This window comes from Peromyscus leucopus, chromosome 3 (assembly GCF_004664715.2).
Source record: "Peromyscus leucopus breed LL Stock chromosome 3, UCI_PerLeu_2.1, whole genome shotgun sequence".
Taxonomy (NCBI): domain Eukaryota; kingdom Metazoa; phylum Chordata; class Mammalia; order Rodentia; family Cricetidae; genus Peromyscus; species Peromyscus leucopus.
In genome coordinates, this window is record NC_051065.1 from 47961410 (window position 1) to 48209438 (window position 248029).

At 41.3% G+C, this 248029-nt stretch overlaps 3 protein-coding genes and 1 pseudogene across 5 annotated transcripts; 2 read left to right on the forward strand and 2 right to left on the reverse strand.

The window, feature by feature from the left end:
- The first annotated feature begins 70080 nt into the window (after positions 1-70080).
- Braf (B-Raf proto-oncogene, serine/threonine kinase) lies at positions 70081-198542 on the forward strand. The gene is given in 22 exon segments (XM_028889335.2): positions 70081-70313; positions 70316-70447; positions 109584-109685; positions 123627-123890; positions 132666-132769; positions 134649-134751; positions 137974-138122; positions 139280-139396; positions 146848-147007; positions 152672-152707; positions 153030-153066; positions 154531-154650; positions 157444-157580; positions 158912-159029; positions 162907-162991; positions 163659-163835; positions 177918-177964; positions 178907-179025; positions 183083-183214; positions 191573-191707; positions 193832-193985; positions 197184-198542. Coding segments are annotated over 22 exon segments (2793 nt in total). The 5' UTR covers positions 70081-70250; the 3' UTR covers positions 197486-198542.
- Positions 94230-96433, forward strand: LOC114706831 (annotated as a pseudogene).
- A 9067-nt stretch (positions 198543-207609) lies between the features above and the next one.
- On the reverse strand, positions 207610-217155 carry Ndufb2 (NADH:ubiquinone oxidoreductase subunit B2). Of its 3 annotated transcripts, XM_037203627.1 has the most exons (5): positions 217005-217155; positions 213225-213369; positions 210403-210500; positions 209395-209401; positions 207610-207910 (listed from the first exon to the last, which is right to left on the reverse strand). In XM_037203627.1, the coding sequence occupies exons 1-3, from the start codon at positions 217100-217102 to the stop codon at positions 210426-210428; spliced, it is 318 nt and encodes a 105-aa protein (XP_037059522.1). In that variant the 5' UTR covers positions 217103-217155; the 3' UTR covers positions 207610-207910; positions 209395-209401; positions 210403-210425. The 3 variants fall into 3 exon arrangements, with proteins under 3 accessions (XP_037059522.1, XP_028745169.1, XP_028745170.1); XM_028889336.2 differs by lacking the exon at positions 207610-207910 and having other exon boundaries at positions 209318-209401; XM_028889337.2 differs by lacking the exon at positions 207610-207910 and having other exon boundaries at positions 209318-209401; positions 210399-210500.
- A 4625-nt stretch (positions 217156-221780) lies between these two features.
- LOC114706837 (uncharacterized aarF domain-containing protein kinase 2) lies at positions 221781-237724 on the reverse strand. Its single transcript, XM_028889342.2, is given in 10 exon segments — positions 221781-222159; positions 222927-222980; positions 225289-225417; positions 227053-227304; positions 230144-230239; positions 231646-231774; positions 235410-235556; positions 236589-236764; positions 236767-236889; positions 236892-237724. Coding segments are annotated over 10 exon segments (1854 nt in total). The 5' UTR covers positions 237502-237724; the 3' UTR covers positions 221781-222021.
- Positions 237725-248029: the final 10305 nt, after the last annotated feature.

The window sequence follows — 248029 nt, forward strand, 5'->3', positions numbered from 1 at the left end:
CCATGATGATGGATTAAACCTGACACTGCAAGCCAGCCCCCAGTTAAATGCTTTCTTTCCTAAGAGTTGTCTTGGTCATGGTGTCTGTCACAGCAGTAGGACAGTGACTAAGACAGCCCCACAGTAGATCAGTGCACCACTGCCACAAGCTGAAAACCAGACACAAGCTGGGATCTATTTAACATAAACTGCCCGAAAACCAACTGGTGGAGTAAACCCCTTGCAACTCAAGACGCCTACAATGGACTGCTGCAGACCTGTGGAGAGGTAGGATGGGAAGGAAGAATTACGTAGATGCCACAGGAGGCAATGCGATTCCGGGCACCAGTCACCAGAGTCCAGTGAGGATAAATACAACCAGGGAAAAAAACCAACTTTACATTTAGACTAACTACATTGCTATCATTAGACTTCTTGCCAAAACCTAAACTATTGCGTTTTCCTTCTGATGTTTGGTACTTAGTGTGCATAGGGGATTTTACCATGGATTTTGGTGTAGTGTTGTAAGAAGGCTGAGTTTTGCATTCAAAAATTGAGAGGTTATGTAGTTTGCTTACTGTAGCCTTTGGTACAGGTACTGAACCTCTTTGTAAAATCATGGTGATATTGTACTAAATTAGGGGCCTGGAAAGAAGGTTCTCTAGTGAAGAGCACTGGGGGCACTGGCACGGGCCTTGAATCTCAGCACTTGGGAAGCAGAGACAGATCGCTGAGTTTGGGCCAGCCTGGTCTACATAGTGAGTTCTAGGCCTACCAAGGCTATATACAGAGGCCCTGTCTCAAAAACAGCATGCGTGCACGTGTGCGCTCACACGTACATATGTATATTTGTATAAATGTACTTAATGCTTTTACTTATATTGCATCTTTTTTTTTTTTTTTTTTTTTTTTTTTGGTTTTTTTGAGACAGGGTTTCTCTGCGTAGCTTTGCGCCTTTCCTGGAACTCACTTGGTAGCCCAGGCTGGCCTTGAACTCACAGAGATCTGCCTGGCTCTGCCTCCCAAGTGCTGGGATTAAAGGCGTGTGCCACCACCGCCCGGCTATTGCATCTTCTAAGATAAAAAAAAGCAAACTTACAATTCCACTTTTTCCACTTTTCATCTTTCTTCACATATTGTCACTAAAGCTCCTGAAGTTACTAAATTTAAAGCTCAGTCTGAGATGGAGCTAAGAACAAACTTCAGGAACAACAGATAACAAGAAAATGTTTTAGCTGGGTGGTGGTGGTCCTCGCCTTTACTCCCAGCCCTTGGAAGGCAGAGGCAAGCAGAACTCTTGAGTTCAAGGCCAGCAAGGAAGCAAGCAAGCAAGAATAGGAAAGGAGCTTTCCAATCCTGTCTTCCTTTTTTTTTTTTTTTAAGTTAAGAGGTGAGTATAACAGGTCTTTCTTTAATCCTAGCACTCAGGAAGCAGAAACAGTCTGTGAGTTTGAGGCCAGCCTGGTCTACATAGTGAATTCTAGACCAGCTGCATAAGACCCTATTTAAAATAAATAAACAATAAATAAATAAATCTTTTTAAAAATAAAACAGAAAACTACTGACTGGCCCATTGAGAATAAAACCAGGGGGCTGGAGAGAGCTCAGAGGTTAAGAACACAGGCTGTTCTTCTCAAAGACCTGAGTTCAATTCCCAGAACCCAAATAGTGACTCACAACCTTCTGTAACTCCAGTTCCAGGGATCTGACACCCCCTTCTGGCCTCTATAAGCACCAGGCACATACATGGTACACAGACATACATGCTCAGAAAATACATAAAAATAAATAGAATAGAATAAAAACAATTCTAAAGAGAGATTGAAAGTTTTGGAGAGGATACAAAGTAATCTAAAAGGCTCCTAAGTGTCCATGAGGACTGGCCAATGCATTAAGCACCAAACTAATTAAAAATGCAGTAATACAAATATTTAATAAAGGGTTATAGAGACAAAAGAGAATTTTGCTTTGCATAGGAATGAGTTCCTAAGCATTGACAACAATGAATGCAAGTTTGCCAACATTCTTAGAGCAGTCATCACATACAGGACTTTGTATATTGTAGATCCTATACCTCATTAACTCCTTCCTTCGTTCCGTGATAAGTATCCCCATTTTAGAAGAGCCTGAGGCTTAGATCTTATGCCCAAAATCAGACATCTACAAACACCTAGATAATTTTAAATCCTTCGTCACCAGACCCATTTTTCACAAGCATAAAGAAAAGTGTAAAATAAACAGCATGAACAAGATCTAGACGTAACCATAAAACATTAGTAAGTGCTATAAAGGGCGTGGTCTGCCAAACTCAGATTCACAACCTCAATGACTCAATACCTGATGTCAAGTCCCCAGTGTGCATTTGGTTATTCAGCAGTGCTGGGGCTAGTAGCCAGGGTCTTGATACTAGGCCAATGCTCTACTGCCAAGCTACATCTGTAGCCTGTGCTCTTTTATGGCCTGATGATGTAACTCTGCTCTTTGAAGGTCAGAGCAATCATTTGCCAAGCTCTATCATTTGCTAGGTACTCCACAGTTTTCCAGAACTGTGTCACTTAAACTCTACAACAGCCCTATGGCTATTATTGTCCCGTTTTATACAAGAACTTGAGTTTGGAGTTGAGGCTTTGAACCCTGGCTATATGGGATAAGCTGAAAGATCCTGTCTCTGGTACTATTCCAGAGTGTTAGAGTTGAAGCAGGAACGAGGCATTAGCTGAGGCATTGGTGTTTGAAAAATGGCTTGCTTTTACCTTGTGGAATTTGTCTTGTCCCTTGTTTTTTGTGCTTATTTTTCTTTGAAAAGCCAAGGATTGAATCAAAGACCTCACACATGCCAGACAAGCACTGTCCACTGAGCCCTGCACTGTTACTTTAAATAGCTCCTTAAGCAGCTCTGCTGTGCATCAGAGGCTAAGAAATTCCACTGAACCTGGGTGTGTGACTTGTAAATCCCAGCAGTGAGGAAGCCGAGGCTGGAGGATTGCTACCACACTGGGCTGTTGAGGCCAGCCTAGGCTACAAAGACCCTGTCTCAAAAACAAACAAATATTGCAGTCAGTTAGTTAATGTTTCTCGGATCAAGTATTCCTCCGTATCCTACTGAGAACTTGTTAGATACGGATGGAGGGAGGGAAGAGGGAAGGGAGGGATGGATGGTCCCACTGGTGTGCCTTATTCAGGTCTCTAATAAAGCCCAGGAATTTGAATATGTAATGGGCTCCTAGGGCTTGCTGATGCTGCTCATCTGGGAACCTTACTTTTAGAACTTAAAACCATGGTTTAAAGTAACTTGGCCAAACTTCCCCAGCTGATAAATTATTGAATTCTCTAACTCAAGGTACCCTGGGCCTTTTCCTAATCAGAATTTAGCAAACCTTTAGAAACTGACAGAAAATCCAAAACTCCACACACTTAAGAAAGTTTTCATTGATATGCAAAAAGTTTGTGAAACTACTGAACCCTGTAACAGATAAACAAACATCCCCTATACACAAAGGGGAAGGTTAAGCATTATAGTCACCTGGGCCCTGAAACAGGGTGTGCACCCATGTGCTTGCTGCTGTGAGGAAGGGACCAATCAGGACCATGACAGGCCAGTCCTTATCCTCCTCCAAAAACATCTACATGGCCAAAGCTTAAACAGCTTTGATTCAACACATAAAAGGTATTGTAAAATTTAGAAAGAATAATACCATACTCCTGAAACAAATGTAAATATCCTATCTAGCAGCCAGAATGCTAGATGAGCTGTAGAAGGTTTAAGATAGGAGATGGCAGTTGGGATGATGCTCAGTGGGACCACTGTACTCAAGGCACTAGTTTCAATCCCTGCTCTGCACAATAAATAAGTGTCCAAATAGAATAAGGATACAGGACCACATTGACTTTGAGGCCAGTCTAATCTACATAGCAAGCTCCAGGCCAGCCAGAGTTATGTGGTAAGATTCTGCCTCAGGAAAAAAAAAAAAAAAAAAAAAAAAAAAGTCAGGTGTTGGTGACAATCCCAGCACTTGGGAGGCAGAGGCAGGTGGATCAGTCTCTGTGAGTTCAAGTGTAAGATCCAAAGTTACATTTTAAGTTTTAATTACTATGCCTAAGAGATCCATGAAACAAAAACGTCTCTGATCTGCAAGCCTCTTGCCCAAGGACAGATAGTTCCTGAAATGCAGAAGGCTATTATTTATGGGAGATAAATAATGTTTTACACTCCCCTGAACAAGTTTGTTTGACTCAACTGCACTGGATGTGCTTAATCACATGTGGGTGAGAGGTTCACAGGCAGGAAATACATCAGGATATACTCTTGTTCCTGACTGGATGTAGGCTTGGAGGTACGTCAGAATATATGCTTCTCCCAATTGGACCTGATGGAAAATGCAACAAATTATGGGTTTTCCTTAAGCTTCTACAAACCACGACTTGGAGCCATTTCCCAGGAACCTGGCCAGAGCCCATCCACCTGGCCAGTATTTAATTAAAGCTTGCTACAAATTTGGCTTTAAACTGTAGTAGTGGTCTTATTCTTGATTAATGGGATTAACACAAGGCCAGCCTGGTCTACAGAGAGAGTTCCAGGACAGCCAGAGCAACACAGAGAAAACCCTGTCTCAGAAAACTAAAAAGAAAAAAATAAAAAAGTTTTTCTGCTCTGTGAGATAGTGATAAAAGATTAATAGTTATGAGAAACACAATTTGAATTTTATGCCATTTTTGAATCATGTAAAACCTCAAGAACTGGATTGCTCAGCACAGCTGTTTTCTGTGGTGAGAGGGAACGTACTGAAGGGCAGAAGCAGTGGCTCTGAGTCGGCGTCTCCTAAAGGACGCCCGTGACACCAGACACTGAACTCTAGGAGAAGGGGCCAGACCTTGCCAGTGTGTCAGTTCAGGATGGTTTGGAGAAACTAAGATCTAAGACAATGAGGAAAAGAGATCAGTAATTCTGGGATTAAGAAAAAAGAACAAAGGTTAAAATGCTATATTAAGATATAGATGTGCATATATACATATATAAAAACACATTTTTTAAAAGATACAAATATTGCTGGGTGGTGATGTTACACACCTTTAATCCCAGCACTTGAGAGGCAGTGGCAGATGGATCTCTTATGAGTTTGTGGCCAGCTTGATCTACAAATTGAGTTCCAGGACAGCCAGGGCTACTCAGAGAAACCCTGTCTCAACCCCCACCCAAGTGGGGAAAAAAAACAGTATCAATGCAAGAATATATAACTGGGAAAATATATAACTCAGAAATATTCTATAATGTATGAGAATTAATGTATAAGGGGCTAGAGAGGTGGCTCAGTGATTAAGAGTGCTTCCTGCAGCCAGGCCATGGTGGTGCACACCTCTAATCCCAGCACTTGAGAGGCAGAGCCAGGCGGATCTCTGTGAGTTCAAGGTCAGCCTGGTCTACAGAGTGAGATCCAAGACAGGCACCAAAACTACACAGAGAAACCCTGTCTCAAAAAAAGCAAAAAGGAAAAGAAAAGAAGAAAGAGAAAAAGGAAGAGGAGGAGGAGGAGGAGGAGGAGGAGGAGGAGAAGAAGAAGAAGAAGACCTAAGTTTGGTTCCTATCACCCACATCAGGCAGATCACAATTGCCTGTAACGCCAGCTCCAAAGGATCTGATCTCCTCCCCGCATGCTGGCCTCTTTGGGAACCTTCACACATGTGACAGACACATACATAATATAAAATACATAGATTGTATTTTAAAAAAAAGAAAAAAAGAACTAATCTATCAGGAGCCAGCAAAATGGCTCAGCAGGTGAGGGTGCTTGCCACCAAGTCTGATGACCAGGGTCCTATCTCCAGGAGCCATGTGATAGAAAGAGAGCACTAACTCCTGCAGGTTGTCCACTGGCCTACCTGTGTGACGTGGCATGTACTCCCTCACAAACACAAATAAACAAACTGTGATTTTTTTTAATGGTTAACAGATGATGTGTGACGACAATTTGTTGGCAATTAGGTTGTTAGTATAAGAGCTATTTCAGTCATCATCTTATACCATGCATTTACAACATTTTGGAGAAATCAATAGTCAAACATTGAAAATATGGGGCTAGAGAGGCGGCTCAGAAATTAAGAGGTTTGCTGCTCTGCAGAGGACCAAAGCTGGGTCCTCAGCATTCATGCAGGGGCATGGGAGAGAGGGGGTGCTCACAGCACCTATAACTCCAGCTCCTGGAGATCTAATGCCCTCTTCTGGTCTCCTAGGGCACCCGTATACATGTGTGCATGTCCCTATACATACACATAAATAAAATTTTTAAACCTTAAAAAACTATTAAGGGGGGCTAGAGAGATGGCTCAGAGGTTAAGAGTACTCACTCACTGGTTGCTCTTTCAGAGAACCCAGGTTCAATTCCTAGCACCCATATGGCAGCTCAGAACTGTCTATATCTCTAGTTCAAGTGGATCCAACACCCTCACACAGACATACATGCAGGTGAAATACCAATGCATGTATTTATTTAAAAAAAAAAAAAAAAACCTGGGCTGGAGAGATGGCTCAGAGGTTAAGAGCACTGACTGCTCTTCCAGAGGTCCTGAGTTCAATTCCTAGCAACCACATGGAGGCTCACAACCATCTATAACGAGATCTGGTGCCCTCTTCTGACCTGCAGTCATACATGCTGTATACATAACAAATAAATAAATCTTTAAAAAAAAAAAAAACTATTAAGGCTGGATGGTGCCGGGCGGTGGTGGCGCACGCCTTTAATCCCAGCACTCGGGAGGCAGAGCCAGGCGGATCTCTCTGAGTTTGAGGCCAGCCTGTACTACCAAGTGAGTTTCAGGAAAAGGCACAAAGCTACACAGAGAAACACTGTCTCGGGGAAAAAAAAAAAAAAGGCTGGTTGGTGTTAACACAGACCTTTAATCCCAGCATTCAGGCAGAGGCAGATGGATTTCTGTGAGTTCAAGGAGAGCCTGGTCTACAAAGCAGACAGCCAGGGCTATACAGTTTGTTTTTATCTCAAACAAACAAACAGAAATCTATTAAAATAGAAGCTGTAAGTAAATAGAATGAAGTAATTTGAAGAGGGCATGGGGTCTTTGAGCTCACAGACAAGCACTAGGGAAACCAGAAATGTCAAGCAAGAAGGCTTGTCTCTTCAACAGTTAAGTGTGTAAACCTATTTTCTGGCCAGAAGGCTGGGAGCAGGTGTAGTTAATGGCCCAATGATCTGTGCTATCTGTAGGGCCTGGCCACACTTGAATCCCTAGGACTATTGTGTTTATCCGAGGTATTCCTCCTAAGGCCTTGGTCTTGAGCACTGTTTCTCAGTCAACAGAACTCATCCTTAGGGGAGATGTCACATGTTTTTCATAGCCAGGTGACCTCTATGCTATCTCAGTCAGAGACTACACCAGATCCTGGGCCCTTAAGCTGTAGAATCCATCTTCATGGTAGAGGTCACATGTACTTTGCAAAAGAGTTTCAATGTTGTCACACCTTAAGCTTTATTGTGCACATGGGATTGAGATAATTGTTAGGAGAAAACTTTTTTCCAAAACTGTACTGTACTTAAATATGTCTAAAAAAAATTGCCTGGTATCAGACTCTAGGAGTTTGAACCAGCACCACTAAGCTGTGTTGAACTGAGTTTCTTTCTTGCCTCACACAGATCATTCCTCTGCTGGCCTCAGCATCTACAGGGACCCCCACAGTTAAATGGGGATATATAGGTTCTTCTCTAAGTTGAAGTCATTACAGAAGCCCCAAAGAAAAGGCAACAAGATTCAGAATGGGTGTCCAGGGAGAGGATTCTGGGAAGGAGGCAGAGGAAGAAGCATCAGAAACCAGTCTCTGCCTGGCCATCAATGGCCCTGGCTCTGTCTATCAGGTGTAACTGTTTTAGAACACTGGAATGTACCGAAGGTTTACAGCTTCCTATGGAAGGCTTGGGAGATAAACTGCACTTAATTTGGGTCAATTCCAGCTCTTAGTACTGTAGCAGCTAACCATTCCTCAAGTGCAATCCCCTGGTGGGCAGCTGTACATGTTCCTGGAACACCTGCATACACCCTGCAAGAAACACAGTGGGCAAGAATAAACCCTGTCTTCCAACAACTGTGCTCACTACTAACTGTTGCTCTGAACACGGGAGGTGCAGACAGAGACAAGTAGACATTGGTTTTGCATTTCCTTCAAATGTTGTCCTGGCTGATGTGATTTCCAATTTATTTAAAGGGCCAGTACCCTTCTTCCCTCTCCATTTTTTTCTGATTTTTATCTTTTGGGAGCTATACATTAAAGATTGGTGCATTCAAAGCATATCCAGGGAAAATAAGAATGTGACCATACATGCCTAGAGAAGGGCACAGAGACAGAAAGACCTAAAAAGGCCTTAAGTGCATATAATTTATTGATCTGTGTCACAGAGATAGCCTACAATAGAGAAACACAAAACTGAGGGAAAACATTATAAAACAAAGCAAACAGACCTAAAACCGAAAGTCTGAGGGAAGAGAGAATGAAGTTTTCCACTTGCTACATTATTAGATTCCAATGTCATTTTCAACAGTAACGAAAACAAAAATTACAAGGCATGCAGATAAACATTTGGCCCATTCAAAAAAAAAAAAAAAAGGAGAGAGGATGGCTGTGGTGGAGTGTTGATCTAGCATGTGCAAGACCCTGGGTTCAATCCTCAAGGAAAACAAAACAAAATGCAGAGACTGGATAGTCTTTCCTTTCTGCTGGAGTGTCCTGGCTGGTTTTTATTGCAACTTGACACAAGCTAGAGTGATCAGAGAGGAAGGAGCCTCAATTGAGAAAATGTCTCAATTGAAAAAAATCATGAGATCTGACTATAAGACATTTTCTTAATTAGTGATCAATGACTGAGAACCCAGCCCATGGTGTGTGGTGCCAACCCTAGGCTGGTGGTCCTGGGTTCTGTAAGAAAGCAGGCTGAGTCAGGGGTGTGTCAGCAGTGTTAGCACACACCTTTAGTCCCAGCACTTGGGAAATAGAGGCAGGTAGATCTCTGAATTGGAGGCTAGCCTGGTCTACAGAGTGAGATCCAGGACAACCAAGGCTACCGAGAGAAACCTTGTCCCGAAAAACAAAATGAACAAATAATAATAATAATTTTAAAAAAGAAAAAAACCAGGCTGAGCAGGCCAGGGGAAGCAAGCCAGTAAGCAGCACCCCTCCATGGCCTCTGCATCAGCTCCTGTCTCCAGGTTCCTGCCCTGTTTGAGTTCCTGTCCTGACTTCCTTTGATGATGAACAGTGATGTGGAAATATAAGCCAAATAAACCCTGTCCTCTCCAGCTTGATTTTTGGTGATGGTGTTTCCTTGAAGCAATAAAAACCCTAACTAAGACATGGAGCCTATAGCCTCAAAGAAAAACCATAGAAATTTACCCAGAAAAAAAAAACTACATAATTAATCTATCAAATACTTTAAAACAAATTTCTGAAAGAACTACAAGAAGATGTTGTGGTGGTAATCTAATTGTACTGAAATATTATTTTGATTGTATGTTAATAAATAAAGTTGTCCGGGGTCAGAGCTATTAGAGCCATAGCAAGAGTGTGGCGGTGGTGGCACACGCCTTTAATCCCATAGATATCTGTGTGTTCAGGGATATAGCCAGCATTGGAGACATATGCCTTTAAGACCTAGGGGGCTGTACATTCAGACAGTGACGAGGCAGTCATGTGTTTGGGTTTACAACCAATGAGAAGGCAGAACAACATACTATAAAAAAAAATGAACAGACAGGAAGTAGGTCTCTTTCGCGAAGCTGGGACAGCAGGAGGAAGGGTGAGATTTTAGCTCTGAGCTCTGACCTCTCGGCTTTCTCTTTTACATTGTTTCTGTGTTTCTTATTTAATAAGACGGTTGGTTACATCAACAAGATGTGAACAAATTTAAAAAAAAAAAAAAGAAGGGAGGAAGGAAAGAAAAAGTATTAAAACATAGAAACATTCAAAACATTCAATATACAGTCACCCTAAGAGGGTGATGGCTCAGTCAGTCCCACATAAGCATGGGAACCTGAATTTGATCCCTGGTACCCACATCAAAAATTTTTTTAAGTCCAAAAAGTTTTCATTGTAACCCTGGTGTTACAGTATCATTGAAGGCTCATTAATAAAAACTATTACTGACCAACTGTCAAAAGAATGGAATCTGCCTCTTCTGGTTGGACTTGCCAATCACCTGGCCAAGGGACTACCCCTCAGGAAGGCTGATTCACCTTAAGCCAGGCTAAAGAGATGGGAGGAATAATTAGTCCTTTAATGTGATAATGTACTTTTCCTTCCCAGAATTCCTGCTCCTAGTGCAATCCATACAAGCCTCCAGAAAGGTGCGCCTTTTTCTTTTTCTTCTCTCTGTCTTTCACATGCTGGCTAGAGCCTAATTATACTCTTCCCAGTATTGGGGCTTTTTTCTTTATGCTTTCTCTGAAGCTAACCTTCTCACCATACGGCCCACCTGCATGCTTAATGCTGTCAAACAGCATGCCTCTCTCTCCCTCTTAAGTGCCCACCTATGAATCTACAATAAACTTCTCTCTAAAATTCACCCTCTGTGATCTACAAATTTTATTTTTCAAATTAAAGAAACAAAAGCCTGCAAGCCACTGGTTCAAGAGGGCTTTGGTGGACACTGAGTCTTCTGGAACCCCAGCATCCAAGCTGAGAAAGACAGAGCTGAGCAGATCAAAGACACAAAGAGGAAGAGAATGAGGAAAGGTTAACGAAGAGCTATCAGAGCCTACCAGACCCGTGGAACACCATACGCAGACTCGCACAGACACAGAGGAATTCTAAAGGAAAAGGAACAGGGCATCAGACAGAGGACATGAGAAGAAATAATGGCTAAAATTTTCCAAATGTGGTAAAAGTCATAAATACATATGTCCAGGAAACTCAATAAATTCCAAGGAAAGAAAATCAGAGGCCCACACTAAGAAACCTTGTAATCCAATTCTAAAGAACCAAAGACAAAAGCTAAGCTTAAGGGCAGCAAGAGAGATGTGGTTCACAGGCGAGGGCCCCAGAGTATCCACTGCCTCTCACCAAAGGACAGCCAGAAAGGAGCGGCCTGCATGGGCCAAGAGCCAAAAGGAAAAACTGTCGGCTGAGAACCCTGCATCTGGAAAAATTGTCCCTCTAAGTGAGAACGACGTTAAAACCTTTCCAGATCAACAGAAGCTGAAAGATCTTGTCACCACTAAACCTGCCTCATAGAAAACGCTCCACGAAGCCCCGCAGAGTAAAAGAAAAGACATGAAACAGTGACTTAAACCGCATAAACATGTCAGTGAAGGTAAACACCAAAGTTGGTATTATCGGAACAATGGTTTCCAGCCTGCTTCTTGTTTTCTATGTGATTTAGAAAATTAACACTTTTCCCCCCCTCTATTCTATTTTCTTTTGCAGTGCTGGAGATTGAACTCAGAGCTTTGTACCTGCTAAGAAGTGTTCCACCATTGGCCTACCTCCCCATCCGTACAACATCAGCACTTGGGAAAAAACAAACAATTACTAAACAGGATGTGGTGGCTCAGGGAGGCTCACTCACCACAAGCTAACAGACACCCTGGACTACAAGGGAGTCACGGGCCAGGCTGGGCTTCAGACTAAGACCTAATCTTTAAATGGCAACCAAAACTTACTCTAAAAGCTACTATTAATACAACTTCAATTTGTAAGTATTCCATTTACTGTACAATCAAAGAGACCTAGGCATTTCAAAGAACCTTGGCCTATAGTTCGGGCTGTATAATATATAGATACAATTTTATGATATCAATAATCAAAAAAGGACGTAGGCAAGGCTATAAAGCAGAGGTCTATGGATCTCTACATTCAAGGCTAACATGGTCTACATAAAGAGCTCCAGGTCAGCTAAGCTCAGTAAAGATATTGAGACCCTATCTCTAATCCCAGCACTCGGAGGAAAAGGCAGGCAGATCTCTGAGTTCAGGGCCAGCCTGGTCTACAGAGTGAGTTCCAGGGCAGCCAGAGAAACACAGAAAAACCCTGTTTCAAAAAACAAAAACAAAGGGCTGGAGAGATGGCTCAGAGGTTAAAAGCACTGCTTGCTCTTCCAAAGGTCCTGAGTTCAATTCCCAGCAACCACATGGTGGCTCACAACCATCTGTAATGAGATCTGGTGCCCTCTTCTGGCCTGTGGGGATATGTATAGACAGAACAATGTATACATAATAAATAAATAAATAAATAAACAAAAACAAAGAACAAACAAGAAAAAAAAACAGCAATTTTCCTTGTGATTAAAAGTCAGCTTTTAAATGTAAACCCCAAGCCAGCTGCAAACGCTCTGATCTACAATGGGGTACTGTCTGCAAGATGTGCTAGTGCAAGGTGATACAAAGGTTGTGGGAGAATCCAGCCCATAATTGATTTGACTTACGGCCCACTCCACAAGATGGAACTCCTACCCAACACTGCTTGGGTGACCAAGAATCAAAGACTAGATGGCCCAGGGACCGAGGGGGGAAACAAATACTACTGTTCTAAAAAACAAAAAAAAAAAGGAAACCATAGATAGCTAGACAGACACACAGACAGATAGGATAGCTGCTAGTGACATTCTGCTATACTCATAGATCCGTGCCTTGCTCAGCCGTCATCAGAGAAGCCTCCTCCTGCAGCACATGGGAACAAACACTGAGACCCGCAGCCAGACATGACAGAGAGTGAGACACCTTGGAGCAGTCAGCCCTGAATGGGCTGTCTTCATCAAACCCCTCCCCTCAGAGCAGGGAACCCTGTCAAGAGGAAGCGGGAGGAGCATGAGTCAGGAGGGACGGAGGACACCAAGGCAACAAGGCCCTCGAAATCCACATGAGCCAAGCTCCCATGAACTCAGAGACTGAAGCGGCAGGCACAGGTCCCCTCTGTAGACAGTGTGGCTTCCGGTTTCATGTTTTCAGGGACTCCCGAGTGTGCGAACAAGTGGGTCTGAGTCTTGTGCCTGCTCTTAGCCCCTTCTCCCTCTGTTGGTTTGTCTTGTTCAACTCGAGGTGATAGTTTTTCTTTTATCTTCTTGTACTCTATATTGACATTTTTTAAATGAATGAATGAAAAGTAGGGTAAAGGCTAATGACTGAGCTGTCACATCTACCTGCTGGGAGGGAAAATCAGTGTTCTCCAATGAGGTGACACTGGGTAGACCAGCCACTCCAGGCCAGGCCTCATGTTCAGGAGTCGTTGGGTAATATACAATGGAGTCCACAGCTTGTGTGTGTGTGTGTGTGTGTGTGTGTGTGTGCGCGCGCGCGCGCGCGCGACTTTTATTTGGTTACAATTTGATGGGATTTTTTTGTGTTTGAGTATTATTTTACTTTGTTTTCTTGGTTTTGGGGGTTTGCTGCTTTATTGGGTCTCTTTTTGTTTGTTTGTTTTGAGAAAGAACTAAAATTTGGGTGTATAGGGGTGAGGAGAGGATCTGGAAGAACCTGAGGGAGGGGAAGAATATGATCAAGATATATTTAATTTTTAAAATTGTTTTAAAAAATAAAAAATGCAATAAAAAAGAAAAAAGTCAGGTCTTCTAAATAGAGTGTTATAACTTTAGGATGTTAAATGTAATCCTCATGTCAACCACAAAGAAATAATTGTGTAATATGCTCAAAAGGAAATAAGAGAAAGAGTTAAATATTTCACTACCAAAAAAATTCACTAAACACAAATGATGATAGTAGATACACAGGATAGTGGAATGTAGACAATAAGGAGCAGATTAGCCATAAGACATAGAGAAAACAAATAGAAAAATGGCAAAAGTAAATCCTTCTATATCAGTAATTACTTTGATGTAAACTGATCAAATTTTCTAGGTAAAGACAGAGACCAGAAGAATGAATTATATATATATACATATGTATGTATATATATATATATATATATATATAATATATATATATATATGAATATGATCTGGGACCAGCAAGATGGCTCAGTGGGTAAGGGCACTTGTGCAAGCCTGACAACTTGACTTCAGTCCCTGGAATGGACATAAAGGAGGAAGGAAAGGACTGACTCCAGGAAGTAATTATCTAACCTCCACACCATGGTACCTACCCCTGTACACACTCCGATAATACATATATATTATATACAGTAATATATCCATGTGCTATGTACAATTATTTCCAATCCAAAGATGCCAATACATTAAAAGTGAAACTGTGGAAAAAGCTATTCCATTCAAAGAGAAACCAAAAGATGATTGGACTGCCTAGAATCTGACTTCATATCGGCCTCACTAAAGGTCTGCTAAATGAATGGACATGTCCAAACTCACTTGTTTTGAAGAATAAACGAAGTGAGTTGGTTTTCTTTGTTTTGGTTTTAGTAGATTAAACTATGGAGTAAGAATACAAATAAAAGGCAATGCAAGAAATAAAGGAATAGGGGGAAACATGAGTGATAATTCAAACTGGCGCTGGATAATACTGATGGCAAGGTCTTTAGTGTAATCTTATTTAGAAGACCCTGTCAACACATACACTGAGCCATTAATAACATTCATGCGCTTTGGCCTAGGAATACAACTAGACCTAAATCCCACTTTCTAAAAACTAGTCTTCACGAAAGGGATCACGGTTCCTGCACAAACAGAAAACCCCAAGGCTGGCCCAAGCAAGACACAGTTGCCCCAGACGGCAAGTGCCTCCGAAGCATCGCTCTCAAAACCAGATTCCTCTAGACTGCAGAAGGATGGGCAAACCCTGTGAGTGTTCTACACAACTCACTATTTACCGGAAGGAAGTAGTTCACAATTACAGAGGCACCCCGGCAGCTGCCCCTCAATCTGCCATCGGCGAGCAGGGTAGCCGGGGAAGCTGGGGGTTTCATTCAGTTTGGCTGGGAACCAAGCAGTTAGTGAAAAATCTCAGTTTAAGAACAGATGAGAGAGGATGTCCCAACTTGAACGGTCATGCAGAAAGGAGGCAAATTCTTCCTTTCTCTTGCCTTGTATTTTATTCAGGCCTTCAACAAATTAGATGATGCCCACCCACACTGAGGAGGGGAATGATTCTGGTGTTAATATCATCCTGAAAAAACACAGACACACTCGAAATGTCTAGCAAAATATCTAGACATCCTGTAACCAAGTAAAGTTGACAAGACACAGGTGCTAGAAGATGTGGGTTCTGACCTTGAGCTGGAGACATATCAAAGCTGCTGGGAATCCACTTTGCAGGGTGGTATCCTCCTACCTAGGCTCCTTCAGCCTCCGAGCTTATCATTTTTTTCCACAAGCTCACGTGTCTGTCAGGTTTTCTTCCTAGCGAGTCCTCAGTGTTAACTGCATTTATTCTAGTCCAATCTTATTTGCACAGGGGTCTTGATGTGGGACATGTTTGGAGATAAAGCTAATGAGAGCATCCCAATCCCTGATGCTAAATTCCAGCCGTGCCGTCTGCTCTAGATCATCTAATAAGCTGCAGATTTCATTAGACTAAGGAAGGCATGGCCAGAGCTAGAGTTCTCCTGGAAAATCACGGCTTGGTCTACCTCCTTCGTCAGAAGTCTTCCCACCGCATTTCGAAGCCAGCACTCCGCAGCAGGGGAGATGTGAACACTTAGCAACCTCATCTGGAGGTCGCACCACAGGCAGGCCCTCCAGCTCGGCTCTGACCACAAGTTCTGTTTTGCCACACTACCAACCCCTCACTGGTCCTGGCTTCCCTGAAACAGAGAAACCAGAGGAGGACTAGGAAACCAGAACAGGAAGGATTTATTTCAGACTATTTATTCAACTGTGACAACCCCCAAATGTCATTTCTTCTTAACTGATCTACAAAGAGCAAGTATTTTTAGATAAAATAATGGCATGGATTCAAATCAAAGCATCCCGGAATGGTGTGGCTGTTCCCTCCCTACAAACTAAACATCTGAAAAGGTGGAGTCAAAACAGCTGAAAGCGCTGATCTGGTTTGTGTTTCCTAATTAGTATGCTGAAGGAGTCCCAACCAATTAAAAACCTGAGACAATTCCACAGATCCTGCCTTCCTCCCAACCTCCACCACAGGCCCCTCTGGACTCAGACAGGATTTCACGCCTGTGCAGTACTTTAATCAACAGGAACTGGCTGAGCCAGTCTAAACCTTGCCCTCACCTTCCCTGGAGCGCTGCCTTCCATGTCATCTGGGCAAGTGACCTGCAGGCTGGGTCAGTCTCTATTTCGCACCAGGGCTGCTGCGGCTACAACCAGATCCTGTTCCTGCAATGCCATGTTTTCCAAACGAGAGTCTCCAGGTGCTTTTTATTCATTTGCTTGGAGCAAAAGGCAAACGTGCACTCTGCCTTTTGCTCTGAAGTTGTGCCAACTAACAGGAGGAGCCGAAATCCCAGTCTGCAGTGCCTGGAGCCTTTCTACTCTGAGTGTGGTCCACAGAGCCCCTGGAGCTCTTTAGGAATGCAGGCCTCCTCCAGACCTCCAGAATCAGAATCCACACCTTAAGATGCTCTACATACCACGGAAGACCTACTACCCTAGGGTTTAGAGTAACATCCAGTGTCCTCCAAGGTCACAAGAGCACCAGGGGTCCAAATACTTTACTACTAAAGCTTCTTACCCTCCCTTCCTGAAAACATCTTCTTTCCAACTCCTACTCATCCTACTATGCCCATATCACACTGAAGCCTCCTTGACATCCTTCACATGTCACAGTTTTCCTATCACAGAATGTGCTCACGAAAGTTAGTTGTTCAAGGACAAAAGCATGTCTTATTTTTCTACATCCCTAGCAACTAACTCAGAAGAGACTCAACAAATGTTACGAGAAAATTGGCTCCATTCTCCCACTGTTCAGAGTACCATAGGAGGCAAGTCTTATCCATATGAAGACTTTTACATTTTAACCTATCCTTTAAAGCTGTTCTTATACTTTTAACATAACTTTAATTGATTCATAAAAGTTTTACATATTCCAGACCATGTGTTGTTTTGATACACAGTATATATTATATAATGATCAAATTAGGATATGCATACCTATTTAGGATATACCATTATCAGTATTGGAGAGACAGAGACAGAGAAGCTTGCTATCTTGCCCAGACTGCCCTCAAACTCCCCAGCTCCAGTGAGGCTGCTGAGTGCTGGGACTCTTGAGCTTGGCTTCAGGGTAAGTAAGTGTATCTATCCTCCAAAACTTTGGCCGTTTTTTATATGATTAAACCTTTCAAAATCCTTTATTCTTTTAGCTTTTTCCTTTTTTTAAGACAGGGTCTCACCATGTGGCCCTGACTACCATGATTGGTCTCTTCTTCTTTTGAATTGCTGCATTTTTGAAGAACCTGCTCACTGGGCTAAAGGCAGTCCTTAGCTGTTTTTAAAGCACACAATACATTGTTGTTATGTACAATCACCTTACTTGTTCTTATATTTCCCATAGGCGAGTTTTCAGTGATGACTCAAACGCTTCCATTGGCCTGGCAATAATCTCTGAGCCTCCATTTCATTGGGATAACTATTTCTGCCCCTCCCCTTGCGCACACACCCTTCTCCCAGCATAACAACCCACTGCAGATACAAATCCAGCTTATAGGCATGTATTTAAGGAAGGATTATGATATTTATTCACTTACATTAAGCCTTTCTTGGCACTTCCAGTACTTTCCTGCAGATACACAAGTCATGTTCCTAAGTCAGCAGTGAGTAAAAGACAGGAAAAAGGGCAAAAGAAGCAGGAAAAGTAATTCAAGAGTCATAATAATTAGTAGCTGTATTCCTAAAGTAAACACACCAGAAAACATGCAGGTAATTAAGAGCACCTAGCAAGAGCTGCCATAACCCTTCAGGTTAACAATGAACTCTGGAGAGACTGTGGTCATGCACCAACTTGCATGAGAGAACACAGCCAGAGATGTTCTCTGGTAAGACCCAAGGGCAGCATCACTGTGCTTGTGAGCAAAGCACAGCGGTGAGCGGGTCCTGGGCCATAAGGAGCACTCAAATGGAGCACAGATGAACTCGATGCGTTGTTCACACTTCTTCTGAATGTATAGTTATGACACCGGTCACTAAGAGAAGCCATTCCAGTTGAGTCTTGCTATCTAAAATGGCCCTTGAAATATTTAGCAGTGAGTTAAAGATGGATGCCTTTGACTCAGAGATTTCATACCTAAACTAACTATATAAATAATTAAAAACACAAAAAATGTCAAACAAGGTGTTTTTTTTCCGATAGAAAAAGGAAACAATCTTCATGTTGATGAATAGGAAGCTTATTAAATAAGTTATATTACATTCAGACCCTAGATATTAGGGGGAAAGCTTTAAAAAAATAAGGAGGCATGTGTGCTGCACACACATGCATATGAGAAAATATCAGTTATAATATTCTGGAGTCTGAGGCAGAGGAGTCACAGATTTGAGGTCATCTATATAGCAAGATGTTCTTTAAAATAAGAAAAGTCAATGACAACACTTAAAAAGTCAAGTAGCTGGGACTGGTCAGATGACTCAGATAAAGTACTTCCCCATCCTGATGATCTGAGTTGGTTCCCTGAACCCCACAAGAGGAGAGAGCTAACTCCACCAAGTTGTCATGTGACCTCCACATGTGCACCCTGGCATGTATATGTCCCTCGACACAAAAAGGAAAACAGATGTAATAAAATTTCACATAAAGTAGCATGTATAGTCTATTGTAGGGTAGCATCAACCCACTACTAAAATTTCTGTCTAGAGCTAGGCATGGAGGGACAAGCTTTTAATCCCAGCACTCTGAGGCAGAGGCAGGCAGATCTCTGAGTTCAAGGCCAGCCTGATCTATAGAGCTAGTTCCAAGACAGCCAGGGTTACACAGAGAAACCTTGTCTCAAAAAAATAAAATAAAAAAATAAAGTCTGTGTATAAACATATATTTAGATACAAATATATATATATTTGCATTTGCATAGAAAAAATTAGAAGGCTACTTACTAAAATGTTCAATCTGATATGTCTAAGGACAGCAGTTAAGGAAGATTTGTAATTAATTTTTTTCATATAATATCTCTCTTTTTTTTTCAGTTTTCCGAGACAGGGTTTTTCTGCACTGGGAGTAAAGGCGTGTGCCTCCACCACCCAGGTCAATATCAAGTTTCTCCCCGTCTTTCTGCTCGCCCCAGATCCAGGGACTGATTCCGTGGCCTAGATTGGTCGGTCCTGCGTTCCTAAGAGATGTCTTGCTCCAGCTTCCTCCCCAAGTGCGGGATCACCACCAGACCAGCTTAAAAGAGACTCAAGTCTCTTTCGTTCCTTTTACTGGACAATTACTTGGATGTTATTAAATGTTGTTTAACAAACTTTTAGATATGCACCGCTATTTGGAAAAATGCTACAAAAATGTCTTTATAATCTTCACCCAGATATCCCAAAAGTAAAAAAGTTAAGTCCTGCTCTCACTTACCTCTTCTCTCTGTCTGTCTGTCTGTCTGTCTGTCTGTCTCTCTCTCTCTCTCTCTCTCTCTCTCTCTCTCTCTGTGATGATCAAATTATTGATATTGATTAAATCCTGTTAGTTAATCTTAAAGTCATATCTAAGCTTTTTCAATTGCCCCAATAATAATTTGTTGTTTTGGTAATTCTGAGCCTGGCTATATAGCCCAAACCAGCTTGCAATTCACAATCCTCCAGCCTCAGACTGCCTCCCCGCTCCATTCCTGGGATTACAGGTTTGCATCACCATGCCCAGCCAATAATGAGTTTTACAGAAAGGAAAGCCCAAATGATGAACCGAACTCAGTTGTCCTACCTCTTTGGTCTCCTTAACTTTGAATCCGCTCCTCAGGCTTTCCTTGTTTTTCCTGAGCTCTGTCTCTGCCTTCGCCGAGGGCTGAGACTGAGGCGTGCACCACCACACCTGGCTATACCATCCTTTAGGAGAAAGATATCCTTTCTGACCAGTGCAGTCCGGTTCTTCTGCAGCAGGCTTCTCTCTCAGGCTTGTCTGGTGTTCCTCGTGACTCTTGTCCAGTTACCTAGGGTGCAGCCAAATCACGGGAATAAAGCTTGTTCCTCTCCAAGCTTCCCGCCCAGAAGTGTGTGATGTCCCATTCCAGCTGATGATCAGGTCATGCTTTCCAGGCTTCCCTACCGTTCACTTACTACTTCTCCTTTTAAGTGGTAACTTCTACCACCCTATTTAGGATTTTATGCCTAAGAATGATTTCCCTTTTCCACGCTTATTCTGTCCATCACTCACTCATCACTACGGACTTGCGGGGTTTTCTTTGCTGCCATTACTCAGTTTGATGCACAAACTTTTTTTTTTTAATGTGTATGAGTGTTCTCGTTTTAACGTGCATGAGCATTAATGTCGGTATATGTTTGTGCCTGGTACCAGTAGAGGCCAGAAGAGGGAGTCAGGTTTCTTGGGACTGGAGTTACAGTTACAGACAGTTGTGAGCTGGCACGTGGGTGCTGGGAATTGAAGCTGGGTCCTCTGCTGGGAAGAGCAGAAAGTGCTCTTAAACGCTGAGCCGTCTACCTAGTCCCTGGAGCAGTTTTTAAAGGTGTAGGTTTTTTTCTTTCCCAAAGATACAGATGAAAAAACTGGTCAGTGTCACAAGACTTCAGATTTAATGACAGCTATTTTTAATTAATAGATGTTAATTGACCCATGTAGGAACTTCCTTATTAAATATAAATTTCAAAGGACTATTTAAAACTAACATTTGTTGTCATTTTTTACTTCACTCAGCTTTTCATCTGTTTTCCTGTAATTAGGGTATGTTCCACCAGGGGGCAGTAGTGCTCTAGCCAGAGTAATTTCTCCAGCAAAGCTTTCACTTACAAAAGGGTGTTCCAGGCATGGGTCCAGTTCACATCACCTGTCATGTGAGAGGTCCTAGTTTTGGTTCCCAGAACTACCAAAAGAAAAAAGATAGTATAGCCAAGCATGGTGGTGGTGCATGCCTTTAATCTCAGCACTCAGGAGGCAGAGGCAGGCTGTTCTCTGTAAGTTCCAGGCCAGTCTCATCTACAAAGCAAGTTCCAGACCTGCCAGGGCTGTATATAGTATGTATGTCTTTCTTTTTTTGAAGTGTATTAATGTGTAAGCAAACTTTAATCTAATTAAATATGGTACGTATTTTTTTTTTTTAAAGAAGCTCTTTCTCGACAGTGTCCAAGGCTCAGTCACCAACATGCTGCTCTTTGTCAGTACCTAGGAGCACCACACCCTTGAGCTAGATGCCAAGATCAAAGCTTAACTGGAGGGCACCCAGAACAACAAGTCTGACTTTTGGCAGGCTTAAGCTGGAAGAATGAGACCACCACGCTAGGCCAGTGTCACCACGGTGGCGGCGGGAGTCGGGGTGGGGGTGGGGGGGAGAGACAGGCTAACCATTCTGCTGGCTGGGAGGTAAAGTCCATGGTTCCTTGGCCCAGGCTCGAAAAGTGAGAGGTCAAACTCTTAAGGAATTGTATTAGAAATCAGAGACGTCCAAGTCCCATGGCCCCTGTCTCTCCAGTCCTCCTAACCATCTAGGAATTTCAGGGCAGCTTTGGCTGTCTGGAGAGGCTATCTTCATCTGGAGGAAGAAAGAAAGAAGTGCTCCACCTGGTAGGTCCCTTGAAACGGCAGCATTTCTAAAATCCAAGTTGTAAAGCGGGAGGAAGCGTAGAGACTTAGCTAAAGCCTCCACGCTGCAGCTGAAGAGCCAGGCAGGGCAGGAGCTAAGGGTCTGCCCTCAGTCCCTCAAAGATGCACAATCAGACCAAGTTATAGAAGACTCTTGACAAACAGGATCAAACAGGCACATGTGTGGACTTGTGAAATCTGTGGTCACTTCATAAGGCCAGGCTCACAAAGCTAGTTCTTAACAAACCAAGTGGTTCCTCTTAGTCACCATGCCTGCGTTACAGCTAGGTTCCAGAACAAAGCTTTGCTGGGAGCCGCAGAACCGGTCATTTAGACTTTTCCAAGAGAGGCTGATGATAAAGACATATGATAAATGCAACTGAAAAACAAATGTGTTTGCTGAATGTATCACTGATACAAATAGTTAAATAATCCAAAAATGGTAAAATAAAAGTAAGCCAGTCTCCTTCACAGCTACCTGACTCACCTCCTGCACCCTGAGGCTGATGGTTTTCCACTTCAGGAGCTGTTTTCTGACAGGAAAGCCCTTCCCAGGCAACACTCCTCTAGAGCTCGGTTCCCTGTCCTCACAACCTCCCACCCCTACCTGTGCGTGTGCGTGTGCGTGTGCACGCACGCTCAGCCTCTCTCCCTGTCTGTGCGGGGAGGAGTTGGGGGTGGGGGCGGGTGGAAGTGCTAGGATCAAAGCCAGAGCCTCTACCACTGACTTACATGCTCCGCTTATACTTTGTCTGCTGGTGTGTCTGCAAAAAAAATGAACCCCAGAACATTCTACACCCCCAAGCTGCCTTACATCATCACTCCTTAAGTCCAGGGATGCCATTCGTTTCTGCTACAAACTCAGAAGAAGAAAGAGAGAGAGAATGGAGAACCTGGGTGTCAAAGTTCATTTCTCCTGAGAGGAAGGCTTCTCCAATGACCTCTCCCCAGGGTCCGTGGTCAGCTGCTCATCCTGTGACAATTGCCCAGGTGTTCCTGTTGGGATTTGCAGTCCGACTGGTTCCTCACACAGACCACAGTTTCACATCGTTACCTTTGCCTTCCTTCACTGGTAAATCTCCAGACCCAGGAAGGGACAGGTCTGCGGGTCTGCGTGCTTTGCATTCAAGACGGTTTATACAGCCAGGTGTCCGTAACTGCAGCATTCCAGAGACTAAGGCAGGAAGACAGCTGAGCACTGGAGTCCAGCCTAGGCTGCACACCTACAGTGTGAGACCCTGTCTATAAAATTTCATTTAAAAAAACAAAGGTGACAGCTGGGCGGCGGTGGCGCACGCCTTTAATCCCAGCACTCAGGAGGCAGCCTAGTCTACAGAGCAAGATCCAGGACAGGCACCAAAACAACACAGAGAACCCCTGTTTCAAAAAAAACTAAAAGAAAACAAGCCGGGCGTTGGTGGCGCACGCCTTTAATCCCAGCACTCGGGAGGCAGAGCCAGGCGGATCTCTGTGAGTTCGAGGCCAGCCTGGGCTACCAAGTGAGTCCCAGGAAAGGCACAAAGCTACACAGAGAAACCCTGTCTCGAAAAACCAAAAAAAAAAAAAAAACTAAAGAAAACAAAGTTTACATATACATAAAAAATGAAAATAGAAGGCTTTATTAAACTTATCAACTGGATCTGAAGTTAAAAATAAATTTTGGGTTGCTTTGGTTTGTTTGTTGTTGTTTAGTTTTTAGAGACAGGGTTTCTCTGTAGCCCTCGCTGTCCTGGACCTATCTCTGTAGACCAGGCTGGCCTTGAACTCACAGACCCATTTGCCTAGGTGTCACCACCACCTTGCTGAAAATGAATTTTGAAAAGGGAGTAGTGGGGGCTGGAGAGATGGGTCAGCAATTAAAAGTACTCGCTGCTCTTGCAGAGGGCCACATACATGGCAGCTCACGAGCATCTGTGACTGAAGCCTGGGAGCCTTTTCTAGCTTCTGTGGGACCAGACACACATAGTGTATAAACATACATGCAGGCAAAACTCTCATACACATAAACTTTTTAAAAAATATAAATCAGGAAGGTGCAGGGGGGCGGGGCTTTATTCCCAGCACTCAGGAGGCAGAGCCAGGAGGATCTCTGTGCACTCAAGGCCAACCTGGTCTACAGAGTGAAATCCAGGACAGTCACCAAAACTACACAGAGAAACCCTGTCTTGAAAAACCAAAATAAATAAATAAATAAATAAATAAATAAATAAATAAATAATATAAAAAGATAGCTGGTCATGGTGGTGCACACCTTTAATCCCAGCACTCAGGGAACAGAGGCAGGTGGATCTCTTGAGTTCCAGGACAGCCAGGGCTACACAGAGAAACCATTTTTTTGGAGGGAGGGAGGAACTATACACAGAGCTGGAGTGTTGGCTTAGCTTGAAAACACTGTCTGTTCTTCTGGTAGACCTGGGTTTGATTCCCAGGACCCACGTGGTGGTTCACAACCATCTATAACTCCAGTTTCAAGGGATCCAAAGCCTTCTTCTGACCTCTGTGGGCACCAGGCATGTATAAAGTGCACACACAAACACCACACAGGTGAAACATTTCTACACATAATAAACAAACAAATAAATAAATAATAGATAATGAATAAATAAATATAAGACATAAAAAGGAACTGGGGTTATAGTTCAGTGGTAAAGCATGTGCTTAGCATGCAGAGGACCCTTAGTTCAATCCACAACACCATTAAAAAAAATAAAAGTTAACTAAAAAATAAATAAATAAAGCCAGGCATGGCAGCATATGCTTGTAAAACAGGAGGATCGTGGGTTCAAAGGAAGATTTGTTGTCTGAGAGAGAGAGAGAGAGAGAGAGACTGAGTATAGAACAGAAGGGTTATGGATGCAATTCAATAGTAGAGTACTTGAGCAGCGTGTGCAAGGCTCTGGGTTAGATCCAAAAAAGAAAAAAAGAAAAGGAAAAAAGACAGGAAGGAAGGAAGGAAGGAAGGAAGGAAGGAAGGAAGGAAGGAAGGAAGGAAGGAGGAAGGAAGGAAGGAAGAAGGGAAGGGAAGAAGGAAGGGAGAGAGAGAGAGAAGAGAGAGGAAGAGAGAATAAGGAAAAGAGGGGAAAGGAACAGAGAAAGGGATGGAGGAAGGGAACTAGGAAGGAAGAGGTTGAACTGCATAAATATTTAGATTTCTATGCACTAAAAAGACACATTTAAGTTTGAAATATACATAATCATTTGAGAGAAACTACAAAAACAAACATTAAGTAAGCTCATCAAAATGAGTCAAGCAATAGACAACTCTAAATTTTCACTAGACAACAGACCAGAATATGAATGTGAATACAATTAAACAATAAACATTTGGTTAACATGAACAAGTTTATTAATAATTATATAGCTAAAAATGAAAACTGCCAATATATTCAACTTTCCCTACTTTCCAAATTAGCAAAAGATGTACGAAAATGTGGCTTTCTCAGCCAGCACAGAGGCTAAAGTGTGTTCTTTCACATCCTGCTGGTGGTGGGAACGAAGCTTGGCAGAGCCTTTATGAACAGCAGTTTTCCAGTGTACTCAGAGAGGCTCCAAAATAGTCTGCTTTCTTACCTGTCACCCCATTTCCGGATATCTGTGCTAAAGTGACCTAACCTATTTACAAATACTTTGGCATTAATGCAGAATATTTTATGTTAGTGAAAAATTACACATTAACTTAACCTTTAATAACAGAGGTCTAGCTAGATAAATTCCTTGAATGAAACATTCACTATCCTTGTAAAATGATAGTTACAGGTGATTCTTAAACACCTTACAATGGTCAGTGCAGAGAGCAGCGCATAAATACATTCTGCATGCATGGAAAGATGTCTGGAAGAGGGTGCAGTTTCCAAAGCTGGTCATAACTGGGAAGCAGAATTCAATGTGTTTATTTCTGAGTTTCATACTTTAATCTACTTTACACCTGGCATGGATTATTTTTTAGTTAAAAAAGAGAAAGGAGAGAGGAATAAAAGAGGGCATAAAGAAAGAAGAAAAGCCAGAAACAAGGTAAGAATTACCCGAAGGCAAAGGAAAGCCTCCCAGTCCAGTGGGGCCACCCTGTCCTTGGCCTGCTGTTTACAGAGGAGTTGGTTTACTGCAATCCTAATATGGGAAATTGAGACATGCCCTAGTTCCTGCTACATGAGTTTATAGAGTGCTGAGCTCTCTGCAATAACATGCATAATAATCTTTTTAGCAATCCCTGCAATTAGGGGTGGCTAAACTGGAATTGTTACTTTGAGACAGGCACACACACACATATACATGCAAACACAATAGCTGAAACACAGAACCAACTACCCCCTTGAAGAAAAACAGCGTAATTAGCTCTCCTTTAGATGGGAAGATATTCGACAATCTAAATATAAACAGACTTGGTGCTTTTCTTTCCTTTAGAGACAGTTCACCGACTTCCACCATGTTTTAGCCACAAGTCAGATGGGTGATACTGTCTGTCCACTGTATTATAATGCTTAGGACCTCGCAACTAACTCAACCCCTGACTGGTAGGACATAGAGACCCCCCTGAGCTCTGGAATAAGCTGCAAAGAGAGTTCTCAGGCTGTACCGTGAGAACGAGTTCTCTCATGCAGAACCTAATTACAAGTGTACAATTATCAAAACATGTATGGAGGATGCTAACCTCACACCCACTGCTAGGTTTCTGTTAAGCCAATACCCTTTAGCCGAAGTGTTTCTATCCACGCTGGTGTGTTTTTTAAAAGGGAGAAGACAGAGGGGGCCGGAGGAGAGCACTACACTTGCTATTCCACTCACTCGACACACAGCAGGAGCAAACCTGGTCCTCGCCCTCAGGAGTTACGTATTCTGTTCACGGTTCTTGACATTCCAAAATGTTCTCTGAAGAAGTTACAGTTTAACAAGATGGATGAATGTCAGTCAGCTCAGTCAGATATATACACTATATAAATAAATTCTTATTTTGCAGCATTGTCCTACTTCAATTCATAGCAGACCTAAGTAGGAATACTTCATATGATTTGCATTCTCTTAGATAAGCTAGATTTTCTAAGACATGCTCACAGACAGCACAGATAGTTGGCTGGAGAATGACTGATAATCTTCCATGAAAATAGCCCAAAAGATCAGCATGATATTCTTCTGCTAGAACAAAGACAGCCACACTGCAAAAATGCATTGAACTGAATTCTGTTGATTTAAATCTGTGAATTTGCTTACTTGGAAGTAGCTACTTTATACTTTGACACTGCATGTAGAGTATTTGTTTCCAGGGAAAATGAGTAACAATGAACCCTTAAATAGCTCCTCAACGTTTAAGTCTCTCATATGTATATGAACCATATATATATATATTGGAGTTGGGGGGTTCTTGAGTATTAGATCCAGGGATTTCCATAGGCTGAGCATGCATCCTACCCCGAACCCCAGCCTTTCATACACATGATTCCAGTTGATAGAGACACTGTACTGCTGTCAGCTTTAGGACCCTGTGAGTTTTTGCCATGTTCAGTAGGATGTTCTGAAGAAAGTGCAGTATGATAAGCTGCATCCTTCTTCAAGTCTGGATGGTGATTGTTCTCAAAAGTCCATGCATTATAGGCTCAGTCCCCAGGGCGGCTCCATTGGAAAGTAGTAGAACTTTGAAGAAGTGGGCTGATTAGGAGTACCACAAGACCCTGGAGTCATGACCTCAGAAGGCACGGTGGACCCTACTTCTTTCCTCCTTTCTCTTTGGCTCCTGGACATAAGGTAAGTGATTTAGCTCTCCACATGGTCCCATCTTGATGCTCTGTCTTGCCATCGGGTCAAAGCAACAGAGCCAACGTAGCCCACTGTAAGCCCAGCACTGGGGAGATGGAGGCATCAGAAGCTCAAGGTTACCCAGGCCTACATGAGACTTTGCCCAAAAACCAAGCAAACAAGGTCTCTTAGAGCATCGGCTAGCTTTGAATTCAATATGCAGCCAAGGTTAGCCTTGATGCTGCTGGTGTTACATGTGTGTACAACCTGGAGTTGCATTAAATATTTCCCGGAGGACCTGTGAAAGAAGGAAGGGACATCAGAAGGCAAGAATCACGTAAAGCAACCCTCTGAATGGCTAGAGCGGCAGCCTGTAGAAAGCACGTCTCTCACAGCACAGGAAACACAGATGAATCCCAAGGGGAAGCCTCTGGAGACCACACCAAGGAGAAGTCCATGGAAGGAATGTCGGTTTTAAACACTTGACAGACCCAGACTTAGAAAGCCCACTTCCAAGACTACTAGTAAATTAAGAAAGTTTATCATGTCATGTGACATTGAGGGTGAGGCCACCAGGAAAAAGGTATGCCAGTGTACACACACACACACACACATCAAAATAGCCTCCCATGGGGCTGGAGAAAGGGCTCAGTGGTCAAGAGCACCTGTGCTCTTGCAGAGGACCTGGTTCGATTCCCAGCATCCATATGATGGCTCACAACTATCCAGAACCCCAGTCCCAGGGGATCCAACAGGTGGGTATCTGGTGTGCATGCACACAGGTAAAACATTCAAACTCGTAAAATAAACCTAAAACTTTTTAAATATCTACTCATACTTTAAACCAAGTAGAAGAGATAATAAAGACTCTCTATTCAAGAAATATAAATACAGATGACATCCTGTGTGACCCAGTCTGTTCACACACCATTGTAAAACATCCTGAATTCACCCATCAAGGGACACCATGCCCAAGGAACCTTGGACTGCCACTGCATGATAGCATGATGTAATAAAATGAAGTGACAGGATTCTTTATTTATATCTTTGCCATGTGTTCATCCTTATTTAGGCCTCCAAAGTATTCCGCCGTTGATCCTGACTCTCGGGACCCTTCAGATTTGGTGACTACAGTGAGTGACTCTCTTCAAGGCCTGCTTCCTTGCTCTGCTTCCCCTCTTCCTCCTCCACCTTCAACATCAAAGAACCAGACACCTCTGTTAGCAAGCTGGAGGAGTGGGGTGAGGAACGGAGGTGAAGAAAGTTGCTGTTTTAGTTTGTTTTTTTCCTACCCGTGATGATCATAGCCATCGCAAAGACAAGTGGGCTATAAAAATAAAGCATTTTTCTGATTCTGTCCCTTATGATTTGCTTGTTCAATACCTGGAAAGGGCTCATCTCTAGTTCCTCTAAGTCAGAAACGTCCATGTTTCCTCCACACGTTCAGTGAATATTTTTGAGCAGTCTCAATATACCAGGAGCCAAATCTTCTGTGAGAGAACAGGTAACCAGGTAAAAGCCATATATATGCGCTCTCTGCAGTAGAGCAAGATGATAGCGAAGAACCCGATGGGAGAGCATCTACCGAGCCAGCGTGCTTAGGAAGAAGAGGACTGAGCTAATCTGGTTAGGACTAGATAGGCTATGTGCGACTGCCCGAGAATGTCTTAGCCAGAGAGAACTGCAGAAGCATGGTGGGGAAAGGGAATTAAAAAAAAAAAGACAGAGAGGCAAAGAGCAGAAGTCTAGATCCCAAGGAGCTGGAGGGAGGAGAAAAAGAGGAGGTATCGATCAAGGGCTACAAAGGTACACTTTTGCAATGGCCAGAACCTCACAGTACAGCAATGCAACTTCTGTACAAAATCCTGCAAACTTGCTGTTCTAGATGTCCTCAGCATACACGCAGGAGAATAGTAACTGTGTGAGGTAAGAGAAGTGTGGCAATCATTTCACAACGTACATGCAGCATCAAAACAAGCTGTAGCTGCTCAGAACGCTGGGGCAGGAACGGCATTTGAGCACATGCTGGGTAAAATGGCAAAACCCATCTCAAATGAAAACAAATTAAAAAAAAAAAAACATAATACGAAACACAAGAAACCAAAAAGTAACAACAACAATAAAAGGCCAAACACAACACAATAATACAACAAAAACTCCATTGAGTTGCACACCTGAAATACACACAACTTTTGTCAGCGAGGCTTTACTAAAAGGGGGTGTGTGTGGAAGCACAGAGAACAGCTGGAGCTTCGCTGGTCTGGTGAACAAATTCAGTGAGGCCCTGTAGTTACATATGATAGGCACAGAAAAGTGCCTAAGAAGAGTTAAGACTGACCACTTCCTGCGCTGTGTCTACTGTTGTTCCGTTGCTGGTCGAGACTCAACTACCAAAGAAAGACATTGGTGTTGGATGCTCTGCACATGAGGCCCAGCTTTTCCCACCTGTGAACGGCAGCAAGTAGAAATGACTGGTTAAAGGGAGCAGCCCTGACAAGGTTCTATTTCAAGAATAATCAATAAGCCTTAAAAAGTCCTGTGCCTTTAAGAACTGTAAGATACACAGGTCTGGCTATCTTAGGAGGATAACCTTAAAGTTCTCTTTGAGCCTTGCATTCCCAGCAGAAGTCACAAGCTCTAAGCCGTGGACCTTAAGTTCTTAGGGTCTAAGCTGCTATTGCCACGGAGCAACTAAGGTAACGAGAGGTTATACCCGGGGGTGAAAAACATAATTAACATGAAGCATTTGATTTGTCTTTCTCCTGTGAACACACTTGAGCCCATATAATAACTAAGTATACTGATGGCAGGGTCCATCATTAAGTGTCTCCCAGAACCTGAAAAACCGGCTGCCACAGGACAGGAGAGGGCCTGCCGAAGGGTGATCACAAACCCAGACGGTATATTCACAGGGGACAGAACGCTTGTCACTATATCCTCACCAGATGTCTCTCACCAAATGCAATGGTCTAGAAGCAAAACTGAGCTCAAGAAAACAAAACAAAACTTTGGTCCAGTCTGGTGGGCCAGCCTCTTGAACGTCACCTTCCATGGAGACAACCACTCTTTCTGAACCCTTATCTGGCTGATGGTCTGGAGGTGAGGAATTCTAAGAGCACGGCATTGGTGTCTACTCTTTCTCTCCATAAAGGCCTCATGCTGCTTCTATTCAGCATAGCAAGTAGAAAGGCGGGCGGGCGTGTGCGAAAGAGGAACTACACTTCAGACCACACAGCTTTCAAGGAAATAGTCCAGTCCTCCTGGAGTGGAGGGTCACGCATCCCTGAGAGACATCAATATTCTCCCCTGCCCCCCAAAAAAATGGATCCCTCAAGATGTTGAGCAGGAAGATCCTGAGCTCAAGACCAGCCTGGACATCATAGTGAGATTCTGTGGGAAAAAGAAGATAATAAAACATCCCTACAACTTGGCAACAACAATGACATTTCCACATTATTTAACAATGGGCAAATATCATGAACAGACAGTTCTCCAGTGAAGGAATAAATGTTTCTTAAGTTGGAAATGAGCATATAACAAGGTGATTATGGAAATGCCACTCAGAACAATCTGCCACCACTCACACTTATCAGGATAACCAATTGCTATCAAAAATACAAATGGTGCCGGACGATGGTGGCGCACGCCTTTAATCCCAGGACTCTGGAGGCAGAGGCAGGCAGATCTCTGTGAGTTCGAGGCCAGTCTGGTCTACAAAGCAAGTTCCAGGACAGGCTCTAAAGCTACACAAAGAAACCCTGTCTCAAAAAAAAAAAAAATACAAATAGTGAGCTAGGCATAGTAGCCCATGCATTTAATTCCAGCATGCAGGAGGCAGAGGCAGGCAAATCACTGCAAGTTTGAGGCCAGCCTGGTCTAGATAGCAAGTTCCAGGCCCACTGATTAAAAAAAAAAAAAAGGCAAAGAAATATAAATAATGAGAAGAATACAGAGAAATTAGTTCCTTTGTGTTCTATTGGCGGAACTACAAAATGGCGTAGCCCATATGACAAGCAGCAAGCTGCTTGCTCAAAAAGTAACTCAGAACCACCACAGAACACAGCAGTTCCACTTTTGAATCTATTCCCTCAAGAATTAAAAGCAAGGATTTGAACAGGAATTTGCACACCCACAATCATAGCAGCAGTATTCGAAAATGCCACAAAAGGCTGATACATGTCTATTGATGATGAACAGATAAACAAAATTTGAAAAACAAAGACAACGGTGTATTTTTTTTTATGATATAGTCTTTGTTTTACTTGTATGTTGAAATGAGGTCTTCATACATTGCTCAATATAGCCTTAAACTTCTTGGTTCAAATCACCCACCCACTACAGTCTCACAAGTAGCTGGGACCACCAAGGTGCAACAACACTCCCAGCAATGAAATATTTTCAACATTAAATAGGAAGGACATATTGACATGCAACATAAAAAAAATGCTTGAAGACATGACAATCAGTGAATAAGCCAGTCACAAACAACAAATGCAACATGGTCCCACTTCTGCAGGGTATTTTAAGTAGCTAAGTTCATAGAGATGAAATAAATATGTAGAGTGGTGGTTCTCAGAAGGTGGTTGGGAGACTTTCGTTTCACACAATGGAAAGAGCTCTGTAGTTTGGTTACACAACAAAACTAAACCATACACTTAGAATATGAAATGCTATAGCATTTCACCACAGTTTAAACAGAACTAAGAAGAACACGACAGGCAACCACGAGCTCTGCTTTTAAATTCACTACACTGATGAAAACAGAATCCAAAGCAGCAGAAGAAAAAGGAAGTACACAGAAATTTTATCAGTTTAAAAGAAGGCAAGGCAAAAGTTCTAAATAAAAAACACAAAGAAACTGAGAGAAATGAGACCAGTCTAAAGATCACTGAAGGCTAGGCGCACATCCTAAAGACAGAAATTTGGGGCTGGCCGATGGTTCATTGGTAAAGGACTTGCCACACAAATTGAAGAAGTGACCCAGAAACCACATAAAAGGCCAGATGTGCAGATGTGCCCTCTACAGTCCCACCTCTGGGAGGCCAAAATAAGAGAATCCCTCAGGCCTGCTGGCCCATCAACCTAAATTCCACGATCAGTGAAAGACCCTGTCTCAAAAGATAAAATAGGGTATGATAGAGGAAGACACAGACTTTAACATGTAGACACCACACACACACACACACACACACACACACACACACATTCACACACAAAGATGGAAATTTTGACAATGGAGTCGAAGTCCAAATCCAGACTTACACTTTCTACAAGAGATAACACCTAAACAAAATAACAAGAAAGGCTGAAGTCACACATAAAGCTATATATTAAATTCATAATACTGGCATTCATAATGGAATTTTTTTAAAAAGCTTTAATGGAGATAAGAAGAGATAATCCACAATAATAAAAATCTCAGTAAGAATACTCAATGAGGCCAAATGGAGGGAGGTGCAGGAGAATCTCTGAGTTTGAAGCCAGCTTGGTCTACAGAGTGAGTTCCAGGATGGTCAGGGCTCACAAATAAAGCTTATCTCAAAAAAAATAATAATAATAATACTCAATGATTACACACTTTGCCTCCACTAAAAAAATTAGTTTCAAAATACAAAAACTGAAAGAATTTTTTAAAAGAATGAAAATCTTAATTGTCAACAATATTGATAGGAAAATTTAACTTCCATGAGATGACTAAATTAATCAGGCAAAATTGAGAACATTGAACAATATCAGAAATGATCCTATGGAGATAATGCCCTCCCCAATACAGAGCAGATAGCAATGACACATTTTTAAAAACTGATCACAAGCCAGGGAGGGGGTTCAGTCAGCAAAGCACTTGCAGCTCAGACCCGGATGCCTTGAGTCAACCCCAGAACCACAGTGGACAGGGAACTGGCTCCTGAAAGCTCTCTCTCTCTCTCTCTCTCTCTCTCTCTCTCTCTCTCTCTCTCTCTCTCTCTCTGTGTGTGGTGATATTGTGTTTCCCAATATATCATGCACCCTAGTAAATGTATCTGGGTCAGAGAACAGAAGAGCCACCAGACAGACATAAAGGTCAGAATATGGTGGCACTCACACCTTTAATCCTAGCATTCCAGAGGCAGAAATCCGCCTGGATCTCTGAGTTCAAAGTCACACTGGAAACAGCCAGGCATGGTGACACACGCCTTTAATCCCAGGAAGTGATGGCAGGAAGCAGAAAGGTATATAGGGGTAAAGACCAGAAACTACAAGCTTTTGGCTGGTTAAGCTTTTAGGCTTTTGAGCAGCAGTTCAGCTGAGATCTATTTGGATGAGGACTGAAAGGCCTCCAGTCTGAGGAAACAGGATCAGCTGAGGAACTGGCAAAGTGAGGAAGCTGTGGCCTGTTCTGCTTCTCTGATCTTCCAGCGTTCACCCCAATATCTGGCTCTTGAGTTTGGTTTTATTAATAAGACTCTTTAAGATTCATGCTACACCTCTCTCTCTCTCTCTCTCTCTCTCTCTCTCTCTCTCTCTCTCTCTCTCTCTCTCTCTCTCTCTCTCTCTCTCTCTCACACACACACACACACACACACACACACCATGGCCAGCAAATCCACCCTCGTACATAAACACACAATAACACTAAATAATTTGTTTTAATTTTCTCTGCACATATGTCTGTGCACCACATGTGTGCCTGACACCTAGACAGCCAAAGGCGGCCTTGATTCCCCTACAACAGGAGTTCAGAACAATTGTGAGCTGCCATGTGGGTACTGGGAACAAAACCCAGGTCCTCTGCAAGAGCAGCCAGTGCTCTTAACAATAGAGCCCCCAAATACAAAGTTGTTTTTTTTTTAAAACAAGGTTGCAGAAAAAAATCTAACAACAATAACAAAAAAGGAAATAAACTCTAAGTCTCACATACCACTCACCTCTTTTTTTTTTTTTTTTTTTTTTGGTGGTACTAAGAATCAAACACAGGACATACTCAACATCAGTACACATTCGCATTAAACTAATCAACCACAGCCAAGTCAGCTTAAACAATTCTTTTCTTCAAATAATGTAAGAGCCTGGAGAGATAGCTCAGCAGTTAAGAGTACTGGCTGCTCTTTGCAGAGGACCTGGTTTGGTTCCCAGCATCCACATGGCAGCTCACAGCCATCTGTACTCCAGTTCCAGGGGACCTGACACCCTCTTTTGGCCTCTTCTGACACCTGGCATATATATGATGCACATACACACATGAAGGCAAACAATCATACAAATAAGATAAAAATAAACCTTCAAAAATGAAAAAAATCACCAAGCAGTGGTGACACATGCCTTTAATCCCAGCACTTGAGAGGCAGAGGCAGGCAGATCTCCAAGTGTGATGCCAGTCTGGTCTACAGAGTGAGATCGAGGACACCCAGGGCTACACGGGGAAAATCCTGTCACACACACACACACACACACACACACACACACAAAATCATGAAAAGAGCAAAAAATATCCTTTCTTTTATGCTCTTTAAAATGTGCTATAGAGGGGTCATGGCACTCGGGAGGCAGAGCTAGGCGGATCTCTCTTGAGTTCAAGGCCAGCCTGGTCTACAGAGTGAGATCCAGGACAGGCACCAAAACTACACAGAGAAACCCTGTCTTGAAAAAAACAAAAATAAATAAATGAATAAAGTGTGGTGTAACTTTTATGAGAAAGAGTTTTCACCATTTTCCATTGAAGTTTCTATTTTGCAAGCTTCTTTTCTGTGCGTATTAAACTTCTCTTCTGTGGTGATGGGGATTGAACTAAGGACCTAGTCCATGCTAGGCAAGCACTCTACCACTGAACTACATCTCCAATCCAATGCACAAAAACTTTTAAATTTTTTCTATCTGTATCTGACTTTATTCTTCATAGTATTTAGTGTCAACATGGGATCTAGCCAGGGATGGTGGTGCATGTCCATAATCCTAGCATTTAAGGTGTACTGGCAAGAGAATAAGGAGGTTTCTGGGAAGCTTGGCTACATATTGAGACTCTATCCTAAAAAAGAAAAATCGGGGGAAGAATCCAAAGACACCTCCTGACAAGTCCGGGCCCTGCCAGCACCAAGGGCCCATGTACTCGTCTCTCAGACCATACAGTGGACTCTAGGGTCTTTCTCAGATCAAGGCACTGGTTCCCGAATTTTGAGCTCCCCAACTTTATTATACTTCTCTGTGTTTGTTCGTTGAAGCTTCCTTGTTAGTCATACTTTCCTATTCAATAAGAAAGATGGGGAATCTCTATTCCCCTGAGCCCCAGAAAAACAGCTCCATCAGCTAGAAGCCCTGTGGCTGACTTGGCATCTGAGGAAAACCAAAGGCGGAGATGAGTTTCACTTGGTCTAACAGGCTAGTGTCTTGTGTCTTTCGGGAAAATGAGCAAGCTTTGCAGCAATCATTTGGAATTGCAGTGGTCACTGTGTGGAAAGAAAGAGGACATCTCAAAACCAATGTGAGGCATTCTTTGATTGGCATACAGTTTTCTCAGAAAAAGGACTGTCTTTTAAAAAGACAAAACAAACATTTCTAGCACATTAACAAACATTTACAGGCCATCTGGGTGTAACTCAGTAATAGAGTGCCCACCATCATGTACAGCATCCTGGACTTTAGGCTGAGACTCCGACTCTGGAGAATGGGGGGGGGGGTAGTGGTGGTAATCAATTGGGGTGAGGAAAATGGTTTACTGTTGTTGTTAAGATTTTTTATGTGTATATGTCTGTGTGAGCATGCCACATATTCAGTTGTCCTTGGAAAACAGAAGAGGACATCAGATCGCCTGAGGTTTTAAACTGTCTGACTTGGGTGCTGGGGAACCGAACTCAGTGCTCTGGAAGAGCACTAAGTGCTCTTAACCACTGAGCCATCTCTCCAGCCCCAGAGTGCATTTTTTATATTTAATTTGTCTTAATAAGGTTGATGCTTTAAAAAGAAGGAAAGAAAGAAAGAGAGAAAGAAAGAAAGAAAGAAAGAAAGAAAGAAAGAAAGAAAAGAAAGAGAGAAAGAAAAAAGAAAGAAAGAAAGAAAGAAAGAAAGAAAGAAAGAAAGAAAGAAAGAAAGAAAGAAAGAAAGAAAGAGAGAAAGAAAAAGGAAAGAGCCAAGTGCTGTGAATTCATCAGTATTCCAAGCACTTTGGTGGTAGAGATAAGAAGACCAGGAATTCGGGGCTGACACAGTGAGTTCTAGGCCCATCTGGGCCATGGGAGATCCTGGCAACAAAAGTAAACAAGACATTTAAAAACTCGGACTTGGGGGGTTGGGGCGATAGCTCAGTTGGTAAGATGTTTGCCACACGAGCAAGAGGACCTGAGTTCAGATCCTCAGCACCCATGCACAAAGCCCAGTGCGGCAATGTGTATATGCAAAGCACTGGGGGACGGAGACGGACAGGAGAGCCCCTGGAGCGTGTGGCCGGCCAGTCTAGCGGTTCAGTGAGAGACCCTGCCTCAAAAAGTTAGGTGGAAAATGATCGACAAAGACACTAGCCCAGACCTCTGGCTTACACACACACACACACACACACACACACACACACACACACACACACACACCATGTGTATGTATACCCCCACACAAATGTACACACACAGCCACCGACAACGACAAAAACCTTCAGATACAGAGCTGGAGAGAAATGGTTCAGTTGACAAAGAGCTAGTCTTGCAAGTAGGAGGAACTGGGTCTGATCTCCAGAATCCATAAAAAAAAAAAAAAAAAAAAAAAAAAAAAAAAAAAAAAAAACTGGGCATGGTGGTGAGTTTGTTACCCCAATTCTAGGGAAGTTAAAAAGGCAGATCCCAGGAGCTTGCTGTACAAGGCCAGCCTACCTTGCTTGGCAAGTTGCAGGCCTGTGGAAGACAAAACAAAACAAACAAACAAACAAATAGGTGGATGGCGCCTGGACAACATTTGAGGTTATCCTCTGGTCTATACACACACACACACACACACACACACACACACACACACACACACACAAATGCTCTCACGTGTGTGTACGGCATATCTGCATGAGCATACACAGCTCAGACTCCTGAACTTCAGGCACACCCCCCTCCAATGGAAATATGAAAACATATAAAAGATGAGTTGGAAATAGACTGAATATCTTATCCACTTGGATGGGTTTGGAGAGCATTCAGACAGCTGTGGACACCACTGCAGTCCCTCAGGTAAAATCTAGCCCTCTGATTCCTTAGGATTACCTGCTAGCTGGGTACTGAGGAAACGGAAGCGGAGGACCAGACAAAAAGTGCTTTTTGAAGGAAACATGAAGCCCTTCTCTTTACCTGAAAGACAGATTTTTGTTCCTGGCTTCTCTAGGACTAGAATGTCATCTCTTTGAAATGCAAACTCCAGGAAGATGACTCATCCTGAGGGCTGGAAAGAGCTTTGCAGACATAAACTAGTCAAAAGAAACAGTTTTAAATCTTTTTCACAAATATTAGTAGAAAAAGCTTTTACTACCTCAGCAAGTAATCTGGACTGACAAAAACAATTTGAAGGCAGCCATTCCTTAATAAAAACATGAGTTGTGTGTCGCTGTGCCTGGTACATGGCTAAGATTTTATAACAAAATCCATAATATCTTTGTCTTCATCTCTCTTATGAATATGTGACATTTTCTACCTTCAGGATCATATTGTTCAAGTTAATTTGTGAACAAGTTTTACTTAATTGGGCTTACAAAATAAGTGCTTTCATAAATTGCGTATTTGTAAAACTTCCTGAAAAACAGAAAGTGATCCAAATGCTTTGCAAGCTCACACGACTTAGGTAAACTTAGATAAAAATGTTGCTGCTGAGCCAGGTGTGGTGGCATAAACATCTCTGATCCCTGAAGAGGCAGAGGCAGAGATTAGGCAGATCTCGGAGTTTGAGGTGAGCCAGGTCTACATGGAGTTCCAGGCCAGGTCAGTGAGGGATCTATGGGTGTGCTATGGCACACATGTACCTACACACACACACACACACACACACACACACACACACACACACTAAAAACTTTAAAAATTTAAAAAGAACTTTATATACATTGTATAGTTTTCATGATTAAAACCACATCTCATTTTCTTTGAATATTTAAATTTTTAAAATTTATTTATTATTTTATTTATTTATTTATTTTGGTTTTTTGAGACAGGGTTTCTCTATGTAGCTTTGTGCCTTTCTTGGAACTCACTCTCTAGCCCAGGTTGGCCTCGAACTCACAGAGATCTGCCTGGCTCTTCCTTCCCAAGTGCTGGGATTAAAGGATTGTACCACCACTGCCCAGCTTGATTTCATTTTTTTGTGTGTAAGTGTTTGCCTGCATGTATGAATGTGGACCACATGGATGCTTGGTGCTTGTAGAGTCCAGAAGGCACCTGATCTCCTGGAACTGGAGTTACAGATGCCTGGGAGCCACCATGTGGGTGCTGGGAACTGAACCCAGGTCCTCTGCAAGAACAAAGGCTCTTAACTGCTGAGCATCTCTCCAGCATCTTCTTAGAATAATTTTGTGTGTAGTTGCTCTTCCTTACACCTGGAGATGATGGTTTTTAACCACTGGCAGCATTTCTTTTACAGAGAATACTGGGAAGTGTAAAGCTGTGGACTTTTACACTAGCATTATTCGTGAGCACACTAGTACATCTTCTAACTCTGTCTTAGAATTCCTCTTCTATGCATTCTCACACTGGCAAGAGGAAGCCAGCAATGGAACCAAGCATCCTTTATTTGTTTGTTTATTATTTATTTATTTATTTTTAAAGCAGGTTTAAATCAAATGAATTTAATATAAGGATTGAAAAATCAGCCTTATTATCAACAGTACGGTGATATAAATAAAACTAGAATTTTGTCTTCTGTTAAAATGACAAAGTTTTTTTGGGGGGGCTACTGGTATGTTCTTTGCACAAGATCATGAAAAGTTTTTTTTTTCCTTCAGCCCCCCCCACCACCACAAACAGAGGAAACAAAAATTGTTTTCTCAAAATAATTTTCTGTGTTTCATTAGACCTTTGGTTACTTTAAAAAATTGTCTTCTCTGTTAAAAGGGCTCTTTTATTTACCTAATTTTTTTACAACTCTGAAAATTTCTGTAGTTGCTTTGGAAATCTTTTGTCACTTTTGATTAAACAGATAACTCACTGTTTCACAACTTGACTGTCACCCTGTCTAAACGTCTTGGCCTTTTGACCTTTTTGACAGTTTGCCCCAATTCCAATTCTAAATGTCTTTTAATCTCAAAGTGGGGTTTTTCCAGAGAGTCCCCAAAAAGTCCCAAAACTTTGTTTTTTCTCCTTACAGAATGAACTATGGGTTAAGTTGATATGTTTGACATGTCAAAATACAAGGAGGACATACCAAGTACAAAGTAATACTAGCGTGTGTGTGTGTGTGTGTGTGTGTGTGTGTGTGTGTGTGTGTGTGCACGCGTGCGCGTGTGGTGTATACATACATACACCCACATGTGTGTACATGCATGTAGAGGCCAAAGGTCAGCATCAAGTGTCTTCCTTTATTGCTTTCCACCTTTGTTTCTATCTTTTTCTTTTCTTTTCTTTTCTTTTCTTTTTTTTTTTTTTTTTCTGAGACAGGGTTTCTCTGTGTTGTTTTGGTTCTTGTCTTGGATCTCGCTCTGTAGCCCAGGCTGGCCTTAAACTCACAGAGATCCGCCTGCCTCTGCCTCCCGAGTGCTGGGATTAAAGGCGTTCACTACCACTGCCCGGCCTATCTTTTTCATTTTTTAAGTTTCATTTAATTGAAATGAATTGAGAATGTCATGCACGCATCTATTATGTTTTGGTCAAATCCACCTCCAATTCTTCTCCTCTCCCCACCATTTTCCAGAGCTTCATGTGCTCTCTTTTTTTTTTTTAAATCCACTAAAATCAACTTAGTGCTGCTCATATGGACTCGGGTGTGGGACCATCCACTGGCGCATGGGTAGCCTTTCAGGGCCTGAATCCCTGAAGAAAACTGACTCCTTCCACTAGCACCCACCAATTGCCAAGAGCACCTCAGTTCTGGGTGGGACATCATGAACCTTTTCCCTGGCCACGCTCGGGTCTTGGTTGGTTTGATCTTGTGCAGGTGTTGTACAGACAGTCACTGCTGCTCAGAGTCCATCCCTGTCATGTTCAGAAATAAGGTTTTGCTGCGGACACCCACCACTTCTGGTTATTAGAATCTTTTTGCTTCCTTTTCCATCCACAGTGATTGCTGAGCCCTCGGTGTGGATTCCCACCGTCTTTAAAACTCCACACAGTGACCAGCTGTGGGGTGCTGTATTGATCACCATCTACAGCCAAAAAAGAAGCTTCTCTTTGAGGGTTGTACTAATCTAAAGGTCTGAAGATAAGAATCTGGGGAGCAGTTTTATATTCTGTCCACTTAGCAGAATTGTAGTATTAGGTCCTTGTCTATGGTGTATGGACTAGCTACTTAGGGGGGCCAGTTAACAGTACCAGCAATGAACTCCATCTGGTGGAGCATGCCTTAAATTCAATCAGAAAAGAGTGGTTATCCCCATGATGTTTGTGCCACTGCTGCATGAGTGGATACATCTTGACAGGACAGGCATTATTGTAGCTCACAGAGTTCACAAATCTGTAAGATTACTGAATACTTTTCTCCCTGGTATCATAAATAGAACCTTACAGCACTATAAAAGCTAGCCACTACAGACGAGGCGTTCAGGTCAGTACCGGCTTGATTTCTCCATGTTCTGTGATTCAAGTATGTAATATCTTCAGCAAAAGAGTCTTACTATCAAATTCTGAAGGGTAACCTAGAGTAATGTCAATCACCTGTAATAACCAAAAACTTGAGAAGTAGTAACCATACCTGGCCTTGGGCTTTTTACTCGGTAGTCTATGGTGTCTGGGAGAGATATTTTTCTCCCCATTATAGGGTAACTCCATTTAAGTTCCATATAGATATGGTGGTCAAACTGGATAGCTACATGTAGAAGAATGACACTTGGTCCTCATCTCTCACTCTGTACAAAACTCAACTCTAAATGGATCAAGAACCTTGACATAAGACATGATACCCTAAATCTGATAAAGTAGAGAATATGCTTCAATTTATAGGCACAGGAAAGAACTTTATGAAGAGGACCCTATTGTCACAGTTATCAAGATCAACATGAAGCTAAAAATCAGTGTGGAGATTCCTTAAAAAGTTAGAAACATCCCAGGACCCACGGCTGTCTCTCCAGCCACCAAAAAAATAAATACAAATAAAAAAGAAAAGAAATGACCAGGCAGTGATGGCTCACACCTTTAATTCCAGTACTTGGGAGGCAGAGGCAGGTGGCTCTCTATGAGTTTCAGGCCAGTCTGGTCTACAGAGCAAGTTCCAGGATAGCCAGGGCTATACAAAGAAGCCCTGTCTTGAAAAACAAACAAGAAGAAGCTAGAAATGAGCTAGGCATGGTAGCACACATCTTTAATCCCAGCACTTTGTAGGTAGAGGCAAGCAGATCTCTGAGTTCAAGGTCAATATATCAAGTTCTAGGCCAGCCAGAGTTAATGGTGAGATCCTATCAAAAATGAATAAACATAAAAGCTAGAAAGAGATCTGCCACATTTTTCAGTTGTACTACTCTTGGACAGATACCTATTGTGAATGACTGCCATCTTGGGGTATTCGGGGGTGCTCCCTTACAGAAGATTGGCCCAGCTGGGCTCGTTGATGGTTTATAACCCCACAAAGAGAGGCGGAGTCATTCTGAGCATGAGATTCTCCCGAGTTTCCAGCTGCTCTCTACCACCTAGCAACTAACTGAGTGTGGCCTGGGGGAGGGGCCAAAGTATATAAAGGCTGGAGAAGACTAGAAAGGGGCTCCATCTATGCAGCTACTGTGAAGCCCTCATCCCTGCTGGGTAAGGTCTAGTCAGTTGGCAGAGGAGTGCCCACATCCCTGTAAGGAACCCCTCACCTGTGCTGGGTAAGGGAGCCCAATAAGCTCAATGGTTCCCCAGAGTGAATTGTGGTGAAATTGTGCTCCTGTTTGTCATTGGGACCTTAGGAAGATAGCAGATATTGTTTACCTCCAGGTAATACCCCTAGGAAGAAATTTTAGTAACAATACACCAAATGACCCAGATCCTACCATAGAAATACATGTTCATCCATGTTCATCACTGCTCTGTTCACAAGAGCTAGAAAGTGGAAAGAGCCTAGATGTCCACCAACTGATGAATGGATAACAAAACTGTGTTAGGCTTACACCACAGAATATTAGTTAGCTGTTAAGAAAACTGAAAGTATAAAATTTGCAGTTAAATGGATGGAACTGTAAATAATTATTCTGAATGAGGTAACTCAGACCCAGAAAGATACATGCCACATGTTTTCTCCTCATATGTGAATGCTAGATTTGAAATTTTGGATATGTGTCTAAACTGGAGTACCCACAAGAAATCAGGAAACTCCTATAGGGCCCTGGTGGAAGCCCATTAATGAGATAGAACACAGGTAATATGAACAGGGAAATGGGAATGATGGAACAGAAAGGGATCAATGGGGTGGGTATGGGAGGGCAGGGAAGAGGAAGGAGCATGGGGTGGAGTAACTCAACCTACAAACCTTTGAAGATTCACCTTATTTTTTGAGAGAGGGTGTCTTCACTGAACCTGGAGCTCATCAATTAGTGTTCCACCATGTCCCACATACATGTCCAGGTACAGCAAGCCCTCTTAAGCTCTCTCTCCAGACCTACACATCCTACTTTGCAGACATGCTTCCTGGGGTGCTCGGGGCTGGGTAACAACAATCTTGCCCTTGACTGGGCTACATTACATCCTCCGATTCTGTGGGACCCACTTTGAGTGAACTAGAGATAAACAGCCTATGAAATATGAGAATACTCCTACCCCAAAGCTCTGGAATTTACCTCCACTTCAGTTACTGTGGTTGAGCATTATCCTGGGTTATGTTCCCGTGTTAGTGTTTGCTGCCCTTCGGCTTCCCAGAAGAACAGCTTCAAGTTGACACTGGCAGTTTTTGCACTTCACAGCAAAGAGTCTGAAATGTAGCTTTTATTCTATTAAGGGTTGGCTAGTGGCGACATTCTTATGTCACCAGTGATAGTTACGTTGTTTTTTAGATGAATTTTCTTCAAGCTACAGTGTTTATCGTGTGAGCTCCTTTATCTCAGTATCTAAGCTCCTCGCTGTGCTTAATGACACACTTATCAAGATGGTAATCATGTGAAAAGACAAGTTGGGTTTTTTGTTTGGTTGGTTTTTGGGTTTTGTTTAAACAGATTCACATAGAAGCTGATACTATCATAACCAAGATGAGTGGCTGGGGTGGTATACTATATTTTATACATTATATACATTTTATACATTAAGCTATTTCTAGAACCTTAGAAAATATAATGTTTAAGAAAGTGATTGTATTGGGGGGGGATGGCGTTCCTATGTTAAGTCAGGGATTGTCACCCGAACTTTAGCGATCTGAAACATCTGGTCTAGCAGTCAGCTAGATTAGGGAAACACAATTGATTTAATTGATCAAATCTTGGCTGTTAGGGACATTGTTTGGGAGGTATTTTTTAAACTCTTGGACTATCTTATTAGTCATATGGATAACTTCCCCATGTAATGCAATCTCTCAAAAGTCTTGCTGACAGCCACCAACTTGACAACGACCTCTGTGAAGAATGAGCAAGAACCACAGAAAGGAGAATCAATGACAAACCAACTAAAATTGTAGTTTGTGACAGATGAAGGTCTACGAAAAAGAAAATACACGGTGGCAGAGGGCAGCACTAAATGACGGTCATTCCATTCGGCCGAAAGACCATCAGATCGGGGAGGGCACTGGGAAAGAAAGACTAAAGCAGAGCCACAGTTCATATTCACCCAAGGCCAATAGCCCACAACCACGTTCACCAAAGCTTGGCATCCTGATTGACTTTTAACACTAGTTCTAGTTATAAACACAGACCATATATTTTATGTCCTTATCAGTATAATTCAATAAATTTAAATCAATTAGCCATAGAGAAATAAGCTTAACCAGTCCTGCTTGCTTTAAAAAGAACATTAATGAATAACAGAAAAACGCTTAAAAGGTCACAATACTGACTGTGCTACGCTTTATAAACTGCTGGAACAGCCATGGATGGAGCGTCTCATCACTTAATCTGAGGACTCCCAGTTTGCAAACTGTTCTATGCACAGAAGTCAAATTTTGGGGTGGAGGGTTGAGACAGGGTTACTCTGTGTAGCCCTGGTTGTCCTGGAACTCACTTTGTAGACCAGGCTGGCCTTGAACTCAAGAGATCTGTCTTCCTTTGTCTCCCTAGCGCTGGGATCAAAGGTGTGCGCCACCACGGCCAGTTTAAAATCCAGTTTTTAAAAACATGATCTGGGGAACAGGAAAGACGACTCAGCTAGTAAAGCGCTTGCCTCAGAAGCATGAAGACCTAAATCCAGTTCCCAGTACCCACATAAGAGGTCATCAATGGCCCATCTGCTTTAATCCCAGGTTGGGCATCTTCAAAAACTTCAGTGTTAAGATGAGCACCGTGGTGCAGTGCTGAGAATTAGGATTAGCACTTGGAGGCTGGAGACAGGTGAGCTACGTGATATGACCATTTAAAACATTTCCCCCAGACTGGGTGGCGGTGGTGCACGCCTTTAATTTTAATCCCAGCATTTGGAAGGCAGAGCCAGGCGGATCTCTGTGAGTTCGAGGCCAGCTTGTGCTACAGAGCGAGATCTAGGACAAGCACCAAAACTACACAGAGAAATCCTGTCTCGGGAAAAAAAAAAAAAAAATCCCCAATGTGGCTACTGCATATAGGATTGTTTGTGTTAAGTCCTAAAATCTTTGGGGTGATAAAAGTAATCCAGATTTGGTAGTGTATTCTTTGTGTACAGGCATTTAAAAAAAATTCTCTCTCTCTCTCTCTCTCTCTCTCTCTCTCTCTCTCTCTCTCTCTCTTATCAGAGAAGTTTTAAAAGCCTGGATCAATTGACCTTAATATCCTACAAAACTTTCTTTCTTTCAACATCTAGTAATAGGAAATATTTTCTATGCTATCTTGCGTCGAATATTGTAATATGTACTTGTGTGTGTGTCCTTTTGTTTTGAGACAGGGTCTCTCTGCCAAGCTGGCCTCAAACTCATGATCCCCCCCCACCTCAGTTTTCTAAGTGCTGGGACTATAGATGTGTACTATCGTATTTAGCTCAAAAATACATTTCAAAATTTAAGTTATTCATGCATTGTGGTTGATATATTGTGCACCCCAATAAACTTACCTGGGAGCCAGAGAACAGAACAGCCATAATTAACCTATATATTAAACATAGAGGTTAGGCAGTGGTAGCACACACCTTTAATCCTAGCATTCCAGAGGCAGAGATCCATCTGGATTTCTGTGAGTTCAAAGCCACACTGAAAACAGCCAGGCATAGTGATACATGCCTTTAATCCCAGGAAGTGATGGCAGGAAGCAGAAAGGTATATAAGGCGTGAGGACCAGGAACTAGAGCTGGTTAAGCTTTTAGGCTTTTGAGCAACCCTTTAGTTGAGATTCATTCTGGATGAGGACTCAGAGGCTTCTAGTCTGAGGAAACAGGATCAGCTGAGAAATTGACAAGGTGAGGTGGCTATGGCTTGTTCTGCTTCTCTGATCTTCCAGCGTTCACCCCAATACCTGACTCCAGGTTTGTTTTTGTTAATAAGATTCTTTAAGATTCATGCTACAATGAATGTTAACTCAAAGATGCTATATAATTATTTTATTATTAAACATTGGTCCTAGCAGAGCAGTGGTGGCGCATGCCTTTAATCCCAGTTCTTGAGAGGCAGATGCAGGAGGATCTCCAAGTTCAAGGCCAGCCTGTCTGCATAAGTGAGTTCTAGGACAGCTAGGGCTACACTGAGAAACCCTGTTTCAAAAAAAAAACAATAACAACAACAAAAATTGGTCCTATATGTAAATGTAATTTCCCTTTTTTATTCTAATTATTGTTTGTGTCTTTCCTATTTTTCTTGATTTTTTTTTTTACTTTTGTTAATTCTTTTTTATTGGTATTTTTTGAAGATGCATTCTGTGCAGGGAACCTGCAGTCCTGGGGTTGGAAGACTTTCAATAATGAAAATGTCCACTACTTCTTTCAGATCAGGCCACTGGAAATGTGAGGCAGCAGACCTGGTTAGGCACACAGAATGCCAGGAATTCTTTGCTGTAAACAAGGGATGCTAGTTAACGATGAGATTGGTTGTCTCCTGGCTACTGTTAAAGACGCCTTACTATGGCAACACTGGGGACTGCAGAACAGAAGGGGAGCCTAAGAGCCAAAACTAATGCTCAGGCAGTCTGGGGGGGAAATCTTGGCTGGGGTTCTTATATTAGAATTATTTTATTAGAGGTAGATAATCCAAAAATCTACTAAGTGTAGAGAGAATAGTGCGAATTTCTTTTAAAGCCCACAAAACAAGAAAGCAAATCACAAAACGGGATTACAGTCTGTGACTCCTGATGAAATACCTAGAATTCCAGCGTTTGGGAAGAGGAGGCAGGAAGATCAGGAGTCCAGGTCAGCCCGGACTACATGAGACTCTGTCTCAGAAAAATGACAAGGAAAGCTGAGGCCCAGAACAGTGCCACCAGGTAGAGAAATGCAATGGGGGGTAAATGGGCCCAGAGTGAAGCCAGAGAGAAGACAAGGCTGCCAGACTGGCTGATCAGGGAAATTAGCTCTTCACCAGGGCCGTCTTCACTCTTCCTGCCCAGCAGGACCCGTGGTCGCTGGCAGCACTCAAGGATATTTTAATCTTGGTAACCCCTGAAACATTCCCCCCTTTCTCTGATCAAGCCATGTTGCCTTAGTTGTCTGGGGCTTCCCCACCATTATATTATATATCAAGTGTCCTGACCACTTGTAAATTGTCTTTGTGATTGTGGGATGTAGAACTGCAATAAGCCAAGATTATTCTTGAAGAAGAGGATGGCACGTACGCATACCATAGAGGTAAAACTGGATATAATCTGTGGTGACCTTTTGGTTGTCTTCCTACCAAGAGACACAAATCTCCAAAAAGGATATGATTCGGAAAGGGTCTCTTGCTGCTTTACTATAGAACACGTCATCTGTACTAGAAACGAAGCTTTCAACAAAGTAAATTTGAAGCTTGTATAGGCAAAGAGTAATTGATAATCAGGCATGACTCTGAACCAGTAGAGTGTCAGAGTGCGCAGTAAGCTCTCCTAGGCTGACTGCTACAGTACAAAGAAATCACTCGATGGGTTACAGCTAGACCCTTGCCTTCTGTAGGAATGTCCCGTTGGGCTGTCTCTAGTTATCTTACCTAAGCAGCTGGCTGACTGTGATTGGCTGAGGCTCAATGTTAGAGGGTTTTCTTTCTTTTGTTGTTGTTTGTTCTAATCAGGTTACAGGAAATGCCTCCAAGAGTTCTCTTTGCTTCTCTGATGGCTCCAGGTACAGAGACAACCTCAGGCGAATCATCTTCTTTCTCATTGTTCGATGCTAATAGTAACTGGGTGACAAAGACTTCACTGAGGCATACGTAGAAATCAGCTAGGGACTTGAATAAGGTCACTTTGCTTTTTAAAGAGAAACTGAGTCTATGATGCCCAGGCTAGTCCCAAAATCCTGGGTATAAGGGAGCCTCCTGGAACTGAATTGTGGCAGTGCAAGCCTATAATCTTGGCACTTCAGAGGTTGACAGGGAGATCACCAACTTGAGGCCAATTTGGCCTATATCACACAACCCTGTCTCTATAAACCACAGTGACTATTATGACTCTATATGTTCCTGACTAACAATCAGTCCCGTACAAGAAAATAGGGAGATACTCTTTGCTGCTCATCAGCTGGACAGATTAGGACTGTTCACAGCTAGTGTCAGCAAGCAAGTAGAGAAACAAGGGTTTTCAAAGAAAGGCTACTCAAAAATTGGTACCATCTTTGGGGAACAAGGTAAGTAAAGCATGGGCATAAAGGCTCGACTTTGAGACACAAACTCAAGCCTTGGTATTAAGTAGTGGTAGTCTGTGGAACCCAAGATTCTTTATACCGGTACTCAAGGAGACAAACATATTCATTACAAGGCTTGTTGTAAAAGAAGAAACAAGAAAGAAGGAAAACAATGACCATTGGTGGAAGGGTAAATAGCTAAGCGTCATTACGCTCACTAAACATTAAATGTTACATTCCTTTAAAGCGGTCTGTGCACTTATAGACACTTCTGGAACATGCAAAATCATTCTTTATCCTGTTTATGGGTATTTGCATCCACTAATTGTATGCATAAAAGTGCATAGGGAATAATAACCACGGGATTTACCTGGGGAAGAGAAAAGCAGCAGGGACGCTTCAAACGTGTCCTTTGTTTTCTTTTTAGAAATGTAACTTTGAAGCAAATAGGTAAGGTGGCAATGGTTGAGAGGTGTTTGCCTTGGAAATTAGTAGCTGAGTTTTTGTGCTGGAAATATTTCAGTTAAAAAAAAAGAACGAGAAAGAAATGCAAGGCAGATACTAGAACAGGAACAAGCTACCTTCAAAAGAAAAGGAAACACAAAGGCTGTCAGACAGGGAAAAGACATATTGGCCAGAAAAAATGGCCGGCACAGGCATCAGATGCCACGGCTTCAATGCTGTAAGCGCTGTAAGCCACTGTCTGCCTTCCAGTTCATTAAGCCAGTCTCTTTCTGCATTTGATAGATCAGAGAAAAGAATAAAAGCCTTTGATGCTAAACTTTATTCAAGCCCCAGAGTACTTGAAGCATGAACATGCCCAGAGGGAAGTGCTTAGATGCAATTCTTTAGTCAACAAATAACAACGTTTATCTCACACTTACTTCATAGTGAGCATGTGTGGCACTGTGTCAAGAGCTTTGTAAGGATTATTTCAGTCCACCTTCACAACAGTCCCACGAGCTAGACAGCATTATTATTCTTATTTTACCAAGGAGAAAACCAAGGCTGGTGGCAGGCGGGTAAGCAGTGGAGCTGGGATGCTAACTGAGCACTTGACCTACAAAGACGGCGGTCTAAACCACCTTCCAATGTGCCCGGCACAGTTTGGTGCTAAGAGTTCTGGACCCTATCCTGTTGTGAACAAGAAGCTACTGATGTGGGGCTGGAGAGATGGCTCAGTGGTTAAGAATACTGGCTGCTTTTCCAGAGGCTCCAGATTCAATTCCCAGACCCTACACGGAGTCTCACAACCATCTGTAACTCCAGTTTCAAGGTATCTGACACCCTCTTCTGGCCTCTGTGAGCACCAAGCAATCACATGATACAAAGACATACATTTAGGCAAAATACCCACACATTAAATCAACAATTTTTTTTTTAAAAAGGAAACTACTGCTGTGCCAATTCTACTTCACAGAATCCTGTTTATTTGGTAGAATATTTATATAAAGTCTTAAAATTTACCATAATGTTTAACCATGTAAACCGTGTACATATGGTAACAGAGCAAATGGGTGAATTGAAATGGAGCATATTTAAATTAAACATTCCCTTTGCCCTGCACTGGGACATTGGATGACCTGTGCTGACTTTGATTTTCTCCACTTTGTCCTCTCATTTACTCTCTACTCAACTAGGCATGGTCTTTCCAAGTCTGAAGACAGAGGAGGGGGAAGTGCTAAGAGACAGGAAAGACTTAATGTAGTACAGTATCATTTAATCCATCATAGTCTATTCTGGATTAGTAGTAACCTTGTTTCCATCCCTCCCCACTCCTCTATGCTATTACTGTCATAATATGCAGTATATGTGTATTGAGCCTGGTTTTGTTTTGATTTTGAAGCAGGTTCTGGCCATGTAGCTCAGATTTACCTGGAACTCACTATAGGCCGGGCAGCCTTGAAGTCACCACGCTGCTTCAGCCTTTCAATGATAAGATTACAGTCATGCATCACCTACATCTGGATCTAACCAATGCTATTGTAAATGCTGCTTGCCTGCTTTCTTCTTTCTTTCTCTTTTTATTCCTTCCTTCCTTCCTCCCTCCCTCCCTTTCTTAATTTCCTTCTTTCTTTCTTAATTTCCTTCCTTCCTTCTTTCTTTCTTTCTTCTTTCCTTCCTTCCTTCCTTCTTTTCTTCCTTTCTTATTTGGGCTTTTTGTGACAAGGCCTCTCTATGTGGATCTGGCTGTCCTGTAACTTACTATCTAGCCCAGTCTGGCCTCCCCTTCCTCTCTGCCCCCATGTCTGTGGATCACACAGACCTTCCCCTCCTAACTTCCATCCCTCACTCATTGCTTTACCCAGGTCCAACTCTAGCAGACACTCCCTGTGAGCCCGAAAGCCACTCCAGCCAGGGAAGCAGGGAAGCTAACTGCAGATCTTCTCCTCTCCTTCAGATCCGTAAACCAATGCCCAAGTCTTATTCCCAGCCTGTATCATACCACCTGCGGCTCCCTCCCTTTCTGCCCCCCCCCCAGCAGCTCACTCAGATCTTCCCCTCCAAGCTTCTTTCATCCTACTCATTGCTTTACCCCGACCCCCAACTCTTACACACACACTCCCGAGGAACCTGCAGGCCACTCTGGCCAGTGAAGCAGGTAGGTTAACTACAGATCCTTACCTCTCTGCCCATTCCTTCAAGTCCAATCCCCCAGTCTCATCTCCAGCTCTGTAGCAGAACACCTGCTTCTCACCCTCTGCTCCAATTCCCAGGCAATTAAGCAGATCCTGGTAGAACACATGCTCTCCTCAGGCCTGTGAGCCCTATCAGCAACTCTCCCTCCCCCGTCCACCCCTACTCCTAAGTGTCAGCTCCCAATACTGGGAACCACATTTTACAGGAAAACCCAGTGGCCACATCTATCAGGACCCCAGAAGAATTTCCTACCAGGTAACACACAGCCACCACACTCTCCTAAGAACCAGACAGAAAACAGAAACCAAGGGATAAAACACTCAGCCAGCAAAGACAAGACCAGATATCAGCACCTAGGATTACAATCTCCCCAAAGTCAGATGCCTAGACGCCAGCCTGAAAAGACAATCATTAACCGCCAGGACAATGTGTCTCCACTAGAGCCCAGCAACCCTACATCAGTAGGCCCTGAGTATTTTAACATAGCTGAAGCACAAGAAAAAATTTTTTAAAAAATTAAAATTAAAAAAAAACTTAAAATACCCTTTTGGAATATAATAGAGGTTCTTAAAGAAGAAATTAACAAATCCCTTAAAGAAATCTATGAAAATAAAAACAGTTGAAGGAAATTTAAAAAGCTGTTCAAGACTTGAAAGTGTAAATAGATCAATAAAGAAAACCAAACTCAGGGAAATCTGGAAATGAAAAATTAAGGAACTTGAACAGGAACCTCAGAGGCAAGCCTTGCCAACAGGATGGAAGACAGAATCTGTGGTATTGAAGACATGATAAAAGAAATCAATACCCTAGTCAAAGAAAATGTTAAATCTTAAGAAAAAAAGAAACCCTCTAGCACAAAACATCTAGGAAATCTGGACACCATGAAAAAAATTCTAAGAATAATAGGAATAGAGAAAGGAGAAGAAATCTAGGTCAAAGGCACAGAAAAGGCCTGCAATTTAACAAAATCATAGAAGAAAATTTCCCTAACCTAAAGAAACACATGCTTATCAAGGTACAAGAAGCATATAGAACACCAAGTAGACTGGACCAAAAAATGAAGTCCCCTCAACACACAATAATCAAAACACTAAACATACAGAACAAAGAAAGAATATTAAAAGGTGCAAAGGGAAAAGACCAAGTAAAATGTAAAGGCAGACTTACTAGAATAACATCTGACTTCTCAATGGAGATTCTAAAAGCCAGGAGGGCCTGAACAGATGTTCTATAGACTAAAAAAACCCCACAGATGCCAGGCCTGACTACTATACCCAGCAAAACTATCAACTACAATAGATGGAGAAATTAAGACATTTCACGATAAAGCCCAATTTAAGCAATATCTACAAATATAGCACTATAGAAGGCACTAGAAGGAAAATCTCAACCTAATGAGATTAACACACCAAGGAAAACACAAGGAATAAAAAATCCCAGATGAGGAAATCAAAAGAGGGGAAACATACAAACACAACAACAACAAAATAACAGAAATCAATGAACATTTCTCATTGATATCTTTCAACATCAATGGTTCTCAATTCTCTAAAAAAAGGACAAAGATTCAAAGAATGGATTAAAAAACAAGATCCATCCTTCTGCTGCATCTAAGACACACTGTAACATTTAAGATAGATATCACCTCCAGGTAAAAGGATGAAAAAATATATTCCAAGCAACTGGGCCTAAGAAGCAAGCTGATGAAGCCATCTGATGAAAACAGACTTCAAACCAAACTAATCAGAAGAGATATGGAAGGACACTACTCACTCATCAAAGGAAAAACCCACCAAGAGAACACTGCAGATCTTAACATCATGCACCAAACACAAGGGCACCCAAGTTTGTAAAAGAAACACTGCTACAGCTTAAATCACCTTTTGACCCTCACACACTGATAGTGGAAGACTTCAATACCCCACTCTCACGAATGAACAGGTCATCCTGTTCAGAGGTTCTGTCTATTATCGTCATGGTGGGATATGGTGGAGTACAGGCAGACATGATAATGGAGAAGTAGTTGAGAGTCCTACATCTTGCAGGGAACAGGAAGTGGTCTGTGACATTGGGCAGTCTCTTGAGCATATATGAGACCTCAAAGCCCACCTCCACAGTGACACACTTCCTCCAACAAGACCATACCTACTCCAACAAGTCCTCCTAATAGTGTCACTCCCCTTGGGGGTCAACACACACACACACACACACACACACAGAGAGAGAGAGAGAGAGAGAGAGAGAGAGAGAGAGAGAGAGAGAGAGAGAGAGAGAGAGAATATCATCCTGAATGAGTTATTCCAGGCCCAGAGAGACAAAGATGGTGTGAACCCACTTATATATGGATATTAGCTGTTAAGTCAATGATAATCAAGCTACAATCTGTAGAACCATGGAGGTTAGGTACAAAGGACTTGGGGGACAGATCTTGTTAGGAAAGGTAAATTTAATTAATAGTTATGGATTTGATGGGAAATCTGGAACAGGAAGATTAAGTGGGGAGGGGAAAGAGAGACCGGGACAAAGGAGAGAATATGGGGAAAGACAGCTAAAATCAAGGACCATTTAAGTAAAATGAAAACCTAATACAATAAAAGCTTCCTAAAATATATACATATATGAAGATGATATAAATGAAATAGCCAAATAATGAAAATACAGAGCCCCTTTTGATCATCTCTTACCACCAAATAAAAACTTCTAGTACCAGGATTGGTTACATCTAATTGAGCTATTGGCCAAGAGGGTCTGATAGGAACCCCCAAACAACCCAGGCTGTTGCCAAAACTATAAGTTGTTCTCCACAAACTGACAGCAAGACTCCATCGCTGAAGACAAAACCTATACACCTCATTGAACATGAAGAAGTTGACTTGGCGCCTACATAGAGTCTTCACCTCTACATGCTAGCATCTTTGATACAGGAAGGTACTCTGCACATAAACACCAACATAGGCACAAAACCTTTGATCTACAATGCTGTCCTGCCTGTAAGATATATTATGGCAATGATGGCACAAAGCTTATGGGGGTAAGCAACAATACTGAATTTGACTTAAGGACCACTGCACAAGATGGAACTCAAACCCAACACTGCTTAGACTAGATAGCCCAGGGACCTAGGGTAAAACAAAATATTACTGTTCTGAGAAAAAAAAAACAATAAAATGACTCCTAATGGCATTCTGCTATATTCATAGATCAGTGTGCCTTGCTCAGCCCTCATCAGAGAAGCCTCCTCTTGCAGTTAATGGAAACAAATACAGAGACCCACAGTAAGACATTATGCAGAATGAGAGACCTCGGAACATCCAGACCTAAGTGGGATGTCTCCATCAAATCCCTGTTAGGGCTCAGGGAACCCTGCAGAAGAGGAAACAGAAAGAGTATAAGAGCCAGAGAAGATGAGGACACCAAGGAAACCAGGTTCTCTAGATCAACACGAGCAAAGCTCATAGGAACTCACAGAGACTGAGGCAGCATGCACAGGGCCGGCAGCAGGCCCTTTACATATATATTATGGCCTCCAGTTTAGTGTTTTTATGAGATTCCTGAATGTGTGAAAATATAGATCTCTATTTCTTCTTCTGCCTTCTCTTGGGCTCTTTTCCTTCTATTTGTTTGTTTTGTCCAATTCTGATGTGTTAAGTTTTGTCTTATCTATTATATTTTATTTTGTTAAAAAAATAAACAACAAAAACCCCATAGGCTTTGAGACCAGTGTGTGTATGGTGTGTGTGTGTGTGTGTGTGTGTGTGTGTGTGTGTGTGTGTAGGGTCCAAACTGAATATGACTATGGTTGCATTATATATAAGGTGGCTTTGAACAATTGTGTGCAGGGAAAAATCTTGTTATTATTGAATTAGACACCAAGTTTGGACTTTTCCTTCCTGATTTAGCTAGTTTATAAGAATGTCCCTGTGATGGCTAATATGATCAGTTTGACAGAACCTAGAATCGCCTAGGAGACAAGTCGCTATGCATGCCTTTGAGGGATTATCTAGCTTAGGTAACCTTTGAGTATGCCTCTGAGAGATTATCTTGATTAGGTTAAATGAAGTGGGAAGACTCACCTTAACTATAGGTACCACCCTTCCATGAGCTGTGGTCCGGGACTGAATAAAAAGGAGAAAGTGAGCTGAGTGTGAATACTTATCCCTCGCTGCTTCCTGATTGTGGGTACAGTGTGGCCAGCTGCCTCAAGATTGCCACCATGATAGATACCATGATAGGTATAGTTCATGACTGGGGACCTGTCTGCCAGGATGGACTGTGTTCTTGAACTATGAGCCAAAACAAACCTTCTCTGAGTTGTTTTTGTGAAGTGTTTTGTTGTGGCAATGAGACAGGTAACTAATATAGTTCTCAACAGAACTAGAGTTTGACCCAGCCCTCCTTGCAGCTGACTTAGGCCTTATCACTTCATTTGGAATGTAATATTTCAAAAATATTTTAATGGCTGCTGCTGGGCCCAATGGTCTTTACGATTTGGCAAGTCTAACAAGCATTTCTGGACCCATGGACAAGTGTTCTGTCTCTCAAAGCTTAGACTATTTCAGGAAGGGCCTTTCAAGAGAATACAATTCTCTTTATCAGATGTTATGGAGTTATTCCAGAATGATCTATTTTACTTTGTAGTTTTCCCACTGGAGGCCGACATAAGCACCATAGTTAAGACAAAATGTGATCTTCCGGTAGGTTTTCCTCAAAACTCAGAGGTGAAGAGAAACAAAGAGCTACCTGTTTGATGGTAAGATCTGAGACTATCCTGGAAATCACCTCACTCAACACGAGTTTGTGGTCCTTGACCCACCTATCCAGGACCACAGCCTGTGTGGTGTTGGCAAGCACATCCCACCAACTGAGTCTGAAATTACACTTGAATCTGGAACACTTCTTCAGCCCCACCTGGGCCCCTACTCTAAGACAATACAGCAAGCCCTAACAGGAGTGCTTGGAAATGAGGAACCAGGATTCTCAGATGTTATCAGACCACAGGAATAAATTAGGGCATAGTAACCCAAAAGCAGAAATCCTAATAGCTTGAGTTTCTCCCAGTTTGATAGTCTGAACCAACCTCAGCAGCTCATAAAATGCAGCCTGTAATTATGTCTGGGAGTTTCCAAAGCAGATGGTTCCCAAGACCAGGCAGCCACGTTGCCCAATCCCGGGGGGCAGGACTGACACCGTTGGGGATGAATGTCAGTTCCAGAGCACAGCTGAGAGTCACACTGTGTAGAATGTGAAAGGTGACCCCTGCATGGTGTTAACCGTGGCACCAGGATTTGCAGGTATTCAGACCAAACAGTTCCCACATTAGGATCCACTATGTTCTCTCTCTTCTATTTCAATTGGCCCTGGCCGTTGTCTACCTCTACCTGGAGAAATACTGGTGCTAATGCTGTGGGTACTCCACAGCCTTCTTCACTACTTGTACCAAAGATTCTGCTTCCTGATGCTCGAGAGCACATGTTTGCACATTGTGGTGTGGAGAAAATGTTAGTCCCAGTATCCATGACACTCTGCTTCCCAGGTTCTCAGGCCCATTGCTCACAAAGTCTCTCACTAACATCCCTGTCAGCATCTTCTTCTCCCTGTTCACTCTTCCCCTCCTACCAGCATCTCTTAATACTTTTCCTCCACTGTCCAGTCTGCGAAGGTCTTACTATACTGATTCAATACCTAGTACAACATCATCTCCACATGCTGTGCCCAATCTTTCAACTTAACAAAAGACAAATAAGCATGTGTCTAAATTACATAATTTAATATCTGTGGTAATTTTACCAGCAACTTTAGTTTTTGAGGGAGAAAAAGAAATGGGCGTTTGTCTATATCCAGGAACAAAATTTCATAACTTTCGATTTTTATAAATATTTAGGGCTGAAGAGATGTAGGGATGTGCCACCTCTCCACATGCACACACACACACATACTCTATATACACATGACCCCCTGACACACACACACACTCAGTCACTCTTTGGTTTACTAAGTATATTTCATCTTCCAAAAACAATTTCCTAGGACCAATTCTCTCAAAGAGAGTGTCTCAGTTAGGGCTTCTGTCGCTGTGATGAAACACCATGACTAAGACAAGCTGAGGAGGACAGGGTTTACTTGACTTACTCTTCCCACATCACTGTTCATCACTGAAGGAAGTCAGGACAGGAACTCAAACAGGGCAGGAAACTGGAGGCAGGAGCTGGTGCAGAGGCCATGGAGGAGTGTTCTTACTGGCTTTTTGCCACATGGTTTGCTCAGCCTGCTTCTTATAGAACCCAGGACCACCAGCCCAGGGATGGCCCCACTCACCATGGGTTGCTCTCCTCCATCAATCACTAATTAAGAAGATGCCCTACGTACAGGTTTGCCTACAGCCCAGTCTTATGGAGTCTTTTCTCAGTTGAGGCTCCCTCCTCTCCAATGACTTTAGCTTGTGTCAAGTTGACATAAAACTAGCCAGCACAGAGGATGACTGAATAAATCCCATCTAAAGATGTACAACTATCTGATGACAAGTTAGTACACCTTCTCAAAGAGAGGAAAACTAGTGTTAGGCCTCATACATAACTTTATGTATCTAGCATCCTGCAAACATCTCAAGGACAACTATAATGGTTCTGATGTAATATTTCAGCTCCACATCATCAAAGAAGTTTGAATATTGCTCAGTGATCACAATACTGTGCAGCAGGCACACCAATCCAATGAACGGGTGTTGTCATCACTAGTAAAATAAGCTGGTTAAGGAGTGGGATGAGCCTCACCTGGCTATTTCAATTTCTTCACACAAAGGGTTTTATATTGCTTTATAGTCTGCATTTTGCCTTTAACTTTGTTATTTTCAGTTGAAGATCTCTCTAAGAATTCTTCTGCTTAGGGTTAGATAGACATTTCAACTTTGATTTTTATATCCAAATCCTTCTAAAGGTGGAGTAATATCCTGAAGCCGATGTCTGCATCAATATCCTATAAGCCAGTAGAAGAAATACAAATAATCTAAACCAAATATAGTCATAAAATACAAAATTAACATTTGCCTTAGTCATTTAATATTTAGTTATTAATAAAAATGAAGAGAAATAAACATGACAAATGCTGAAACCAGAATTCCAGGTGCAGAAATAAAGGAGACTGGTGAAGAAGTAATGATGTGCGGTAAAAGAAAAACATCTAAGCCAGGCAGTGGTGGTGCACACCTTTAATCCCAGCACTCGGGAAGCAGAGGCAGGTGGATCTCCAGTCTGGTCTACAAAGTGAGTTCCAGGACAGCCAAGACTACACATAGAGACCCTGTTTCAAAAAAACAAAAAAAAAAGAAAAGAAAAGAAAAGATCTAAAGGGACAAACGCATATTTTCCTTCAGCAAGCCTGTGACAATGAAGAGACAGACATGGGCCAGTCCACTGCTGAAGAAATTCTGAAGCAGCTGAACTCAATTACTTAAGACCACAGGGATTTTTGTTATATCAGCAAAGATAACGTGAGATCAATATTATCTTTACATAAGAAAATTAGAAGATCTGTTCCTATGTAGCAGCTGTTAGTAGAATGGTGAAGGAGGACAGGCCCATAGGGTTGAGGAAACTGGCTCAAACCAGTTGCCAAGGCATGCACATAACATACTTCCTTATGAGCCAACCTGAAGTCTGCCTGAGGGCCTAGCAACAGGCCCTGTCAGAGCTCCTGATCATACCCAGCCAATGAGGAGTGACCATGCAATGCCACCAGATTGGGACACAGTTTGGGTGCTGGGAGGAGGGTATACAAGGCCTTTCCCATTATTGAATAATCGAGTCTGCTGTTTGCCTTCAACTGATTCCTGGTGTCTATTGACTGTTGACACCATGCCTTCCCACCCCCTCCCTGGAGGGAGCCATTAGAATCCAGCAACAGAATGGGAATCACTGGACTTAGTTTATAATATTCAGGTGGAAGCATATCCTAGGTAGCTGGATGCAAAGGCTTCGGCCAGTTATCAAAGTCTAGACTGAAATATGTTATACCCAGATCGTGGGGACCCTCAAAAGACCACCACAGAGACCGAATCCCATATGTAATCCCATATGTATTTTTCAAGCTCTGAGCTTAGTCTGTCTGTCTGACAATGCAGCGGTGAGAGCAGAGAGCCCTGAGCTCAGATGGGTAGAGATTTTATCATAGCAAAGGTTGGGGTGAGGGGACTTATAGGATCCAGGACCCTGATTGGCTAACATTTGTCTAGGGGTATCTGTAAAACAAAAATAGATGTGTGCTAGACTCAGGGACATCTGGCCACCATATCTAATGGTTGGAATGTTGGAATGTCAGGTACTTCCCCTTAGATCTAGGCCCTTCCTAGGTGGGGTCAGTTTATGGCTTTTCCTGGTCTAGGTTTTGCCTGCCAGTAAACCTGTCACAGAAGCTGTGTCTGGGCCTCTAAGCCTGTCATGGCAGCTGTGTGGTCAAGCTGTTTTGGGCCCCTCTACAAGACACAGGTTTAGAGATAATCATTTTGAATGAAACCAATGGAACTGATAAAGGGATAGCCATTTTGCTTGTGTTTATATGCTGAAATCATGACTCCTAATATGCAACATTAAGATGTGAGACCTTTGGGGGTTCTAAGTACAGGGTCCTCACATATGGAACTATCGTGGCCTTATCAAAAGGGAACTCTGAGAATGCCTACACTTTCTTTCTGACAGATGAGGAAATGGCAGTCTGTAACCTACACGAGGACCTTCATCAGAAGTTCAGTACATGGGCCTCTGACCTTAGATTTCTAGCCTACAGTCTGGTGAGAAACACGCTTCTTCGGTTTATAAATCAGCCAGCCTATGACACTTTGCTCAAAGGGCCTACGTACACTAAGACAGGTGCTTGAGAAATGAAATAAGGAAAGCTTTGGGTTATAGGAAAATTAGACTGCCAGTGGTGAAAACCGACTCCAAAGAACAATCCAGGAAAGAACTGGCCTTTGAGAGTGTGTACAGTTGTGAGGTCTGAGGGAACAGAGATTTTGAGATGATGGAAACAGCCGACGGTAATGCAAAACAACGCTGAAACCAAGAGCGATGCTTTATGCCATGAGCTAGGAAAGGAGGCATGAACGAACAAAGCGGCATAGTTTGTACTTGGGAGGGCTGGAAGCTTGGCATTCACGCGTTTTGGAGGAGCGGGGTGAGGCTGCTAGTGCTGGCTGTCCAGGAACTTGCTTTGAAGACCAATCTTGCCTTGAACTTGCAAAGATCTACCTGCTCCTGCCTCCTAGTGCAAGGGCTGGGATTAAAGGCATGTGCCACCACGACCAGCAGCCATTTATGTTGTGAAGCCTCCTAGAAATGTATCGATACTTCACATCAAAGACAAAAGCAAAACATACATTTGAAAATTAGCATAAGAAAAGTTAAAGACAGTAAAGGAAGGTCTGTTGCCCGTGAAACAGAGTACTATTAGAGATTTGCTTTCTAACAGTGAGCTGTATATAAGGCTCATCCACAGCAACAGTTAAGCGTTAGAACTAACACAAGCCAAGACTCTCGTTACCATTCAGATTACATAAAAACCTGGCAAATAGTTTTTGCAAAAAGTAGGCATTCCATCAATATTTTTTGATTTAAGAAATGAAGAAATGGAAATAGGATGTATCACAAAATATTCTGAGGAGACAGTAAGAAAGCTTTTAACTGCAAATAGGTATAATAAAAATGTGTGTGGTAATTTAACAAACAAGAAAATTCTGTTTTTTTCTTTTTTTCTTTTTAAAGAAAATTCTTATATGATAAATGGACATACATACAGGGCCTTATTAAAACCTGAGAAAGACCTAGCAAAGAATTTCTCTCATGGATTCTTATTACCCATAAACCATGATGCAAAACAATCTGTACCAAAGTATCAGAAAATACTTTGACTTCCAATCTTGTCCATTCAAAAAAATCAGAAAAATCAATAGGGATGGAGACAGATTGATAAGAAGTAGACCTTAGGCGGATAATTGAAGAAGATAATTTAAGGCAGTAATATTAGTAACACATGCACCAGACATGCCTGGCAGAAGCATTTCTTAGAAGCTCATCACATTTTATCTCTGTAAGTGTGTATTTTTTTGTAAAACTTCTTTTGAGATATTTCAAATGTACAGAAATTGTAAAAAGAACAGCATTATAAAGACTTCATCAAATTCCCTAATGTTAATCTCCCCCACCCCCTCGGTTTGGTTTTATTTTTGAGACAAGGTTTCTCTGTGTTGCCCTGGCTGTCCTGGAACTCACTCTGTAGACCAGGCTGACCTCGAACTCAAAAAGATCCTCCTGCCTCTGCCTCCCGAGTGCTGGGATTAAAGGCGTGTCTTTTAACTAACAAGAGTTGCCTACCCTTGACTTTTCCCCCTGAGGTTGGATTTTTGGGGTATGTTATCTATTCTGCACAATACCCCACGTTCTATATTTGTTTCCTGCGCTTACACTTACACTGATCCACTTTTGGCTCAAATAATAGATGATGCACCACATGAGCATTTACATAATGTAGAGCTTTAGTCCTGTTGGTGATGATAAGGATCTCACATAACACACACACACACACACACACACACACACACACACAGTTAAGTAGGCCTTACCCAATGGAAAAGAATTCTGAGAAACTGTTGCTGCTTAGCCACTTTACTTTGCCACAGTAAAAACCTGCACTCAGAAAACTATATTCAAGTTAGGCCTGTGATCTCAGAAGATGGCAAGTTCAAGGTTAGCCTGGGCAACTTAGCAAGACCCTGCCTCAAAATGAATAGTAACAAAAGGACTAGGGATACAGCATGTGTTTAGTAGTAGAGCACTTGTCTATCATGCCCAAGTCCTAAGTTCAGTCTCCAGTACTACAAATAATAATGAAGCAAAACCCTATATTCAAAAGCTAACTGAATTTAAGACCCTTACACTCAAAAGATATTTGGATTAGTAATTTCCTCTGTACAGTTATCAATTTAGTATACAATTAGGTTCGATTAGGAAGATTTCAGGTCTTCATTTACTTAGAGAACTCTCATTTCCACCCTATACTCTTCACTCTATCCTTTAAAAATTAGTTTTTACTATTCATTGCATGTGTGTAGGATATACGAATGTCAGCACACGAGTGCCACAATGTCCACACGGAGGGCAGAGGGTCTGTTTTGGCATCAGTTTCCTCCTAGCTTACAGGGGTTCTGAGTCTTGAACTTAGGGCAACAGGTTTGCACAGCAAGCCCTTTGTCTACTCAGCCATCCTGCTGGTCCTTCATTCCATTCTGACCCATCCATGCCTTCTAGATGTTGTTATTCTTTCAAGCACATTTGCCGACAAAGTAGTCTCCCCTTATCCGCGAAGAATATGGTTCAAGACTCCTAGTAGAAGCCTGAAACTGAAGCTAGAACCACACTTTGTATTTGTTTTGTTTTGTTTACAATACATATACACCAGTGACAAAATTCCATTAAGCATTTAGGCAAAATAAGAGATGGAAAACAATAACTAAAATAACAGAACAGTTGTAACAATGCCCTGTTGTTAATTTGACAGTCTCATTTGGGGGCTGGTACTAAGTAAAATAAGGGTGAGTTGAACATAAACATTGTAGTACTTTGACAGTTGATCTGGTAACTGAGACAGCTACTGACTAACAGATGGGTAGCATATACTACATGGATAAGCTGTGCAAAGGGAGACTCTCATTCCAGGTAAGACAGAGTAGGATGCTGCAAAATGCTATAACCCTATTCAATGGGGGTGGGGGGGGTGGGGTGGGGGGGTGGGGGGTGGGGGGGGGTGGGGGGGTGGGGGGGGTGGGGGGGTGGGGGTGTTGCATGGTGCAACTTGAATTGGTTTATTTTTTATCTCTGTTCTCTTTTAATTGGGTGAGGGTATGTAACCTTTGAATTTACTGGTTGGGGGCTACAATTATCATTTGGGGGGCTGTCCGGGGACAAGTCCCAGGCTTTGTCCTTGAGCTGCCGTGGGGGCTGGCTGGCTAGCACGTACTGACTGTGGGGGCTGGCTCAGTGGTGCAGGCCTTGACTCATGCGCATAGCTCTAAGTTGGTGAGGGGTCCCAGACAGTGAACATATGGCTGCACTTTGAGTACATGCAGAAAGGGAGCTACCACAAGGACTATGTCTTTTGTTCACGGCCCTCCCAGAAGCTGCTTGCTCAAGTCTCGGGAAACTGAAATTGAGACCTGACCTCTGAGAGAAGACTGACAGCCTGCTATGGCCTCTGCTTGGTCCTTTCAGTACTGATCTTGCAAAAGACCCAGGTTTGGTTTCCAGCAGCTACATCAGGTGGGTCACAACTGCCTGTAACTCCTATTCCGGGGGATCTGATGCCCTCTTCTGGCCTCCTCAGACACTGCATATACACAGTGCACATATAGACAAGCAGGCATACACACACATAAATAAAAATAAAAATTGAGCACAAAAATAAATTCACAAAGAATATTTTTGCTGGGTGGTGGTGGCGCACGCCTTTAATCCCAGCACTCGGGAGGCAGAGCCAGGTGGATCTCTGTGAGTTCGAGGCCAGCCTGGGCTACCGAGTGAGTTCCAGGAAAGGTGCAAAGCTACACAGAGAAACCCTGTCTCGGAAAACTGAAAAAAAAAAAAAAAGAATATTTTCAAGAACTCTGTGTGGTGGCTTGAATATGAATTGTTCCCACAGGTTCATGCATTTGCATGCTTAGTCACCAAGGAGTGGAACTGTTTGAGATGATTAGGAAGATGAGGAGGTGTGGCCTTATTGGAGGAAGTGTGTCACTGGGGGTGGGCTTTGAGACTTTGAAAGCCCATGTCAGGTCCAGTCTTGCTCTCTCTCTCTGACTGCAGATCAGGGTGTAGCTCTCAGCTATCTCTCCAGCACATGCCTGCCATGTCTGCTGCCGTGTTCCCTGCCATGATGATAACAGACTAAGCCTCTGAAAATTTAAGCAAGCCCCTAATTAAATGCTTTTTCTCACAATAGTTGCCATGGTCATGGTGTCACTTCAACAGCAATAGAACACTGATAAGACATTCTGTATCTCATTAACATACCCAAAGGTAGTGTGAGCAAGATGTTGTGATAAAATAATAATATGGCATGAATATCTTTTGTTAACTGTTAAGAACATAGTACCCTAATACATTTCATGAATCTAGAAGCAAGGTTTTCATAGGCAAAAGTTAGTCTGGTAAATGGGAGATTCCAGTTGACGGTCTTATCAAGATCCTCATACTTAGAGGATTTGGGTTGAATCTGGAATTCCACTGAGGGAATTCCACGTACGTACTCCTCTGTAGGAAAGCTGGTCTGAATCCAGTCCTATGACTCTATTTCCATTCACATCTTTTCAGCTTCTAAGAGCTGCTGACCATTAAGTGACAGAGGATGTGTTATCCACAAAAATGACATTATTTCATAAAGAAAACAAACTGTGATAAGCTATGTATCAATGAACCCAGTTGGAAATCCAGAAGCTTAAAGGCTGCTTACTTCTTCTTTTAGAGTTGAACACATTAACGTGGAATCAGATCTGGCTGACCAGTAGGATGATCCAGTGTCCATCAGAATGCAGAATTCGATATTTCCTGATGGAAATACTGGCTAGATGTAAAAAAGGGAGAAGGGGTGAGCCGCAGCAGAGCTCAGCCATTTCAGCCATTATCTGAAGCAGTGGTAGGGTCTACTCTAGCACTTCCTACGACATTTCCCTTCCGGTTTCCTCTGGCTGTGTGAGTGCTCAAGGGGTCCAAGGGGGTTGAGACAAACTTACACGAACTGTTGACTAAAGTGTCTGTAAGAATGTACAGATAGGATTGTTCTGATGTTCACGCAGCACACTACAGCACAAAAGGAGGGTGATCTGTTTCTGCTTAGATCACATTCTGGCTTGGCTCACCATACACTCCAGGACACACTGTTTGGGGGAGGGGCTTGCAGCATGTCCACCCACATGTGGCAGCACTGGGCTGTGGGAGGAGGTGGACAGATAGGCTGTGTCCAGTGACAAAGGACTTGCACCTGCTTTTGCATGTGCTGAGGCCTTAGAAGTTGTCAAGGTAAAGTGAGGGTCTGTTCACCAGACTACTGAGAGACATCTTGGGAATCCCCACAACACAGCAGAGAGAGCTGGGCTTGTATGGAATCTTTTCGGGACTAAGTGGGGCAAGAACACAGTCAGTTCTACAGAGCAGCCGGTTCACTTTCTAAGACAGAGCCATGGCAGTTTTAAAACAAGTCTAAACCAGGCATCGGGTGGTGGCACATGCCTTTAATCTCAGCAGATCTCTAGAGTTTGAGGCTGGCCTGGTCCACATAGTGAGTTCCCGGCCAGCCAATGCTCACAAAGTGAGACCCTCTAAAAAGAAACAAACGAAAATGTTCCATGGTATCCAGAAGAGAAACAACAGAGAGAAAGCATAAACTTTGGTGTCCAAAGTTCGGGATTTTCGTGCCAGCATATCAACATTTTGACTATATAATCTCATAATGGGTAAGTTTAAATTCCTCTTTATTGGGTTTCTTTATATGGCTTATTTGTATTGTTTTTGCTATTACTGTTTTTTAGATAGGTTCTTACTTTGTAACTCAGGTTGAGGGCCTCCAACTGATCATCCTCCTGCCTCAGCTTCCTGAGGTGCCAGGATTACATACCATTATACCTGGCTTTGTCTTGTTTTTCAATCTATAAAATAATAGTAATAATAATAATTAATAGTAGCAGTAGTAATAATAATGGCCAGACAGTGGTGGTGCACGCCTTTAAACCTAGCATTCGGGAGGCAGAGGCAGGCAGATCTCTGTGAGTTTTGAGACCAGCCTGGTCTACAGAGTGAGTTCCAGGACAGGCCCTAAAGCTACACAGAGAAACCCTGTTTCAAAAAACCAATAATAATAATAATTAATAATTAATAATAATAATGCCAATCTAAGATGACCTAACAACAACAATAAAACAATATAAATAAGCTTTTTCAAACAAGCACAACCAAGAAGGATTTAAACCTGTTCATTATATTATAGCACTGTGAGACTCAAAAATTACAGTTTTTGCCTTTTGCAAAGTGTGAAATTACCTCAAAATTCAGACAAAGCAAAACAAAGGTGGCTTATCTCTTTGCTCCAGGTCTGGGCCTTCAGCAGAGTAAGACTCAGTGCCTGGGGGTGTCTTCACAGCTGAGGACTGGAATGCTCCAGAGGCATGTTTACTCACCCGGCTGATAGTTAAACTGGAACTTCAGCTAAGCATCCACACCCAATCATGCTCTTCATGGACTCGGAGCCTCTCTTAGTACGGCTACTGAATTCAGGGTAGTCGGACTTACAAGGCAAGACTCAAATGCCCTCTATTTCAGTAAGCAAGCTGAAAGCTGTTTCATATTTTGTGGTCTGGCTCCCAAAGTCACAGAGCACCACTTCTAGTGGGTGTAGGGGGGGGGGGGGGTTGAGGGGGGAGGGGTACAGGGAAGTCACTGAGTCTTGTTCAAATTTAAAGAGAGGGTATGTGGATCTCACCTTTTGATGAAAGTTGTGTCAAAGAATTTTCAGTTCCCTCCCCTTTTTTTTCCTTTTAGTAGGTTTTTGTTTTTTTCCCCCCTTTTAGTTTTCTGAGACAGGGGTTTCTCTGTGTAGCCCTGGCTGTCCTAGAACTCACCCTAGGCTGGCCTCAAACTCAAAGATCCACCTGTCTCTGCCTCCAAAGAACTGGAATTAAAGGTAAGTGTCATCACGCCAGCTTTTTTTTTTTTTTTTTTTTAACTGTGGGGCTTTTAAATGTCCCAAAGAAATCCCAGCTATCTAGATTAGAAGGCAAAGTGTCCTACTTTGCTTTTCATTGCTGTGACAGATACCATGACCAAAAGCAACTCGGGGAGGAAAGGGTTTATTTCAGTTCCCAGGTTCTAGTCCATTGTCTAGGGAAACTAAGTCAGGAGGCACTCCAGCGGGGTAAACGTGGGGGTAAAACCTGAAGCCGAGGCCGCCGTGAAGAAGTGCTACTTAGTGGTTTGCTCCCCGTGGCTTGCTCGGCTTTTCTTTATTTTCGCAGTTGAAGAACAGCTTTTATTGGTGACAAGGACACAGACATACAGCAGCCACACAGGAAAAAAAGAACCCACACAAAGCTGACGGGGGACTCGGTAAGTTGAAAAACCTAGTGTCTTCTTCAGGCTTGGGGTTCAGTCTCTGAAAGGCCTTCCTTCTCTAATTTAGGGCTGGTGGGTCAGAAGAAAGACTTCCGACTGCTGCTGTGTAAACCTATCCTGCTGTGGCCTTGAGCTCGACCCAGTCCCTTAGCTGAGGCCCACTGGCAGCAGAAAAGCCCACAAGGGCTTTATTTTAAGCTGCTGTGCTTTGGTCTCAGGTCAGGAGGGTGATGAAGAAGCTGGCCATCTTGAAAGTTCAACATCTTTATAACCTAGTCATGGCCCTTCTCCCTCTCTGCTTGCCTACCAGGGAATCTGACTCCTCCCCTCCTCCCCGGAAAGGTCACCCCTAAGGGCTGTTAGGGGCCTGGGGCACAGACTGCTCTTACCTGATTGGAGCTGACAAAAGGGGTGAGAAGTGAGGGGCTACAGCCAGAGTGCCTCAGAAAAAGGTTAATCTAAGGGGTCACGATAAAACTTAACCAACGGCAATGATCCAGTACATAAAACAGTCATTTGGTGAGAGTGTATATTCTTGACGTGTGCTGTGAGGGATGTTGCGTCAGCAAAAGATGCCTCTGTCCGTCTGTACCAGATGCAATGTTCAGTGAAGTGGACAATAACCCGAGTGAAAGAAATCTATTTGCTGAAGTCACAACCAGACAGTAGCATCTTGATGAGTTGGTGGTCTTCCAAAGAAATCCTGGTCTCAAAAAAAAAAAAAAAAAAAAAAAAAAAAAAAAAAAAAAAAAAAAAAAAAAAAAAAACGGTACCATCTAGGGGTCTTGATTGGGTTCACTTTTTTTCTGCCAGTTAAAGCATTAAAAGGCAGGAAAAATCTTGAGCTTGACTGTGATTGGTAGCAGTGGAGAAATCTGGAACACAGCAAACAGGAGCAGACCGAATCAGCAGCTGAAGAAAGGCTTTTATTGAGGGTGAGGAAACACACATACAGCAGGTCCACAGTTAGTGAAAACTAACCAGCACACAGGGCTAACAACAACAACAACAACAAAAACACGGTGAGTGAATGGAAACTAACAAGAATCTATAGTAAACGGATGAGGCCAGCCATCCTGTGAAGAGATCATCATATAAGACATGGTCACTGTATATAGATTGATGCTGATAAGGATATTGTTGAAAATGATTTGGAAGTTTTAATGTTATAAAGAAGTGTTATAATGATGTATCCCTAGGGAATAGTTTTTAAAAGTAAACTAAGACAGTTAGGGACTAAAAACAAACCACCCAAACCCTGACAGTCGTGTTTCCGACAAAATCAAGGGGAGGGGGCCCTGCCTGGCTGTTGCCCCTGTTTTAGTACTCTTAGCATTATGTGTTGATGGTTTTTTAATGGTGCCTTCAACTAGCACAGCTTTGATAACGTCATCCCTATAGTTCTCGTTCTCTCCTTCTCTCTCTCTGTGTCTTTCTCTCTCTCTCTCTTTCTTTTTTTCCTGTTATTCAAGACAGTGTTTCTCTGTGTAGCCCTGGCTGTACTGGAACTTGCTCTGTAGACCAGGCTGGCCTTGAACTCAGAGATCCACCTAAAGGCACGTGCCACTACCGCCAGTCTTTTTTTAAAATTTCTTTTACTCATATATGTCAAACCATCTTCTGATTTAAATGTAGTTCTCAAGGAAACTTCCCTACTTGGAAGAGGATGTACAATGACACAGAATGGTTATTCAATCAGAGTGTTATTTTTTCAATATACAAGAACTTAATGTTTAGATTCAGCAAGCAGCCACACATGCACCTCTTCCCTTGAAAAGAAGCATCAGCTCCCAGGCTGATGGAGACCAGATTAAAAAGTGCAGACATCCTGCTTCAGAAGCTTTCTACCTCTCAAAGCGTCCTAAACACAATAAAGAGGTTAGTGGTGACTGCCCCCCTTTCCACTAACAGAAGTGTGTGTGTGTGTGTGTGTGTGTGTGTGTGTGTGTGTGTGTGTGTGACACATACACACAGTCAACTCAAGTTTCCATGACCCCATGTTGTTACTGTGGCAATTAACTGTACACTATTGGTAACCTGTTTTTCACTCCTGTTTTCTCTCTTTATCACATCCTCTCTCCATTATTCCCTTCTTTTGGTTAAATGTACTTTAAACAATAAATTGGATTTAATTTCGTTCTGTAGCTTGGGCTTCTCAAAGATAATTTAACTCTCTTCTCCCAAATTTTCTTTTCTTTCATATATATATAGTTTGTGGAGAAACCTTGGACCAGAGTCTACAAGATATTTTGAATGGTTTTCTTTGAAATGAAAAATAGTTTTGATGTTTATAATGTCTAGAATGCTATGTGCTTTTCTCAGGCCCTAGTGCATGGAAGGAGCCGTTGATAGTAAATGAATGAAACTAGGCAACAAATGCACCGAACACCAGGTTCTAGGTTTTTATTTATACTCACTTCAACTGATCAAGTCCTTTAAGGACAGTATCCGAGCCCCATACTGAGGACTTAGACAGTATCCAAGCCCCATACTGAGGACTTAGCTGCTCCACGACGTATTTTTATGGAATTTGTCTTGGCTGATGTTTCAACCTTGGGGATTTAAGGGTTTTTTTTGTTTGTTTGTTTGTTTGTTTGTGTCCCGTCCCCCCGACACACACCCCACACACCCCGACACCCAGAGCCTCTTTGTAATGGCAGTAAGTAACAAGTAGTATAGGCTTCCCGGCCAACTTCCTCCCTCAAGGATTTTAACTTCTCTTAGAACACCACCCCTGCTCTTCTAGTAAAATCCCACACGACAAGAACAGGCTGAGGACGGAGGAAAAGTAGGAAACCGGAGCCATGGAAACTGAGCGGGAGGGGGACGGGGACGTGTGAGCGCGAGGGTGGTTGGAGGAGAGGGAACACTCCCCTGACGGCGGCGGCGCGAGGGGGCTCCTCGGATGACGTCACGCACCCCGTGACGTCACGGCCGTGACTCGCGGGTGACGCCGTTGCCGCGGCGACTCCTCGTCGTCGTCTCCGCCCCTCCCCTTCCCCTCCCCCTTCCCCCCCCACCTCCACCCCCCCCCACCCCCAATCCCCTCAGGCTCGGCTGCGCCGGGGGCCGCCGGCGGGTTCCTGAGGTGGCCTCCGCCCCGGCCGCTCCGCCCACGCCCCCCGCGCCTCCGCGCCCGCCTCCGCCCGCCCTGCGCCTCCCTTCCCCCTCCCCGCCCCGCGGCTGCCGCTCGGCCCCGGCTTGCGCTTCGAAGATGGCGGCGCTGAGTGGCGGCGGTGGCAGCAACAGCGGCGGCGGCGGTGGCGGTGGCGGTGGCGGCGGCGCGGCGGCGGCGGTGGCGGCGGCGGCGGCGCCGAGCAGGGCCAGGCTCTCTTCAATGGAGACATGGAGCCCGAGGCCGGCGCTGGCGCCGCGGCCTCTTCGGCTGCGGACCCGGCCATTCCCGAAGAGGTGAGCGGCGGCGGCGGTGGCGGTGGCGGCGGCGGCGCCATCCCCCTGGGCTCTCGCGTCGGGGGCTCGGCTGGCCAGTGTTTATGCGAGGGACCGAGGCGGCGGAGGGAGCTCCGGCCGTGCTGGGCAGCCGGCGGGGATGTGGCTATCGACCGAGTGTCCCCCCCCTCCGTCCTGCGGCTCCTAGCTACGTAAACACACACGGTGGCCCAGGGGGGTTCCCCGGCCCCCACCCAGGTGGGGTTGGGGCAGCGGGGGCAGAGCTGGAGCCTTTCCATAGGGGGCGAAACTCTGGGCTGGTGGAGAAGGTCACGCCTGGCTGAGGTTTCCAGCCCGGCATCCCTGAGATGGTTTTTTTTTTCCCCCCTTTTTGCTAGCCGACAGGGAGGGCGTCGAGGATGGAGCATAGTGGCGGCCGGGGCAGTACCCCTGAATCCCCCAGCCCTAGAAACTGCCGCGCGTGTGATTACTCCCTGGCCGTGGGCATGACGGAGCGCATCTCTCTCCACTCTCCTCCTATCTTCCCTTTGCAGGCCCTTGTCGCTTTCCCACTTTTCTACTTGTTTGGGGGATTTCTCTCGACAGGATTTGCCCAGGGGATGGTTTTGGTGTAGCCTTGACTTTTTTTTTCAGCCCCAGATTCTAATAATAATGTTTGTCAGTGTTCCCATGCTGACCCGTAACCTCCGTCCCATCCTCATCCACCACCCCGCTCATTTCCCAGTTGTACCGCTTGCTTCTAACCTTAGCTTCCACTGAGGAGCATTTTTGCGCTTCTCGTGCCCCTGGTCCTTTGAGGCCCTCTATCCCATTCCACCGCTCCCTCGCATCGTTATCTATTGTTATCTTCACAAATCCTTCTGGACACTTTGGAAGCGACCCACTCCCTGCACCCCAGGGCTGTCAAGATTCCATCAGGTTTCACCTGCTCCCTTGCTCCCTTGCATGGCTGGCCATTTGGGTTAAGTCTTTTGGGGTTGATCCACACCTCTTGATTGACATCTTCGTGTTTTTTGTTTTCAGTGGGTTTAATTGATCCGTGTCGTTCCCATTTTCTTCCCATTTTTTTCTCTTTCATGTTTACTTGTGTTTAGTATTTGCTTCTCTTAACCTGTCCTTGCATCATTCAACTTATTACATTGTCAAATTACTTAATTTATTCTCTTTTTTTTTCTGTATGTAAAACTTACTACATTTACTATTTGAGCATTGTATCACATAAACAATACCATATTTTACAAACACTTGATTAGTGTGACTTAATTTTGTTGGTTTTGCTTAAAGATAAACCTGTTACTTAGGTTTCCCAATTCTCATACTATCTGCTTTCTTATCTCTGCAATATTCTTTTTCCTGCTTCGTTAAATTTACTTGGGAAATTCATCCTCTACTCGTGATATATCATTAGCAGTCTGTTCACAATAATGTTTGTTTTCCGCCCTTTTGTGCTATCTCTGACCAAAATGTGCTCAGCACCATCATTTGAGCTAGGCTATTTCTCACATTTTTTTCTTCTTTCTGTCTCTCAGTTTTTCTTCATTTTTTAATTTTTATTCTTTTTGGCTTTTTGAGACAAGTGTGTCTCTGTGTAGGTAGGCCTGGCTGTCTGGAACTTGCTCTGTAGCCCAGGCTGGCCTCGAACTCGTAGATTTCCATCTGCCCCTGCCTCCCAAGAGCTGGGATTAAAGGCGTGCACTACCACCACCTGGCTTTTTCTTGCTCCTTAATTGGAAATAACTCCAACTTCCAGTTTGAATTTATGTTCAGGTCAGTTTCCACTTAATTTCTGTATTTCCCGTAGCTTCTTAGATTCCGAGGATAGAGCTCTTCCCATCATCCTCTTCCCAGTTCAGTCTGTTTCCCTTACCCCTGTTACCACCCCTTCTGTCTGTTTCCTGGCTTTGGGTACTCACTTGCTGAAGCTTCCTCTTGTCTTCCCCACACCTCCACATTCCTTCTTATTTATAAACAACTTTGTTCCGTTGACATGGAAGTTTATTTTTAGGATATATTGTTTTAATGGAGAAATGCTAGGGGTCACATCTGCTGTCTGTTTTCTCCAGGAATCGGATATGCCTTTGTCTTCTTACTAGGCACAGGTGCCTCTGGGCTTCACTTTACGCTGCAGCGCGTGTATGGTTTTCTTGAATTGTAAAGATGCTTGAAGACTGTGATAGAAAGAAGTATGGGTAAATTAATGGATAGGAGTTATAAAATGATAGTTCTCTGATAGGACACTAATTTGAGAACTTTGTTTCAGAGTTATTCGGACAGTTTACATTTCTGTATGGAAGACTTTGTTATTTTCTTGAGGGAGCTAGATTACTTGGACCTCTTATCTACTCCCCCCCATCCCCCTTTCTTTATGAATAGTGAGTGTTAGGGCTATAACTTTCTGTTTGGCACTTTCTGGGCATTTCCCATGTACCAGTGCTTGCGAAACTCTAGGCTACATGAAGTTAAATTAAATCACCAATAACTCACTGAAAGCATGGTCCTATCTCCTGAAATTGTATTCTTAATTTATTTAGTTAAAAGATGTTTCCTATTGCCCGCCTCCTAGGATTTGTTTGGAGCTGAATAGTTGTCTTGTGTAGAAGATGATAAATATATTTGGTGGGGGAGATAAAAACTGGACCTCTATTGACTAAGATACAAATATTATATGTAACAAAATAGATTCTTCCAGGAAATGGTATCATGTAGCCCAGGCTTTTCAGGAACTCAGCAGTAAGCTGAGGCTGTGGGACTCCTGGTCCTTCTGCCACGACCTCTTACGTACTGGGTATGTGTCCCTACACCCAGCAAGAGATCGCTTTAAAGATGATGTTAATCCAGAGGAAACAAATATCTTGTGGTCTTTTAATTAAACTTTATGTGAACTAAAGGAATATCTTTAATAAGTACCATGGAAAGATGAAAAATTGTGCATGTGTGTAATGACATATTTTATTCTAAATTTTTATGTTACCTGGGTTTAATAAAAGTTTGTCAGAAATTTTAGCCACACCAAATGGACAGGAAAGCCTGTCCATTATTGAAAATTTTTTTAAAAAGTACAAACTTTCCACATAATTGCTATAAATATTTGCATGTATTACAAAGTCTTTTTAATTTAATTCTTATGTAACACATTTTATATATAGATTTGTAGCTTTTAAAATATAATAGTTTGGTCAAACTTTATGTGTCCCTAGGTAAAGTATGATTTAACTTACAATTTTTTTGGACATTAAGTTATTTTTTAGAAAATTTGCTATTGTCATACATCTTCAACATAGAATGTAGACAGTGGTATGCCAAATTATGCTTGAGAATGAACAGATTTGATGGCTTGTATTTGTATTACTTTATAGGTGCTCAAAATAAAATGTTCTGATAAATGACAAGAACTTACTAAATGTTTATTAAGTGTATGTATAATTTTGCTATTAAGCATTTACTTCTGACCATTTATAGTTCCTTGATGATGCTTTCTTCCTGAGACCATATGGTACAACATGGTACATGGTATAATATTACCAGATGGTTAATAATAAATGCATTTATTACTTAAATGTGTGATACCAGGGTGTGATATTTACTACCTGTTCCTTTCATACTGTGTTTCTGGAGAAAGAGAGTTTCTTAAAATGGTAATACAATTAGAATTTTATTATTTTCTGTTTTCAGGATCTCTTAGCCAGTCTTGGCTAAGCTGTGTAATTATAATAATGTATTGGCTAGGGAATATTCTAGGATGGGATCTACTTTATAATGAGGTCCACTGCCAGGTCAGGTTGTGTCATACCTCTGAAAAGTGATATTCTCACTACGGTAGAAAGGTGTGTGTGCAGAAAGTTTTAGCTGTTGTTATTAATACTTGTTTAGATATATGCAAAGATTTTGTTTGAAGGGGGAAGCTATAAATTAGCTGTTTGTCTTCAGTATTTCTCTGTTGCTCCCTTTCTGAACCCTTTCCCTTTTCCTGACTTAACACTTTACTTAAGGCATCCATTCACCCTTTTATTTAAAAAAATTATCTTGTTCTGGGCGTTGGTGGCGCACGCCTTTAGTCCCAGCACTTGGGAGGCAGATCCAGGCGGATCTTTGTGAGTTTAAGGCCAGCCTGATATACAGAGAGAGATCCAGGACAGGCACCAAAAATACACAGAGAAACCCTGTCTCGAAAAAACCAACACACACACACACACACACACACACACACACACACACACACACATCTTGTATCAGTTGCTTATATATGCTGGCAATCTATTGCCAGTTGACCATAAGGGGTGTTGGACTGGGTACGTGAATTATGGAATGTCTTAAACATAATTGCAGATTTGATTTAATTGTGTGTTTGAGGCCAGAAAAAAAGTAGTACAATAGACTAGAGCAGTCAGACTTTTCTTGGTGTTCTCTGCCCCGTTTTACTGATAGGACGAATAGGTCTAACAGCAGCTGGAAGGCCATGTTCTGAGTGACAGGAAGAGAGCCAGTGTTGTCCTCCCTGTGCTTTGGTGCCGAGTCACACAGTGGGGCAGCCGCCGCCGCTGCTGCCGCCGCCGCCGCCGCCGCTGCTTCTTTTCCCCTTTATCTCCAGTCATACCATTGCTTTCTCCTTCAGAGCTGCAGAAGTGCATTTTTGTTTTCATTGACAACTTAATGTTAATTTAAGTGAGTACTTGGTGAACTTCTTGTCACAATCCCTTTCTTTTTAAAAATCTTGTTTGCTCCTATTCCTGGATTCCTCTGCCAAGTTCCTATTAAGATAAGCCTTTTTGTCAGCAGCCCTTACTAGATTTTGTCTTCCTCAGAAGTTAAATTGTTTGCAGCTCTTTATTCTTTCCCCTTGCCTAGTTCACCTATGTTGATTTTTCTGGAAAGCTTCAATTATGAATAAATAACTATAGAATTTTTGGATTCAAAATGAGTGGGCCTGTTTGGGAGCTCTTCTGGTTTTTGAGGTCATGCTGTGCTTTCTTTATCTTAGTGTTAGAGATAACTTCATGTTAGTATAACAAGACATTCGTTCTCATTGGTTCACATGTTCCTGCTTTAAATATTTTGTGGATGCATTGATGTGTTCTGGAGGGCAGTTTTTATTTTTTAGTGTTTACTAACCTAATTTACTACCATACTTAATGAGCCATGATAGTCAGGAGTCTATATCTAACTTTAAGGAGTCTATACCAAACTTTAAGCAGCCATTTCTTTCTTCCCTCTACAGTTATTTTTGCTTTCTATGTTTTCTCTTGATCTTGAAAAAAAAAAAATAAAGACCAAAAATAATACTAATTTTAGTTCTAATATCAAGACTGTTGACTAGTATGAAGAAATTGATGCCCAGTAATTTTAACATTCTTTCCTGAGTCCTGAGAATGCTGTTTTACAGAATATAAAAAATTGTTTTAAACTCAGCTTTATTTCTTCTGGAAGCTCAGTAATATCAAATAAAACTTATTTTCATTCTTACTATGCAGCTGTAGCTATTGACAGCACTTTGGGGGAAGATGTACCATAGGACGATGGTTTTCCACTTACTCCAGAGCTATACTGGCTGAACAGCGAGCCCCTGGGATACTATTGTCTCTGCCTTCCAGCACTGGCAGAGGCTGGAATGGCAAACTAATGCCTTCATGCTTAACAGCAAGAATGTTACCTGTTGAACCATGTCCCCAGCCCCAGGGTTACTTTAAGGAGTTCTTGATAGTATAGCTATTGATGTATAAAGAAACTTTAATATCCATTAAAAAATATCCTATTTTCTATTAATGCGAAATAGTTGTCTTTATAACTTTTTTGGTGTTGTGGATGATGATGATCCCAGCACTGAGGAGGCAGAGGCAGGCAGATCTCTGAGTTCAAGGCCAACCTGGTCTACGAGAGAATTCCGGACAGCCAGGGCTACACAGAGAAACCTTGTCAAGGAGGTGAGAGGGTGGTGGTGGGAGTACTATTTTGCTGCGTGTGATGGTGCATACCTTTACTCTCAACCCTCATGAGGCAGGGGCAGACAGATCTCTGTGAGTTTGAGGCCATCCTGGACTACACAGTAAGTTCCAGGAGCACCAGGGCTATATAGTGACCCTGTCTCAACAAAACAAAACAAAAGTACTATTTTAATTACTTTCAAATAACTTAATGAATTGTTTTTTGGCTTTTGTTTCTTTCTACCGGGGTGGGAGGGGGGTGAGGAGGAGGTGAACCTGGGGCTTTGTGCATGTCAAGTGCACAATTAGCCATGAGTTGTACCCACACCCTCCTTCCTCCATCATACTACTATACTTCCAGAGGCCACCAGATAAGGAACAGATTACAGTTCCGGGAAATTCAGTAGTCCGTACAAGGGTATTCTAAAGCTTTGGAAGTATTCATTTCTCTTAGTTTTTCATGATTGCCTATATTCCATCCATAGATTCTTCCTACTCATGGTTTCTCATATTAGCAGAAAATTATGCAATTGCAAATACATTTATTATATTAATACATAATTCATTCACTGCAAGCTTTTTGCTGGCATCTCTTGATCTTTCCCCCATGCCTCCTTATGCTGTGTACTGAACTTCTGTTAGCCCAAATGTGTTAAATGGCTTAAAGGATGGTAGGAGAATAAAATGAGGTGAGGAATATATAAACACTGTCACAAAATTTTAGTACTATTATTTTTCTGGTGATTTGCAAGATAAAAGGTAAGTATATTTAAGACTTTTTTTTTCAGAAACCTTTGTTGTATATTTGCTTGTTTTAAAAGAAATCCAGTGACAGACTTAACAAAGGTTCTAGTTGTGAAATTTTGACAGTCCTTATGATTGACCTAAAACTGAATGTTGACTAAGTTCTGTTAATGTTATTTTGAAACTACCCTTTGAATCCAAGAAACATGAAGTGGCAACATGCTGACTTTTGGTAAATAAGGAAAAGAGGATTTATGTGATAGTACAAGGACTATCTTGTGGTCTTGTGGGGAAGGTGATAAACATGACTTTGCTTTAGCATTTTTAAAACTGTGGTCACGAGTAGCTTTGCTGGCACCTAACACTACCTAAACATTGCTGGCTTTGCATTGAGTTAGTTCATAGTAGAATAGGTATTCATATATTCAGTCAATACTTGAGTGCCTACAATATGTCAGGTGGTAATTTATGAGTTTAGGAAAATATTTCAAAACAAAAATCTGTACTGTTTTTTGTAGTCCACGTTCTGATAGAAAGGTACATGTTGGAAGTTGTGTGAGAACAAATAAACCATAAAGAGACAAAAAGGAAAGTTGTAGGCTGGCCATGGAAGCACACACCTGTGATCAATCCTGATGCTCAGGAGGTGGAAGCAAGATCAGGAGTACAAGACTATCCTTGGCAACTTTAGGCAGTTTGAGACCAGCTGGTACTATATGAGACCTCATGTCAAAAACAAAATGAAACAAAACAAAACCCCGAGCCAAAAAACAAAAGAAATTATTTCTTAAAAAACTTTTTAGATCTATTTTATGTGTATGAATGTTTTGCCTGCATGTATATTTGTGCACGTTGTATATGCCTGGTGCTAGCAGGGATTTGAAGGGACTAGAATTAGGGATGGTTCTGAGCCATCATGTGGGAACCAAACCTGAGTTTTTGCAAGAGCAACAAAAGCTCTTAATGAATGAGCTAACTCCCCAGGCCCTTATTTAAATTTTTTTTTTAAGATGGAATCTTGCTAGGTAATTAAGGGTATCTTAGAACAAGTGCTTTGTAACCCAAGGTGACCTTGAACTTAAGATCATCCTGCCTCAGCCTCTTGAGTGCAGGGGCTTGTCACACCATCATGCCTGGCTTTAAAAAGGAAATTATAAAGTATGTTTGAAGATAGTAAGTACTGTGGAAATTTTCAAGGAAAGCAGAGTAGGCCTGGGGGAGTTAGGCTGAAATTTAAAACAGGGAGAATAAGGTAGACCTCAGTTTTAGAAGGTGGCTTTTGAACAAAAGCTTCAAGAGGTCAGAAGAATACAGAATGAAAATGTGTTCCTTGTAGAACTAACAAACTTCTGTGAGGAATGTAGCTTGCTTATTTAGGAAGTAGCAAGAGGCCAGAGTTGCTGGAGTAACTCGAAAGAATTGAAAGTCGGTAGGAGATGAAATTCCAGAGGGCTTGGGGCATGGCCAAAGGCCGTTGTAAAGGACTTTAAAGGAAAGGGAAAGCCCTATTCAGGATTTCAGTAGCCAGAGCTGAGTGACCTGATCTCACACAGTTTGTGTGTGGTTACTTGTTCATGTGTGTATGCACATGTTTATGTGTGTGCATATGCTCATGTATGCATGTGGAGGCTAGAGGTTGCTGTCAGCTATCTTCCTTAATTTCTGTCCACCTTATTTATTTGAGACAAGGTCTTTTAGTGAACCTGGAACTTACTCATTTGTCTAGACTGTCTAGCCAGCAAGCTTCAGGGGTCCTCCTGTCCATGTCTCTATTACTAGGAGCATACCATCATGCCCAGCCTTTTACATGGGTGTTGGCAATCTGAACTTAGGTTTTCATGCTTGCATGGCATTTCCCGAGTCCCTCTCACATCTTAATGGAAACACTTTGGTTACACTGTAAAGAATAGACTAAGGGACAAGGGAGAAGCAGGAGAACCTTGGAGGAAGTACTGCACTTATCAGAGTGGTAGCAGGAGAGCAGAAAAGGGGTCAGATTTTTGGATGACTTGAAAATAGATCAAATCTGATGTGTCTCACCCTGCCCCCAACAGCAGTGCTGGTGACTAACCCAAGGCTTTGTACAGTCTAGCAGTACTGTATAGTGAGCCACATCCTAAAACCTTGCGTTTGTCATAGACGGTGAGTGTGAAGTGCTGAAGAAAAAGAGGTACCAAAGAGAAGGGAGAAGACCCAGGTCAGGAATTCATTGTAAGGGATGCTAAGTTAGAGGCAGATAACTAATGCTGTCTAAGATTTTGAATAAGTAATTGGATTCATGACTCTTTAGGTTGAAATGACGCCCGGGACAAACTACTCTTCATGATAGCCATATTTTATTTTCTTTTCATACATAGAAAGGTAACATTTCTTCTTTGTAGTTACGCAGGTGTGTTTGTAGGGTTGAGTTCCAGCTAGTAGAATATGGACACAAATGATTTGTACCAGTTCTAGATCTGGCACATAAAAATATCCTCCATTCTGTTTTGTTTTTATGGCTGACTGCAACTGAAATGATAGCTATGATACTTTCATTCCAAGCAATGTTATAAATGATTGTCCATCAGCCTAAATTCCCGAATGAATGTAGAAATATAGAACACTCTAATAACCTGTTGAACTACCTACTACTACTGGTCAGAAACAAAGAAATAGTCCTTATTGCACTTGAGTCCTTATACCTTTTGGGTATTACAGCAGTTGTGACATAACCAAAGGACCATACCATACTTTGGTACTATGCTGCTTGAACCCTCCATCATTCAGAATTGTCAGTACCCTTTTTTACCTACAAATCACCCAGTCTGGAGTATTTTGTTACAGCACAAAATGACTTAAAAGAGCAAGGAATTAATCTTACAAAGGGGACCAGAGAAGTGGATCATGACAAGTGAGGAAATAGACCTGAGAAATTATATTTTTAATTTTAATTAATTTAATTTTCAAAGTTTTTGAGAGAAGTTATATATAGTTCAAAGTGACCTCAGATTCACAACCTCCTTTTTTATCCTCCTTGGTGTTGGAATTGTAGGCATGTGTTCCCATACCAGCCTCAAGCCAAAAAAAAGCCAGGCGGTGGTAGTGCACGCCTTTAATCCCAGAACTCAGGAGACAGAGCCAGGCGGATCTCTGTGAGTTCCTACAGAGCGACACCAGGACAGGCACCAAAACTACACAGAAGAAACCCTGTTCAAAAAACAAAACAAACAAGCAAAAAATTTGATGAGACTTGTAAGGTCATATGATGCTAGAAAGGAAACATTAGAGCAAAACATCTATGATTTCAGGAAAGATAGGAATTGCTGAAGCAGTGTTTCTAGAGAGGCAAAAGGAAAGCAAGTTTGGTATATAAGTAGGAAGGATGGCTTTTTCAATATGATACTTTTTGATAAAAGAATACTACAGAGCACCTGACAGTAAATGCTGCTGTGCAGTGATATGATAGCTGAAATCTGGCTTTTGTTTTTGTTTTTTTTTTTTTTGTTTTTTGGTTTTTTAAGATAGGGTTTCTCTGTGTAGCTTTGTGCCTTTCCTGGAACTCACTTGGTAGCACAGGATGGACTTGAACTCACAGAGATCCGCCTGGCTCTGCCTCCTGAGTGCTAGGATTAAAGGTGTGTGCCACCACCACCCAGCTGAAATCTGTTTTTTCAGTTTTTTCTCTCTAGTGTAGTAAAGTTTCTTCCCAGACTGGGATTATGATGTTTCAGGGGAGAAGTGAGTGTTCAGCACCATACAGGAGAGAACAGATTGAAGACAACAGTAAAATTGATGGACAGTGTTAACGTGTGAGAAGCTGGGATAGCATTGTGGATTTCCTAACTTTTGGTGTCACATCTGCACAGTTAAATGTAACTTGACAAGGCAGTTTTCAACACTTGGTATGAGTCACTCTCATTTTGATTCAAATAATTATTGGGAACTAGAACATGAATTTATTACTGCATGAAGTATCTGTAACTCTTCTGCCATCAATTTAAGCTAAATTTTGAGAGCTCTAAGTGACTGATTTTTCCTTTTAAGAAAATTCCTTTAACCCCAGCACTCAGGAGGCAGAGGCAAGTGTTCTTTTGTTCTAGATCAGCCTGGTCTGCATGGTGAGTTCCAGAACAGTCGGACTACATAGACTGTGTCTTTAAAACAAACAAACAAACCTGTATTTTATTGGTGTAGAATGGCATCCTTTTCATTGCAGTTTGACTTTTGCGTTTTGCAGTGAAACAGTTCCCACTTGGTACTTTTTAACATTTCAAATTTTACTTGTTTTTGTTTACACTTTTCTTATTGTCTAAAATACAAATCCCCTCACCACCCTTTGCTTTTCAAACCTCCTATGCTTCACTGACCTATCATTTATTGTAGAAAGTATCCTTAATCCCTTTTTTTCTAAGGCCCAATTAGGTGCCTTTGTTTTGTGCTTTGCTAGTATCCTGTATTATTTTACTCACCATATTGCAGGGTTTTCTTGCTGTTATCAGCTTCCTCTAGACTAGCACTTGTCAGTCACAGTCATATTTTATAATGTTGGAAGTGTCCTTTGTTGCCCAGTGGTAGGCTATTGTTCATTCAGTTTGGCTGGAAGCACTGAGATACTAAATCAGATTTTCAGATTTAACTGTCTCATTTAATGAATAACTGTTCAGTCAGTGCTGTGCTAGGCCATTTTATTTCACTTCAGTTTTATTGTTTAGACTTTTAAACTCTGTGTGTGTGTGTGTGTGTGTGTGTGTGTGTGTGTGTGTGTGTGTCTGCCACAGTGTGGCTAATGAGGTTAGATGACAACTTTATGGAGTTGATTCCTTACACCTTTATGTGGGTCCAGGGGTTTAACTCAGGATACTAGCTAGGCTTGTATAACAAATGTTTAACCACCGAGTGATCTCAGTGCTTAATCCAAATAGTTACCTATATCAAGAATTCTAATTTGTCTTAATATAAAAACCCTAGAGCCAGATATCAGAGTAAATGCTGAAAGATCAGAGATTCAAAGGAACAAGCCACAGCCACCTCTTACCTGGCCAACTCCTCATCCTGAAAGTGGCCAAGTTCCTGTCTCCACCCGTCTTATCACTTCCTCTCTCCGCCCAGCCATATCACTGTTTCCTACTCCCAAGTGCTGGGATTAAAGGTATGTGCCACCACTGCTTAGTCTTTATGGTTAACTAGTGACTAGCTCCACACTGTGATCTCCATGCAAGTTTTATTTGTGAGAGCACAAATAAACTATCACCACATTTCCCCTTTTTGTCTAAAATAAAAAGGTTATAACTAATATAAGAAAAACTATATATGGTAAGTACAATAACTATACAGTATATACAGGCAATAAATACATCAACAATGTCTAGTCCATAAACATCTGACAAATTCAGAGAAAAGACTCCATTATGTATCCTATTTTTGGTGAATCCAAAAGGTTGTACCTAATTCATTTTCCTTCTAATTTGCATTAACAAAACTTTTTTTTTTTTTTTGAGACGGATTCTCTGTGTAGTTTTTGGTGCCTGTCCTGGATCTCACTCTGTAGACCAGGCTGGCCTCGAACTCAGAGAGATCTGCCTGGATCTGCCTCCTGAATGCTGGGATTAAAGGCATGTCCCACCACCGCCCAGCCCAAAACTATCTTTTTATGTCTTTTAACCTTATACACTTTACACCTTTTTTGGGAATTTCTTTTCTGGCTCTGGTAACAAGGAAAACTATAACTACAACTATAAAGTCTTAAATTCCATCAGAGACCCAAGAAGGAAATAATATTACCTGAGTAAGCAGGAAGTGCAAGCAAGCGACTTCCAAAAAATGTGAGAAATGACAGAAACAGCTGTCTGTCTGGACAGTCACTCAGGGTTCTTTTGCAACATTGGGGCATCCATCTTTGGCCTACAGGCATAGAATATCTGACAGATTTATCTGTGAAGCAGGATTTTCTGAAGGGCTGTCCTACTTTGTCTTGGCAAAGTTTGGCAGTCCTTTCTTTTGTGTCCCACTTGTCCAATTTGGACAGCATACTGTCAGCAGTTGAGGCAAGGGCATTTTCTTGCCCAGTGACTAACTTTTGCCACAAAGAAAATAAATTCCACATGGAATTTCTTTAATGCTCTTTAATGCTTATCATCTTCACTGAAGTAGATTGGTGCTGCCAGGAGCAGACACGTCTCATTGTCATAGAAAAAGAACCTATGTTATTAAAACATCTTAAATGCCATATTCTGTAGATTTCTGAAGTGTTTGAAGACGACCTATCTAAAATATATCTCTGTTTGACTTTGAAAACATACCTAATATGACTACAAGTTTGATTGTAATAGGTGACTAATTCCTGGCATTTCCTTATTATCCTAAATAGTTGGTAATAATAACTTTCAAGGACTAGAAATTTGCATTACATTGTTAAATGAGTTGTATAGGTACAATACATTGAATAAGAGTAGAAATGTATGAACAGTATGTTCTAACAAAAATAATCGCAACTTTGTATCAGTATACAAAGATCCATATCAATGTAAAATATTTAAAACAAGTAGTTGCTTTTTAAAAGTAGATTCAATAATCTACTCTTTTATCTTATCATTTCTATATCCTCCTTTTTTCTTTTCAAAACAAGCGCTCTGAGTCTAATTTCCTTTGTTTAGCTTTTTTCCTGACCATTACCAATAACAACTTGTAACCAACCACCCTAAACAATGATAAATAGCCATAACCTGCTGAATGACCAAAAACCACTCATCTCACCTCTTGGGAATGTGGGGATTGTGTTCTTAAAATTACTTCCTGTTGTCTGGGGGCGATGGCATCTTTAGGGGATCCTGAAAAGAAAAATTTGGGTTAATTGTCAAGTCCTGGGAGAGGTAGCTGTATCATTTGTTGTCCAGTCTCTGCATAATGGGAAAGTGCAGGGCTTATCTTGAAGTCCTGGCTAGAATAGCCTGTGAGGCTGGATCATCTCAGCCAGCCACCTCAAAATTGTCCAAGCCAATCTTTGGGTGGTGTTTGTCAGCTTGGTTGCATTATCATTGTCTATGTGGAGTCATTGTTGTGGGGCCCCGTCGTCCTTTTGGAGACTTCAAAGGTTGCTGTTAGGTATGGCCATGGTTCATTTCCAAAATCTTAAACCTTTTAAATGTCATATGCAGCAGATCTCAAAGAGATTAAAGGATCAGTATTCGTTATGTACATCCAGAGTACAAACACTTAATTCCTAGTTACCTGATAGAGACTCAAACCCAAAATCATGTACAGGAAGCTAGATGAAGTCTTTTTCTAGAATTAGTACTCTATATGACCATGAATATCATGACAAAAAGTTTAAAATACACACACACACACACACACACACACACACACACACATATATATAATCTTATAAATTTTGAGATATTTATACCTCAAGAAAAGCTTTAAAGAGTCAAAGTAAAACCAAAGGATTATGAAATCAGTGGCAATAAAACAGTCCCTAATTTTTTGTTTTTCTTCTATCCCATATCAAGTGGCTCTTTGACATGAGACAGAGATTTTGGATTTTACTTTAAAAAGCATGCTTTGGGGTGGGGGGGGCATGGAGAGATGGCTCAGCAATTAAGAGCACTGGCTGTTCTTCCAGAGGTCCTGAGTTCAATTCCCAACAACCACATGGTGGCTCACAACCATCTGTACTGAGATCTGGTACCCTCTTCTGACCTGCAGGCAGAACACTGTATACATAATAAATAAGTAAATCTTAAAAAAAAAAAAAAGCATGCCACACTCCAATTCCAAAGCTTTAATTTTTGTTTTTGTTTTTGTTTTGTTTTTCAAGACAGGATTTCTCTGTGTAGTTTTGGTGCCTATCCTGGACCTCGGACCAGGCTGGCCTCGAACTCACAGAGATCCACCTGCCTTCCCAGTACTGGGATTAAAAGCATGCGCCACCACCACCTGTCAAAAAAAATTTAAAAAGAAATAACTATGGACAACCAATTGCCAATTTAGAATTGGCAAATTCTAGAGGCTTAAATAAAAATGTAGTTTATTCAATTTTCAGCCTTTTGAAAAGAAATTATTAAGTAGATAGATAAAGTCTGAGGTGCAAGGTAAAGCGTAAAGAGAGTGGCAAGATAGGAACATGCACTGAAATAAATGTTAATTACATAAAGGACTAGCAACCTCTTAATGGAGATAAATGAAAGCAGTGTTCTAAGACCTTTATTTGGGAGAGGATACGGGGTTATCCAGTCAGAGTTGCACTGTACAGTGGGGGTCTTGTCCTTTTGTAGGACAAGAAAACTGATACATTAAAAACAAAGATAAGCATTGGGAAGGTGGCAAAGCACTTACCTAGCATGGGTGAGGTCCTGGGTTCAGCCCTAGCATCAGAAAAAATGGGGGAGGAAAGAGAAGATTATAGAAGATGAAGAGCCTAGAGGAGAGGAAGACTTGGGAGTTTCTGCCTAATGGAAGATCAGTATTGAAGCTAGTCTCATTTTTTCCCATAGCATCTGTATCAAGTGAAATATCTAATAGTAAGACAGTTTCTTTGTTACGTATCCTTACTATTGATACAAGATACCTCCAAAAGTGAAACACAAATATGCTTTCTTTAATTTATGTCTCTAGTGCTAATATCCTAATTTAGTCTTCTGGAATGTTACAGAACAATCTTTTTTTTTTTTTTTTTTCTTACATTTCTGTCCTCATTATTTAACAAGTAGGCACACACACACACACATCTTTAGATATTCTTTGACACTGGTTACTTGTAGTTTGCTTTTATGTATATGTATCCAGGTCACCCCAAATCCAAACTAAAAATGCCTCTGCTTGACTTTGCTCCTGCCTTTTTTTTTTTTTTTTTTTTTTTTGTTTGTTTGTTTGTTTTAAACCATGAAAATGGAACTGAAGATGTTCCACATGCCAGGCAGGGTCTCTGCTGCTGCTTTTATTTCTGTTTCTGATTATTTACTACTTGCGCTTACTAAGCACTCACCCAAACCTTACTTTTTGACAGTCTCTTCATTTCTAACCACTTTGGTCTTTTAACAAAACATCAGGCTACCTGTGCAGTGTAGTGAGTGTCAGCCTGCATTTTCTGTTATCTTTTGGGCATTGTTATCTGAGTATTTCATTGACAGCACAAAGTAGGCAAGTCAGTCCTAAACTGAATTAGTTAACTTTGCTTTTAAATTGAATCTCCCTTTGTCCTGGCGAACTCTTTGCTTACTAGAATTTATGCTGGATACTACCTTCCATATAGTATGTTTTGTGTTCCATGTTTTCCCTATATAGTAAGCACCCAAATCCTTTTGACTTACCATCTGCCATGACGTTTCAGTTTTATTCCTCTCGATTACTCTAGTGTAAGCCCTGATTATTTCTCTCTGAGACCCCTTTATTTTTGTCCTGCCCTTAGTTTACTTCTATTTTTGATTCATTATGCCTACTTTCTGGTCAGTCTGAAGCTATTAACGCTTAAGATAATTAGTAGCATAGTAACACCCTGTTGTTATAAATTAAATAAAATTTATTCACCTTCACTTCCAAAACCTTCTTGATCTAATAATCACAGTCCTGTCTCTCTTTGTTCTTCCTGTGTTTTATTCTGGGACAAACCTATAATAGCTTTAGGGTTCTGGACACACTGAGCTCTCCTGTGATTTATTTAGTCGATTTTGAGTTTCCTCTTTCTCCTATCTCTGCAGTTTGTTCTTCTCTGTCCATGAAGCTTGCCCAATCCTTTTAAATGTGCTGGTAGAGTAGAAAGAATTGTTTGTGATTTGGGACATAGTTGAATTTATATTTGAGCATCTTAGCATGTAAGGTGTTGAGATTGCCTCTTCAGAGGTTAGTATTCTTACTGATCATTATGAGACTGTGACTGCCTATAGTTAGTAAGGACTGTCAATACATTATTTCTCATACCAAGAATACCATGTAACACTGTTTTTAGACTGTTATAGTGTATCAAAAGAATGGATGACATATACCTAAGCACTTAGCATAGTGTGCTCAAGCACAGTGGGTACTCTCTAAGTGACATTTCTTTTGTACTGTATATAATTATTGGTTACATGTATTCATTCCTTTAAAGTACAGAAATTACATATTAAGATCCTTGTACTGGGTTGTATGCTAGGTTCTGTATTATACCAGTGAATGATAATTTTTATTCTCATTTTAGCAGTAGAAGTATATAAATAAACCAAGAATTAAGAACAAGTATACTCAGATGAAAGTGTACCCCAGATATTGGAGAATTAGAAAATGAATACATAATACAGTTGTGTAAGGGGATGGAAGACAGAAAAGATTTTGTAGGAAAAGACATACTTTTACTTATCTATTTATTACATTTTTAAAGCTTATTTTAAATCATTTTAGACATATAGAAAGCTGTAGAAATAGTGCACAGAGTCCTATGTACCCTTTCTTTACCTCCTATAATAATGACATCTATGTGTTTTATAATATAAACCCAGGGAATTGATACTGTTGTACAGTATAGCTAATTAAACTATAGACCTCTTCAGGTTTCACTGTTTTCTGTGTCCCTTTTGTGTCCCTGTGACAGAAGATCTGACAGAACAAATGAATGGAAGAAAGCTTCACAGTTACAGCCCGTCCTAGAACAGGGAGGCCATAGTAGAGTGACTCAGTCTGGTGGCGGGAGCGTGTAGTGACCACTATCGCACATGGTATTGAACAGGAAGCAGAGAGCACTTGTACAGAGCTGCCTTAACCTTAGCCGTCCACTCTCGCTGACCACTTCTGCCAACCAGGTACTGCCTCCTAAAGGCAAAGGAACGGCTTATGCACATTAGTGTTTGTGCGCATGTTTCTAACCCTTTTTTTTTTTTTTTAACATTTATTTGTTTGGGGCAGGCCACATGGTGTACCACAGAACCTGTGGGGGTGTGGAAAGCCAGAGGACTACTTGAGGGAATTGGTTCTCTCCTTCCACCATGTAGGTCCCAGGAATCAAACTCAAGTTTTCAGGCTTAGCAGCAAATGCCTTTACCCTCTGAGCCATTTTGCTGTATGTGCTATGGTGTTTGATACCTATTGATACCTTGTGTAGGTTGGTTGATTACAATCAAAATACAAACTATCCATCACTAGGAAAAAACTCTTCATGCTTTTCTTTTAGGGCTGCACCTTCTTCCTCCAGCACCTGCTTCTAACAACCACTAATCTAAGGGAGACTCATATAAAGTGAATATTAAGTGTTTAAAGTGTGTTTATATGGTCTTTATAAGGAAGAGTAGTTAAATAATGTTTAGAGACATTAAAAATGAGATATACTACTTACTAAGATGAACTAGAAGCTCAAGTAGAGTAAATATATTAAAAATTTTGATTTGATACACTTATTGAAATCTAAATGCAAAGCTAAAGTTTTCTGTGGAAGTTGACAACCTGGTTTGTCTTAATTAGGGTTACTGATGCTATGATGAAATACCATGACCAAAAGGAGGAAAGGATTTATTTGGCTTACCCTTACACATTGTAGTCCATCATAGAAGGAAACCAGGACAGGAACTCAAACAGGGCAGGAACAGTGGCTTGCTTAGCACCATTTCTTGTAGAACCCAGGACCACCAGCCCAGGGGTGGCACCACCCACCATGGGCTAGGCCCTCCCCCATCAATCACTAATTAGGAAAATGCTCTACAACTGGATCTTCTGGAGACATTTTCTCAATTGAGGTTCCCTCCTTTCAGATAACTTTAGCTTGTGTAAGGTTGACATAAAACTAGCCAACACATGGTTCAATGATTTTATGGAAATATAAAAGGCAAGAACAGCCAGAATATTATTTTTTTTTCTTTTTGTTTGTTTTATTCTAGACAGGATTTTTCTGTGTAGCTTTGGAGCCTGTCCTGGAACTTACTCTAGACCAGGCTGGCCTAGAACTCACAGAGATCCACCTGCCTCTGCCTCCCGAGTGATGGGTTTAAAGGTGTGCGCCACCAACACTGAGCCAGAATATTCTTAAAGAAAATAAGATGGAAAGAATTCTTCAATTCACCTTTTCAGTCAACAAAATTTGAATGTAATGTGCCAGACATTGTTGGGGCTGTAGTTATTACCTGGGTTAATATGAGATTGCTCCTACCAGACTGTCATAAGCAAATCTATTTGTAGCAGTATCCTAGAGTTTTTAATAGACTTCTTGCTAAAATAAGAGGGTTGTGCCAGGACTGCCAACAAACTAACCACTCCAATTTTATTATCTGATTTTTATCTTTTTTTTTTTTTTTTTTTTTTTTTTTTTTTTTTTTTTTTTTTTTTTTTTTGGTTTTTCGAGACAGGGTTTCTCTGTGTAGCTTTGCGCCTTTCCTGGAACTCACTTGGTATCCCAGGTTGGCCTCGAACTCACAGAGATCCGCCTGGCTCTGCCTCCCGAGTGCTGGGATTAAAGGCGTGCGCCACCACCGCCCGGCTGATTTTTATCTTTTGATGTTCCCTGGACTTGAGTGGTTGTCCACCACCACCACCACCACCACATTTCTGTAGTCTTGGCTAATTTTTTTTTAACATAAGGAAGATCAGAAGTAGAGTAATTTTGTGTAAAATCGATCTTTAATAGAGTGTCATTTGGATTCATTACAAAGGAGAGGAGAATCTACTGCTGAAAGCTTCTCAGAGTCACCTGACCTTGGGGAGAGAGGGAGGGTGATCTAAAGGGTCTTCTGGGCATAGATTTGAAAGTGTAGGGCTGGAGAGATGGCTCAGTGGTTAAGAGCTCTGGCTGCTCTTCCAGAGGACCCGGGTTCAATTCCCAGCAACCACATGGCAGCTCTCACAACTGTCTGTAACTCCAGTTCCAAGGAATCTGGCACCCTCACACCAATGCACACAAAATAAACTTAAATAAACTATATAAAAAAAAAAAAGAAAGTGTAGCTAGTATAGTGTCTGAGAGGCTTAGAAAAGGAAGAGGGAAGGTGGATGCAAAATGGCAGATAGTAAGCAGGAAGAGGTTGCGGATGAATTTTATATGCTTGTGAGGAGTAAGTGGGCAGAAAATGCCCCATGGTAAATTAGTTGGGAAAGGATACTGACTTGCTGGGACAGTTGCTTACTAAGGAGATGGCTCAGCAGGTAAGGGCATTTTGGGAGAGGACCAATTTTGGGGAGTTGTCTTCTGACTTCCACACAAAATAAACAAACAAGCAATCTCAGAACCTTCCTACCCCTTTCCTATACTTAAAAACAGCTTCTAGCAGATTAAATAAATAAAAAGGCAAAGCTGAAATAAAACCTTTTACAAAATTAATAGGGTAGGAGGCTGAAGAGATGGCTCAGATTTACTCAGATGTGCCTCTTCATGGCGTGACAGCTGACTTTTCTCAGAAGAGAGTGAAAATGATTGCCTAAAATGAAAGTCACTGACTTTTTATGGCTTAATCTTGGACATGACATCCTATCACTTCTGCTATATTCTGTTAGAAACAGATTAATAACTCTAAGCCTATACTCAAGGGGAGGAAATTGTACAGGAGATTGGGATCATTAGGGGCATTTTGGAAGATTCCACCATAACCTGATGAATGGACTGACATGAAAAACATACAGAAAGAATTCATAAGGTTAAAATAGAATAGCAAATGGGGGGGGGGGTGAAAACAAAAGAAACAAACCCCAGATAGTAATGGAATACATGTGACATGAAAGCAAAGGCAGGGACTGCTTGTGGGGAGGAAGGGAATCAACCGTTGGGGATCAGGGGCATAGGGAAGAGCAATGAGGAAAGCTAGGGAATTGGAACAAAATAAGGACTCAGTTGTGTGAAGATGCCATAGTGAAAAAGACTGGGATCTAATGCTCAGTGGTAGAGTGCTTTCTTAACATGCGTGAGGCCTTGATACCGAGAACAAGAACAAACAAAAAACTTAGGAGTTCAAAGTCATCTTTAGCTACCTGAGGAATTTAGGGCCAGGCACTGGTTCAATGAAAGCAATTACTTTGTATGCTGACTTACTAGAAAAAAAAAATTTAAGTAGTTATGTAATTATGCTTGAGAAATCCTAAACATTTAAGTGTGTGTTTTTTTGTGCTCCTGGGCAGCCTTTATGAAGCTGGGAGAAATACCTTTGAATGAGTTGCAAAAAGACTTGAAAGGAGACTGTTGAACAATTTACTAAGTTCTATCATTTGAGAATGTGTAGACTATAGAGACTATTTTCAAGGAAACATACAGCATGACTGAGGCTTTCCTACATTTTGTTAGCTAGCTTGTCTCTATTAGAGAGTACGTCAACTGCTTAGTGGCCCAAATGCTACTGGATGTCATCAGAGTTGGCAAGGTAATCAAGTGCTCTTAGCATCAAGAAGAAACAAAGGATTTGGAGAGGGCTTAAGGCGTGAGAATTTCTTGTTCAGCCTTTTGTTACTTTGTTTTCCATTTTTGCGACAGGGTCATGCTTTGTAACCCTGGCTGGCCTGGAACTTGTGTAGACTTTTCTGCCTCTACCTCCCAACTAACACATCCAGCTCTTGTTCAGTTTATTTATTTACTTACTTAGTTGATGATGCACACCTGAAGGTCAAAAGAACTACTTGACTACTTGCAATTGTGGTTTCTCTCCTTTCACCATGTGGGTTCCAGGGATTGAACTAAAGTCGTCAAGTTTGGCCAAGTGCCTTTACCTGCTTAGCCTTTTGAAATAACTTTCTTCCTCTTCTGACCATTAGGTGAGGCTTCTTGTGAGATTTGACTTCAGATAGATTCCTGTTGAATGATTTGACACTGGTTTTTAGTCTACTCAGCTGACTGGCTTTTAATTTCTTGTATCTTATGATCAACATTTATTCTTAGTAAAAAACAGATCACCACCAGAACTACACTCTTTGCCTTCTTCTCCCAACCCTCAATCTTTATTTCAGTGTTTCCTAAGGTGGTATTGGTCCCACAGGGAAGCATTTGGAAATGTTTGCATTGTCATGAATGTGGACTGCTATATAGTGTTTAATGCCCATGGGCCAGGGAAGGCCCATGCCCTTCATGGCAAGAGTTACTCTAAAGTGCTACTTAAACATTAAACTAACAATTTTTTTTCCTTTACATTTGTTTATTTATTTTTGAGGCAAAGTTTTACTTTGTAGAATAATCTGGCCTTGAGCTCATGATCTCTGCTTCAGTCTTGAGACTGCTGGGACTGTAGGCCTATGCCACCATACCAGACTTCTGCATTTATTAACTTTAAACTTTTTGTTGTGTGTGTGGCGGGGGTGCGGAGGGGGGGGCACATAATGTACCATGTGTGTGGGCATGCCATGATGTGCATGTGGAAGTCAGAGGACAACTTTGTGGAATCAGTTCTCTCTTTCCACCCTTATGTGGGCTCCAGGGGTTGAACTCTGGTCACCAGAGTTTCAAAGCAAGAGGCTTTACCCTTTGAGCTGTCAGGCCAGCCCCATTAGCTTTGTAGTCATTGTTTAAAGCTTAGTTCTGGGGCCAGTGAGATGGCTCAGTGGGCAAAGTCCCGAAGGAGAGAATGTGGAAGAAGAGAATAGCCTCCAGAAATTTATCCTCTGATTTCTCCACAAAATAAATAAGCAAATGCAAGTAGTAATAATAATAATAATAATAATAATAATAATAATAATAATGTGATAAAAATGTAGTTCTGGTCAGGCATGGTGGCATACTCCTTTAGTCTCAGCACTGCACTCAGATTGCAGAGGTTGCCTGATCTCTGTGAGTTTGAGGCCAGCCAGGTCTACATAGCAAGTTCGAGGCCAGCCAGGGCTATATCCCATCCCACATTCTTCCTATTTGCTTGGCACTATCCTAAAATTTTTTATGTACATCTAGATTATTTGAAATAAGTATTTTGGTGACAGGCATTTTGTATCCTTAGCCCATGGTATATGTTTTCTTTTATAAATGTGTGTCACAAAAATATACCAGTTGTTAAGTATACTTTTAATGTAAGTCAGAAGTGTGTAGTGTGGTTCTTTAAAAGCCATGCTTTCTTAGGCTTCATTAATAATCTTTTGTGAGTGTGGTTGTGGGAAATAATAATAGGCTCACTTTACACTGTATTAGTTACTTTTGTCATTGCTTTTATTAAAATGCCTAGCAGAAGCAACTTCAGGCGGGGGCGTAGTGGGGCATGCCTTTAGTCCCGGCACTCTCTTAACCCTTGAGCCATCTCTCCAGCCCCATAGTCCAGCACTGTCAAGGCAGAGAGAGGAGCGGATCTCTGTGAGTTTGAAGACAGCCTGGTCTACATTGTGAGTTCCAGGACAGCCAGGGCTATGTAGAGTGACGCTATCTCAAAAAAAAAAAAAAAAAAAAAAAAAAAAAAAAAAAAAAAAAAAAAAAAAAAGAAGCAAACCACAAAAGAAAACAACAACAGCAGAAGCAACTTCAGAAAGGACAGGTTTATGTCGGCTCACAGTTTGTGCCACAGTTCCCGGGGCAGATGACCTGGTGGCAGGAGCTTGAGGCAACTGGTCTCATTGCATTATATAGTCAGGAAACAAGGACGGAGGAATGCTGGGACTCAGCTCTCTTTCTCCTTTTATTGAGTTCAAGATCCCAGGTCATCAACTAATCTAGAAAATCCTTCACAGATGTGCCCAGAGACTTGTTTCCATGGTGAGTCTAAGTCCCATCAAGTTGACAATCAAGTTTAACCATGACATACAAGTTTAAGGGATTGAACCTAGGGTCTCATGCATGCTAGGCATCACCAGAACCCCCCTCCACACACACACATACACACACACTCACATACACACACAATTGTTTTCATCAGACAAAACTAAAACCTACTTCATTTCATGCAGGTATGTGTGGCAGTTTTTGTTTTGTTTTGTTTTTTGGTGTTTGTTTTTGTTTTTTGGTTTTTTTTTTTTTTTTTTTTTTTTTTTTTTTTTTGGTTTTTCGAGACAGGGTTTCTCTGTGTAGCTTTGCGCCTTTCCTGGAACTCACTTGGTAGCCCAGGCTGGCCTCGAACTCACAAAGATCCGCCTGCCTCTGCCTCCTGAGTGCTGGGATTAAAGGCGTGCGCCACCACCGCCCGGCCCTTGTTTTGTTTTTGAGACAGGGTTTCCCTGCCTGTCCTGGATCTCACTCTGTAGCCCAGGCTGGCCTCGAACTCACAGAGTTCCGCCTGGCTCTGCCTCCCGAGTGCTGGGATTAAAGGTATGCACCACCACTGCCCGGCTGTATGGCAGATTTTTAGAGTAATGTTTCAGTTTGATTTTGAGTGCACATTGAAAAAACTTAGAGTATAAATGTCTTGGTCTTGTCCCTAGAAGTTCTGACTTTCCAGCATAAGGCCCTGCTATCCACAGTTTTTAAAAAGCAACCAGGTAATTTTTAATCCCTAGCTAAGTGAAAACCTCAATTTGTAAAACACTGAAAAGTGGCACTCCCCGCCAGCCCGCAGCTTGACATGCCTCAGTCTCCCGCGGTAGCCTCCCCAGGCATGGCACAGGGCCTCGCCACACTATGGCAGCAGCGAGGCACAGCATGCTCGACTTCACGCTCGGCGCCAAAGCTGACGGTGAGGCCATTCTGAAAGGCCTTCAGTCCATTTTTCAGGAGCATGGGATGGCAGAGTCAGTGCACGCCTGGCAGGACCATGGCTATTTAGCAACCTACATGAACAAAAATGGCAGCTTTGCCAATTTGAGGATTTATCCCCATGGATTGGTGTTGCTGGACCTTCAGAGTTATGACAGTGACGCGCAAGGCAAACAAGAAACTGACAGCCTTTTGAACAAAATAGAAGAAAAAATGAAAGAACTGAGTCAGGACAGAACTGGGCGGGTGAAGCATTTACCACCCATAGTTCGAGGAGGGGCCATTGACAGATACTGGCCTACTGCTGATGGGCGCCTGGTTGAGTATAACATAGATGAAGTGGTGTATGATGAAGATTCACTATATCAGAACATTAAAATTCTACACTCAAAGCAGTTTGGAAATATTCTCATCCTCAGTGGTGATGTTAATTTGGCAGAGAGTGACTTGGCGTATACCTGAGCCATCATGGGCAGCGGTAAAGAAGATTATTCTGGCAAAGATGTACTGATTCTGGGAGGTGGAGATGGTGGCATATTATGTGAAATTGTCAAACTGAAACCAAAGATGGTCACCATGGTAGAGATTGACCAAATGGTAATTGACGGATGTAAGAAATACATGCGAAGAACATGTGGAGATGTCTTAGACAATCTTAAAGGAGACTGCTATCAGGTTCTCATAGAAGACTGTATTCCAGTACTGAAGAGGTACGCCAAAGAAGGGAGAGAGTTTGATTATGTGATTAATGATTTGACAGCAGTCCCAATCTCTACATCTCCAGAAGAAGATTCTACATGGGAGTTTCTCAGACTGATTCTCGACCTGTCCATGAAAGTTCTGAAACAGGATGGGAAATACTTCACACAGGGGAATTGTGTCAATTTGACTGAAGCCCTGTCGCTCTATGAAGAACAGCTGGGGCGCCTGTATTGTCCTGTGGAATTCTCAAAAGAGATTGTGTGTGTCCCTTCATACTTGGAATTGTGGGTATTTTACACTGTTTGGAAGAAAGCTAAGCCTTAAAGATGAGCATCCCCTGAATGTCGTGTGCTGCAAGCCACCTTCCTGACTTCCATATGTCCTATATACCATCAACTGAGTCAGGCAACTGGTCACGAATTCCTTCAAGTGTTTTTTTAATTATTATTTTTAATTTAAAAAAGCTAATGGGAAAATGTATATTTTAATGAGCTAGGGTGTTAATTTTTGAAAGTCAGCTGAAGGACAATTAGACAGCCCAGCAAAGACTGCGGAATGCACTGACCCCCTAGAATGTGATTTTAGTATCTTTTTTTTTTCTCTGTGTGGGGTTTGGGTTTTAGTAGATTTTAATTTGGACATGTGGAGGAGTGAATATCATTGTTTTATTCTGGAGAGAAGTTCCTGATAGTGTCCCTCCCACCATTCCCAAATTGACTTAGATATTAAAATTTGGTGCTTTAAAAAGACTTAAGTGATTAGCAGTGCTTCAATTAAAATTACAAAAGAGAAAAAAAACAAAAACAAAAAAACACTGAAAAGTAGCATTTTGAAAATTCAGTGAACAGAATGAGAAATTGATAAATTATTAAAGAATAATGGAAGGAGTTGCAATTTTTAGACTTAGAGAAAAGGACAAACTATTTAGAAAAAGACTGTGAATTCCTGAGGTAAGGAACTTGTGAGATTTTTTTCACTATAGTATGTACAATTCTTAGCATAAGCCTGAGCACACCATAGAGATTTGTTAATATATATTGGGTGAATTAAATGCATGTCATCATCGGGTACTTAAAAAATAAAGCTACAGAAATCTTTTAATATACAGAAATGTTTTATAGTGATAATGTGATGACTTCATTTTATTAATCAGATTGATTATTCAGTTTGTATTTTGGCTTATTTATTTTTTGCTAGATACTGAGAATCTCTCAAATCAGTTCTATGAAGTTTGTGTTAGTCATGTAGTAAGGAAGGATATGTCAAAAACTTGAAGGGAGGGGGACAGTGGAAACTGGGTGATATGACAGACTAAGTAACTTTTCCAGGGTCATACAGCTAAGTGGTAAAACTGGAATTACAGTGACTGGAATTTAAAGTCTGTGCACTTATATACCAGATACGAAGTTTTCACAGCAGCCCTGAGAGGCAGATAGTATAAATCCTCTTCTGTTCGTTTTCAAAGGTTGTGCAGCTGGCTTGGGCACACTGCTTACTGAAGTGGCAGACCTGGGATTGGGATGCAGACATTGTGCACTAGAAGCCCTGTTTGCTTGTTCATTTGTCTTTTGAGATAGGATCTCATTGTGTAGCTCGGGCTGGGCTCCCACTCTTACTCTTCCTGCTTCTACTTCCCGACTCATGCCACCATGCCTTACCTGGATAATTATTATAAGTGAGCCAGTTTCGTGTCAGTTATGAGTAGCCCAGAGTTTCTTGGCACTATTCATGTTTTGAAATACATAATTTGTTATTGTGTCCTATATACTGTAGAAATCTGGTGCCAACAATACTATTCTCTCAAAGGGAAACATAGGAATGCTTCTAGACACTTAAGATAGCCTCTGGGGGCAAAACCATCTCTAGTTGAGAACCACTGGATTAGTTCCTTGTGTTTTTCTTTTCTGTTATTGGCTTAATAGCTTGTGCTAAGAGCAGAAAGAGCATTAGCTTTGACCTTTCTGTGGAAGTTATTGTTTTATATTCAACACTGCTTGTTCTATAAGAGTTATTTCAAAAACACTTGCCATTCTATAAGGCTTACTCTAAACTAGATAATATAATCCATACAGTTATCTACCTCATGTATGTGAGTCACGTGTGTCACAATAAGGCCAATGTGCAAGAGGGGAGCACCAGTCAAGTTCTTTACTGTGTGAATCCTGAAGTCTTGAGTGTTCCTTTTGACCATATGTACATGTTTCTCTGATAGTAACCTCAGTGAGATTTAAACTACTTGGAGAAGCTGTGGTTTATTTGTGTAATTAACTATGAAAAGCTGATTCTTCATAATGTTTAATATGAATACAGTACTAAATAATTCAGTCAGCTAACATCTCCACTAAAGAGTGCCTTCAACTGTGTGTCCATTATATAGATCACACTTTAACCATTATATTGTAACCTTCTGCTCATTTTGTGTCATTGCAGCTATAATATTAAAAAAGAAAGTAGTTTTTGTTGTCTGAACTGAAATTGACCTAGTTAGACCATCAGGTTATGCTGGTTGTCCATTTCAAAAAATATTTGCTATTAGATTAAGTGTCATATTTAACAGAAGATCTTTGGCTCTAAGAATTGAGAATGTTCATTTCACAGTTTTAATGTTTAATATGTAAGGTCTGTGTTTGCTTTTTTTTTTTTTTTTTGCCATGACCTGATTTAACTGACCTTTTCAGTTCCTCAGCCACCAGACATAACTGACTAAAGAGCTGCTTTTGCATCCACATCAGTGATGGGCTTGTGGTGATTTATTTTCAGGTTGAGATTACAATTACTCTTAGCATCCTCAGTCATCTAAATTCAGAGTTGAATTACTTCACAAAATGTTTTTACAGTTCCCCTTTTGGAATATTTGTTTATTCTCTTGAACCTTGGCTGCTTCGTTGGTACATTACAGGGTTGTAAAAATACTAAATTTATCAACAGGTCAGACTCTTACTACTTTTTTGCTGCTAGTTGTAGTATACTTTTAATGGAATTGCCTCCCTCTTGGACCTGTCTGACTTAGTGGTTAACCTAAGCATTATTTCCAGAGTAAACATAAAATATAATCCTGACCATATCAAAAGCCACTTTATAACAGTAAAATACTGCATTTAAAATTTTTATTGTATGTGCTTGTGTTTACACATGGTCTCTACAATAAGATTGCTATTAAGACATTACCAAAAATATACATATATACTTATGGATTCCAGATTGTGATAAATTCCAAAAGAAAAACTTTGGAGTGTTGTGAGAGTTTAATGAAGAGTCAGTAGATTCAATATAGATTGAGATGAGAAAAGGCCCTATTAGAAATAAGAGCTAAATTATCTGCTTACTTTGGAAAACTGCTGTGCAAAGAATGTTTCAGAAAAAAGGACTAGCATGTATGAATTGTGGGTATAAGAGATAGAGGGAACAGTACCTGCTGAGGCAGAATGAAAACGAATTTTCTAAAGAAGTATGGATTTGCTTTTTATTGCGCATCCACTAAAGTTTTTGGGTTTTTTGTTTTTTGTTTTTTTTTTTTTTTTTGGTTTTTCGAGACAGGGTTTCTCTGCATAGCTTTGCGCCTTTCCTGGAGCTCACTTGGTAGCCCAGGCTGGCCTCGAACTCACAGAGATCCGCCTGGCTCTGCCTCCCTAGTGCTGGGATTAAAGGCGTGCGCCACCACCGCCCGGCTAAAGTTTTTGTTTTTGTTTTTGTTTTTCAAGATGGGGTTGTGGCGGTATTGTGTTCCCCAAAATATTGTGTACTCTAATAAATTTATCTGGGGTCAGAGAACAGACAGCCACTAGATACAAAGGCTAGAAAATGGTGGCACTCACACCTTTAATCCTAGCATTCCAGAGATAGAAATCCCTCTGGATCTCTGTGAGTTCAAGGCCACATTGGAAATAGCCAAGCATGGTGACACACGCCTTTAATCCCAGAAAGCCAGCCTTTAATCCCAGGGAGTGGTGGTAGAAAGCATAAAGATATATAAGGTGTGAGGACCAGAAACTAGAAGCTTTTGGCTGGTTAAGCATTTGGCTGGTTAAGCATTCAGGCTTTTGAACAGTAGTTCAGCTGAGAGCCATTGGGATGAGGACTCAGAGGCCTCCAGTCTGAGGAGACAAGACCAGCTGAGGATCCGGCAAGGTGAGATAGCTGTGGCTTGTTCTGTCTCTCTGATCTACCAGCATGGATCCCAATAACTCGCCTCAGGTTTGATTTTATTAATAAGAACTTTGAAGATTCCTGCTACATGGGGTTTCTCTTTGTAGCCTTGGCTGTCCTGGAACTCACTATGTAGACCAGTCTGGCCTTAAACCCAGAGATCTGCTTGCCTCTGCCTCCTGAGTGTTGGGATTAAAGGCGGGTGCCACCACTGCCTAGCATCCACTAAACTTTTAAAGCAAGGGAAGTCAAGTGGTCAGGTGTGTTTTAGGGATTTCTTTCTGACTGGAGAATGGATGAATGATAACATGGAATGCAGCTAGGTCTAAAGAAATGGAGGAAATGATACCTTTGTAAATAGTTTAGAAAGAGAAATGATAATAGTTTTGTTTGTTTTTTTTAACTAAGGACATTAAGCAGAGTAACTTAGGAAGTGATTGATTGTCTCAGTTAAAAAAAGAAATCTAGATTTGGAATAAATAGTGCTCAGGAAATGGCTCAGTGGTTAAAAGTACTTACTGCTCTTGCAGTTCAGGTGGCTTATACTGCCTGTACCTCTAGCCCTAGTACTTCTGATCCACTAAGCACTTGTACACGTGTCTACATACATACATACATGAAGACACTCATACACATAAATAAAAATAATAAAGTCTTTAAAAACTTAGTTGCACCGGGCAGTGGTGGCGCATGCCTTTAATCCCAGCACTCGGGAGGCAGAGGCAGGCGGATCTCTGTGAGTTCGAGGCCAGCCTGGACTACCAAGTGAGTTCCAGGAAAGGCGAAAAGCTACACAAGAGAAACCCTGTCTCGGAAAAAAAAACAAACAAAAAAAACTTAGTTGCATGGCTGTTTTACCTGCATGTATGTGTGCACCACTTGCAGACTTGGTGCCCAAAGAGTCCAGAAAAGGAGGTTGGATCCCTAGAATTGGAGTTACAGGTGGTTATTAGCTGTCATGTATATGCTGGACTCAAACCTGCATCCTCTGTAAGAGCAGCTGATGCGCTTAACTACTGAGCCATCTCTCAGAATAATAAAATCTGTTTTAAAAAGAGATTTGGGAGCCAGACATGGTGGCACATGCCTTTCATTCTAGCACTCAGAGGCAGAGACAGGTGGATCCTATGAATTCAAGGTCAGCCTGATCTACAATGCTTATAAAGGAAAACTTTTAGTTGGGGTAGCTCGCTTACAGTTCAGAGGTTTAGTCCATTATCGTCAGATAAGAAGCAAGGCAGCATGCAGGCCAATAGGGTGCTAGAGAAGGAGCTGAGAGTTCTTACATCTTGACTCATAGACAACAAGAAGTGTTCTGAGACACTGGGTGTGATCTGAGCATATGTGAGACCTCAAAGTCTGCCTCTACAGTGACATGCTTCCTCCAGCAAGGACATACCTACTCCAACAAAGCCACACCTAATAGGGCCACTCCCTTTGGGGGCCATTTTCTTTCAAACCAGCATACCCCTCCAGTATAATTTTATAAATTCAATGGCTTAAAGATCATTGTAAGTACTTCTTCGTTTGCTTGCCGATTTCTGTTATTCTGTTCTTTCAACCACATGCTTTTTTGTTTTTAATTCTTGTGGTCTCTCTAGAACAGCAGTTCCCAACCTTTTGGGGATCAAATATCAGATATTTACATTACAATTCATAACAGCAGCAAAATTACAGTTATGAAGTAACAATGAAATATGGCTGGCAGGGGGTGGGGGCTCCACAATGTAAGGAACCATATTAAAGGGTTGCAGCATTAGGAAGGTTGAAAACCAATGCTCTAGAAGTTAGTGAAGGTTACAAATAATCAGTGTTGATGGTTGAGCATGGTTGACTGATGCCTTTAATATTAGTGATTTAGAGACAGGAACATGAAGATCATGAGTTTTAGGCCAGTCTGCGCTACATAATAAGCTCTAGGTCCATTTGGGCTATGTAGAGTAAGATGCTATCTCCTCCTCCAAAAAAAAAATCCGCATTAGAGGTCTAATGTGGGCTTCCTTGGTGTTTAAATGAGGTTATTTCTTGCAGAGGAAGTAGATGTTGATTCTGTGGACTAGAAGTAAGAGATCTAGGCAATCTGCATTCTAGGGAATGTAGGAGACACCTCTGAATCTCTGTATGTATATGATATAGTCCTTTGTGGTGGTAGAATTTACCATCTCTCTTTCAGGCTATACTCTCCAGGCAGAAATATTTGAAATATTACCTTTTCTCTACAGATCTTGAGTAGATACACATACTTTGTGGCAAAAATTAAGAGGTTCTTGAAATTGTGATTTGTATCTTCAACAAATTTATTAAGAAGTTTTTTTGTTTTGTTTTGGGTTTTTTGTTTTGTTTTTTGTTTTGTTTTGTTTTTTTTTTTTTGGAAAGGGCAGTAATTTTGATTTTACAGAGTCACTTGTTAGAAAAAGAAAAAAGGAGACACTTTTTAAAGAAAGTTGAACATGATTAACCTGACAAGGGAATAATTTAGATTCTCTTCATGGGTCTCTTTTTTGCTTTAGCTGTATTCAGGAAAGCAAAAGGCTGACAGGAGCGTACTTGAAAAGTATAGTAGAACTTCTCTCCCTGCTGACCTAAGACAAAAAGGGGGGTTCTCAATTAACAATTTATAGTGTTTTGTGAAAATGGACTTTCTGAATTGTTAATTGTGGTGTTAAATGCAAACACTTCTTTGGGAATCTGATCATAGGTGAATAAAGAATTTTGAAACAAAGATCGTTTGGATTGGGAAAGACTAAGTAAATACAGGGAGTTTTGGTGAAATCAGATTTTATTCATTATGTAAAAAGGAAAAAAAAAACAGTAGAATTCACATGGATTTTGTTAAACACTTGTTGGTGTTTAAAATATACCAAGTTCGTCATTAATCGTTTTCTATGTAACACAGATACTTCTTTTCTTCTGATGAATTCCAATAAATTAAGGGAAAAAAAAAGAAGGGGTTTCTCTAAAGGTGTGCAAATAGAAGTACCTCCGAGAACTTCAGATGACAAAATTGCCCAGAACCTAGGAGCTGTGTGTCACTCTGCAATAAGGCTGTTAGTTACAAAGAGAGGGGCAGTCTAAAATGTTAAGAATGGAACTGAGCTTTTCCTTTGAAGTTTTAAAATATCTTAAAAGTCTGTTTCTACTTTGTCAATATAATTTCAGTGTTTTATTTAACTTAATTTTATCCTCCTTTTAATCTTTTAAGACACGTCTTTTCCCTGGGTTGCTAAAGCCAGCCTTGAATTCCTGGGTTTAAACTATCTTCCCACCTTAACTGGGACTGTAGGCATGAACTACCAAGTCTGTCTTGTTTCTACTTTTAAATTTCTTTTAGAAATAAATCTTTAAAAGCGTGTACATTTTACATCTAAAAATTTACTAGCTTCTGTTTTTTAAAAAACGTTTATTCTCTCTCTCTCTCCTCTCTCTCTCTCTCTCTCTCTCTTTCTGTGTGTGTGTGTGTGTGTGTGTGTGTGTGTGTGTGTGTGTGTGTGTGTGTGTACACGTGTGGAGGTCTAGAGTACCACTATTTGGAACTCAGGTCCTTCTTGCCACAGTGTGGTTTTTTGTTTGTTCGTTTGTTTGATTTTTGTCTTTGTTTTCCGAGACAGGATTTCTCTGTGTAACAGCCTTGGCTGTCCTGGAACTCACTCTGTAGACCAGGCTAGCCCTGCCCCTGCCTCCTGAGTGCTGGGACCTTGTTTTTGACATAAGATCTCTTTTGTTTCTGCCACTGCACTGTAGATATGATTCTAGCTAATTCTCCTATCTTGCCGCTTATCCTACCATAGAAGTGCTAGAGTTAGACAGGAGCCTTTCTTGATATGGATTCTGGGATCAAATTTATCTAGTCAGGTTTGCACAGCAGTATTCCACTAGAACTTGCCCCAAGACATCTCACCAGCCTTAGCTTCATTATTTTTTTAATCTAAAAATGTTACCTAAAAGTTTTAATAGAATTAGACTTTTAACAGATTGCAGGATCATTTAAGTTTTTCTGTCAATGTCCTAACTTTATGGTAGGTTTGTGTAATTCTTGTGAAGGGATGCCTTTCAAATACTCAGCATCTGGGTTTTCTCCTAGGCTTTCCTGACAAGAAAAAGCCTTTGGTTATCTCCTTTTAACCTTTAAGGTTTACCACTGATCTCCATTCTCAGATTTGTGGATTACATGCATGTCTTTTTTTTTTTTTTTTTTTTTTGAGACAGGGTTTCTCTGTGTAGCTTTGCGCCTTTCCTGGGACTCACTTGGTAGTCCAGGCTGGCCTCGAACTCACAGAGATCCATCTGGCTCTGCCTCCCGAGTGCTGGGATTAAAGGCGTGCGCCACCACCGCCTGGCTACATGCATGACTTGTTCCTTTCTTTTTCTCTCACTATTTTTCTCTTCCTTCCTTTTTTTTTTAGGTTTTTTTTTTTTTTTTAGTTTTTTCGAGACAGGGTTTCTCTGTAGCTTTGGAGCCTGTCCTGGACTAGCTCTGTAGACCAGGCTGGCCTCAAACTCACAGAGATCCACCTGCCTCTGCCTCCCGAGTGCTGGGATTACAGGCATGTGCCACCACTGCCCGGCTCTTTCTTCATTTTCTATCACATCTGTTTAAATGACACGAATTGAATATGCCATGTTTCAGAGAGTTGCCATCTACTAAGGCTTTAATTTCTTTTATTTATACTTAATAATTTGATTACCCATACTTAAAATGTATTTCAATGCTGAATCATATTTTACTCTTTCTGGAGGTATTTTAAAGTCACAATTAATCTCTACATTTGTAATGCCATGGTACATGTAACAACTGAATAACAATGGCATGAGTATCCTTTCTTGTTTTGTATGTGTTTATTTGTGGGGGTTTTGGTGTTGTATTTTCAAAGCTGGATCTTGCTACAGAGCTCAGCCTGGCCTTAAACTAGTGATCTTCCTTCCTTGACTTCCTGAGTTCTAGGATTGTAGGCATGTGCCACGAAGGCCAGTTAGCACGGGTGTCTTTAAGCTGTACATGCACACACAATGACTACATTAAGGTATAGGCTAAATTCAACCCTGTTATGTGAAGAACCTCTTAGAAGAATTAAGATTTTATTTTTAAGCTGTTGTGTTTGTATTTTTAAAAAGCCAGAAGTTCCTAAGGAGCTGATCTTTACCAGGTTTTGTTTCCAGTGTTTGATGGCATTAAACAATGGCAATAAACAGGTAGGAGGACCAGTAGTCCCTTAGTGTCTCAGATCTAGTGCAGGCCCTCTAAGTTAAATAAATCTCTTTTGTAGACCTAGGAAAGTTCGAACTTCTTGGCCCTTAAGCTTGGCCAGTGTACAGCTCTTGGTCCACATTGTCTGAGACTCTTTGACACTAAAGATTTGATAGATCTCTGGAACATTTCTAGTGACTGTGGTCTCCAGTTCTCTTCTTTGGCTCCTTCCCGTTGTTTGTCTTCCTTTAGCCTCACCTACGCCTTCCCTTGCCCGTCTTCCTGCCCTAGTCACTCTTAGACTGTTGAGTTTCCCAGGTCCAGCGGCTGGCTGACTGCCGTCCCACTTTCACAGCCTGGCCTATTGCTGCCGCTGCTGTTCTGATGTCGTCTCCACCGTGCTCCTGTCTGGGTGTGTTATCAGCTCAGCCCACACAACTAAAATAGGCAGGAAAGACCAGAGACGCTTTTTGTTGAACCTAATGTTACCTCCCCAGAGCCAGAGCGGCAGCTCAGGGAATGCTTCAGGTTACTGATGGAGCAAGCCTAGGTAGCTTGCTTATGTAGCTTCAGAAAGACAGACTTTCCTTTTACCACCATCAAAGCTATCATGAATTGTTTTAAACTAATAACACCCTTGTATTATAAGACCAACTATAAATCAGCCTCCCCCACTTTTGTTAAGATTGGGTCTCATCTTAGGCTGTCCTTGGACTTGTTATATAGCTGAGGCTGGCCTTAGCCTCCTAATCCTCCTGCCTATATCTCCCAAGGGTTGGGATTACAGGCATGCATAACAATGTCCATTTTGTTTTCACATTTTGACTATTAGGAATATTGCTGTTAGAAGCATTCACATATACTTTTTATGTGTTTTGTTACATATTCCTGTACAATGTGTTTTCTATTAATAAACCATTCTAAGGTGTATTACATAAACAACCATTATTTTCCGTTGTAAAGCATACTATTGTGGACTACACTAATGTTGGCTGAGTTCAAATCATGCATCTTTGACCAGTTGGTGGTTCTAGATATCTATCTATTCTAGAATAGCTTTAAATGGCACAACATAATGCTAGTAGGCTAGCTGAGGCATGTTCTTAGAGCTGAGCAGGTCAGAGGTGAAAGAACAAGCAAAGTTCAGTTGTGCAAGATAGCAAGAAGTAGTTCATATTTGCATTTCAAACCTTTGCTTGGGTCATGTTTGCTAATACCATGTTGCAAGATATCACAAGAACAACCAAGTTACTTGAAGAAGCCCAGGGTCAGAGTAGAAAGAAGACTTGCAAAGTTGCAGACTAAAAGGTGTGCCTATTAGAAAGCCATTAATTGGGGGCATTAATGCAATCAGTCTGTCACACACAAACCATTCTTTTCTCTATCCTAATGCTTTTGCATTTTTCTTCCTCTGTTTTACTGGTTTTCTCTTTCATGTGTGCATTCTGAGATTGCTCCTCTTCCTTCAGATTAATAGCCACCCATCTGTGTCCTGGTCCCAGCTCACCTTTTGTTTTGTTTTTTAATCACGGTCTGAGATATGCTATATTTGTTTAATGCTTGACTTTATGCAGCTAGATTGTGTATTCATGAGGTCAAGGACTAAAACCAAGATAATTATTGAATTGTTGGGAGGCATGAGCTAATAGAGACAAGTATATAAACAGTGCTAGGTATAAGATAAGCTGTGTATAAAGTTAATATACTATGTATGGTACAATATTCTTAGTACCTACTTGTTATTAGAGTGAGTATACAGAGCAAATTGAATGGATAACTGGAGAGATTTTTTTTTTTTTTTAATTTTTTGAGACAGGGTTTCTCTGTGTAGCTTTGCACCTTTCCTGGAACTCACTCTGTAGCCCAGGTTGACTTCCAACTCACAGAGGTCCACCTGCCTCTGCCTGCAAAGTGCTGCGATTAAAGGCATGTGCCACCACCGCCCGGCGAGATTTTTAATAATAGAATTACAAAATCTAAAAACAAATTTTTGGAAGATGAAAAGCCATATATAGTAAATGAGCCAGATACTGCTTTCTTTAAATTTCATTTATTTTATGTATATGAGTAATTTGCCTGCATGAATATATGTGCACTATATATGTGCCTATGGATGGTTATGAACCACCATGTGGGTGCTGGGAACTGAATCTAGGACCTCTGCAAGAACAGCAAGTGCTCTTAATCACTGAGTCATCTTTCCGGCCCAAGGTACTATTTTTCAGTTGAATATAATAACATCATATCTGTAAAATATTCATATACCATGAAATGATCCCTCTAAAATATTATTTCACAATTTATCAAAAATGCATTAAATCCCTAAGCATACATTTTTACTCTTCATCTCTTAAGCCTCTTCTTCTCATCCCCCATTTGTTGGAGATTGTTGAATCTTAAAGTTACCATTCCGTGTTCTGTTATTTTGTTTGTTCGTTGTGAATTTTTTTGATTTGTTGGTTTTCGGTTTCTTTTGAGCATTGCTTTTAGAACTTGTGAGTAAAAGACTAAGTTGATTATAGTAGAACTCTTTGCAGTTCTGTAAATCTGGCCTCTTTTCTAAATGGAAATCTTACTGTGGACTCTGCAAGTGAGTGCTAAGTATTCATTGACTAGCATTCTTCTAGGGTGCAAGGGTTATAGCAGGTCATGACTAGAGTCACCCCAGTTACAAATGTAAGGATGTCCTTAGTATCTTTTTTAACTTTACATTTATTTATTGTGTATGTGATGATGTGGGCAGTGGCACAAGCATGCTATGGTTAGTGTGTGGAGGTCAAAGGACCATTTGCAGGATTTAGTTCTCTCTTTCCACCATAAGAGTACTGGGGATTGAATTCAGGCTTGGTAGAAAGTGTCCTCACCTGTTGTGCCATTTCACAGGCTCTTTTTAAAAAACAATTTGTTTTATTATTTGTGTGTGTAAGTAGTACATGTGTATAAGCACAGGTGCACATGTGCCATGGTGCTTGAGCGTCGAGGTCAGAGGACAACTCTCAGAAGTGGTTTCTCTTCTTGCATTGTATGATCCAGAGAGTGAGGGTTTAGAGGTCCTTGCAGAGGAATAGTTCAAGTGAGGCAAGAAGGAAATCCAGTTCAACACAACTTAGTTAGCCAGTGTTGGGTCAAACTCTTGGAGTCTGACTCCAAACAGTTTATTTTTGACATTTTTAAACATAGTACAACATTGGGAAAAAATTTCTGGTGACAATGATCACAATAAAGTTTAGGGCATGACTACATTGAAACTCTTTTACAAAGTACATGTCTTTTGCAAAGTACCTGTGACCTCTTTCATAAGAATGGCTTCTATTGATTGAGAAACAATGTTCAGGAGTCTGGGGAGAGTCTAGTCTGGGAGATTCAGGTGAGACCTGGCCCTACAGGAGTAAAGATCACCAGGTTTTAACTACATCCATTTCCAGCTTTCCAAGCAGAAACAGGTATAAATCCCTTCTGTTGAAGAGAGAAGCCTGTGTGTTTATTTAACATTCCTGCTTTCTCTCATGCTGTCTGTGAGCACATGTGATGTTACTCACTGAGCTATATCATTGGTCCTGCCTTGGTTTTTGAGACAAGGTCTCTCGCTATGATCTGGGGCTCTTCAATTATCCTGGGCTGATTGACCAGCAAGACTCAAGGATCTGCCTGTCTTAAAATTTCTTGGAACTGTCTATGTCCATCAAACCATTGAAATTTGTAGATTGTTGAAATTAGCAATGTTACAAAAAAATTATGAGTTGGCAGACAATGAGATAGCTCAGTGGGTAAGGCACCTGCCTTCAAGACTGATGACCTGACTTTGACCCCCAAAACCTGCATGTTGGAAGGAGAGAATTGACTTCCCAGTGTCCTATGTATGTGCATGTGTGCACACACAACCCACATGAATCAACGTAATTAAAGATTTTTAGATCATTAATTGAATGTTTATAAAACTATTAAGAGGAAATAAAAATACATGTACTGAATACATGTACATCCTGTACCAAAATAATTTAAGGAAGGATGATTTTCTCTGGCTTACAGTTTTTAAAAGAAAATAAGCTCCATCTTTGGTGTGGTGAAGTGGCTACAGGAAGACAAGGCATCAGGAGCGTGAGGTAGCCAGTCACATTGCATCTGTAGGAAGCAAAGAGATAAATGAATGCTAGTGTTCAGTTTGCTTCCTCCTTTTTATTCAGTCCGGGACCTCAGTTCATGGAATGACAGCCCATATTCAGAGTAGGTTTTTCTTTCTTCGTTAAACTTCTTTGGAAATGTCCCCATAGACTCTCCTAGAGGTGTGTCTCCTAGGTGATTCTGAAATCCCAGTTTCAGTGAGCCCTTGTACTCTGACTTTTCGTTTGTTCTCATCTTAGAACAATTCAACTTGCACATGGCTACCACTGTAAGGCAGCTGATTTCGGCTAAACTTTTCCAGGCATTATTTGATGGTGCACAATATATTCTTTCATAAAGAGAAATAATAAAAATCAGTCAAGTTCACACTAAAGATTAACCATCACACTAACAAACCCTAAAAAGCATTTTCTTTCAGGTAGACAGCCCCAAATTTGGGGGAAGATGAAAATAGATTTTCATGATTTATCCTGTGTATATATGTACATATATATGTATAGAATTTTAAATGTAGGTTCCATAGTATAGAAAATGTGTTATTTGTATTTCTGGGTTTACCTAATATAGTAATTGCCAGTTTTGACTGTTTATTCTGACTCTGCAGGTATATTTGAATCTCTTATAGGTGGGGATTATTACTAGTATAGGAAAAAAGGTTAAGATAGTTATTAATAATCATAAAACTCTAAACTCTAAAACTTAGAATACTGATAGTTACTACATTCTATTTTTCTACATTAAAATATTTCTAATTTGTGTGCTAAGTGATCTTTATTTAAATTCCTTTATTTATTTATTTTTTAGGTGTGGAATATCAAGCAAATGATTAAGTTGACACAAGAACATATAGAGGCCCTATTGGACAAATTTGGTGGGGAGCATAATCCACCATCAATATACTTGGAGGTAAGGTTTTTAGTATCTCTTTATAGTAATTTTGAGGGAAAATTTATAAAAATGTTTTATAGTAGTAGTTTGGTTATTTTAGAGAGTAGAATTAGAAACATACTGGAAGAATTAGCTTTACCTGTTTTTATTTCTTAGTCTTGTTTTTTCACTTGTTACAATCTACATGGGTTAGTTTTATTTGGGAAATGTCAAAACTGAGAGGGATGTCCCCTATAAACTTAAATATTGTCTGAATTTAAAAAAAAGACCTGGGCAGTGGTGGTGCACGTCTTTAATCCCAGCACTTGGGAGGCAGAGGCAGGCGGATCTCTGTGAGTTCGAGGCCAGCCTGGGCTACAGAGTGAGATTCAGGAAAGGTGCAAAGCTACACAGAGGAAGAGAAATCACACTATTTTGGTAGTCAGCAAAATGAGTTACCATACTGGAACGTGGAATGGTTTTGTAAAATATCTTTTCCAAAATAAGTTCCCCATAGTTGGTTTCTGCCTTCTCATAGATACAATTTATAATATTGGGATGGCCCAACATTGTTCAGTCTTAATGCTTAATAACGATGCCTTGGGACTTGTGTCCACCTTCAGTTATAAATCTGTAGTTACTATTGTTGATAGTCATGTGAGACACTAGGTACTATATAATCAAGCCTTGTTCTTAGTTTCCTTCTGAAAGTCAGTCCATTTCCTCAGCAAGCAAGCTGTTGTGGAATCTACAGCCAACACTGCTTAGCACACTTCCCATTGTCTTTCTCCATAAACTCTTGCTCAGTTATAATCACACACAAAGGTGATCCTAAATTATAAAAGACCAGAGCCATGCTGGCACATGCCTTTTAGAAGGCAGAATTTAGAAGGCAGAGGCAGATGGATCTCTGTGAATTTGAGGCTAACCTAGGCTATATAGCGAGTTCCAGGACAGCCAAGGCTACACTGGGAGACTCTGCAACAAAAGATCAGGTTAACATTTAGCTTCAAAACCCAGAGATTTTTAAAGCATAGTTTGAATGACTTCTAACTAAATTTTCTAATTTAGCAACCTAATTATTTTTTAAAGGACAAATTAAGTCTTCATTATTTGGGGAGAAAGTTAAGTTTGTGTTTATAAAACAAATCTTGGAACTTTGGAAACACTAACTAAACTGTTCTCTTTGACTTCTTTATATGACTTACTTCAGATCACACTGTTGCTTGTGGTATCAATGCCAGGACTAGAATTCCTGTCCCCAGATACTGTTAGTGTACTTTCACTTGTATAATATAGTATAGGAGGCCAAGCAAGAAAGTCAGAAGGAGGTATATAACCTTAGTGAAACTGGTTGTTCTGTTTACCAAACTTAAAAGCATAAGTAGCAGTTTGTCTCCTTCTGTTTATTGGGAATTTTCCCACGTTTGAAACAATGAACATGTCTATTTACAGTTGTGATGGATTGCTTTAGCCATACAATACTTCTCAAACATTTGAATACTTGAAAATTGATTAGTAAAAAGCAAAAACATTTATGCTTACTCTTATTTTGTGCCCTGTGCTATGTTAAATCCTTTAAATACTTAATTTCCATTTTATAGGTGAAACCAAGAGGTTAAGTAACTTATCTCAAGTGATACTATTGATAAGGGGAAGCAGGCAGATATCTAACTCATAAGTCTGTGATAATGATCACTGCCTTATACTGCTGTTTTGCTATCCTGTTGTGTCTCTCCTCTTACTTCATCACCAGGCAGCTCTTATTTAAGCTAAACATTTCTAATTTTCTTAACCATTCTTTGTGATATAATTGTTGACCTTTTATTAGATGTATTTGATTGGTTTCCTTTTAGAATTAGGCATACAAACTTGAATTGTATATTCAATATATATGTAACATCAGAGTAAAATTTAATGGGTTATTTTATTAGTATATGACAAAGAAGTAGATTCTTATTCTCATGAACTAGTACTACACAATACAGCTACATTGAGTATTTGTGAAATATTTTAGGAAAAATGAGAATAGTATTACATGTAATAATTTAAAAATTGAGTTTATCATTACAAAATAGCATATTTCCTGACATAAATTAAGTGTTCTACAAATAGGGATATTCAGTAAATACCTGCTAATATTTGTACTGTTTGTGGTGATAAAAAAAAAAAACAAACAAACATGTGTAAGAGGCAAAAATCTGTCTCTTCAAATAGCTTGTGCTTCATTGGGGGGTGGGAAGTGTAGACAGTGACATACAAAGACCTTAGAATATACACTTATTACCACTTGCTACACGTGAAGAAGACTGACAGGAGATTGGTGCTTAGCTGTGGAAACCTGACACTCAGATACTGAGATTTGAAGGCCGTAAGTCAAAAGCCAGTTCTCCTGATGACCCACTGAGGTGCACCCTTCTTCATGTTTTCAGTTTCACTCCCTAGAGTCCTTGTTGTTTTTTGGGTGTGTTGTTTTGTTTCGTTTAGAATAAAACATACATTGAATTTACCACTTTTTTTTCTTGTATTAGTTATAAGCTTTTTTAATTTTAGACAAAAAGAGAGGAAATGTGGTGGTATTGTGTTCCCCAAAATATTGTGTACTCTAATAAATTTATTTTTATTAGAAAATATTTTCTTCATGATGTTAGCAGATTCAGCACAGCCAGGACTGTTACACAGAGAAACTCCATCTCAAAACAAACAAACAAAAGGCTGGAGAGATGGCTCAGAGGTTAAAAGCACTGGTTGCTCTTCCAGAGGTCCTGAGTTCAATTCCCAGCAACCACATGGTGGCTCACAACCATCTGTAATGAGATCTGATGCTCTCTTCTGGCCTGCAGGCATATATGTAGGCAGAACCCTGTATACATAATAAATAAATCTAAAAACAAACAAACAAAACAAAAACAAGTATCTTATTTTGTAACCATCACCATAATCCATCTCCAGCACCTTTCATCACCTATCTTTTTTATTTTACATATTAACTACCAAATCTGCATTTTCTTCTCCCCATAGTCTGTAGTAACAATGATTTTACTCCTGTGTCTGTGAATTTGACTGTTATAATGGAATCATACAGCGTTTGTCCTTTTGTGACTGGCTTATTTTACTTAGCATGTTTTCAAGGATTATACATGTTGTAACATGGATAGTACATGTGTAAAAATTTCCTTCCTTGCCAGGGAAATACTTGTGGTAGAATGCTTGCCTGATTTCTGGATGATTGGATTACTTTCACCTTTACTCATTATGGAAAATGCTGAGATGAGCATGGGGGAAAGATAATTGAGTTCTTGCTTTCAATTCTTAAAACAAATTTTAAGATTATATTTATTTACCGAACACACTGCACACACCACAGTGCATGTCTGGAGGTCAGTAAGCAACTTGGGGGAGTTAATTTTCAGGTCATCAGGCTTAGTGGCTTTAAAATCTCTGTTATTTGAAGCTGATGTTAACCTGATCATTTGTACTGTAGGTTTATTTTGTGTACAACTAACTAATGATTAGAGATGAGCCAGAATTTATAAGAAAGGGCAGAGAAGGTGTGGTGAGCAGTGTGGTTCTTAGGCTTGACTGGCCCTCATGTCTTTGAGTTTATACCCAGAAATAGAATTGCAGGATCATAAAGTGATTCTATTTAATTATTTAAAGGAACTCTCATACTTTTTATTGGTTTGTTTGTTTGTTTGTTTGTTTGTTTGTTTGTTTGTTTTGAGATGGGGTTTCTCTGTCTTAACAGTCCAGGCTGTGCTGGAACTCACTTTATAGACCAGGCTTGTCTTGAACTCACAGAGATCTACCTACCTCTCCCTCCCAAGTACTGGAATTAAATGCATGCGCCACTGGTGCCTGGCTCTCATACTATTTTATATCATGCCTATACCACTTTACTTTCTTACCATCAATAAATGCACAAGGATTGTACTTTCTCAACATCCTCACCAACACTGAATATTTTGTATTTTAGCTTTTATAATAACCATTGTAATGAATATAAAATGTTATTCTCTTGTGGTTTTGCTTTGCATTTCCCTAATGATTATGATGTTAAGATCTTTTTACAGTTTATTGGTTATGTGGATGTCTTCTTTGGAGAAATGTTTTTGTAAACCCATTGTCTAATTTATAATTGGATTGTTTGGGTTTTAGTTTCTGAGTTGCAGTTCTTTTTTAAAAATTAATTAACTTGCTTATTTATTCATTCATTCATGTCTGTGGACCAGAAGACAATTTTCAAGAATTGTTCTCTCCTTCCATCTGTGTTGGTCCTAGGGATCAAACTTAGATTGTTAGGTTTGGTAGCAAGTATCTTTATTCACTGAACCATCTTGCCAGCCCTCTTTTTATATTCTTTTTTTATGCCTAAGAATATCGGTGACATTCTCATTCAGACTACTGCAGGTCAGTCCCTGGCCAAATAGGCTTATGGCCATATCATAATGCAAAATTCATTTAACCCAACTTCAAGTCCAAAGTCTCTTCTGAGACTCTAGGTCATCTCTTAATTGTAACCCCTTATAAAATCAAAAAGCAAATGATATACTTCCAATATATAAGGCACAGAATTTATATTACCATTCCACAAGGGTAGAATGGAAGCGTGGTGAAAAAATATAGGACCAAAGCAAAACCAAACCCCAAGAGTATAAAATTCTGTAGCTCCTATGTCTGATGTCTGGGACTTGAGTTTCAAAGGATTTCAATGGCTCGGCCCCACCAGATTTTCTGCCTGTAACATACATTTCTCTCTCTCTTGGACTGATTCTACTCCCTGTTATGCAACTCTTTTTGGCAAATATCTCACATCTCTGATATCTCTAACATCTTGTGATCTCCAGTGCAACTCAGGTTTCACTTTCATAGCTTCACACAATTTGAAATTTATCTTGCTTGTTGATCTATGGTTCACCTGTCAACCACCATAATCCTAAAGAAAGAAAAAAAATGTGTTTGCCCTTGAAAAATTCTTTCCAGGATTTCTTCTACTTCTCTAATTTTCCTATATATTTTCAATTAATGAATTTGAATATCTTCTCTGTGGAAGAGATAGTGTTAAATGCTTTAAAAATTATTTTACGATTCTTTGTTTTATATGTGTGTATGTGTGTATGTGTGCACACACAAATGTCTGTGCATGAATATGTACCATGTTGTACATGGAGGTCAGAAGACAATTTTCAGGAGTTATTTCTCACTTTCCATCATGTGGGTCCCAAGGATTGAACTCAGGCTTGGTGGCATGTGCTTTTAACTGCTGAGCCATCTAGCTCTAGCTCTAGCTAGCATCTAGCTAGCTCTAGACGCTTTTCTACTTGTTTCTGTACCTGATATATGGAGTCCAGAATTGACAAGATAACTGCTTCATGGCAGCTAGGAAGCGAAGAGAAAAACAAGAAGGAGGTAGAAATTTAGAAGGAGCTCTTCAAAGGCAGACCTAGTCTTAATACTCACTAGACAGAGGCAAGCTGTAAGTTCCACATCAGCCAATACTGAAGTACTACATATTGAAACCCTATCTTAAAAAAGAAATGTTCCTAATAGTCTTATTACCTTATACTAGGTCTTGCCTCTTACAGGTTCTACCACTATAATAAAAAGGGCACTGCCTTTAACATGTGGCCTTTGGGGGTCATTTTAGATCCAAACCAAAACAGTCAATCAACATAGCATTCTTAAAATATGTGGCAATCTTTTTCATCTTGAGATGTCACACTGTAAACACTGAAGACACGTTTCATCAATTTCTACAATGAGAAGAGTACCAGAATATAGGTCGGTTCATTGTATATATCTGTGGACAGTTAAAATTTTCATTAGATAATATGAGATTAAATTCAGTAAGAATAATTTTAATAATGGGCATGGTATTGCACACCTCTAATCCCAGGTACCTGGGAGGCTGAGGCAAGCAAATTCAAAGCTAGTCCAGGTAAGTTAGCAACTCTGTTTCAAAATCAGAAAATTAAGATCAAGGATTGAGAATAGTTAAGTAGTAGACTATTTGCCTAGAATGCATGGCACCCTGGTTTCAATTATCAGTACAGAAAAGGGGGGAGGGGTAAACTTAACGACTTGGATGCAGTAGATCTCTGTAAAGTATTGAAGCCATAACCATAAGCTCTAAAACATTTCCATTATTTCTCAAAAGAAATTCTTTATCCATTAGCATCTGTTCCCTTCAGTCCTTGAAATGACTGATCTTTTTGTCTCTGTAGATTTGCCTATATTGTAGACATTTTGTAAGTGGCCTTTTGTGACTGGATGCTTTTGCTTAACATAATGTTTTCACAGTTTAACCTTGCTGTGGCATGGATTAGTATTTCATTTCCTTTTTTGACCAAATAATTACCATGTGGACTTTTTTTAACTTGTCCAACAACTGATAAATATTCAGCTGTTCAACTTACTGGATGTTAGTTATTCCACCATGGACATTCACACCATAGATTTTCTGTGAGTTGTTTTGTTTTAATTCTCTTGGTTGTATGTCTAGGAATAGAATTACTAGGTCTTGTGATAATTCCTACAATTTGAAGAACTGCCAGATAATTTTCCAAAGCCTCGACACTATTTTACATCCCCATTGGTAATGGTTGTGAGTTCAGTTTCTTTGCATCCTTATCAGCACTTGTTATATCTCATGACCTTTTCATTGTAACCATTCTAGTAGGTGTGGATTAGTATCTCAGTTTGGTTTGGTTTTCAATTCACTAGTCAGAAATGGTTTTGAGCATCTTTTCATGTACTAGGCTATTTGTGTATCTTCTTCTAAGAAATGTCTATTCAGATCCTTTACTCTATTTTGTGGTTTTTGGTTTTTTTGGTTTTTTTGGTTTTTTTTTTTTTTTTTTTTTTTTTTTTTTTTTTTTTTTTTTTTTTTTTTTTTTGAGACAGGATCTCTCTTAGCCCTGGCCGTCCTGGAACTCATTATGTAGACCAGTCTGGCCTGGAACTCAGAGATTCACCTGACTCTGCTTCTTGAGTGCTGGGATTAAAGGTGCCACCACACCTAACAACCACTCCTTTTTTTTTTTTTCTTCATTTTATTTACTTATATTTTATGTATCAGTGCTCTGCATGTATACCTCTGTGCCAGAAGAGGGCATCAGATCCTATTATAGATGGTTGTGAGCCACCATATGGTTACTGATTATTGAACTCAGGACCTCTGGAAGAGCAGCCAGAGATTTTAACCACTGAGCCATCTCTCCAGTCCCTCTTTTTTTTTTTTTTTTACATTTTTTAACATAATTTTTTATTGATTTTTTTTTTTACAGGGGGAATTTTGCATCATGCACCCCACACATTTACCAGTCCCTCCCTATGTGCCCCTCACCCCCGTAGTGTCCCTCCCAAAGAAAAAATTTAAATATTAATTAAAAACAAAACAAAAAAAAAAACCACTTCACTCCTCCATCTTTCCTGCCTCCTCTTCATTTGTCTTGGGGACATTGGGAGCCACAGTGTGTCACGCAGTATACTCCTGTCCACTCAGCTTTACTTGCAAATGTTCATTTCAGTGAGGGGTTGGTCTGGTTCAAGGCCTCTGGCATCTGGTACACCATCAATACTGGATCCACAAAAGAAACTCTTCTTGGATATCCTGCTATTACCCCAAGTCATGGAGATACTACGGCTATGGTTTCATGGGACCAGTCCCTTCAAACACTCCAGCAGGACATAGATGATCTGAGTAGATGTTGATATGCCAACTCAAAGCCCTGGATGTGGGTCTGGGTGGGAGGTAGCTGATTTGGTCAGTCTAGACTGCTGGAACCATTCCCTTCAGTCGAGGGTGGGGCCGGCTGTTCTACTGCAGTGGCCATTGAGGGGCAGGGCTAGCTTTCCCAGGGCCAGCGAAGGACAAGGCCTACTCAGCATGGCCCTTGGATTTCAACACACATGGTTCATATGACCCCCTGTGGTAACATGGTCTACAGAGATCAACACAGACTCCAGCTACAGCAGGACCACAGACCTAGACATGGCCCTTGGCAGCAGCTTGGACCCGGATGTCACCTTGGCCCCAGTGGCAGAACCGGCCACCCAGATCAATATGGCCCTGGTGGCAGCATGGTCCTCAGACAACAACATGGTCTCAGGTGGCTGATTAGACCCAGGTATTCATACAGCCCTTGGTGGTAACAGGAGCCATAGACATCAACTCAGACTCTGCCTGGTGTAGGGCCATGGGCCCAGACATAGCCCTCAGCAGCTGCTCGGGCCACTCAGATCGGCATGGCCATGGGTGGCAGCCCAGGTCTTGGACATTCTTGTGGGCTTCAGTGGCAGCACAAGCCACAGACATCAACACAGACCCCAGTGCAGTAGGACCATGGGACCCAGACATATCCGCAACAGCAGCTTGGACCCAGATGTTACCATGACCTCAGGTGGTGGCTCAAACTCCAGCATGTGCACAGCCTTTGATGGTAACAGGAGCCTTGGACATCAACACAGACCTTGGCTGCAGTAGGGTCATGGACCCAGTCATGGCTCTTGGCTGCAGCTCAGGCTCAGATGTCACCATGGCCCTGGGTGCAGCACAGGTCACTCAGATCAGCCTGGCCCCGGTAGCAACATGGGCTCTTGGACACCAACATGGACTCAGGTGTCTGTTCAGACGCCAGGCATATGTTCAGCCTTCAGTGGTAACTGAAGCCATGGACATCAACACAGACCCTAACTGCTGTAGGGCCATGGACCTAGAAATGGCCTTTGGTAGTAGCTTAGACCCAGATGTTATCATGGCTCCAGGTGACAGCACAGGCCACTTAGCTCAGCATGGTCCCAGAGGCAGCAAGACCCTCAGACACCAATGTTGCCACAGATGGCAGCTGAGATACCAGGCATCCATGTGGCTTTTGGTGTGGCAACATGGGCCATAGACATCAACACAGACCCCAGCTGCAATAGGACCATGGACCCAGACATGGTCCTTAGCAGCAGCCTGGCCCCAGACATCACCATGGCCCCTAGTGGCAGAATAGGCCACCCAGATCAATATGACACAGCTGCAGCATGGCTCTTAGGCACCAACATGGCCTCAAGTGGCGGGCCAGGCCCCCGGCATTTGCACGGCCTTCGGTGGTAACAGGAGCAACAGCCGTAACTCAGACCCTGGCTGCAATAGGGCCATGGACCCAGACATGGCCCTCAGCTGTAGCTCAGGCCAGGATGTCACCATGGCACCAGGTGGCAGAGCAGGCCACTCAGATCACAATGGCCCCTGCAGTAGCACAGCCCTTGGACACTAATATGGCCACAGGTTGTAGCAGGAATTTTAAGAGTTCTTATTAATAAAATCAAACCTGAGGCGAGTTATTGGGGTCCATGCTGGTAGATCAGAGAGACAGAACAAGCCACAGCTATCTCACCTCGCCGGATCCTCAGCTGGTCTTGTCTCCTCAGACTGGAGGCCTCTGAGTCCTCATCCGGAATGAATCTCAGCTGAACTGAACCAGCCAAATGCTTAACCAGCCAAAATGCTTAACCAGCCAAATACTTAACCAGCCAAATGCCTCTAGTTTCTGGTCCTCACGCCTTATATATCTTTATGCTTTCTACCACCACTCCCTGGGATTAAAGGCTGGCTTTCTGGGATTAAAGGCGTGTGTCACCATGCTTGGCTATTTCCAATGTGGCCTTGAACTCACAAAGATCCAGAGGGATTTCTATCTCTGGAATGCTAGGATTAAAGGTGTGAGTGCCACCATTTTCTAGCCTTTGTATTTAGTGGCTGTCTGTTCTCTGACCCCAGATAAATTTATTAGAGTACACAATATTTTGGGGAACACAATACCACCACAACAGGTGGTTGCCCAGACCCCAGGCATCCATATGGCCTTAAGTGACAACAAGGGCCACGGATGTGAACACAGATGCCTGCTGGGATAGGACCACAGATACAGACATGGCCCTTGACAACAGCCTGAGCCCAGATGTCACCATGGCCCAGGGTGGCAAGTAGGCCATCCACATCAGCCTGTTCCTCATTGCCTTAACTTCTTCAGTTCCACCTCTTTCTACAGTACATGAACCAGTTTACTTCTCTTTTTCTCCCATTTCTCCACCATATATTTGCTCTTCATAGTGGTGCCTACCTGCCTGGTGCTGCAAGGATGTCTTCAGCCAGCCCAGGCCATGAGAACCCGGACAGGCCCGTGTCCCTCTTTTGATTTTTGACTTTGAGACAGCATCTCACCTAAGTTGCATAGGCTGGCTCTGAGCTCTTTCTGTAGCCTAGTGCTCATTTGGTAGCTTTGATCTTGAGAATAAATTTGAACATAACATTATTTTCAAAATGAATTAAATGTTAGGAGATTTTAGGATTCAAGGGAAAATAGAAAAAGAATAAATATTATAAAGAGTGTGATTTTTTTTTTAATGTTCAAATGGTAGTTTTAAGAACCAGACAATTTTTAAGGGTCTTTTTTTGTGTGTGTGAATAGGTAATAGAATTAATTGGTGGCCTGGTTTTATTATTTCCTCCAGCAATGGACAGTAGTATGAGCCCCTATTATTATCTTTATTATTATTATTAATTATATTTTATATTATTATTCCTTAGAAGCCAGTTTGTTTTCTTTCTTTTTTTTTTAATTTTAATTTCTATGAAGCTTTATTATCAATCTACCATACAGAGACAAAGCCCAATACCCCTCCCTCAACAAGCAAGCTGAATAACATTTAACAAAATGAGCCACTTTCTTAATAATACTGGGAAAAAAGCAAAAAAAAAAAAAATGAATGTTAAAGGAAAAAAACAAAACCCAAAACCACCAAATCACAACACTTGGAAGCCTGGAAACTGGGAAGTAAAAGCTACAAGTCCCAGGCCAGAGACAAAACATCTACAATATAAAGTAAGAACCCCAAAAATGGCTGTGGTGGAGACAGAGGGATTAATGAGGCTGTCATCCCCAGCCAAACCATGATACACTCTGAAAGATACCCAGAAGAGAGTTTGAGCTTCTCCAGTGCTTTCAAAGTTTCAGGGAGCCCCGGGCTCTCGTACCAAGTTTTGTACTGGCAGAACAGGAGGCTGATGCGAGGCCCAGTCTGTCTTGAGTACAGCATTTTCAGCCTGGGCGCAAGCGCAAATCCCCTCCTTTGAAAAGGGCAGCCGTTGAAATAAAAGCTCCATGGGCACTCTTGGCTCTCTGGTTCTAGCTTGCTGTCACATGACTTGTACACACTGTGCCAGTTTGTTTTCTAATAAGAGATGGGGTAGATCTTGATGGAATGGAAGTTGAGGAACTGGGAGAGGTTGAATAATAAATTTTACAAAAAATGGAATTTAGCAAATTAATCAAAAAAAGAACAAGAATTAGCTAATCAAACATGCAATTGATGGTGGTGTTGGAATAATAATCCATAACACACAGGAAAGAATACAGTAAAGGCCCAAGTCTAGGAATGCGTGAAAGGTATTAATGTTGACCTGAACCTATCATGTGCTAGTAAGGTGTACAGTCAAGGTGGAATAGTGTTCATTCAAGGGTGTGAACATTCCAGATTGTGATCCTGGCATCAATTCAATCTCTGTAAATTATGTAGTATGAGTGTCTCAGGGTCTTGAAGGCAAAACGGAAATAAATGCCTTTAGAGACAAGATACAGATATTTCTAACGAAAGATATTAGAAGAGTAATCAGATTTGACAGTTAGGATTACTGTAACTGTGATGAAATACTATGACCAAAGCAACTTTAAAAGGAAAGGGTTTATTTGCCTTACATATTCCTAGTCACAGTCCATTGAGGGAAGCTGAGGCAGGAACTCAGACAGGAAAGAACCTGGAGGCAGGAGCTGATCCAGAGACCAAAAAGGAGTGCTGCTTAATGGCTTGCTCCTCGTGGCTTGCCCAACCTGCTTCCTTTTTTGAATTTTTTTTTTCCTTTTACTGAAAATAGATTGTTGGTCATATAATATTTCCTGATTATGATTCCCCCACCCTCTGATCCTCCTAGATCTTCCCCACTTCTCCCATCTAGATCCACCCCCTTCCTATTTCTCAAAGGAAACAATCTTCTAAAGGAATAATAATAAGATAAAATAAGCACTAACAAATCGGAATAGGACAAAACAAACAAGATCTTGTCCCTTGCCCATCTCCCCAGTCTTGTTTCCCTGTGTACTTATTATTCATTTAAATTTTACAGATGTGTATCAACCTCTTGCTGTTTCCTACATATGACATAACATTCAGCTATGCTTTTTCCCTCCAATATCTTTTTGTTGTTGTTAGTTTTTGTTGTTGTTTTACTTTTTGAGACAGGTTCTTCTGTGTAGCCCTAGTTGTCCTGAAACTCACTCTGTAGACCAGGCTGGCCTTGAACTTAGAGATCTGCTTGCCTCTGCCTCTCAACTGCTGAGATTAAAGACGTGCTGCTACCACCCAGCTTTCCCCAGTATCTTAAAGATATCTTACCTTCTTACTTGGTTATAAAATTCTTCTGTTCACTCTTGCTATTTCTTCCATCCTTATAAGTGTCTTCCTAAGCCCTGCCTCATTTCACATTCTTACCTTATAGCAGAAATGCTATTTCTTATGAATAATACACAAATAAAAATACATCCATCTGTTTCTTTATAGCACAGTAATCTTTTTAAAATGTTTACTTAGTGTATTGTGTTATGATGTGCTCATGTGGCAAGTCCATGCACATGCATGTGGGGGTTAGAAGAAAACTGTCAGGAGTTGATTCTTTCCTTCCATTGTGGGTTCTAGGGAGCAAACTCAACTCAAGTCTTGAAGCTTACTCAGCTAGCACTTTTACCTGCTGAGCCATCTTCTAGCCTAGTAAACTTGTTGAGAAATGGAAAATGCCATATTAAAATCTTTAATTCTCCCTTGTAGAGTTTCATAAATGTTTGTTGTACTACATCTATTTAAGATGGTAGGGAACAATAGTAGATTATGGGCTAAAGGGATTTCCACTGTCTGAAAGAACTGAACATTTCTATTCCAATTATTTATATCTCTTTACTTTCAGTATCATGCTGTTCTTAGAATTTGGTAATTTATATGGTAGGTCATTTGACTCTTTAGCCCTTGTCAAATGGAATATATATGAGGATATACTGTTAGTGGCCCAGAGTTTCCTATAGTTTCAGGGTATCAAATCAATTTTTACTTGCTACGCAACATTTGATGGGGATGGAAGTAATTAGGAATCTATAATGAGAAGTGGTTCTTTAAAAGAATAAACTATTTTAACTGATAACTATAGCTATTTCAGAAAGGAGATAGTAGCTACAAATCATCCAAGTCCCACCAAGGTTCATTGTTGACACTGAGATCAGTGTGAATTTGCTCTCTGGTACTGTGTAACTCATTCCTGAATTTTAACAAAGCTACAATAACCACTTCCTTTCCATTCTCATTCTCATTCTCTCTCTCTCTCTCCTCTCTCTCTCTCTTTCTCTCTCTCTCTCTGTGCCCATTCTCACATACATGCTCATATGTTACCACTTTACATTCAGAGTCACACAAATGGAATCATCTATTTCAACTAAGTATAGCAATGATTGTTTGTTGCCAAAGTCTGTGAAACTTGATATGCCTGCAACTTTTCTGGAAAATAGAATTATATAAAGGAAGAAACACCTATCCTTGATGCAGTGTAATACTTTATACATATTTTGTCTTATGCTAAACTTGTGGTTTGGAAAAAAAAAATTACTCTTTTACCAGAAAATTGGGAAATACTATTTTTTAAATTAACATTTATGGAGCATGTAGATACATGTAGATCAAGTTTCCCAACATAATAAAGTAATGTCCTATAACATATTTTTCCATTGAATAGTGAGAGTATTGGTAGTATTTTCAGTATTTACTTTGTAATTTGTAGCTTAAACCCTGTTTTACATTATAAAGAAGTTATAATCAAAGACTGAAGTCATATGTCTTTTGTGACTGTCAAAGCAAACTCTAGGTTCTATGTGACTCTCCTTTATTTTATAGGCCTATGAAGAGTACACCAGCAAGCTAGATGCCCTCCAGCAAAGAGAGCAACAGCTGTTGGAGTCCCTGGGGAATGGAACTGAGTTTTCTGTTTCTAGCTCCGCATCAATGGACACGGTTACGTCCTCCTCTTCTTCTAGCCTTTCAGTGCTACCTTCATCTCTTTCAGTTTTTCAAACTCCCACAGATGGATCACGAAACAACCCCAAGTCACCACAGAAACCTATTGTTAGAGTCTTCCTGCCCAACAAACAGAGGACAGTGGTGAGTCGATATTTACTGTAGTCAGTTTGCTGTTTCTTGTGTTGGACATTATTATCACTGAATATTCAGAGCCATGCAAATGGAACCATCCATTTCAAACGAGGAGAGAAAAGACATGATTGTTTTGTGTCAAAGTCTATATAGTTACCAGATTTCTTTCTTTTAAAATTTTATTTACTTATTTGTTTTTGGTTGGTTGGTTGGTTGGTTGGTTTTTTTGTTGTTATTGTCGGCGGTTTTTTGGTTTTTTTTTTTTTTTTTTTTTTTTTTGAGACATGGTTTCACTATGTAGCCTTGGCTGGTCCAGAACACACTACGTAGATGAGGCTGGCCTCCAACTAATAGAGATCTGTCTGCCTCTGCCTCTCAAGTGCTGGGATTAAAGGTGTGTGGCAATCCATCAAACTTCATTGGCACTTAAATGTAAGTGCCAGTTAAGAGTCGGTTAGGAGACTGAAGAGCTGGCTCAGCAGTTAAGAGCACTGGTTGCTCTTACAGAGGACCTGGGTTCAATTATCTGCACTTGTATGTTGAACCATAACTATCTGTAATTCCATTTGTGGGGGATTTAATGCCCTCTTCTGGCCTCCAAGGATACCAGGCACATATATGATGCCCTTTCAGACAAACAGGCAAAACACTTAAAAGCATAAAATAAAAATGAATAAATCTTTTTTTAAAGAGGTGATCAGAATTTTCATGATTTAAGCTTGTATCAGGTAAGATTCTTTCCTCTGAGTAATCTCCATTTTAAGTTGTCAGAAGTTAACTTTCAGTGCGCTTTAATTTTCTGCTCTTGTTTATATAACTTTTTAAAAATTGTTGTTACACATGAACTATGAACCAAAGGCTGAGGGACCCCCAGCTGGATCAGGCCCTCTGAATAGGTGAGACAGTTGATTGGCTTGATCAGTTTGGGAGGCAACTAGGCAGTGGGACCAAGTCCTGTGCTCATTGCATGAGTTGGCTGTTTGAAACCTGGAGCTTATGCAGGGACACTTGGCTCAGTCTGAGAGGAAGGGACTGGACCTGCCTGGACTGAGTCTACCAGGTTGATCGCAGTCCTCGGGGGAGGACTTGCCCTGAAGGAGGTGGGAATGGGGGGTAGGCTGGGGGTAAGGGGAGGGTGGGGAGGGGGAGAATAGGGGAACCCGTGGCTGATATGTAGAACTGAATGGTATTGTAAAATAAAATATATTTAAATAAATAAATAAATAAATAAATAAATAAATAAATTGTTTTCACAAGTATCATTGCCAGGTGGTACACGCCTTTAATCCCAGCACTGGAGAGGCAGAGGAAGGCAGATCTCTGAGTTCGAGGCCAGCCTGGTCTACAGAGAGAGTTCCAGGACAGCCAGGGCTGTTACTCAGAGAAATCCTCCAACCTTATATGGTTGCTTTTAATAAAAAGAGTTACAAATCAGCTGAAATCAAAGTAGTCTTCCTTTGTTTTCCCTGTAAGAGAACAGAAATACAAGGTACAGTTGGTGGTTTTCAGCGTTCCAAAATTCCTTTTGACTTTTAAAATGTGTAGAATATAGACTTCCTGTGTTAATGATCAGATTAGGAACTAACAGTTGCCCACTACCTGCATATGGATTTTGATCTTACTTAGAAAATAGTTTTCAAACCCTGTTAATTATCAAGAGTGCATTTGTACGTACTTTCTCTGCCTTTTCTTCCAGCAAGAGGTGAGTATGATAAAGCAGACTTGGGATTATTTCATTTTTGTACAGAGGAAATTAAATTTTTAAAACAAACTCAGTTCCTTTAACCTTTTTCCTTTTTGTCATACATAGACTAGTTAAAATTGTTGTTCCCATACTTCCTGAGTAATATCTTTGTGTTGACATCACCTTAAAGGGGGAACATGATGTAAAATTATTTGTAAATAGAAATTCTATCTCTGAAATAGCCTGTGTTATAAAAAGTTCATGGACACCTATCCCATCTCCATCTCCATTTTTTAGTTGCCTGTACTTACAAGCAGAATGTGGAAAACCTTGAGGCTGGAGAGATGGCTCCGTAGTTATGAATACTGGCTGCTCTTACATAGACCCCTGGTGCTATTGCCAGCACCCACATGGCAGCTCACAGCCATCTGTACTCAGTTCCAGGGGATCCAGTGCTCTCTCTGGCACTGTATGCATGTGATACACAGACATACATGGAGGCAAAACACCCATACACACAAAATTTTAAAATGTCTTTTAAAAACAATATGAAGAGTTTAGGGTATTGGTTGCACAATGGCATGAATATTAACCTCACTGAGCAGCTAATATTAAAAAATAATTAAGATAGACTTTGTTATGTGTATACTTTAATACATTTTAAAAGGAATAGTATGATAATTATATGCAAAGTAAAAAAAAAACAGCCATTTTACTCTGAAGTTTTTATCTAAGCATGAAAAATAAGGATTTGTAAGTAAATGTTGCTTTGATGTTCTGTTTCTCATACTCCAAATTCTAAATGTCCATCAACAGGTAAACTGTTAAACTGGTCCCTGGTGCATATACCTGTAATCCCAGACTTGGGACACAGAAGCATGTAGATCGATATAACTTCAAGGTTAACCTGATTTATGTGTGGAGTTGTAGGCTAGCTAGAGCTACAGAATGAGACCCTGTCTCAAAAGTAATAAAAGCTAAAAACGGGAATTTTAAAAGAAATTGTGAAATATTGTTACAAAGAACATCATGTTAATAGAAAGAAAAGTTACTGATATTCCCATCATCCAACATAGATGAATCCCTAGAAAAGTGTGCTGTAGAAAAGGAGGCAGGCAAAAATGGATGCATGCTTTGTAATTCCATTTATATAAATTCTAAAATGTACTCTTGACCACATATAGTGGAAAGCATATAATCCCAGTACAAAATTATTAGAATACTAAGTACTGTATTTAAACATACTTGTCAGTCCCTGTCCCATCCCCTCCCCCCACCACCCTTTCAGCTGAGGACTGAACCCAGGGCCTTGCACTTGCTAGACAAGCACTCTACCACTGAGCTAAATCCCCAGTCCCGTTGTTGTTGTTGTTTAACATGGGGTCTCAAAATGATTTTCCTTTATATCCTATGCTGATCTTGAACTTAAGATCTTTCTACCTCTGCTCCTCTCAAGTGCTAGGATTACAGGTATACCCCAGCATGTTTGTTTTTTTGAGATAGGGTTTCCCAGTAACCACCTTGGCGGTCCTGGAACTCCCTTTGTAAACCAGATTGGCCTTGAACTCACAGAGATCTGCCTGACTGCCACCTGAGTGCTAGGATTAAAGCCATGAGCCACCACGCCCAGCATAGATGTCATTCTTAATATAATATACAGGTAGACCATACACATACCAATTAAGGAATATATACTTTTTTCAAGGATAATTAGAGATAGGATCTCTCACTGATCTGGAACTCACCATGTAGGGTAAACTGACTGGCCAGCAAGCCCTAAAGATCCAGTGTTTTTGCCTTCCCCATGCTGGAATTGCATGCACATGCCATCACATCTAGCTTATTTGTTTGTTGGTTGAGACAGGGTCTCTGTATAGCCCTGGCTGTCCTGGAACTCACTATGTAGACCAGACTGGCCTTGAACTCACATATCCTCCTGCTGCTGCTTCCTGAGTGCTGAGATTAAGAGCATGCGCCACCACTTCTGGCTCACATCTGTTTTACATGAGCTTTCAAAATTCAACTCAGGTCATCATGCTTATGTGGTAAACACTTTACTGAACTCTCTCCCCAGCCCTAATTCAGGCCTTTAATTCAGGGCAATCTTTCTGCCTCAACCTCCTGAATGTTAATTAGAGTTATAGGCATGAGCCATCATGCCTGGCATTCGTTATCTTCTTATTGCTATGATAGAGACCATGACCAACTTGAGAAGAAAGTAAGCAAGTTTATGTGGCTTACTCTTCCATATCACAGTTGAAGGAAATTAGGGCAGGAACTCAAGGCAGGGATCTGAGGTAGGGACTGAAGCAGGGGCCATGGAGAAACAGTTTACTGGCTTGCTCCTCATGGCTTCTCAGCCTGCTTTCTTATCTTATCTGGGACCACTTGCCCAATGTAGTGCCACTTCCAGGAAGTTAGGCCCTCCCGTATCAAGCATTAATCAAGAAAATGCCCTCATTTCAAGGCATTTTCCCAATTAAGATCTTCTCTCCCAGATCGGTCTATATCAAATTGTCAAGAAACCAACCAGCACACAGTTGAGTCTCTGTTGTTTTTTAACTGAAAACAAACAATCTTCTTGCTAAAATGACATACTTTGGAGTAGCTTATTCTGATCTGTGTAACCACTTTATAAAAAAAAAAAACTATAAATATCTATTTTACAGGTAAATCCTTCAAAACATTTAAAGAATTAAAAATACCAGTCATAAACTTTATGTCCTGGACCACATGAGGATTTGTCTCAAGAAAAGAAAAACAATAGGTGGTGGGTTTTCCTTTTTAGCTATTTAGAAAGTTTTAAATACTTGCGAAAGTATTAAGAGCCATATATTACATACCTCCTAGTCAGCTACAATGAATAGGTTGTTAATATTTGCTTTATATTCTCCACACACTAATTGCATTCTCTTATCAATCACATTCTCCTGTTGAACATCCTGTTCCCTACTAAAAATAACCCCTATGATAAATGTGGTGCACATTCAGTCACATTTTATTATGTATGTATCCATGTTAGTATTTTGTTTGTTTGTTTTTGTTTTTGGAGACAGGGTTTCTCTGTGTAGTTTTGTGCCTTTCCTGTAACTCACTTTGTAGACCAGGCTGGCCTCGAACTCACAGAGATCCGCCTGCCTCTGCCTCCGAGTGCTGGGATTAAAGGCGTGCGCCACCACTGCCCGGCCAGTATTTTGTTTTTTAATTGATTGAAAAAAAAAAAGTAGGATAGTACCATTATGTATGTAATGTCCAGGATTAAATTCAAAATTTGGATTTCACAGTGTGCATTTATATATTCATTCCATTGAATTGTTATCAGCTATTCCATTTTTGCATATCCTTTCTCAGGTATTATTATTGTCATTATTATTATTACTATTATTACAAATAGTGCTAAATGTAAGTACCTTTATATAGGACTAAGAACAATTCCTGGGGACAGAGAATGCATGCATAGTTCTTTTAAATATTATTTTATTAATTTGTATATATGAGCCTGATGAGATTATTGCACCATGTGTATGCTCTGTAGGTAAAGGTGCTTGCTGCAAGTCTAATTTTTGTATTCTCTTGGTAAAAGGAGAGAAGCAACTCCCTAAAGTACTCCTCTGAATTCCACATGTGTACACAAACACACCCATACCCACCCACAATACACACCCATGCAAAAATAAAAATATAAGAAGAAAATAAATGAATATAATTTAAAAATAAAACCGTGCCCTATTTGAAAGACTTAAATTCTCACCAGTATAAATAAGTAGGCTTAAAGAAATAGGTTGAGAGTAAAAGGATATTATTCAATAGAATAAATGGCACGGCCCCAGGAAATATCCTCCCTCTATATTTTTGGCCACAGTGAAACAAAAAACCAAAGGTGTAGATTTTTTGTAGGCAGGAAGAATAATATTGGTTTCTCAAAAGTTCTAAGCTTTTCTAACAATGAAAGAGCTTCTTTTGTCCTTCGATAAGTTCAACTGATTGACCTATTTTGATTTGATTAGGACCATAATTGAGTAGTAAAAGATACCTTCTTTATAAATCCATTCCATTGGCCCTGGTTCTTTACAAGTTAAATGCAATTAATTCTAAAATTGTCTTTATTCTGTTAACTCTTTTGGGTTATAGAAAGAGATTCTCTTGTTGCTTTAATAAGACCATGTTGTAAGCATAGCATATCACAGTCTTCCTTAAAAACAATGTAATTGGTCTAATAGAGCTGAAAAAGACACAACATCAAAATTAATTATCATAAAATCAGAAAGCTTTGTCTTAGTTAGGGTTATTATTGGTGTGATGAAACACCATGACCAAAAGCAACTTGGAGAGGAAAGAGTTATCTGGCCTAAATTTCCACATCACTGTTCCTCATTGAAGGAAGTCAGGAGAGGAAGTCAGACAGGGCAGGAACCTGGAGACCACTGATGCAGAGGCCATGGAGGAGTGCTGCTTACAAACTTGTTCCTCATGACTTGCTCAGTCAGCTTCCTTATAGAGCCCAGGACCACCAGCCCAGGGTTCTCTAAATTGGGCCCTCCCCAATCAATCACTAATGAAGAAAATGTTCTACAGGCTTACCTGCAATGCTGTATGTATATATTTATTTATTTATTAAGTGGATGAATGTTCTGTTTTGTGCAAGAGCAGCCAGTGTTCTTAACTGCTGAGCCATCTCTCCAGCCCCAACAGTTTATAGAAGCATTTTTTTTTTCAATTGAGATTCCCTTCTGTCAGATGATTATAGCTTGTGTTAGGCTGGCATAAAACTAGCCAGCTATATATTTAAAGTTGTGTTCAAATCTACATATTATTTTGCATATGTATTGTATGCTGGTTTATTTAAGGGCTAACTGTATCATGTTTATATATACCACAAGCTTGCCTTTACCCTACCAAGCTGACCATGACACATTTGTAATCCAAAATACTGGGAAGCAGGAAAGACAGGAATGCAGACTAATTCTTGGGTACATAATGAGTTTGAGGCCAGGCTGGACTACATAAAATCTTGTCTTGAAAAGAAAAAAGGGGGAAAAAATGAATTACACTATCAAGGTACTAGCACAAATAATTCAGTGTATAACATTTTTTATGTCCAACCAAGTTTTAAAGTGACTCCTTAAAGTTTTGTAAATAACTTTGCACTATAGAAGAATTTAAACATGTGTAAAGTAATGAATTCTCATGGATAACCAATAATTATTTCAATTTTTTATGATGAAGTTTGAACATTTTGTTCAGGTGTGAATTTTCCTGTGGCAAATAAATGTTCAGACGAGTACATATATTGTTATTGGCTCAGTAACATGAACTCATGGCTGACATCCCTATGGTTGAGGCCTGAAGTAAGTTTCCTCAACACACACGTAACGAGTCTTTCTCTGTTGTGCCAGCCAGCTCCCAAAAAATGACGGGCAGACTTTTTTTTTTTTTTGGTTTTTTCGAGACAGGGTTTCTCTGTGTAGTTTTGCGCCTTTCCTGGGACTCACTTGGTAGCCCAGGCTGGCCTCGAACTCACAGAGATCCGCCTTCCTCTGCCTCCCGAGTGCTGGGATTAAAGGCGTGCACCACCACGGCCCGGCGAGACTTCTTAATAATTATGAAAGCTTGGCCTATAGTTTAGTACTTCTCCCTATATTTGTTTTATTCTATCACTAGATATTTTCTGTGTTCTAGGAAATATGTAATCAGTCGGCATACTCTTAACTACAGTAAAAACAGGAACATCTCTCAACCAAAGTCCATGTCTCAGTTTAAAGAACCCAGGTATTGTTTAGGAGGTCATAAATTTAGTCCTGAACCTCTTAATATCATAAGGGATTAGCACCTAATTAGCACATGTACACCATCTGTTGCCAGAAAAAAAATATTGATATCCTCAATAGTAATAGGAGATTCTAGAGAAGGGCAAGTATCCAGGTAGAGACACTAGAGAACTAAACATCAATTATCAATCAGATCAGTGTCTGTCTGTCTCTCTGTGTGTGCCTGTCTGCCTTCCTGACAACCCTTGTCTGTCTCTCTCTGGGTGGGTGAGTGATGGTGGTGTATATGCATGTTTGTATGCCTGTGAGTGCATGAGCCTGTAGAGACCAGAGATCAATGGGAGGTGTCTTTATTACTGGTTTTTGGTTTTGGTTTTTTTGTTGTTGGTTGTTTTTTGTTTGTTTGTTTGTTTGTTTGTTTTTTGAGACAGGGTCTCTCTGTGAACATAGAACTTACTTCCCTAGATTGCCTGGCCAGTGACACCCCTTCCCCAGAGTCTACACTGAAGTTAAAGATGTACACTGCCACATTCAGCTTTTTAGTCGGTACTAAAGACCCAAACGCAGGTCTTCATGCTTGAGCAACAAAAACATTACCCACTGAGGTACCTCTCCAGCCTCCGCATATATCCTAACACACATTTTCTTCTGCTTTATTTATAGTAGTAAGGCATCTCTTAATGATCATTAATATAACTGAAGACTTATACAGCTTTCACATTTGGTCAAAATTAATTTTACAGCTAGATATGGTAGCATCCACCTGTGCTCATGCAGTTGAGAGGCTGACATAGGAAGATCTAGAACTTTAGACTAGCCTGGGCTACAACAGTCACTGTCTCAAAAACAACAAAAATTTTTAATTTGAGTGTTGACCTCTAAGTGTTGTCAGTGGTGGGACCATTGTATTGGTGTATATAGTGTAGAAAATACTGTTATATTTTCTGTTCATATATATGAATATGTAATTTTAATAAAATACCAGTCTTTTTTTTCCAGACAGTCTGTGTAGTCCTGATTGCCCTGGAGCTCGCTATGCAGACCAGGCTGGCCTTGAACTCACAGAAATCCTGCTGACTCTGCCTCCCAAGAGCTAGCATTAAAGTCATGCACCACCACACCCAGCCTTAATTTTTCTTTAAGTTGGTCAAATAATAATTACTTGATATAATTTCCTTTGACTAATAAGTAAATTATAGACATGATATTATATTTGACTCAAGGAATCCATGCAATATTTTAAAGATGTTATAAGGTAAATGACTGAGTTTTATGAAATTATTTGAAAGAAAACCTCCTTCCCATTACCTTTTATGCATATTTATGTCATAGGTACCCGCAAGATGTGGTGTTACAGTCCGAGACAGTCTAAAGAAAGCGCTGATGATGAGAGGTCTTATCCCAGAATGCTGTGCTGTTTACAGAATTCAGGATGGGTATGGTTTGTATGTGTTGTGTGATTTTCTCTGAAAAGAAATGAGACATAAAGCTTTGAGTTTGTTTTGTAGTCTTTCTCCAAATCTAGGGAATTGAAAATCAACCTCAGAGACTGCCGAGATGGCTCAGTGAGAGCGCGGCTGCTCTTCCAGAGGACCTGGGTTCAGTTTTTAGCACCCACGTGACAGCTCACAGCCGTCTGTCACTCCGGTTCCAGGGGATCTAAAACCTTGTGGTCTCCTCAGGCATGCAGGCAAAATGCTCGTACACAATAGGAAGGAAGGAAGGGAGAGAGGGAGGGAGGAAGAAAGGAAATATATTTAGAACATCAGCTTAAAAAATTGTGCTAATACTACTTGAAGGCTATTGGTAATTTATGTGGTTATAATGTTTATTCCTGTGGCAAATAAATGCCTTTATTAGAGTTTATAATTTTTGTAATTGGTGAACCATTAGAACAATGGTTCTCAACCTGTGGGTCACAATCCCTTTAGAGATTCTAAATGGCCCTTTTACAGGGTCACCTAAGACCATCAGAAAACATAGATGTTTACATTGCAGTTCATAACAGTAACAAAATTACAGTTATGAAGTAGCATTGAAAATAATTTTATGGTTGGGGGTCACCACCACAAGAGGAACTGTAGTAAAGGGTTGCAACATTAGGAAGGTTGAGAACCACTGCTTGAGAATGTGATTAGTTTAGATAATGTGCCTTTGTATAGTCCTCCTTTTTAAATATAAGCTCATAGTTCCACAAAAAGTCTACCAAAATTAACATTTTATATTGAAGCATTTTTCATAAATAATGTTGTTCCAAGATGTTTATGTTTTGAATCTACATTTTGAGGCATGTTGTTCCTTGAATGCTCTTTTTCTCTGAATTGGTAGATAAGACCATACCTGTGTGTTTTGGGGGTGCTTTTTTGTTTGTTTGTTGTTTTAGTTTTTCAAAACTGGCTTTCTCTGTGTAGCCTTAGCTGTTCTTGGCTGTCCTGGAACTCACTCACTCTGTAGACTAGGCTCAAAGAGATCCACCTGTCTCTGCCTCCCTAGTATTGGGATTAAAGGCGTGCGCCACCACTGCCCAGCTTTGTTTTTTAAACCCCAGATACAATCTGGGTTTGGCTGTTGTATGTTTTTTTCTGGAACTGACTTAAAAATGAATTTATTTACACTGCTCTTTGTCTAAGAGTAGTACACTTACTACTTAAAATTAATACATTGGTGTTTTGCCTGCGTGTATATCTATATGAGGGTGTCAGATCCCCTGGAACTGGAATTAAACTTAAAATTTAAGATTTTTGGGGTTTTTTGTTTTTGGTTTTTTTTTTTTTTTTTTTTTTTTTTTTTTTTTTTTTTTTTTTTTTTTTTTGGTTTTTCAAGACAGAGTTTCTCTGTGTAGCTTATGTGCCTGTCCTGGATCTCACTGTGTAGACCAGAGCTGGCCTTGAACTCATAGAGATCCACCTGGCTCTACCTCCTGAGTGCTGGGATTAAAGGCATGCGCCACTGCCTCCCGGCTAAAAATAAGAAATTTTTAATGATGTAAAACCAGATATTCAAACCTCCTTATTATTAGCTCCTCCATAACCATGTTTATATCATCAGCATGCTGTATATAAATATTTTGGGGTACAGTAACCAAGAAAGGGCTGGACAGATGGCTCAGCAGTTAAGAGCACTGGCTGTTCTTTCTTCCAGAGGTCCTGAGTTCAATTCCCAGCAACTACATGGTGGTACACAACCATCTATAGTGGGATCTGATGCCCTCTTCTGACATAAAGTTGTGCATGCAGATAGAACACTCATATACATAAAATAAATAAATCTTTTTTTAAAAAAAATCAAGAAAGGTTTTGCTTATATTTTTTTCAGAGAGAAGAAACCAATTGGCTGGGACACTGATATTTCCTGGCTTACTGGAGAGGAGTTGCATGTAGAAGTACTGGAGAATGTTCCACTTACAACACACAACTTTGTATGTACATTTCCATATTTGAACTGTCAAAAAATGGTCAGTTTCTTTTGACTGTTTTTAAATTTAGGGAATATGAAATAGAGATAAGTAATTTTGTGATTGATAAGTTACCTAAGTTTTGTTCTTTAAAATCTTGTGTTTAAAGAATTTTATTTTAATATTTATTCTTTCTTTGTAACTTAATAAACATGTAACATGTCTCTTTAAAAGAACAGAAATTAGGGGCTGGAGAGATGTCTCAGTAGTTAAGAGTACTGGCTGCTCTTCCAGAGGACCAGGTTCAACTCCCAGCACCCACGTGTAGCTCACAACTGTCTATAATTCCAGTTCCAGGGGATCTGACACCCTCATACAGATATACACGCAGGCAAAACACCAATGTACATAAAATTAAAATAAAATAAGTAATTAAAAAAGGAACAAAAATTAGTATGATGTAAAAGTCTATCTAGTAAAGTGAAATTTTCCTAGAAGTCAGCATTTGTATAGATGAGTAGGTAATTATATGGTTTTCTGTATACACAAATGCATGGTGGTCAGCCCAAAGTTTGCTTGTTTTTTCTCCATTACTTCCTATTCTCTCTTTCTTAAGGGAAAACTAGACTCATGCTGTGTGATGGTCCTTGTTTTTAATTTTCTCATCAGTAGGACTTGTGAATGTCAATTTTTTTAGTTACACCTAGCTTTATTCTTGTAATGATTGCCTAGTAGCCTATAAAAGTAGAAATTTGGCGCCTTTATTAATAGAAATGTAAATTTTTATAGTTATAAAATACAATGTGCTAGGTTAGACTGCCTATATCTCGACACACACGTTTGTATTGAACTCTCCTTGAGACTTTTCCTTTTGTTTTTGTATTTGGTAAAACTAGCTTAAGCTTGTTACTAGCATGCAGCAGCCTCCTCATCACCACCCCTCATTTACCATCCATCTTTAGATATGCTAAATTCTAGACTGAGCATAAGCAATGTCCCAGAAGAAATAATAGATCTTTTTAGGTTCACCTTTATTCATAAAAGTATCTTTGCAGACATAGGGTTTTCTTAAAATTCATACTCAAATGCATATCCACTTATTTTTACTCCTTCAGAGGTTCTGCTCTCTTCTCTATTCCCTTCCTCCCCCCACCCCAAACATGTGTGTCGATGATTGTGTATATAAAACCAACCACATATACATAGTTTGAATATGTATAAATAGCAGGAAGGACGCACTAGGTGGGCAAATGAAGGATGTTCAGGAGTTCATGATACAACAAACTGTCAGTGAGTAAGAATTTGAGTAGTTGGCTAAAAGGTCAGATTGTGTGTGTGTGTGTCTGCGCCTGTGTCTGTGTTTTCTGAAATAATGGCAGCATCACTAAAGATGCTTACTTTGGCAATTATTCACTATATAAATAAATATCAAAGGAGGTATTTTTCACTTCTGTATAATCACAGGCAAATGGAAAAGAAGGAAAGCTAGAAACAACTTTTACTTTTTAACATGCTTTCTCAGGTGATGGGGAGACTAAAGAAAATAGACCTCACTATATAAAGGTTTTTAAAAGGCCAGAGTGGATTATGTGCCATTCTATAATTTTGAGTAACTGTTCATTAAATAACTATTTTTTGAAAATAGAATTTTGAGCTGGGCATGGTGGCACACACCTTTAATCCTATCACAGGGAGACAGAGACAGGCAGATCACTGGGAATTTAGAGACAGCCTGGTCTACATAGTAAGGCCCTGTCTCAAAAAAGAACGAAAGTTTGAGAGCAGATGTGGTTTTCCATACCTGGAATCCTGGTACATGGGAGGCAGAAGCAAGAGGCTGGTTGAAAGTTCAAGATCATCTTCTATCACGAAAACCATTTAAACAGAGAGAAGGTAATTTGGTGTTAAAATCAAATGTATCATGAATATCATTTATATGTAATAAAGTATATAAAATTTTAAGTTATGTTTCAGGTAACCACTGTTATAGGTTTATGTATATACTGGATCATGATATAAAATAAACTATATTTATTACTTACTGATGATGGTTTTTAAAAAGTGAAAACCTAGACGATTGAAAATACACAACCAAGAATGAAGTCATCCTTACTATCAACATTCTGAAATAGTCATTAAGAACTTTTCTGTTACATAATGTTCTGCCTATTACCTACTAGGGCACATAAGTAGTTTACATAATCTCTCCCTTGGGAAGAGAGATCCCTTAGTATAGTGCTGTGTCTTTGACACCTGTTGTACATTAAAAGTCACTGATAATTTTTTCAAGATTCCTGAACATTTATTTATTTTGTTATATGAAGTTCGTCTGAAAGCATAGGCTGAAAATAAGTCCACATCAGACATTCTTCCAGAGGTGTCTTAAGAATATGTTAAAGTTTAAGGGGAGAGGTTTCCTTTCTTACTGACATTTCAGAGCTAAGCTTTAAAAGTTGCTGAATTCAACAATAATATCTCCTGTGTTACAAACAATTGAGTTCATAATTCTGTGGTCAGATAAAATAATTCCCATTACACCTTAATATAATTACAGTGTTGATTTCATGAAGCCACTGATAATTTTTAATAGTTTCTGTTTTAAGCTCTTGGGTAATTGTTTTTATATTACTAAATATCTTTTAGCCACAGTTTCTTGCTTTATCAACTTTAGACATCATATGCTGGTTGCTGATTTTATTAGGATTAGCTCATTTGCAGCATTATGACCCTCTCCTCTCCTCCATCTTGTTGTTCTGTTTGATAACTATGAAAGTTTAAATAAGTATATCTTTGTTTCTTGTGCTGGTAGCTCTGGCAACTACTTTTCTTACTTTTCCTCTTAATGCATTAATTAAATGATACCTTTGGTTTTTCTTCCTCTTTTTTTTCTACTTTTTAATGTTTTCAAGCTTGAAATCAGTTATTCTTTTTAATTCAGTTTTTAAATTTTTTTTGAGAATTTCATACATGTGTCTCTTTAAATGTTGCTTGCTGACCTCTTGGGATTGGGTCACACATCCAGGGGCTCAGTTCTTGTATTAGTTGTGTCATCTTTTCAATCTGTAAGTTGGATATTAGGATGAAATAGTATTTCAACTCCCCTGGGTTTTAATATTATATTTGGTATGTGACTTTATATACTATAATTATATTTAAAAATTGTTATTTTAAGTAAGAGTGAATGTGTTGGTTTATAAAAGGATTCTTTGAAGTATTTGAAACCTTTTATGATTTTTCACTTTGCAGGTACGGAAAACTTTTTTCACCTTAGCATTTTGTGACTTTTGTCGAAAGCTGCTTTTCCAGGGTTTCCGCTGTCAAACATGTGGTTATAAGTTTCACCAGCGTTGTAGTACAGAGGTTCCACTGATGTGTGTTAATTATGACCAGCTTGAGTAAGTAATCCACAAAGAACCTCTTTGCTACTACTTTATAGTTAAATTTTCATAATGTGACACTAGTATACTTTGAAAGCCAGTGAGGGATGTTCTGCCCGATGCACTTGTTCCAGAATAGTTAAAGTCTCATCAGGAAGTAACACATAGTGCAGGTGGCTCTTCTCTCCGAGATAAAGGAACACTGAGTCCACTGCACATGAAGTTTACATTTCATGCTCTCTTCCTTAGAAAACTACTTTTATATAGTTTGGGGGTGGATATAGAACAAAGTTTGAATTAAGAACAGTGGGTCTGATTCTGTGATCTATTTTGCTAATTATGTTGGTATTCTTTCCTCACGCTTCACCTCACCCATGTCTGTCTGTTTCACCTTTGACCCTTTTCCTTTTATTTAAAGGAATAATTATATACAATTTATTTCTTTCTAAAATTTCTTTTTTCTTTATTCTATAGTATGTCTAATAGACTAGATGTACTCTATTGTAATTTTTTTCTGTAATTCTTTTTGTTGCTCCTGAAATGGAATTTGACTTTTAAGTAAATTATATTGATATATCCAACTTAGCAGCTACTCAGGCAGAAGCCTTTGTAAGTTCAAGGCCAGCTTGGTCTACACAATGAGTCGGGGCTACGCAGTGAATCTGTCAAAGAAAAAAAACAAAAAGGGTAATCTAACCTACCACTAGATATTTTCCTTTTAGTTTTTAAGCTACAAAGCATGATTTTCCCCCTGTAATAAATAGAAATTGATTGAAAAGAACAATTAGTTTTAGATCTCAGCTTGCCCTTGAAAGTACAATGTAATTTGTTGCCGGGAGGTGGTGGCTCATGCCTTTAATCCCAGCACTTGGGAGGCAGAGACAGGTGGATCTCTGAGTTCGAGGCCAGCCTGGGCTACAGAGTGAGTTTCAGGAAAGGGGCAAAGCTACACAGAGAAACCCTGTCTCAAAAAAGCCAAAACAAACAAACAAACAATGTAATTTGTTAAAGAAACTTTTAGACAAAAATATACTTAATTGAATTTTAATAGTTGTTTGCAAAAGTAAAACTTGATTTCTTGTATTTTTCCATTACCTCTGTGTTCTCATGTATTGAAGCTTCTGGGTTTTGCACAAGTTAGGTTTGTTTTGTTTTGTTTTGTTTTTGCCTCACAGTTTGCTGTTTGTCTCCAAGTTCTTTGAGCATCACCCAGTACCACAGGAGGAGGCCTCCTTAGCAGAGACTGCCCTTACATCTGGATCCCCTTCTGCACCCCCCTCAGACTCTATTGGGTATGATTTGATTCCTGCTGTTTAATGACATGCTATTTGAACTGCCTTCCTGTGGATCTTTTGGGTAATTGTAAACCTTTCCAACATTGGAGTTGTTAAAATTATGGATATTTTCCCCCAATAATGTATTTTATCGCAGCATTCAAGCATTTACATGCATTTGTACAGAATGGGATAAAAAGCCTGGTATGGTGGTTACACCTTTAATCTCAGCACTCGTGAGGCAGAAGCAGGCAGATCTCTGTGAGTTGGAGGCTGGCCTGGTCCACACAGTAAGTTATTACCTTGAAAAAATAAAAACACACACAATCAATTAGTCAATCACTGGGATTAAAGCTGGTGTAGACTATATTTTAAGATCAACTGTGAAAAAAAGCAACATAAAATTTTTTGTTTTGTTTTATTTTGTTTTTGGAGCTGAGGATCGAACTAGGCAAGCGCTCTACCACTGAGCTAAATCCCCAACCCCACAACATAAAATTTTTACACTCTTTTATTTACCATTTTATCAAGTAATGTTATGACTTCTACTTAAAAAAATTAACAGACAAGTTGATAACAATTTTTTTAAAAGTACAAATCATAATAGAGTATTATTAAACTTTGTGATAAAATAAATATTTTATATTTATAGAATGCAAGAAAATATAATGTACTCAAGAATGTGTAATGGAGATGAGATTTGAACTTATCTTTAAAAAATTGCTAGAAGCTGAATGAACTTAGGGTATCAAAGCCGGTATTAGGGTCCAGAGAAGAAAGCAGGTTTCAGAGTCAGTCAGAAAGCTTTTATAAATTCAGAAGTAGCATTTGTGAGCCTGATGGGATTCACACTTCTAGAATCCCAGCACTTAGTAGGCTGAAGCAGAAAGTTGTTGAGTTTGAGCCTAACCTTTGCTACATCACAATAAAAAACTGGAAGAGGAAAAATGCCATGTGTGTGACCAAGTAGTAAAGAATCTTGACATTTAGGCTGGTTTTACTTGAGATATGATGACATGGGAGAACAAAGGTTTTCAAACAAGTTACCAATGTGATAAAATTATTTTAAAGGGAAAATTCACTTAGCAGTAAAATACAGATAGACAGGAAAAAAAAATAGGGTGAAGAAGATGACCTAAGCTGAGGGAAAGCAATATGCAGAAAGGAAGGATATTCCTAAAGGACAAAAAAAAGTAGTAAGATGCTATCAGTTTAGGAGGAAAAGCAAGAATTTACTGTAAAAGTATCTCCAAGGCATTATATTCATAGTAAGAAAAGAGACAATATTTTAAGTTGGCTCTTAAATATTTTTTGCATAGGTTTGTTACTCTTTTCCCATTGTAATTGAGGCAAGATTATTAATGCCGTGTCTGGAAGTATATAATTTTTGAAAAGGACATTTCCAGATAGCATTCTGGCTTAGAATGTTTCAGAAGTGTTTAGTTCATAAGTATTTGTTTTAATTTTACCTGCTTCCTCCTATTCTTCACAGTACGTTATTTCTTTGGACCTTAAAAAACTATTTCTGTATTGTGTGAGTGGTGATATGTAGGTGTTTGTGTAAGTGTGAAATGCCATGGTCTTGTGTAGAAGTCAAGGGACAACTTTCTGGAGTCAGTTCTCTCCTTCCACTGTGGAACCAGAGATCAAACTGAGGTACTTAGACTAGGACAGGCATTTACACACACAGCCACCTGTCTGGCCCACACTTCTTTACAGACTTATACCAGAAGGAATGATAACAATAAGTTGATACTTTTAATAGGTCTGCAATTTTTATGAAGCCAGACTTCCTAAGGTCTCATGGGTTACAAAAAAATTAACAAAATAAATTTCTATTTCCAAGAGTAGTGGCTCATTTCTATAATCTCAGTACTTGGGAGGCTGAGACAACAGGATTGCCATGAATTTGAGGTCAGCCTAGCATGAGCAAGACCTAGTCTCAAAAATAAATTGGACGATAAGTATGTAGCTCAGTCAATAGAGTGCTTGCCTAGCATGCACAAAGCCTTGAATTTTATTCTTAGCATCACATATACTAGACATGCTGGTTAATTCTAATCCCAGTACTTGGGGATAGAAAAGGGAGAATCAGAAGTTCAAGATAATTCTCAGGAAGTGTTAGGCAGCCTAAGACACATGAGACCCTATTTTAAAAAGGGAGGGAAAGAGGCAGGCTAGAAAGTTGGCTCAGCAGCTCAGCTGTGCAAGAATGAATAACAGAGTTCAGATCTTAGCACCTTCATAACAGCCCAGGCATGCTTCCATGCACACCTGTGAGACTAGCAGCAAAGGGGTAGAGACAGGAGGATTGCTGGGACTAGCTGGCTTGCAATCTAGTTGAAAGGGTTCAAGTTCCAGGTCAAGGAAGAAACCCTTCTTAAATAAGGCGGAAAGTAATAGAGAAGGCCACCTGATGACCTCCTTTGGGTTCTGGCATGGGTCTATCTTTCCCTGCACCCCTCTCCACCTCCCCCCACACAATTGGGGATGTGTGTGAGATGAGATAGCGCCTCAATAGGTAAAGTGCTTGCCATAAAAGCATGACTATGTAAATTTGACAAAGGCCAAATGTGGTGATAATCCCAGCATTCCTAGAGCAGGATGGGAGATAGAAGCAAGAATATCAGCAGAAGTCTACACAGCACAGCAGTAACGAGACCTTGCCTCAAAAATAGGAAGAGAACTGGCTCCAAAGACATTCTTACCTCCATGTGTGCTCAGTGGGATGTGCACACCTGCAAACACACACACAATAATAATGTTTTAAAAATAAAACAGTTTTATTTTAAATAGTCAATGTATTTTTATATCACTAGGAAATGCAACCACTATGTAGTTTTGTCAGATTGTAACAGTTATCTCTGTTGGCTCTGTTATTAGTTGTATGTTTTTATAAATGATAGAATCAAAATGTTGTTGTGATTTTAATTAATCCTTTGGCTATGGCAATTTCTCCTGATATAGTCTGTAGACCGGTGATGCTTTTCTAATGGTAGGTCCCAGTTCTGTGAGCAGAGTTGTAGAATATAATGAAATGAGCTTGGCCTCTCTGTAGGGTCATTATGGTAACAATACAGTTTGTCTTCCAGTACAGGAATGCTGTTCTAAAACTGAGAAAACATTTGCCTCTGCCACATGTATTTTTTTCTTGACTAGAGTGAAATGGATTCTAGTCTTGAAAAATGTGCAAACTTCTCTACAAGTTAATCTCCTAATGCTTTTATGTCAGTGTGTAAAATTACCTTTGTAAAGATAGAAACCAGTTGTATTTAGTCAGGGTTCTCTAGGGGAACAGAACTTATAAAATGAACTTAGAGTGTGTATGTCTACATATCTGTATCTAGATATAAATATGTTTATAGATTTTGTATATTTTATATGAATTTATTAGAATGGCTTACAGGCTGTGGTCCAACTAGTCCAACAGTGACTGTCCACTATTGGAAGGTCCAACAGTCAGTGGTTGTTCAGTCTGCATGCCTCAATTGGTCTTCACTTTGTGCCAGAGTCCTGAAGTAGTCTCTAATGCCCATGAAGAAATGTACTTGCTAATGAGAGCAAGAGCAGGCAGGCAAAGAGCAAGCAGCAGACTTCCTTCTTCTGTGTCCTTGTATATAGACTGCCCGCAGATGGTGTGGCCCAGATTCTAGGTGGATCTAGCTACGTCAAAAGATCTGGATTAAAGGTGGATCTTCCTACCTCAAAGATCCAGATTAGAAGTGGGTCTTCCCACTTCAAAGGGTGTAATTAAGAAAACAATCCCACACATGTGCCCAGATGCTTGCATTTTAGTTAATTCCAGATGTAGTCAAGTTGTCAGTCAAGAATAGCCATCATGTTGATTATGTTCTGTGTTACAATATTGCATTTGTTACTAGTCCTGACAACAGTTAAAGTGGTCCTGAAACAAGTATGGGTATAACAAGAAATTTTGAAAAATTAATATATTGCCTAGTATAGAATACAAAGTAAGAGATAATTACTTCCTTTTTTGTATATCAGTGAACAGAAACAATCGCTTTGTTTGCTTCAAAAAATTTTAAATAGTTTAACCTTAAACTATTAGTAATTTGCTAGGGATGTCTTTTTGTATGCTATGAATGTGTTGTTCTGATTGGTTGATAAATAAAATGCTGATTGGCCAGTAGCCAGGCAGGAAGTATAGTACAGGCAGGATAAGCAGAGAGGAGAATGCTGGGAACAGGAAGGCTGAGTCAGGAGTCTCCGGCCAGACACAGAAGCACGATGTCAAGGCAGAACTGAGAAAAGGTACCAAGCCACATGGCTAAACATAAATAAGAACTATGGGTTAATTTAGGTGTAAGAGCTAGTCAGTAATAAGATTGAGCTAATGGCCATACAGTTCGTAAATGATATAAGCTTCTGTGTGTTTACTTGGGTCTGAGCGGCTGTGGGACTGGCGGGTAAGAGAGCTTTGACCTGACCACCGGCAGGCTGGGGTACAAGAAATCTAGCTACAGTAACTTTCTAAGGAGTGTTAGAATTAAAGTGCTGTTTATTTTTAATTTTAAAAAGGATTGTGGAAGGGTCAGTAAAAAGATATGCCACTGGGAGAAAGTCATCTAGAGGCTGGCCAAGTCCTCCATAGATGTTATTAATTACCTTGCTCCAAGGAAGATGCCACAGCATGCAGTTTTCTGAAAACGATGAGAGTTGGGAATATACTAGCTTAAATTAAACAAAATCAAAACAGACTAAATGAGAACATACCTGTTACCTAAACCAGACTTGTGGTGGATGGGCCCACGCTCTTTTTGGGAAGATATTCATGAGAAGCCAAATTATTATTAGATTTTTGTTGTTGTTGTTAAGCATTGAATTAAGACTTTGTGTACATATTTGAATACATTGGAGTATGGTAATGAAATATATTCCATAATTATCATATATTTGCCTTCAAGGCTAGACAAAGTTAACTTTGAACCAAGGCACACCTTCACCCTCCAGATGGTATTAATATATCACATTGATTTTATGTAACAAGCCTCATCTTTTACCAGATTAAATGCAGGGTTTTGTTTCTCCTTGTTTCTGGATCACTGTCCTTTGTATACAGAGTTCTGGCTTGTTATTCAGTTCATATTTCTGTCATAGTCTTAACTCAGTAAATTTCAGGAAAGATTTATTGCCTGGCTACCTGTTCTAGGTCACATTTTATATTGATTATACTATTCTATGGAGTTCTGGTTAATTCAGGGTTTTCTGGTTTTTAGTCCTGAGTTAAAGGGTTCTATTGTTCTAAGACTACAAGTAGCTTATCAGTTTGTACTTCACAATACTTTATTAACTAGTAGCATTTAACTGTTCAAAAATTCCTTAGCAAAGGCCATGTTTAGCTTTATAAAGCAAGAATAAGGACAGCTTTTTGACACAAACTGAGAGTTTCTTGATAGCCAGAAAACATAAAGGACACAGAAGAAACATGGTAACTTTCCCAAAATCCCATTCCATTAATCGTAATTGGGTTTATGCTCATTCTTTTAGTGAATAATGTTTTTGCTGTTCATTTCTAAACACTCATGTAGTTAGTATCTCTTAAAGTGTTTTCCTTTATCCTTATGACCATGTGCTCCAGATTCTGATGACATGCTTTATTCAGAAGCTTTTTTCCCCCACTCTTAACCTTTACTCCTCAAATTTTCATTCTATCCTTTCCTATTACTTTTTTTTTTTTTTAAGATTTATATATTTATTAGGTATACAGTTTTCTGTCTGCATGTATGCCTGCAGGCCAGAAGAGGGCATCAGATCTCATTATAGATGGTTGTGAGCAGCTATGTGGTTGCTGGGAATTGAACTCATGACCTCTGGAAGAACAGCCTGTGCTTGTAACCTCTGAGCCATCCCTCCAGCCCTACTTTTTTCTTAAAATTTTTATTATATTTATTTAGTATGTGTGGGTGCACATGCACATGCTCTGAGGCACATGTGTGGAAGTCAGAAGACAGCTTTGGAGAATTAGGTCTCCTTCCACTGTATAGGTCCCAGGGATCAAACCCACATCATTAGGCTTAGGAGCGAGCACCTTTTTATCCACTGAGTGATCTCACTGGCCTCTCCTTTTATATTTTCTCACCATTCTTTTCTAATTACCCTTATTTACTATCTTTTTGTTATCTCAGCATTGTTTTTCTAGTCTAATAACACTTAAATAAAGCCGGTTAGTTTTTATAATATGGGGTAAAATGATGACCCAGTTGAATTTAGTCAGAGCCTCACTGTATCCTCTCCCAAGTAGTAATAACTTCCCTACTCCTGAGGATCTTTTCTGAGGGGTCTAGAGTCTTTATAAATATATATACTCTAGTTTGAAATTTTTAGTGTGCTTCATGCCAGGCTCTTTTAGGCCAGCCATCATGGATTCTATTATCTATGGGGAAAAATATAGGTCACTCTGTAACCTATTAGAGTATTTTAATCAAAATAATTTTAGGACTGGAAGACTGCTCGGTAGCCGAAGTGCTTGCCATGCAAGCTTGAGGACTTGAGTTTGGATCCCCACTGCCCACTTAGAGAGCTTAGCTGCGCTGTCTGAACCCGTGACCCCAGTGCTGGGAAGACAGAGACAAGAAGATTTTTGGAGTTTGCTGGCCAGCCAGTCGAACCAATTGTAAACTCTGGGTTCAATGAAAAGACCTTGCCTCAAAAAATTAGGTGGAAAAGAAGATGCCTGACACCAGTCTCTGACTTCCCTGTGCACTTCCAAACCACACATCCCAAATCTTTTATTTTAATATTTGCTTCAGTGTTTAATATTATATGATCTTTTTTGTCTCTGGTATTAATGATGAGACATGAAAAACATTTTGAATATGAAAGATAATTGGTACCATACCATATTATCTTCTGAAATTTTGAAAATGATCTTTTGATATTGTACAAATTTTAATTAAAACACGGGCATTAAACAGCAGTTATATCTTTGGGGTCAGGAAATATATAGGTATATTCTCAAAACTATTTGTAACTTCCTAAGTACTTCCTTAAATTTTTCATTTGAGTAACTTCAGATTATGAGAAATAGTATATAAGAAACATAGCATATTTTATTCAGCTAGTCTCTACCTGGAGCATTTCTATATATTTCTATATATATTTCTATATATTATTTCTATATATGATTTTAAAGGACAAGAGCTGCTTCTGCTGATTAACCACAGGTAATTTCTAGCTGTTCATAGATTCCTCTGGAGTTTTCTGGATCAGAATCATTGTTCTTATATCACTGATAGTCCCTGGAAGGTCTGCTTTTGAGCAAAGCTTTGGCAGTATTAGTTGTAGTTATGTTTTTTTAAACTAATGCTTGTTTTAAAGCCATTACTATTGGAATTTTGGTTCTTTAGAGATTATCATATTAAATACAAAAATCTAATAACTTTCATTTTAAGTATTATTATCTATACAATTGCTCCAAATCTTATTTTCCGGTGACTTGATTTTTCCAGGCCCCAAATCCTCACCAGTCCATCTCCTTCAAAATCCATTCCAATTCCACAGCCCTTCCGCCCAGCAGATGAAGATCATCGGAATCAGTTTGGGCAGCGAGACCGGTCCTCCTCAGCTCCCAATGTTCATATAAACACAATCGAACCTGTCAATATTGATGTAAGTACTAGCACTGCTAGAACTAAACAACTCAGGTGTGCTTTTTGTTTTTCTATTTTTAATACAGATTGGAAGTAAATGCCACCTTTCATTTGTCATTTAAATGCTAGGTTTATATGAATTACAGATCCAGAAACCCTATCATCTTCTAGGACGATATTAACAAGTTACAGTTATTCTCATTTTTTTCTGATACTATCTCTGAAAAAATTTTAAGTTAAAATGATTTGAATATGAGAATTAATAAAAGCCCTTCAGTGAATTTATGAAGTCCTCTCTAAGATTTTTTGTGTAATTATTACTGTGTTATAAAAATGACATTAAGAATTTATATTTTTCTGTCATGAGTTTGGCATTATAACCAACAAAAGCAATTCTTCATTCATATTTTAGATCATATAGTTAAAACTATAACTTAAATTTTATTAACTGAAAGAAATACTTTATTATAAATTTTAATTTAATTATCAAGATAAATCACAAGTAAAGGATTCTAAAATCAGACTTTCTTCCTACTTTTTATTGTGTTTTTTTCCCCTATATTTTGGGCAGAGTAAATTCATTTAAGTGGCTTTTTCCTAGTGCCATTTTTAACTGAGGCCATCCTGTCTCTATGTAAACCTAAATACACAGGAAGTGAGAAGTAGAAGAGGGAGATAGGGAATAAGGAGCTTGAGAAATAAGGAGTCAAAGTGTATTTGTAGGTTAGGCGTGTTCTCGGTGTGTTCAATAATCTTCATATGTATTTGGAATTTTTTTGTTTTAACGGCTTTTCTTTTTTTTTTTTTTTGTTTGTTTGTTTGTTTGTGATTATCCTCCTGGTTTCTTGGCCTTGTCTATTTGAAGAATTGCTTTATGTCTTCTTCTTTCATCCTTTTCGTAACTGCCATAACAGAACACATTTTCCTCTTTATGTATGTCTCAGACTGTTCTGACTTATGATACCACCATTTGACTGCACCATCCTCCATTTGAAGAGTTACTACATTTGTTCCTACCATTAATTCTTCTTCATTCATTTCCATCCTGGTGCTCTCACCAGAATGGCTTTTAATGACACTTTTGTCATCCGTTTCCTTGTTTAAAAGCTTTCAGTAACTTAAAATTTTTATTTAAGCTCAGTCACTTATTATCTGAGGGAAAAAAAGACTTACCTTTGACTCTGGGCTCAGCAAGTAGGGATTTAGGGTGAATTAACCACCATCTTTGCCCTCTATGATGTCACAGTTTAGTGCATGAATCAGACATGCAAGTAATCACAAAATATATAACCTTAGTTCACAGAAAGCTTTGATGAGCTCTACCTGGTTAGATGTAAGAATATTTAGCTGTGAAGGACGACCTTGAAGCTATACTATAGAAGGTAAATGCTAGGGATTTATTAAGGTCACTATATAGGGAATTATTTTCTTAAAGGTATTTGTTAAGGAAACAGTATATACAAGGTTGTAGAGTTGCCTTTACATGGAAGGAATTAATAGTTGATATCATAGGAGTCCAGGGTTCAGGAAAGGGCTGACAAATGGTGGAGGGTCAGTAGGAAATGTCAACACTGACTGATTTCATACATGACTCTAAAGGAATGGTAGGAGTTCTGAAACACATTGGGAGGGGGACTACAATTCATTCTGTAGCCCAAGTGGTCTTGAACTTGCTTCCTGCCTCATGTCTTGAATATTAGGTTTGGGAGTAGAGACTGGTGGTAGGGTTCTTAGAAGTCATGGAAATGGCTGAGTACTTACGATGTGTCAGTACTAGGCCAAGTGTTTTAAATAAGCCTTCTTGGTCAAGGCTCATGAGAAATAATTATCTTTATTTCATCTTGAAGGATATTCAGTTTATAAGAGTCTAAGAAATCAACCCATGATCACATAGCTAATAAATGACTGAAATGGACTTGAGTCGTTTAAACCTGACTTTCTTTTCTTATACTTATCCACTATATATCAGTAAAGAAAAGAGGCAGAAGACAACAGTTGACTTTCTAGTATATAGATACTTGGCTATAAACCAGGACAGGGTTTATAGAAACCTATAGAAAAATTACAGTTTTGTATTTTACCTAGAGTGACTTTAGGATATCTGTGGGAATATTATGACCTCAAATGGAGATATAACTTGACAGTGTGTCTGTGTTAATCAGAGCCGTAAGTATAAATTACATTACTCAAAGAGTATATAAAATTGGGAAGAGTAGAAAACACAAACCTGAAGATTAAAAAAAGAAAGAAAGAAAGAAAGAAAACATAGCCTGGTGAATCTTAACATTGTAGCAGAGACCATTTCTCAGTTACCTTTGTGAGCTCTTTGCAAGTGTACTACAAAGACCAAGCAAATGCACTTCAAAAATGCTGATGGAAGCAGTTAAGAGCGCTCACTGGCTGCTTCTCCAGGGGTCCTGAGATCAACTCCCAGCAACCACATGGTGGCTCACAACCATCTCTAGTGAGATCTGATACCCTCTTCTGGCATAAAGTGTACACCCATACATAAAATAAATAAATCTTTAAAAAAAAAAACCCTGCTGATAGAGAGGATACCTCTCACTATTAAGATTCAAATAAGATAAGGACTAAAATGAGTTTTGTTTTTAACAGTTAAATACCATGGGTGTAGAGGACTGACAAGATGTTTCAGCTCATAAAAGTACCCGCTACATACAAACTGGGTGGTGATGGCGCATGCCTTTCATCCTAGCACTCAGATGGATTTCTGTGAGTTAAAGGCCAACCTGATCTACAGAGCTAGTTCCAGGACAGCCAAGGCTATACAAAGAAATCCTGTCTTAAAAGAAAAAAAGAAGAAGGAGGAGGAGGAGGAGGAGGAGGAGGAGGAGGAAGAGGAAGAAGAAGAAGAAAGACCTTTTACAAAAGCTTTGACAACAGATACCGAGAACCCATAGTAGAGGGAGAGAACTAACTCCAGAAAGTTGGCTTCTGACTTCCACACAAACTCTGGCGTGCGTGTGCGCGCGCGCACGCGCACACACACACACACACACAAATTTTAAAAATTAATTGGTGCTGTGGCACACAGCTCAATGATAGAGCATTTGCCTAACATGTATGCCTTGGACTCAGTCCCCCAGCACCATTAATTTTTAAGTCCTTGGGCCCAGGTGTCATGGTGCTCACCTTAATCCCAGTACTCAGGAGGCAGAGCAGGCAGATTTTGTGAGTTCATGGCCAGCCTGGTCTACAATAGCAAGATCTAGGCCAGTGAGAGATCATAACTCAAACAAATCAGCAACTAAATAGAAATTTTTGAGTTGTTTTGATTTCAAAGGCAAATAGAATAGAAGGCAGCAGGAGAGGAAATGATTGTCAGTTTTGAGAAACTTGGCTATATAGGAATGACAAAAGAACTTGAGTAACAGTTGTTTTTAAACTAAGATTCCAGCATATCTTATAACTGGAGAGAAAGAAGCTAGTGAAAAGAGGTTGAGGTAGTAAGTAGAGAATATTTGATAAAATTCTTAGAACTTGAAAATGATGTCTTGCAGGAGCTATGATAAGTTAAAGGTAGATGTATCTCTTTACACACTGCATGAAATGGGATAAATTTCTTAACCCTGGGACTGGTATTAATTTGATTTTTTTTCCTTGTTTTGCTTCATTTTGTTTGAGATATATTCTTGGCTAGCCTGGAACTTCTGTGTAAATTAGTCTGGTCTCAAAATCAAAGTTCAGTCTACCTCTGCCTCCTGAGTGCCAGAATTAAAGGCATGCAGCACCATGTTCAGCACTTAAAATGTTGGGGTTTAGAGGGGGAGCAGTTTGTGGTACATGTCTTAGTCAGAGACACATGACCAAAGCAACTCTTACAAAAGAAGGCATTTGGGGGTTGGGAGAGGCTCACTTACAGTTTCAGAGGTTTAGTTCATTATCATCATTTGTGGGGAGCATGGTATTAGCATGCAGGCAGGTTCTGGAGCAGTAGTTGAGAGTTTTACATGTAATCTGCAGGCAGAGAGAAATAGACAGACGGACAGACAGACTGGGTCTGGCATTAGCTTTTGAAACCTCAAGGCCATACCTACTCCAGCCTAATCCTTTCAAACAATTACAATCCCTGGTGACGTAAGCATTCAAACCTATGAGCCTATGGGGACCATTCTTGTTCAAACAACCACAGTACATAAAAAGTATTTAAAAGTCAGTTGTGCATTGTGGTACACACTACTTGGCACTGGGAGGTAAAGGCAAGAGAATCAGGAGTTGGAGGCCAGAGCAGCCTGGGCTGTATCATACCCTAGAGAGGAAAGGGAGAGAGAGATTGATTGACATAGCTGATGCTACTTTGCAGATGTTCACGGATAACAAAGGTACGGCCAGACGTTCTTGGGTGGTTTGTTTCTTCTGGGATGCTGATCAGGAATGTGAGACAAGTGACTAGAAGAAATGAGGAGAACAGTTAAAATAGTAGTTATAGAGTACGAGAATATCCTGGTTAACTTAGATCAAGTAGATGGATCAACAAGGAGCTTTTAAGAAAACATGTGAGATTGAAAAGTATGAGCTTAGGTGGGGAATGGTGGTCGTTTCTAAGAGTGGAGAAAGCCACCTTCTCCATAGCTATAGGGAGTTTCAGGGCTAGTGTAGGTAAACAGGAAAGAGGTAATAACCTTTCACCAGTTGGGTCATTCTGTCTAGAAAGCCCTTTGCTTTTCTACATGCCAGTCTATTCCTCACCGCTCCAACTCAGATTTCTTTGGCTGCTTCACCAAAGCCAATTCCTAGTGTCATTTCTTTTGCCAGTTCTCATGGATCTGGAGACTGTCAAATCATCTTAGTCTCAATATGTCTTTATACAAGTCTTTAGTTTTGTATATCACTAAAAGCCTTGTCAACACCACCATGTAATTGGTAGTAAATTATCAGTTAACTAGTCTACCTCTCCTTGCTTCTTAAGCTGTTATTTATTTTCCATGTGTCTACATCTCACAGTGTGTTTGTAAGCTCTCAAAACCACTAAAAGGTAGTCAAACCACCAAGATTTTTATATATTAGTAGCCAGACAATCTCAACAACTAGGTCATTGTTGGAAATTGTGAGTATTTATTGATTATTCTGTAGACAGTGTTGAAGGTTTTATATAGTACACTGAACATGATAGAAATAGACCAGTAAAGAATTTACTCTTCATTTTACTCAGTAAGCCTATTTGCAACTGGTGCCTATTTGCAACTGACCTTTTTAGAGACATTTGGGGCCATTCAGTCTCTCACACTTAAGTTAAACTTGAGTAAACTAATCCAAGTTCTTAGGACTAGAATCCAAATTTCATTACTTCTGGAATTTCCCCTGCTACCAACATTGTTGTAAGAGCTGTATTTTAAATAATAGAGACCAATTTAAACAAAATCCTTATTTGAGCTGTTTTAACTCTCCCTCCTTTTTAATGTTGTACATACACATTTTTCTGATAGTATTCAGTGTACTTTTGATTTTGTATTTTTTTATTATATGTAAACATGTTTCATGTTTTAAGTTTCATAATTGTTTTTGGTAACTGCGTACTACTCATTAAATTGATACACCATAACCATAATATGTCAAAATGCCTATCATAGGAAAATAATTATTTCTGATTTATGGTGTGATGGATAATGCTGCACTAAACATCTTTGTGCATATCATTTTTTCTTCTGAATTATTTCCTTAGGAAAAATTCCCAGAAGTGGAATTACAGGATCAAAGGGTATGAACATTTTTATGGCTCTTAATATGTGCCAGTAGAATTTTCTTTAAGGATTGATGAAGCCACTGAGTGGCCTGAAAGGGATTTCAGCATTTGATCGGGACTAATAATCCTTTCACGTAGGCTAGGTTGGCAAGTGCTTCAGGCTTGAGTGTTTATCATGTACACTAGCTAACTTCATAGCCTTTGTTTGATGAGATAATTATAAGACAGGTAGTGTTTTGAATTAACCCTTCTGCTAATGCATAGTGGAAAATTCATTTGTTGTTATTACTTTTTTACTGTGTGCTTTGAATAAATGTATTTTACTATTTGTTTGTAGGATTTGATTAGAGACCAAGGGTTTCGTAGTGATGGAGGTAAGTAATGATTTTAGTTTTTTGTGTGTGTGGTTTTTTTTTTAAAGGCAAAAATGCAATTGCTTTGCTGCTTGTCTCCTTTATAGTTGCTTTTTTCATGAAACAGACACAGAGAAAAATGTGTAGAGAAAACCAAATCAGTTTTTGTTTTGTTTTTTTATAGTAGTTATCATTTATTGCTAGCAGAATTTAAAATTAGCCATAACACGTAGAGAAAATGAGAAGACATAAAAGAAAGTCTTAAATGTACCATCCATGATTTTAAAATACACTACCAAGGAGAGATCCTTAATTATTTTATCCACTTTTTAATTTCTCCTGCCTTCAAGTCTGGAGTCCTAAATTTCTTTTGGCTTCCACCAAATACTTAGAGACGCTTAGAATCAGATTAAATCACTCTTTGGGGTTGCCTGCCACATCTCAGTTTGTCAGACTTCATCAAGCATTTCTCATCAACTTTCCAGATCTATTTGAAATGTACATTTATTTCATGGAATGACCCATAATGGAAAAATTCAGTTATTCTCTTATTGGTATAGTAAATAAAGTATACACATGAGAAATTACATTAAGAGATTTCTTATAGAATTTCCATCTAGCCTCCCCTTCAGCAGAGATAAGATTATTTTAAGAAAGTGTTTTTTGAGCCAAGTGTGATAGCATATGCCTGTGATCCTAGCTGAGGCAGGAGAAACATGAGTTTGAGGATAGCCTAAGTCTACATAGCAAGACTCTCAAAAAAAACAAAACAAGAAAACTCTATAATAATGTACCCCATATATTTTCTAAGAGGTGGCATTTGAGACTGTCTTGAAGTTTTCTTGCAAGAGGTCTTCTGTATTAACCTTCTCAGCTGCCTTCTGTCTTACAAGGAAGACCATATTAGCTGCACACCATGCTGGGTTCTTCACTGTGACCTTCTGTATCTTCAAAATAGGTCCAAACCCAGACTCAGTATTTTATACTGAGTGAAGACTGTATACGCCTTGTATTCTTATGGTTCTGGACTTCTGTGAGGGTACCAAATAGCAAGCATGAATATGTACTTAGTATGAACTGTATCACATAGTTATTCGAGAGTTTTTGTTGTTTGTTATTCCATGAGCCTGCCAATGAATGTTGCTGCCAGTTTGACTTTCATGTCTTAATAGCTGTGGCTGCTGATAATTTTACCCAATACATCCAGCATTTAAATGTTCCATCATGTTAGCATCACAGTTAACTTAGTAGTAAACAGCCTGCTTAGTACCTAAAATCAAGTGGCATTTCTTATCTTTGTTATAAGTCACTTTTAAAAAATTCATTGGAGTTTTTATGAAAATATATGCAGATTTTTAAAAACCGTCCAGAATTATTTTGTAAAGCAGGCTTCAGTTCATCTAATTTATTCCCCATGACTTCTTTCATTTCTTCTGTGTGTCTGTCTTCCTGTGTTTGCCTGCCCCTCTCTTTCTCTTCTAACAGCCCCCTTGAACCAGCTGATGCGCTGTCTTCGGAAATACCAATCCCGGACTCCCAGCCCCCTCCTACATTCTGTCCCCAGTGAAATAGTGTTTGATTTTGAGCCTGGCCCAGTGTTCAGAGGTAGTTGGGCTCTTCTTTCTTGTTTTTACCCAAGCGAACTAAATATAAACTACAGATTCTGTTTGTGCCTCACCCTCACAGCGTGTGTTTGTAAGTGTGAGAGTTTTAAGTACTAAATTTCTGCTTGGCCTGGCTGGAATGCTCTGAATGTGCTTTTCACACATCCTCACTACTGCAAGCTTTCTGTATGCTGTCCATTATAAAGTTTTAAAAGCAAGAAAATTCTGAGTTGGGATTTCCATCTTGTTTATTGTTGTCTTATTTCTGTTTAGTCTTGATAACTTCTTAAATTCTGGGGGACTTGGGCAGGATTCCTTTTACTTTAGTTCATTAGATGATGACTTTGATTAAGGTTTTTTTTTGCTGGGCACATTGGCTCATATCTGTAACCTTAGCACTTGAGAAGCAGAGGCAGGAGGAGAGTCACTGAAGGTTTGAGGCCAAAGAGATTTTTATGAGACTTTGGACAGTTTTTTGAGATTTTGTCATAGAAGTAATTTTTTGTTCTTTATTTTTTCCTTTATATGCAATATATGTATATTGATTAATCCATAAACATTAATTCAGAAAAATTGAATCTATATATGTTAAATTACGCCCTCATGTGAGGGAAGTTAGTAATATAATTGTAGTCTCCTATTTTGCCTGTCATATTTATTTATTGTTAAATTAACTTTTAAATTTTAAGATAAAATTTGGGTATCTTAAATATTTTTTACAATTAAATTTACTGTCTTGATATCCTTAGTGACCTATAATTAATATAATGATGGTGCTTTAGAGTTTTCCATCAACTTAGCTGTTCCACAGTGTAGTGGAAGTCATTCAGTACTCAGTGATGTAGTTAAACTAAGTAATACAATAAATAAGAATTGTGCATGAGGCAAGTTGTTACTGCTGTATAATGTTGGAAGTTATCAGTGGTTTGTATAAAATGTATTGTGCTCTAGTTAAAAGAAATTCCAAAGAAATACCATTTTCTTTTAGAAAATTGCATATGCAATCATAGAACTTTCATATGGTGCTATAATATTATATAATGACTATAAAACATCTGTCCAGATTTAGCATTTAAATACTGTCATTGGCATCCTTGCTGTTTAAAAGAACCTGACTCTTTTTACCCTTGAGAGTAGTATATTTTATAATTTTTTGGAGTATGGAAGTTCTACCTGGAAATCTCAGGCCTGTTCACCATACATGTACTCTGTGGAGTCATTGCTCTAAACTCTTCTGTCCCATGTACCATATGTGCTTCTGCTGACTGAGCCTACTTACATAGCTCACTTGCCTTATAAAATATTGCTGTATATTTGAAATACAACTGGGATTCTGTAGCACTTATTTGCTCATTTTAATAATACTAAGTTTTTCAGAAAGTCTTGAAAGCCTATTTAGCAGGGCTGGAGAGATGATGGGTCAGCAGTTAAGAACACTAGCTGCTCTTCAGGAGACCAGGGTTCAGTTCCCAGCACCCACAATGGCAGCTCACCACTGTCTTTAGCTCCAGCTCTAGGAGTTCCAAAATCTTCACGTAGATACACATGCAGGTAAAAGACCATTGCCCATAAAATAAACATAAATAAAAAATAAAAGAAAAAGAAAGAAAACCAGGTCCTGGAGAGATGGTTCAGAGGTCAAGAGCACTGACTGTTCTTCCAGAGGACTCAGGTTCAATTCCCAGCAACCACATAGCAGCTCCAACCAAAAGGGATCTAATGCTGTCTTCTGTCATCCACAAGCACCAAGCAGACAAATGGTACACAGACAGTCAAAGCTCCTATAAACAAACAAAACAAAATAAAACAAACAAACAAAAAAACCAATAAAATACTAATTAAGAAAAAGAAAAGAAAGAAAGCCTGCTTAGCTTTGTTTATATTACTTTGCAATAAAGGTAACGATCTATATTTAATAGAAAAAATTCCAGGGACCACTGACACTGCCACCATCTCTTAAACAATAGAGCTACAGTTTGAGATCATATATAAATTTAGGACTAATATGAAAGAAATATTTTAACAGTAAGGCCATTAAAATGTTTCCGTTTTGATGTTTACTTTTTTTTTTTTAATATTGAGGCTATTGAAATATTACAAAATGGGGGCTGGAGAGATGGCTCAGCCGTTAAAGGCTAGGCTCACAACCAAAAATATAAGAGTTCGGTTCCCAGCACCCACGGCTGTCTCTCCAGCCAATTTAAAAAAAAAAAAAAAAAAAAAAAAAAAAAAAAAAAAGAAAATTACAAAATGGTTTGTTTTTTAGAGTTCTGCAGTGATTCTGTTATTGGAGTTTTGGTTTGGTTTTGTCTTTTGAGATAGGGTCTATGTATTATGTGGCTCTGCCTGTCCTAGATTCACTCTGTAGACCAGGCTGACCTCGAACTCACAGAGATCCACCTCCCCCCTCTGCCTCCCAAGTGCTAGGATTAAAGGTGTGTGGTACAATGCCTGTGCATTGGTTGTGATGTTTTAATTTTTTATCAAAGGAAGTGGAAGTTGGTAGTAAATTTTAGAAAGTGTGCCTTGGTGTAGAGATTGTGTTTTTCTAGATTTGTTTACTAGTATCAATCTTAACAGTCATTAAATTGGCCAGAAAACCAAAAGAAATTCAGTACTAATCGCAAATAATGCCTCTTTTGGCCTACCCTTTGTAAAAGGCCAATATTTAGACATGCACTGCATTTTAAAGTCTAGATCTCCCCACTTTGTGGCCTTGTTAAGTGAACATGCTTGCTCCTCCTTAATGCTTCCTCCTCCTTAATGAGGATAATTTCCCCTTCCTCTAATTTAGGGTCAACTACAGGTTTGTCCGCCACCCCACCTGCCTCATTACCTGGCTCACTCACTAATGTGAAAGCCTTACAAAAATCTCCAGGACCTCAGCGGGAAAGGAAATCATCATCATCCTCAGAAGACAGAAATCGAATGGTAAGGCTATGTGATGTGTTTTTCTTATAATCATAGCCAAATATAATATTTTTCTTTGTTTTTTTGTTCTGTTTTGTTTTTTGAGACAGGGTTAAAGGCATGTACGACCACTGCCTGGCCTGCCAAATATAATTTTACCATTTAGATATAAGAGGACTGTGTGATACAAAGTTCTTGTCAAATACATTTGAGTTGATGTTTTTTTTGTGTAAAGTATATTCACACAAAACTGATTTTTTGCTTCCATTTCTAATCAATTTTTTGTTTTGTGTTTTGAGACAGGGTTTCTCTGTGTAGCTTTGTGCCTTTCCTGGAACTCACTCTGTAGTCCAGGCTGGCCTCGAACTCAGAGATCCGCCTGGCTCTGCCTCCTGAGTGCTGGGATTAAAGGCATGTGCCACTACTGTCTGGCCTAATCAAATTTTTAAGAGGTCATTTTGAAAGGAAAATAATGTTCTGTTTCTAAAATAAGGAGAACGGGTATAAACAAGTATTCAGAAAGCATGAATAAGCATATGTGTTCTAAAAGCTGGTTCAGAATTCAATATCTACCAAATGACATTCTTCCATATTTAAAAATTAATTTTCTGCTACTTTTACCTTACCAAAGCAATTGGTATGTTAATTTTTTTCTTTTTTGATGACCAAATCAGTTAAAATATGTAAGGAAATCTAGTACCAACAGTTACCATAACATATTAAGTTAAATTTTTAGGGATTTGAAGCCAAAACTAGCCACAAATATATAGTTGCTATCTAGCCTCTGTAGTCCTCCAAATAGTTAAAAAGCCATTTTATTTTGATTTTAATAATATCTATTTAATAATAACATTACTACACATAATAAATTATTATTTTAATTTTTTAATTAGTATTTTATTATTTTGTGTATATGGGTGTTTAAATGTATGTATAAGGACAACATGTACATGCCAGTGCTGAAGGAAGCCAGAAGAGTGCAGTGGATCTCTAGGATTAGAGTTATGGATGATTGTGAGCTGCCATGTGGGTGCTAGGACTTGAACCCAGGTCCTCTAGAAGAATAGCTACTGTTCCTAATTTGTGAAATATCTTTCCAGCACAGTTATTTCTGCTTTTAAGTAATTTTCCATTCTAATATTGACTCATCTTAAATTAGTTTTGTATTTTGAGTCACGATTGTAATATTGCTTCCTCAACATGGTGGTGTTCTATTGTTTTCTTTCTTCTTTTCTTAGAAAGACCTTGCTCTCTTCCTAACTTCCTGTCAGGCAGCAATATATTTAGCATGAAATATGGTTTTTCTCTTTTGTTTGACTTGACTTGACTTTTGCACTGTATTTTTTTTTGAGAAAACACTTGGTAGACGAGATTCAAGTGATGATTGGGAGATTCCTGATGGACAGATTACAGTGGGACAAAGAATTGGATCTGGATCATTTGGAACTGTCTACAAGGGAAAGTGGCATGGTATGTATGTAATATGGTTCCATTGGCACAAGTAAGATACGTTTAAAAACTTTGGTTTTAAAAATTCAAGCCAAAGCTGGGTGTGATGGCACAAACCAGCCTGATCTATAGAGCTAGTTCTAGGACAGCCAGGACTACACAGAGAAACCTGTCTGTGGGGTAGAGGGATGACAAGCCAGGCATTATGACACACACCTATATCCTAGCACTTAGGATGTAGAAGCATGAGCATTAGGAGTTCAAGGTCATCCTTAGCTATGGAGAAAGTTCAAGACCAACTTGAGTACTACAAGAGACTGTCTCAAAGACAAATATGAAGTCAAAATATTCACTTGTTTGCATCATTAAACTGTTCGATCAAATGCAGTAGTCCTCCAAAGGTTTCTAACAAAAATAATGGAACATAAAAACTGGCTTCACAGTAGCCAAGGTTGCTGTCAGTACTTTACAGTAGAGACTTGTAAAGATGAAGCTCATTAAGCTATCTAGTCCAAAAGGAAGTTCGTTTTCCTTTTAGAAGTATTCCTTTTGATAATTTTATGGATATTATAAGTCACAAGTAAGCATAAAAAATGTTCAGCCTCGGAGTTGGGAATTTAACTCAATTTTAAGGCTCTGGGTTTGGTCCTGGAGAGGAGGGGTACAAAATGACAAAACATGTTCATCCTCACTAGTTTTCTAAGATTACAAATTCAAAAGATAGAAACCACAACTCTCCTTCCAAATGAACAAAAAAAAAAATTAATTGATTACATGTAGATTGCAATTATAATCCTGCTTATTTCCCTCTTGCTAATGTGGAAATATGAAAATTTGGAAGACTGTACATTGAGCCTAAGCAAGTAATTGGACAGCAATGAACAAGTTGATACCTGGGAATGTATACTTCCCAGAGGTATGATAATAATGGAAAATTAAAGTAGACTTGAACACTCACTAGTAGAAGGTTTGATTAACACATCGATATATCCATATATAGTTATATAAGAGTCAAAATTACATAATAGAGCTACAGTGATATGGAAAGGTATCTAATATGTTAAGTTGTTTGAAGCAGCATATGTAATACCTTCATGTTAAAGATCTATATAAGGGCTGGAGAGTTGGCTCAGAGGTTAAGAGCACTGGCTGTTTTTGCAGAGGTCCTGAGTTTAATTCCCAGCAACTACATGATGGCTTACAACCATCTGTAATGTGTCCAAGTGCCCTCTTCTGGCCTGTAGTAAAGACATACATGCAGGCACAACACTGTATACATAATAAATAAATCTTTTTTTAAGATCTATAAAAAATATTAACAGTATAAAAATGCTATGTAAATTATCTCATAAGGTTAAGTAGCCTGTTCTTCTATGAATAATAAGAGAAACAGTTTCTTGTGAATCTTAACATGCCTTTTAGCTGTCGCAATGATGGATTTTATTTTCCTTAAGTCTAGACACGCCATGTAGAGTCATGTTATTTAAAAGGTGTACTGCACTGCTGTTTACATGGACATTTTGTGTGGGTGCTTTGAAGTGCCTTGCATCAGGGATTAGGATCAATTGAATTATTTTTTCATGGGGTTATGTAAAGCATGTAACTAGATACTGCTTTGGTATATAACTGTTGTAGCTTTACCATAGATTTACTTGAGTAGAGAAATACCTTTAAATTATGACACTCTGGAGAATGGGTGTGAGGATCTTCCGATACAGCCCAGTGCTTTTCATTGAACATGGCAAATGAGTAGTAAATGTTGATGTATCCTGCACATGACAGGATGGGGTTTTCTTCATTATAATATTGAGATTTTAAATTCTTATGAAAGTCTTGATAATTTTTATAATAAACATTAAGAATGGCTATGCTTAAGGAACAGGCTTTTCTGTAGAAAGACTTAATGGTATTCTTCATTGCTTTAAACCTGAGGACCGTTTACTTTATATTATATTTAACTTGTAGAGTAATACATGAGGAAAATCACAAAAACTTGAATATTTTATTTTAAAAAGATCTATATAAAAATATTAACATAAAATGCTATGTGAATTCTCTCATAAGGTTATCATTTCATATGCATTCATTAGGTATTTATACTACATACACAGATAAACTTAGGATATATACATACATATATATACATACATGACAAGGGTTATTTCTGAGTGCATAATTTTTTTTTTAAGATTTATTTATTTATTATATATACAGCATGTATGACCAGAAGAGGGCACCAGACCTTATTACAGATAGTTGTGAGCCACCATGTGGTTGCTGGGAATTGAACTCAGGACCTCTGGAAGAGCAGTCGGTGCTCTTAACCTCTAAGCCATTTCTCCAGCCCTGAGTGCCATAATTATGAGGAATTTTTTATTTATGCTTTTCTGAAACATTTAAGTAGTAAGCAGTATTAAGTGATATAGCTGATAGAATGAGTACTATATTACTTTGATAGTTAAGAAAAAGATAGATAGTGGTTTTATGTATATGTATACCTATATTATTTATAACTGTTCAGATAATTGAAATTCGCCAAGTGAATACATTTGTGATTAATAAGCATAACACTTATAGCCTTCTAGAAGGTTCCCACGTGCGCTCTTCATTCACTCTCCTTGCAAAGATAAATAACATGTTGACTTAAGTAGGATATAATGTGTAATCTTTTTGTGTGTGGCTCCTTTTTTCAATATTGTAAGGTCCATCAATGTTGTCACTCATCTCTGAGTAGTATTCCATTGTGTGACTGTAACGCGATTTCTCCCATCTGCTGTATAATAAGCATTTGGATAGTTTCCAGTTTGGTGCTATTCTGAATGATGCTACAGTGCATATTTTTAGTATATGCCTTTTGAAGAACATATGTATGCTTTTTTTACTGGCTGTATGCCTAGCAGAGAATTATAGAACTACACCATATGCATGCTTACATTTTTATAGCTATCCCATCAATGCTGTCAATTGATTGTACCAGTTTACACATCTACTAACGTTGTGTAAGAGTTCATTTTAAGCCCGGCCATGGTGGGCACGCCTTTAATCCCAGCAGGAGGCAGAGGCAGGTGGATCTCTGTGAGTTTGAGGCCAGCCTGGTCTACAGAGAGAGTTCCAGGACAGGCAAGGCTACATAGACCTGTGTTGAAATAACCCCCCCGAAAAAAAAAAGTTAAAGTATGATTATAATTTTAGTAATTTTCTAGTCAACATTGTAATAAGTCATAAGTTTTGGAGAAAAAATTTGCAAGTTGTTATTGTAAGCTAAGCTCCATTGGACCCGTTGTCCGTAGTTTCAGCATTCATTTAGTAAATAACACCTCATTTAACATAGTCAAATAATTACAAAAATTCCCTGAGTACTTAATAGGCTAAACGAAAGTCCCAGTAGAAAAAAAAGTTGACTATATTTTAGCTTATATTTTGAAATAGTAGTATAAGAATATCACTGTTAGTTGCTTTGTGTGGGGTAGTAGTGGCACATGCCTTTTCAGAGGCAGGCTGATCTTGGTGAGTTCAAGGTCAGCCTGATCTACAGAAGAAGTTCCAGGATGACCAGAGCTGTTAAACAGAGAAACTCTGTCTCAAAAAACCTTTAAAAAGGCCGGGCGGTGGTGGCGCACGCCTTTAATCCCAGCACTCGGGAGGCAGAGCCAGGCGGATCTCTGTGAGTTCGAGGCCAGCCTGGGCTACCAAGTGAGTCCCAGGAAAGGCGCAAAGCTACACAGAGAAACCCTGTCTTGAAAAATCAAAAAAAAAAAACCTTTAAAAAAAAAAACAGGAAGAAGAAGGAAAGTACAGTTTAATAGGTGGTTAAATAAAACTGTGACAATTAGCAAAAACACCCAATAATATTTCATATTTTATAATTTGAAATTTTGGAATAACAATTTTCTTTCAGGCGATGTGGCAGTGAAAATGTTGAATGTGACAGCACCCACACCTCAACAGTTACAGGCCTTCAAAAATGAAGTAGGAGTACTCAGGTGAGCTTGTAGATTACTGCTTCCCAGTGAATTCACTTCAAGTAGAGAAACAATGTGTCTGTGTACAGTTCGGGTTGGTACTGTTTTCCTGATATGCAGTATCATTTAGTACTGTTTATAGAAGACATATTCCTAGACTGAATTAATGGAAAGAGAAAGTGTCTGATCGTGTATAATGATAGTTCCATTTAGGAAAATAATACTCTAAAAATTCTAAATGTGTCAAAACACATTTAAAATTGTATTAGTCCTGGGATAAGACTTATATAGGGAAGATTCTGGAGTTATAATTTTGTGTGAGAGAAATGTTCAACAAAACTAAGATTTCAATGCAGAGAAGGCTATGTATTCAAGAGGGTACATAGGTCCTCTTACATTGCAGAGAGCAGAACAAGGGAGCTAGTTGTTGAGGGTAGAGGAAAATAGTTTTGCTTTCACATAGAAAGACTTCCTAATATGTTTAGAACCACTTAAACAAAAGCAACCTCTACTTCCTCACTCAATGTACTTAAATATTATGTTTCTCAATAGATTTGTAGGTTGGACTAGATAATTATGGGTTAACCTTATTTTGTTTCTAGTACTTTTTACTGAGAGCATAGTATTGGTAGACTGATTTGGCTCTGTTTAAAGAATTGTTACTCATTGTCACATTTCTTTTTTACAGGAAAACACGACATGTGAATATCCTACTTTTCATGGGCTATTCAACAAAGCCACAACTGGCTATTGTTACCCAGTGGTGTGAGGGCTCCAGCCTGTATCACCATCTCCACATCATTGAGACCAAATTTGAGATGATCAAACTTATAGACATTGCTCGGCAGACTGCACAGGGCATGGAGTAAGTTCAGTTCTGTTAAATCTTCATACCTGACTAAAGGCCCTAATAATACCTCTTGTGGGATACATTTTAAGTTTCTGTGCAAGAATACTAACTAATAACTAGTACTAGCTTATTAAAAACATAATATTTCTCTCCAGGCGATGATGGCGCATGCCTTTAATCCAGCACTTGGGAGGCAGAGGCAGGGGAATCTCTATGAGTTTGAGACCAGCCTGGTCTACAGAACGAGATCCAGGACAGGCACCAAAACTACACAGAGAAACCCTGTCTTGAAAAAAAATTAATAATATTTCTCTAGTTCAGTTCTTTAAAGTACACAATGAGTGTAGTATTTGATGAGAACTTTACAGTTGCAAATGATGATTAGCACTCAGTGATTTATGAGAAAAGCAGGACCCCCCTCCAAAAGAAAAAAAAAGCCATTACTAGTTAATGAAAAATATGTGACTATTATCTGTGCTTTCAAATAATTTTCCCTTGCATGCTTGTATTTTCTGCTGCAAAGTAGTCAGTTATTAAAGTTTTAAATGAATATCTATATTCTGATCCTAGTTGAGGACTTGAAGTTGAAACATATATGTCTACTGAATTTTGCTTTATAACTCAAAAGATACATGTTGTAAGATTTATATAGGTTAAAATTAACTGAGGCCAGATATACTGGTGTACTCCTTTAATCCCAGCCCTCAAGAGACAGAGGCAGAGGCAGAGGCAGGCGATCTCTGTGAGTTCAAGGTCAGCCTGGTCTACAGAGTGAGTTTCAGGACAGCCAGGGCTACACAGAGAAACCCTGTCTCGAAGGAAAAAAAAAAAAAGAACTGGCTCAAAAAGAATTTTTGCATAAAACTCTTTAAGTGGAATTAAACAGTTGAAAGGTAAAAGTTAGGGCTGCAGATGTAGTTTAGTAGTAGAGCACTTAAGCACCAACCCTAGGGGAAATCCCTAGCACAAAACAAAAGAAAAAAAGAACATTTTAAAAGTAATTAGCTGAGGCCAGGCTTGGTGATACATGCCTTTAATCCCAGCATTGGAGAGGCAGAGGCAGAAGGATCTCTTTGAGTTCCAGAACTAACTAGAGAGACTCTGTCTCAAAAAAAGCACTTAGCTGAAAACAATAAAATATAAACTTGAAAGCTCTATGAATAGATGAATAGTTTAAAAGTATGTCTTAACTAGTATGCAAATTGATTCTGCGTGCATGTATTATTATGTCATTTAATCTTTAAAATATTATAAAGTAGATACTTTAATTTTCCTTTTACAGCTTTTTGTTGGAGGGGTGGGGTTCTAGATAGGGTTTCTCTGTGTAACATCCCTAGCTGTCTTGGAACTCGCTCTATAGACCAGGCTGGCCTCAAACTCACAGAGATCTGCCTGCCCCTGCCTCCAGAGTGTTGGGATTAAAGATGTGATCCACCACTGCCAGCAGAAACAGGCTTTTAAATAATTTCTATAAGTAACCTGTTAGGTCTCATATTTAGCAAAGTAATTTTAACTTAAGATTTCAGGAAAAAAAAAGGTTTCAGACTTTCAGACTAGTTTTCCCATAACCACTTATGCAACCCTTACATTATAAAATTGGAACAAAAGAGTAAAAGTGAATATGTCTTAACACCTACAACTCTTCCCTCAAGATCAGTTACAGGAAATAAGTATGAAGACAGATCTCCAAACCATATCTGATTCCTCAACTTTTTCACTTTCCCTCATTCAAAACTAGGCAGTAACTTACAACAAGCCCGTGTCTAACCGAAATGCTTTATTACTCATAGTGTCTTAGTCACTGTTCTTCTGCTGTGAAGAGACAACTCTTATAAAAGAAAGCATTTAACTAGGGCATTCTTACAGTTCGCAAGACTTGGTCTGATATTCAATAACATCCTTAACTTCTCTACTAGCAAAACAAGCTCAGTCCTTCAACAAAGCAAGAAGTTTAATCTATTCAAATCTAAAAGAGTGTATTTAGGGCCGGGTGGTGGTGGCGCACGCCTTTAATCCCAGCACTCGGGAGGCAGAGTCAGGAGGATCTCTGTGAGTTCGAGGCCAGCCTGGGCTACCAAGTGAGTCCCAGGAAAGGCGCAAAGCTACACAGAGAAACCCTGTCTCAAAAACCAAAAAAAAAAAAAAGAAGAAGAAGAGTGTATTTTAAAAAAAGAATTTTTTTTTTCTGGTTTTTTGAGACAGGGTTTCTCTGTGTAGCTTTGGAGCCTGTCCTGGGACTCACTTTGTAGACCAGGCTGGCCTCGAACTCACACAGATCCACCTCCCTCTGCCTCTGCCTCCTTAGTGCTGGGATTAAAGGTGTATGTCACCACCACTTGGCCAGAGTGTACTTTTTATTACCAGTTTGAAATTAATGAAAAAAAAAAAAAAACAGTACCTTTTTCCATTTCTTTTTTTTCCTTCCAATTGAGATGGTAATTTGCATCTGCTCAAATGTACCAATATATTCTAGTTTCTAAAGTCTTTGACAGATTAAAAAACTCTTAGTAAAATTACTAGTTAGGTTTTAGGTTAAAGTGACAGATTTTTTTTTTCTGTCTCTTCAATCCCATTAAAACTACAGTAAGCAGAGCCAGGAGGATCTCTGTGAGTTCGAGGCCAGCCTGGGCTACCAAGTGAGTCCCAGGAAAGGCGCAAAGCTACACAGAGAAACCCTGTCTCGAAAAACCAAAAAAAAAAGAAAAAAAAAAAAAAACAAAAAAAAAAACTACAGTAAGGTAGCCAGGCAGTAGTGGCACACGCCTTTAATCCCAGCACTCAGGAGGCACAGCCAGGCCTGGTCTCCAAAGCGAGTTCCAGGAAAGGCACAAAGCTATACAGAGAAACCCTGTCTCGAAAAACAAAAAACAAAACAAAAAAAAAAAAAAAAAAAAAAAAAACTACAGTAAGGAAATATTTTCATAAATCTAAACTAAAAAGGCAGACAGAGAAAGAAGACAGTAGTCACATTTTTGAAAGTTGGAAAGCAAGTGGAGAACTGATGATGGGCTTTAGAAGAAAGCAAAAAGACTAAATCATTAATTGCCAATGAAAAGCATCATGTTTACATCACAGAACGTTCAAAAGTATACAGAAATTGGTTTCAGAAATTGTCGGTTCCTGCACTGGGGAAGCTATTTTGTGAATCCCTCTCCTGGCCAGTGCCACTGAGCAACTGGCAGAAAGACTCGGAAACGCCCATCTCTGGCTGGGGAATTCTGCTGTGTCTAGGACTTGGACATCTTTCCAAAACAGTGGGACTGGGTGGCTGGGTACTTACCAGATGATGGTCAACTGTGCTGCCCAGTGCACACAGTTTTGTGGGGGAGGAGGGCAGTGTTAGGAATTAGACCTAGGGCTAATCCCTAGAACAAGTGTTCTGCCTGTTCTCTCTTTGATTCCCAGATATTAGTAGCCAAACCTGACTCTTCCTACAAGTCCTAAAAGCCTTCTCTAGGAAATCTCACCAGACCAGGAGGAAAGAGTGTCACTGTACAATTGACAAACAATAAATCAGACAATTTACTAGTCTCCCATTTAGTCTGAATAAGACAAATTGTCTCTCAGTCACCAGACATTAGAGAAGAAGTCTGATAGAAATGAAAGGTCAAAACATACCAGGGTGGGGTGCACTGGGAAAACCAGATCCATGAAAGGCGAGGTTACCACTCTCACCAAGAGAAAAGTGTATTCGTTTCCTAGGGGAGATTAAGAAACAAAAAGACTATTTCATTAAAAAGATGCTTTCTGCTGGGCGGTGGTGAGGTTTACCTTTAATCTCAGCACTCAGGAGGCAGAGTCAGGTTAATCTCTGTGAGTTCAAGGCCAGCCTCGTCTACAGAGTGAGTTCCACGAAAGGCTCCAAAAGCTACACAGAGAAACCTTGTCTCAAAAAGCAAAACAAAACAAAAACAAGATGCTTTCTAAAAAAAATTTGTAGCCAGGCATGGTGGCATGTGTCTATGACCCCAACACTTGGGAGACAGGCAGGAGGATTGTCTAGTCTACACAGCATGTTCCAGGCCAGTCAAAGCAATGTTCTGCCTAAAAATCATTACCATTGAATATCAAAATGTTTAAGTGTTGCTAATGTAGTACATTGGAAATTGTATCCTTTTCATTTATTTTAACCTTTTTAAATGTTAATTTAAAATTCACAAGGAGTTATATAATTTGTTAGAATTCATTTGAGTTGTCTTCAGCAAAAGAAGTTTAAACCTACCGGGCAGTGGTGGCACATGCCTTTAATCCAGCACTTGGGAGGCAAAGACAGGCAGATCTCTGTGAGTTCAAGGCCAGCCTGGTCTACAGAGTAAGTGCCAGGACTATGCAGTGAAACCTTGTCTCAAAAAACAAAACAAAAAAAAAATTTTAAACTATTATACAATTTTGCTGATTGTAATGGCATACATAGCCTGTAACCCCTGGCACTTGGGAGCTGGAGGCAGGAAGTTCAGAGTCCAAACCAGCTGTAATATGTGAGAACTTGCCCAAAACAGCAACAACAGGCTATCTGGTTCAATATTAGTTTGTCTGTTGTTATATTGCATAGTTCAGAAAAGGAGATGCTAAGATAATTTTTTAACAAACTGAGTTGCATAAATTTATATAAGTAGTTCAAACAATACCAGTTTGTATAAGTAACTATTCCCCCTATTCTGTCATCAACCCACTAAAGTATCTATCATATTGGGTATTTGGAGTTTTGTTTTTGCTTTTTTGAAATAGGGTTTTACTATGTAGCCCTGGCTGGCTTGGAATTCACTGTGTAGACCAGATAGGCTCAAACTTACAAATTCCTCCTGCCTCTCTGCTTCACTAGAATGGGGATTAAAGGCATGCAATACAACATACACGGCCCATATTTTGATTTGTTTAAGTGTTGTATATATATATTCAGTTTTACAGTGTGAAAAAAAATCAATTTAAGATCAGTTCTGTACCCCTCCAGCTATTTCTTTTCATTTGTACTTAAGACTCTTTTTTTTTTTTTTTTTTTTTTTTTTTTTTGGTTTTTCGAGACAGGGTTTCTCTGCATAGCTTTGCGCCTTTCCTGGAGCTCACTTGGTAGCCCAGGCTGGCCTCGAACTCACAGAGATCCGCCTGGCTCTGCCTCCCGAGTGCTGGGATTAAAGGCGTGCGCCACCACCGCCCAGCTGTACTTAAGACTCTTATATCAACTGTCTGCTCAACATGTCCGCTTGATTGTCTAATGAGATCTCGAGTTTATATATCTAAAACTCAGCTGCTGATCTCTCTAACCTGTCTTCAGCACTGTGCTTGCAGCTGCTTATCTCAGACATTATACAGTATTCCTTGAGTCCTCTCTTTTTTTTCCCACCACAAACCAATCTGTTACCAACATTGTATCTGGGTTTTGATACTGTGTTATGAGACAGGGTTTCTCTGTATGGTCCTGGCTGTCCTGGGACTCACTCTGTAGACCAGGGTGTGCACCACCACACCCAGCACTCAGTGGGTCTATTTTTAAAGAATACCCAGAGCCTTATAACTTCTTGTCACTTATTTAGGTCATCTTCCTATTCAAGCTCCCATCAGCATACCTGAATTATCTATCTCCCAGCTTCCACACTTGAGTACCTCAATTTAGTTTCAACACAGCAGCATATTTGGCCCTGTTAAAACAGATAGGGTTGGGGCTAGGGAGATGGCTCAGTTGTTAAGAGCACTGGTTGCTTTTCCAGAGGTCCTGAGTCCAATTCCCAGCAACTACATGGTGGCTCACAACCATCTGTAATGAGATCTGGTGCTCTCTTCTGGCTTGCAGGCATACATGCAAACAGAATAGTGTATACATAATAAATAAATAAATCTTTAAAAAAAAAAAAAAAAAGCTAGATTGTGCCGGGCGGTGGTAGTGCACCTTTAATCCCAGAACTGGGAGGCAGAGGCAGGTAGAACTCTGTGTGTTCGAGGCCAGCCTGGGCTACAGAGTGAGTTCCAGGAAAGGCGCAAAGCTACACAGAGAAACCCTGTCTCAGGGAAAGAAAAAAAAAAAAAAAGCTAGAGTGTAGCTGCATGATAGTGGTTCATGCCTTTAATGCCAGCACTTGGGAGGCAGAGCCAGGCCTGGTCTACAAAGTGAGTTCCAGGACAGCCATGGCTACACAGTGAAACCCTATCTTGAAAAACCAAAAAAAAAAAAAAAAAGGAAAGAAAGAAAGAAAAAAAAAGAGAAAGTTAAGTTAGATTATAAAATGTTCCTAGGGTAATTAACACAAATGGAGTTTAAACCCAAATCTGAGTGCTCAGAACCTCTCCTTCTCCCGTGTCCCTTCAGTCATTTCACTTCTACTCTTTAGTTTTCTTCTCTGCATGGATAGAATTGCTGTCCCTTCGCCTGCCTCACAAAGAAGCATAAAGTCTGGTTATACAACCAGACTATATAAAAAAATATTCTGAGAATGTCAAGATATCTCACGTGTATAAAAGGTAGTAATAATCCTCCGTTTTCTTGTAAAAATGTGTCGTTTTTACTTGTACATTTAGGTCCTTGGTCCACTTGAGATGACTGTGTCTGAAGTAGCAGTTGAGGCTCTTTTCTTTTCCCTATGTGCATTCCCTCCCAGTTGTCCAGCAGTCCTTGTTGAACAGACCATCCTTTCCTCCATTTAGTTACTTTGTTTTTGTAAGTAAGTGTTATGCCTCTGCTTTTAGGTTTCAGCTTGTAGGTGTTTGATACGGGTTATGAAAATGAAACAATAGTATGCTTTTTGCTTTCCCACCAATACTATGAAATTCTTTGTTTATTTACATATCCATTCTGTTCAGGCCAGTCTTCTACTTAGTAGAAGTGATTCAAGTATTTTCTAAAGGAAATACATACTTACTACCTTCTCTACTGCATGTCCCAACTAGGAAATGAAAGAAATCCAAAAGTATCATATTGGCGTATTACAAGACCCAGTATCACTAAGTTCTTAATTCTTCCCAAGGTGATCTCTCGCTGCAACACGATGCATGCTAGGCACAATAGGAGCAGACATGAGTTTAGAAATTGGCAGACTGATCTGGCCATTTATATGGAATTGCAGTGGCTAAATATTTATAGTCCAGATACTTAAAGGCAGTTGTGGTGTAGTACACACTTAGAATCACAGACCTGGGCAGTGTGGTGCCCACCTTTAATACCAGCACTCGGGAGGCAGAGGCAGGTGGATCTCTGTGAGTTCAAGGCCAGCCTGGACTACAGATTGAGTTCCAGGAAAGGCGTAAAGCTACACAGAGAAACCCTGTCTCGAAAAACCAAAAATAATAATAATAATAATAATAATAATAATCACAGACCTTCAGAAGTGAAATTGGGGTCAGTAGGTCAAGGTCTTCTGTGGTTATATAATGAGTTCAAAGCCAGCCTGAGCTACCTGATTCTCTATTTCAGGAAGGAATTTTAAAAGATAGAAATGAGAAAACAAATGATTTGGGGGGAAGAAGAAATAGACAATTTGTGGGGAAAATAACAAAATTGGACTTTAGTGGGAGATTTCAAATATTACTATAAGACTATAGTAATCAAGACAGTGTGGTATTTGTATATATATATATATATATATATATATATATATATATATATATATATAATTGTGGAATAGGAAGCTTAGATATAGATCCAATATACATATTTTCATTTGATTTTTTTTTTTTTAACCAAGGTGTTGATGCAATTCATGAAGACAGTTCTTCAACAAATGTTCCTATAACCGGGAGACATTCATATAGAAAAACTAAACCATTATCTGTTAGATGGCACAAAACAAACATTTATTTGAAGTAGGTCAAAGACAAAATCTAATATTTCAAGTAACAACAGAGAAAACCCTTGTAGTATAAAGATAAGCAGTGATTTCTTACAACACAAAGGTAAAGGAAAGAAAGAAATGGCTTGAAATACATCAAAACTTAAAATTAGTTTTCCTCCAGAGACAGTATTATGAAAATGAAAATATGTCTGGACATATATCACTCATTAGTAGGGCACTACCTAGCCTGTGTGAGACCCTCTGTTCAGTATGGCAGAAGAAGATAGATGAACAAAAGAAAATGAAGACAAATTACAGTCTTGGAGAAAATGTTTGAAAATATATCTGATAAAAAGTCTTCAAAGCAGCTGGAGAGATGGCTCAGAGGTTAAGAGCACTGACAGCTCTTCCATAGGTTCTGAGTTCAATTCCCAGCAACCACATGGTGGCTCACAACTATCTATAATGAGATCTGGTGCCCTCTTCTGTCGTTCAGGAATATATGCAGACTGTATATGTAATAAGTGAATCTTAAAAATAAATAAAATAAATCTTTTTTTTAAAAGTCTTCAAGGTGCATAAAGAACTGTTAAATTCAATAATGAAGCATAGGGACTGGAGAGATGGCCCAACACTTAAGAGCCCTGGCTGTTCTTCCAGAGGACTCAGGTTTAGTTCTAAGCACCAATATCCAGCTGTTAACTCTAGTCCAGGGTATCGGAATCCCTCTTCTGGCTTCCGCAGACACCAGGCATGCATGTGGTGTGCAGACATCCTTGCAGGCAAAACACCTATACACAAGACTACCCTGACATGATGTCACCACTGTCACATCTGTCGGTTGAGACAGCTGCCAATCTCCAGAGAGCTAGGATGTCAGAGGAGAGAGTCTCCTTTCCTGCTTGAAGTCTGAGGATCATTTGTGGAATTATGCACAGTTCAGGAAAGACCGCTTTAAAATCACCTATCTTATTTGCCAGGTCTGAAGTTTTAGTAATAATTAAAAAATACAAGAAACTAACAAACTTAGATGAGCCACTAAGACCTTTCCCAAATAGACTAATTGATTAAACTGGTTTGTCAACCAGGTGATTTTTAGTATTTTAATTTCTGGAAAGCATTTGATTGGTGTCTTTCATGGTATTCTTGAAGAAATGAAACACAAGCAGCTAAATTTAATTGGTGTTAAAACTAGACGGATGATTGTGTACCTGAGGATCGCAAGCTAGAAGATTTCTGACTTCATTCCTTTGAAAATGATGAGCCTTTTGACATCTTATCTTTATTATTTGTAGTGTGTATAGGTACTTTGTCTTCATGTATATATGTAAGTGTAATGCATGTGTACAGTGCCCACAGGGGCCGGAGAGGGTGTTGGATCCTCTGGAACTAGAGCCACAGATGCTTATGAGCCTCCAGATGGGTGCTGGGAATCAAATCCAAGTCCTCTGAAAGATAAGCCAGTGCTTTTAACCACTGAACCCTCTCTTCAGCCCCTAGGATGAGCCTTCCTAAAAGTAACTGAGGGCTGGAGAGATGGCTCAGAGGTTAAGAGCACTGGCTGCTCTTCCAGAGGTCCTGAGTTCAATTCCCAGCAACCACATGGTGACTCACAACCATCAATAGTGAGATCTGGTGCCCTCTTCTGATACACAGGCACGCCGTATACAAAATAAATAAATTAATTTAAAAAAAAAAAACTTCAAAAGTAACTGAGAGCCAAGTCTGGCAACTCATTCCTGTATTCTCAGCACTAAGAATATTGAGACAGAATCACCACGGGTTTGAGATCAACCTGAACTACATACTAAGTTCCTGGCCAGCCTGGGCTAATGGGTGAGACCCATTAAAAAAATAAAAATAAAAAAGGAGCTAACATAGAAGTTACTAGAATTCTGATCTTTAAAGCTTTACTTTTAACACCTAGCATGATAGTGCACATCTGTAATCTCAGCACTCCAGAGATGAGGCAGGAGAATTGTTTTAAAAGTTCAAGGCCAGCTTAGGAAGCAAAATCATGACTCAGAATATAAGTAAAAACCGTCAGGTGAAATTTGTTTGGTTTGGGAATCGGATTTGTTTTGGATTAAGATTTGTTTTGGATGTTTTTGTTGTTGCTGCTGTGTGTTTTGAAACTGTTTTCATACTGTACCACAGACTGAACCATATGTATGTATGTATATATGTATGTATGTATATATGTATGTATGTATGTACATATGTATGTATATATACGTATACACACATACACATACACACACACACACACACACACACACACACACACACACACAAGAGCGCCTGCCTAGGTTGGCCGTGAAGTTAGAGTGATCTTACTTCCTCAGCCTTTCAAGTGCTGGGATTACAGAGACATGAACCACCATGTTAACTGAAAATGAAATCTAGTAAGCTAAAAATTTAAACCATATCTAAAAACAAAATCCTTCTAACTACGAAGAAGAGAATATACACATATGGGATCAAGGAAGTATTTTTATAAAAGTAATTCAAGAAAAATTATCGTAGGGTTGTAATTAATATAGTCTTATAGGATTCCTAGAATTAGTAGGCTCTTGATTATAAATTCTATGCCCACCACAAGGGAGATAAAGATGAGAATCTCAACCTAATTTGTGTTGGTCAGATCAAGTCTGAAGCATATTAATTTGGTGCATCATCTTATGCTCTTCAAAGAATGTTGGAAAGGTCAGTCTTGTGTAAGATTTTGAAAGATGTAGAACAAAGACAGAATGTATCAAGTGCTTTTGTAGCTGTATGAGTAGATTCTGTCAACACACACTTTTAGCCAAGCAAAGAAACTGGCAAAAGAATCCTGCCAAGAGAGTATGGTACTTAAATGATAGCATGTTTGTTCCTTCCTGGTGCTGCAAACAACACACACACACACACACACACACACACACACACACAATTGTAATGCTCTCCTAACATATTAAAAAAGTAGAAAGTTTTCACCAAGATTGTTCAGTGGGTAAAGGCATGTGCTGCCAAGCCTGACCTGAGTTCAATGCTCAGTACCAACATAGTGGAAGAAGAGAACTGACGCCCATAAGCTGACCTCTGACCTCCATACATACAATGGTGGGCACACATACACAAACACTAAATTAAATAAATGTTTTAGAAGGTAGGAAGGAAATCCATTGTAATTATCCTAAATAATTGATACACTTCTGTATCGTGTCAGATTATAGCTTATTTAGTATGGTTCCCTTTCTTACTCCCAGCCAACTATGTACTTATTGATATCTTCCATTATAATTAGTTCAAGCTTAGTAAACTATGTTTTAGAGGTAATTTGTGTAGAATTATTTAGTGCAGTAATTACATTGAAATATTGTATGGTGTAGATTTTGAGTGTGATACTCACCCCATTTTTCTAGCTGGGCAAATAGAGTTTCTTTTCCTTCCAGCCTTCCATTATACAGAGGTGTTCTACTCTTTTGCAACTTTGTTTACAGAAAGAAAATACTAGGTTAAAATTAGGAAAGCAGTTTGTACTATAAAGAATTACGCAATCAACCTGAAGAAGCTGTTATAACTTTGGGCTCTGCTAGGTTTACCCTAGCTAGCTAGCTTTTAGTAACCAGGATGTCACTAGTTAGCAATCTTGACCAATATCTACTGAGTTCCTGGCCCTAAATTTCTTCTCTTCAACCCTTCAGTTAAATTTTATATACTTTACTCTTGCTGTGATTCCTTCAATCAGATTTCTGGAACTGATCAATGCTATCCATCAGGGACACCTTTTCCTTTCCTTCTCTTCATCATGTCTCCATATTTTTGTATGAAACTCCCATTATCATTGGGGTTGTTGGGACCTATGACCCCTCAACCCCTCCATGACAGGATGCTGGGATGGATCAAGTCCCATGCAGATGATGTACAGATAATCAGCCAGGCCGCGCCCTGAGGTCAGTGTCCACACCAGTCTCTAGACTGTCCATTCTTTTTGCCCTTTCTTGGTGGAGAGGCCAGCGATGTCTGTCCTGTTCATGGTTGAACACCAGCAGTCATTCTCAGCACTTCGACCAGTTGAGTCTCAGTTAGTCACCACTGGTCACTACATGGTGATCAAAGCAGACAGTGACAGTCCTCTTTGGCCATAAGCAATTATTCAGAAAACAATTGAATGAGTACATCATGTCCATTTAGACATTTAACAACAGCAATAGCTTCTTGATTAGAAGGCCGATGCTTTTGCTAGGCATAGTGGCTTGAGTCTGTAATTCCAGCCCTTGGAAAGTGGAGGCAAAATTGCTGTGAGTTCAAGGCCAACTTGAAGTGAAGAGTAAAACCCTGCCTCAAAAGGGGGGAATGTATTGGCTTCCATATTTTTTTAAGTCGTTCACTCCATACCAGCACTCTCATTACCCTACCTCCCTTTTTTTCCTCATTTATTCAAAATCTTGCCATTCTAAATAGCTCTTTCCTGGGATGAGTTTATCTTCACCTGTTCTTATCTTTCTCTGCCATTGCAAAAGTTATAAAATAGGGCTAGCAAGATGGCAATTAAGAGTACTTTGCTGCTCCTCCAGAGAACCCTGGTTCAGTTCCCAAAACCCACATTGGGCAGCTCATAACTGCCTGTAAGTATAGTGCCAGGGAATCCAGCACCCTCTTTTGGCCCTCACAGGCACCTGCACAGGTGTGGCTGGCAGACAGAAATACATACATACATATAAATAAGAAAATAAACCTTTAAGTGTTTAAAGCAGATGAAATCTATAACTGACCTCTTCATTTCTTTTGCTATAAGAGTAGTGATAATGATGTAGCAGAAGCCTAGAGCCAGAGTCATGACAAGATCATTTTAGTTTGTAATAGTGTTGTGAAGAAGATAGCATGAAGTGAAAGAGGAATGGAGGAAAAGGGGTTACTTTGGATAAAGTAATTTAAAATGAAATTTTTGTTCAAAAAATAGTTCCAAATCTTGATGTCTGTCTGGGAAAATGAGGACATTTAATAAACATAAGAAGGTACAAACAGCGGGCGGTGGTGGCGCACGCCTTTAATCCCAGCACTCAGGAGGCAGAGGCAGGGGGATCTCTGTGAGTTCGAAGCCAGCCTGGGCTACAGAGTGAGTTCCAGGAAAGGAGCAAAGCTACACAGAGAAATCCTGTCGGCAAGGGGGCGGGGGTGGTGTTGGTGTGTGTGTGTGTGTGTGTGTGTGTGTGTGTGTGTGTGTGTGTGTGCAAACAGTCTGAACTATTTATAAATCTGTTTTTAATAGTGCTCATGGTACGACTTTGATTTTATATTCTGATTTTAAGTCAGAACTTACTTAATGTGGTCACTGTTAGGTTTCAGAAGTCCTTTATATCTGTTTTCTCCGGTAATAAGACAGATAACTTGCATCTATTGTGGTTGATTTGACAGGCATGTATTCAATGCTTCCCACCTGCCAGTTCCTGTTCTATGCATTGGAAATAAATAGAAATCTAAAACTAAAGTAGTTTTTAAGGATAATTTAGGATAACTAAGGATAAGTGACCTATCATTGACTTTAAAATAATATGTTGGTGGGCATCGTGGCGCAAGCCTTTAGTCTCAGCACTTGGGAGGCAGAGGCAGCAGATCTCTGTGAGTTCAAGGCCAGACTGGTCTATGTAGTGAGTTCCAGGACTACATAGTGAGACCCTGTCTCTAAAAGGCAATAGTAATAATAATAGCAACAACAACAATATGATGTGGTTATTATGAAAAAATTTCCTCCTTACTGGCATTAATGTTTTACAAATATATCATGCCTCCTTTAAAATTAATTGTCTTTACCAAACTTTCCTAGTCTAGTGGAATTTGCATTCTAAATGGAAAGCAAGCATAGGCACATGAAAAACAAAGCAAAACAAAGATCAAGCTGTTGGATTACTTACTACCTAAGTGAACAGTGAAAGATCACTTTCCATTGGGTTCTTTGTTAGAAAATAAGAATGTTCATCTTAGAGTATGAAGAGGTGGAAAAATAGAATGGTGCTAAGTTGGGGACAAGTACAGAAGGGAAACATTGAAAGAGATGGGATTAAATATCAAGGACATGGATAAGTAGGCTTGACTGAGTGAAAGGTTTGTATTTGTAACTAGTGAAAGATAAAGCAGTCCTCATATGCACCAGGATTTGGGCTGTATATAATAATGGTATGTTTTTATAATCCTCAATTTACCATCAATTATTATGTAAAGAGGTTATCACAATATAGCAATTTCAGTTGTATCATTATTCTAAGTCTTTACATCCCTAAATATGTTCTGTAGATTTTGAGGCCAGAGTCCTACTCAGAGTCTTACTCAGGTTAAATGATGTTTTGTTTTTCAGTTACTTACACGCCAAGTCAATCATCCACAGAGACCTCAAGAGTAATAGTATCCTTCCTGAAACTGGTCTGCGAAGTCTGAAAGCATCCTGACTTTTTCTTCTGCATTTTGTCTTCATGTTATGTAAAAACAGTTCCATGCTAAGTGTAATATGCTGTAAAGAAAATGAGTCAGTTTGCATGAGAGTATAGTAGAGCAGAATTCAACCTGATCACATTTCTGTATGACTGGGCCCTGTAGGAAAAGTCTTTATTACAGTAGAGCTTTTTATCTTGCTTGCTTTCATTTTATGTGCCCTAGAAAGTAAATATTTTATGGCTACTGCTTTAATTCATCTAATATTGCTGAGCAGTAACTGAGATATGAAACTGAAGGTTCAAAATTATGTGACAGTGACATGAGGAAAAACAATTTTTCTTTTTTTTCTCTGAGTCCAGACAGATCCTTTCTGATATCATTCTTATTCTAATAAAGAACCTGTGTAGGTTTCCCAGATGTGTTAAAGGATATCTGGACCAACTCAAATTAGAAAGTTTCCACATATCCCATAGGCTTAGAAAAATACCTTAGCTGGGCGGTGGTGGCGCACGCCTTTAATCCCAGCACTCGGGAGGCAGAGCCAGGCGGATCTCTGTGAGTTCGAGGCCAGCCTGGTCTACAGAGTGAGTTCCAGGAAAGGGGCAAAGCTACACAGAGAAACCCTGTCTCGAAAAACCAAGCCAAACAAACAAAAAATAAACACCTTAACCTTATGCTCACATATTTCTAGCCCAAGAAATCTTAAAAGCAGGTCATAAAAGCCGAAGAGAATTAATTCTTGTTTAAAGAATGTTTGTTGACTTTAGGGGGAAATATGAATTACTATATTTTAAAAAGAAAATCTTACTACAGAGTTAAAGAAACTAGCACCTTTACCTGAAATCATCAAAACACTTTCTCTAGTATGAAAATGAGATCTATTTTTTTTTTCCTTTACTTACTACACCTCAGATATATTTCTTCATGAAGACCTCACGGTAAAAATAGGTGATTTTGGTCTAGCCACAGTGAAATCTCGATGGAGTGGGTCCCATCAGTTTGAACAGTTGTCTGGATCTATCTTGTGGATGGTAAGAATTGAGGCTATTTCTCAATTGATCACATTCTTTAATCCTAAACTAGTGACTAGTTAGCAGAAAGTCACTGAAGGTCTTCACTACAGTATTTTTACAGTTCCCACTACTCACAAGAATCAGTATAGAAGCCAGGCATAGTGGCGCACGCCTTTAATCCTAGCCCTCGGAAGGCAGAGGCAGTTGGTATCTGTGAGTTTGAGGCCAGTCTGGTGTACACAGTTCCAGGATAGCCAAAACTACCTAGTGAAACTTTGTCTCAAAAAACAAAAACAAACAAAAGAATCAATATTCTTATTTTTTATGTAGTCTTTAACTTTTTTCTTGTCTTTAAAAAAATTACTGCAAAATTAGTGTCAGTATATTTCAGACATAATACATATATGTTATAAAATGTTTAAATGTTATTGAAAATACTTGGTAGGATTTGGTGGTGCATGCCTTTAGTCCAGTGCTCAGGAGGTAGAGGCAGGTGGATCTCTGTGAGTTCCAGGCTAGCCAGAGTTAGGTGAGACCCTGTCTAAAAATAAAAATTTTTTAAAAAGAAAGAAAACAACAACTTTATGTTCAAATGGTCTGTATACCCTGCTCTTTTTTTTTTTTTTTTTTTTTTTTTTTTTTTTTTTTTAAGGTTTGCAGTTGAAGACATGTCTTAAGAGACGTATTCTTTCTTAACAGAAAGGCTGTTTCACACTTGTATTTGAGCCTATATTGGAAATAGACCTTCTTCACACTAGAAAGAACTTTATAATTATGGGGCAGTTGGAAGAGGAAAGACAAAAGAAAAAGACAGGGATATTTTTAGTGAGCTTTGTGCTGTCTGCTAAAGTCTGTCTCTCCTTGTTTCTGCTTTGTAGAAAGAGGTTCTAACAGTTGGGGTCCCAGTTAGTGCAGCAGGCTGTTGAAGAGTCATTTCAAGGAACACTGCTGTGAACCCACAGTGGTTCCTGTGACCTTTCCAAAGGTCTTTCCTTTGTGAAACCACTTTTTCCTCCTTTCCAGCAATCCAAATGACACACTGCAGCTGACTGAATGTAGGAGCACATAGGCGATTCCAGCTGACTGCTGTTACGCCAGACCCATGAGAGAGCGTTGTCGCTCTCCTGTCACTCAACTTTGTTTTTGAAAATAGAGTTAGTTTTCATTGAAAGCAGGTATTCTCTGCTAATATCTCCCAATTGATTTAATATTTAAGTGAATTAGTAAATAATTTAATAGTCAGTTGAGTTTTAATATCTTAAATATTCCCAGAGGTGGTCCACACAGACAAACATTCTATAGGATCTTTGATAATATTTGAATAAAAGCAATCCTGAGTCCAAAGAATTTTGAAATATAAGCTCTAAGTGGAATACAGGTGTTCTAAACATTTTTGTGTAGTTTTAATCTTTAAGCAAATTAATCTGCTCTAATATTTTTGGGTCAACTTATTAGAAACAGAAAAATCAGGAGAGCTTTCAAAGCCGTATTTGCCTAAATTCCCAGAACACTATGTAGCAGTCTCCTCCAAAGCCGTGGCCTGAGTTTGTCTAGTCGGCCCAGGGTTCAGTTGAGTGTGCTTTCTTGGGTGAGTGATGAAGACAGCGCAAGTGGCCGAGTGGAAGAGGCAGGAGAGCTGTGCTCTGGCCACTAACTTCCTTGAGTCTTTTCATTGGAAATGTGAGGTCAGAGTAGTCATGACAAGATCCTTTCTTAGATTCCGTATTACAGTTAGCTAAGTTTCTTTTTAAAATTCCTTGATATATATTTAACTTTTAATTTATTAGAAGAGACTATTTGATGGTTGTATTCTGGCTTTCAGGCACCTTTAAGGCACATACTTCTAACAAAGATGGCAGTGTGTCCCAAGAGGATGGAGAAGGGGCTTTTTGCTTCTGAAATTATAGAAGCAAAAATTTAAAACAGATCACTCACATACTTCAACAGTGTATTTATTTTAACAATACAAGAGTTGGTCTAGGTCCAGTCTCTAGGTTTGTTCGTTTTCAAAAGCCCTAGTTTATATAGTTAGTAGAATATTATAAAGTTGTTTATATTTGTGATTACTTTTTTGTTGATAACCCTGGATCAGTGAGTTCATCTTTTATTCTACCTTGCTGAATTTTAAAAGACCAAGATTAGTCAGCAGTGCACTTCATTGTTGAATAAATCTTTCCAATTGGTATCTGCCTTCAGAAAAAAATGTGACAAGCTGGAGAGATTGCTCAGTCATTAAGAGCTCTTTCTGGCTGTTCTTTCAGATGACTTCAGTTTAATTCCCAGCACCCACATGGCAACTCACACCTGTCTGTAAACTCCAGTTCAAGGGCATCTGATGCCTTCTTCTGACCTCCACAGTGCACAGACAGACATATACAGGCAGAACACTCATGCACATGACAATTAAATAGGCTGGGTGTGGTGGCATGCACCTGTAATCCCAGAGGCAGAGGGATCTCTGTGAGTTCCACATCTAGAGCTACATAGTGAAACCCTGTCTCAAAATAAATAAATAAGTAAATAATTTTGGGGTGTGTAGAATATCCACAGCCTGAAATAATAATTTGGTCATAAACCAGGTTATGTGGTCCTCTGAATTATTTACAGTAGTCTTTTATTTATATCTTAGAAGAGAGAAATTTATATAAAAATTTTTGTAAATTAAAAAATTGAAGATTATCACACATTTCTTCTAAATAGATGACATTCAACTTTTCATCAAGTCATCTACCAGCAGTGAAAGAAAACTAGATTTTAAAAGACAGTTCTCAATTGATCTCAACTCTGCCCCGCCAAAAAGACTATTTTGTTTGTTTTATCTCACTTGTGTGGGGTTGGTTTGAAACCATGTCACTAAAACAGCCGCTGTCAACAGAGTGTGTGGCAAAACAAATAAGAGAACCCTCCTCCACCACTGTCCTTTGACTCTTTGGGTTTCTCACGGGTCTGCCGCCAGTGTTCCTTCACGTGTGCCGACAGCAGACGCGTGTGCAACTTTGAAGCATAGTAAAGCATGGCTCCTACTTGTAGGTTCTGATGGTCTCTGTTGGGCTGAGGGTAGGCAGCACTGAGCAGGCTCTCGAGACAGTTCTGACTTGCTGCTATGGTAGAGTACTGTTATTCCTCAGCAGATACTTACTTGCCATGACCAAGAACTTTGTCCTTCAGCTCTTTTTGCAAAGTTTCATTAATACCATTTGCCACTTCTTCAGTTCCTTTCTAACAAAACAGTATAAGAGATGGAAGGTGAAGGGAGAAACCCACTAGTTCTTCATCTATCATTAATGTAAATGAATTATTTTATTAATATTAATAATTAATATAAGTAAGAAACTGAGTTGTACAGCACAGTGACTAAATTATGTTAAAATCTGGTGAATATGATTTGGTCTTTGTTTGCCCTAGAAGCAACAACTAGAGTTTTCTAATAAGTCAACCTGTTGTGTGTTACTCTTGTTAGTAAAGTTTTTGTTTTATTTTGTTTTGTTTTTCAAGACAGGGTTTCTCTCTGTGTAATGTAACAGCTTTGGCTGTCCTGAAACTCACTCTGTAGATCAGGCTGGCCTCCAACTCACAGAGATCCACCTGCCTCTGCCTCCCAAGTGCTGGGATTAAAGGCGTGTGCCACCACTGCCCAACCAGTAAAGCATTTTTTATACCACACATTTATGATGTAACTTGGAAAGATATTAATTGCTTGTGCCTACTCCCAAGTTTTCTGTAAGTGCAAATCTAGTATTTCTTTGTGAATCAAGAAGAGGAAGTGGAGACTAACTCTGATAGGATAGTGTTGAGAAATGGTGTTTGTTCAGAAAGAGGATTGCTGATAAAATTATATAAAACCATAGTAATGCATAATGGAAATTTGGCTCAAACCACCTTTCAGAATTTATAAAGCAGGTTTTCCCCCCTTTTTCTTAGTTGGTTTTATTTCTTTGACCATTAATAGGGGAATTACGTAGTAGAAGACTTCTTTAAATAAGGTGTTGCTCTAGGAATTATCATAGTTTGTATTTCAGTCTTTATTCAACTGAACTGAAGGATAAAACTAGAATTTTTCTTCCTTATCTAACAGGCACCAGAAGTAATCAGAATGCAAGATAAAAACCCATATAGCTTTCAGTCAGATGTATATGCATTTGGGATTGTTCTGTATGAACTAATGACTGGCCAGCTACCTTACTCGAACATCAACAACAGGGATCAGGTAAATATTTATCATCTCTGGGGGTTATTTTAGTATTTCGCTTAAAGCTTCAGTTCTTTGTAGGAGGAAGTCTGGAGATGGAGGTAAACATGAATGATAGAGCTTTTGATCTTTGTAATAAACTTTAGAAAATGTTTGTGTGCATTTGACAATTGTAAGGCTTTTGCTTGAAATGTTGGTCATAAATGTTACAACGGAGTAGAATCCCCAATTGTGTGACTAGAAATTAGAAGTATAACAATTGAGGTACACCTGTTTCTTGGTCAATGCAGAGCTAAAAGAATGAACTCTGGAGCCTGGTATGATGGTGTATGCTTTTAATCCCAGCACTCAGGTGGCAGAGGTGAACAGATCTCTCTGTGAGTTTGAGGTCAGGCTAGTCTAGAGTTCCAGGCCAGCCCTGTCTTTTAAAAAAAGAAAAAATGAACTTTGCTGTGATCGCAGGTATACTTTTATCCTTTGATTGTATCACAAGTTGTACTGTCAGAGCAAGCGTTCAGATGAACATATTTGTGTCCAATTCTTCCAGGATTATTAAGATGTTGTTTCAAACACAAAAACAAAGTGCAAGTGGAGGAAAACATCCTGATACCCACTTCTGGCTTTAGCATTTATCCAGGCCAGCACACTCACATGCATACACACATGCACGGAGCGCACAAACACACACACACACACACACACACACACACACACACACACACACCTACAACAAAAAGGGGGGTATGAAATGGCTGTTACATCATGTTGTATCTTTTCTCTAATGAAAATTCTAGCAGAAAGATAAATTTTTATTTTTATTTTGGTTTTTCAAGACAGGGTTTCTCTGTGTAGTTTTAGTGCCTGTCCTGGGTCTTACTCTGTAGACCAGGCTGGTCCTAAACTCACAGAGATCTGCCTGGTTCTGCCCCCAAGTGCTGGGGTTAAAGGCGTGCGCCACCACTGCCCAGCCAGAAGGGTAAATTTTTACTTCTTCCTTTCCTAAGTTCTCTTTCTCATTCTGTTTCTTCCTTCCAAAAGATGCCAGCCAGTATCAGCTCACAAAGCTTTGTTCCTCTGTGTTTTCACAATAAATTCCCTTAGGCTTTTCTTTCTTTATTTCCATTCCTTCCCCCACTCTCTCTTCATCTTTCAACAGAATAGTATTCTGTAATCCTGGCAGAACTTGAGATGTTGATCTTCCTGCCTTCATCGCCAGAATATTGGGAATTACAGTTTGTAACACTGATTCCAGTTTACTAATGCTAGAAAGTGAATAAGTTGTCTTTACTTAAATTACCTTGGATGCCTCAACATTTTAAAAAAGTGTGTGTAGATATATGTGTGAAGAAGACAGTAATGGCAATTAAATTGTCATTAGAAGAAGATAGTTACCCATGTAAGCAATGATTAAGAGTATTCCTGCTATATGCTGTGGTTTGCATAGTAATCACATAAAAGACTGCTTTAAAATGGATATTCTAAGGGCTGAAGAGATGGATCTCTAGTTAAGAGTGTACTGCTCTTGCAAAGAACCTGAGTTCAGTTCCCAGAACCCACATTGGGTGGCTCACAACCCACTCGAGGGATTGTGACACCCTCTTCTGGCCTTCATGGGCAACTGCACACATATATATGCTCATACCCCACACAGATACACATCCATACATTTAATTTAAAATAAAAATTTTTATATTTTAAATAGAGATTCTAGGGCAGATTTTGATTCGATGGGATAGAGTCCAAGCACATGTCCTTTTTTTGCTTCTGGAATAATTCTGATGCATACAAACGTTGAGAATTATCATTTTGTTCTTATGTAGATGGATGACGTATAGAGTGCACATAGCAACATCAGAGGACAACTTGGTGGCATTGGTTCTCCCCTTCCACCTTTCTGTAGGCTCTAGAGATCAAACTAGGTTGCCAGGTTTGTGTGCCACGAGCTTCACTCTCTGAGCTATGCCTCTGACCCATGTATCAGGAGCGCTAAACTCTCAGTCTTTTTGTTAATAATCTGACTTTTAGATTTCAACTATGACATGGTATGAAAGAAGTGTGTTCTCATGATAAAAGGATACTTAACCTTTTGAGAACCACCTTTTGGTTTTCCAAAAAAAACTGTACTGCTTTGTATTCCTGGACCCCATCAGTCAGCACTTATTATTTTTTTTATAGACATAGTAGTTGTGGCTTTAGTTTTCATTTCCACAGAGACTAAGAAAGTAGAATGGCCTTTTATGTTTTGTTGTTACTTGTATATAAATCAGATTGTTTTTGTTTGTTTGTTTTTCAAGGGAGGGTTTCTCTGTGTAGCTTTTGGAACCTATCCTGGAACTCGCTCTGTAGACCTGCCTGGCCTTGAACTCACAGAGATCCACCTGCCTCTGCCTCCTGAGTGCTAGGATTAAAGGTGTGCACCACCACCACCCAGTATCACAGTATATTTTTATATAATAAAATATCTACTCAAATACTTGCTGATTTTAAAAAATTGTTTTTCAAATGCAGAGTTCAGCTATCATTTATGTATTCTTGAATCAAGAGACATGATTTACAAATTTTTTTTAAAAAGGTGTGTTCTAAGTGATCTTGTACTTTATGTAATGATTTGTTAAGGGCTCACAGGTTCAGAGATTTCAGTCTGCTGTTCATGACTTTACTGATCCTGGACCCATAGTAAAGCAGAACATTATGACACCAAGAGCATGTTGAGGAGGAAACTGTTCCCCTCAGCAGACAAGAATACTAAATCTCTGTATGACCTTTGCCCAACAAGGATCTTGATTGAGAGGGAGGGAGGGAGGTATGAGGGTAGGTAGGTAGATTGGATTGTTTTGTTTTCACATTTATTTATGTTGTTGGAGATGGGTGTTACATAGCGTACATATAAAGATCAGAGGACATTTTTCAGAAATCGGGTTCTTCTGCCACCACGTGAGTCCCTAGGATCAAATTGGTGTTATCAGGTTTGGTGACAGGTGCCTTTGCCCACCTAGATATATTGCCAGTCTGAGGTCCTGGTTCATTATAAATCGTTTTTTGTGCAGGGTGAGAGATCTGAAGCATTCCAGAGTTCTGGACTCATCTACCTCTTGGCATTTGAGGTGCTCTGTCTCCCATGAGAGGATAATAAATGAAAGGAAAGCAAAGGCTTGTTCTCTCTGAGAGGAGAGAGTGACCAGAAGGTTAGGCCTTCATCACTTAATTTTTTCTACAGTGTAGTTGAAGCTCCTACAGTTTGCCAGTCTAAAGCCAAACTACATGTTTGGTAAAGAAGTAGAAGGAAAAAAGTTACAAATCCTCCACCTGCTCTTACTCCACTTCATTGCCCTGTGTACCCCACTGTCTTCAAACTGGTCCTTCAGTGGAATACTCTATTTTGAAAGGGTGACTTTGGTCATCCTCAGTGAGGTAGCACCATCTATCCTTTTGAGTTCTGTCTCATTTTCCCTATACCTCGATCTCCCAGGCTCTCAGGGTAGACTTCCGTTTAAGAATCTTGTACTGTGCAGTGTAGATACTGTTCGCCTGTACTTTCACCCTCTGTAGTCTGGGGTTCGTGTTTTGCATGTAAACTCAAAGCAAGGCTCCGCTAGGGCAGTACTAATACAGTGGCAGGCCTTGGGCTCAAGACCTGAATCATCTTACTCCAAGGGTTTTTGGTTTTTGGTTTTTTGGTTTTGTTTTGTTTTGAAGTCAATTATGAATATAGGGGGTTGGGTCGAAGAAATTCTGTTCTAAAGATCATAGGGGCTAGGAAGACAGCTTTGTCAGTAAAGTATTTGCGGAGCAAGCATAAGGACCTGAACTCAGATCCCCAGCACTCATGCAAAAATCTTTGCCTAGTGACAGATGCTGTAATCCTAGCTCTGGGAGACAGAGACAGAAGGATCCCTGGGGTTTGTTGGCCAGCCAGGCTAGCACAATCATGAGCTCCAGGTTCAATGAGAGACTCTATCTCAAACATTAAGGTGGAAATCAATTGAAGGAGCCACCCAAAATAAATCTCTCACCAGCATGCATATGTGCACACACCACACATAAACATACAGATTCAAAAACAAATAAAAATCAAATTATGTATTAAAATCGGTCTCTTGACTCTCCAAATGATAACTCTCTGTGTTACTCTGTAGAAGAGTATGGGGGTAGTGTGTGTGTGGGGGGTGTATTTCATTGGTTTTTCTTAGTGTGAAAGTCTGAGAAAAATGACTTCTTAGGGCTATACAGAGAAACCCTGTCTCAAAGAAAAATAAATAAATTTAAGCCAGGCAGTTGTGGCTCACACCTTTAATTCTAGCTTTCAGGAAGCAGAGGCAGGCGGACCTCTGTGAGTTCAAGGCCAGCCTGGTCTATGGAGTGAGTTCCAGTATATCCAGGGCTACACTGAGAAACTACTCCAAAAATCAAAAAAAGGAAAAAAAATGTTTTTTAATTTTATATTGTGTATGAGTATTTTGACTACATCTGTACTTGCACCATGTGCATGCCTGGTATCCATGAAGGTCAGAAAAAGGCATCAGATACCTAGAAACTAGAGTTATGTGTGGATGGTTGTGAGCCACCATAGATGCTGGGAACCAGACCCAGGTCGTCTGTGAGAACAATAAGTGCTTTTAACCTCAGAGCCATCTCTCCAGCCCCATTTATCAGTCTTATTGTTTCCTTCCTCTTACTGTGGTTTCTCTACCAAGTTAAGATTAATACTGGTACTTATTCAGGCTGGATGTATAGACTGTGTATAACCTCATGGCTTTCTTTTTCTTGAAGCAGAAATTCTACACTTTAAGTATATTGTAGTTACTTTGGATGCATAATAAATCACCCCAAATGTAGTAATTTAAAACAAATTACAGGTCTGGAGAAATGGCTTAGGAGTTAAGAACATTTGATGCTCTTCTAGGGACCTGAATTCATTTCCTAGTACCCACATTGGGTCGTTCACAGCTACTTGTAACTTCAGCTCCAGGGCATCTGAAGCTCTCTTTAGCCTCTGTGGATACCCTCGTTAACTGGCATACATACACACAGATACATAAGTTTTAAAAAACCAAGTAAGGCAAGGCCTTTAGTCCTAGCACTGGGGGAGGCAGAAGCAGATAAATCTCTGTGCATGCACGGGCAGACTGATCTTCATAGTGAGTCTTGGGTCAGCCAAGATTACACACTGAGACCCTTTCTAAAAGCAAACAAAGATTGCTGTAGAGATGCTTTAGTATTTAAGATCACTGGCTGCTCTTCCAGATGACCCTGGTTCAATTCCCAGCACTCATGTGGCCACTCACAACCATCTGTAACACCACTCCCAGGGAACCCCTTTCTGGATTCTAAGGGCACTGCACACACATGATGCACAGATATCCATGTAGGCAAAAGACCATACACATAAAAGTAAAGATTAAAATTTTTTAATTAAAAAAAGTAAAGATCTATAATTTGAGATGATCTCAGGAGGATTTACATCTGTTTCGTATGGTATCGGCTAGAATAGCTTAAGTTAAGTATTAAAAATGTTTGCTTACCAAGTAACTCACTCATATACCTACCAAGTTGATGCTGTCAGCTAGAAGCTCACTCGGGGCCAAGGGTTAAGTCCTTGAGTGTTTCTCCACATGGACCTTTCTGTGAGACTTCAGGCTGCATGGTCTCTCGGATGGCATGGTGCCTGGTTCTGTGAAGGAAATCTGAAGAAACAAATATAACAAATATCTTGTCTTACCATTAGGCTTTTTTTTTAAACAGCATCTTATGTAGCCTAGACTGACGTTGAACTTCTAGCCCTCCTGCCTCCACCCCTAGAGTACTGGGATTACCTGTGTGCTCCCACACTCATTTTTTACATGGTTTTTAATGTTATTAATATCTGCTATATGCAAAGTACTGTGGAATATAAAAAGATTCAGAAATAGAGAAGAGGCAGTAGAGAGGAAGATGCTGAAAACAGGCAGCATGCATGTCCTCTGGTAGTCCTGAGACAGGACCAAAGAGGAAGAGATGCCAAGAGTTCTGAGTTTAGGCTGAAATTGTCTCAAAATTTGAAAACAAGGTACTAATTTTGTCATCCTTATGCCCTGTGACTTTTCTACCCACAAATTATATCCAGGAACTTCCCTTTCTCGTTCTTGCTGTATTTGCATCATTCAGCTCCCCACCCAGTAGCAAATTAACACCTCCTTTATGCTTTGCACTAGCTAAATTTTGTGGGTCATATAAAAATGTGAATTGTCTTCAATTTTTCCCCTCCCATCCCTTCTGAAAGAATATTTTGAACAACTATACCTCTGTGCATGTTTTCTTTCTTCCTTCCTTTCTTTCTTTCTTTTCTTTTTTTTTTTCCTGAGACAGGGTTTCTCTGTGTAGCTTTGCACCCTTCCTGGAACTCTCTCTGTAGACCAGGCTGGCCTCAAACTCACAGAGATCCACCTGCCTCTCCCTCTGGAGTCCTGGGATTAAAGGCGTGCGCCACCACCGCCCGGCTTATGCACATTTTCAAGTTGTCATCTAAAATGTTTTCTTATGTGTTAAGTAATTGCAAAGAATGTCAATTTCAGTATAACTTGGCTAAAATTTGAAGATACTTAGCTGGGTGGTGGTGCCTTTAATCCCAGCACTCAGGAGGCAGAGGCAGGTGGATCTCTGAGTTCAAGGCTGGCCTGGTGTACAGAGTGAGTTCCAGGACAGCCAGGACTACACAGAGAAACCCTGAAATGTATCCAGTAAAATCTAAAGACTAGCCCCTGTTTAAATATAGAAAAGCTCTACAGTGACATGGTTCCTATTTTTCTCTTCAAGCTATTTGTAGTATACTCTAACCCCTCATGGAATTCTGTCCTAATGTAGCATACTGTTGTGCTTTTAAGGCTTTTTTATTATGCATTATATATCTTCAAGAAAAAATATGAATGTAAGGTTCTAAATTTTTTTTCTTATGACTTTAAGCTCTGGTGAGTTATTTTTAAATGCTGGGTTCTGCCATTGTTATAGTTTTTAATGTATAACTGATAAATTTTATCACATGAAAGGTAAAAATTGGCTGGGCAGTGGTGGCACACCCCTTTAATCCCAGCACTCGGGAAGCAGAGGCAGGCAGATCTCTGTGAGTTCGAGGCCAGCCTGGTCTCCAAAGCGAGTTCTGGGAAAGGCACAAAGCTACACAGAGAAACCCTGTCTCGAAAAACCAAAAAAGAAAAAGGTAAAAATTGAAAGTACATAGTTTTGGCTTGTTATTTGTTCCATTTTAGACATGGAGTCTGGCTATGTAGCCCAGCCTGGTCTTGCACTCCTGAATTTCTTGCCTCTGCTCTCCAGTACTGGGATTATAAGCATGCCTCACCTGCTTAACAGAAATGAGGGCGCAGGGGTGGCATGTGGAGGCCAAAGGCAGTCTTGGGTATCATTCCTCAGATGCTGTTCACTTTGAGTGTTGAGAGAGGCTCTCTTGTTGGGCTGGGGCCAGCTGATTAAGCTAGGCTGGCTGGCCACTGCGTCCCAGGGATCCACCTGTCTCTGCCTCCACATCACAGGAATTAAAAGTGCATGCCACCGTGCCCAGCCTTTTTAATGTGGCTACTCAAGCACTTTACCTACCAACTGAGCTATCTCCTCAGCTCCAAAAGTATGTGTGTTAATGAACACCATGGTGTTTTTCATTTTCTCTTCAGTTTATGTATATGTGGGTGAATATAACTTTTTTCAAGATTCATTTATTTATTATGTACACAGTGTCCTGTCTGCATGTGTGTCTGCAGGACAAAAGAGAGTACCAAATCTCGTTATAGATGGTCGTGAGCCACCACATTTTGTAGCCTGGAATGATACATACTAGAGTCCATATTGGTAAATGTAAAGGCCTTTCATAAAATAGAGGTTAGGTGCAACAAAACATACACCTGAGTGGTTCTCTGGCAAATAAGTTTTAAGCTTTACTTTATTACTGTATATGCACATACATGTGAGTTCCCTGGAGCTACCGGCTGCTTGGGTCTGAACTTAATTACATCCTCTGCAAGAGCAGCAAGTATTCTCAAGTATTCTGAGCCATTTCTCCAGCCTCTAAGATTAAAAAAAAAAAAAAAAAAAAAAAAAGGTCCATTTGTGATAGACATAGCCCCTGTTTCCAAGGACCACAGGAGAAATTCGAAGGACTTTGCCACAGGCTTGGGGTCATGAAACAAGCTTGCATCCTGTTGGTATGGGTGCCCAACAGTCTGTGATGGGTTAGGAGACCAGATACTAGCTTTGTTTTTTATTTTGGCTTATACAAAGTTAATGTACATATAGGAAAGTGCAAATTCCATAAGTATACAGTTTGTTAAATTTTCATTGCTGATATATTTGTTTATTAATAAGAGTGTATGATTTCCTATTTCTCTTCAGATAATTTTTATGGTGGGACGAGGCTATCTATCTCCAGATCTCAGTAAGGTACGGAGTAACTGTCCAAAAGCCATGAAGAGATTAATGGCAGAATGCCTCAAAAAGAAAAGAGACGAGAGACCACTCTTTCCCCAAGTAAGAATCCCTTCATGATACCCCAGGGTACCAACTAACTAACCTTCATAAGGCGATTTTTAAGGTGATGTGGGCAGGAGCTCACGTGAAGGTACAGTTTGGATTCTGATTGATCTTCCGTGCACAGCCAGATGAGCAAACAGGGCAATGACTTTACAAAGGCTGAGCAGAATTCTGTTTGGGGTCCTAATACAAGCCCCGTAGGGGACTTTGCATTTGTCCGGCCATTCTCAAACTCTTAGGAGGCATTCTGTTCTGTCTTCATTTATTTTGTGTATGGGTATTGCTGACATGGATATGTGTGCACCACTTGTGTGCCTGGTGCCCACTGGGGCTTGAACAAAGTCAGAGCCCCTGCAATCTGTAATAGCTGTGAGCTATCATGTGGGTTCTGACAAACGAACCATCTCTCCAGTCCTCGCTCTCAACATTTTGATCTTGGAATCCTTTCACATATTTTAAAATAGTTAAAAGCCTGTAAAAATGCCAGGCGGTGGTGGCGCACGCCTTTAATCCCAGCACTCGGGAGGCAGAGACAGGCGGATCTCTGTGAGTTCGAGGCCAGCCTGGGCTACCACGTGAGTTCCAGGAAAGGCGCAAAGCTACACAGAGAAACCCTGTCTCGAAAAACAAAAAACAAACAAACAAAAAAAACCTTTAAAAGGCTTCTGTTTGTGAAAATAACCATTATGAGTTTATAAACAATGAAAAAGAACAAAACGGTGGTACTGATTTCTTTTTTTTCCCCGAACTGTTTTTGTACAGTTAACACACTTGGATTCTTTGTTTTATACTCAGTGTGCTTCAGTATCTTATACTATGTTGCCTCTGACAATTTACTTATAAAAATTCTACTGACAGTTTTGACCTGGGGTTATTCTTGCTGGTAAAATAGATTCTAAATTTTCTGTTCATGCTAGAATTTTCTTATTTTTTAATTTTTATTATTTTAGGCTTTATATTATATATCTATATATTTTATTATATATTAATTTTTTTATTTTTGGTTTTTTTTTTTTTGATTTTTTTTTTTTTTTTGATTTTTCGAGACAGGGTTTCTCTTTGTAGCTTTGCTCCTTTCCTGGGACTCACTTGGTAGCCCAGGCTGGCCTCGAACTCACAGAGATCCGCCTGGCTCTGCCTCCCGAGTGCTGGGATTAAAGGCGTGTGCCACCACCGCCGGCTTATTTTTGGTTTTTTGAGACAGGTTTATCTATGTAGTTTTGGTGCCTGTCCTGGACCTTGCTCTGTAGACCAGGCTGGCCTCGAACTCACAGAGATCCGCCTGGCTATGCCTCTGGAGTCCTGGGATTAAAGGAGTATGCCACCACCGCCTGGTTTACATTATATTCTTACTATAACTACATACTATAATGGGTTCTTACTTCATGATATCCCAGGGTATCATGACCTGGCACTCAAAATGTAGCCTGGGGTGGCCCCTGCTTCGAGTGCTGGGATTAAAGGTATATACCACCACACCTAACTTAGATCTTTTTTTTTCCTAAAATGTGTGTGTGTGTGTGTGTGTGTGTGTGTGTGTGTGTGTGTGTGTGTGTGTGTGTGACGTTTGTGAGAGTGTCCAAGGAGGACAGAAGAAGGTATTGGATCCCCTAGAGCCAGAGTTTCAGGTTTGTAATTGATTTTAAATTTTTACTTACCATTTCAGGGATGGCAAATGATCTAAAATACAAACTGTGAGTGACTTATTCAGCTATGTGTGCATATAAAACTTGTGTTACTGTGCTAGCTTTTGACTCTTGTGTTTATGGGAAAATACCAGTTTCTCTTTGTTCATTGATTATACTGAAAACAATGGAAAGTCTCAGGTAAAAGCTGGGTGGTAGTGGTGTACGCCTTTAATCCCAACAGAGGCAGGTGGATCTCTGTGAGTTTGAGGCCAGCCTGGGCTACAGAGTGAGTTCCAGAACAGGCTCCAAAACTACACAGAGAAACCCTGTCTCAAAACAAACAAACAAACAAAAAAAAGTCTCAGGTAAAAATCTCATTATAAGTATGATGAGCTCTTAAAGATTTATACTACCCCAAATTCTTATTCTGCTTTTTGTTTCTTGTTCTCTCTGTCCCTCTTTGTTCCCGCCCTGCCTGCCTTCTTCCTTACAGATCCTCGCCTCCATCGAGCTGCTGGCCCGCTCATTGCCAAAAATTCACCGCAGTGCATCAGAGCCCTCCTTGAATCGGGCTGGTTTCCAAACGGAAGATTTTAGTCTGTATGCTTGTGCGTCTCCTAAAACACCCATCCAAGCAGGGGGCTATGGTGCGTTTCCAGTCCATTGAAACAAACTAAATGAGTGAGACATTAAAGTAAGGTAGCAACCAAAACAAATGAATAATTTCCCTTATACTTAAATTAACTAGGAACTCTGCTATACACAGGGGAGCCAAAGAGTGTTTGTGTTGAAAAACTTAGGAATTGCTTTCCAAGTCTTAAAATCATACTTAACATTGAATTTCAACATCAAGGGGTTAAAATACACAAATGCTGCTAAACATTTTCAGTGCCTCTTCCAGGGGCTTTACTTCCTGTTCTGACTTGATTTGTTCACTTGGTTATCCCTGTTGTTAAACTCTAGGTTTCTCTCTCAGTTTGCTCGTGCAGCTTTTGTTATTACCTGTCACTTGTAGGACATCTGGAGAAAGGGAGGCTCCCTCTCCATGTTCACAGGTGGGGAGTCCCCAGGAGGCTGGCCTCTGTCAGCTATGCGAACTCGATAAATAATCCTGGGGTTTGTTCTTCCCATTTCCTATAGCTGTATCTTTTTACTGCAGTTTAGGAAGTATAGAAGTCCTTTATTTCCTTGAAGCGGTAGATAATTTCTTTTAATAAATTTTGGGTGTGAGTGAGCAGAAATATCAGTCAGTCAGTGGCACATTTGACATAGGTAACATGACTTGACTTTGGATTTTTACCGGGGAGTACAAATTAAGGTTCTTCTTAGATGTCTTACATGTGCAAAAAAGTCAAAGGGCTTTGCAAATGCCTTACCCTTTAGTCTCACCCCCTTCCCCAAAAGAAACTGCAAAATTCTGAGAATCTTTAGGGTGTCTGTTTGCTTTTAGATAATTGGTTGCCACACACCAAGTAATTTTTTAAGTTATTACATTAGATTATGCCTACTTTTTTATGTATGTTACAGCAGTCACTTAGCATTGTGTCTCATAACTTTCTTCCTGATACCCTTTGTACAAGATCCCACCCATAAAGAATGCCTGATACTCTCTTCTTGCATTTCAGTGTGAAGTACTTCTAATGTTTACAGTTTTTATGGATAGAAAATGAGTATAATGTAACCATGATGGAATAGAATTTTCTAGTGATTTGGAGAGAATCTAAAAGCAAAAAAGTAGAATCATGTGGTCTTCTAAAATATCCTGCTATCTCTACTTCATTCATAGTCACATAGCAACCAAAACCTACTGATAATCAGTTACTCATTTTAGACTTGTAATAATGCTTAAATACAACCCAAAGCAAAAATAATTATTCAACAGACAGATCATGTTTGCATGATCCTCCTTTGAAAACAATAAGCAGATAATTGGGAAAACTTTAATGATAATTGAGTTTGTAAGTACCACAGATACTCTTCTGAAATACTTTCCTTATTTACATTTTTATATTTCATATAAGGAAATTGCTTATTATTATGACTTGTCTTTTGTTCCTCACTTGGATACGTTGAGAATGCCATCATAATTTTATATACTGATTCATTATTCTAAATATAAAAAGCCAGTGCATTGGAATCAGGAGGATCACAACTTGAAGGCAAGCCTGGGTTACATAAAGGCCCTGTCTCAGAAACCCTAGGACCGTGGATATAGCTCAGTGGTAGCTGACTTTATAGAATGTGCAAGTGCTTCTATAGTGTTTGATCACCACATGGGAAAAAGAAATGAGAAAAAAAGATCAAACAATGTAATGTATTAGAAACCATCAAAATCATGATTTCTAAATCTTCCATTAACATAAAGATGAGTTTATTGTTAGATATCGTTGCATGTAGCAACGATATAAAATTTTACAAAATTTACTTGGCTCATAGAATACTCAGACATTTTGAGCATAAGAAACCTAGTATATGGAAGGATTTTTTTTTTTTTTTTTTTTTTTTTTTTTTTTTTTTTTTTACTGGAGCTCTTTCTGTAATCCCCCTCACACCTGCTTTACTAGCGCGTTCTTCTCCTCGTTCACTGTCTTCCCGGCACTGCCGTGCCCAGAACTCGACCATCTTCATTTGACTCACTCACACTCCAGCCTTGCCTCGCTCCCGTCTTCCTCTTCTTTTCTCCTTTCTCAGCAGCATTGGCATTCCTAATCTCTCAAGCTGCTCAGAAACTCATGTGCAACCAGACACCCAAGCATTCCCCCATAGATTGCATAATATTTGATTTCCCCTTCCACATTTGGCCACAGGATGGCCAAAAAGGAAGAATATTAAAATACGATAGGTAAGGTGTGTAGATCATGTAGATCTAGAAAAATAGGAAGCACTAGAATTAAATCAGCTTCTCTATGGTTTTTTTTGGGGGGGGGGCTTTAGCGGTGCTATTTTGTTTGTTTTGTCATGAGTTCTAGCTTTCTCATAAAGGATTATACCCAAATGTTCTGTTCTAGACCTTTTTTAATTTTTTTTTTTTCTAAGTTGTGTGATTTTGGGCAAGTTTCCTAACCATTCTGAACCCCAGGTTGCTCATCTGTAAAACAAATTCCTTGTGCAGCCCAGGCTGGCCTGGGACTTTGGATTTTCTTACCACTGCCTGCCAAATACTAGGATTGCAAGCATGAACCACTATGCTTAGCTTCCTTCTTTGGTCTTTCAACTCAACGGTGCCTTGGTTAGTTACTCATTAAGAAGACTCTTTGATGGAAAGAGTGTCTACAGTCCAATTAGCTGTATTCAGAGTAGGAAAGCAAACCTTAATTATTAAAACTTGTTTAGAGAGCTGAGAAAAAATGGTAGACCTGTAATCCCAGCAAGCAGAAGAGGAGGCCCCAGGATGGCATGGTCAAGACCACCTTGCTGACCTTCTCAACATGTAATCTTGAGATTCAGTCTACCAGTCATTAGCAATAATTATTTAGGACCAGGCAAGGTAGCACAGAATCTGTAATCACAGTACTGAGGAGGCAAGGTAGGAAGACCTTGTGTGTTGAGGGGCCCACCTGCCTGCACTATGAATTTGAGGCTTGACCAGCAGCATGACACCCAGCTGTGAAACTCCCTGCAGCTGTTATTTTCTTGATACAGTTGAGCTGATCTTTACATGGCATGCACATACACTTGTGTTCTTTTGTGGATTCCAAAGAATTGAGGTTTCAACTAGTGGCTGTGTTACAAGGTTTGTAATATCTTTAACTAGTCACCTTTCAGTGAAATTAAAGTGAGCCTTTTCTATCTTGAAGTTCTTTTGAGATAACTTTTTAAAATCAGCTCTTGTCCTCCCTCCACAGGAGAATTGCAGCCTTCAAGTAACCACTCCATCATGGCAGCATCTGCTCTTTATTTCTTAAGTCTTGTGTTTATACAGTTTGTTAACATCAAAACACAGTTCTGTTCCTCACATCTTTTTCTAAAAGATACAAAATTTTCAATGCCTAAGCTCGTGTGGAACAGAGTGGAATTTCTTATTCAACAAAAGAGGGAAGAATGTTTTAGGAACCAGAATTCTCTGCTGCCCGTGTTTCTTCTTCAACACAAATGTCACGTGCACACAAGTCTGCCCATTCCCAGGAAGAAAGAGGAGAGACCCTGAATTCTGCCCTTTTGGTGGTCAGGCATGATGGAAAGAATTTGCTGCTGCAGCTTGGGAAATCTGCTATGGAAAGTCTGCCAGTCAACTTTGCCCTTCTAACTACCAGTTTGTGGCTGGTCATCTGATGGGGCGATTTCAGTCACCAAGCATCGTTCTTGCCTGTTCTGGGATATGTTGTGGAGTGCTTTCCCTATCCACCGCCGTTAACTTCTGAGGGATGGAGTAAATGCAGCATCCCCTTTGTGTAGCACCGGTTCAGTCCTCACCAAATGTCACAGTGAAGCTCTTTAAATTTCAGTGGAGGGTGAGAGGTGAGGAGAGACTGTGTTGGGGGCTGAGAAAGGGGGTGCTGCATCTTCTTCCTCACCTCCAGCTCTCCCCTTCGGTTGCCTTGCTCCCTGGGCTCTGCCTAAGCACTCGGGCTGGACAGTGCTGGCACACATTGCCTTCTTTCTCATTGGGTCCAGCAATAGAGATGAGGGCTGGGGGATTGCTTCCTCCACAGTGTAGCAAATTCTCAGGAAATACAGTCCATAGCTTCCTCTCAGCTCTTCCAGTCACCAAATACTTATGTGGCTACCTTGTCCAGGGCACAAAATGCCATGGACAGCATCTAATTAAAAGCCTACAAAACTGCTTACTGACAGTTTTGAATGTGAGAAATTAGTGTAATTTAAATGTAAGGTACAGGTTTTAATTTCTGAGTTTTTGTCTATTTTTATTTTTAATAAAAGAAAATAATTTTCAGGTTTAATTGGAATAAAAGAATACTTCCCACCAGAATATATATCCTGAAAATTATATTTTTGTTAATTGTAAGCAACTTTTAAAGAATGATTATTATCCTTTTCTTTACCTAAAATTATGGGGAGTCTTAGCATAATGACAGTTATTTATACTTTTTAAATTAATGGTACTTGCTGGATCCACACTAACATCTTCGCTAACAATCCCATTGTTTCTTCCAACTTAACGCCTACACTACACCCTACATCCTCTTTCTAGTCTTTAATCTATAATATGCAACCTAAAATAAAATTGGTGGTGTCTCCAGTCATTCTCCTTCCTTTTTTCCCAAGCCTGGTCTTCAGAAGGTTGGGTAATTTAGTAGCTGAGTTCCCTAGATAGAAATAGAACTGTTGGGGACATTGGAGTTGCAGGAAGGTGTGAGGCCTGTCATCAGTTTTTTTTTTTTTTTTGGGTTTTTTTTTTTTTTTTGGTTTTTTTTTTTTATAGAACCCTAAATCTTATCTTTGCACAGATCAAAATTATAACCCGAGTTACAGCTTCCCTTGGCTTTAAGGGTAATAAATTACCATAGTAGCAAAGAAAATGACTGGATATATTAATGGCCAGTACCTCTCTTATCCAGGAATCTTGAATCTCTTAGAAATGCAAACTAAAAGAGATGTACTTAGCAACTACACTATAGCCAAGAACTTGAAAAAAAATACTATGGAATCTAAAATAAAATGGAATTTTAAATTATTTCAAGGTTCAAATTATAACGATCCCACTATATATTTAAGCCTATACAAAACAGCTAGATGATTTTTGCTAAAATATCTGTCAAAAAAGAAAGGCTATTGAAAATTTTATGAATCCCCATTAATCAGTTAGCAGCAATGCATTTTTAAGTCTTAGATGAGTACCTTAAAAATGTTAGAAACTGAGATGAAAATGATTCATGCTGATATGAAAAATAGCCTCTGCATATGATGTGCCACTCTTTGAAAGGCATTGTTCCCCTTTTAAATGCTTTTTAGCATGGCTTTGTTCCCTTTACCCAGGATTAGCTAGAGCGAGCTAGGCTTTGGCCGTCAATGTACATTTAGGTCCTGCTGAGGAGTTAGAGCCTCCAAGGCATGCCTTGGTGCAGGGCCACCTCCTTGCTGGAAGAGGGGGCCCAGCAAGCTTGAGGAGGGAGCTTAGCATGTGAGTGGTCTAGACAAAATGCAAAGGGATCCTTCTAACTTTCATTTTAATGTAGGTTGCTATCTCACTTGAAAAGGGAAAGTGGAGTTGATAGTAAATGAAGCTGTGCCCAGAAGCCAGGCTCAGGGGATTGAGAGATTTTTTAATAGAGATTATAAAAAGTAGAAATAAATATTTAAGCCTTCCTTATTTTCTATCAGATAGTTTTTTTCTTCTTGTTTACAAACATGAGAAAGGTTTCCTTTGGGTTCTTTCTTTTTTATGCTTAGACTGCAGATAATCTTGTTGAGCTCCTAAGGAAATACAAGGAAGTCCTTGTTTGTGCAGAGCACTTTATGAGTAATTGTATAGACAGAATGTGGCTGCTTCCCTGTCTTGTAAGGCTGGAGCTGTCGGGCCATGAAGTGGTTGCAGTGCTTCCTGAGGTCTGTTTTGTGGGTTAGGAGTGAAGTCTTGGGAAGGGTTGAGAGCAACTATATAGAATTGTTTTTAAATATGTAGTATTCCTGATGGACCTTTTCACCATTAAGCTACAGGACCCAAACTTTTGACACTGAGATATTATTAACCTCAAAATGTAGTTTATAGAAGGAATTTGTGACTAGAGTATCCAGTGTGGTCATTTGTACTTATATGCATCTTCAGCAAATGTTCTGTGTAACTGTCAGATTCTGGTTCCTGAACAGCCCATCTCTTAAGTCCATATGTGAGGTCTGGGAGGGATTATGAGGCATCCTCAAAGATGATCTGATATAAACTGTATGCTAGATTTATGCTGGTACGGGAGAAGGAATTATGTAAAGATGTAATTCAAGACTTCAGCACTGTCAACCAGAAACCTTGTAAATACTCCTCAGTCTTGGTGCAGTCCCACTTCTTTTATCACGTGATGTCTTGTACTTGTCAGGCACTGTCAGAGCTGCTGTTTGTCCCTCTTCAGATCTCACCTGTCCCTACCGCACATCCACCTCCCAGACTCTTGCAAACCTCAGCATCTAGCTTTAGTTGGAAACACAGTGCAGGGATCAGGTGACCTCTTCAAAAAACTACCTCCTCAGAATGAGGTAATGAACATTTATTTATTTTAAAGTATGAAAAGTCAGGAGCTCTAGAACATGAAGATGATAGAAAATTTTAACTTTTATGTGTACTTGTAGGTGAGCACTCGTTTTGTCCTAAAGGGCATTATACATTTAAGCAGTGATACTGTTGGAAGATTTTTTTCTTTAAAGGTGTAGCTCAGAGTATCTGTTGTTGGAATTGGTGCCAGAGTCTGTTTAATATATTTCAGAATCTTTACCTTCAGTCAGTTGCATGAAGTTAAATAGTTATGGTAACACTTTGCTAACCGTGATATAATTCTACCTTTCAGTAGTAGGTTTGGCAAAACAGTATACCTTCATAGTGAGTTGGCCACAGCTTTGTCACGTGCACAGATGTTCATCTACAGAGACTGCCCAGCTAAGAGGGTAGAAGGATGCCCTTTTTATAAGATTCTCTTCTTTGTCTAAGTTGGCATTGTTGTGCTCTAATACCAGCACCTTGACCAGCAGATGTCAACCAATAAGCTATTTTTAAAACCACAGCCAGAGATGGAAAGGTCACTGTGAGTAGAAACAGCAGGCAGCTTACAGGAATGAAACAGTGTAGGGAGGCTCGAGAAAAACACCTTGACAATTTGCCAAATGATTTTACTGTGCCTTCATGATGCAATAACAAGCTAACATTTAGCAGAAATCAGTGATTTATGAAGAGAACAGCCAGTCTGGTTTAACTCAGCTGTGTTAATATTTTTTAGAGTGCAATTTAGACTGCGAAGATAACTGCACTAAAGAGTTTATAGCCAAAATCACATCGAAAAACATGAGAAAATAGTAAATTTTCAATGAACAAAATTATTTTTTTAAAGCACATAATCCCTAGTATAGCCAGAAATATTTACCACATAGAGCAACTAGGTTGAAAATACAGTTCAGTGACATTTCTAGAGAAACTTTTTCTACTCCCATAGGCTCTTCAAAGCATGGAACTTTTGTATACAATGTTTGACATTTTAAGATACTGCTGTAGTTTAGTTTTGAAGTAGTGTGTGCTGGGCAGCAATCATGTTCTAACTCAATGAGAAAAAACACATTGTAGATTTGATTTGTTTCAGAGAATGCTGCCAACCTAGACACTGAGTGTTCAGAGTTTGAAGTATAAACTTGCCTCCCAAGACCTGTTGCAAATGAAGCTGGCTAGTGCTACTGAGCGCTCTGGTGCATGGCGGAAGACAGGGCCGTCTCTGCAAGTGTCTTTTGTAAAGGGACATTGTAGTAAAAGACTTGCCAGTGCATATAAACTGGACACTCCATGCTGTGGTTCTTGCATCCTTTCCTCACTAGCCCCAAGAAACTCAATGTTTTCCCCAGTGTGTCCTTTAGCTGTTTCACTCAGATTCCAAGGTGAATTGCTGATACCAGAAGGGACTGAAGTGGTTGGTGTATTTGTGGTCCTATTGCTAGCTCTGGTAGAGTTGAAGATGCTGACCAGATGCTTGTTCTGTCAGTACACCAGACAATAATTTAATAGTTTCAGATTAACTTATTTCTACTTCCATTTGGGCAGAGACACTTAAACTGAAATTCAGATCTAATTTTTGTCATTTGAAAGGTAAAATTAACAGTTCCTATGAGGTATGTTTGAGGTAGAATCTGAAGTCCTAATTTTTTTCTTTTCACTGGGGTGTGCAGCGAGGGCCTTGTATGCACAGGCAAGGATCCTACCACTGAGCCACATTTATCCACATTTATATAAAATGTTGTTAAAACTCTCGCTCACTGTTTCTCTCTCTCTCTCTCTCTCTCTCTCTCTCTCTCTCTCTCTCTCTCTCTCTCTCTCTCTCTCTCTTAGGGACACCTAGTTACCACCTTAGTAAAGTGATAAAGGTGAATCCTTTATTTCAGTCTCCACAACTCCAACTACCCCTTTTATTAATTACTCAATCAGTATCACTAAATTGTTTACTTTTATTTAGCCATTTTGACTAATTGCAGTGATATAACCAGTTGTGCATGAGGACAACAGCCAGTGTGTTGTTGTTTTTTTTTTGTTGTTGTTTTGTTTGTGGTGCATTTTTTTGTAGAGAATTCTGTAGATTGAAATGCTCTTGAACAGAACCGAAATATATTTATTCTTGTGAGTATCAAAAAATGTTTTGTGCAAATCATTTGCTTTTCCTGGCAGGCTGAGTACATTAGCCAGCACCCATGATTGCCGGTTCTCATCTACAGTGTACACAGGGGAGACAGACAGGAAGCGTGTGAAGTGTGTTTACAGAGCTGGAATGGGGATGGGAGTGATTGTTTTAGTCTTATTTTTGCCTTGAAAATCACTGTTGTTTTAAGACCCATGTGTGTTTGGCTGGGCTATGAGTTACATAGGAAGAAACTGCAGACTAGAAAGCTCACAGACTAGGCACAAATGGAAGGAAATGGACCAAAATAAGGTAGGGTGACACTTCAGTCTGGGACTTAGGAAAAAACTAAAGGTGGGAGATGAACTATAGTCACCTGAAATACGATGTAAGAGTGCAATAAATGTGCTTCTTATTCTAAGCTGTGAACTTTTTTTAAGTCATTCCTTTCTAATACATTTAATGTATGTTCCATTGCTGACTAAAACCAGTTATGTGAACATATGCCTTTTTATACATGTTAATTACCAGTAGAAGTGGCTAACCTTGATGTCTTATTTATCTTCATGTTGTATTAGTTTACATACCAGGTATGTGTGTGTATGCTGTACTCTTCCTCCCTTTATTTGAAAACACTTTGGGTCATTTCCTTTGGCCATTCCACAATGCAGCATTGGTTTGGCTTCCACGTCACCTTATTTGAAGGACTGTGTCCCAGTAGCAGAATTTATGGTATTCCCATTGTTGGGTGTACTTCTGATCCTTTGCTTCTACAGCACTTGCCTCTCCTAAGATAGTCATACAACTAACTGATCAGGGGATGGACTTCACCACTCATGTCTCTTGGATTCTATTAAATAGACCGCTCTTTGGCTTTAGACCAGGAAAAAGGAGACAACCCTAGCCATCTACCAAGCCTCACTCTAAATGGTCATATGTACTTCTTGGTCTGAGGACAAGTCTAATAAGGGAGAGGAGAGGGAATGCTTCATGTTTGAACTGCAATGAGTTACGGCTCCTGTTTCACCACCCAAACCTATGGCAACTCCTACACATTCCTCTTGTCTGTAACTGCCAGAGGTTTGGGTTTGTCACCTCAGTTCCACTCAAGCATTGAAAAGGTTCTCTGGAGTCTGGGGTGTGCCCAGTGAAAAGGGGGGAACTTTTTCATTATCCACAGACCTCTCTATACCTGCTTTGCAAAAATTATAATGGAGTAACTATTTTTAAAGCTTATTTTTCAATTCATAAGAAAAAGACATTTATTTTCAATCAAATGGATGATGTCTCCCTCTTACCCCGTATTCCTCAATGTTTGCTTGAATTTTTTTCTTCTCTATACCTACTTCCTATTACTTTAGTTCTTTCCTGCTCAGGCCCCTTCATTTGTACTTTGGAGTTTTTCTCATGTAAATTTGTATAATGGAAAATATTGTTCAGTTTGGATAGAAAGCATGGAGAATTAAATAAAAAGATAGCTGAAAATCAAATTGAAGAACTTTATTTCTGTGTAAAGTTATTTAAAAACTCTGTATTATAAAAAAGGCCAAAAAAGTGCTATGTAATTGATGTGAATATGCGAATACTGCTATAATAAAGATTGACTGCATGGAGAAATCTTAAGATTATTTTCTAGCATTGACATCGAATAATAGTAGTCACTGGCTATTGACAGTCCAAGCTAAAATGCACATTTTGTTCCAAAATGTTGATTGCTGCTTGATGGGTTAAAGTTAAAGTTGGCCAGATTCCTGCATGGTCTAGCCAACTTGTAATAGTCTTTTTATCAAGTTTTGGTGATGACCCTCAAGTATTGTATGACCTTCTGCATCTCTGGCTTAAAGTAACTGTTCTCTGTGTAACCACATACTTGGAAGTATAATTTAAACTTTTAGCTGGGTGGTAGTGGCTCACGCCTTTCATCTCATCAGTTGGGAGGCAGAGGTGGGTGGATGTCTGAGTTTGAGGACAGCCAGAGAAAACCTGTCTCCAAAAAGAGGCAAGCTGGTGTGTAGAAATTATCTCAATTATCTCAGAACTGTTAAAAAAAAAAAAACCCTTTGTGACACAACTTGCAATCACACACTTTCTGTAGTACCAGACTCTACACAAACACATCTGAAGCTGACCTCGTTTTCAGGGATGGTTCCCCGGATGGGCTGACTTTATTATGTATCTAATTTCAGAATCTCTTTATTTTGAAAAACACCTGAAATATCTTCAGACAAAACATCAAACTACCAGACAGTTTCCAGAAAAAAAAAGATGACTTTAAAACTACACACCTGGAAACCCTCTAAGAACAGTATAAAAGGACAGAAAAATTGCCAGGAGGGTGCAGGTTTTCAGGGACCTGTTTCTGATCTTTCCACACTACATGTTTCTCTAACCTAAAGATGCTGTCGAGACTTAGCGTTCTCTGAACTATGGTTTTCTCAACTGAAGAAAAAGTTATTCTGTCTTTACGAACTTATTTTCTAAATGACCATTCCTGATTACAAGTTATTGCTGCTTTGCTTTTCAATGTGTCATACATGGAAGTTTTCTATAAAATTTGTCCCCAGAATGTGGATGTTTTTCTTACATTAAACTCTCCCATGCCAGCTCTTCTGAAAGGGCTGTGGTCATTATACCTTACTGTCTGGGTTATAGATAATCTCCCAAACTCACAAAACTAATAGAGAGTCATTAAAAAGAGAATCCTAATCCCAAGAAACTCTGAAGAACATGCCTCACCTAAATCTATGCAGCCAGAACTCAAGATCAGTACACAATGGTGTTGTAATGAAACCATCAGGACAAGATGAAACCTAAATGGAAATGCGTGTTTACTTCTCAACAGAGAGTTCACAGAAGAGGATGCTTGCCAAACAATGCTCCACTTACACTTGTTGTCTTTGTCAACCAGGTAGGTCACTGAGAAGTGGAGAAAGTGGAGGCTATTGAGGTAGGTCAGCACAGTAGCAGCTTAGCCTACTGACATTTCCTGGACAGCACACACTTCTATCCTGTAGATGGAAAGATGGCCCTGGAAAGCAGAAGAGCCAGCTTGTTCTAGAGAATAGTTTGGGGACAAGTGAAACCAAAATTGTGGGAGGCCTGCCCCCACTTTTTCCCCATGGGTACTCTTGAGCAGGCAGAAGCAAATATTTAGATAAAAATAAGAGAGGAGAGAGACAGAAACACAGGACAGCCTCGGGAGGGCCTGGGTCAAAACCCATCAGCCCCTTCTGTCTCTTCTAAAGGGCTTTTTAAAGGAATGCCAAGGGGTAGAGCAAAAGACCTCCCCCCAGCACAGCCAAGTGCAGACCATCCCAAACACCTGGTGAGCCAACCCCTAATGCAGCCTTGCTGGGTAAAGCAAGCTCAGATCTCACTAGGAAACCTCTGTGGGCTCCCACACAAAATGACATCTGTAGCACACTGCCTCTAATCTCAGCACTTGGGAAGCACAGGCAGGTGGGTCTCTGAGTTCAAGGGCAACCTGATCTACAAAGTGAATTCCAGGACAGCCAAGACTACGCAGAAAAAATCCTGTCTTTAAAAACAAAATGACATGTGTCTTCCTGTAATAGCATTTAACAGGTGTTCTTATATAATGCCTTATCTCAGCCTTATTATCTACTTATTAAAGACGCCATAGGAAACTAGTAAAATTACAGAAGCATACTACACTATTGCTGTGAGTCATTCTTCATCGTTTGTTTACAAAACCCTAGCTATCTACCAAGCTTCACCCTAAAACTTACTTTGGAATACACTCTCAGCACTCATTGAAGCCAGTAAGAGAGCCCCTAAACTTGCTTGGGTTTTTTGTTTTGTTCTTTGGTTTTGTTTTTTGAAGAGAAGTGGCACCATATCTGTGAAAAGTTTACAGCTTAGTCTCCACACATTGAAAAGCAAAGCAGCAATAACTTGTAATCAGGAATGGTCATTTAGAAAATATTTCCTGTGAAAATCAGACCCAGCTTAGATAAAATGTTCTAAAAAATATTAATTAATTGCAAACAGTATATAACTGCTTCTATTTAGTGCAGTGGTTCTCAACCTGGGGGTCAAACAACCCTTTCACAGGTCACCTAAGACCATTGGAAAACACAGATATGTACATTACATTCATAACAGTAGCAAAATTACAGTTATGAAGTAGCAACGAAAATGTCAAGGGTTCAGCGTTAGGAAGGTTGAGAACCACTGCTCTAGACATTATTTCCTTCGTGCTAGCCATAGGTCTAAGCTACTTTACAAATAGAGAAATTAAGGCACGGGTTTAAAATAAAGTACTTTGCCCACACTCAGCAAATAAAAGGTAGCTTAAGATCAGATCTGGCCAATTTCATTCCAGAGCTTGGGATGCTTTCTCTCTCACGTTGTACACTGAGGCCCATGAGTGGGTTGTAAAACCAGTTTGGGATGTCTCCACTGGCCATGTCTTTTTGTGTTTGGTTTTTCAAGACAGGGTTTCTCTGTGTAGCCCTGGCTATCCTCGAACTCAACAGACATTCGCCTGCTTCTGCCTCCTGAGCACTGGGATTAAAGGCCTACGCCATCAGGCCTGGCTCCACTGGTCATGTTTGAAGTTCACATACTAGAATAAACAGAAAGTAGTACTGTTTGGGAACTTTGAATCATGGATAAAAACTAAGATTTGACGGAAAGAAGAGTGACTGGACTCATATTACAGTTACAGCCAGGACCTCAGTTTTGGCTTGGCAAATTTCCAACCTATCTACTCATAACTCCATCTTATAAAACAGAAATGGTACTGTGAAGATTTAATGAACTAACACAGGCTTATAACGTCCGGCCTGTGTGACAATCTGCTGTGAGTTCCCATTATGTCACCATCAAACATGGCTATACTTAATGTTTCTTTGCGACCCTCTTCCATTTAAATGTTTTCTCATGTGCTATACAGCCATATAAAGGGCATTTCTTTGAGCAGGTTGGGGAGTTTTTGACATTTGGCTTGCATCAGTTTCCCAGCCCAAACATGGAAATGAGGATTCCAACATTCTTCTAAACAAAAGAATGTATTTCAAGTTTTCTATTAAGCAATTCTTAGCTTCTAAAGAAAAGAACTAAGGGGATTATCCTGCTTAAATTCACTGTTGGAGACCATGTTCTAGGTGGCTTTATGCCTAAGGAGTGGGAAGATAAGGAGACCTGGAAAGCACAGCTCACCCTCACCCAGATGTGAACACATCGCCCCATGGAAGTGCCCCCAGTGCCACAGCTGGGATTACTGTGGTTGCCAGTGAAAAAGACAGCTGTTCTAGTTGTTTCAGCTTCTCTGCTACTGTGACCTCTGGAAACTGAAGAAAAAGTAGAAAACTGTATGTTACAGGAAACCCTATCATTCCAGCCCGAGGCCTGCCACAAACTGGTCAAAAGACTTACTGTCAAACACAAACAAGCAGCCATTCCCATTCCCACCCTTTCCTTACTTGTTCACAGCCACAGTAGGCTTTCTCAGACAAAACCGGTCTTCATCTAGACCTTAATGGGTCACCTTGTTCCTAAACACACTCCTGTAAATCCTACTTACTCAGGGTACAGTTAAAATGCCTTAGTACATCATCCAAGCTCTGAGCAAATCTCAGAGTACTGACTTATCACCTGTCATTCCTTTTTTTTTTTTTTTTAAGATTTATTTATTATGTATACAGCATGTATGACTGCAGGCCAGAAGAGGGCACCAGATCCCCATTACAGATGGTTGTGAGCCACCATGGGGTTGCTGGGAATTGAACTCAGGACCTCTGGAGGAGCAGTCAGTGCTCTTAACCTCTGAGCCATCTCTCCAGCCCCTTGTCATTCCTTCTTAAAGCCCTCTAAAAACAGAATCCTTTTGTCTGTGTGATTTTGAGATAGGTACAATCCTCTGGCCTCACTCTCCACAATGCTAAAAGTATAGGTGTGTAAGCCAGGTGGTGGTGACACACGCCTTTAATCCCAGTATTCGGGAGGCAGAGCCACGCGGATCTCTTGAGTTCAGGGCCAGCCTGGTCTACAGAGCAAGATCTGGAACAGGCACCAAAACTACACAGAGAAACCCTGTCTCGAGAAAAAAAAGAAAGAAAGAAAGAAAAGAAAAACTATAGGTGTGTAACCCCCAACCCCCAACCCTATTCAAATCTTGGCACTGTATTCCCAAGACTAAGGTGGTCAAAACTTAATGAAGTAGTTAGGTCCTCAAGCTCTGTTACACCAGACTTTTCTATGTGGATAGAGGAAAATCTATCTTCCTCATAACTGCCATGATGCCACAGAAAGTGAAATACCCTGGAACAAAACTTTGGAAAAAGTAGAAAATCTTACCCCTATCCCCAGTCCTGAGAAATTCCTAGTTAGGCATGGCTTATGAGTCCTACAGGAGATTCGGAAAGAATGGACTCTGCTGAGCCCTAACCTCTGGGGCAACAAGCAAGCTGCAGCAGTTCTATGGTCATATCACCTGTCAACACACATGTAACTAGGGCATGAGCTAAGGAGGAGGCGTGGTACTTGAGTCACGCATAAGCTGGAATCAGATATAACCTAACCACTCACCAGTGTGTGATGCTAAACAAGAAACTATCTCCGAGTTCCTAAGAGCCTCAAAGAGATAACGCCTACCTACATCATAGGGGACCCACGAGGATGAGCTGAAAGGGCACACACCACTTAGCCCAGCAAGCAGTTAGAGAACAGAATGAAGGCCAGCCGTGACCAGAAACAACTCAGTTCCTCATCCTTGGCAAACCACTTTAATTTACAACTTTAAATATGAAGGCTGTAATTTCTTCAGACTTCTCACCTTGTTCCTGTAGGGAAAGAAAAGTAAGTTTTAAGAACTATTACATTTACTAATGCAAATCCATAATCTTATTTATCCAATTATTCAAGCATTTATTTTTTTGAGCTCTGACTAAATAGCTTTTCAAGAGAAAAGCAAAATCACCCTTCCTAGTCCAGTCATTAAAGTAGTTAATTCCAAGTGAGAGTAGGGCATGCTTTTACAGCCACAGACCATAAGCTCTAACCAACCACTATATTCCAGGAAACAGCACAGAGCTGGTTTCTTTTCTCTTGTCTTGTTTTTCAAGACAGGATTTTTTTGTGTAGTCCGGGCTGCCCTGGAACTCTCTCTGTAGATCAGACTGACCTCGAACTCACAGATCCACCTGCCTCTGCCTCCTGAGTGCTGGGGTTAAAGGAGTGTGCCACCACAGCCAAGCTGTTTGTTTTTGAGGCAGGGTCTTAACTAGCTCAGGCTGGCCCCAACTCACTCTGCAGTCTCGTTATCTGATCCCTATCCTCTTGCCTCTCCCTCGCGAGTGCTGGAATTGCAGGAACAGACCAGCAAGCCTGGGGTCTCGGTTTTGCTGCACTTTGTTTTGCACTGGCAACTGAACCCAGAGCCTTGACCATGCAGAATTCATCCATCTTTATTCAGAGAGTGGATAGCAACCAAAAACTGTAACCTAACTTTAAAAATACTTTTTTGTTTTTAATATATGACGAATAGAAAGAAGATAGTAAAGGGGTGCAGGCTAGCAGTGTGAAAATGGTTAGGCAGAAATTAGATAAGACCTGTGGCTGTTAGGATATGCATGGTTAAGGCCATCAAGAGTGCAAAACAAGCCGGATGGAGGTGGCGCACACCTTTAATCCCAGCACTCGGAGGCAGAGCCAGGTGGATCTCTGTGAGTTCGAGGCCAGTCTGGGCTACCAAGTGAGTTCCAGGAAAGGCGCAAAGCTACACAGAGAAACCCTGTCTCGAAAGAAAAAAAAAATTAAAAACAAGACGTTAGGGCATACCTACTTGTACAGGTTGAGTTTATGCTCTTACTCCTCTTCATCAGGAGGGATCCCCAATTCTTCATCTGTCCACTGTGAAGGATCTGGGTACGAAAAGTGGCCCTGGTGACAACCAGTCAAAAGAAAACAAAGTCAAGAGTTTGTAATAATAAATGCAGCTAATTAAGTTCCAAGATAAATCTTGACTGCAGTAATTACTATAGCCAGCAGCTGCCATACATGAGAACTAATCAGTGACTCAACCCACTTCAATCTGCCCATTACACATAGTGGCTTCAAATTTCGGAGGTGGCAGCCTAAGTCATTGAGTATGTTTATGATGAAGAGTAGGAGGAAATGAGGCCACAGACATATGCGCATATATATTCCTTGTCTCAGCAATTTCTCATAGTCCTGGCAAAACAAAATGTTTCAAAAGCCCTCAACTCCTACTATGAGATTCGGGAGCCTCCAGGGGCAGCACTCACTCCTGACCTGGAGACCTATCTGGCTGAAATATCTCTACTACCCACAGCCGAATACTCCCGACGACCGAACTGTAGTGAAATGCAGATGTCTCCAGCAGGAAATGTGCAGCCCAAGCAGCCCCCTCCTGAGAAGCAAGGGCACAGAAAAGTTCTAAGAGGACAGAAGCAGAGCATCCTAATGGTTCTGAACCTATCAAAACCTGTGTATTGTCTACATTTCCTTATCATGCACGTGGGTATTTGCCTACATGCCCCAGCATACCTTGGACAGTCAGAGGACCGTTAACTTAGGTCAGCTTACAGTTCTCCTGCCAACACATGGATTCCAGGATGGAATTCGGGTTGTCAGGCTTGACTAACGTGCCTTTACTTGCTAAGCCATATTGCCAGCTAAAAACAGTTTTGTTATTTAAATTGGAGGATTTTTTTTCACCTATCCTGAAAACAAACCCAAATTTACCAAAATTCAAAGTGTCCTGGCCTATAAATTTCAATGCCCATCTTTGTTGCCTTTTTTTTTTTTTTTTTTTTTTTTTTTTAGTGCTGGGGATGAGACCACAGGGAACTCATTCATGCTCAACCAACCTCAAGATTTCAGTGTCTTAAAGATGTAATTTCCTAGCAAACAGGAGTCCATGTAAAAATGTGACAATAACTCCCCTTCCCAAGACAAATTAACTTCTATCTAGTACTCCCCAATCTGGTTGCTCTGGGCTCTGGACAGAGAAGAGGATGTTCGACATTTTAAAAGAACTTAATGCTGAGTGTGGTGGTGCTTGGAAGGCAGGGAGGGGAGGATTGAGAGTGAAGGGCCAGTCCTACCTATATGGGTAGTTTGAGGACAGCCTGGGCTACATAATATCTGGCTCAGAACCTGGCAACAACCTAGATGCACCTCAACTGAAGAATGGATAGAGAAAATGTGGTACATTTACACAACGGAGTAATTCTTAGCAGTAAAAAAATAATGACATCATGAAATTTGCAGGCAAATGATGGAACTAGAAAAAAATCATCCTGAGTGAGGTAATCCAGACCCAGAAAGACAAACATGGTATGTACTCACTCATAAGTGGATATTAGATGTAAGCCAAGGATAACCAGACTACAACCCACAGCTCCAGAGAAGCTAGCTAACAAGGAGAACCCTAAGAGGGACACATGGGTTTCCCTGGGAAGGAAAAATAGATGAGATCTCCTGAATAAACTTGGAGGGGTGGGGAGGAATGGGCAAAGGGGAGGAGATGGGAACATGAAGGATCAGGTTAGTCAAGTTGGGGGCTGGACGGACGGAAGGAGGGAGGGAGGCGGAGAGTAATGAAAGAGATATCTTGATAGAGGGGGGAATTCCAGGGTTAAGCCAAGGAAATTCCCAAGAATCCACAAGGATGACCCCAGCTAAGACTCCTAGCAATATCGGAGAGGGTGCCTGAGCTGGCCGCCATCTGTAACCAGATTGGTGACTACCCTAACTGTCAACAGAGAGCCTTCATCCTTAACTGGTGGAAGCAGACACAGAGACCCACAGCCAAGCACTGGGCTGAGCTCTGGGAATCCAGCTGAAGAGAGGGAGGAGGGAGTGTACAAGCCAGGGGGTGGGGTGAAGATCATGACAGGGAAACCCACAGAGACAGCTGACCTGAGCTCACGGGCTCTGGACCAACAGCTAGGGACCCTGCATGAGACCCATCTAGACCCTCTGCATGTATATGACAGTTGTGTAGCTTGGTCTGTTTGTGGGGCCCCTAGCAGTGGGATCAGGAACTGTCCCTGGACCATAGATGGCTTTTGGAACCTGTTCCCCAGGCCGGGTTGCCTTGCCCAGCCTGGATGCAGCGGGAGGAGCTTGGCCCTGCCTCAACTTGATGTGCCATGCTTTGTTGACCCCCATGGGTCAGAAAGGAGGCCTGCCCCTTTCTGAATGGGGAGTGAGGTAGAGAGGAGTTGGGGGGAGGGAACGGGAAGAGAGGAAGGAAGGAAAACTGTGGTTGGTATATAAAATAAATGAAAAATTTAATAAATAAAAAAAAGAAGAAAAATACCTGGCTCAACCAGAAAAGTTAAATGTGAAATGTAAGCTACAAATGAAGATAATTGTTAACTCACCAATCATAAAAGAATTACTTCTAGCCCCCCTCCCCTACCTGGCAACCTAATGGAAACCATAAATCACAGATCTCCCAAATGTACATCACCACGGAAACAGGTCCAAAAACGACGTTTCACTAGGTAACAAGACAATATGGTGGTAAAGGGATACACCTGGACAGGACAGGAGATCTACACACAAGCTAAGCTAGCCATGCCATCTTTCTCTCCTGCTCTCAGATCAGGACTAGAACCATTCTCCCGCACTTACCAGCACAGCGTCCGAGTCATGCCAAAAGCGCCACAGAATCCAGAACCACATGAGTGAGCTTATGAACTCAGCCTGGATCTTCTGGTTTCGTGTAAGGTGGGGAAACTCCCTGTACTTGGGCGGAATGTGCACACCACCGCCAGCACTAGGAGAAAAAGCAGTAAGAAAAACGGCTTCTTAGTGCATTTCCAGAGCAGAAAGTCTTTCAGCTTTCAGATGCATCTTTAAAACTGAAGCTAGCACATCTCATCTACACCAAAATGGAGACCGACCGGCTCCCGCTTCCTTCCCATACTGGTTTTTCATTTAGCTTGCTTTAAAAATGGAGACCAGGAAAACTGGCTGCACCGACAAGAGGCCAATGTGTGGTTCTTCCCTGCTGTCTTTTCTCCTAGCAGAGGACATCAAGTGTCTTGCTCAATCACTCTACCTCATTCCCTTGAGAAGAGGTCTTCCACTGAACCCGGGGCTAGGTCAGTGGCTAGCAAGGCCCAGGGATCCTCTGACTGTCCCTATAGCACGTGCAGAAGGCAACTCCTGGCTTGTCCTCTGAGTGCCGGCATTGGAACTCAGGTCCTACAGCAGCTCCTGTTTTCACCAGTGAACTAACTCGTCAGCCCTGATAGCTGTTGACAAGCTGGGGCTGTTTTTATTATTCTCTTTCATTCTAAAAGACTGCTGGCAGGTATTTATTGAGTATTCACCATGTGCAGGTACCACACTGGACTTATGACCATTATCTGTTCTCTGAATTATTGTAACTTTATGCGACAGAAGCTGTGATTCACTGTTTCATAAATTGAACACATGTATTTTGATGACAAAGCCCAAGAATGTTGCCTACAAGCAAATAACACTCGTTATTTTTTCCGTTTTTGTTTTTCATTTTATGAACCAAACAAAGATATAACTCATGTGCTGGGGATGTAGCTCGATGGTACAGTGATTACCTACCATGGGCTTGGTACCCAGTGACACAAAAGAACAACAAAAAAACAACCCTTCATCGGGATTCCAATCGTCGTCAAAGCAGCTTGATGATAACGGTCCATTTTTGTGTAACATTTACCCAACCTCTAGCACCTTCATTTGGAAGGCTCTGAATGAAAGCTCAATGGTGTGAGAGGTGACTTTTAATGAGGCATCCACTCACCATGTGGCACAGGCTGTCCTTGAACTCACTATTCATCCCAAGTTAGTCTGGAACTCATGATCCTTCTGCCTCTGCCTCTCAAATGCTGAGATTAAAGGAGTGTTATCACCATGCTCTATTCTCTTATGGACAGGATATTCCTGTGTAGCCCAGGCTAGCCTCAAACTCCTCATCCTCTGCCAAAGCCGCCCCAGCACTGGAACCACAGGACTTGCTAACCTATTACTTTAAGCCACTGTCAGGTGCCACTGCTTAATTATTCAAGATCTAGCTGTGCGCATCAATATCGCTTTATGTAAACAAGCCGTACTGGGTAACCCAATGTAACAACAGGTTTCCTCGTCCGTAGACTTCAGCTGCAAGCGAGGCATATAAGTGGCAGGTCAGTAACTTCATTAAAGTAAGCTTTGCATCATGCTACGCTTACAGTTCAAACCCACCATGGCAACTCTACACATCTTGTTATTACAGGAGTGACCTTCTAACTATGAGCTAAAACAGGGAAGCCACACATTAGAAAGTATCAGGGCTGGCCTGGAACATGGTCCATCGCACAAATGATCTTGAACTTCAGATCCACTGCCTCTACCCCCCAAATGCCGGGGTGACAGATCTGTCACCTCACCCCCTGCTTTATAGGGGGTTTCTGGGAAGTGCAGGGGATCAAACTATGTTGGGCGAGCACTCTAACAACTAAGCTACATCCCCAGCCCAAAGTGGAGAAAAAGGGTACTGAACAAAGGGATGAAAGACAATAATTTTAGGGAGAGAAAAACAATAACAACAACTATTATCATGATTAAGAAATGCACATTTTTGAGCTGGAGAGATGGCTCAGAAGTTAAAAGCACTGGCTGATCTTCCAGAGGTCCTGAGTTCAATTTCCAGCAACCACGTGGTGGCTCTCAACCATCTGTAATGAGATCTGGTGCCCTCTTCTGACCTGCAGACATACATGCAGGAGAACACTGTACACATAATAAATAAATAAATCTTAAAAAAAAAAAAAAAAAAAAGAAAAAAGAAAAAAAAAAAAAAAGAAAAGAAAAAAGAAATGTAAATTCTCAACAAATATCTAGATGATTATGTCATGCTACAAACCCGGCTACATGCACTGTGGCAAACTAGACACTCTGAAAACCCTTCCAATTAAAATAAACAATATAGGGGGCTGGAGAGATGGCTCAGCAGTTCTTCCCGGTCTTGAGTTCTATTTGCAGCAACCACATGGTGGCTCACAACCATCTATAATGGGATATGGCAAAAGGCATACATGCAGATCGAGCACTCATATACATTAAAAAAAATAGGATGCTAAATGAAATAAAATAAATAAGAAGTCCATTTTCGAGCATTACTAACCAAGCACAAATGCCTGGGAAGCAATTACTGAGGCTGACATTCATAGGGAGTCCATTCAGGCAGCTAGGAGACTCAGGCTCCAACCCAAGACAAGCTGTCTAATCATTAGTCCTCTGAATCAAGCTGTAGTACCATAATAAATAGATGAAAGAGTAATAAACTAACGAGAGCCGGGCGGTGGTGGTGCACGCCATTAATCCCAGCACTAGGGAGACAGAGCCAGGCGGATCTCTGTGAGTTCGAGGCCAGCCTGGGCTACAGAGTGAGTTCCAGAACAGGCTCCAAAGCTACACCGAGAAACCCTGTCTCGAAAGAAAAGAAAGAAAGAAAAAAAAAAACCAACGAGAAAGAAACTGAAACTTGTTTGCACCCAAACTCTACCTGGGTCAGACCTGTGTAGCCCCAAAACCCAAACTAAGGGCTAGGGACCTAAGAACGCTTCCCTAATTGGAGGTAAGGGAAATCCAAGCTAAGGATTTAGAGTGAGCTTGGACTGGAGGCATCCTCCAGAGGATAAAAGAATTAAGACTTCAAAAAACTCTCCACGGATTAAACCTGCGGGGACACAAGAGCTCAGTCAAAAAAAAAAAAAAAAAAAAAAAAGGAGCAGAAAACTCCGGTGGAAGCCGGGCGGTGGGGGCGAATGCCTTTAATCCCAGCACTGGGGGGGGGGGGGGGGGCGCAGAAGCAGGCGGAATTTTATGGTTCGAGACCAGCAGGGTCTAAATAACGAGTTCCAGGCCAGTCGAGGCTACTTAGTGTGATCGTCTCAAATAAAGTGCCAAATTTTAAAAGTAAAAATGTACCTAACGGTAAAAATAACGGACTTACTACCTTCCTGCCTTAAGGTGTCCCCGTGGCTGCCCAGGACTATTGTGGAAAGTCCTCAGTTCTCCAGGGCACTCCCCGTCCGGCCCTCACTTGTCTGAGAGCCCATCTCTACCCGTCTCCCTGCGCTCCCGACCCCCACTGCCCGGCTGCACGGAAAGTCAGTCCCGGGGACTGTGCGAGGCTGGATTCTTATCACTCAGCTCCTAGTTCATGCCTTCCCCTGGGATCCCCGTGCCAGCCCGTCACCTCCACCCCACCGATCTCGTTGGGCCACTGTCTCGGTCCAGGCAGACTACAAGACCCAGCATTCCTCCGGAGGAGGGGTAGCAGAGGGCGCACGCACCCGCCCGGGCGCCAGCCTCAAGGTGACGGCGTCGGGCCAGAAGCGCTGGTGGTTCGAGCCAGCCGCACCCTCATCCCCACCCGACACTCACTGACGGACTCCACCGCCTCCAGCCGCCCGCGCGCCGCAGCCCCGGAGCAGACGGCCTCCGACGCGACCGAAAGGTGCCAGCCGCGCCAGCGCAGACATACTAGCGGGAACAGACCGATCTCCAGCCCTCCCACCCCTGATGCGTCACTTCCCCAAGCCCCGCCCCGTGACGTCACGGCGTCGCCCGTCTCTGCCTGGGCGGATGGTGGGCCGCAAGGGTCATGCTCGGGCCTGTTGGCGCCTGTGGTCGCTCTAGCTTCTATTTGGCGCACCTTGGAGACTCCGGCCTAACGGGCGGACAGGCTGTCCTTCGGAAGGAACTGGGGCTGTCTCGTGACGCAGCCTGGCAAAGTGCTCCCGTCTGACCTCGCTGCTGCTGCTCCCTGCTTCGGCTCATGTAGGCGGTGCCTTCATGGGTGTTCCTGCCACTGTGGGCCCCACGTTAATGGCCTACATCCTTTCTGAACCACGCCATGTTTATAAGATCTTTGTTCCAGTATCGTTCTGAAGCCTGATGACTGACTGGCAGCCAGGGTGTTAAATCGCAGTACATGGACCGATGGCAGTGGCATCAGGATCACCTGATGAAGAACCTAACCCTGCAATCTCGGAATAAGAAAGGCCAGGAATAGGGGTGAAGGAAGGCTCCTGACTCCTTGATTCTTAGCCAGCCAGGGATTCTCAGTTTTGTCTCCTGTTGTTTATAATTGCAATAAGCAAGCAGAAAAACGAGGACGTGAGGGTAGGCCACTTAATACCAGCGACCACCAAGATGGTAGCAAACCTGAGAGCTGACCTCAATTGTAATAATATTCTGGTAGAAGAAGCAGTAGCACAAATATAAGCACATGTCGAACTGTGTAGCTGCGCTGGCGCACGCACTCGTCCCTTTTCGGGGGAGGGGGTCATGACTATTCAAGCTCATCCCCTTAAGGCGTACCTTCCTGTTCTGAGCCATGAGGACTGTAGGGTAGCCTGCTGTCATCATTCCAAACAGCTGTCCTTCTTCTCTCACGTCAGATTTCCTTCAAGAAACAAAGGCTCCACTTGCCATTAACAAAATCATCCTCCTGCCTTAGCCTGCTTCTATCTCTCAATATTGCCTCTGTCCAAACCTGGATAAATTCCAACCCTCTATGACTCACTCCTAAGATCCCCAAATTGTTGAGGTTGTAAGAAGCGGGTTTTTTCTATAAAAGGTGGCTAGCACACAAAGCCCCAATACTCCAAAAATCTCCACCCTGCAAAACCTTGTAATCATCTGGGAAAGCTGTTTACACAGAGGCCTTTCATTCTGGGAACTTGATGACAGCTACTGACCCCTCCCCTCCTTCTTTGCATCTATTAGGAACTAGCCAACCATGGCAGACTGTGAGGTTAATCTTTCACCAAGAGTCAAAGTTATCACCTGTGTTAGAATTACAAGTGAACTTCCTGCCCTACTGTGCTTGCGAGGCCAGTTTAGGTTATGCACACTCTTTTTACAAAAAGGCATTGCTTTGCAGGGTTACTTTTGCTATGTTCTAGTGAGTTTTTGGGTTTTGGTTTTGTCTTGTTTGGGTGACATTGAGAATACTGTTTCCAACAAGGTCTTCCCTGGTACATTATAGTTTGGATTTGTATGTTTTCAGAATATGCAGTTTTAAGTTATGATATTAGCCTGCCAAGCTCACACTTTGGAGAATCGCTATGGTGTTACAAATTCAAGAGTCTAATATGGGAATAGATACTTATCAAGGATAGACCTGAATTTAGTGACCCGACTGCATCACATATGACTAATAACTTGCCATCTGTGCTAACATATGGGACTCTTTGCCCTTGTATGTAACAGGAAACCTGTCCTAGGAGTTATATCCAAACAGAACATATGATTATGAGACCCTGAATAAACTTGACTTCTTCCCACCAAGCCTCCAAATATTGGTTTTTGGGTGGCAAGCAAGCAAGACCTACTCTGAGAACATAAAAAGTGATGGCAAAAAAATTTTATTGCGTGTGTTGTTGTTGTTATATGTGTGGGCACATATAACTTTGGATAACATCAGGAGTAATGCCCTTCCTTAGTTTAGTTCTGTGTATAGACCATCACAAAGCATGTAAATTGCTATGAGGTTTAACCTGTAGAAGATGATAAGCCTATATTAAGAAAATCCAGGGAAACTGGAGAGATGGCTCAGTGCTAAAGAGCATGTTCTGCTCTCCCTGGGGATCTGATTTCAGTTCCCAGCACCCACATTACATGGCTCACAACAACATGTAACTCTATCTCCAAGGCATGATACCCACTTCTGGCCTCCATGGGTACCTGTACTCACTCATGTGCATGTATGTATAAATACACATAGTCTCTCTTTAAAAGAAAACACAGGAACTAATCTATGGAATATTCCTTTACAGTGTGTGAATATATGTCACTGTGATTGGTTTAATAAAGAAGCTGACTGACCAAGAGCTGAACAGGGTGGGAGAGGGGTGGAGTTGGAGGAGTTACAAGTAGATGCAGAGGAGCAAGAAGGGCATGCCGTGCTAAGAAAAGGCACCAAGGTACATGGCAAAGCATAGATAAGAAATAGGGGTTAATTTAAATGTAAGAGTTAGCTAGTAACAAGCCCGAGCTATTGGCCAAGCATTTATAATTAATATTAAGCTTCTATGTGGTTACTTGGGAACAGCTTGCAGGTGCTCCAACAAAACTTCACACAAAAACTTCCAGCACTAGTCAGGAAGTTGAGACTGACTGGGATGGTCCCCACAGGGGAGAAACAGACCACACCTTGGATGAGCTCCCCAAAACTGGAGCTTTGAAGACAATAGCCCCTCCATGTTCTAAATCTGACTCCTTCCCACCAACTCTTGGCTCCCAAATACTGGCTTTTGAGTGGTAAATTGTGTCTGCTAAAGACAAGCCTTGGGTTGAACCCTGAACCTGTAGAATTCTCTCTATGGATGAAAGTTGACTTTCTAGTTTATATTCAATGGCATGGTTTTCTCTGGGCTACTGTCCACCACTCCTCCTAACAACATGTACAAACCACTAAGAAAGAAAGACAGTCCATGAATGGAAAGGGCAGAAGTTGCCAGTCCTTTCTAGAAAGCTCACTTCCCAAACTACATAGCTGTCTAGCTCTAGGAAGGCCACAGAACAAACACAGCTTATATTTCTAAAAGGCCATAGAGGGCCAGTGAGATGCTCAGTGTGTAAATGGGTGGACCATGCAAACCCAACCTGGGTTGGGTCCTGCCCGGAAGCCAGGGTGGAAAGAGAACCAACTCCTGACATTGTCCTCTGACCTCCTCACTCACATATACACATGACACACAGTAATGACAAATTCTAAGAGCTTATAAATTGGGAGGCTGAACTTCTGGAGGCCAGACCCCAGCTATGCCAATTATCCTTGTGAATTAGGACAAGCCATCTGTCTCCTCTGAGTACCACAGCCCTTCATCTGCAAGAGTCATTCAAGATGTTATGATGAGGCTCATAGCTGCTTCTCAGGGAACTTCTCATTCCCTTTTTACCTTCTCCTTCCTAGGATCTGAGTATTGTAGGTAAGCTGAAGGTCATTCACTCATCTTTCTAAATAAATCACCAAAAGGGGGTATATGAGGAAAAAAACAGAGATGATATAACTTCCTGTTTACTTCCTAAATGCTTGCTACATCCCCTCCCCACCGAAAGGAGAGGAAGTTGTTGGCTCTACAGCAGTCACTTATGGGGATGGGGGTTGTTGAGGATTGAACCCAGAGCCACATACATGGTAGGCAAGCCTCAACCACTGGGCTATACCACCAGCTTCACGATTTTGTTTTGTTGTTTGGTTGGTTTGGGGTTTTTTGTGTTGGGGAGGGTGTTTTTGACTTGGGGTTTTTGTTTTGTTTTCTTAGTTTTTTTCAAGACAGGGCTTCTCTGTGTAGTCTGGCTGTCCTAGAACTTGCTCTGTAGACCAAGCTGGCCTCAAACTCAGAGATCCGCCTGCCCCTGCATCAAGAGTGCTGGGATTAAAGGGGTGTACCACCACCACCCAGCTCTATATATCATTTTCAAAAAAATTTTTTAATGTGGTCTGCAAGATTTAACCTGCATTTTCTAACCTGTGTCTAAGGGTGAGAAGCACCAGCAAGAACCACCTTACCAAAGAGCAAAGTTGAGAAAAAGGAAAGGCAGGCCAGCATCACGGCTCTAGTAAAGGCGCTTGATGGCAGGGTTGAAGACCCGCGTTCAATCCCCGGAAGTCCCTATGGTTCCCACCTCCACACACATGCTATGGCCCTCGAGCTGTCTCCCCACTCCCCACAGCTCTCCCTCTCACACAGCAAGTGTAGTTTTATTTTATTTTATTTATTTATTTTTTATTTTTTGTTTTTCAAGACAGGGTTTCTCTGTGTAGTTTTGGAGCCTGTCCTGGATCTCGCTCTGTAGACCAGGCTGGCTTCGAACTCAGAGATCCGCCTGGCTCTGCCTCCAGAGTGCTGGGATTAAAGGCGTGCGCCACCACCGCCCGGTCCAAGTGTAATTTTAAAACAAAAGAAAGAAGGGGCTGGAGAGATAGCTCAGTGGTTAGGAGCACTTACTTCTCTTCCAGTCCCCAGCACCCACGCTGTGCAGCTCACAACTGCCTAAAACTCCAGAGGATTCATCCAGTGCCCGCCTCTGGCCTTGGTAAGCATCTGCATACACATGGCATACATACATACATACATACACACATACACACACACACACATACACACACACACACATTCTTAAAGTTAAAAAGGGGAGGAAAACAGAAAAACAAAATAAATAAATGTATTTGTCGTCTTCTGCAGGGGATTTTCCTGAAATGGTGTCTCTGGCCCCAGTTTCAGCTCCCCTCCTTTGTACCCTAAATAACCCCAAATTTTTCAAACAGACCGTGAAGCTAGGTCACCGGGTAATTAGTAACGTTTCTGCCACACATCCCACTTTTAGACGTCTCAGCTGCCACAGGACAGACGGTCAGGATCTGCCTTCACTGTGCCGGCTGCCGCAGTCACAGGAGCCCTCCTCCTCTGAGCAGGAAGGGCTTTGCTGCCTCCAGGATGTCCAGCTTGGGGTCCAGCGAGCGCCCAAGCCCCTCCAGCACCATGATGGCGAACACAATGGAGGCAAAGTTGCTCTCGAGCTTTACCTGAAACAGAAAAGAAAAGAGCAGTTCTTCCCGAGCTCAGGACTTGGCTGAGCACCCGACAGCCCTGTCACTGAGCCCCGGCCCTCTCCTATGCTGCCTTGGGGTTCCACCCTCTCCCCACCTCCCCCCCAGCAGTCAGGAGGGTACACTGGGGCTTCTGGGGGCCCAAGGACAAGGGTCCATCCCTCACCCAAGGAGGGGAAGGAAGGGAATATCTGGCTGGACATCTTTAAAGATTTTTCTCTATCATCTAAGTCAGCCCGTAGACCGACTACATAGATTGACAGATCCACAGACTTTGTTCTCAAGGGACCATGAACCCACTAGACCTGTTTCAGGAGATGAAAAATCCACAATCAATATGCAACAAACGCTGGAGAAAAGCGGGGTCTAACCACCCCACTGCCCTGCGCCCTACCCACCCCACCTCTTCTCTAACCACCCCACTGCCCTACCCACCTCTTCTCTAACCACCCCACTGCCCTGCGCCCTACCCACCCCACCTCTTCTCTAACCACCCCACTGCCCTGCGCCCTACCCACCTCTTCTCTAACCACCCCACTGCCCTGTGCCCTACCCACCTCTTCTCTAACCACCCCACTGCCCTACCCACCTCTTCTCTAACCACCCCACTGCCCTGTGCCCTACCCACCTCTTCTCTAACCACCCCACTGCCCTGCGCCCTACCCACCTCTTCTCTAACCACCCCACTGCCCTGTGCCCTACCCACCCCACCTCTTCCCAAGCCTTCCCTAATGACACCTCACCTTATGGATCATCAGCAGCTTAAAAACACTGGAAAGGAGGCTGGAGACATGAAGCTGGAAAACAAAGAACCCAGTGGAATCCCAGAGCGTTTCTTCCCTCCCAGGGTCCTGTCCTTTCCCACTTCTCCACGCCCACCACTCACACTCCGAAGTGTGCCCACACTGAGAGAGAGGGGCTGCCCGACAAGCAACCAAAAGGACTTCACCCGGGCGCTGGTGGCGCACGCCTTTAATCCCAGCTTTTGGGAAGCAGAGGCAGGCGGATCTTTGTGAGTTCGAGGCCAGCCTGGTCTACAACATGAGTTCCAGGGCAGCCAGGACTGTACAACAGAGAAACCCTATCTCTAAAACAAAAAACAGAAAAAAGGACTTTACCAATACAGGCCCCACTTCCATACAGGCCACAAATGCCTGCAGAAGAAGGCTCAAAGCCATGTCTACTCCATCCTTCTCCCCATCCCTAGCCACACTCAGAATGTTCCCAAGCAAACAGACTAGGGTGTAGCTCAGTAGCAGAGATAGAGGCTTGCCTGGTGTAGGCACGTGTTAGGGGGCGGGCGGGCATGTGTGTGTGGGTATCATTAGTAACCATCTGCATAAACCAGGTCACCCAGAATCTAATCAATATTTATATGTGTAATTCAGCTATTATTAGGCTTAAAAGGGCTTACTGGGAAATGTTATCATTTTTACTATTTTCTACAGAGAAAATATTTTCCAGTTTCAAATAACCCTGAACTTTTGAATTATAACCTGTTTTTATGTTCAAGCTATCTGTGTATTATTTCTCCTGCAGTTGCACATAAAATGTTTTTACATTTAAAAAAAAAGACAAATACTATAGAATTGTATTACATGAAATATATAGAATATACAAATTCATAGAGACAGAAAGATTAGATGTTATCTCAAGATGGAGAAGAAAGGGATATACAGCAATGATTTCTGAAGTACAGAATCTCTATTTTGTGTGATGGAAAAACCCCACAAATGGACATTAGTATCAGGACATAATATCATGAATGTAAAAAATCAATACAATCAATGAATATCATAAATATAGTTATTGAATGAATACTGCGAATATAATCAATGAATGCCAAAATGTAATTAATATAATGAGTGTAATTAATGAATATCATGAGTGCAATTAATATCTTGAATGTAATTCATGCCACTGAATTGTGAATTTAAAAATGGTTACAATTGCAAATATTAGGTTCATTTAAAAAAATAAGGTGAAATGTAATCATAATACATTATATGTGTATGAAATTGAAGACAGCGATGTTCTAAAATAGAAAGTAGTAATGGTGTCATGGGCCTGTGAGGATGCTGGACTAAAGTCTATCAAATTGTGCAAACAGGCAAAAAAATAAACAAAAACAGGTCAGCATCACTGGTGGCCACTCTGCACGGCCAGTCTGGCTAACGTAGGCCATCAACTTGACAAAGACAGGCGAGTTAACAGGGTGTAAGCACACCATGGGTCAGGCCAAACAAGGGACACAGGCTCATGGCACATCTCTGCGATGCTGCCTCTCCTGCATGGCCAGGTGTCTCCACAACAGCTCGTCTCTGAATAAAGCAGAGGCTCTGCCAGCAAGGGACCTGTGATCTCAGTTGGCCCCTTGAGCTTCTTGGAAGATCTGAGAACAAGAAAAGATTTTTTTTTTAACCTGCCTTAAAAACTCTACCTTCTGGGGGCTGGAGAGATGGCTCAGAGGTTAAGAGCACTGACTGCTGCTCTTCCAGAGGTCCTGAGTTCAATTCCCAGCAACCACATGGTGGCTCACAACCATCAATAATGAGATCTGGTGCCCTCTTCTGGCCTGCAGGGATACATGCTGTATACATAATAAATAAATAAATCTTAAAAAAAAAAAAAAAAAAGAAAGAAAGAAAGAAAAGAAAAGAAAAAACTCTACTTCCAAGCCAGGCAGTGGTGGTGCATGCCTTTAACCCCAGCACTCGGGAGGCAGAGCCAGGCAGATCTCTGTGAGTTCAAGGCCAGCCTGGTCTACAGAGCGAGATCCAGAACAGGCACCAAAACTACACAGAGAAATCCTGTCTCAAAAAACCAAAAAAAAAAAAAAAAAAAAAAAAAAAAAAAAAAAAGAAAAAAGAAAAAACTCTACCTCCTGCTGGGTGGAGGTGATGCACACCTTTAATCCCAGCACAGGCAAGCAGATCTCTGAATTCCAGGCCAGCCTGGTCTGCAGAGCAAGTTCTAGGACAGCCAGGGCTAACAGAGAAATCTTGTCTCAACACCACCCCCAGAAATCCTACCCTTTGCAAGCTCCCCACAAAGCGGACCCTCGATTAAGTGTAGCTCTGCCCAAGCGGCGCGGTGCCTGCCTACCTTTTCCAGTGTCATGGTGTTCTCCCGGGCCTGGGTCACTAGTGTAGCCATCTCAGCCTTGAACCTTTCCACATCCTTGCACTCATTGGCCCGGGCATGATGCAGGATGAGTTCAGCTACTCTGTGGCCCTGGAAGGTACACAGGAAACGTGGCTTAGTAAAACAGTGAGCACGCTGTATGCTCTCGTCTCTCAGTTGCTTTACATAGGAAACGTGGCTTGGTAGATCAGAGTGAGCACGCTGTATGCTCTCGTCTCTCAGTTGCTTCCGCTGGTTTTTCTACCACCCAGTTCTTGTGCCCTCATCCTTTTCAGCTACTATCATCCACTAGACCTCCAGCTAGCCAGAGTTTAAGGTCTCTGCTGGCCAGCGGGCCCGCCCTATGCTTAGCCCAGTCAAGACAATGATGCGAGCAGCCTCTTTCTCCCTCCTGGGCCACATGGGGTACTTCAGTCAGGGAAAGGCTGGAGTCCTGATGCTTAAGTTCCATGACTCTGATGACCACCCGGCCCAGTTGGGGCCACCAGGCCCTACAGGCTGGGCTGGAGGGCTGAGCTGCCCTGGTCCCGGCCATGCAGCCTTCTCCCTGATCCACGAGACCCTCCAACCCAAGTGCCCAGTCTCCCAGGACATTCGGCCCTTCCCCAGTGTCACCTCCCAGAGTATGGCCACTGTGGCTTTTGCCCTCACACAAGTCTGGGCAGAGGAAGACGGTCCCACCCATACTGCATCTCAGTGTTTAAGCAGGAGGCACCTTAAACTGGCTTCAGGCCACGGTTTTAGTTGGCTAAGCAGGGACATCCCTGAGTCTTGCCTCTTTTAAAAAGCTCTCTAGCTGGATGTGGTGGTGCACATCTTTAATTCCAGTGCTCTGAAGGCAGAGGCAAGTGGATCTCTGTGAGTTCAAGGCCAGCCTGCTGGACTGCACAGCAATTTCCTGGCCAGCCAAAATAAGACCCTGTTTCAAAAAAAAAGTCCTCTTTTTCAACGTTTTGTCACAGGAAAATCCTATTCCATGCAGTCAGAGTGTTTTCCCAGCCTCCTTGCCATGACACTTCATCTGGACTCCACAGAACACAGTCCACTTAATCTGGGCTGTCAGATTTGTGTTCTCTAATAATACCTCCCAAGCCCTGAAGGCCCCAGAGTGTTTGGGGGGAAACCACTTACATCCCCACACCACAGATCCCAACCATCTCGCCCCACGTGGAGGACATGTTCTCTGTGCTGCAGATGCTTCCCACCCTTTGCAGCGAAGAGCACAGATGGAAGACTGCCACTGTTTTATCAAAACGCTAGAGGACCAGTGAGACAGCGCAGAGGCTCAGGGTGGCTGCCAAACCAGCCTGAGGGCTGACTCCAGTCCCTGAAAAGCAGGACTACCGGACAGAGCTGCCTCCCAAAAGTCCCAAAAGTGTCCTCTGCCCATGCCATGCACACCATGTCTCAAGCTCACCTGCCCACACATATACATCACACACAAAGGCAATAAATACCATTTTTTAAAGCTAGCTTCCTGTCACCGTCATGCCAACAAATTTGCTGACAGATTTACAAATTTACAACAAATTACAGTCACACACTGCAGGAGAGAAGGTGCCAACCTTAAGCTGCCCAACCTGAGTCATCGTCAATGCCCACCCCTGCTCCACCTGTGTCCAACCACAGCCATCTGGCACCCCTGAGCTCTCACCAGAGACAAGGGCTAGGAAGTGATTCATGCGGCTCCCCAGAGCCTAAAGGGCTGACCCCGGTGAGTCTCACCTGCCCCAGAACTACGGCCAGGAAGACTGCCCGGAAATTCCTCAGGTCTGAAGCCTGCAACTCGGCCACAATGCCAGCATCCAACAACACCAGACGCAGTGGGCACAGGGCAGGCGCTAGGGTAGCCACCAGTGTGTCGCGGACGGTCACCTGCTGCTGTTGCGTCTCCAGGCTTGGGGACAATCCATCAGCACCCTGGACCAGGATGTTCCCAGGGTGAAGGTCTCCATGCACAAAGTTATCCACAAATATCTGGAAGAGACTGTACCAGTCAGGCCTGTGTCAACCCTCCTGCCCTAGCACTACTGGGGTACCTGCAGAAAGTTTTAGGGGACAGCTGGCTGCCAGTGACAAGCCGAAGGGGTGGACATTCCACAAAGCCCTTGCTGCTAGATGCTCTCAAACAAGAGTTTGTGCAGGGCTAAGCCAAGTCAAGGGCTGGTTCTGTTTGGTTTGGGTTTTCACTTCGTGACGACACAGGGTCTCGGGTAGCCCAGCCTGGCCTTCAACCTGGGAGAGATCTGCCTGCCTCACCTCTCAAGGGCCGAGATTCAAGGTCCTGCCTGCCCCGCTGTCCCTCCCTGTCCCCAGGTAGTAGGTGACCGAACTAACATCTGGATTCAGACAACACCAGGTCAACTCTGCTCCAAGCCACCTGGGTAGACCACCCGTGCCTCCGGTGACTCAAGAGTCAGTGTGGCTTTGACTGACTGTGCAGCCTTCCACACTCCCAGAGTTCTTTCTCAGAACCAAAGCAGCAATTTCAAACCTCCCTGTCTCCTCTGCCCCCCCCCGCAGTAGATAACCTCAGCTCTCGACTTGCCAGGCTTCTCAATTCATTGTTGGGGATGCCAAGTACTACCCTATATGCCCAAGTGTTTGGGGGCATCCATAGCCTTTTTCTGCACATCACCCGGTTCCAGACACATCCCAGACCCAGCTCTAACAGCTAAGTATGTCCCCAGACAGAGCAGGCATTTCCTGGTGGTTAAAGGCACCACTGAGATCCCCTGCCACAGCCTTGTGGAAGACAGGATGATGAGGCTAGGAACCTGCTACTTATCCCCCTCATCCTGATGTACATGAGATAGAAAAGCTCACTGAGGACTTCCAAGAGAGACCCAGATAGATTCCAGAATCAACATCAGCCCAGTGTGGCAGGACACTTGGGCCATAATCCTGTCCTCCCAGCATTTGGGAGGTGGAGAAACTAGGATCAGGAGTTCCAAAGTCATCTCTCAGCTACATAGCAAGTTCAAGCCAAGCTACATGAGACCCTGTCTCAAAAAAAGAAAGAAAGAAACCACCATTTGCCACTGGGCTCCTCCACCTCCCTGCCTCACCTCACGGCCTCCAACCCAACTCCACCCCGAGGTCATCATTGTTGTGACTAGCTTATCTCTCTGCCTCACAGTCTTCCACTGCCTGCATCAGGATTAAAGAATGATTTTTTAAAAAAAAGATTTATTTATTTATTATGTATACAGTATTCTGTCTGCACATATCCCTGCAGGCCAGAAGGGAGCGCCAGATCTCATTACAGATGGTTGTGAGCCACCATGTGGTTGCTGGGAATTGAACTCAGGACCTTTGGAAGAGCAAGCAGTGCTCTTAACCTCTGAGCCATCTCTCCAGCCTAAGAATGATTTTTTTTTTTTATTCATTAAGGGGCCAGTAAGACGGTTCAGTGGATGAAGGTGCTTGCCACCAAGCCTGACCACTTGAGTTTGACCCTCAGGGTCTACGTGATGGCAGAGGACTGGCTCCCACAAGTGGTTCTTCGACTCATGTGCGCACACCATGCGGCATGCATGTGCGGGGTCACACATATACAAACACACTAAAATTTTTTAAATTAAAAATCTGGGGCTGGAGAGATGGCTCAGTGATTAAGAGCACCGGCTGCTCTTCCGGAGGACCTGGACGATTCCCAGCACCCACTCAGCACCTCACAACCACCTGTAACTCCAATTCCAGATTATTTAATGCCCTTTTCTGGCTTTCTGGGCACCAGGTAAACTTTTAAAAATTAAAAGGTTTTAATAAATTAAAAAATATGCAAATTAAAAAAAATATACTTAACACCTGTAAACTTGCCAGGCATGATGGTCTATAATCCTGGTACTTAAATAGTCCACTATTTAAGAAGGATTAATGTGAGTTTGAGGTCAGCCTGGGCTCTATAATAAATTTCAAATCACTCTAGGCTATACAGAAAGAACTTGTCTCAACTTAAGTGTGTGCGTGTGTGTGCGCATGTGTGTGTGTGTGTGTGTGTGTGTGTGTGTGTGTGTGTGTACTTCAGCAAATGTTGTAATAATGAAACATGGAATCTTTTAAGGGACTAGAGCTCAGATGAGCCCGTTGCCCATGGATTAATCCTGACTCGGAGATACTCTGTGCAATGTGCCTTCACGTCTCCCACTGCAGCGCACCCTTGGCACAGGCTGCTGTCTCTAGACAAGTCCTGCCATTTGTCTTCACGTTGGTGACACAGCCTCCCCATCCCAGATGAAGTGCAGCCACCTCCTGGGTGAAGCCCTGGATCCAGAAAAGGTCCCTTCAAGCTAATCCTTGAGCATGGGCCCTCAATGGCATGCGGTTCTTTCCGCTGGTTTACCCAGTAAACATTGTAGTCAGGTCTGCTTTTAAGTAAGTCCAACACTTCATTCAGCACTTGGCATACAGCAGGTACTCCATAAATACTGAATGAATGAAGAACGAATGAATGAATGAATGAATGAATGAATGAATGAATGAAGCCGTATCTAACACACCCCATACCTGCTGTTGGTCTAAACGGTGTGCTTACCATTCTTCCCACAACACACAGAATGCACACCACAGAGGAGAACTCAGCGCAAGCTCTGGGTCACAGAAGCATTTGGGGGGAGGGGCTTCACTCAGCTCAAGTTCTCAACCTGCAGCTCTCTTCTTGGCTGGCCCTCCCAGTCCATGCCCGGCAGAGCCCTCTGCACCTTCCCTTAAACGTTCTGCTTGTGTACTGAGCCTCAGCACCCAGCTAGGTCCCCCACTCCCCCTATGCAATCTGCCCATGCACTGAACCTCAACATTGGGGCCCCCAGCTCACCATCTTCAAAAGCATGTTGATCCCCAGCCTTGCAATCTCCCTCTTCAGGTCGGCAGGAGTTCCTGCCTGCTGGTAACTGGACACTGGGACACTTTCCTTAAAGACAGCAGAGAGACAGCTTTAACCTGCTGGCCACCCCACCGCAAGATGCCCCAGAAGCTGATCCTAAAACCCCTATAAATCTGTCACTAACACACTGGTTTTAATGTTTACATTTCCTTCATATACTTCTCAAAAGAAATACCCAAGAGTTTGCAGCCATCGACTCTGCAACTAAGAGGAGAGAGATGCTTGAGGCCCTGGGAAGAGACAGGAGCAGATAGATGCTGAGACTGAGCAAGCGCCAGGCGTGGAGGTGCAAGCCGGTAATCCTGGCCCCTGGGAAGCAGAGGCGGGAAGAACAGGAGTTTAAGGTCATAGTTTGAGGCCAACCTGGAGTGTGTGAGACTGTCTCAAAACAAACTAAAACAAGAAGAGAATCATCCAGCAGAGACCTGAGCTGGAGCTCCAGCAGGAAAAGGGAAAGAAAGGACAGTCAGAAGAATGAACGGGCGACTAGCAAATCACCGCTGGGTTCAGTCTGTCAAGGCGGCCCGCTGAGCTGGAGCACAAACACACATACAAAGAACAGCCCAGAGGGTCTAAGACCAGCCTCAGAGTCACACAGCTAGGAGACGAGTCTCTGGATGTCACAGTACCCTTTTTTTTTTTTCTTTTTTCTGGTTTTTCGAGAGAGGATTTCTCTGTGTAGTTTTAGTGCCTTTCCTGGAACTTGCTCTGTAGTCCAGGCTGGCCTCGAACTCACAGAGATCCACCTGGCTCTGCCTCCCAAGTGCAGGGATTAAAGGCGTGCGCCACCACCGCCCGGCTCATTACCATTTCCTAATGAGACAGGTCTGGGGAACAGCTAAGGCAAATGCTTGCCCCAGCACTTCCTGTGTCAAATGTGTTTTCATTCAATGTGTCACTTACTCCTGGGCAGTGCCATGAGGTCCCCAGCTAATCAGACGGCAGAGTGAGTTCTCAATTCTAAGAAGTCTGAGGCTACCTGCAGCTCTCGGGACCAGCTCACAGCTCACTCCACTCTGTCTCTTCCTCCGGCTCCTCCCAGAGCTGCTCTGGCAGGGGTGTGGTAGGAAGGATGGCTCTGGCAGGGGTGTGGTAGGAAGGATGGCTCTGGCAGGGGTGTGGTAGGAAGGACGGCTCTGGCAGGGGTGTGGGAGGCCGGCTCTGGCAGGGGTGTGGGAGTTAGGACGGCTCTGGCAGGGGTGTGGGAGTTAGGACGGCTCTGGCAGGGGTGTGGGAGGATGGCTCTGGCAGGGGTGTGGTAGGACGGGAGGCTCTGGCAGGGGTGTGGGAGGCCGGCTCTGGCAGGGGTGTGGGAGGACGGTTTTCTGCAGTGCCGGGCAAGCCCTCCACCCTTCTCAACCCTCTCCCAGTTGACAGACAGGAAGCACATCCTCTCTCTTCAGCATGAGTGACACGCAGAACCAGAGCCTTACCTCGTATGTCTCCACCAGGATATCCCGAGTGATGAGGGGGTGTATCGGGGTGGGGAATTTCACAGATGCCATGTCCTGGAAGTTGTGCTGAAAGTGTTCCAGATTCCGAGCTTCATAGCGCAGGTCTATCTGCAGAGTGGGGAGGAAAGAAGAGCTAGTGTGCACAGGGAGCACCTCTACGAGGCCAGGAGAACCAGCTCAGCAGGTTCCCTTCCTTCCTCCTCACCCGCTTCCCTGGCTCCACCAGGAACCTCGGAGAAGACACACCAGCTAGCTACCGCTGAAGGCGCAAACATCCACTGTCCACATGAACTCCCCTAAGGCAGATCTCAGATCCCCTGGGGGGATTTGGGCCCTCACAGCAGCCAATGGATGCCCATCTGACCTCATAGCTCTTTTCAGTGCCCCAGTGCTCAGCTAGCCTAACTGTCCATCCATTACGATCAATGTGTTACAGCCACTTCCACACAGGGACGGCCTCGACCTCCAAACTATTGCAGCAACTGCCATAGTTGAATACCCAACCCCCCCCCCTTTTTTTTTTTTTGGTTTTTCGAGACAGGGCTTCTCTGTGTAGCTTTGAGTCTTTCCTGGAACTCACTTGGTAGCCCAGGTTGGCCTTGAACTTACAGAGATCCGCCTGGCTCTGCCTCCTGAGTGCTGGGATTAAAGGCGTGCGCCACCACCGCCCAGCTCCAACTTTTAATAAACTTCCCAACTTTTCTCCTAATCTACCTGATATCCATGTCATGTGAATGGTGTCATCCACACTCTTTTAAAAAAAAAAAAATTGCTGGGTGGTGGTGGCACACACCTTTAATTCCAGCACGTAGAAGGTAGAGGCAGATAGATCTCTGTGAGTTCAAGGCCCGCCTGGTCTACAGAGCTAGTTCCAGGACAGCCAGGGCAACAAAGAGAAACCCTATCTTGAAAAACAAACAAACAAACAATAAATAAGCAAACAAATAAATAAGGTTTGTTTTACATGTATAAGTGTTTTATGTACACATATGTGTGTATACCACATGCATGCCTGTTGCACACAGAGGTCAAAAGAAGCGGTCAGATTCCCTGGAACCGGAGTTACACAAAGATGCCTGTGGGTAATTCTCTGCAAGAGAACTCTCTTAACCAGTGCTCTTAGCCCCTGAGCCAGCTCTCCAGCCCTGAGTTGCTGCTCTTTAGAATGACGTCCAGGTGGGGCATGACTGGTCTCCTGCTCCTCTCTCTAGATGCACCTCTTTGGTGCTCCCTACCGTCCTCTCCCATCCCATCAAGTCTACAGAGCGCCTGACACCCCCTGATCCCGAGAGTGTGGAATAACTGCCGTGACTGCACACAGGAGCACTGAGGCAGACTTGTAGACACACACACCAGGCCTGCAATGTGCTGCTGCACCTGCCGGGCAGGGCTGGCCGGAGAGGCTGGTCTCAAACAAATGGGTAAAATACGGGGATGTCGTTTCAAGAGATGGGACCCTGAGGTCTGTGGGGCTTTTAATGGGAGCTGAAGCTCAGGAGGGAGGCGAAGCCAAGAGTCAAGATGAAGAGACGGTGGTTGGAGTAGAAGCTGTTTGCTCCGTTTTCATTGCCTTATCATCAAACTGGCAATGCTCCAGTATAGAAAGCCAAGCTCTTTGGGCGGTGGTGGCGCACACCTTTAATCCCAGCACTCGGGAGGCGGGGCAGGCGGATCTCTGTGAGTTCAAGGCCAGCCTGGGCTACAGAGCTAGTTCCGGGGACAGCTAGGACTGTTACACAGAGAAACCCTGTCTCAAAGAAACAAAAAAAAAGAAAGGAAGGAAGGAAGGAAGGAAGGAAGGAAGGAAGGAAGGAAGGAAGGAAGGAAGGAAGAAAGAAAGAAAGAAAGAAAGAAAGAAAGAAAGAAAGAAAGAAAGAAAGAAAGAAAGAAAGAAAGAAAGAAAGAAAGAAAGCTCTCTACTCTGTTCTGGTAGGTCTCCACACATACCTCTCAGTTCCCCACAAATTCCTATTTGAAATCCTAGCCTCCAAGGTAATGATATAAGCGAGAAGGACCTGGCAGAGTGGTCAGGTCTTTAGAGTGCAGCTCTGTAACATCCTTATACAAAAGGCCCGAGACCTGGGAGCCAGTGCAGATATCCACTTGAAGGCCCAAACACCTTCATGTAAGTTTACCAAGTCTGGCACTTGTACAAATGCCCCCAAGGGTCCCCACCAGGGAGTAGGTCCTTGTCTAATTCAATTAGCTCTAAAAACAAAGCAAAACAAAGAGAATGAGTCTTCTTGCCCTAGAGGTCAGCCTCTGGTAGTTGCAGAATTAATATGACCCCTTAGTTTCATTTTTCCCTGAGGCACAAAAAGAGCCTGTATCTCCCTCCTAAGTGCTCTCAGAGGTCCATGGAGCTCTGGTTGGCAGGCTGGAAGGAGGAGGTATTTCCCACATCCTGGCCTGCCGTAAAATCTCTCCCATCTTCCATGTCAGCTCCATTCCATACCAACTATGTTGGAGATGGTAATAGGGGACAGGAGGGATAGATAAGAGCATTTTTGTTCTGTATCCCAAGACATACCTGCATTTTATATTGCAAAAAGGAATCTCTCTGTCCAGTTAGTCATGGCGTAACCGGCACACCATGTTAACTGCTTGCTGTGAGATGCTGTGCTCGCCTCCTCTGCTCAGATGTCCCCGGAGAAGCACAAGGTTGATAACTGGGGACACTACACAGCCGGCGTTTCTAGAACTGCCCCAGCTGAGATATCCAGAGAACCAGGAAGAGTGCAAGTGACGAACCCCAGAGAGGCACAAGCCTCAAAACTATAGCCAACGGAGTGACGAGAGGGGCGAGCCTGAGCTCGGGAATGAATGGCTACCTTTGTTTCCCCACTCCCAGCCCAGCCCACAAAGCCTGCTAACTGGAGAAAATATGGAAGGCGGGTCTTTTTGTTTCTTAAAGGATGTTAATCTATTACCATCAAACCACAGGCTCGCTAAATAAAGCACAATTTAAAGATTCAATTCTGAGCCAGTAAAATGGCTGAGTGGGCAAAAACACTTGCCATGGGAGCCCCAGGCTCAAGGACCCACCCTGTGGAAGGAGACAACTGCTCAAAGGTGTCCTCTGACATACATATGCCATGGCATGCACATGCCTACCCATCTCACACACCCACACAAGAAGAAATACAATGTAAAATAAAAAACTGTAAAGGGTTAGTTTTTGTCTCTCTCCATTGGCCTCTGTGGTGACAGGCAGCACTGGTTTTCCAGTTGGGATGGCAGAGCCAATCTTACAAAGAAAATGGGTCCTAAAGTCACTCCAAAGGAGAGCTCCCGGGCTAGAGAGATGGCTCAGTGGTTGAGAGCAGTGACTGCTCTTCTAGAGGACCCGGGTTCAATTCCCAGCACCTACATGGCAGCTCATAACTGTCTGTAACTCCAGTTCCAGGCCTTCTGACACCCTCACACAGACATACATGCAGGTGAAACACCAATGAACACAAAATAAAAATAAATTATTAAAAAAAAAAAAAAAAAAAAAAAAAAAAAAAGGAGAGCTCCCTCTCCCTCAGGTCACCTGAGAATAGGCAAGAAATAGCCTAGCTATATGAAACTGCTGGGACTGGACCATTTTTTGTTTCATCAGCTAGCATTACCCACCCTGACTAATAGATCATGCTCTGCATGACATGCTGGGAAATTACCTACCCATTCACCTGTTCATAAGCATCTGCTAATGGCAAGAAGTATGGTAGGTGCTATTTACAACTGAGAGAAGGAGTCACCTGTTGGACCATGAGCTTCTCAAATTCCTCCACAATCTCAGGCAAGCTAAGCCACTTGACTCCTGGTAAAAGCCCCAGGGCTTGGCTGCCAATCTTCATCAGCTGCAAATCCATGTACACCTGAGTGAGCAAGCCAGGGTGTAACACCTGCCAGGAAGAAACATGAGACAAGACAGAATCAGGAGAGGGCATTTTACTGAGCAAGCATTGGCTCCTACCTCCAAAAGAACCAGAGTGCCTCTCCTCAAAACAAAGGATGCCCTTGGGTAGTGGTCCCTCCTCCCCAGAAGTAGCAAAACCCAAGTTTTTTTGTTTGTTTGTTTTGTTTTTTCCCTCCCTCAGACTATTCACGCCACCACTCCCTAAAGTCAGGAAATGAAACCAGGGCCTGTTGTGGAGGAATACACCTTGAATCCCAGCACACAGGAGGCAGAGGCAGGCAGATCTCTGTGGTCTACCCTAGTGAGCTCCAGGACGACCAAGGGAGCTATGGAGTAAGACTCTGCCAAAGAAACCACACACACACACACACACACACACACACACACACACACACACACACACACAAAGAAAGAAAGAAAAGGAAACAACTTGGGCCTGGAGGCCTAGTAGCACTGGTGATCCCTGCTATTTGGGAGAGAAGAATCATAGGTTCAAGACCTGCCTGGGAAACTAACTTAGCAAGGCCTTGTCTCCAAATAAAAAGTAGACTGAAGCCTCACAATATAGCTTAGAGGCCTAGCATGTGGGAACTAAATTTTATTCCACCCTAGGTGCGATCCTCACTATGAGAGGAGGAGGGGGAAGGGAGGAAGAGAGAGAGAGGAGAGAAAGAAATGAAACAGCTTACTTTTAACAACAATACAGGTTGAGCAGCCCTAATCCAAAACCCAAAACTGAAAATGCCCCCAAATCTAAAACTTTTTAAGGACTGACCTAACACCAGTGAAAAATTCCAAATCTGACCTCAGGGGATGGGTTGAAGTCATAACAAAGGTGCACCAAAAATATTGCAAGAAATAACTTGTAGTCTACATGTATAAAGGGCGTGTGTAATATAAATGAATTTCATATTTCATGTTTAGACTTGGGTCCTATACCAGGATAGCTCATCAAAGACATGCAAGGTAAGCTGATCAAAGATGGGGCGCACCAGACCGAGGCTGTGAGAGCACTTACTTTCACTGCTACTGGGATGAGGTGATCTGACGCAGGTGGATGGCCAGGAACCCGAGATGTGCCCATTTCTGACCTAACAAGGTCAGTTTTAGGGAGCAGCAGCTTTTCTAGAAATGCTTCATCAGCAAGGTTTTCTAAAGGCTTCTTCCATTCCTTCGCAAAGGGCTGTCTCTGCATCCGACTGCCCCGGCTCCTGAGGACAGCTGTGGGACAGAGAGGTCCCCACGTCTCCAGAGTCTGTCCTCCAGCAAGGCAGGGCTAGCGAATGCTTTGTACACTTGTGCCACACAACCCGAACCACGGGTTCCTGGGTATCAAAAAAGAGGAGGCTGCCCCAGTCCTCCCCGAATGCCTGCTGGAGTGCGCGTTCCGTGTGGGCCCAAGGGTGGGGGGTCACCTGGACATGCAGCTTGGAGAACTGGACACAGAAAGCCTCTGAAAAGAGATCGCGCCGGGTGCCGGCCCATTGGCCCAATTTGATATAAGTTGGACCCGAGGTTTCTGTGGCTTTCAAAAGCAGGTGGAGCCAGAGGGTGGAGAGGCTAGGAGACAGGTAGGTGAGAGGGTACAAGACCAGGAGGGGGAAGAATTTCGCCAAGAGCACGCCAGCGCGGAGCCCTAGGCGGAGACACAGTAAGACACGGCCCAGAGGCCCTGCTTGGGCCACTTCCACCCGTCCATTTTCAGACAGGTCACTCCAGGGGGTCTTTCGTTGGCACAAGCTGCCGGACGCCCCCTCTCCAACATTCCCATGGGCTGAGATAAACTTGGGAAAAGTACCCAGCAGAAACCAACAGAGCCTGGCATTGCGAGAGCACCCCAGGGGTCTGGAAAGGCCAAGTTCCTTCCCGAACTCAAAGCATCTTAAGTGTGACAAGCAGACCCTGACGGACAAACGCCAGAGGGTTACCATCCTCCCCAGGCCCCCAGACCTAGGCTGCTTGCCCTCTACTTAAGGAGAAGCCATTTGTGCAGATGCTCCGGGAGAGGCGAGGATAAGTCGGACCGACCCCCCTCCCTCCCCCGCGCCCCCTCCAAGCGCCGCCGCCTAAGCCAGGCCGGGCCCGGGGCGGGCGGCGACCTGAACCAGGGACCCCGGGTGACGCGGGGTCAGCACGCGCGCGGGCTGTCTGGTGCCAGATCGCCGAGTGCCACCGAGCGCCAGGGTGGAGCGGTGGACTCGGGGCCTGCAGCGGACGGCGGGGCCTCCGAGAGCCGCAGGGAGGCTCCCGGGACGCGGCGGGGCACACACCCCGAACTACCCGGGGACCAGCCCCAGTGGGTAGCCCCAGCCAGGTAGAGCACTCGGCACCGGGGCCCGCGCCGCCGGCGACTTCCGGCACCTGGCTCCGCCCTCTCCGCCCGGGACACGCTCCTTAAAGGGGCCGCGGCAGGAACCAGGGCAAGGGACACACTGAGACCCTGAAGGGATTTAGCACAAAACACAGAAGCACCCTCTGTGACCCCCTTTTCCCTCTCCTTTTCGGAGCTTCGTAGTTTAAACCCTAGAAATGTTAAACCGCACAATGGATCGCAGGTGTGTCCAGCGGAAGGCGACCTTTTCAGCCGTTGGGTGTGGGTCCTGGATTCTTGAATCCTAGGCAAAAACTTAGCGGTGGTGTTTAGACTTTAGGGAATGACTTATACATTTGACTAATACTTATTGAGCCCAATCAGTCTTTCTCTAATATGTGTTAAACTAGGTATTATTCTGGACTCTGGGGAGTGGGCATATTCGTCCTAGTCTCACCCGTTAATTACTGGGAGAGTAGGGGGAGTCTATACAGGAACACGAGACAGCTCGATGGACTAACGGTGCTTGCTGTCAAGCCTAACAACTGAGTTCTATCCGAGGAACCCACCCGGTGGAAGGTCACCGTTTTCTTTAAGTCGTGTCCCCCACATAGAAAAGAAATGTGATGAAAATAAATAAAAGTGTAGCAAGGGCCACGGCTCCATGAGGAGCCCGTGGTGCCATAGGACCAGGCTACTTTGGAGAAGAAATAAGGGTCTTGGGAGAGAGGCCAAATGAAGAAAGCTCCAGAGTAAGAAAGACTTTTGATGTTTGTGTGCGCACGCGTGTGTTTAATCTGGAATAACCAGAGGGAGGTCAGAGAGCCTTGGACTTGGTGGAGTGGCAGGGGTTGGGGGTGCGGAGTGGAGAGACAACATCAGTTTAAAAGTGTGTATTGTTCTTTCAGACGTCCTAAATTCGGTTCCCAGTACCCCATCTAAGAACTCTCAAGCCCCTGTAACTCCAATTCCAGGGAATCTAATGCCCCCTTCTGGCTTCTGAGGGTACACACACACACACACACACACACACACACACACACACACGCCAGCACCCGGGAGGTAGAGGCAGACAGAGTTCAAGGCCAGCCTGGTCTGCATAGGGAGCTCTAGGCCAGCCAGGGATACAGGGTAAAACCCTGTCTCAAAAAGCGACAGGGGTTGCTGGAGAGATAGCTCAGCAGTTAAGAACATTAGCTTCTCTTCTAGAGGACTCTAGTTCCATTCCCAGCACTCACATGGCTGCTCACAACTGTAGCTCCAGTTCCAGGGGGATCCAACATCCTCTTCTGACCTCTGCAAGTGATGCACAGCTGTGCATGCAGGCAACACACCCATACACATAAAGCAATAGTTTAAAAAACAAGCAAGCTGTATGTATGTATGATATGTTTCGCCCCACACCTAATTAGCAAACATCGTCATTTTTAGCATCTAATGATATAAAGTAGTTCTGTCTCCTGAGTCATATAACAGGCAGGGAGAATGCACTGTGGAAGATCTCGTGTTTTCTATGTGACTATTTAGCAGTATTATCACTGTTACTATTATTTTGAGATAAGGCCTTACTCCATAAACTAGGCTGTTCTGGATCTCACTATAGAGCCAAGATGGCCTTGAACTTGAGGCAATCCTTCCTTGGCCTCCCAAGTGCTTGGTCTAAAGCATCATACCAAGCGATTTTTTTTTTTTAGGTTTTTGGGTTTTTCAGGTTTTGCCAGGTGGTGGTGACACACTCTTTAATCCCAGCACTTGGGAGGCAGAGCCAGGCGGATCTTTGTTAGTTCAAGGCCAGTCTAGTCTACAAAGCAAGATCCAGGAAAGGCGCAAAAGCTACACAGAGAAACCCTGTCTCGAAAAACAGCCCTGGCTGACCTGGAACTCGCTCTGTAGGCCTCCAACCTCCAACTCAGAAAACCTCTGCTGGGATTAAAGGGATGTACCACCACTGTCTGGCTACTAAGCAATTTGTTTTAAAAGAGGCCTCTATTTTGACATGTTCCTGAGGATGACCTTGAACTTCTGGTCTTTCTGCCTCTGCCTCCTGAGTGCTGTGATGATAGGCATGTGCCACCATGACCAGCAGATCTCATTTAAAATGAAGTCCTGGCCTGGCATGGTGGCACATCAAACAACTTTAATCTCAGCATTCAGAAGGCAGAGACAGATGGGTCTTTGTGAGTTCAAGGCCAGCCTGGTCTACATAGTGAGTTCCAGGCCAGCCCAGGCTACATAGTGAAACCCTCTCTAAGTAAATAAATAAACAAAGCCCTGCCAGGTGGAGTAGTTCACACATGCAATCAAAGTCCAAAGCTCACATGGGTACAGGAGACCCTACCTGAAAATAAACAAACAAAAACAAATAAATAATAAATGTTTCCCAATTTGCTATTGTTTTTTAATGCCAAATGCTGTTTATTGAAGGAGGGAAAAGGTCTTAAATACAGGCTTACAGCACAATGGGAGAACACTGGAGGGCAGAAGTTCCCTAGGATGTTTTACTATCTTGCATCTAAGCTGTTAACGCCCATTATGCAGAATACACAGACAAGGAACTTCCCTTAAGCATTCAGGAGGGTGGAACCCAGGAGGAAATTAGCATAGGGAGGATATCAAGGTCAAGGTCAGCAAGCAAGGCAACAGTTACCCAAAACTAAAAAATGAGCTTCTGACTTAGGTTGCGTGGGACGTCAGCAGGTCACCTTACCCATCCTGGAGACGCCTGCCCAGGCCACACAGGTGCTCTGTCTTAGGCTGGTGAGCGCCCCCAGGCATTACCCGTCTCTGAATACTCATTATCATACAGGCTCAATCGTGTGTGAGCTGCAGAGTTAGCTGCTGCCAAAGATCTCAAAGTGGCACTCGGCTTGCAATCTGTGTGTTTGACACAGAAAAAACCAACAGAGGTCCTATCCCACCCATAGCCAGTAGGCTAAAGGCAACTGAGCCCTTCCCTAACAAGCCTTACTGCCACCAATTTGCTATTGTTAAAGCCCCTATCGCCCCCCCCTGCACCTCACCCTACCCACAAAAATAAGTAAAATAGCATCTTAGCCAATTCCCAGGAGAGAGTGGGTGCGCCCTTGTTGCCTCCTAGAAATTTACCTATGGCACCTACCTCAAACCCGAGTGTCTGTCATAACTACCTGGAGGGCTAGCCCACCCTCAGCTTCTGTGTCTGTAAACCTAGGAAAGATGCAGGAGAATGTGCATCTGTAGAAGGGGAGGAGGGGAGGGGGGGAGCACATAAGTGCTGTTCCACAGTGTAGCGAGGGCCGGGAAAGCAATGAAGACAGGGTGGTACCATAGAACGGGGCTACTTTGGAGATAAAATGAAGGCCAGACCATATTTCACCATGGAACTCTGGCTGACCCCTGCCACATCTATAGGCTTACAACAAGGAAGGCTTACCTTGTTGGGAGTGCCAGCTGTACCTTCTTTTACCCCACTTCTGACTCAGAACTGGCTGCAGACAGCCTGGCAGTCACATAACAGGCCTATGATGGCTCATTTTTTGAAGTTTTCATTTAAAAACTTTTTTCATACAATATATTTTGATCATATTCTTTCCCCTCTCCCAACCCATCCAGATCCTCTCCCACCTTCCTACTGATCCATCATTCCTTCCTTCTCTAATTCATCCCTCTTTCAAAAAAAAGAAGAAGAAAAAAAAAGAAAAACAAACTAAAAAAGTAAAACTTATAAGACCAAAAAAAATATAACAAAACAAAAGGTGCACAAAAAACACAGAGTCGCCAGGCGGTGGCAGCGCATGCCTTTAATCCCAGCACTCAGGAGACAGAGGCAGGCGGATCTCTGCGAGTTCAAGGCCAGCCTAGGCTACAGAGTGAGTTCCAGGAAAGGCCCCAAAGTTACACAGAGAAACCCTGTCTCAAACAAAAAAACAAAACAAAACAAAAAACATGGAGTGTGTTTTGTGTTGGCCAACAGCTTCTGCACATGGGGCCTGCTTTGAAATGTGGTTGATATATTCAGTGACACTCTGTTACAGAAAACCAATTTTCCCTTTCCAAGCAGGTATCAGCTGCAAATAGCTTCTTGGTCAGAGGTAGGACTTTGTGTCCATTCCCGTCTTAGTGCTAGGATTTTGTCTGGTTTGAATCTGTGGGTCTTGTGTGTGCTGTCCCAGTCTGTGTGTTCGTATGTGTATCTTTTCTGCTGTGTAGGGAAGACTCAGGTTGCTGGGAGTCAGCTGACACCTCGAACTATGAGAACCTTCTACTTCTGCATAGCTGTGATGGCTGTTTTTAAATGTCAACTCAACACGAGCTAGAATCACTTAGAAAGACAGCCAGAGTGAAAGGCTGCCTAGAGCAGGCTGGTCTGCAGTCATGTCTGTGACTCAGGAAGCCCCAGCCCACTGTGGGTAGCGCCATTCCCTAGGCAGGAGATGGTGAACTATGTAAGACAGGAAAAACTCAGAGGAGAGCAAGTTCACGTGATGTGACTGACGGGGCTGTTTGAGTTCCTGCCTTGACTTCTGCTCGATGATGGGCGGTAACTCAGAATGTAAACCCAAACAGTCAAACATGGTTGTGCACGCCTTTAATCTCAGCACTTGGAAGTCAGAAGCAGATGGATCTCTATGAGTTCAGGGCCAGCCTGATCTACATAGTGAGTTTCAGGACAGCCAGAGCTATGTAGTGAGACTCTGTCTCAAAAAAAATTTTTTTAAATAAGCAAATTTATAAACCAGAAATAACCCATTCCTCCCCTAAATTGTTTGTCATCAGGATGTCTTATCACAGCCACAGAAATGAAGCTAGAACAAAACCTCTTCCTTCACCACTGGCCCCAGCAACACCTGTTCCCACAGGTGTTTGTCTCCACTTGAGTTCAAGTCTCTGCCCACAATGGCGCTGGCTTCCTCTCTGCAGCCTACGCTGAGTCAACGGCCCATTTGTCCTCGTTTGGGTAGCCTCCATTGATTTCCAGATTCTGCTCAACAACAAAAGCCCCAGCAAATGAAATATCCAGTTCTTGGTAGCGTCCTTGCTGGCATGGTTCACTCTGCTTCCACTAGGTGGCACTACTCACCTCGAAGTGTAGCCAAGCTTTCCCTATGGTTCCATTACCAGCCTAGGAAGAAAAAACAAGAGATGTAAACCTGTCTAGACGTCTCTTTGCTCAGGCACCTATCATTTTAGCATCTCCTGTGGCAGATGTGAGGCTGGGCAAATCTAGTGCCCTGGAGAAGGAGGCGGAGGTTTGTTTTCTTATTTTACGTATATGGGTATTTCGCTTGCATGCATACCTATGCATCACATGTATGCCTGGTGGAAATCAAAAGAGGCCGTTGGATCCCTGGGACTGAAGTTATAGTGAGCTGCTATGTGGGTGCTGGGAATTGAACCCAGGTACTCTGGAAGAGTGGCCAGTGCTCTTAACTGCTAAGCCAGCTCTCGACTCTAATTTCTGTATTTGACATTTTGACATTCTGGACAGGATGATTCCTGTGTGTGTGTGTGTGTGTGTGTGTGTGTGTGTGTGTGTGTGTGTGTTGTGGTGTGTCAGGGAGGTAGGGTCCTATAACTGGAGGATATTTAGCTGCATCTCTGACCTCTCCCCACACAATGTCAGAAAGAACCCTGGTCCTACAGGTCTCTATGGGCTGCGTTAACAAAACGCCATAACCAGCAGCGTGTGAACTGCAAGCCCTTATTCCTCACAGTTCAAAATGGCTGATGAGGAGCTAGAATTTGTCTTTTCCCATCTCTTCTTTCTGCACAAGGTCAAGGTGATTATCTAGCAGAGAAACATTTGAAAAGGTCAGCCCTTGACCCCACTGCAGGTCCTATATGATACACGTGGCCTGCAATTTGCTCCTAAGAAAGTTGGAGCTTGGTGTAAAAACTTTGACCATGGGATGGAGCTTTAGGTGAGCAGAGCACCTTCTTGGTGTGTGTGAGGCTTTGGGTTTAATCTTTGGCATCATTTAAATGTATTGTATATTAAATATATGCCATCATTTAAATATATATTTATAACATTTCCAGCCACCCCCATACACCCACACACACAGGAAAAAAAAAGTCTCAGCACTCTCAAGAGAGAAGGAGAAAGCCTTTTTCAACCGTGCCTTGTGGTGTTGCCCTCAAACCCCTCCCTAGGGAGGCTGGCTGGGCGCCCTCTGCCTTCCTCTTTTCTGCTTGTTCTGGTCCTTCTTCTAGTGAGACTTTCTCCCATTCCAGTTTCAGCTCAAGCACCTGCTGGCCCTTCCCAGATTCTGGACTTGTGCTAACACTGTAGGGACAGTCCCTTCTCCTCTGCCGGGAAGTATGGGTGCACCCACCTCTTAGACTCTCCACCTCGAATGAGCTACACCCAGTAGTTCTGCTGGCCTGGAGGCCTGGACTATCTGTCCTGAAACCCTGACCAGGCTGGACTTAGTGACTCATGCCTGCATTCCAGTACTCAAGAGGCTGAGGCAAGTAGACTGCCAAGAGTTTCAGGCTAGCCTGGGCTACAGAGCTACCTGGTCTCATAAACAAAACAAAAGCTGGATGAATGGATCAGCACTTAAGAGCACTTGCTGCTCTTTCAGAGGACCGGAGTCTGGTTCTCAGCACCCATGTCTGATGTCTTGCAACTGCCTGTAACCCCAGCATCCCCTTTTGGCCTCTATAGGTACCTGCAGGCATGTACACCTACACATAAATAAACAATATTAAAACAAAACCCAACAACAACAGAAAACCTGACCAGTAGCCATGACGCTCAAGCTATGATTTCATTGTCCGTAGCAGGGCAGCCAACTAGCTAACCTCTGGCTGGTCATCTCTTCCACTAAATGAGAAGCTAGTTTGGGACTTACCTTCCAGGCAAGCTCTGCAAGCATGCGCACCACCTGCCGCCTGTGGAAGAGAAGAGCAGAATCTGAGTGAGGGTGGTAAGCTGTGTGGTACTTCTGCCAACCCGAGGAGGCTGCAGGTGGAGCTGGAGTTCCCAAGGACCCATCCAACCCCATCTGCCCAGGGACCTGAGACGAGAAAAGCGTTGATTCACCTGAGACCACAATGCCAGCTTAGCAGTTCATGTCGACTGGCTGGATGCTAGCCAGTCCTTCTTATTTTGATTAAATTTGTGACCTGAACAAGGTAGGGAGTAGTCAGATACTAGGCTTTTCCAGAAGAAATGCTCTCTCCCCAGCCAAGTGTGACTTCTGGGCACACAGTGAAACACAGTCCCTGAGTGGCGTAAAAGCCGAGAGCAGGGTGCAGGGTGAGTTTTAGCTGGGGGAGGACAAGCTGGTAGTACAGCCAACTCATATCCTTGTGTTTTTAAACTCTTCCCTGATTCGTCTTCTTATTCCTCCCAAATATGGAGGCTCAGGCAGAGAAGATGCCCAGAAACAAGATGGGGGGCCTTGCGTCCGAAGCTCAGAGGACATACAGAAGTTCTGGCCTCGGAGCTAGCCTGGCATCTTGTATGTCCTGGGCTCATGGTGGACATGAAGAGCTTCACTGGCATTCTCATAGATTCATCCACTTTACTCAAAGGACTGGGAACCAAAACTAAACCTAAAACATTGTAGGGGCCAGATATTATTGGCGCACGACTTTAATCCCGGCACTGGGGAGGCAGAGGCAATTGAATCTCTATGAGTTCGAGACCAGTCTGGTCTACAAATCAAGTTCTAGGATATCCAAGGCTGTTACACAGAGAAACCCTGTCTTGAAAAAAGGAAGAAAAAAAAAAATCCCCATTTCTAGCCAAAATTTTGAGTAAATTAAATTTTCTATATATATAATCTTTTTCTCTGAATGCAGGCCAGCATTTGGAATCATAGCCAACCTTTTTTCCCCCCTCAAGACAGAGTCTCTCTGTGTAACAGCTGTGGCTGTCTCGGAACTCACTTGGTAGCCCAGGCTGGCCTCCAGTTCACAGAGATCCGCCTGCCTCTTCCTCCCAGTGCCGGGATTAAAGGCGTGTGCCACTTCCATGCCTGACTTTTTTTTTTTTTTTAAGCCAGGAATTCTGCTAACACCCAGTTGAGAGAGCCAGGCTCAAGGCTGGGCCTGGCCATGGGAAGAGGGCAGGCCTGAGAAGGTGACCTCCTACGGAGGAAAGGGGTAGGTGCCCAAGGGAGACTAGGAAAGGGCTGTCCTGGGTGTTTCCACAGGCTCTGCGTCCCCTGGGTACAGGCGGTCTCCAGACGGGAGGAGCCATGATCAAGTGTGTCAAAGTGAGACACAGACGTTCCCTGCCTCTGGTTAGGTCCCTCTTTTGTCCTTTACCCAATGGATACATGTTCCGCCTCCCCACACCAGCTTTCGAGAGCATAGCTAACCAATGGTCTTGTCCGTCATCACTGACTGTGCAGACTTTCCACCTATGCTCTGGCAGACACGTGTCAATGCGGCAAAAGAAACACCCTGCAAGAGCCAAAGAAAACCAGGCCCAGTGGGCCGGGAGGACGTCGGAGCTGAGTGCCCCAGCCATGGCACGAGCTGTACCTTCCACAAGGGGGCAGCATAGCGAAGACGTGGATTGCATACTGATCAAGAGATCTTGAAAAGTTGGGGATTTAGCTCAGTGCTAGGTAAGCACACGGCCCTAGGTTCGGTCCTCAGCTCAGGGTGGGGGGTAGTTGGTGCTGGCAGAACCATGCTCCCAAGCAGTGTGGGGTGACAGAAAAGACTTGGGTTCAGTGGACAGGTCTAGGCCCTTGTGCTCTCCAGTGAGACTCATAATGACATGACAGAAAAGACGGCCTAGAACAGAGAAGTTGCTCAGGAAAACATTAGCATCCAAAAGGATTCTTGCTAGAAATGAGAAAACTTGAGGGTGATGTCCAGAGGTCTGTTCTGTGGTGATATCCGGCTTCTGTGGTGATATCCGGCTCCTCGGGGGAACTAGCCTGCTCAGGACCCTGGAGTTCTCCCTCTCGTCTCCCCTGGCTGGTGGCAGGCGGCTAAAGCCGGTGAGCTCTTGGCTGCCCACCACTCTATGGTAGGAGGCTCTGACGGGAGAGAAGAAAACCTGCCTGATTCTCTGTCTTGAGCCTGACGTGCCCTGTATTCATGGGGCAAAGAGAATGAAAGAAATGAAGGAAAAAAGAGCGCTGGAGACACGGCTCAGTTGCTAAGAGGACTTGCTGAGCAACCATGAAGTCCTGAGTTTGGACACTAGCACCCAGGACAAAGGTGGGTATGTTCTTCCGCACCCACTGTTCACCCAGCCCTGGGTGGGGAGAGCAGAGACATGAGCATCACTGCGACTTGTTGGCTGCTACCCTAGCCACAAAATGTGAGCTCTGGGTTCAAGGAGAGACCCTGCCTCAAAGGGAAAATGTGGAGCGTGATGGAGGGGAGACACCTGACATCACAGCCTCCTCTAGGCTTTGGAATACCCAAACACATGCCACACTTTCCTCCTGACGCCCCCCCCCCACATACACACACGAGGAGAGGGGGGAGACACACACACACACACAGAGAGAGAGAGAGAGAGAGAGAGAGAGAGAGAGAGAGAGAGAGAGAGAGAGAGTCCTCTCACTGGGCCAGGCACAGTAGCAGATCCTTTTCTCTATTACCCGACTTCCTCCTCACCAACACAATGAGGAGGTTACAAGTGGTTCTATTTCCACTTTACCCTTGAAGATATGGGACTCAGAGGCCAAGCAACCTGTTCTGGAGCTGGAGCTGGCTATCTAGTCCCAAGTCTGTGTTCAACAGGGCACTGAAGGAAGAGGAGGGGAAGGAAGTAACGGATGTTCTGTAGTGGTCCACATGGAGAAAGCGGAATTAAAGGCTCACAAGAAGTCAGCTTTGTCCCCTTGTCTCATCCTTACCTTTCCCAGCTTGAGCCAGATCATAGTCAGCCCTCCAAATCTACACCTCCACATCTGTGGAGCCTAAAGTCTTCCCGGAACTTGTTCTATAGACCAGGCTGGCCTCGAACTCACAGAGATCTTCCTGCCTCTGCCTCCCTCCTGAGTGCTGGGATTAAAGGCGTGCGCCACCACTCACCACTGCCCAGCCTGGATCCTAAAGTCTTAGATTCAGCCCATTGTTGGTAGAAAATATTCTGAGATACACATACAACTGAAAATATACAGCTGTGTGTGTGTGCTGGGGGTTCCTGGGAGATTTATGTAGCTCAGGCTGGTATTGAACTCATGATC

Excerpts from the sequence above, each read along its gene's own strand:
- Ndufb2 (XM_037203627.1), bottom strand. The coding sequence starts at position 217,102 with ATGTCTGCGCTGGCGCGGCTGGCACCTTTCGGTCGCGTCGGAGGCCGT. Across the intron at positions 213,370-217,004 it reads GGAGGCGGTGGAGTCCGTCA|TGCTGGCGGTGGTGTGCACA; the intron begins GTGAGTGTCGGG and ends TTTTTCTCCTAG. Across the intron at positions 210,501-213,224 it reads ATGACTCGGACGCTGTGCTG|GGCCACTTTTCGTACCCAGA; the intron begins GTAAGTGCGGGA and ends GGTTGTCACCAG.